Source organism: Pararge aegeria, chromosome 22, assembly GCF_905163445.1.
Source record: "Pararge aegeria chromosome 22, ilParAegt1.1, whole genome shotgun sequence".
In the NCBI taxonomy this organism is placed as follows: domain Eukaryota; kingdom Metazoa; phylum Arthropoda; class Insecta; order Lepidoptera; family Nymphalidae; genus Pararge; species Pararge aegeria.
The window spans coordinates 1,361,314-1,572,750 of record NC_053201.1 but is presented as its reverse complement, the minus strand read 5'-3'; the positions used below and the strand labels follow the sequence as shown (position 1 = coordinate 1,572,750).

The window sequence follows — 211,437 nt, the reverse complement described above, 5'->3', positions numbered from 1 at the left end:
GAGAACAGGCTGTGTTCTCTGTCCGGCCTACTCTCCCTCCTCAGATACAGGACCTCTAAACCGACAAATTTCAAAACAATAAATATTAATTAATCCCTTTATGTGAGGTAAATCTCTCTCTTAATGAATAAATGATAATGATTCTAGTGTTTATATCTTCTTCTACTCATGAAAATAATTATTTCATGCTCTGTAGTGCTAGAATGTCGAGAAAATTATGTCTATCCATTATTATTTAATTGTTACTAACAATAAATAATTTTATAATGTTACTGCGAACGTAAGTTTTGAATTTTATCGGATATAAAAGTTATCTCATCTATCTTAGAAAAATAGGAATAATAGGTATAGATAATTATCTCGTGGCACGCTTGGTAGTACCGCGCTACTAGAAGTCTAGGATTCATGAAATTTAATAAAAAAATTAATGCCAGTCCAACAAACTTTTCGTAGTAGAACTACATATTAACTTTTTTTCTAAGCTTAAACCCAACACGCTGCACCAAGTGAGCTGATGGGCTTTGTGAATTATTAGCACAAGTTAGTTTTGACGGTTTTATTTTGTAGAGTAGGTAGGTAGCCTTATGTAAAGTAAAATATCACATTTTTTAAAAAGTTGGTTGCAAAGGTATTCGTAACAAAGTTTCTGAAAAAGTAACTTTAGAAATGCTTACAATCTAAGAAAATCAGCCAGCAAGAAACTTTGCATCCTCAATAAAAATGCAATTCAAACTTGCATAAAAGCACTGCCTACCCTAATTATTTTGTAGAACTCTTAACGAGGAGGAGGATATAGGAGGATCTTTGAATTTCATGCCGCCTTCCTGCCTTACCTGTTTTATGCCTACGAAAATCGCTGGATCAAGCGGTACATCACAGCTTCTCACCTTACACAAAGCTCAAGTACTACAGTCCACGAATTTCTGATGTTGCTATTACTTATCGGATATTCCATATCAGATTCATTTTCATTGGATACTAGAAGACTCATCGGCAACCTAGCCAATAAATAACTTTAATAAAGCATGGAGCACAGTCATGAACCTACAGAACCCTCATTCAGCCACTATTGCATGCAGTGCATTGTGTCCAAAACAGTGAAAAGGCCCCGCGCACATCTCATTCCACATTCGCGAAATATTGCTAGTTCGCAAAATTCTACCATTTTGTGGTAAATGTGAAGAACATGAATAATGCTAAATGGAATGAAGTGAATTACCTACCGCCTGTTTGAGAGACACTACTAAAGTGGAGTGGTTGTGGATGCTTCAATATTAGTTGTGTCTGTATATTCTTAATTCAGTGTTATGGAGCTTCGTCGCTATCACCTTCACGTCTTTATAGCGGTATTTTACAAGATATATTTCAGAATGTGCTCTGCAAATATTATCTTGTTTCCTCTTGCAAATCTTTTTACCACCGAACTGCGAGACCTCATAAGGCATCGACCTGTAGCTTTAGTACAAGATTTGCTCAATCACAATTCTTTCGCATATCAAACTATGTATCGTCAAAGAAAAATGGTTCTAATGTCACTCCTTTTAGAGTCGCAAATCCTATACTATTCTGATGTTTGTGTTACAAACATTTCGTTAAAAGTTCGAGCTGAAGAATTATGGGCAATTTTAAGATTAAATAAATTCAATTTTGGTACGTTTAAGTATTACCTTACTAAAACGACTCCTCGATTGCGAGCGAACAGCTGACATCCCATGGACATCTGATTTGCCTCTTTAAGATCCAGAATGCACTTCCAGCTTCCGTTTCTTCCACGTGAATAGCCATACTCTAAATAAGCACTCTGCTTTTTTTAACTGTATCATTACTTACCATCAGTCTGAGGACAAGATTTGCTTGTTTGCAATCGAGGATTTGGAGTATAGAAATACTTGAATATCAGTGTAAAAATGGATCTTATTTGTACTGTTTTAAAGAAATTTGCCTACAATACTATAGCTCGGGCTTGTGACAGATTTGCAAAACAAAAATTACAGGATTTGAGACTCTAAAACGAGTTACATAGAGTCCATTTTACTTTGACCATACAAAATCTAATGCTAAGTTGTCTAGTGTAAGATTTTCTACCTACATATTCTTATTCGAGCACTTGAAAGTTAACTTTCATTTAGAAAGTAAACCGTCAGTGATAATACTGTTTACCACCTTGTGTTTTATAATAAAGGGGTGAAATAAAAATGATATAACTTTATTTATTTATTGTATGATACATAATTACCGCCGTTATTTGCGGTTCAACAACACACGTACACTTATAAGCGTTTGATGGATTGTTTTCTATCTTGAATGCGAAATTATATTGAATAGAAAACAGTCCATTTTTAACAAAAATATATATTTTTCTACTAACGGGGTATACATTTAGTCTTAGAAATACAAGATTAAATATTTTTATCTTAGATTTGTAGGGATAACTGATGCCATTATTTCCGTCTATTTCCCTACCAAAATCGGCCTAAAATCCAAGATGCTTTTGGTTTGACCAATCTTGCTTATTACAAGGGACGAGATATCTGTCAACTTCTTTTATTTCTAAGGATGTCAAACCCCAATCTAACTACTAATTTAGTTCGCTAAAGTACTGTATTCCAGACACTTAATTATAGGGCTACGAATAAACGAGTTAATACTTGAATACGAAGTAAGGATTCCTTTACATTGCCCTATTCCCTGTTAGTGATATTGCTGATCTTGTAATTTTAACAGCGTATTATTAAGTGTTTTAAGTTTAAGAATAGGTCAACACAATCATTATCCTTTTGTTTTCCAATCAATTAATTGTCTTACAATTGCACGTACAGATTTACCGTTAATTATGTCAAATAGGGTATTACTATGTGAATAAACATCTACATCTACTCAATTTAATTAACGTTGATCTCGCAAATGTTTTGACTATATTAATTACATCATTATAAATAGTAGGTTTTAGTAGTATTGTCATTGGAGTTAACAGGTAAATACTAAATTTAATAACATAAAACTTTAATGTTGTTTATTGTATCTGACATTAACAAGAAATATAAGTGACCACATATATTTTAAAGTTCGACACTGGACCCTAAGGTTTAAATAAATAAATAAATAAAAAACCAAAAATAAAGACAATCATTTTATTTATTTCATAAATAAACTAAATCGGATATCTAAAGGCACGACATCTAGCAAATAATAATAGTACGGGATATTTACATAAAAGAAATAAAACCATAATATTTTGTTGAATAAAATGTACAACTTAGCAATTTGCAAATATAATTAAAATAAAAGGCTCATAAAATAATATAAAATCGAAAAATCATAAGCCTATTTAGCGAATACCAACATTAAAACAATATCAGTCGAATCCACTACAACTCACAGAGTAAAAATTATAAACATTGCGAGCAGGGACAAATGACAAACTATGCGGCAAGTCTCATATAAATTAAACTTGACTTGAATTAGAAAGAATTTATACACAATTTAATATTGCACTAAAATTATCTTCGATAAGTATAACGTTTCAATCAATAGATTTAGTATGATTTGCAAATGATATCAAATATCATTAAATTTTAATCTATACCAAACACTAAAAATTAAATTAATAAGCTACATTTAATACTTTGTTACATTTATTAGACATTTAGGAGTATAATTGCAAAATATAATTGTATTTTTGGGTTTATGAAATATACTTTGTGATTTGAGAGTGATGTCTAATTAAAGTAGCAAAATATATTTGCACTATTTTAACTATAAAGGTTAAATTTTATTTACATATCTATTGCGTTATATTGAGGATTTTTTTTAACGTAACATTAATTGCGTCCTAATTCTAAGATAGTTTTAACAAACTACTAGCTACGCATTATACATAAATAGTAAACACTTTCCCTAAACAACAAACTCATTATGATAAATACCAGTTTATTAAATGGCAACATCTGAATACACTCGTTACTATTGAGAATTAAGAGCTGAAGTGACACAATGAACATACGTACTATAAATCATAATCCATCGATAATACTTTGAAATAATTTGCAGTCTTAACAAACAAGTATCACACCAATAATTCGCTACTACCACTTTAGCACACTGTATTTATCAGAAGTAATAGATAAAGAAAAAGATCCTAGAATGAAGTTGGTATTTTCAAATATATATATATATTAAAGTTCACCTATTAAAAGTTTGCATGCAGAACTTTTATTAGATAAAATCAGCTTTTATGTTTTCCAGAAACATACTATATAAATAAATTTCTAAAAATAACAGTAAATGTGCAAACTATTTTATAATTTTGCTTATTAAGGGGAGCGGGATTTAAATACATATAAATTATTGGTGTAAAATAAAATAATATCCTGGCAATACTATAAGCACCCAATCCATACGGTTCATAGACAAAGTCTAGTTTAAAAAAATGAGGGGATCTAATTTAAAATACACTGAAGCCATAGACTATTAAATACTAGACTTCGAACAGCGGCTATCTCACTTTTATTATTTAAACCTATACAAAAAAAAGCATCCATGTTACATTGTCTGTATTTAAACAGACATTTTGTAAAATGTACACCCGTAACATCTAATTTCATAACAATCTAATACCGACTATACATATGATATATTTTTAAAAGACGCTACAGATAAAATATACGTTTTTAAATTAAAATATTATGTATTAGTACGTTTTCAATGGCCAGTTGAATATATTTTATTTTATTTACGTGGCATCCTTTTTAATATATCAATATAATGTACAAAGATTACGTGAGAAATAGGGAAATACCATTATAATTATTAAATATGCAATAAGTATCAGCGTTCATAAGTGTAATATAGGCTAAATGTCTGTTCTATATATTATTTTATACACATAATATCGTATAATTTAAATCTATAAGATATATGGGTATATATTTTTACTAAAAACTGACTACATATTTCAATAAAGAAATAATTTTAATATATGCTATACCGAATCTTTAATGCTGACTATGTCAAAAGGTAGGAACGAAAACTATGTTGAGATAAATTTATAATGTCAGATAATTAAGTTTAATGTGCAAGAAGACAACATTAACGTATTCGTAACTTTTAGAAGTCATTTCATTCTTAAAAGATATTACAGACTGTTTTGCATTTTATCAAATAACGAAAAATAGGACTTTTTTTGCTAAATTTCACGCAATCAATTTGTTCAACATTAAATATTTTGTAGGAATTAGCTACCGTGGATTTTCAACTTAGAATTATTTTAACTGAGACTAAAGATACATCATTTTGTACACAATATATGGAATGTGAAGTCGATTTAATGATAAATAAAATAAATTTATCGCTATGCACCATTTCATAAAAAAATATATTAAAAAAATATCTTTACAAAAAAATGAGATGATAGTCAACTAAAATTATAAAATTTCCTACTAAATTTAAAATAGGCAAAGTATATTGATAAATTTGCTGTTTACAATAAAAGGTTAATTAAAATGATAATTTATTATTAAAATAACTGATTAAATTCATAAGTAAACATAATTTCAGAATCTGATATTTCATCTCTGTCTGTTAAAACTGACTACTATAAGAATAAAGAATACCAAATCTCTAGTAAAACATAACTCAATAAACAAGAACTACCTACCTGGTTCACAAGTCAGCGCTTTGAAAATTTAGATTGAACCGTTTAAGCTATCATTTAGGCTGTATCTACAATGCCGAATTAACCCGTCTCGTAAAACAAATCGACTGTATCACTTAAAAAAAAAAACCTTGATAAAACCTAAAAAAAAAAATATTTTTGTTGACCATCGTTTTGTTATCTGCGACTATTAACTAAATAGTACGGTTTGATGGTGACTGTGACTGTTTTTTTTCTGATAGCAAACGACCTGTGATGGTTCATATCGACACTGGGTTGATATTTTTTTAAATTAAAAAAAATAATGTCGAAAAAATGCAAATACCCAATTTATTAGGACTGTTAAAACTCTACACCACATTTTAATTGGGATAGTTAATACAAATTTATACCATTAAGAAAATTTCTTCTTGAGCTGCCAACACCTGTTGCGAACTGACTGGGTTCCTTTTTTCTTTTCTTATGAATTTCCACGATCTTCTACTTTCAACTCTACAGCTATATCGAACGCACTATTTGTCTAAGTTTAAATTTGCAAATAACCATTCACATGCGCGTTATAGTATTGCAAGACAAAACACAAAACGATGTTCAGAAATCAACCCAATATCGAGGGCACAAAACTCAATTTCAAATAAACTATGCAATCAAACAGTTTAACTGAACTGGTTGGTAGGTTGTGGGGGTATGGGTGGTCTCATTGGTTGCATGGCGCCCATCGGCATCATGTTTGACGCGTTCATACCCATTACCATGGCTGGCTGTTGCTGGAATATAAAAATATTGGAATTAAAAACTGTTAACCTATTGTGCGATCCATTGCCTGACTAACTGTCAGACTACGCACAGCTATATATGCTGAAAGGCAAACAAAGTTTATTAACCTCTGGTTTAACTATTGCGTAACCTTTGGTCTAGCACGCTTATTCTTAAGCAATATTTTATTATGACGTCTCTGAGTGCATCCAAACGAACATAATATACATAAGGCTACCCACGTCAATATTGTTCAGTATTCTGCATTGTTGTTATATCCTGAGGAGTATTGAAGAATTGATGTATCGGTAAAAAATATAGCCAATACTATTTACTGTTTTCGGGCAGCCTATGATTGCATTCAAAGGAACGTATTATTTATTTTACTGACTTGACTTTTGTTAATAATTTATTCAAAGCCTATGTTATGCTTTATAAGTATGTACACGTGTTCACAGAGATATCGATTTTAGGTACTTGATGTTCAACCAATCAGATTAATTAAATATCACCATATCACGTCATATCACAATATGAATATTGAATGAACTTTGAGACGATTTAGTAATTTTGAGGAGTATAAGCGAATGTATTTTTTAAATTCCCATTTCCGCTCCAACTTAACTACCGCGATTTTTTGCTAGGGGTGAGTATTACATTAATCCAAAGCATTAGTTTATAACCACCCCTAGAATTACTTACGCGTACGACTAAAAGGTTTTTCTGTGCAGCCTTAAAAGTTACATCTGTTAATAGGTTCTTCGAATCATTTTTTATGTATTATTTCTATTGTTATTTACCTATGGAAGGTTTTGAAGTTTACGAAGACTTGGTATTTGGGAACTTAAAAAAAGACATTGTTTTTATTTACTGACATCTTCAGTTTTACATAGAGATTGTGTTATTAAAGATAAAAATAATCACTGTAGCTTGACGGAATCGTTAGCATAAACTAGCAATCTATACAAAATAACAATAGCATATATGAAATAAATAGTGATACACTTATTAGCATTCTTATTTGGCTATATTTTGTGCTATGAATATGCGATGATATTTCTCATAAGCAGGCTCTAGTAAGCAATCATGAACTATTGGTATACACATATTAAAGACTTATTACCGGAATATCTCTGTAATAGCACCCGTAGCATTCATAAACATTTCAAAGACGTCTCACATAAAAAAATACAAAAAGGCTGTTATATGTTCTCAAATTAGAGCATTTTGAGATTAATATTATGTGACATAATGTAAATATGTCGTATTAGAAATAATTGGAGTTGACAGTTGCTCAGGCAATGCGATCAAATATGTAAAGCGATGTATCTAAATATCAGTTTAAAATAACTGACATTTAGAAAACTAAAGAGGAGAAAATTCTTAGCTATGCATCAGCCGAGATTGGACTGGTAGCTAATTTATTACTATCTGATTGCCAACCGTTGCTATTGGGAGATACACTCGAAAAAGAAGAAGAAGTAACAGTTGTTATGTTAGAGGTTGCAAATAATAAATTTCACTAAAATCAATATTTATTATTCCTACACAATACGCGATTGTGTTTCTGAATTATTTTTCCACATTGGTTTCCGAGAACTATATTAAAGCGGTGGTAGCCCATTGCACGCTCGACTTCACTGTCGTGGGACCGACTTCGAATCCCAGCACCTCTAACTTTTCAAAGTTATGTGCGTTTTAAGTTATTAAATTATCACTCACTTCAACGGCTGAAATCACTTTCAACGGTGAAAGAAAAACTTGCGAGGAAACCTGCATGCCTGAGAGTTTTCCATAATGTTCTAAAAGGTGTGGGAGTCCACCAATCCGCACTGGGCCAGCGTGGTGAAATATGGCCTTAACCTCTTCTTATTGTGGGAGGAGACGGGAGGAGTGGGTCGGTAATGTATAGCCTGAAGATGAAGTTCGGCAAATATATAGCCTTGCATCCTGAAGATGGACAGAGGGAAATCTAAATTTTGGGGAAAAAAATTGCTATAGATTGAAAACTTTTGAAAGTGTTTGAAGATAAAAAAAAAGAATATAGGTTTTTTCAATTTTACCACAAAAAAAAAAGTATAGCAGTCATATTCCAAAGGGCCCTTGTATAGTAATTATGCGTGAAATGTAGTCGTAATGTACGGAATGCACGCAAAATTGTAGCCATGCACACACGCGTGCAATCAACACATTCAAAAGTACTTTACCTGTTGTGCAGACTGGTCCTGTGTACACAGAACACATAAAATAGTATTGTATAATATTTATATTACATCATTTTACATTTTAAGATAAATATGATTTTCGGTACAGTTAAAACTCTGTTATGAAAGGTCTTATATTTGAGGCCAAAACGCGTCGGGGAACTAAAAATCATTTTTGCGATTGGTCGCAAATATGACGCATACGTCGTGTTCGTTTACGTTTAACGGTTTAATATAAGACTTGCTCTCATACACAATAATTTAAATTCGACTGTACTTAAATGTCTTAACTAAATTGACAGATGACAGAGGATAAAATATTGCTAAATATCAATGTTCCGAGACATCCCTTGCACGTTAGCATGGCAAAACTTTGAACTGAACTGAAATCTTTGAATATTTCCTTTTTAGTTTAATGAAACGCTATTGTAAGAGCATACAGAGTTTATGAATAGATTGTACTACTATTACACCTGTCAATTTAGTTTAGATATATGTTTACATAATATACCATAATAGTGGAGGAAATATTGTCGTCTGCGTAAGGTACAGGGATCATTTGTGGGATTGAGTATACGCTTTTATAATATGATTCCTAAGGTGATTTTGGACCTGCCAATGCACAAGTTTAAAGAATTTGTTAAAACACATTTATTAGAGCGAGGTTACTATACAATTGATGAATTTTTTAATGACAAGGTTGCTTGGAAGCATCCGGCTCCGCTTTCAGCTCTCACAAGATAGAAAAATGAATGTTAAAATACAAAATGTAAATTGTTGATGTTGGAAAAGAGCAACTGCTGAGTTTCTTGCCGGCTTCTTCTCGGTAGAATCTGCCTTCCGAACCGGTGGTAGAATCACTACAAACAGACAGACTTGACGTTTCAAAAGTGCTTATATTAGGCCTACTTGAAATAAATGAATTTTGAATTTTGAATTTGAATTGCTATCATTTTCAAAGTGATAGCACTATTTTTAGATGTACTCATTTTTGGTTTAAGATAAATTTGCATATGGTCGAATTAGTAGGAATATTTGACAGTACAATTTAAGAGTAACTTGTTCATCGCCTCTTAAATTCACGTGCCTATCAAGGTCTATTGTCTCTCAAAACTGTAATTTGGACTAGTAACCGCTCTTGTCAATATCGGGACTACTTAGATCGATTTGAAATTGTCAGAACCGAATTATACTAAAATCTAATTTATAGCGCTTTGGACGTGAATGCCGTCGTTTGCTCAATATTTACAGAATTTACAGAATTAGCACAAGCCAATTATTCGGTTGTACACAAATCCTTAACTAAACTTATTGTTGCAATGTATTATTTTGACATCCGTGCCCCCTTCAACAGGCTGGCACTGTTATTACAGCTGTCATTTTAACATAGTTTAAAGATTTGTGTAACAACTAAATTAGAATTAATACCTACTTTTATTAAATTTATAAAAATAACACTTTCATACATGGGGAACAAATAAAAAACAAAAAAAAAAAGAAATAAAATAATAGCACATGTAATCATCGATCAATTAATACAGACAATAGATACAACACCACGGTCTTATTCTTAGCTCAAATGCGTCCATACTCGCATACATAGCCGAAGTTATATTAAATTAAACCTTGTTTACATAAATCATCCATCGTTTTTTTTTTTGAAAAGCTTTTGTAAATATTCATCTCTAAAATGACCAATAAATCACCCTTTTTTACCTCCAAAAAACCTTGATAAGGAGAAAGGAAGAGAAATCTAGATGTAATTGTTCCTAAAATGTTCATGTTAAAAATATTTGAATCCGCTCAGTTTTGAATGAGACAACAGGGCAATATGAAACTTCGATATCGTGAAATTTTAAAGGTAAATTCGGTCTGAGTTGCACCTGTCCCTATCGCACACTACAGGGGAAAGCAGGCTCAGCGCGACAACAATAGTTTTGTCGAATAATAATTTATCAAATTTGTCGCAGCTATACAACCGTCTTAAGTATTAATTGGTCGATGCATGTAAATGTTAAATCCTAAAGCAAACAAATAAAAGAAAATTTAGCAACTTACCAGAACAAAATGCGGGGGGTGGAACGTATGGGGTAGCGAATGGGGTAATGTATGGGGCATTGGTTGTAACGTCATGCCGTGGCCCTGAAAAACGCAAAATAAAGGGGTGCTGGCATGCTACGGGGATTGCAAATAAACTGAACGGTCAAAGTAAATATTGGGGTTGTAACGGATTAAATTAAATGCAATCAAAGTTGGAAATAAATTAACTTAAAAAAATTAAAAAGCACCGCATAGTCAACATATATCAGGCACGTACAATAGGCGGCCTTATCTCTTAAGCGATTAACATACAATTAATAACCAAAAGTCTATACTAATTGAAGTGTCCGTCTGTGATTTCGAAATAACTTTATCACTATACCATTAACGTCCCACTGCTAGGCGCAGGTCTCCTCTATCATAGGACAAAGGTATTAATGTAATTTTGACGGAACAATAAAATGTTCCACCTAATATGTCAAAATCCCCTGCCTATATTTTTTTTTATAAAACACGTTAACCCTTAATTGCAGTCTCACCTGGTGGTAAGAGATGATGCAGTTTAAGATTGTAGCGGGCTTACCTGTTAGGGAGTATGGTACTCATACCCCCAATCGGTTTCTACGCGACATCGCACCGGAACACTCAATCGCTTAGCGGCACGTCTCTGTCGGTAAGGTAACTAACCACGGCGAAAGCCTCCCACAAGAGCAGAAAATTCAGAAATGTTGAATTCCCAAATTGTTCCTGCCGGGAATCGAATCCGGGACCGCCTATTTAAATTCACAGCGCTCACCATTGAACCACGGAGGTAGTCAACAAAAAGAGCGACACGTCGCAGGGCATGCATGGAATACGTCCTATAAAGCGGCGCCCTGATTCCATCAACCTCTCATCAACCTGAGGCGTCCATGCTAAGCCTCATGTGTCCGTAATTACACCGGCAACCAAGCCCTTCAGAGCGGAACACTGCAATACTACTTGGCTGTAGAACTTCTCCGGAAGCTGACACCAAAATCTCTAAGGTTTACCGGGCCATCTATCTAGTTCGAAGTATAATAGGTAAGTGTCCAAGCGAGCGCGGTTCGAACGATTTGTTCTTACAAAAGTTCGTAGTAATTTTGTCAAAAATCGTTACAACCCTCGTAGGAAAGAAAAAGAATAAAACAGACTTAGCACTAATGCAACAACTAAAGCATAAAGAACAGAAGACGGCGAATGAATTAGCGTTGTCTATCATAAGTAAGGATATAAGAACACTTTTAAATATTATTTACTTAGAATAATCTACCAATTATTATTGCCTTATTTTTTTTTAGCTACCATATTATACACAGCATGTATTTTTACGGTTTTTTACCGGATATACTTCGGTGAGTGTGCTCAGGAACTTCACAATCTTGTTCCCCCTTCCCCGTTTTACCACAGAACAGCGAGACACCGAGAGCGGTGGCATCATCCATCATATCCCATCAACACGCACGAAACGGTTTTTATCCACGTTTCTGATACGTGCCGCTAAGATGTGGAACGCCCTCCCGGTAACTGTGTTTCCTGCCACGTATAATTTAAGTACCTTCAAGGCTAGAGTGAATAGGCTTTTTCTAGGCAAGCGTGCTCCAACCTAGACCTCATCATTGCTTTCTAACGGGCATGATGAGTATTCAAAAGCTGGCCTATCGTTAATAAAAAAAAAAATTATTTCTGGACATAAAGAAAGAAAGAAAGAAAAATCGTCTTTATTGTCACACATTTGAGTAAAATGTTACATTTGTATCATAAATTGTTAAAGAATAAAAAAAAAAAAAAATTGTGACAAAGGAACTGGCTCAGTATAGCTGCATACTAAAGCGCGCAGCACTGGTTATCAGCCCAATTTACTGATAGTTACGTTTCAATCAACGAAATTGCATTTCCGTTAAATTATTATATGCATTTTGAATTTATAAAATTGGTGGTATATCCCCGGACGAGCTCTATCACAAAAAGCTGCTATATATCTACTATATCTAGCTGATATCTATCTACTTTATCGGTATAATGCATGTTTCGCCGAAAATTAAATAAAATATTTCATATTTTCGGTGCGCGAATAGATTTAATTTCTAATGCGTGCATGTGAAAAACAAAACAAGCCTTAGATTTCTTAGTTATCAAAGATTTTTTTTCGAATAAATCAAACAAGTTTACAACTTGCTTCATTTAGAAACTGGCTTAGTATGGTTTAAAAATGTTCTTACGTCCGAAACGTTATATAATGACGTCACTACATTAAAAAGGGCATTTTAGCTTTTAAGTTGTTATCAGCTATTGCACTTATTACGAAACTTGTAAATGATTGCGCATTGCTATATTTCCTTTACTATAATTTATTGGATTCCGGAGCTGGAATAATATAACCAGGGTTAGGGGATGTGGTAATCAACTCGGTTAAAATCCATCATCCTTTTTTATAAATAATAAATAAAGTTATCTGATCCTTGCTCTAGACTTTTACTTTGTACCAGGTTTATTATGCACATATAAATAATTCTCAATATTCATTTTCACCATGTATAGAAATGAGTTTAAAACGGGTACAATTCCATAGGCAAATATATGAAAATTCAATAATAAATAACATTTTTAAATAGCATCTTCTCTTTTCAAGTTTCGTAATATGGTAACAGATTCGGTTTTTAAACATCAAAAAAAAAAATATTGAAAAATAATAAGTAATCTATGTTCCCAGGTAGATTGTTAAAAAAAATTAATTACATAATTCGCCTCTTAATTGACAAAATCGTAAATGGCAGCGCAGAATTTCCAATTTTTTCGTGCACAAAACTTTAATTTAAAGACATTAATAAAAGTACGTATGGAATATATATTAGAAGTATGGAACTAAGCCAACTTTCACAGAGCAATCACGTTGTGTATCGGTGTAATGGTCGGATTGATAAAACTAACACTATTCGTTCGGTTGCACTATGAATTCTCATAGTAATAAAAATACAGTAGTTGTCTAAAACTTGTATTTAGACTTATTTGCGACTTTACTTGACCTTGAAAAATAATTTTGACAGCCCGAAACATAGCGTACTTGACTATGAAAGGTAATGACAAACAAAAAGTCATACACGTAAACAGACCATGTATGAAAACGAATTCTACTATCACTCGTCGATCGATTTGCCTAATCTCAAGAGCATTATAGACGACTGCATGACGTCATGATAAAATCAATATTTCACATACGACAAATTAATAGAGCTAACGCTAACGCGTAGTATTATGTAAATTAAAAAAAATAAACAATGCTAAACGCAAGAAAAGCTGCGTAGAAGTTATAAATTGTGTCGTACCATTTTATGCTATATAATTGTGAAAATAAGTTAATATCACTGTGAAAATAGGCATACAAACTTTATTAATTACATTTTACTAAAGTTTTGTGCACAACAATGTTAGGACAAAACCCTTCACCTTAATTTTAACATAAACTTTATCGTGAGTGGACACTCTTTAATATAAACATATGGGCTTTATAACGATATATCAGTCGAGTTAATTGTGTAACTGAAGCCGTTGACGTCAAGTTAAAATATTTTGGATTTAGAAAACACCCTGAAAGTTAATACTCAGTGAACTCAGTTAGGAAATTGTGTAGTTTTTTATGGATTCATCATCTTCATCAGTTTATTAACAGTTACTGCTGGGTGCGGGACTCCTCTCATGGGAGAGTGTTTTGGAGCATTTTTTCAATATCGTTCATTCAACAATGAGAAGTGTAACTTTTCAACCTAACTTATTAATTTTATCAGGACAACTATGCAACATTTATAATTTACTAGCTGTTGCGACTTCGTCCGCTTTTGTTTTTGTTTTTCAAAAGACATGTGCCTCATAAATGTGGCAGCACTTTATGTATTTAGGATATCTAAGCCTGTTGCAAAATGGTCCAAAACTTTCATCCCCTCTTCAAAGAGAACTGAGCTTAATTTCGGGATACAAAGCATACTTCTAATACCTTCAGAAATATGTGTACAAAATTTCGTGATGATGGGTTTTTTGTTTTTGCGTGAAAGCGTAACTTACATTCACTTTTGTGAATTTAAGTTATTTTATAGTATTAGTAAGGATATTCTCTTATGTGCTGGCGAAGCGTAGCACGTGCTAAGGAAACAAAAGGGGAATCGCATCGCATCGCTACTACAGTAGCCAGCTAGTACAAGATTTGCTTGCATTTAATCGAGAAGTCGTTATCGTCATGGCCAAAGACACACGGGTCCGAAACTAATTCAGCAAAAACGAATTTAAATTTTTTCATGAGCGACATCGTTTCTTCATTTACGAATCGAGACTTTTAGTTAGTTTTCTTTGAGAACGAAGAGTACGAGGTAGTTTTAAAACTAGTCGGACAAACGCCGACTCAAACACACGCGTGTAAAGCCAAATCTTTTATAAACTACTAAATCCACTCACGACAGTTCAAATTCCTTAGTTATGTTGACTATCTAAGATAGCTAATGTCATCACGTAATTAATCGACGGGTCACTTTAGCTTGATAGACACCGGTATTATCACGTGATGACGGTAACTTAATCAACAAAAACCCATTACCGGCCCACTAAAGGGCAAGGTTTCTCGTCTTAGAAGAAAAAATGGGAATATGCCGTAGTCTGCTAACCAAGTGCGGTTTGGTAAGACTCCAAACGCCTTTGAGAACATTATGAAGTACTCTCAGATATGCGGGTTTCTTCACGATGTTTTCCTTCACCGTTAAAGCAAATTATATTACAAAAAAAAGCACATAACTGCAAAAAGTTAGAGGTGCGTGTCTTGCCCCAAAAAAGGAGCCCGGAGTGTTAACCACTAGGATATGACGGAATATACCTTAATTTTCATTAATTTCCTTTAAGCGTTTATAGACAGTAGACAGTAGCGTAGATAGCCTAGTTGGCAAGGCTACGGCTACCCTTTCGGGGGACAGATGTCGATAACAGCAAATCGCCTTTATTTTTCAGAGTTAAGCGCGCTTTTAATTTTAGCAATGAAATATAACTTGCTTTGATGGTGAAGGAAAACATTGCAAGGAAACCTGCATGCCTGTGCCTCCATAATGTTTTAAAGGCATGTGAAATATAACAAACCGCACTTGGCCAGCAAGGTGTACTAAAGCCTATACCATTGTTATTCTGAAAAGAGGCCCGTTCTCTGTAGTAGGTCAGCAATGGGTTGATGATGACAGATAGTAGATTGATTGTTAGTTATAATTACCCTAGAAAACCCATTGATCTTACCATAGGGCGGTATCCAGCACCCGTTGTGGCCTGCATGGGCTGCGGACTCCAGGCCGTGGTGGTCTTTGACGCATTCTTTGGCGAGCTCCACAGCATCGGTCTAGCACCAGACAAGCATGCTAACACGTGCTTTATAGGTTCAACAAGGTTTTAAGTGGAGTTTTATGAACCGCGACTAGAAAAGGAGACAAAGCGGCCCGGGAGCACGCCGGGAGCAAGTACCGCGAGGTTGGTGGGGCCAAGGGAGATGGTGGTCTTAACCGCGACCAACACTTTATTTTGATTCACATTGTTAGTCGACATTGATATTTTAAAACAATAATTATTTATATAATTAATAATTTGCTGTCTAGTAAAGTATGTCCGTCTTTTTTTTGCTATAGTATCAATTGGACATAGTTAAAGAAAAGGATCGAACACACATTTAGGTAGTTTTAAAACATTTAGTGCCTTACAAATAATTGTGGCATAAGTGTTTTGGCACACTTCAAGCACCTCTCGAATGACATACTGTGAAAAATACCGCAACTATTCCGACGTTGTGTCACATTTATTTGTAAAAACCCTAAATGTCTCCAAACTACCTCATTGTGCATTGATGATGGCGAGTGGAAAACCATCGCCTATAAACAGAGCAAAACTTCACAGGGCATGCAAGGAGCACGTCCTGCATGTGGTGTTAACCCTTATGTGCCCTTATTGCTCTTAAGGCCAAAACACATCATTGCATCAATGCTGTTTGAGGGCAGATATAAGCATGGCGGTAATAATTCCCCAGACAAGCTCTATCTCAAAAAGTTCTAATAATACTAAAGAAAAACCACCCTATAATTAGTGTTATTATATACGTATCAATTTAATTCCACTTAAAACCGTTTGAAAAAACTAAACTAGTTAAAACACACGTGAAAGCATCTACGTACCACAGACTTTGGTGTCAAAGTAACTACAAAATTTTGTACACCATGTTTATTTAACTGCCCATATACAAAGGCCTTCTTGAAAAACTTGATAGTTCCGTGCCACGAATTGGCAAAGTCTTTACCGAATAACAATAAAGAATAACCCAATTTAAAATTGATTAATCTAATTAATTTATCAATATTTCTTTTGTTTCCGTTTTTCTATTCTACTAAGTATATACTCGAATTTTTGAAGAATAAAATATAAAATAATATATACCCACACTTTGACCAGATTAATCAATTTTCAAGTGAGTTTAATAAAATAGTAATTAAATAAATAACTTGTCAATTCACGCAGCAACTAACTATATATCTATCCAAAAGGCAGTTTGCATTTGAAAAATCTAATAAACATTTAATAAAAATTCAATAATTTAAAAAAAAAAACTATTTGTCTACTCATCAATCACAACATGACTACAATAAAATTTGCCAATTATATAAAAAGTTATGAGATGGCGGTGAAAGTAATTTCTTATTGATTTCAAAAAAAGGTTCTTCAGTCAGGGGAATCTTATCACAGCGCATCGACTCGACACCAACTCACAGCGACTCGATTGTAGCATTGGAATGTAAGCGTTATATCGTGTGATGTAAAGTGTTTTGAAGTGTATGACGTGACTAACTCGTAACTTCACTCCACACAACTTCCACTAATTTTTCGCGTCTTTTCAATTCATCTCACTGCACTCACTTTTATACGGCGTCATCTTACTTATTTTCCTTCCACTCACTTTTTTTATTATCCTTCATCATACTTCTTTTGCTTCCACTCACTCCTATTAGCATGCGACTCACTTCTTTGCCTTCTACTCACTTCTATTAGCTGTTGGCTCACTTCTTTTCCTTCAAATCATTTATATTAATTATTAATAATAATAATACTAAAAAAGTTTCTTATTTGAGGCGTAATAACCCATATATCAGCTTTTATATACAAAGAAATCTATAATTAATTGTATACATTAAAACTTACACCTGCTGAAATAATTAATAAACTTATTTCACATGTCATAGGATCTTAGTTTATTTTCTGTTACTGTCTCGATGAAATCGGCATACCTTCACATACGACCTTGAGTATTCTATTCTAAAGGATGCTACACGAGTTCTAACAAAACAATAAGTCAGGCACTCTTGATTCCGCGAATATCGAAATTAACCTTTGTCTCACTTTTTTTCCTTCCACTCATTTCTTTTAGCCGTCGTCTTACTTCTTTCATATTTTCGATACTTTTCTTTGGAGTGCAATGTAAGTTCATTCGTTCATTCATTCATTCATGATTTTCTACCCTGCGCATTACATGGTGCGGAATCGTACTAAACGTCGTAAATCGTGCGGAAGCTATTTAGCATTCCAGTATATCCTACATCGAATGCTATAGAAAAAACAGTCACCAACTTTTAGGTTTGTATAACTATTGGTAAACGTTTGATGTATGCATAGGAATCTCCTTAGATTAGGCGTTACTTATTTACGCATTGGCTGGTTCGTAGTTATTGAAAACTGGCATCAGTGGGCGGGAAGGCGCTCAATGAAGTACGACATTACCGGTAATATGTTTTACCTGTTTAATACGTTATAGAAAACCTAAGCTTACAGAAAAATCCTATTGTAATATTAAGGATTACTTAAACAATAAAATAGCTTGGGTGTGAATCGCTCTAGCTTCATAGCTTAATATAAATTTTCTGCGAGATGGTGATAACAAAAAAAAATTACCCGGCTAAGTTTGTTGTGGGCCCTTCTTAGACCAGAGCGCATTTGGAACCCTCGTAGCTTTAGGTTTAAGTTGGCGAACGAAGTTATCACCATCCCCTTACAATTATGTAAACATATATGTATGAACGCTTCATAAGTGCCTGTGATAGGCCTACATGAATAAAGAAATTTTTAATTGAATTGACCGCAAATATAACAAAACTTTATTGGCTTGCCAAAATTATCATCCTAAATTAGACAAAGCATAAGACTGTCGTCACTCATTTATTTAAACTACCACAAAAATATTGAAAAGTATAGTAAATGTAACATAAAGCTTACATTCTAATGCTTTAATTTCAATACAGTTGGTGTCAAGTCGATACATAAAGCGAATGCCATAAGAATTAGTATTTGACCATTTTTATTAATTAAAACTTTTTTGAGTCGTCAATGTAAGTCCGTTGGTATTAAATCTACTGGTGGTTAGAAATCTATTACCTACTGGTCATTACATGCCGTAGGACCAAACTGTATGTGGATGCTTTCACCAATGCGACACATGATATTTTTATATAAAAGACGGCTTGCGTTGCGGCATTGTTTATGACATTAAAATTATTACGCGTGAAGTGAATTTTGTGGCGTCATATTTTACACCTCATCCAAACTGTCAAGTATCTGTCACAAATTAAAGTTACGCGTGTCACAAATTATACACCCCATATTGGGTTATGGTTGGTTATGACCCATAATCATGTACTATGTAGTAGAAACGGTGTCGGAAAGTAAGTTAATGCCTTCCTGTGTAAATACTATACTTATCACTCAAGAAAATAGAATAATAAAAAAAAAAATTGAAAATTATTTATTTATTTAAAGTCAATGTCAAAGTCAAAAAAATTTATTACCATAGTACTCAATTAATGATCATAACAATGATTTTGCAATCGTTTCACTTGACAATGAAAGAAAAAATAAATCAATAGCTACAAAGTCAAACTTCAGATGCTTTATCGATGACAAAACATCTCACTCTAATACATTTCTGAAAATCCCATTACGTTTCTAGTCTTGTTTACTATATCACTTATAACACTCTTTTTGACATTATTTTCATTAGCAAAACTGTTTCATACTATTAGTGTAGTTTGATTTAGCTCGGTTCTTTAATATGCGCATCTGCCATATCTCCCATACGGCACTTCTCAATGTTGATTCGTTCACGCGGTTTGTCAGTTCGTGCGATTATATTGCGAATTTTTGAGTTAGAACTTAAACGTTAAACGCAAAGGCTCCCACCCACACTGGTGGATGTAGTTTTGAGACATTTAGGGCATTACCAATAGATATGGCATAACGTCGGAATAGATAAAGTATTTTGTGACACTTCAAATTCTAACTGATAGTACCTTTCAAATGTGAGAGCGTGGAAAAGACTGTACAACTATTCCGACGTTATGCCACATTTATTTGTTAGGCCCTACATCTGTAAAAACTACGTCAGTGCTATTTGATCCGATTTTGTGTAACTATGTCCAATTGATTTTATATGATTTGTGCAGTTAGCTAGTATTCTCGTTGAAGATATACTAACATAATGTATTGTAATAGAAATTATGAGTTTTTCAGAAATTAAATAAGTTATATCAGCACTTGTAAGTAGTCATTCAGAATAGTGTGAATTACTTACTTTTGAGCGGAAGCTGTTTTGTTTATGGTGAGATTGTTGGCGAGCTGGGCCAGCGAAGAGTCGAGGTCACCTGTGAGCACCTTGCCCGGCTGTTGTTGTTGTGTTTGTTGTCCTGCAACATTGTTGACACTGCTTTGTTGATTGCGATTGTTGTAAAATATCTCATATCATAATTTTCTATGCTATTTCGTTTTATGAATGTAGCCAAGTAAAACATAAAAAAACTGCGTGGAATGAGTGATTGGAGATAACTGTTGTGTTTCTTGCCTCGGTATTGTTGTTGTGTTTCCAAGATTGTTGGCACTGTTGTTGATGATTGTTGTCAATGTTCATCTACACGGATTGATTGATGATGAATAATGTAGCGCAATCGCAGCTGACGTTGTTACTATTCTAAGCTGTGCGGTTTATTTTATGACGGTAGCAAAAATGAGGAAGATGTTTTCACATACGTTTGGTATACCTACAGTAATGCGAAAGCATTTGCAGGGATGCAATGATTTCGAAAACATTTTGTATTGAGAACCTAAGACTGGATTGACTAAGGAATGTAATCTTTTTTTTTTCTGTAGAGATGACAACATTGTTAAAATACAAAACAAAAAAAAAAACAACAACATCAATTAAAAACAAAACACGATAAGTCAGCTGAAAAAATGTTAATAATACTTAGGTACATAAAAACTACGTAATTTACTATTCACATGTATTTAAATATTTACAGGTATTAATGGAATTGTTAATGCGGTGTCAAAACGCGGTGCAACGTCTATGCTATGCTAAAAAAATAAACGCTAAAGCGCGTGCCCTGAAAGAAAAGAACGAAAGCTTACTGTTCATAAGCCACATCGTACCAATTTTATGTTTCAGGATTAAAATGTTTCGTTTTACTCTAAAGGTCACAACGATGGAATTTGTTTTGTGTAATTTCATATGCTCGTTTAAAAGAAGCGTTATCAATCTCAAGGAAACGTTACGACTTACGACAATTAAGGCCCGGTTGCATAAACAGTTTTGACTTTAAACACGTGCGTCAAAAAGTTGCGCTGACGTTAAAGAGTGATCTTTAAATTCGTATTCCTTATAATACATATGCAACATATTTTAACTTAAAACTAACCAAGACGTATGAGTTATTTATTAGCTATTGTTTTATGGAAATAAATTGTGTGAAAATATATCAATTCTAAATCGCATAACAACTATTTATTACATACGCATACAATTAACTTTCTTTGCTTGTCAAACTTGACAAATATTTTAAACCTTTTTAATTTGAACAGCGTTGCGTTGCAGAAACTTAAAACAATATTATTATAACATTAATTGCAGTCTCCGTCAAAGAGTTCCCACATAAATCTTGCATGTTCTAAAAATAAACCCATCTGCTAATTTTTAATGAATTTATGACAACGAATGGTTTGTAACAACCGGGTCTTAACCAGTGCCACTAAAAATATTAACGTCTAAAATTGCCGTAAAATCTCCAACCTGACAACAAAACGAAAAAAAAAGAAACGAGTAAATCAACAAAACATAAAACTGGCAAAATAAATATATACAAACAACCAAACATTCCGTAACATATATCGAACCCATGGCAGCCATCGGCATCATCGGTTGCCTTGCTGGGGAGCCAAACATCATCGGCTGCGACATCGGCATGTTCATGACGTCACCGAACGGCATTGGCTGCGGCTGTTGGGTAATCGGCTGGGGCTGTTTAGCTGGTGACCCGCCAAGTGACATTCGCATGACATCCTCAAGGTCATCGAAGGCGGATTTGGGTTGGACGTTTGGAGGCGGAGGTCGGGCCGGGGATGCGGTTATTGGTTGGGTCGGATCCCCCATACCCATGAATGGGTTCGCGGCAGCTTGCACAATAATCATCAATTAAGTATAGACACAGTTAATTCAGTACATTGTTACAGAAGGATTTAATACTATATTTACTAAATATACAATTTTCCCAACACCATAGAGAAGGATGTGAATTGAGAATTTGTTGGGGGTTGCCACGTGCGCATTTTAACTAATACGTGTCGGCTTCATCAAGATATCATTATAATTTATGTTTTCTTAGTAATTTAAAAATTGGTTGTCTGTAATTTTACATGCTAACGTGCGTCCGAGTTGGAGAAAGATAGATGCGTCACAAGCCGAACGCATAGGCCGATTGTGCCTCTCTATCGCTTGCACGCTCGACTCAAGCGGAACGTGACAATGCGTCATGCTTTTTCGTGTAGCTGGCGTTTATCGCTCTATAAGACTTTATCAAATTCATACACATATATTACATGTGATTTCGGCCATCACAATAAGAGCTAAGACGCCAATAACAAAAACGAATTGATTAAATACTCCCTATATTATATATATGTAAGGTTACTTTTTTAAGGTATTTAAGGGATACTATTTATAATATTTAAGGTTACATTATTCTTGACACACGTGACAACCCCAAAGCGATCTACAATAGAAAGCGCCTCACCTGCGGTGTCATTGTTACTGAAAACGTTAGTGAAGTTAGCCTCGGACACGAACGTGTTGGGCTGCGGCGCGGACGGCGCGGCCGGGAACGCGGCAAAGCCGTTGCTCTGCCACGCGGGTGACGCAGTGGTGGCGGGCGCCGCTAGAAACGTGCCCGCAAGTCATTACCTATCTCCAGAGACTCCTTGAATGGGGCTCACTAAAGTAACAACTAACGCTTCAGTCTTTCCTTTTAGGGGTACCGGTGACATTTACGGTGTTATGTGCGTCTTTAAAGGTGAAGGAAAACATTGTGAGGAAATCTGTATTCTTGAAAGTCCTCAAATTCTCAAGGGCGTGTGAAGTCTCCCAATCCGCATTTGGTCAGCGTGATGGACTACGGCCTAAGCACTTCTCATTCTGAGACCCGTGCCGTGTAGCGGGCCGGTGTCGGGTTAACGATGATGATATCAACTAGACCGTCCGTTATCCGTTACTCTTTGCACTGCCCGCTAAGTGTGATTTTAAATCGGTAGGTTTTTCAAATCAAAGATTACAAATGGTTACAGAAATGGAATTCCGCAATCTGTATAAGCTGATAAGGGTCTAGCGTTAATGTTTAAATATTTTAATTAGTCAAGGGGTGGAGCTAAAACCGGCATTTATTTATTCTGTCGCGAATTATTCTACTATAAGTTTAGCCCTTGACTGCAATCTGACCACGTGATAAATGATGCGGTCTAAGATGGTAGCGGGGTAACCGGTTCGAGAGTATGGCAGTTATATTGAACCCACACCCCAAATTGGTTTCTACGCGATATTGTACCGGAGCTAAATCGCTTAGCAACCCATCTAAGCTACAAACGACAGTGAAGATGCCCTGAAATCGGCCGTCGTCAGCTGGATCGCGGCTAGACCTTTGCTGTGCCACGCGGACAATTCAATTTTTACCACACCATAACTCACGAGAGTGGGCTTTGTTCAAAGTTGGTATTCCGCAATCTGTTTGTACTGTAAAAGGTATTTCATGAATTAACGTTTGAGTACGTCATTAATTAGACAGGGAAATAGCCACAAACGATTGACAATGTATTAACTAGAACAAACAACTTGACTTGAACCATTGTTATTTTTACAGTATCATTAACAAATTTTGCATAAATAATGTTACGTTAACCAATACACTTATAAAAAGAATCTACGAGTGGTTTAAATTAATCTACGAGTATAAAATTCCATACAAGACATTATACCGGAGTAATATTATTATTAGTTTTTTAGTTACACAAGGTTTAGTGTAGTTTTAATTTACTGTTTCGATGAAACCCGAAGATTATTTCCAATAGTTTGTGTAGACTAAGACATCTGAAGGAATTGTCCGGGCGTGATTTGAAACGTGGACATTTTTTATTTTAGTACATTAATATCCCACGAGTTGATCACACGTTACTAGACGTTTTACAAATAATAAGACAACAAGTCAGTTTTCAGTACGCGCGCGTTAATCTCGACTGTAATGTGCGTACAACATTCATCCTTAAGCAGATTGTGCGTATTATACAGTGTTGAAGTGCGGTATTAAGTATTAAGTAGCGATCTCAAGCGATTTGGAAATCTGTACAAAACCTTTCCGCGTAAAAATAGTGCCATCTTTCTCACATTTACCATACAAAGAGATGATATTTCTATTAGATAATTGTTTTAATATTGCCGTGTGGAGTCGACAGATCAGAATACAGTTATCACCACTCCGACTCTTCCCGAGGGTGTCGTAAGTGGCGGCCAAGGGAATATAACGGAAAGCGGGCAGTAGCGAATTCTGTGCTACTACTACAATGTGGACGTAGTATTAGACTATCACTAGTCTATTGAGAGTAAGAACAACTTTTTGAAGCGGTAAATTCATATTGTACGTAGGTTACGTATGCGTTCACGCAAATCTTTTCCAAGTAAATGTGCACGGAATTAAGATCGCTAAAGTCGATGCTTCCAGAATATTATAGCCATTTTACAGTAAGAGTGGCTAAGTGAACTAGGAAACGAATATGACATCCTGATTTCGTCATAGTAAGGATTAGAACTCCCTAAAACTGCAAATTTACAAGTGTCACGGACGATTTGAGTGTCAAGTTTATTAAACTTATTTTAGGAGCTTTGTACAATAAGTACCCGTACGATTTGCACGCTTGCGATTATGGAGTCGTTTTCGAATATCGATACAAATGCTAGCCTACTATGCTAGTATTATGCAACTAAAACGAGTTAATTGAGGCAAATCTCGCGATGGAAACTGAACGCGACTTACAGCAATTCGCTCTCTCGCTTAGTCTCTTAAACTGACGCGACTGCCCGAGTTATTTTCTGGGTTCCTCAATAGAGCTAATGCCTCTTAATTTTGAAAGTTTAATTTTTATAAAAATGATCATTAGCTTCAAGTAAGACATTTTTTATCAAAAGAAGTTAAACAGCCGAAATCATAATAAAATTCCGGCAGCGCGGGAGTCAGTGGCCCGTTTTAATAGAGAGAGTCAATCACGCCATTTTGAACACTTCCATACGAGTAATATGACACAATCCGAGCAAGTGATTTTCGTCTCGTACGCCGCAACCCGTTCTACCACAGAACAGCGAGACACCGTGAGCGGTGGCAACCTTATGTGGTTGATATTCCATCAACACGCAAGAAACGTTTTTTATCCACGTTTCTGATACGTGCCGCTAAGATGTGGAACGCCCTCCCGGCAACTGTATTTTCTGCCACGTATAATTTGAGTACCCTCAAGGCTAGAGTGAATAGGCTTTTTCTAGGCAAGCGTGCTCCAACCTAGACCTCATCATTGCTTTCTAACGGGCATGATTGTCGTCAAGCGCTGGCCTATCGTAAATAAAAAAAAAAAAACAAATCGCCTCAGTTCGAAGACAATGCTAATCTTCTGCCAATAGCGCTGCGTGATAACAGTATGTACAATTATGAGCTTTAAAACAAGGCAAATAAGTTCCAGTTTACACAAACGTTACATCATTTCGACACGAGAACGGCTCCTTGATTGCAAGCGTACAAATTGTGTGGTACATAACCGAAATATTGGAAATAATTTACACTATCTTCCACACGTGTATAGTAAACAATTTTACAAAGAAACTCTGTATGTACACACGCTTACCTCCAAACATGTCCGCGAAAGGGTTGCCCAAAGACAACAGATCGTCGGAAGCCTTGCTCGTGTTAGTGTTGGTCGCATCCGACGGCGTTGGTCCGAAGAGGTCCACGATAGATTGGTTCTGATTTTGAGGCTGGCCTGCCGGGGGTCCGGTTGACAGGAATGGGTTGTTTGCAGCCGAATTCGTTGGAGATTGTACCTTATTCTGTGTGAGAGAAAAGTGGTTTTTTCATTGGCTATTTTGAGTTCTAAAAGCGCCACCCATGTACAATCTTTACATCTTTATCACCAGAGTAACTGCTTAAAAAATATATAAATCATAATTTATATAATTCAAGTAGGCCTAGTTTATAAGCACTTTTGTAACGTCAAGTCAGTCTCTATGTAGTGACTACCACTGGTTCGGAATTCAATACAGAAGAGCCGGCAAGAAACTCAGCAGATTGGTTATTTTCCCATATCATTTTATAGTTTAAGAATCGTAAATGGATTTGGTTCAAGTTTGTATATTGTCAGGCCGAAACACTTTATGTTCAGAAAAATGGAATATGAATACCAGGTATTCAGGTACTCATTTTTATACCTGAATACTTTGTATTCTCATTATATACAAAAAAAAAAATAGATTTAAGGTCAAAAACCTAGTAAGTATCCTTTTCGAATGGTCCAGTAATGATTAGTCTTGCTTCGATAGTCCCGTCATAACCGAACTGTTCCATTCGATAATAAAATTAAGTTTATTTTTAGGTAAACTTAATTTTTAGTTATAGTTTGCTGCAGCTTTGCTGGGTTCTACCAGGAACCCTGGATGGTTTAGATTCACAAATCAGCCCGAAAGATAGCGCTGCGGTCCGCCAATGTTTATATAAAACTTATCTGTGGAAACCTGTTATTAGTTTTAAGGCAACCAATTTGTTAATTATTTAGTATTTACAACTGTTGGTTCTCCAATTAAAGAAAAATCAATAAATAATAAGCCCCTTTGAAGGCTTATGTTCAGCGTATAAATTTTATTTTATTTGAACAGACAGCGGGCAGCAGCGTCCTCTATGCTACTACTACAATCTGCAATCACCAAGCCGCCTGCCGTGGTGATTATGGGAAAACCCTCCCGTTGGGAGAAGCCTGTGGTCCAGCAGAGAACTGGAACAGGCCATTGACAAGACATATTTACAGTCAAGCACGATATATTTCGAGTTCCTTAAAAGGTTAAAAGCGTTAATTGACTGATATCCTTTGTACAAACATACACAAAGCATCCCCAAATGGTAATGGTACATACTACATACATATATGGCACAGTACGCTACTGTGCGAGTGAGACATGTATACATTTAAAAGCATGAGAGACAGAGATGGTTATGACGATACATTCGAAATAGCCCGAACATATACATCTTCATGGACAACCTATAGATAATGGAAAACACCTCGTGCGCGATTCCGACTCGCACTTGACCGTTTATTTTTGTGATACTATGTAAAGAAGCTTGTAAAGTATGATGCAAGGAGGTGTAATATCATTTTAATACCGAATCCCAAAGCTACATTTCCTTTCGACCAACATAATGAGAATTTACAAAGCGTATTCCCGATATTGAGGGTAGTCTTACGAATCGCTCCGATATATCCGAGATGTCTTCTTCGCCGGTGATCCCGTCGCCTTGATATAAGTGAACCTGCGGACGAGCTTTGCTATATAACGATAGATGAGATATCCTGAGCTGATGACGTATGGGAACTGCATCATTGTCTTCACCGAAGGACTCTCACAGCTGGAGCTGGTCTTTGAGCCGGTAATGCACGTTTGCACTAAACCTAGGAATCGCCTTATCGATGCTGAGAGACTGGGTTGATTCTTAGATTAAAAAACCTTTCACAAACTCTTATGAATGTTTCTCAGTGTCTGGGTGTTTATCTGTACATTTTAAGTATTTAGGTATATTGTTCCTAAAAATATTCATCAGTAATTTTAGTACCCATAACAAAAACTACGCTAACTTTGGGGCTAGGTGGCGATGTGTGTCGTAGTATATTTATTTTTTATGTGATGTATAACAACGTAAGGTGCCGTCTAAAGCTACGACACAATTCCGATTCGGTAGAACGTTAAAATTAGGGGACTCGTAAACTGACACTTGACGGATAAAAAAGAATATAAATTCGGTTTCTTTCAATAATTTAAAATCCAAACAAAAAAATTTAAATATGAAAATACAAACACAAAATACCACACCTCGTGGCAAGAATCATAGACAAGTTAGATTATATGAGTTTGTCTGGTGAAAATCGATTGGCGAAAGTATGTGTAGGTATTTTCTTTGATTGGGTGTACTTTGGCATTTCCTAGTCCGTCGTTAATGAAAACGGGCATAAATTACGTTTACTTGAACTGGCACTGATTCTGTGAACATTAGCTTGAGACGCTGTACGCTTCACTAGCTATCGCTGGATCATTTCTCTTGACCTGTAGTTTCCAGAATTCATCATCATCGTCATGTAAACCAATGGACTTCCACTACTGGACATAGGTCTTTTGTAGGGGTTCCAAATACCACGGTCTTGTGCCGCGTGGGTCCAACGGCTCCCTCGACTCGCTGGATGTCATCCGTCTACCAACGCTGCGTTTACCGGTGCAAGGTCCCCATTCCAGCACCTTGGAACCCCAACATCTATCGGTCTTTTGAGCTATGTGCCCACCCCTTCTTCAGCTTCGCTACTCTTTGAGCTCTGACCTCTGACCCTGAGCTTAATTAGATGAACATTAAAACTATTTAATTCAGGATTTTTTATTTTCCTAAATTATATATGTCAAAAATATGTCAAAAAGTTGGAACACCGTTTTAATCTGTAAGAATCCGTCATAACCCGCTGGAAATCCCGGTGCTGTGGTAACCGTGAGGATTTCCGCACGAGAAAAAAGGGACTTGCAGAGAGGAGAACAGGTTAGAGACGGAAACACTGATCGACCTTAGCTCTAAAGATAAAAAGAAAGGAATTTCCACACCAGCAAAAAGGTACTTGTACAGTGGAGAAAAGGTTAAGAGACGGCAACACTGATCGACCTTAGCTCGTAAAGTTATAGAAAAGAGAAGTTGAGAAGAAGTTTACCTTGTACTGGTTCATAGCGGCCTCCTCCTCCGCGAGCACCTGCTGTTTCAGCGAGTCGTCTATGAACAGATTGCCGTTGGTCTGCGAGTCGAGGCGCGTGGACGCGGCCGCGTTGCCGAACGAGGACGACGTGGAAGATAGAGCGCCCATCACGCTCGCTACGTTCTTCTGTGCGCTGGAAATCAACATAACACCTTATAACTACAGAATTAAGAACATCATCAGAATTCTCATTCTGCCATTATTGCATGCAGCGCCCTGTGATCAAAAACAGAGAAGTAGTCCCGAGCACGTCTCACTTCACACCCGCAGAATATTGCTAGCTCACAAACTTTTTAGGGTCAACGTTTGAAACATTAGAGGTAAAATAATAACTGTCACCTGTTAAATTAATTATGTGACTAATCGCATGTTCGAGTAACACTACCGAGGTTTAGTGGTTTTTGATGCTTCCATTTTTGTCGGATGCGAGATGTTTCTTAATCGAAATCACATTACAACCCATTGAATAATGGATTTTAGTACAAAACTACAACCCTTAGCCTAATAAAAGTAATGACCTACTTTATTAACTTTAGATCAATTCTTTTAATGAGGCATCGTTAAACGAGTGATGAAAAAATGATTAATTCTCTTACCTAGCAGTCTGTGTGGGAGTATTGGCAGCGGATCCTTTCTTGCCTTCCAGACTAGCGAGATGACCTTCAAGGGCGTCCAGAAGACTGCTCGGCGCTTTAGTCAAGTCTGGTATGTCTCCTTTGTCTATCCCTACGTTTTCTGCTACCTAGAATAGAATTTAGTTAATTAGTTAGTATGTTACGTTATGAAAATTGAGCTTATTTTGCTATACTCCGCGAAAAGCTGAAGAATCTGTACGCCAAACAGACTGACTCTGACTTTTCCGGTCCAATCAACTATAATAGTACCGTTTCCGAGGGCTGAAACAATATATGTTAGGAAAATGACGACCTTTGATGCTTTTTGGCTAACAATAAATTCAAGGGAAAGTAGAAGGTACCAGAGCACGCGGAAGATCATCGATGAGATGGCCGGACCAAGTGAAGGCCACAATCGAGGCTCCTCTACATGAATGCGCAAGAAAGGCAACCGTTAGAGAAGAGTGGCGAAGTATTGTCAAGCGAGCCACAACACCCAGATGACGACCACGACCAGTCTGTCAAGACTGTAACGACTAAGAAGGAATATCTTTAACTAGAAAAAATGGAATAGTAGTTGTAGAGCTTTTTGTGACAGAGCTCGTCCGAGAACGTACTGTCGCTTTCTTATTTCTGCGGCTGAGCATTGTTGCAATGCTGTGTTCCGGTCTCAAGGACGTGGTATCCGGTGTATTACAGGCGAGGCTTAACACCTACGCCTCAAATTCATGGGCACATGGCGGCATGTTGCATGATGTGCTCTTTGCATACCCTGTTGAGTGTTGCTTTGTTCATAGGCAATGGTTTTCCACCTACAATCAGGTGGACCATTCGCTTGGTCCTCTTTCGACTTATACTTATAACACTAGCAATAGAAAAAAGGTATTGTTTGAATTATTGAAATTCAACTGGCAAACCATTTTTTAGAAAATCTAAAATGTTAACTATAGCTAACTTTATGGTGTCCGTTTTTTGTGGCGGTGTGCGCGCGTAGTAAAAATTTCTCTCACTATTTTTGCCCTAACACGCCAAAAGAAGTATAACTTCGAAAGTGATAATTTATCACCTAACCTGACAGATAAAATATGGAGCAGCTTCTTACTAATAATAAAATTACAAACCTTCAGAAACTCTCCGACCCTATCCATCCTGATTAGGAATTTTTTATAGAGATCGAGAGCCTCTCGGCAGTTCTTCTTGTTCATATCGAAGTACTTTTCCAGCAGATTTATGATACCATCGTTGTAGCACGCGAATAATCTGCGAAATAAAAAAATGTTTACTAAACAAAAAGGTTTTTTTTGGGTTTTTCTGCTATGATATTCCCAATACCAGCCTGGAGCTTGCAATTAACAGGCGTCATCTACGAGTATATCTTTATCCGTAGTATAATAGCATTTGCATGCTCGCAACCGTAGTGTCGTTCTCGAGTATCGCAAAAAAGACTTAATGCTACTCGTCTTAAGAGTCCCAAATTCTGTGATCTGTCAATTATTATATTAAAATGCGACAGTGTGTTTGTTTGTCCTTATTTGCCGTCCTAACCGCTTGGTTAAGCAAGCGACTCGATTTTTGTTATAGAGTTAGAAGAAAAGACGTAAAGCTACTTTTTTTCCTAGAATAACACCAAATTCGCAAGGATAACACCCCCTTGGGAATTTTGTATCTGGTGTTGTTTGGTAGGAAAATTCGTATTTTGGCACGAAATGTCGTCCTCTTTTCACGAACTAAAATAGCAACCAAACGTTTTTCAATTTCACCTAATAAGAGGCGCAGCTAATAAAATAAATATTAAAACCCACCTGATGAGATCTCTGAATAGAAGCATGAAGCACATGTTGATGACTCCGTTGGTGAGGTCGTTGGCGGTGCAGTCGAACTCCAGCAATGCATCCAACTGAGCTTGCAGCACTGGCAGCGTCTTGAGCAGTTTCTCTGCGTTCATCATGCGGAGGGAGCCTTCCTCTTTGCTGTTTTAACAAGGTCATATTATGTAATCAAGAGAAAGGCCACTCTTGCGCAATGCGAAACGCAAACTTAGCGCTAACGATCAACTTGATTTCTGGCATTAAGTTAGTTGAAAGGACTAAACGTTTATTCCAGGAAAACAAATCATTCCCACGGGATTTGTATAAAACTTTAATAAACTGGAACGAAGAAAGTGGGCAAGAGCAATTAAATATTATATTTCGAATTGAGAACATTATCTTTAAGACTGAAGATAGAGCCAGAGCCAAACGGACTAATGTCTTAATTCTTCTCATTCTAAGAGGAGACCTGTGGCTCTGTTGGGCTGATGATGGGTTGACAATGATGATGATGTATTTAATCAATAATATTAAACGTTCAGCAGGCTTTGAAATAGATTAATATTGAGTAAATCATTGAGTTTGTGAAACAATAGCATTCGGGAGGTGGGTCTATCGAGGTGTCATATTAAACCCTCAACTCGAAATAATACTGATTTAAGATCGCCATGTTATTCAAAATGGGCATTATTTATGACCCTTTGGGAGCATTTGCTTTGTGAATGCGACGGGTTGGCTAGAAAGCGATTGGAGTTTTGGGAGTGGAACCTTTTGGGAGTGGCCTATCCGCGACAAGAGCTTTGCTGCGCCTTCAACATAAAAGCTGTTATTGTGAGTATTATTTTAGGTTGAAGAGGATTTAAGGATGGGGCGAGTACGAAAAAACCTGAAGGGTCTAATTGCATTCACCGAAGCGAACCTTACCACAAGATAGATAGAGAAGATAGCAGTAAGCTTTCTTTAAAATCAACGTAATGTGACAAATAATACCCAAATTTAAAAATACAAAACTACCCGTAATTCCCAGGAATAGTTTTGGGCACGCAAATCCGGCACTGAAGAATACGTTTCTTGCAACACGTGCTGTTACATCCAATCAGATTATAGGTTTATATTTTTTCTACTCACCCCCTCTTCACCTTGCAGAAGTCGAAGGCAACGGTCCTGTAGGAGAGCGCCTTCTCGTTCAGGTATTTGGCGTATCGCCGGATGAACGGCGACATATCATACCCTAGATAGATTAAAAAAAATGTTGATTACGACATCATGTCCAAAGTATACCTCTCAAATACATGTCAAAAATCTGGCCAGAATATATAACGAAACTTTTATGACGGAATGGTTAAGAAGTTGATTTTCCTTCCTGCGGGATCAAACTTGGAGTAATGTGCGTTATGAGCAATTATATAATATGTATTGCTTCATCTGTCTATCACTGGATGCCTACGTATTTCATTATGCATTAAAAGGCGTGTGAAATCTACGAATCCGCACTTTGTCAGCGTGGTGAACTACGGACTTAGCCCTTCTCACACTAAGAGGAGACCGTAGCCTGTAGTGACACGGTAATGGTTTGTTAATAATGATGATTTGTATTTTAACTGAGCATACCATCTTTATTACCAAAGAACTGCTTTGGCCCCTGTCCTTCGCGTTTCTTGTCCTATATCCCATCACATTCTTTAGGTAGTTGCTATTTGTTTGCTTGGAATATCTGTCTCAACAATAGGTACTTTTTCCACGCCCTTTAGGGACGTTGTCGATTAAGATAATGTGACGGAAGACAGGCATAGGTAGCAAAGCTGAGATCCGAGTCAATGGGTCGATGAGCTAGAGTAGTTTGGCCGTAAAAAAGGGATGGAGTTTAATCAAAGCAATCAGCGTGATCTCCAAGACTTTTTAGATTCTGAATTTGACCCGCTACTTTGACTGGTATTCGCATAATTCTGGCCAGAATTTCGCATGTAGCTGTGATGGTATCAACACAAAAATAATGGTTTTGGCATACATACATTTTTTAATTTGTTTTCACACAATCAGTATCGGATAATGTGAAAGGTATACATGCTAAGTTAAAAGATGGAATGTTTGAAGAAAAATATACCAAAAATGCATCTCAAAAACGCTACAAAAGCGTGAAAAACAATACAATTTGAACAAAAAAAACTCCGTGCAATGACATACAAATATACAACTCAACATATCGTGCGTGCATTTTTATCACAAGGTATACTTAAAGTGCATTGGTGATCCTAACGACCTATATAAAGTCAGACAAGGTTGTTTGGTAATTCCAACTAGATACTATGAGTCAATGGACAACTATCTGGTTTTATGCGGTAAATATATTTAATTGATATCATTGGATTGATTAATAACAACAATGTAATATGAAAACGACACTGTCTTAAGAAAGTTTCTTTATTACTGGTGACCAGTTTTAAAATAAACTACTAGTTTCCGAGACCCAATTTTTTTTTGTGATATTGCAGTCTAACCTGTTAGAAGGTATGGTGGTTCTATTAAATCTATAATCCCCTAATCGGTTTCTACACAATAAATGAAGGAATTTGACATTTTATTCAATTCAATTTTAGGCCTACGCAAACCCTCAAACATCGTACGAACGGAGGTTCAATAAAATTGGGATCTTATATTGTACCGATGTACCATAATCAACAATGGATACATTTTTAAATTTAATATTTGGTGATAATGATAGCAAAAATATCTAACCCCATTCCATAACATCGGTTTTCCGTGTGATTGAATAACCAAGAAATGATATCGCAAGCACATATATGCCTATAAATAAAATAAATATAATTTATCGTATGACATTATGTTTTACGACAAAAAAACTACACAGATACAATTTTATATAAACAAGCGTGTTTCGAAAAATGGGAATGTCTATTTTCATTTTGATGGAATAAACAAGAACATAATTGCCTAAAAATAAAATAAACATAACTTTGCACACTTTTGAGAGTTGAAATCACGTAGATTTTCGTCGCATTATGCCAGTGCTTATAAGATTTGCAAGCTCGCAATCGTATGTTAGTTTACGAGTATCGAAACACTATTATGTCAAAACAAAATGGACCAAATTTTATCTATTTTAGAGTTGCTAATTCTGTATTTTTTTTATTTTACCGACACATTTGGTGTAAAATGTAGACGAATTTGAAATTTAAACCAAAGTATTTGATTTCCATTTCACTCTGACGTCATAGAGTATCGATAGTCGAAACTTCGACCGATTATAGCCCGATAAGAAGGCTACAGATTAGTTTCGAAATCTGTTGGTGGTTCTAAATTTTTAGCTTGACTAGGTACAGAACGAAACAAGGTTCACACTACGACGAGAATCAACGTGACAGCAGCCGTTAATGTATATCGTTCGAATACATTTCACTTAGGACAATTTAAACTTTAAAGTCAATTTATCACATCACAAAAACAGATCCTTGCGCGTCCTGGCGCTTCTTCATCCCAAAAGATAAGCTTAGCTAACAATTTGGGCACCTTGGATATGGTTGGTAAACCATAGGGTGGTGTATTCTTTGTCAATATTTTTTTACAAGGCTTTTCCCAATTTTTTATACAAACATTAACGTCATATATTTAATTTCCCATTTAATTCTTACGTAATGGAATCCATGAGAAAAGAAACGAAACAATTCAGTGCAAAACTAAACAAATAATTGCATTTTTGCACCCACATCCACAAGCGTGTCCTGCAAACAATACGAGCACATGTCACAAAAAGCCGGCAATATCGTAACGTCTCTATAAACTCACCAATCCGGGCCCCCGCAGCGCCTTCTCGTTTGCGATAGGAAATAATTTATAGTTAGAAAATAATGTACAAATAGTAGTACAAAAGAAGATTATATAATTGGACATTTGACTTGTTCAAAAAAACCGCGTTCACAGTAGCGCACAAGTTTCCGACCAATCACAGGCGAGATCTATTTAAGAAATGTTGTGACTGGTCGCAAACGGTGTATAGGTTTACTAGACCCCCCATTTATTTCGATACCAACTAAGCTGAACAGTTTGTTTGTTTGTTCAAATACGCTTAAATTATATATAATACTTTTTTTGCGTTTTCGCTTACAATCCACTTATTGAGGAAAGCTTTTGGGCTTCGAGCCATAAGAGAAGCAGGCGAGCGATTCGACACCGTAGGTCGTTCAATGAAAGTTCGTATGGGGGCATTACTATCTGAAATTGTACGGGGATGAAGTCTTGTAATTTTACACGGCGGCAAAAATAAATTTTCCCATAATATTAATTTTTTTAAAACCTCTTCACCCAAGAACCGACTGACTAGTTTAGTGAAATAATTCGAATCAAATGCCCAATTGAAATGTTTAACACTTACATAACTTAATGTAAAAAAGAACAGTGTAAGTATTGAAGTTAAACGTGACAGCAGCGTTACGTTCTTAGCTTAGAGGTTTGAATATTTTAGCACGGATCTTGGCTATTTTCCGCAATTTTAATTTTTGTCCAAAATAGCGGGCACCAGTAATACTTATATTACTCAACAGTCATCAATACACTGGAGGTTTATATACATAAAAGACAATATTTTAGGTGACAGGTTTCCAAAGATTTCGTCATATAATAATTATTTGTATTGATGCCAGCTATTAATAAATACATGCATCATCTTGGGTCGCCATATTGTAAAAAACGGATATGAGAACGGACGACGCAGTATGCAAGCCTAAATATTCAAAACACTTCGTTCGCCCAAAGTCAAAGTACAATTATTTCTTTACGGAGATGACTTAATCATGTTTAGTCGTTCATACAAAATTACAGATGAACGCTAACGCTCATGTGACGTTTGCTTCATTGATAACTAAAACTAAGGGCACAGGAACCAGAAAATACAGTGCCATGCAATTTTGATACTTGATTAATTGTTTGCAATAGTGAAATTACATTGGTGTGTGTGTGCTTAACATTCATTGATTTTTATTGTTTTTTTTTTTGTGTTCTAGTCATTTGGCAGCTGTGGTTCAGATATAGGTGAGAGATGACATTAAAAGAATCCAATCAAGCTTTCCAATTTATCAACACTACGTGTAAATCTTAGGATCTCGAAATATGATTATAATTTTTTGGCCTTTTACATTAACATTAAAAATGCTATGCTATATTTTAAGTTCGTCATAGCCATAACAATAAATAAAATTAATCACATCTTTCAGCTCAATTAATAACTAGTTCAATAAAAAAAAATACAAAACAATTACTAGTTTCCAGACGCATAAAAAACTGAAATCATCAGTAGATAAAATACATTGTAACGTATTATTGTAACGCGAGTACTGTAACATCGGATCCATCTGTATGAGTGGATTCAATGACTCATTAATTGCATAACGACAGTGTTGTAATATTATTTTTATACCAATTATAATCGGGTATACTCAGACTAAAGGATAACGATAGACGCTGAGCGTTTATTAATATTATTTAAATTTTCGCTGCACCGATCGCGATATACAGATTACCAAATACAAAACACCTTCCATACAAATTTCCACTAACTCAGTTATGCGTAGTTGCAGACCGAGACACAAGAGCTAGTAGAGCATAGTTTGCAGATTCTAAAAAACGAAGTATAAAAAAACTGCTAAGCTAAATTAGCTTAGCTCTTGGTCTGCAACCCGCGTTAGAGATGAAGTTGTACTGCCATCTAAATTTCTTTTAGTCTCTGTACCTATTTATATAATGATTGGTTAGTAATGCTGCAAATAAAATATTACTTGGTATATATATATATATTAAATGTTATATATTAATATTGTTATAATTATATGGCGCTTAAATTCTTCTAGAATAGATATACGAGTGATATAGCTATTAGAATTATGATAATAAGATCATGATTGCTGTAAGTTATCATATAACAACGTACATCATATAATATAACATAGTTTTTTTTGAAATTTTTAAACGTATGAGTTAGTATTAAGTATAATTATCATAGTTTTGTAGTTATGTATTATTATTTAAGTTGCGTAGCATAGTATTGACTGTTCTTTAAGATATTTGCTGTTTCTTGATGTAGAATACTTTTCATAACATTATTCATTGATAAAAGGATATTAACACGTGCGTGTACGGGGTCGGAGCGTGTCGTCGAACTGTAAGGTCGGGTCAATATCGTAATTGCCAAGGCGGGCGGGCGCCAGCCAGCGACTTGGCATAGGCTCTAGACTAGACGGGCGCAGTATATTTTCTATTAAATATGTCTCGGGTTCAAATGGTTTTATAGGATATATTTTTTTGTGTTACATAAAAACCGTTTCCCCGAGCGATATCCAAAATTCATTTATTTCAAGTAGGCCTAGTTTATAAGCACTTTTGTAACGTAAAGTCAGTCGTTTGAAGTGACGCTACCACCGGTTCGGAACGCAGATTCCACTGAGCAGAGCCGGCAAGAAACACAGCAGATTGTTCTTTTCTAACATAATTTTATAGTTCAACAATATTTAGAATTCTTCTGTTTTGTGAGAGATGAGAGCGGAGTGGCCTGCTTCCTAGCACCATATAGGTCACGGTGGTAAACCTCAAAAGACATTTCCCAACTACGCGGGAGATGTTATAGTGCACATGTGTGCGCAAACACAGGTGTACTCTCTATTCCTCCACTCTTGTAGGGGGGACGATAGCCCCGACACGATCGGAAATTGATTAGGTGCAGGACCGACAGTTTAACGTTCTCTGTGTACTACCATTTTTTTAACTCCGGGCTGATACTAACAATTTCTTGATAGAAAACCCAATTCTACTATTTATTATATACTGACAACGATCCCTTACGATATGGGCCTCATAAGAAGGCTCAGAATAACAGGCGAAGTGAGAGCAAGTTGGGAGTATCTCTACGTGATCAAATCAGGAATGAGGAGATCCGTAGAAAAACCAGAGTTACCGACAACGCTCAGCGAGTTGCAAAGCTGAAATGAAAATAGGCGGGGCACATAGCTCGCAGAACCGATGGACGTTGGGGTTCCAAGGTGCTACAATGGCGACCCCGCAAAGGTAAACGCAGCGTTGATCGGCCCTCAACGAGGTGGACAGACGACATCAAATGAGTCGCTGGGAGCCGCTGGAAACAAGCGGCACAGGACCGTGGATTTTGGAACTCTCAACAAAAGACCGATGTCCAGCAGTGGACTTCAATCGGTTGAAGTGATGATGAAGACCACGATTCCAGGACATGCTGTAGTAAATCCCAACCACTAGACCAACGAAGCAGTTTTATAGCCAGTTTATTGAGGAATGCTATAGGATATAATAATGTTAAATACAATTCCAGGCATGCCAAAGCTGCAGTTAGATTGCTGAATGCTGATAGAATTGTATGCTTTATATAGACTTTACGCGTGTATTTTTATACCACTACAAGTTAGCCCTTGACTGCAATCTCACTTGGTGGTAAGTGATGATGCAGTCTAAGACGGTAGAGGGCTATCCTGTTAGGGAGTATGGTAGTCATACCCCTAATCGGTTTCTACGCGACATCGCACCGGAACACTACATCGCTCAGCGGCACGTCTGTCTGTAGAGCGGTAACCGGCCAAGGCCAAAGCCTCCCACCAGACCAGACCAGAGAAAATTCAGAAATAATAAATTCCCAAATTGCCCCTGCCGGGAATCGAACCCGGGACCTCCTAATTAAATTCACAGCGCTCAACGTTGCACCAGGTAGGTCATCAGAAGGGAATATGTGCCTTAACAGAGTAATCCTTGTAGGTACTGTTAGGTGTTTTATGAAGCAGACAATAGTAAAAAGACTCATATAAATTTGACTTAATTTAAAAAAAAGAAAAACTGCTCCCACGGTCTGAATGAAGTTTTGTGTTGAGATAAGATAATGCTTCTTAAAATGTTGAGCGTTTCAAAGATTTTAAAAGCGCAAAAAAATTTATGTTATTGACCATTTTTTCTGACTTAAATAGAACATAAAATGAAATAGTGAATATTAACGGAGTCCCAGGAACATTTCACTCTTTCATCAATAAATAATAATACAAGTGTAACTTCAATCGCGCGTAAAGGTTTACACGCACGTTATTTAAGCGAATAATAATTGCAGTTATGGAAAAGTGCACGGAGCTACGACGCTGCATTTGAAAGCGCGCTTTAGTTTGCAAGCTTCTTAAATGGAATCCGGTCATGTCACCCTCTTAATAGGCCGTATATTCTGCTGTATACTGCCAAATGACGTAACATCGCTCGCTGAATATGATACCGGCTAGATCTTGGCAAGAAACTGATACGGTAACTTTAAACGAGGTTAAAAGCCCTGGATTATGTGTTTTTAGTTATTTGTTTTATAATTTAGATTAGTGTTTTTACCTACACTTGGAGGAATTATCAATTTCGCTAAACACGATACCAGCTAGACCCGACCCAGAACGAATGAGGTCGACTGTTGCGGGAAACATAATTTCCCACTTTTGATCTTGGCAAGTAACTGATACGGTAATTTTAACGAGGTTAAGCCCTGAATTATTAGTTTTTAGTTTTGTTTTTATTTATGATCTAACCTAGCCTTGTCTAGCCTTTTTTGTACACTGGGTTCGATTCCCGTATTGGGTACCAATAAATATATAATATTTATTGGTACCCAATACGGTACATAATACCAATAAATATTATATATTTATTGGTACTGATGAGATGGTACTGATAATTTATTGACAACAATCCAATACTACGTGATTCGTGGTCGACCATCCTAATCAGAAGATCAACACGGCTCTTGGCATATTTACTCTGTAGCTGTACTTGTTAAAAATAGTGTCCTTAAAGTCTACAATTAGATATTTTATTTGCAGCACTAATTTCGTTAAAAAATTATTACTAAAACTTACATCTATTATGTACTCAATAAATATTATTGCTTAGTCATATATATTTAGATTAATATATATAAAACAATTTTATATGACACATACCTTGTACTCCACTTTTATCGAGAAAATTACTTAATTGAAATGTGGAATTACTCGACGCTAAGTATTGTGTGAACCTCTGAAAAGAGAAAAAGAATACAATTTATTCAAATATCATCATCATATATATATAACCCATTACCGGCCTGCTTCAGGGCACAGGTCTCCTCCCGCAATTCAAAATTCAAAATTCAAAATTTATTTATTTCAAGTAGGCCTAATATAAGCACTTTTGAAACGTCAAGTCTGTCTGTCTGCAAGTGTTCTAGTGATTCTACCACCAGTTCGGAAGGCAGATTCTACCGAGAAGAAGCCGGCAAGAAACTCAGCAGTTGCTCTTTTCCAACATCAACAATTTACATTTTGCATTTTAACATTCATTTTTCTATCTTGAAAGGGGTTAAGGCCGTAGCCCACCACGCTGGGGAAGTATGGATTGGTAGACTTAAGACGCCTTTGAGAATATTACGAAGAGCTCTCAGGGAAGCTGGTTTTCTAGCTACCGGCGTTTTAGGGAAGCAGAATCAAAAATCCCTTCTTAGGTTTACTTATTTTTAAATTTATGTATACATAGTTACTTTGACGGCCGATTGGCACAGTTTCTAGCGATCCTACTTTCTGATTTCAAGGCCGTGGGTCCGATTCCCACAACTGGGAAATGTTTGCGTGATGAACATGAAAGTTTTCCAGTGTCTGGGTGTTTATCTGGTGGTGTCTATATTAGTATTTAATGTCATATTATTCATAAAAAAAATATTCATCAGTCATCTTAGTGTTACAGTAAATTTTTAAAGTGGGTAAATAATTAAACTTTAATAACTAGAAATTCATATTGGCCAGATATTTTATTAAATTGATTAGGATTTTTACAAAAACGCTAATAAATATTATTCAATCAATAAATAGTTTCCAAGAAACAATTATATTTGATTAACAACGAATGTTCATGACATTGAGTTGGTGGGTATGTTGATATAAATACGGGTGCATTTTCGATACAATTCAGTCCTACTCGGAGTCGAACGATGCAAAGATACCTCCCGGTGTCTTCTTAGTCGTTTATCTCAAGCTACGCTTACCTTGGGGCTAGATGAGAATGTGCGTGGGGTAGTAATATACTTATTTATTTACTATCTTAAGATTATGTATCGTATTTTAATGTGCTCTTTATTTGGACCTAGCTGAACCAAACCAATAAACAAAATTAATAAATGTATATAAGAAAAAGTAAGACCAGCGCGCCGAGGTTTGAACTCAGCCCCCCAAATTGAAGCCGAAGCCCTAACCACTATAATCATCATCATATCGACCCATTACCGGCCCACTACAGGGCATGGGTCTCCTCCCAAAATAAGAAAGGGTTAAGGCCACCACGCTGGCCCAGTGCGGATTTGTGGACTCCACATTTGAGAACATTATGTAGAACTCTCGGGCATACAGGTTTCCTCACGATGTTTTCCTTCAGCGTCGAAGTAGGTGATATTTTTAATTATTCAAAACGCACATAACTTAGAAAAGTTAGAGGTGTGTGCATGGATTCGAACTTGGCCCCCAGAAAGTGAAGCCGCAGCCCTTACCACTAGGCTAACACCGCTTCATACTCAAATAATATAATAAATGTCAAATAATGTTAAACAAGACATGTTTATGTCCTTGACTAAGTTTAACTTCTTTTGTGCTTTTAGCTAAGCCAAGCAATTATAATAATTCACGTTGTAATAGGTTAACATTGGTTAGGATTAAAATCAATTACATACATACGTTTACAAGGTCTTTGACATTACGTAGCTAATCCATACTAATATTGTAAATGTGGAAGTTTGTCAGTTTGTTTGTTTCCTTTGTTCGCCTCTAGTGTGGAACCGATCTTTATGAAATAAAGCACACAAGTAACTTGAATTCTTGAGATGGACATAGAATAATATACGTCCCGGAAAAGCTTTTATCAGCAAGATTTAGCAGCGGGATATTAAAAAAATTGCATTCCTAAGCATGGCTTGATCGATTCAATTTAATTTCTAGAGCAGGGCTTCACGACCTGGGCGCCGTAGAAAATACAGAGGTGCACCGCGAAGCGCTCCTTCTGTACTTCAAAATAAATTTTTTTTTTTTTTTATAGTTTTCGTGCAGAGGTGTTTCACTGCTTGACCCATTCTTTAAAAAAAATGTGGAGATCACGAAGGTTATCCCATTGTTGGGGTAGTATTATTTTACTTAGTTTTTTGTGATGGTTTATCGGCATAAAACATCCCCATGTTTTTTTTTTTTGCCCTTCTGCCTTACTGCCTTAATACCTATCTATTTTAACGAGCTAGGTTAGGGAGCAGGCGGCGCCGTGACAAATTTCTTAACTTGTCAGCGCGCCGCTGGCCTGAAAAGGTTGAGGACTCCTGGTCTAGATTTTACAGGAAAAATAAGGGTTCCTGCGAGGCTTTTAAGAAACCAAAATATACGAGAGCGAAATCGCGGCAGAGAGCTAGCTAACGATTTAGCGGAAAGATTTGTTTACAACACCAGTGTTTCATTATGACAATAAAAATAATATTCAGCATGTACTCTCGACGAGATGGCCGAGTGGCGCAGTGGGTAGCGACCCTACTTTCTGAGTCCAAGGTCGTGGGTTCGATTACTACAACTGGAAAATGTTTGAGTGATGAACATTAATGTTTTTCAGTGTCTGGGTGTTTATTTGTATATTATAAGTATTTATGTGTATTATATTAATATGAAAATATATTCATCAGCTATCTTAGTACCCAAAACACAAGTTACGCTTACTTTGGTCGTAGTATATATATATATATATATACTGTGTTCGCGTAGAATCTCTCATTATAAGTTTAATGCTTATCCTTTGAACGTCCTTATCCAACCTAACTGAAAGAGTTTCGCACAATCGTTTTAGTAGGTATAACTACTGCGGTAAAAAGAAGTCTTCACCACCTACTTTTTGCAAAGACAGACAGCTATATTTTTATTCTAAGAGAAACGTATGGCTTTATTGTCTTTCCCATAGATCATTGAACCACTAAGTTTCAGTTGTACTATAGTTCTAATAATCATAGGAGACAGTATAAAATAACAAACAGACACATTGAGTTTATCTTTTAGTATAAGTTAACTTTTGACCCCTCAAAACAGGTTAATATGCTAATCACTGCGTCTAGAGGTCTTCTGAAGATAAACGAATTCCACACGCAAACATAATTTCAAGTTAATATGTTAGTGATACCTAAAGTTGGATAGAAATCGGAATGTTTTGCGTTATCGATACTGGTGTAGGTCGTGTCACGTAAACTCAATAAATGAATCAACAATCAATGAACTCTATGTAAAAATCAAGACGCTTGGTTGCTTAGTTAGGGCGTAAACAACAAACAAACATACTTTCTCATTTATAATATTAGGTAGGATTAACAGCCCACTATAAGTCACGGGTCTCCTATCAAAGGAATAAATCCCTACTAATATTATAAATGTGAATGTAAGTTTGTATGTTACGCTTTCACGCGAAAACTACCTGACCGATCTTCATGAAACTTTGTACTCATATTCTTGGAAGTGTTAGAAGTAATATAGGATACTTTTATCCCGACATTAAGCTCGGTTCCTTTGGGAGAGGGGATGAAAGTTTTTGACGATTTTACACCAGGCTTAGCTATCCTAAATACATAAAGTGCTGCCACATTTATGAGACTCATGTACTATAGATGTTTTAATATGTGTTTAATTTTGCCCAAACTGTTTAGATCTGATGAATGTGGTTGGAGATAGAGGGCAGATATCCTCAGCGGAATGCAGCAAACCGTTCATTTAAGGCTTAGCGATACTGATTTTTTATAGAACTACAACTAAATTGAATGTCACATCATAAAACAAAATCAAACGCAGACAAAGTCGCGGGCAACAGCTAGTAACTAATAATTAAAGGTACTAAGACAATACACACATCGCCATCTAACCCCAAAATAAGCGTAGTTACTAAGATGACATGAATATTATAAAAAAATTAAAGTGCCGGTCACTAAGTCAAAACGCACAAAACTTCGAAAGGTTACAGGTGCGTGCCGGGTATCACCGATCCGATCCGATCTCGGTCCCCCCGACTACCGCTTTGTATTATGAAAATTAAGCATAATTTGCTATACTCCGCGAACAGCAGGAGAATCTGTATGGTGTAATTTATAATTTCTTCAATCCGTATACTCCACACCAAACAGATCCTCGGCAAAGTAGCCTCTACGCACGTTTCGCTCCGAAACCGGAGCATCCTCAGGAGATTTTGACTTTACAATGAGTAATTGTTAATAATTGTTGGATTATAGCAAATTAAGCTTAATTGTCATAATATATTATGGATTACCGCAAAGTAACGCCTGCTTCTATCCAATATAGCTTTGTATATATATAATATATATATATATACAAAGGATACAATAGGATAGCACTACTGAATTTAATTAGCCATTTGAAGAGTTTGGACTCAATTTATTGACTTTGAGATTTTTTCAAGTCCAAAGGGGTTCTAATTTTAAAATTCATCATTTCACTGCGACAAACATTTGCGCAAATTAATTGGCACAAATATTTGGCTTATTGCGAAACAAACGCTGTATGGTTTAAAACAATAGAAATTCGAACTATCATAATGTCCTGTGGATGAAGAATAGATACAAGATAATAGAAGATTTTGCATTCGATTGATTCTTTAATATAGGCGATAGACATTTATTCTCAAGGAATTCCTACGGCTAAGGGAAAAATCTTTTAATTCATCGTTTCACTGCGACAAATAGTAGCGCAACCGAATTGGCACAAACATTTGCCTTGATTGCGAAAAAAACGCTTTATGGTTCGATACAATAGAAATTCGGACTTTCATAATGTCCTGTGTACACAGAGTAGATAATAGCACGTGTAACTAATGATTACACAAGCGTTCGCCAACAATAATATTCTCTCAAAACAAATTATACGCTACGCTGTGGCAATTAATTTTTCTATTCAAGCAAAAAGCACTTACTTGCCTACCAAATATGCTTAGTAAATTTCTGAATGTTTCTCTAGTTTATTTACCAAAAATTATTGTTATCCAAATTTATGAAAAAGACTTGGATATTCATTTTTTTTATTCATTACAAGTAAGTCCATGTCTGCATCCTCACCTGATAGTAAGTGATGATACAGTCTAAGATGATAGCGGGCTAACCTGTTAGTTTAGAGCAGATATAATAAGCCAATACTCCTTACAGATTCTACTTGACTGTGCCACGCAGATTTCAAGAGGATTTCCAAAGCTTAACAGCATGAAGAATAGTGAAAGATCGGTGGAAGAAAGATGAATTTTGATGGTGAAAGATATTATATTATTATGTTGAGTGATTGCGTAAACAATGTGTATTTATGCAATAGCAGCAATCGCGGTTTATTTGCTGTAATTTTTCCTTAAAGTGTTCTTAGTGCCAAGTGTGAAATTGTTTACTTATTCGATCGCGTTAAAGTTAACGTCGATTCATTAACAGACTCCAAAAAGGTTCTCAATTCGTCGGAATCTTTTCGAAGTTATACTTATTTTGGCGCGTTAGGGAAAAATTATGAGAACTATATTATTCATAAAATATTCATCAGCTATCTTAGTACCCATAACACAAGCCAAGCTTACTTTGGTACTAGAAGGCGATGTGAGTATTGCCGCAAAAAAAAAAATCAAACTACCCACACGTTTTAAGATTAAACTTTACGACCCATTACTAAGCCTTTGATACGACTAACCGCATTATGAAACGGCTCAACGCAGCTTAACTGAAATGTTTTTTTTTTTATTCCATCACGAGTTAGTCTTTGACTACACTTATTTGACCTGATAATGCAGGTTAAAGTTAAAGTGCTAGGTAATCAGCTACGGTAGTTATATTGAAATGGGTAAGGGACCCTTAATTGGTTTCTACCCGATATCGTACCGGAACGCTTAATAACTTGGCGGCACGGCTTTGACGGTAGGGTGGTAACTATCCACGACTTTACTAAGCATTTTCACCACATCTACTTGATCTTGTTATCGACTTAAACTTACGGTATAATATAGCCTTAACTATATTGCCGGTACATCCAATCAGCCTGACAAGATTGAATAAATATACTACGACAATACACACATCGCCAGCTAGCCCCAAAGTAAACGTAGTTTGTGTTATGGGGACACGACTGGTGAATATTTTTATGAATTATATACAGATAAAACAAACACATTCATGTTCATCGCACAAACGTTCTCCAGTTGTAGGAATCGAACCCACAGCCTTGGACTCAGAAAGCAGGGTCGCTGTCCACTACGCCTACAATCAACCGTCATTTTATACTTGGAATAACGTCGGAATCGGAGAACCGATGGACGTTGGGGTTCCAAGGTGCTGCAATAGCGACCCGCACCATCAAGCTAGTCAATTAAAGCTAGTCAATAACAGAGCAATAAACAGCCAGGAAAACGATTAGAGCAGCTACCAAAACTATGTTACATGAACTTGGTTATTAGGTATATTCTACCCAACTGTTGCACGCGGCTTCGTACGCGGTTTTTTGATTCTTCATGAATCCTGAGGGAACCGTACATTTTCCCGGGATAAAAAGCAGCCTATGTGTTAATCCAGGATGTAATCTATCTTACATTCCAAAATTCTGGTAAACTGGTTCAGTAGTTTCTGCGTGAAAGAGTAACAAACATCCTTCCGTCCATCCATCCTTACAAACTTTCGCATTTATAATATTAGTAGGTGTAGCGTACCTGCTGGCGGTTTCGCCGAAAGGCTTGTAGGAACGTTTACATATTTGTCGTTTGATATGACAACAACAAATACGCATTCATGAATTTATTAAAATGACCGATTTAACCGATTTTATAAACGTAACAATTTACAGTTGATCAGTAAGATCAGCGATTAAGATTTAATAAATCTTCGAGGTGAAGATGCACGCGAGAATTCACATGAGTTTAAAAAGCAGAACCTACCTATACCGAATGTTTTGTTTAAATACCGGTGGATAATTATCCAACGGCCTCCTATAAGTGTAACAGGAAATCAAGGGCCTGAATGCAATACCAAACTACAGTGACGTATTATTAGACGTGGTAATATTCCGCGTAAACCGATTAGGGTTTAACATAACTGCCATACCCTGGGAAGGTTATTTAGAAATTGCATTACCATGTCTACCCTTTCAGCTCAAAACTATAGATTCAGTCGTTAACGCGAAATTACAAGATTTTACCCATTCGACAAGTCAAACACGCATATGAAGGCGAGTAAATGTACACTTTATTCGTCCATATGCGTATACATGCACACAGCTGGTTATACTACGCGCCACTAGTCTGGCACAACACGGCACGAGCATGTCGAGGTCATCGGTGACGCGAGCATAAGCTTTTCACCACACACACGTGCAAAGTGCCGATCATTCTGAGGCTTAGATATTGAGCCTGGTGCCTGTAATTACACGGGCAAGCACGCCTTCAGACAGGTGCGCAGCATTGCCGCTTAGCGGCAGAAATAAACATGGCAGTATTGCTTACCAAAACGAGCTCTGCCACTAAAATCTGCGGCTATTATTAATGTCCATAATTCTCAACTATTAATAATTGTAAATGTCAACATCTCCTGAGGATGCTCCGGTGTCGGAGCGAAACGTGCGGTGACCTGTTTAATACGGAGTATAGAGATTGTAAACAACACACTGACATTACATCATATATGTATTGTAATGTGGTGTTACATATCAAATAAAGCTTAATGTTCACCGTTTATTTCCCCCATACTTAATTGGTAGCGTTGCATACACTCAAACCTTTACATTAAAATATCCACGGTTACATCATGCTTGATGCCATATCAAATTTCATAAACCCATAACTTCCTAGATATGTTACTTGATGTCGTCAATATAGCCACTTGTGTCAATAAAATGCTTCGCTATTTTTGTACGCTTGTATCGTCCATACATTGTGTAACGGAATACAGCATTCTGCAACTCTATATGTGATAGTAATTAGAAGCTATAATTGAATGTGTTACGGGTTACTTGCATCACTGCTGCATGGTCTTTTATTTTTATTGATATTTAACGAACATCTTTCGCGTAAAAATGTTTGTCGTGCGGACAGATTAAAGAACCCATTTCCGGCAGACTATACGGCACGGGCCTTGTCTCAGAATAAGAAGGGTTTAGGCCGTAGAGCACCACGCTGGCCAAGTGCGAATTGGTTTTTAATTAGAGAAACTAACTCAGGGTAATCTGTGTAAAGCAATATACACGTGCATGAAAAATATTTATCTTCTCTCACAGCCCGGACTCGTTTAAACTGTTCCAACGTGCATAGGGTAAATACATGACCCGTCTTTTATTTCCCGCATTCGGTTAAAAAAAGATATATCCTTCATAATGTTAAAGTTCCTTAAGTTAATAAATATTTCGTCTACACGGCACGAGATTCTCACTTTCTACGGCTCCAAACAGTAATGTAGAGCTATTTAAACTCTGTGTGTGTGTGTGTGTGTGTGTGTGTGTGAGAGAGAGTGTGTGTGTGAGTGTGTATGTGTACATTGTGTGTGTGTGTGTATCGTGTGTGTGTTGTATGTCTCTGTGTGTGTATATTTGTGGTTATAACTGTAATATATAACATCCTCCATTTCAGCGTAACTTATCCTTTATACCATGAGTTGATGTAAGTAGGGAGGGAAATGTAGACGGCTATACTCACCTCGTTGCCATATGCTAACAGATGGTGAACTGTTATTAGAGCTTTGTACACCACCACCCAGTTTGTGTTCTGTGTGCGCTCCACCAGTAGGTTGGCCAGCTGTGGTATGGACACGTTGGGCTCGTTTGTGCAGTGGACTAGATCTGGAAACAAAAAAAAATATATGTTTGGGTGTTTTTACCTACACTTGCCTAAAACATCAAATTAATTTATTTATTTATTAGTACTCAAACAGCGTTACGAATTACTTTGGTTATGGATTTATCTCAATATTAAAATAAGGTCAAATTTAGATTACAAATCTTAATTGTGACATTTAAGTAATATATACAAAACAATGAATGAGAACGAGTGTGAAATATACAACGTGTAACTGAATTACGGAATATAAATATAGAATCAGAAGAAGCATATTTATTTTTCCATACGAACGAATTCAAAACAATTTAATTGTTTACTTATGGCAACCCTATTGAAGACAAAATACCTACACGCGCATAGTACCTCCGCTACGCGACGCGTGCTTAATAAAGTGACATGAGTGACATAATTTTGTAGGTGATGCTAGGGCTGTATCTGATTTCTTACAGTGAAAACTATGGCAGTGGTTTACTCCAAAACTATTTGTATTTCAGTTACACAGATAAGTCTCAGATACAGTACATTACGTTCCTCTAAAGCCTGTGAAGTATTATTTCGGTTTTCATTTATACGTTGTTGAACATAAAGAATTTTATATCGATTTGACCCTGCATTTCTCCGGCCAAGCTAAGCCACGGTTCGCATATCACCGACAATTAATTCAGTGGTGGGTAATACCACCGAAGATAACTTACATCAGTGTTGCTTAATTAATAAAAGTAACAACTCTGAAGAAAACATAATTACGATATTATTTTAGGGGTTCGGAACTGATCATGGTTTCATTGCTGTTTAAATATGATGCTTAAGTAATCATTTAGTTTTTTTTTTAGGGTGGTAACTAGCCACGGCCGAAGCCTCCCTTCAGACAGGAGCAGAGAAAATTATAAATACCAGCTTGCCACTGCAAGAGATCAAACCCGAGACCTCCCAGCTATTGAACCACAGCAACTACAATGCGCTAGAAGTCGTCAAACGTATTGAGATATATAAACCGATATCTAAACCGATTTCGACAGATTCCTTTTCATTTCGGAGGACATAATACATTTGATAAAGATAAGACTGTTTCGTTATTAAAGAATCCTATTATTGGACTAATAAGAGGTGCGGAGGTATAAAGGAGAAGACATTTGGTAATAGGAGTTGCCAAATTGCTTTCATAATTTTATATCACAATCCTATAACGCCTTTAGGGTAATATTGCCTAAAAACGTTGGCAGAGATTCAATTTTGGCCACAAGAAACCCGTATAAGAGTTCAATCAAGAGAAAACGCGATACTATGAACCGTTTTGGTACACGCATTCTGACTTTTTAACAATTTTTTAACAAAAAAAAGGGACTTCTCATAAAAATGTTATACATATATGTTAAATGTATGTATAAATCAAGCTTGAATACTATGTACCTACTACAACTAGTATCGAGACGCGAAAAAATATGCAACTTCTACTGACTTTGATAGAAAATGTGGTAGTATGCAGAATGTACCCAGCCAAGTTTGTTGTGAGCTTATTCTTAGAAAACTTGGAACCCTCGTAGCTTCAGTTTTAGGTTTAAGAATGAACGATTTTCAGTGTCTGGGTGTTTACTATATACGTCTATTATAAGTACTTATGTATATTATTCATAAAAATATTTATCAGTCATCTGAGTACCCATAACAGAAGCTACGCTTACTTTGGGGCTAGATGGCTTTGTGTGTACATATTTATCGCCAACAATACTCATGTTCATATTTTGTATGTACATAATGAACGCATCAAAAGAGCCGTCTATGTGTCTACTTGAATAAAGAAATATTTGACTTTGACTTTGAATACATCTGGGTTAATCTATCGATTATACAGACGAGATATGATGTTATGTTGTGTTATTACGTAAAAAATGCATATTTATGCGATATAATGCAATTTTTACAGAGTGTACTGATACATACATAAACTTTTGTTTATTCAACTACAAGTTAGCCCCAATCTCACCTGGTGGTCAGTAAGTTGCAGTCTATGATGGTAGCGGGCTAACCAGTTATTGAGTAAGGTAGTCATACCCCTAATCGGTTTCTACGCGATAACGCATCTTTTTTTTTCGGATTGTGTGTAGCTGATTAATCCTAATGATTTTAACAGCGTAACGCGGGCTTGATGGCGAGCCTCGGAATGGGGCTCTGCCAGGAAGAGTTTGAACCCTAGGGTCTGAAGAAGCGAAGGGATCCTCGGAGGCCGAACCTCGGCTCAGGCGACGATTGGAGTGAAAGGGTTACGGACGGTGATTAGACCGCACGCTTCCGAGAACGTGGTGCGAGCCCACGTCCGGATGACGTTAGAAGTCGGGGACCTCGTTTGGGTGAGTAAAAAGAAGCCGCAACTATGAGAGGGTTGGGATGTCGGATAGACAAAAACGCATCGGAACACTCAGTCGCTTAGCGGCACGTCTTCGTCGGTAGGGTGGTAACGAGCCACGGTAAAGCCACCAGACCAGAATTTATAAATTTCAAAATTGCTCTTGCCGGGAATCGAACTCGGGACCTCCCACTTGAATTCACGACGCTCACCGTTGCGACAGGGAGGTCGTCAAAACTACTGCGACCAACACAACCCGTCCGCCTAGCGTGGTGATTTTGGTCCAGTTAGGCTTAGGACTGTTACAGGCTATTGATATACCCCTCCAATAGCTAAAGATCGTGTTTTGCTACATTCCTGGGCTTTATAGTGTTCGCATCGCCTCGGGGCAAGGCCGCTGACATTCAAATAGAATTCAACTGAGAAGATGCGGTTTTTGTTGTTTGTTGCATAATTTAGCATTTTGTTATTTATTTTTATTAAATTAACCAAACAGTTTACATAAAACTAAGAAATCATTATCATCATCATCATCATCATCATCACCACATCAACCCATTACCAGCCCATTAGAGAGAACGGGTCTCCTACCGATGAGAAGGGGTTAACGACTAAGTCCACCACGCTGGCTCAATGCGGATTGGTGGACTTACACACCTTTGAGAACATTATGTAGAACTCTCATACACGCAGGTTTCCTCAAGATGTTTTCCTTCACCGTTGAAGCAAGTGATATTTTAAATACTTACAACGACTAACATAGAAAAGTTAGAGTTGTGTGCTGGGAACTCGTTCCCCCGTAAGTGAAGTCGAGTTCTTACCCAATGCGCTATCACCCGCTTACAAACTAAGAATTAATGCAAAGCAAATATTATAACATACCATAAACACCAATTAAGTCATCACAGAAGAGTTCGTGAAACGTTTTTTTCTCTAGGAACCAACAAAACAACTAGGAATCCGATTAAGACTTTCATCACAAAAAAATGTGATTGAAGGATTAAGGTTATTCAGTGAAAATAGGCATTTCTAGGGGAAGGCCCGCCCGCGTCGCTGTCAGTGAAGTCGTCACCGGAGCGCGGGGGTGATGTCAAATCCGATGGTTTTCGCGTCATCGATGTCACCAGGGATAGTGTGGATCGGGGGTGATTGGAGGAGGTTTCGAGGTAGTGGACCCCCTGTTATGTCTGTCTAGCGCTGGGGCCAAAAGAGCGCCATATAGTGACAGTACTGTTTCACAGTATTGTAAACTAGATGGCACTCCTTCGATATCATATAAATCGTAATTAACTTTCACGCGATCGAATAAGTAAACGCAGGTAGAAAATCACACACTTTGCCCCCAACAGATAGTACCGGCAGGGGACAAAAATTAAATATACCCTGACAACGGAACGTGTCCACGTGTTATACCAAGTGGAATAGGAGAAGTTTATCCCCGTTTATTATCACACATATATTATTTGGACATTATTTCCACTCGTGCTCCGAGAGTAAGCTCACATATCGAGAGCAATATCACAGCTCTGATAAAGCAGTAGAAGAAGTTAAATTTTTATCCTTTCCCCTGAGAGATATTTGTCCCCAGCCCATGCTAGCCGTGGTGGTATAATTAATACCAAAACAATGGTAAATTGAAATGGCTCTGAAGGTCACAGAGTCAGCAGGCGTGAGGTCGCAGCCAACAGAATCATTATTGTCCGTTCACACTTGACCTGTTTCGCGTTAACACACACACAGAGGTCACTCGTTAATTATATCGCTATAAGTGAAGACGAGCGGTGCACGGTACACAATATCACTATCACCGTTCGTTGTTTAATACACGTTATATATATTACGTACTAGCTATTGCCCACGACTTCGTCTGCGTTCGATTTTGTTTTTTGATATGGCATTCAATTAAGTTGTAGTTCTAAAAATATTTTAAGTATTCAGTATCGCTAAGCCTTAAATGAGGGGTTTGCTGCTGTCCGCTGAGGAGTTATGTCCTCAATCTCCAACCACATTCATCAGATCTTTATAATAATAATAATTTAAATCTGTTATAATTTATCAGTTATGCATCCCCTCTCCCAAAGGAACCGAGCTTAATGTCCGTATAAAAAGTACCCTATATTACTTCTAATACTTCCAAGAATAAGTGTACAAAGTTACACGAGGAACGGTTAAGTAGTTTTTGCGTGAAAGCGTAACAAACAAACTTACATTCACATTTATAAGTAGGGAAGTAGGGATAAGAAGCGGTGATAAGGCTACGGCTTTCCTTCTAACTTTTCGGAGTTATGTGCGTTTTTAACCAAAGCAATTTTAATATTACTTTCTTTAAACGATGAAGGGAAACCTCGTGAGGGGAACCTGCATGCCGGAGAGTTCTCCATTACGATCTCAAGGGCGTGTGAAGTCTACCAATCCGCACTTGGCCAGCTTGATAGACTACGGCCTGAGCCCTTCTCTTTCTGAGAGGAGACGCGTGCCCTGTAGTTGGCCGGTAATGGTGTAGGGGGCCATCCATAAAGTACGTCACACGTTAATGGGGAGGGAGGGTATCACCGAAGTGTGACATCGTGTGACAAGGGGCATGGGGGGTCAATACTTTTGTGACGTCACATGTTAAAATTTAAAATACTAAAACGCAAAGTTTGGATGTGAATTAAAAATTTAGATTTTATTAGATTATTATTTAATAAAAATAAGTAAAAAATTAAAATAGCTGTTTTCTCTCGATTATTTTTAAATACATACATAAATTTAAAAAATGTGTGACGTCACATCAGGAGGGGGGGGGGGGGGGGGGGTTTATAAAAATGTGACAACCTGTGACAAGGACGGGGGGAGGGGTTCAAAAGTCCTAAAATTCGTGTGACGTACTTTATGGATGGCCCCTAGGTGATGGTACTAGGTGACTACCTAAAAATATTTTTTAAATGGCCCTTAGCAAAATTATAACTGAAACTCCGGTAACCCTTGTGTCCTTAGGCTAAACAAACCTTTAAAACCTTTATTAAAACTCAATTTTGTTCATCTTGGAATAATTTCGTCTCCTGGATTTCAATTTAATCTCACTTTTGTGAATTATTCATACAATCATAGGTACTTTCAAAGACTATAGGCTCATTTTATTGTTCGTCTGTAGTGCGTGTGGATGTCAGTAGTTGGTCATACACGGGTCAATGTACTTGCATTGCTGTAAAAAGTTAAGGTATCAAGGTACGTAATAACGTATAAGTACCTGGATGACCAGTATTTTTTTTTTCGTAAAAAAAACCGTGCAATAAAAATAAGGGATTCATTCAGATTCATCAATTCTTTCCGCCCTTAGTTAGTGTGGGATATAAAAAACCCTTCTCATTCTTGGAGGAGACCCGTGCCCTTCTAGTGGACAGATAATGGGACGATAAGTTGAGTTCATATAAAACGTAGGCTTATAGAAAAATCCTATTATAATATTAAGGATTACTTGTATTTTAAAAAAGCGTGGGTATGAATTGCTCTACATTAACTAAACTGTGAGATGGTGATAACAAAAAAAAACCTGGCTAAGTTTGTTGTGGTCTCTTCTTAGACCAGGGCGCGATTGGAACCCTTCAGTTTTAAGTTAATGAATGCAGTTATCGCCATCACTAACATTAGTGTAACCTGTTAAATGTATGAACGCTTCATAAGTGCCTGTGATAAGGTCTACGTGAATAAAACATTTTTAAATTTGAATTTTATATTATAACCAACTTGAAAACAGGGGCAAAGAGACAGATCCTATAACGGTCGACTATATAACATCCCTCTATATTCGAATAGGATTAGTTAAGGACACTTTCCGAATAGGCCATTTTAACACCGGACCGAAGTTTATTGATTTCTTAACTCCCCCGAATACAAATAACTGAAGGGAGCTCTTGAGGGCTGAGATTTCCCTACTTTAGTATTCAACATGAAGCGTGCGATTTTAGAAACGAGGAATTCAAGGGCGATATTTTATTCGACCAGTAAAAATAATAGGTTGGATAATATATAGATTTGAAATTTAAACAACCACTGTATTTCAATAATATAGTATACATCATTCTACATTTGATACTCATATTGTGAGAGTTCTGAGGAAATATGTAATTTGCTATTATGTACGGCGAACAGAGAAAAACTTCACAGGGCATCCAAGGAGCAGGGCATCCTGCAACATGCCGCCCTGTGTCCATCAATTTGAGCTCTGTTATTAAGAATCATGCGATTCGATGCGATGCCTGTCATAACACCGGCAACCACGTCCTTCAGACCGGAATAAAGCTTGCTTAGCGGCAGGGATAAACATGGTGATAGTTCTTCCCCGGACGAGCTCTGTCGCAAAAAGCTCTATTACTACTACTACTTTGAATGATAACATTAACTTTTACAACCTGTGGTTTTGTACGTCCATCTGTTTGGGCGATTAGAGTTGGAAACAGCTAACCCGTTTCGAACCTGAGTTCTTATAAAGATTTATTACCTGGAGACTTTGCGATAAAATTATCCCGGGTGACGGGTATATGAGAATTCTGTGCACAACCTAATCCTTATATTTCAAAAAAAGGATAAAATTCATCATCATCATCAAGACCCATTACCGGCCCACTACAGGGCACGGGTTGCCTTTAACCTTTTCTCATTGTAGGAGGAGTCCTACAATGAGAAAAGGTTGAAACCACGCTGGCCCAGTTCGGATTGGTGGACTCCACACAAATTTGAGAATATTATGTAGAACTCTCAGTCATGCAGGTTTCCTCACGATGTTTTCCTTCACCGTCGAAACAAGTGATATTTCTAATTACTTTAAGTAATACGCACATAACTTGGAAAAGTTAAGAGGTGCGTGCTGGGATTCGAACTCAGCCCCCCGAAAGTGAAGTCGAGCTTCCTACCAGAGCTTAAACATGGCGATTAAAAGGTTAAACTAAATGAATTAAAAACAAAATCTTCAATTTTACAAAGGTCGACATAAAAAAATTGTGACATAACATAGCATAACCGGATCTAACACCGGGCCTTGACGTCAGTTCGCGAAACGATTTAAAACGCTTATAACGTAAACATAACTCTATCTATAGAAACGCCTTTTTTTATCCTCACAACCACAATCACACCTGATGGAAAGAGATGGTAGCAGTAATCAGTGCAGGAGAGTGCAGTTATTATAAAACGATACCTTTAGAAGGTTTCTACGAGGCATCATATCGGATCTTCGCATCTTTTTCGGTACGGTGGTACTTAAACACGGGCGAAGCCACGAGACCAGACAAGGGAAAAATCAGAAATAAAATAAATAATTTAAAAAGTATATTATATATACTACGACAATACAAACATCGCCATCTAGCCGCATAGTAAGCATGGCTTGTGTTATGCATTTTTGCCGCGCATTTTTGATACCTGACATTTGACACCATTGAATATTTTTTACTCTATGGCATCGATGATGGCAGCCGACATGAAGAGGTGATTTTAGACTTCGATGTATGACGTTAAAATACTTTTCGGGATGTGCACTTGAATTATGTAATGAAGTCATATATAAAGTATAAATGTTGTTTCTCTTTTCAGCTTAGATAGCTATGTAATTTGGTATTAAGGTAATATAAGTATTATATGGTACTGAGTAGACACTGCAAGATATCTCTGCGTCGTCTAAAGTCTCATACACGAAAGTGTATCGAAAATGCACCAGGAACATTGGTTGTGAATAAAATATAATTATAATTGTTATTGAAAACTAATAATAAAAAACATAATTATTAGCACATATATAATAATCCTAATAAATTTAATAAAAATCTGGCAAATATGAATTTGTAGTTCTCAAAGATATCATTATGTTACAGTAATTTTATAAAGTAGGTAAATAAATAAACTTTTGATAACTATACATTCATATTGGCCAGATATTTTATTACATTGATCAGTTTTTTTACAAATACGCTTATAATTATTGTTTAATTAATAAATAGTTTCCAAGAAACAATTAAAATTATATTTGATTAACAACCAATGTACATGACATTGAGTTGGTAATTAAAATTATATTTGATTAACAACCAATGTACATGACATTGAGTTGGTGGGTATTTTGATATAAATACGGGTGCATTTTCGATACACTTCAGTCCTACATGGACTCGAACGATGCAAAGATACCTCCCGGTGTCTTAGTCGTTTATCAATTATTTACCCACGTTATAAAATTATTGTAATATGCTAAAACTGGCCTCTAATAAACTCCCATTCATTTCAGAGCAACGCAAACTCCCTACTATAATTTCGCTAATTCGCCAATGGAATATATATTTTTTTAATGTTTATAGACGAGCGCTTGACCGCAATCACACCTGATGGTAAGTGATGATGCTGCCTAAGGTGGTTCGCGCTTGTCAAGAAGATGCCTATTCACTCTTGAAGGTACTCATATTGTAGGTACTGAAAGCTGGAAGGGCATTCCTAATCCTTGCAGAGCGAAACAGAAACGAATATGCAAAGCGCTTCTTACGCGTCCGTTCGTCGCGCATTAAACCTATTATCTTCTACATATATAAAAGAGAAAGTGTGTGGGTATGTTCCGAAACGGCTAGACCGATTTCAATGAAACTTTCAGGGAATCTCTGGATTGACCTTGCGAGTAATCCTATAGAGTTCGGTGACGATCGGAGCACTCCTATTTTTGAACTGTCAAACTGTCAAATACAGCTTTTATTTACTATGATGATAATCTATTGTTGGGTGTACATGGGTGTAGATAATGATCTTCACCCGCTCGAGAAGAGAATAGAAGAGAATGTATACGGAGTGAAATAAATGATTTAATATATTATGAGACTTAAATTAAAAATTTAATGATGTAAGTTTATTGTTTAAATAAAATAAAGCAAAATCTAGCCCGGCGAAGCAGGCTGGGTACGCTGGTTCATTATAAAAAACAATTCTTAAAACTAAAGCTAGAAAGGGTTATCGCGATGGACAAATTCGATGTGCATGCCGAGTCCTCTAGCGGTCATTATTAACTACGACATTAGGGTTGGCACCGATGCAATTTTTCCGCGGGTGACGTCCGTGGAAAAACACACGTCCGATCGACATCGTAAGTGGAGATACTTATGTTCCAATTCACAAAATTTTTTGACTTTTGCGTCTAATAGTATTTTAATAATAATTATCATCATTGACGTGATACTTATTGGTGTACTGTTTATAGGAATCTCCTAAGGTTAGGCGTTGCTTATTTGGGCACTGCCCTGTTCGTCGTTAGGAAAACGAGCATTTACTGACAGCGCCTTTCACATTGCAGAATGTGACAATAGACTGCATACATATAAAGACGTTATGCCAAACTTATTGTAAGCTAGGTGTTGCCAGAGTCCTTAGTCCGCGTTTATAACGGTTTTCAATCCTATGGGAAATGTTTGTTTTTCTTAGATTTCTTAGAGAGAAAAGGAGCCTAAGTTACTGCCCGTTAGCCAAAAATCAAGTTGATGGGCTGCTTAGCTAGGGCGTAAAGGACAAACAAACACTTTCGCATTCATAAAATTAGTTAGGATAAATTCCCAAAAAGTGTAAATATTTATTTACTATCCATACATTGTTTGGCCCGAACCGTGGACCGATGCCGAATTGAACTAGAATTGCAACCACCTTTATTGTCGGTTGAAAGTCGGTAACCCTACACCCAATTGCTGGTAGGTATCATATAGAGTACGATAACACAGGAAGCGGCTCTGTCCGCCCGTTTATCGTGTTTCGCTGCAATCACAATTAATAACCAACCCAATATTGTCCATACTATGTAATGCCAGACATGGTGTCCGAAACACATGGCTTGCTGTAATATAACCAGTTACTAACGATGATTACAATCTGTCGTTATGCCGCGTGGTGACGGCGGATTAGAATACAGTTGTCACCACCCCTTTTCTTGCCGCGTCGAATACCAAAGAGAACGAGCAGCAGGGTTTCCTGTGCTACTACTACCTGTGTGCCCTGCGTGGTGGTTGTATCAAACTCTCCTCTCCTGCACGGCTGGCATGGGCAGAAGACAATTTTCTTCCCGGAGAAAGAATAATAATATCCGTTATTACTTCTAACACTTCCTATAATATGTGTACAAAGTTTCATGAGGATCGGTTAAGTAGTTTTTGCGTGAAAGCGTAACAAACAAACTTACATTGACATTTATAATAGTAGAAGGGATAGGGATAAAATAAAATTGCTGTCTTTATGAAATCTCTTTCAGGCAACCATAGACGTATTAAGAAAATGCTGTAGAAGCATAAGATATTAAAGTAAAAGGTTGTTTTACGTAAATTGGTTTTTTTGAATCGAGATTTTGAACCCAGCTTCAGTTAGAATGTAGAACGCTTCATAAAGTGTTTGTGATCTAAGCATATATGAATTAAAGAATTCGAATTAATTTGAACGATTCCCGAGGTTTTTTAATGGATTTTTTCTTTTGCTTAGATAGCAACACTATCTCAAATATATATCTCAAACTCGATGCTGTCACAAAATCTGTCCTTTCACTTGTTGATTATTATCTTAAAGAGGTTTTTGTAAAAATCTATTGGAAGTACCCAGCGAATCTGGTCAGCAATCTAGCACCTTTTAACAGCCTTATCAGACTGTCCACTCTCTGTGCCATTTCCTACCACCACCTTACCTACCACCTTAAATTTAAGGCATGGTATGTTTACTGTTTCATTGAAACCGGTGATTTTAACTAGCTTTTATTTAACCCATCTAAATATCTTTGACTAGCGGTCCCGCGCGTTTTTGTCCGCGGTGAATTTCTGATAAGTTTACTATAGAAAAAAAAATCTGCTGTACTATGCAATTTCGACTGCCGATTGGCGCAGTGGGCAGCGACCCTGCTTTTTAAGTCCAAGGCTGTGGGTTCGATTCCCACAACTGGAATGATGTGCATTACACGCGCACTGGAGTGATGAGCATTAATGTTGAGTGTCTGGGTGTTTATCTGTATACTATAACTATTTATGTGTATTATTCATATTTTTTTTGTTTGAATGCACAAATCACTGGAACTACCAGTGGGATACAAATTTTTTTTTGCGATTTTATATAAATATATTTTTTTAATAAATAAATATACTACGACGATATTCACATCGCCATCTAGCCCCAAAGTAATCGTAGCTTGTGTTATGGGGACTATAATGACTGATCAATATTCTTATGAGTAATATACATAAATAAATATAATATGCAAAACCCAGACACTGAATAACATTCATGTTTATCACGCAAACATTTTCCAGTTGTGAGAATCAAACCCACTGCCTTGGACTCCAAAAGCCCCTGCTTAAGCCAATCGGCTGTTTCATAGTTGATGTAAGATAATTATATTAAAAAAAACTTGCTTGATTCAAATTGTTCTATAAAAGACACTTAGAATGCGATAGTGATAATAATTCTCAATTAGGTTCTGTAAAATCTTAAGTTTAAAGTTATGAACAGGTTTTAAACATGTTATGGTTTAGGGGGCGTTCATAAATTACGTGGGGTGTTTTTTTTTAATTTTCTGTCGCTTCCTCCTCTCCTGGTGAGTTGTCGTGAGATTTTATTCAACCCTCACGTATATTATGAACGCCCCCTTATGGCCCATATTAACTAACCAAAATTGAGCTAAGAGCGAATGCTCAAATATTAGTCAATATTAAATGCTTAAGATAAAAATTGAGACCGTGTTCTTAGCTCAATTTTAGCTTGGCTAAGAAAAAGTTTGGTCTTTTTCTTAGCCAAGCTAAGACTAAGCTTAACTAGCCTTTTATACGGTTAAGAATAAAATTCTTTATGAATACTAAGTAAATATATAAACAAACATCTGCTTTTATGCTTTTTATCAGTAAAATCATATCATAGCCTATCAAGTGACGAACTGATAATATAATTGATATTTAAAATTGTGACTGATTTGGCAGTAATTTTATTATTTCTGAAATAATATTTTTTCCGGCTACAAATATGCTGCTAAAAATAGCAGCAATGCCTCAATTATTCAAACTGCAGCACTTATCGTTAGGCCATGTTATGAGTTATGAGGCAGCGTTGTTAAGCTCACTTGTTACGGTCAGAATGTTTGATTATTTGAATTTTGAAAACTAAAATTAGAATTTATAATAGAATGCATCATTCATGTTTCACTACAAGAAACAATTTTCTTAAAAGCAGGGAGGATTGGAAAGCTTAGGTCTCCTCAACTGCTTTAAGTAAAAAACTAATAATTATATCTAAGAGGTATTAGTTCTTTACTATTTTATTTCTCCTCATTACAAAGATATGCCAATAATAACCACGCTTGGCATGCGGGTTGGTGATTGCAGTGCTGGTCCTTTCGCACATAGCTCGGAGAACCGATGGATGTTGGGGTTCCAAGGTGTTGGAATGGCGACCCCGCACAGGTAAACACAGTGTTGGTCGGCCCCCAACAAGGTGGACAGACAACATCAAACTAGTCGCTGGATGCAAGTGGCCTAGGACTGTGGATTTTGGAACTCTCTACAAAAGACCTATGTCCAGCAGTGGACTTCAATCGGTTGAAGTGATGATGATGATGATTTTATTTCTTACCTTCATTTAAGTGTTTTTAACTACACGGAGTTGCTATTCAACACCAGTTGCTATATCACTTGCATCCTACATTCCCAAAGAATATTACATCTCTATTATTATTATGCTCATTTATTATTGCTTTTGCAATAAGACCGCCTTTGCACACAACTGTTTTTGACATTTTTGTTTCAATTCTTTTTAATTTTATTTTTTCACCTCTTGTGTGTTTTGCTAAGTTTGTTCAATAAAGTATTCTAAAAAAATAAACTAAATGCATCAGGCAGGGAGCCTGAAACAAGATATGCCACTTGCCGAACACAACAGGAGAAGTAGAGCCTTTTAAGACAAAGCTCATCCAGTGAAGTTCTACCTCCATGCTTATTCTGCCACCAAGCAGCATTTTTGCAATGCTGTGTTCTAATCTGAAGGGTGTGGTTGACAGTGTAATTACAGGTATACGAGGCTTAACACTAACTTAGCCTCAGGTTTATCAACATTGCAGGATATGCTCCTTGCTTGCCCTGCAAAGTGTTTTGTTTATAGTTTATAGGTATATGACCCTTTGATAAAAAAGAATGTCTTTATGATGGATATATGAATTGCCAACTCTTAATTGCTCTTAATTGAGATGTGGACAGTTAGCTTTCTTAGTTTGATCTTTACTAAGCAACTATACACTGCACACTGGGCAAGTGTGGTGGACCTTGTGGCCTTAACCCCTTCTCAATGTGGAGGGAGACCCGTGCCCTGTAGTGGGCTGGTAATGAGTTGAAATAATGACACAACTATACTGTGTATAGTATAGTTACCATACAGATATAAACCGATAAGGTGGTTGGTTTAATTATTTGCATCCAAAAATCTACAAGCGAAAAATGATTTAATATCTTAGAGTCAGCTAAAATAATGTTGCAATCATTTAGGAAATGTAACAAAACTTATTTAGCTGTAATTTGCTATAGAAATACATTGTACGCTAAATTAACATTTTGCTATTTTATCATGAAAAATTTAAGTTACTTCAGGATAACTAAAACCGAAATCATCACAGAAGAATAACCACAGGGTAATGGGCAGCAGCTAGTGAAATAATAAAGCTGAAGAGTTAGCTTCTCAAAATAGCCAGTCTGACTTATACTAAAAAAGTTGCTTTACTTAGAACATTATTTTTGAAGGTAATAAGTGTTATGCCAGCACTTTAAGTTAGACGACGCAGTATACAACACATTTTTAATATAGAAACCAATAAGCGGGTAATTTTTCATTTTCGTCAATACCGACCCAAACGTACTTTGTCTATTAGAATATGACATAACAGAGAATGTGTGTCAGGTCACAATCACATCGCAATACAAAATTATGTAAAAGTTCATCGCGATACCGTCTCGGATCAACTTTATTGTAAAAACATACTGATGACGGAGACATTATGTCAAGTATCGACCAGCATTCCAATGTCATGCAAAAATAAATTTGCATTCGCCGTAACGTACCTGATAGCAATTTTATTGACCACACGAATTAAGTAACCAACTACTTACAATCTAAATGTTTCTTCTTAGGCGCAATCATTTCTTCGGTTGTAGCTTTGCATACTGACTTCGCTAGTCCCTGGCCCGCGATACTGTGGCGAGCGGCCAGCAGCCTATCGTTTATCGTCTGTCCCGCCATCATCACGTTCAGTCCAGACATAAACCTCTAGTATACACTTTGAAACACTGATTTTCGCCTTTTATCAAAATCACAAAATTATGTAGGACGATGACGGGTAAAATATGTCACCGCCCCCCCGACTGGCACAATACTAAATTCAAGATGGCTGCCTTGTGCCTTGTATAGGAGTTGCCATTAATTCTACCAATTTCTACCTAATGTAGACGAATTAGACTATAGTCATAACTCAGACAATTCATAGATTTAATTGTTTAACGCATGAAACGTTACAAATGAAATACAAGCTATTTGAACTAACAGTGTAAATTGTTTATTTTTCATCATCATAATATGAGAACAGTAGCCATAACTGTTACTAATATTATTATTCAAATATTGCGTCCAATCGAATAAAATGTAACCATCTACATTTTTAGTTTCATTGAGTTATTTTATGAATAAATTAGAGATCAACTTAATATTATACAATTTTATCAGTACAGACAATCTGTTTGTGTTTAAATAAAGCTTAAAATCCAGTTTAATGAGATAAAAAATAAAAGTAATAGTGGAAAGAACGCTGTCTGTAACGTTTGCTTACATATAGATGACGTCACGCACATGTGTGTCTATTTGATGATTTAAAATATTTTATTGGACAATCTTTTCATGTTAAAAATATTCTATGCATATACATTTACAATTATTTGAAAAGCAATTTGATAATTGGGGTCCGAACGCTGATTGCGAGGCTTATTTTGAGACTACAATATTTAAAATTTAAGTCGGAAGTGTTTGTATCCATTTTATTAAACTCATAAATTTTTAAAAAAACATTAGATTTAAGTATTAAGATTATGCCCTACTAGTTATTTAGTCTTCTGATGGCGAGCTCTCGCGCTCGCTCCACTCCGCCGGTGACGCCGTAGCAATCCCTCAGCACGGCTAGCATGGGCAGGAGACAATTATCTCCCCGGGGAAAGGATAAAAATTTATCTTCTACCACAGCTTTAACAACTCTCAGAGAACTGGCGCACAAGTCGAAATATTAATATCCATATAATATATGTGTAATAAAAAATGGGATTAAATTTCTCCCAACATGGAATACCATGTTACCGTGCTTTGGCAGGTGGGTAGTTAATTATAGTTTTTGTCTCCTGCCTGTGCTAGCCCTACAGGTTGTTATTGGCTAATTGGTAAGTGTCCATCCGAATAATGAAACTACTGAAACAATTTGTCTGTAGATATGTCTATAGTCTGTGGAATGGAATCAAAAAATACCTACGTCTTTCAAATTACTTTAGTTTTGATCTGTGGTTAAAATGGCTGATATGTAGTTGTTGTAGACAAATTACACATCGTGGATTTGTGTGATTTATTGCCTTAATGTACTAAAGTTGTAAATAATAATGGCTAAAAAGAAGATCGCAAAGAAAACTATCGTAAAGAAGTCATCAGCACAGCCGTTATCTTTAGCTGATACGATAAACACAGAAGTTATAGCCGCTGCTTTGAGTTCTGCTAATGTACCAGTTCTTCTCAAAGTTTGTAGACTGTGCGAAGCAAAAGATGGCCCATTCTTGAATATTTTTGATGCAGATAAGGTGACGGCTAAAAAAATTGAGGCTGTCATGCCTTTTGGGGTGAGAAAAATAACAACTTAAAAAAAAATACAAAACAGCTGTAGTTGCTTGTATCAGTTATTCTTAGGGTTGCCAACCTTGAATAGCTTTTTCCTTGATTTCTCCTTTTACTTATCAATTTTTATCAATTACTTAATTTTAGTATGGCAGCATGTAGAAGGATGAACAATCAAATATTTATATGTATTAGTAAAGGTCCAAATGTTTATACGTATTTGATTATTCTTATGATTACTAAAGAATGTAGAAGATCTTGTTTGATGGTTTCTCCAGTTCAATGTCCAATTAAACAATTTAAATATCATTTAACAAAGTAGAATACAAAGAATGCCCAGTTTGGGCAAAGCAATGTTATCATAACCTAAATTAATATATTTAGACATACACATCTAGAAAATAAATCTAGATATGGTAGCGAAACCAATTTTATTGGGTTGTTCCATTTAATTAAAAAACTTATTTTATCAGATAATTTTAATCACACATAGTCATACTAAATAGGTTCTATATGTTGGGATTTAGTTTTTTTTAGTAAGATCCTGTGTACAAGAAAATACATAAAAGTAAGAACAAATGTTTATAGTTTCACTATCTGTACACCGGAAAAATCATTATTAAAAGGAAGAGCAGAAGATTTAAGAAGTAAGATACTAGCTATGGCCTTATATCCTAGTAGCAATCTGCCAGGTAACCTTAATGTTAGGAAGACATACAAAATAGTTGGATTACTAAGAATAAATATATTTTAAATTCATACACACATTTTGTTTCACACAGATGAAGCTGTACCTGCTATCAATAAATAAACTAATTTTAACAGCAATAAAATTTTGACTGCTGTGTATTCATATGGAGTTGTTTCAAAAGTTCAGTGTTATAGTTTTCCCATATTATAGTGAACTAATGTATTATAGTTACAAGATTTAATTCTTTTGGAACAATATGCCTAGATTTAGCGTACAACAGGTTGTTACATCTTTGATGTGGTGGCCATAGTTGTCATGAAGTGGAAACTGTTTCATGCAGATTTTAAATGTCTCACAAGTATTCAACACTTATTTCTGCTGGTATACAACCTTAAGCATTTATATAAAGGGCTGCCCATGTTTAGTCATAGCCTAAGTTCAAATACATCAAGTTGACATCTACCTACTGTAAAAGAATGGTCCCTCAGGAAATTTAATACCTGGCTACATCGGCAAGTTTGCATTAAGTTGAGATGTTGATGAGAAGGCTGCCATGCTGTACTATGAACGTAACTACATATAGGCAATCTTCTTAAAGTGTTTTATTATTTACAGATTGCGGAAAATGATGATTTGCCCCATAAAATATGCTTTCGATGCTCTGCAAAACTGGAAGAGCTTTATGAATTTATACAAAAATGTATTAAGACGCAAGAAAATCTTCGTAAATTGCTGGGTAACAGAGGAACCGGTGTAAAGACTAAGCATAGAGAGCTATGGGAGGAAAAGCTTAACCAGTCCAACATATCAAACGATGATATCTGCGATGCACTTATTAAAAAGGCTATGGAAGGCATTAAAGGCATTAATGAAATACCTGTAAATACACTGCCATTGGTTGAAGATAAAGTTTCAGTTGTAAAAAGGGCAACCACGAAAATAGCTATAAAGAAGAAAGATGACGTAAAGGCAGAGAAGGAAGAAAAGAAAGAAGAAGATATTAATAGTAAAAATAAAAAAAATGATGATGAACCTATTATATCATTAAAAAATGCTAAAAGGAAACCTGAGGGCGAAGATGAACTTCCCGTGAAAAGGTTCACGAGGTTAAGTAACGAAAAGAAGGTTGATGCAGTCGAAAACAAACCCTCCAAATTAGTGGATAAAAAGGAGTCATTAAAACCTACCAAAAAAGCTAAATGTGAACCTAAAGCTATTGAAGAACCTGAAGCTAAGGAAAAAGGTTTAAAAATTAGGAAGTCATTGCAAAATAATAACTTTTCTTTAGAAGATACAGCTAAAAGTGAACCACCTAAACCGAAACCGGAACCAGAACCAGCAACAAAACCATTTGACATAATGGAACATGTGAGTATGATTAAAGTAAATGGTGTGGGTGTACTGTTCCAGTGTAAGTTTTGTAATAGAAATTTCTTAAAAAAAGAGGTAGTCATGACTCATGCTTGTGCTAAACAAGGTGCTGCAAAAGTTCAAGGACCAAAAAGTTATGTTCCACCCGAGCCGCCCAAAGTACCGCAGACTGTTAAATACATAACTATGAATGTTAATAAGGAAATTAGTAAGCCTGGAATTTCAGGTGATAAGAGTAGGCCTATAGAAAACAAAGCACCCGTAGCTTTAAGTGAACCTATAAATTTAGATGATGATGATGATAAGCCTTTAACAGTAAAAAAGCCAATAAAGCCTAGAATTGGTCCTGCCAGTAAAGTTAGGCGTAATGAGACTAACACAGCGCCAGTAGGTGAACCGTCAGTGCAAGGTAATTCAAACCAAAATTCGGCAGCTGCACCAGCAGGTTCTGTGACGGTTGTGCCGAATATTACTGCAACTATAACTTCGGCCAGTCAAGTACCTTCCGTACAGTTTCCGAGCATACCAAGTCTCAATAGCCGTTATAAACTTATGCCTGGACCCAATAATACCTTTACGTTAGTTGAAGATAAAGCTGCCGATAATGCTGTCAAAGCTGTGGAAGCCCCTGTTAACACAGTACCTTTTTCTCTACTAAACTCTGATAAGACTGATGCTAGAACTCATAATTCAAGTGTAACACCAATAGAAAATCCAGTACCAATTCCTAAAAATCCGCCTATACAAACTGCATTCTCAGTTACCAGGCCTTACCCCGTAGGGCTAATAAAGTCTATAACGGCAACCGGTTCAAGGCCACCGTCAGACCCCGAGCCTCCGTTATCATTTACTACACCAGCTATGAAGAAGCAATCTTACACAGTAGTCCAAACTGGAAATCCTAGTAAATTACTCATTTCAACGAAACCGCAACCCCCCCCGCCAGTAGAGGAGCCACCTAAAAAACGCTCGCGGAAATCACGACATTCAGTTAAGGAAGACGATGCTAACAAGCAGCCCTTTTCTGTTACTATGGAAGATACCACTCCGACGACTGATCCCGGATTTTTTACATTCATAAATGTTGACCCTCTATTGCAACCTTCCTATGTACTACCGACTGATAATATTATTCAAGAATCACAAATATCTACCTCCACAAATGTCTCCAAACAGCCAGACGCCAAAGACAACAAATACACATGTAATATGTGTAATGAAAAGTTTAGTAGAGAGAAAAAGTTATTGGCACACATACATTCACATTATAGCAAAATGGATGAAGAAGATTTATTGAGGGCAGGAAAGAAAACTAAGAGGGGTAAAAAATGAATCTCTCAAATTAGTTGCTAGGAAGTGTTCACACGTTTTGAATAGTTTCACATTTGAGTAAATGTGAGGTCTCACCATGTGCATGGTTTATATTGCGGCCATGGGTCGCCACAATGTCAAACTCTATGGTCAACCACCACTCCATAGATAATAAAATATTGTCTTTTCCCATTTCAAATGGGAGTTGTCGGCAGATTATGAGCGCCGTTATTAGATTGTCATCTTATCGTGATAGCAGCGTGGTTCTTGTATAGTTCTACTCTGCAGTAGTCTAGACGTCGAGGAGTCATTTTCGCATGTCTTCGAAAGTAATATTTACCTAATTTCACTCGTTTTGGATTCGAAAATCCTGTACATCTGATTTTTATTTTACTTAGGTTTTACCAAAACCCCGAACTGGAGGATTAAAGGGCAAATTTGAGCTTTGATAGAATATGTATAAGATCCATTTTACTGTGATGTTTAAGTATTTCGATACTCGAAAACGAATCCTCGATTGTGCTAAGGCTAAAAGTAGGCATGCGGGAAACGTTAAGGAAAGTCAGAGAAGTTGGATATCCAAAAACTTGATGCTTTTATGATGTAATTTGATTCAACTGGCGACGTAAAGCTAGATATCACCTGGGGAAAATAATTAGTAACTGCACTCACCTGGTGAATAAAATTACATATAAAATTACGCCCACTGCTTAGCACATTCTTTTATCATAGGAGGAAAGATATAGAGCTTCGTCCAACCGCACTGTTCCAACAAGGGGTGTTAACGTTCTTTTTATAAACTCATATATACAGTGTCCGAAAGCCACTATTTTATTAATTAAAAAAAATATTACAACTATTATTAGTAAAGAAAGATTTTAAGTTAAAGATATATTTAATTAGATTAGGTTTATGTATTTTTATTTAATATTTTCTTCAACTGTCGCTTGTAACTGTCATCGGGCGCTGTAATATCAATATTAGTTACGGGTTTCTAGTTATGTACAAATTCTGGCATTTAATCGCCGGTTAACACTTACATTTCCACCACATTATAATCACACAATCACACATTCATTTATTTATCATTATTCATTATACAATATACAAATGAAAGTTTAAATACTGTCTCCCAAAATCCAAAAAAAATAAACACACACTTATGTCAAATTGAAGTGTAAAATTTGACATACTCGCAAGAGTTTCTCTGAAACTAATATTGTGGTTTTAAATTATTCTTCAATTAAATTAAATTCAATTCATAAACTGTATTGCGAACTTGGTTCATTCTACTAAGACTGAGCAATGACATTAATAACGATGTGTTTTTTTTTTCAATATTATTATACTTCCTTGGACACTCGTATAGCAGAGTCACAAGTATTATGCCAAAATAGCGTCAATCAATTCGAGTCAAGAACAAAGTGCCATTAGCCTGCCCAATGGTATTATTGTCCAGTGATGTGTATATTTTGTACACAATCTCGTAACTAAATTATTATAAACAGGGTAGCCCTGCCATTTAGATTTGTGTAGGTACGATCAGTGGCGTGCCTAGGGTTTTGAGTTTGAGCAAGCCCAGTTACCTAAAGGACAAATTTAACTCGTCATGATCTCTAAGTCACCATTCTTGTTGTGCTAAATGACAGACAATATCAACAAATCTTTGAAAAATACTAGGTACCATTAAGTCAGCATGCGAATTATGATAAAGAAGTTTCTATGCAATGTTTGCCAAAATTAAAAAGTAATCATAGAAATCCCAAGTGTTTCTTTGAGTTCTGCTCTCTTTAATTCTTATGATGTCTGGTAATTTATGACGTAACCAGCCGCGTTCCAAACATTCTTTTCATTAGAAAAAAAATATGCAAAGCCAACAAACAATTTTTAAATTAAAATAATTTACCTGTTGTTCGCCAATTATTTTTTAATTTGCCACAGAAACAATTTGCACACAATTGGAGCTCATATTTAACAATATTTACTATAATTTGTAAGAAAACACACCAGTAAAATTCACTATTCAACTCAAAAAAACAATAATACACTCCTAACTAGTTACTTAATCAATAATAATGAATCTGTCAAGTGTCAACTAGTTGTAACGCAAATAATAACACGCGTGAAGTTGTTTCAATTCGCTCGCTGGTCATCTTCACTAACTTCAACTCGCAATCTGGCATTTGATCTCTATAGTAAATTATTAAATAATCTAGATTGTCTCTGCTAAATACATTGAAATTTCTATGAGAGAGAGCAGTAAAATAAAAGCCCCGTATAAGCAAATGAGTGTGTGCGAAACAAAGGGGATCTCCGATCGCGTACGAAGACACGCGAAGAGCGCGATAGTGATAGTTCGGCGCGGCGCCGCGCCGTTCGGCTGGTCGCTACCACAGAGTCTACCTGCCAGATATGGAGGGTAGAGGTAAGGAGGATCATCTGTGTATATGAAAAAGTGTCGTCAAAATGTATTAAATTAGGATGGCGCCACATTTGCATCAAGGTAACTCTTAAAAGAAGCGCCAAATATAAATATTGTTAGAGTAGGCTTGAAAAATAAACAAGGAAGTAAGGTTATATTTACCACAATATTTTGTACAACGTAAGTTGTTGAAATTCTCAATAGTTAACTACTTTAGTCGATAATGACATTAAATTTTTTAACTCAGCATACTTCAATTCATCTACGATTGCTACATTCATACCATACCCTGTGCATCCACCAGCGCCATTGTGGAGGATTTTTGAACTGTTATTTAGCGCATACAACTGGAAACTTTTTAAACTTTTCTCCCATATAAGATGACTCTCCTTACCTCTACCCTCCATACTGCCAGAGTAACGTAGTGCTTGTAGTAAAGTAGACAAAGAGTATATTTACATTATTGAGCAAAAGTTAAAAAATTGTATTTATATCCTCATTGCTATCAAGTTTTAATTATTTTGTTAATTTCATTTCGGAATAGTCGAGAAAAATTTAAAAGAGATATTTATTGTAACGCAAGCCCGGCTTTTCGGCTTGTATGGTAGTACCGCCACTGGGTACAATCGATTTTACAACCTCGATGTCTCAATCTTCTGTTGCTGTCCGCTTGGACAGCTTGTCTCGTCTTCTGTAAACTTGTGTTCTCCGCATTGCTCTTTACTATCCCTTGGTTTACTTAAAAAAAACTCCTGCTTAATTGTGAGACCGACAAATAACTAATTTTACGTTTGTAATTTATTTTTTTCAATATTTTTACAGATAAATGTACAATTAAATGAAAATTTCATTAATGGCAAATATATCTGCGAACATATTTAATAAAAAAAACCTTAGATTTTTTTTTTTAATCACTAAGCCAGCAACTGATTCGATATATTAGTCACAGAATTAAGAAAAATACAGAACCCTCATTCAGCCATTATTGCATGCATTAAATTGTGTCCAAAAACAGCGAAAACGCCCCGCGCACGTCTCACCTCACACTCGCGGATGTTGCTAGTTCACAAACTTTTTTCACGTTGTTGGTAAACGTTTCGAACATTAGAGGTAAAATACTAACTGTCAACTGCTAAATAGTATGATGTGAAACCGCCTGTTCGAGAAACACTACTAAAGTCGAGTGGTATTTGATGCATCAATATTTGTCGTGCACACGGTTTCTGTATGTTCTTAGTTCTGATATTAGAATGGGAAATTAATATTTGTGAGAAATAAAAGGGAAGTTGTTTGTTATTATAATTTGCCAATTTTCTGTAGACTAAAAGTATCGCTATGACATGATGATGGTTTATATTAAAACATATGTATATTCTATATGCGAATACATTTTTTAAATAAAAATTGTGATATATGTAATTTTTTATTCACACAAACAATGTGAAAGGGAATTTAAGGTATGGAATTTTCAATGTGAACCGTTAGTATACAATAATTATTATTTAAATACTTAGGTTATGCGTAGAGACTTATTTCTATTGTTTATTTGGTTTGAATCAGTTTCATATACAATATTAAATGTAGTATTTAAAATATTACAGATGATATATGGCGAATACATATTCTTAGCGATTTTGAAGATTATTAACTTTAAGTTAAGTCATTCCAATGTACTCGAGTCCGCGTTTGTGATGCGTAAATGGTAAATGTATTGATTTTAAGCTATTACGAGTTTTGATTCCCCTTGCATTTATTTAAGAATGGATTTTCGAAATATCCTATTTTAGTGAATTAAATATCACCCTTTGCGGCCATGTTCACAAATGACATAAACAAGTTCGCAAGTCGTCAGTTTGAGGTTCCAATAAATAATTGCAATATTTTGTAATAAGTATCATAAATAAGTAACACGCTATTCGAATATGCTTTATTTCAAGTAGATAACAACTCCAGAATTTTATGACAAATTTACAACTTATTTCTCATTCTATTGGCAATTATTTTGTTGGCATACGATGTTATTTGTCTGTGGTTTGTATTTTAAGTACCGTAGACAAAAAATTCTTGATTGCCACATTGAAAATATTTTCCCCATAAGTAGGCAAAACATTAACCATTGGTTTCAAAAGTGTTGATAGTTTTTTTGTTACGTTTTATGTTTCTGTTAAATAATGTCTCGAATATTGTTTTAAATTACAAGTACATTAGGAATCTTTATATTTTGTGCTACTTTGCTAAAATGTTTATTTTAATGTGTCTTTTTATTATGTTTTTAGTAGGTACGTATTTGGATTTAAAGTGTTTCACCTGTGTTTGGAGTATGCAAATTATTCTAGTATCATGTGTAAAAGAATGTGAAGTTTTTTTTTTGTTCCTATTACTCTTTCGTCCTACAATGTATGTCTGTTTATAACCTTTAATTTTTCTTTAATTTAACATGCTTGTTTTTCTATTTGTAAAACGTACTTTACCAAAAACGTAACAAAAAAATTGTTAATGATGATAAAAAGCGGTGTTCATTCATTTAACTTTTTCATTAATTTAATTTCTAGCAGCTAACTTGACGAATTGAAAAGTAATTTGAACAATTGAACTTAATTATTTTTTATTTTCCATATGTAACCAACGAGTAAACATTGATATAGTAGCTAACATGTTCGACTTTAAATCACAAGATCCTGGATTCGGTGTTGCCAAAAATGTTTCAATATTGGGTATTTTCCAGAATAAAAAAAGAGAAGTGCACTTTAAGCCGTCGGCTATTAACTCTCAATATATTGCCCTTCCCTATAAGAGAGGTCATTTCCCTGCTGAGAATGTATCGCGATATTCAATAATTTTTCTGTATTAAGTTTTAATTATTTTTGTTTATAGAATGACTACAAAAGTTGTAGTAGGCATGTAAATATTTTGAAAGTTGTAATATCAATGTCTGTTTTAAATTGTAAGCAATTATAGTATATCTACGTTGTGTTAATGTGACGTATATTAAGGTTGATTTTGATACATATTAAAAATCCTACTTTGTCATATAATATGTTTTGTTTTAATTATTCCACCCATATGAAAAAAACGAAATACAAAAAACATTACCTTAATTTTGCCTAACGGGAATATTACTGCAAACTTTAAGGCAGAGGGCGCTGTATCTGTTGACTGTTACTTGCCAACTGTCACCAGCTGGGGTTATTTGTCTGTGGCTATCTACCGTATGTATTGATAACAAACTTAGGTATTAATGAATGTGAACGTTTGATTTATGGAGGGTAGAGGTAAGGAGAGTCATCTGTGTATATGAAAAAGTGTCGTCAAAATGTATTAAATTAGGATGGCGCCACATTTGCATCAGGGTAACTCTTAAAAGAAGCGCCAAATATAAATATTGTTAGAGTAGGCTTGAAAAATAAACAAGGAAGTATGGAGATACAAGGAAGTAAGGTTATATTTACCACAATATTTTGTACAACGTAAGTTGTTGAAATTCTCAATAATTAACTACTTTAGTCGATAATGACATTAAATTTTTTAACTCGGCATACTTCAATTCATCTACGATTGCTACATTCATACCATACCCTGTGCATCCACCAGCGCCATTGTGGAGGATTTTTGAACTGTTATTTAACGCAACAACTGGACACTTTTTCAACTTTTCTCCCATATAAGATGACTCTCCTTACCTCTACCCTCCATAGTTTGATTTAATTTATATTATAGTAAAAAAAAAGTACAAATGATAAGGAAATTGACAGTTCGTTTGGAACAAAAATTTGGCGCCACACTTATGGAGCGTTCTTCCATCTCCCATTTTCATCATATCAACCAATTATTGGCCCACTACAGAACACGGGTCTCCTCCCATAACGAGTAGGGATTAAGGCCTGGAACTGGGCCAGCGTGGTGGACTACCCACCACGCTGGCCCAGTTCGGATCGGTGGACTCCACATAACTTTGAGAACATTATGGAGAACTCACAGCCATGCAAGTTTCTACACAATGTTTTTCTTCACCGTTGAAGCAAGTGGTGTTTTAATGACTTAACGCACATAACTTACGAAAAACAAGAGGTGCGTGCTGAGATTCCGCCCCCTCCCTCGAGAGACTCGACTTATATTTCAGGAGGGGGAGAGAACTCCCCCCCCCCTCCCTGAAATATAAGTCTAGCTCCTAAATACTAACTACAGTCCATTCTCTATGATTTGCCCCTAATCTTATATAAGTAGTTCCCTCTATTATATAGGGAACAAGTTAAATGAATGGACATCTACATGACCCTGTGAAGTTCGTGCCACCTTAGTAACGCCATCTATTGAGATTAAATAAAAAGTTTACTCGCAATGGATAAATAAAACTGGCAATTCGCATACAAAAGTTTTAATTCGTCATTTTGGCAAGTTTTCTTCTTCTTTCTAGCTCTATCACACTTTAGGTGGGGTCGACTCTCCTAATTTCCAAAACAATCTGTCCTAGGGTGGGGCTATTCTTCTTTCAATAAGAGTATTGTCATGCTGGTCCACCTCGTAGCCGGAGGTCGTCCTCTACCTCTCTTATGCTCGGGTAATTTAATGCCGTCCTTACAAAACATTCCTATTCTCTCTGCATCACTTGGTTCGTTTTTCTATTATAGGACTTGCTCGTTTCGCATTTTGTCCAACACCACACACACTCTCACACTTCCAGGCCATCATTGCACGTGCGCCTTTTTCACTGGCCAACATTCTGCTTACTGCATTATGCCGGCGTCACAGCTGTTCTATAGATCTTGCCTTTATAATTGTAAAGAAGTTTCATTTAAAATACGTGTTTGTCTATAATATAGTCATTTTTGTCTCGCTATGTATTATCTCAGTGAATACTGTCATTCCTTTCTGATAAATCTCTAAACTAAACTAAATTGGGGCGTCTCACAGTATCGCTGTCCCTTTCCAGGTAAAACAATTTGAATAGGACAAGACTATAAAACCTCTCAATGGTGTAAATTTTATTGTAAACAAATATCCAAACTAAATTAAATTGAGAGTCTATAAATTGGTAAGCTCCCAGCGACTGGCACCCTATAACTACACAATGTGAATCTCTGGGATTTTTTTTGCCATCGAGTCATACCGTCCCTTTTTTGTTGGGAACAGTAATGGAAAAACAGTATAACAAGTAAATTGCATGACAGGATGAAAAAAGAAAATTCCCAACATGTTACACTTATTTATTTGCATGGGTGATGATGATAAATTAGTCGAAAATCATATCATAAGTTGATGCCTTTTTTGACAATGTCCCTTTTTCGTCCCGTTTAATGTCCCTTTTTCTTTTTCATAAAACCCCTTGTAAAAAAGGACTACTTTAAAACCCGTCACTTTAATTTAGATATTTGTGTACGACAAGATTTGGCAAAAACTTATTCAGGAGTAATACTAAATATCGGATAAATGCTAACAGGTAGAGGATTGCAATAAAAGACGAATTCAAGATGATTCATTTATTGATTTGTCTCCGAAGAAGAGCTAAGCCATAGGTACACTTAGATTAAAACACATTAACTAATAGAGTTTTAAAGATTCATAATATTATAGACAACACTATTCTTAAGACTAGATGTATTATAGATTGTAAATAGATATGTTATAGATATCTGACGCAAGTTAAATACAATCGTTACCATTAAAATTTGCAATAATAACAATACTACCACTAAATTATATGTAGATTGACAATATTTTCGAAATGAGTAAACTAACGCAAGTTTATAACACCTGACAACGCCATTGTAATACACGCTTTGTTGTTTAATCTTTAGATTTAAAATACAACAACATAGGCATCACGCTATCTCGCTGATATTTGCGAACGCAATAACCAATAGCAAACGTAGATTTTTGGCTCGTAAATGTGTTGCGTTATTATTGGATCAAATTATTTACGTGGTAGTATTGCATATTTTGCTGTATTTTTTGTATTTGCTTCTATTACTTTCTTATGGGCCTTTTATAGAAGGGCGAAGGAGTAAACTCTGAGTAGGTATGCTTAGGGATACTCCCAACGCAATTAAATCTGAAATAAGAATATTTGTTGGAGTACCGACATCTCAACCGGTTGCGAACCTGAAGTGGCAATGGGTCGTACGGTGGATATTAAGGTCCCTGGGTTGGTTTTATGAACGCCCGTAGAGACAACTCGTCACTGGACACATGCGGAACAAATTGCAGCATTACGAATAAGTACACCCAAGCCCCATTGCGTAATCCTCACTAGTGATGTACCATTGGACACCCGAAGCATTTATTATCTTATCTTTTACGATTTATTACAATCAAGCGCACACCTTCGTTGTCTCCGTAGCCCGCGTTCGGCGAAAAAAAATATAAACGATAGTAAACATTCATGATTAAAGATGTTCGGTTATTACACAAAAAGCTATTTCCAAATTCCAATTACCATAAGTACTTAGTTATTGGTAGCTCATGGTAAATAAGATTATTTTCGATTATGGACATAAGTGCTTTATTAGAACTTATTTTTAGAAATGAAAATAACCTACGATAATGTTATCCATTAGAACTTCTTCGAATCTTTTAGCGAAATTCGAATTAGCAAAGGATTTGCCGCTGGCAACTTCGGTTCGGTTCGGTTCGGTCCTTATTTTCAATCAGCATTACAAGTCAGCATTAAAAATATTAGAATGTTTTGTTGCGGATTTTCAATTGCACATTCAACGATTTTTATGTTAGGTACATACTAACACAATGAAAATAATATAAAAAATATTTTACCACTATTATTATTATGTAAAATATATTCATTCTATTATATAAGAGGTAAAAGTGTATTTGTTAATTAAAGTTATAGTTGATATAGTAGATTTTTTTCACTACGATATAATATATTAAACCATAGTATTTTTATAGAGAAAAGTGTCTTTGCAGATTTGATAGTTATTTACCTACCAATACTTAAATCGATCCGCCCGAAGATAGATGAAATATACTCCCTTCAAAATCGATTTAATCGTTATTAGCTTCTATTAAAAATGTATCGATTATTTTCGATACTCGATTTGATCGATTGTTGCCTCTCTACTAAGGTTGTGTACTCATAGATCACATTGTAATTATCGAAGTTATTAAAATCAGTAGATGCATGATTAGCATTTTATCTCAGGTTACAAACACATACACACGCACATAATAACTATTTTCAAAGGAGATTTGTGTGTGGAATATGTCTGCGTGATCTAAGACTTCTTACGCTGCTTGTTAAAACATAGGGCTGAATACGGCATAACGTTGTCAAAAAGATTTATTCATATGAAATGTTAGAAAAGTCGATTTAGAAGTGTATAATCATTTGTACCGATTTATCGATTTATGTATCTATTGGTACATAACTATTAAATCTGATAAACAGGAATTCGATAAAAATATTTATATAATATGTAGAACCTTAGTAGAATATCTATATATCTTATTCTAACATTTATATAATCACATAACTTTGATATGTATGCGTTGGATGCAGCACCTTCGATGCCTGATATGTGATAAACTCCACTAAATATCTACTAAAAGGATCTAAAATTGTTTCATAAACGCTACAATACCGATCATATTAAAATAATTGTACTTTATCCACTACGGGTTATCGTTAAACTATTATATATTATATTTACTAAATACAACTAAGTTACAATGATATGTAATCGTGGTCCTACATTGGATTTGAATCCAAAAGCCAAGTTACAAAGCGCATGCATTCTTTATAGTCTAAGAGCAAGTGATCGATATGTCACAAGTGCTTTGTACCTGTAAAAAAAACATAACTAATATATTGATATCTCAAAAATCTGGTAGAGCTTTACCATTAACCACATTTTTAAATGTTTGTTCGAGGTAAGAATGTCTTAATGTAAAGAACGTTGTGTCCGTGTCCGAAGATCTGCGTTCAGTTTAAAAAAAAAAATAGTCTTTAGCAAATATTCTTTAACCCAGCCTATGAATATAGTTTTCAACGAATAGTTTTAAAAAAAAATTAAAAACAGCAATTTTATAAATACATATTTATAAAATTGCTGTTTTTTTAAATTAAAAATGTTAAATTATCATATTGCGACATTAATATAACATAATAAACATTGTACGTTTGGAACCGGTACATAGCACTTTAACCAAGTTCACGAGCCCCCAGTCTTAGTTACTTATTTGACTAATTAAGTAATGATTAAACGACAATGAAGATTAGCTTTATATCTTGCTTACCGTGGACATTAAACGTTTCATTGGAGTCGCCTCTGACATCATTTTAAGGTTAGATTTTGTTCGAAAGGATTCCTTCAAAAGGGGCGACAATCATTCACACAATCGTATCATAATAAATACTTAATACATTACGAACAGGATCATGACTTTTACGCTCTCATGCTAAATAATCACACGTACAGGGGATTTCAGGTTAGTATCTTATTGGTGTAGTTAGTTCATAAAAATAATAAAATTTTGTATGGAAATAAAAGAACACCTGTATAAATTCCGAAACGAAAAACGTAACTAAAGGAGTCAGTAAAATAAGTCATCTAGAAAAGGAATGACGAAAAACCAGTCTTACTTTCAAATGTTTATTTAGCAATTAAGCGTATGCATGACGGACGCGAGAACCTACATCCTGTTCATAAAATAAAGAATCCAGTTTTGAAAACTGGAATTCAAAGAATACAACAATAAAAATATCTTATCCTAACGACTACCCGAAAAAAGATATTGCTCTTAATCTATATCTAAATGGATGTTCAGAAATATTGATTAATCACATACACCAGTACGAAATTCTCTGACCTACAAAGTTGGTGGCCAGAATTCTAGCAGGAGTTTCGCTACCAATTTGAAATTTAATTTCAGAGATTCTAGATATTAATTTTTAAAATCGAGTTCCGGAATTTCGCAGAAGTGTTACAAGCGAAGATTAAATAAAACGGAAGACATTCGTCCGATGGGGATCGTTTCCACGTGGCCGGTTGTAGAAGACGGTTCCCGTCCCGGACGAGTGCTTCTTGGAGATAAACTTCATGCACGCATCTTTCTTACTGTTAGAAGGAGTAAGAAGAACCTCAGTTCCTCTTATACTTGAAGGATTCGTAGGGAAGGTAGCTGTAGAATGAGGAGCTGATGGGACCATATTGGACGACATGGTAGTAGTCAGAGGCTGACTCCGGCGCTATTCAGTCGAGGAAGCCAGTGTTTACTAGCTTCTCGAGAAAGAATTTTACGTCACCGAGCTCATTGTCCTTGATGCCGAGGGATTTAAGCATGCCGAGGTCTCCATTCTCCACTGCCATGAAGACTGAGCGGAGGTGTTCAAGGTCAGACCTCATCAAGTGCAGTGCGGCGCCAAAGTCCTCGATAGTTTGTGATTCTGTAACGGTAAATATTGCAACTGTGACTTGATGATATACTATATATATTTGTAGCTTGCCTCTTTAGAAATGTTGCTTTGGTAACTTAATTATAGTTTTGATATTCCTTTGATGTAATTGTGTGTTGCAAGCGTTTATGATGCACTGCATTTATGATTAGCGTTCTAGCCAGAAATTAACATTTCTACCAAGTTCTTTTTTAGCTCTTTTACTTAAAATATTTGAATAGCGTATTAAGTGAAAATGCTTACCAGACAGTGCAATAGCGACCTTCTCGACGCCTCCCAAAGGTTCCAGAGCGTCTCTAGCCTTGCTCCCGAAGAGTTTTTCCAAGTAGTTTGGGCCGTGGGACGCGATGAGCGACTGTAAGAACGACGCTGTCTCTTCTACTGGAGGACGTTTTGCTGTAAAGAAAAAAAATAGTTTTTTTTATTCCACTACAAGTTAGCCCTTGACTGCAATCTCACCGTGTGGTAAGTGATGATCCAGTCTAAGATGGTAGCGGATTAACCTGTTAGGGAGTATGGTAGTTATATCCCTAAGCGGTTTCTACGCGACATCGCACCGGAATACTAACGGCACGTCTTTGTCTGTAGGGTGGTAACCAGCCACGGCCAAAGCCTCCCACCAGATCAGACCAGAGAAAATTAGAAATAATAAATTCCCAAATTGCCCCTGCCGGCATCGAACCCGGGACCTCCTAATTAATTTCACAGCGCTCACCGTTGCGCCAGAGAGGTCGTCAAAAAATTCAATAATTCAACTTTTGAGGTCAATATAAGATATTAAATATGTGCTTTAATCAGAACTGGTGCTTGGTGAACAAATGGTGAACATATAGGGCTCTGTACCAAGGGCCGAGACAATAACTGTTCGGTATTTGGTTTTTGCCAACAAATTCTAAGTAGGTACCAACCCAGACTTAGAAAATTGGCGTTGCCTTCGAGAGCACGCTGGACTACTTCAAGGTACCATCTTTATGCTTATTACCAATTACCGGCCCATTTCAGGGCACAAGTCATCATTTAAAATGATTTTTTTTAGGCCGTAGTCTACCACGCTGGCCAAGTGCGTATTACTACGCATGCAGATTTCCTAGCAATGCCGCCAAATTCCTTCACCGTTAAATTAATGATATTTGAACTGCTTGAATTACAAACCTAAACATAATTCCTTATGAAAAGGCTACCACCGTTTCATTAATTCAAAGTAGGTATTACAGGTATCAATAAAATAATTATTAAAGAAGGTTTTTTTAGTAAAAAGTACGTACATAAAAAAATGCGCTTCGATTTAAGAATGTCGATCTTTTTCGTTGGTTCAGAATGGTATCCCTTAGGTCTTGTTTAATTTAATATCGAATCTAAATTATAATTAGGTACATGCAGAGTAATAGGGATTTTCCCTGGGGTAATATAAAATATTTGCGGGCGTATGATTATACGAGAATGATTCAACGATATTTTATGAATCAGAGTCGTTATTCGAGAACTTGAAGATTTTCAAATGTATTCAAATATATTTTAACCGCCTCGCTCTGTTTCGCGCTGAAACACAATGAATATTTTATAAAAGTTACTAACTTTAACGTACATAATGTAAATTATGAATCTACAGTTTTAAAAGGCGAGGTCGAGTGAAATTTGAATTTAGTTTAATTTAATATTAATTTAGTGTTTTCGTCTGTATTATAAATATTATCGGATGATTTTGACAAAATGTATATCTTCTTACAATGTTATGGCAGGCACTATAATATTTTTTTTATGTATATTCGTTATTTAAATAAACCATCGGACGGAGAAGGTTAAATAAGATTTTATATAAATACAATTTCGAATGTTTAAATTGAAATTAACGGGACAAAATGGAGGTTGACAGAATGGGTTTCCAGAGAAAAAAAGGAAAAGAGGAGAGGAGGATTTGCGGCGAGCCTACGCCGTAGAGTCGAGTAGTAATATGGGTAGGTACATACGTTACAATCGCCTCTACGGCGTAGGCCTTTCACTCGCAGTTGGTAAATAATATCAATCAAATACAAAATCTTTCGTAGCTTGTATCCTGGAGACAAATATAGAATACTTTTTATCCCCGAAAAGCATCCATGAACGGTTTCTAAACCAATCGTAATAAAGTTTTCATGAAGGACAGGTGCATCCTGAAGATGCGACAGATTCATTCTTAGTCTAGGAAAACAAAAGATTCCTATTGATAAAAACTGAAATAACCGAAACAGCTGGTAATAAATATTATTTTCTAGCGAGACCTTTGAGCTTTGTACTTATTTTCATTGTTCGCAATGTAAGCGTGGAAACAAAGGATTTCACCTACAGCTTGGTAACCTAAAGGTAGACATGTTAACATCTTGTGCAAAGCTTCTTGTAATCCCAGTCTTAACATGCACGTAGGTGTATTAAGTATATACCGTGGCAAATTTAGTGTAGTTTATTTATATTCTACTAGCTGTAGCCCGCGACTTCGTCTGCGTTTGATTTTCTTTTTTGATGTGGCATTCAATTTAGTTGTAGGTCTGATAAAATTTAAAGTATTCAGTATCGCTCGGCCTTGAATGAGGGGTTTGCTGTTGTCCGCTGAGGAGTTCTGTCCTCTATCTCCAACCACATTCATCAGATCTACACAAAGTTAGGGTAAAATTAAACACATATTATAACCTCTATAGTAAAAATTTATTATTTAAATCGGTTATAATTTGTCGGAGTTATGGCTTAAAGTCGTCCCCTTTCATTCCCTCTCCTAAAGGAACCGAGCTTAATGTCGGCATAAAAAGTATCCTATATTACTTCTAACACTTCCAAAAATATGTGTACAAAGTTTCATGAGGATCGGTTAAGTGGTTTTCGCGTGAAAGCGTAACAAACAAACTTACATTCACATTTATAATATTAGTAGGGATAGGGATAGGGATATACTCTACTTAGATTGTAATGAGTACATATATGAGGTTTATTAATAAACTTATCTTCTTGGGCACCTAATAAGACTTGATCAATAATTTATCCCGAGTACAATAGCGCATTGGGCAGGAGCTCGATTTTCCTTTCGGGGAGCCGAGTTCGAAACCCAGCGTGCATCTCTAACTTTTCTAAGTTATGTGTGTTTTAGGTAATTTAAATATCACTTGCTTCAACGGTGAAGGAAAACATCGTGAGGAATCCTGCATGCCTGAGAGTTCTACATAATGTTCTCAAAGGTGTGTGGAGTCCACCAATCCGCACTAGGCCAGCGTGGGCTAAGGCCTTAACCCCTTCTCATTGTGGGAGGAGATCCGTGCTCTGTAGTGGGCCGGTAATGGGTTGATGTGATGATGATGATGATTCAAAAATTAAAAAAAAAACAACTTTAATTAAATCTACTTTAATTAATTAATCACCTCCTACGATGCCGATCGACTACGTGGGAAAAAGAGGGGTGATGGTAACTGTCTGCCGTTAACACACGGCGTGTGCCATGAAGCCTTCTGTGCCTATAATTACACCGGCAATCACGGCGGTCACCGGGACGCACCAATGCTGCTTAACGGCAGAAATAAGAATGACGGTAGTACTTCCTTGGACTAGCTCTTTCATAAAAACCTCTACTAGGGGTGTTACTAGGGTTGTTACCTGCAGTGCAGAGCTTGGAGTCCTCATCGTAGCCGTCAATGCAATCCGGGGCGCCATCACAGAGGTACTGGATGGAGATGCAGTTACCGTCCACAGGGCACTTAAACGGTTCGTACGGGTGGCAGTACTCTGAAAAATTTCAATTGAAAAATTATAACATTTATAAAAAAAAAAGTCGATTGATTGCTAAGTTGAGGTAAGGACAAACGGTCACACACACTCTAGCATTTGTATTATTTTTTATGCCACGACAACATGGCGATGTGTGCGCCATGTAGCCCTAAAGAAAGCGTATCTTATGTGTACTAAGATGACTTATAAATACTTATAATATACAGATAAACATCCAGACACTGAAAAACATTCATGTTCATCACACAAATATTTTTTAATCGAACCCACAGCCTTTTACTCAGAAAGCAGGGTCGCTGCCCACTTCGCCAATAGGTTGTAATAAATAACTATAATCATAACCATCATTATTAGCCCACTATACCCCGATCCAACGCGTCACATCGCCCCTTTGCGCTAGTTCGGCTTCCAAATTTTCGTACTTGTATTTCATTAGTTTAACGCGTTCTAACAAATAAATTTTCGTCCCCTATTTCTAGTTTCCTTGCGTACATTCATAGGTTTACTGTGCGATTCAACCGCGCATAAAAATAGTAGTAGAATAAAGCAAAGTTAAAAGTTTATAGTTGTAATTTTTTATTATCTTTCAAACTTCTTAAAACATGCATAAGAATCATAAAACCATTACACAACCGAACTAACCCCGTCTCGTTGAACAACTTAAGCTTGGAGAGACAATTTTCTTCGCCAAGTTTGCTTTAGTTTTTACTACAGAATGGAAATTTTCATTTTACGAGTGGCCCCTCGAGAGACGTGCGGACCTGCCGGGAATATGGAACTAGGAAATACTAAAGCAATGGCGGTTAATATTAATATGCTAATAATTGCAGTGAACTTGAGCGATGAGGTCTTTGTGGACATTCAAAAGTTTATTTTTAGACTATGTACAATATTATTTTTAAAAAACCTGTAGGGTACGATAGTTCGCAAGTATGATCATTCTGTCTGTATTATGATTATATTGTTTAATAAATTCTAAGTTTTTTAACTTAAGTATTTGAATTATAATGGACTAATTGTAAAAAAAATCACATTAGCAAAGAAATAAATGAAATAAAAAGGTTTTTATTGGTCCTCAATTTTCTATGTATGATTATGATAATACTGTATCTTATTAAATAAATTATTAACTGCCTGCATAATAGAAAATGTTTTAAGCGAGAGCTAAAATTCAGTATGTATCTTTTCATTCCCTTTTTTACCACCCTTTTCAAATAACAGCCGTGAAAGTATTTGTAAAGCCGTAGAGTAGTTTCCTCACGATGTTTTCCTTCACCGTTGAAGCAAGTGATATTTTAATTACTTAAAACGCACATAACTTAGAAAAGTTAGAGGTGCGTGCTGGGATTCGAACTCGGCCCCCGAAAGGGAAGTCGAGCTCCTGCCCAATGCGCTATTGTACTCGGGATGAATTATTGATCAAGTCTTATTAGGTGCCCAATCACTTTCTCTCTTATGATTTGTATAGTTTTAATAATATTTCTCTTTTCACCCACTCTTTTTTATACTTATGAAAACTAAGCATAATTTGCTATAAGTACTACGTGAAAAGCAAGAGAATCTGTGTGGTGTAATTTTTAATTTCTTCAATCCTTATACTCCACACCAAACAAATCTTCGGTAATATACCCTCTACGTACGTTTCGCTCCGAAACCGGAGCATCCTCAGGAGATGTTGACTTTACAATGAATAATTGTTACGACCTGTCTTAAGAGTTATTCGTTGTAAAGTCAAGACAGAGACACACGGATTCTCCTGCTTTTCGCGGACTATAGCAAATTAAGCTTAATTTTCATAATATATCATAGATTTCCGCAAAGTAACGCCTGCTTCTATCGAATACTTTTTTATACTTGTTTATATCCAATGTTCTCAGTCAAAGGCCCCTTTTCACTAAAACTAGGTATCGCCTGAATCGAATGCCTAGAGATCTCTATAAAAAAAAAAACGTTTCACCAACTCTTAGGTGATAACTATTGGTGAACGGTTGATGTATGGCTAGGAATCTACTTATAATAAGTGATACTTATTTAAACATTGCCTTGATGTGCTAGTGAAAACAGGCATAAGTCAGATATATAAACATACAATCATATTTTTGTATTTCATATATAATATAAAATATAATATTATAATAAAAAAACGCCTAATTTTTTTGTTTATTTTTTTTTTTATTACAAAATTATTATTCTTCGCATCCTGAAACTCACATGAGTTTATTTGGACGATGCACATTCCTCTAAAATCTCATAAGTTTAAATATATACAATACCATATATTAACCATTAAAAAGCAATACAGTATACAGCAGGTAGTACACTAATAAATCCAGTGTAGGTAATTCTGTACTGCAAGCCATCGCGTCGCTCAGTAGATACGAGCGACCGGTTTGGCGCTGCCCCGAATGCATACGTTATACAGGTGTTCCAATATTACTATGTTTAAAGGTTTTAAGTTAGATTAATTTCATGGTAATATTTGTTTAGAATGCGTTTTACGTTAATCTCCGTCACTGAATTTCTCAACGTTAGGGGTAGTTCATTTATTAATCTAGGTAGCATATATTTAGTGGTTCTCTTGCCGTAATAATTATTCGCTCCTGTAAGGTTTATTTTTTTTTCATGTATTCTTCTGGTTATTATTGCCGGCTTATACGTATATTTAATATAATGTCTCGTATCAGATAGTTCGGTTGAACAGTTCGTTGCCCATAAATAAAGATAGAAACTGACATTTTCAGGCTGAAGAAATTATTATATCTATATTATTTCCTCAGTGGTATATAAATTAGGTTGTGATAGTGTGGTAATTTAGAGAGGTATTCCGTATTTTTAAACGACATCAATATCAACCACGTGAGGTCAAATCGGAGGTTCCCCGATGGTTTGTATGTATGTTACGCGATTACTCCGCAAGTTTAAATATATTTTGATGATCCTTTTTTATTGGTAGGTTCGGTTCGTTCGTCGGGAGTGGTCAGATTCAGTTATTCCAGTAAATGTTAGCCCTTGACTGCAATCTCACCAACTGATGGTACAGTCTAAGATGGTAAGAGGCCAATCTGTTAGGGAGTAGGGCAGTTATATTGAATGCTTAGTGTTTACCCCAAATCAGTTTCTACGTGACATCGTACCTGAACGACAAATTGCGTAATTAAATCAACGATGACGTTGTGGTTTTTGGTTCCCTCAATAATATTAATTTAAAAGTTAGATTAATATTCTTTTCTTTAATTCTCTTATAAAATATCATGAACTAATATAAACTGGTAAAGAACCATCTTACTAAAGATTAAAATAAACTTTTCAAAGTTTTAATTACTTGGGTAGTTTACTGATAAAAGTAGACGACGCACCTTTATTAAAGTTTCGCAATAAAGCCTCGAGTTAGTTTATTTATTTGGTGCCATGTTTATTAACATTATTATAATATGGTGAAGTACTATATAGATTAAGGATCTATATTTTGTTTGGAGTGAGGCTTCGGTCGTAGTTAGCTATCAACCTACTAGCAAAGTCATGACGCCAAGTGATTTAGCGTTCAGGTAAGATGTCGCATAGAAACCGATTAAACAGATTTAACTTTTGTTTTGAATAAAAAATAAGCACCACGCGTTTCACTGTTTTTGAACATAGGGAACGGGTGAAATACTTAATCTATCTTATGATAATATTAATAATATATTGTTAAATTTTATAAAAAAATCCTTATTCTTTCGAGATATCTTACAACTTAGTGATATTTGTATTGTAGCTTGCTTTATAGTGAATCTCACGGGAATATTATATCAATATCCAAACCACAGAGAGTCACTACAAACAGATAAATTTGACGTTGCTCAAGAGCTTGGAGAGTAAACTCTATATATATGCATATAATTAGACATTATACGCAAACCAAGTTGTTAGCATCCGCTTTTAGTCCAATATGCCCAATAAACAAGCGCAAAGCACTTTAAGCTCCAAAAGCGGGATTCCTACACCTCCACATTTATGCTATTAAGAAATTTTTGTATTAGTGTATATGTGGAGAGTTTTAAGTTACTAATAATAATTGACGTATCAGGCAGTTGGCCACGTAGAAATGTGTAAAACCATACTTCGCAGGACATGCCAGGAACTCGTCTTGCAACGTGCTGGCTTTCTTCAATAACCTGAGGCGTAAGTGTTCAGCCTAATGTGACTGTAATTACACTGTAAATACGGAGTACAGCGATAGTAAGACGTAGATATAAGCATAGCGGTATCTCCGAACGAGCTCAGTCATAAAAAGCCCGACTACTACTAAATGTATATATATATTTATATATATATATATATATATATTGTAGTTATATTTATATATATATATATATATATATATATATATATATTTTATTTATGTATTTGTATAATTTTAAATCTTATTTATTGCACCGCCTACCTTTTTTTACGCTATTGGTTGCCTGGAAGAAATCGCTATGTAGCGATAAGGCCACCAAATTGTACTATCTTGATATGTATTTATGTCTCTGTAACTGCTTTTTTACTTTGGTGTACAATAAAAGTGTATTCATTCATGTAACTAATGCCCGTTTACACTAACCACGGACAAGGCAATGCTTTAGTAAGTTACGCTTGATCAAAAAAGATTCCTAGGCATACATTTACCTTTCACCAATCGATTTACACCTAACTTGTCTATGGTCCTTGCAACAAGGTCTGTTATTTTGTGTTTGTATCATATATTTTTAATTTATCGAATTTATATTTTTTTCATCTGTCAAGTGTGAGTCCCTTGAACTTTACGATCCGTCATCGGTGTCATTACTTTAGACGGCGCCTTACTTCGTTAGGCATCACGTAAGAGTTCGTGAAACGTTGTTTTGCTAGGAATCACCTAGATCACTAGGCGACCGATTAAGGCGATTTCTAGGTTTAATGAAAACTGCCATACGAGACCCATTGCTAAGTAAGTTTGGGCATATCTAAAGCCCAGTTCATTTTCCACGTTAAATAGTCCAATCAGTAGACACAAGTGAAGCGACATTAAGCTAGATGCGAAGGTGGGTCGTAGGAATTTCCCCAGAGAGGCTCTCTCTAATGGAGGTTGTGATCCAGTTGTTAAGCTGGCTTTTCACCGACACGCTTAATTTGAAGGAGCCATAACTGACCCGACAAAAGCAGTGTAAATTTCAACCAATGACAGCACTGAACGTTCTAGTTTGTTTGTGTAACGAATTTATGAGTTTCGCTACAGTCAATATGGCGGCAACAAGTCCACCTGCTATTAAGTAGGTAGGATATTCTTTTATAATTTGATTCCTTAAGTAGTTTTAGTCCTTCGAAATTCGAACTAAATGTAAGCAAAGCCGCCAGTCAGTATTTAAGTACCTACATCTATATTCCGATGAAAAGACAAATAAGCTATACAAATTTAATTATTTATGTAAGATTAATATACGTCAAAAAGGTAAAATGTGTAAGGACCCAAGTTTTTGTCCAGAGTTTTTATCCATTTATTGGTGATTTAATGTAAAAACTTTTGGACGACAAAATCACGTTTTCATTTATTATTAACTAGCCCGTATTATCGTCCGCTTTTGTTACGGTTTCATACAAATGCAGTGGAAACCGTCTGTTTTCCAGGGATAAAAAGTAGCCTATATATACTCTTCGTCCTTTTTACTAACTTTATGCCAAATATCGAAAAGATTTCTTGCTAGATCGCTAAGCAAGGACAAACAAACAGACACACTTTCGCATTTATAATGGCCAGGATAAAAACCCTGTAAAATTTTTCATTAAATTTTATTCATAAAAGAAACCAGTCGGAAAATGTTCGATGGAAGCCAATCTTTATACTCGAATACTTTTTCTTGTTATTTTAGTTGAAAGCAACCTCTCTAGCGGGCATGTTTAAACAAAAAGTCTTTGTTTTAAACATCATTGCTCTTGTAGTGGAAGCAATTTCTTTGAAAGTATGGCCTGTGCTTCGAATAGCGAAGCAACTGTGTAAGAAAATCGAAATGTTTAAGTTTAAAAAGTAGGGTTTCAGTTAGGAAGCGGAAGCCGTTAGTGGAATTGTGGTGTGACAGAAGAAAATACCGTTTGTAAGATTTAATCGATAAGTCACGCTGGCTGGTAGAGTCACATAGCAGGCGATAGTGTGAACGATGATGAACGATGAACTATTTTCAACGTAATCAGAAATGAGGAGATCCGTAAAAGAACTATTCTTACCGACATAGGTCAACGAGTCGCGAACCTGAAGTGGCAATGGGCGGGGAACATAGCGAAGAGAACTGATGGGCGTTGGGGTCCCAAGGTACTGAAATGGTACCTCACAGAATACTTTACCGCCATGTTTTATCTTAAATCACGATGGCAAAAAGAAGCATGGCGGACTTAGACATAGCACTTCCCCGGACGAACTATCATAGAAAGTTCTACTACTAATGTGAACCAGCACAAAAGACCTAATTGCTTCGCAGATTGTATTTATACAAAAGTTTAATTTTTGTTCTTTTTTCCCGTTGTTTGGGTTAATGTTATATTAATTATAATTGTATCAAGGCTTTTCATTGTTATAAAAGGACAAGGGAAGTATATTAACTAATATACTGTTAACAGTATATTTGACGAACGATTGGCGCAGTTATTAGCGATCCTGCTTTCTGATTCCAAGGCCGTGGGTTCGAATTCTACAACTGGAAAATGTTTGGGTGATGAACATGAAAGTTTTTCAGTGTCTGGGTGTTTATATGTCATTATCATCATCAGCCATTGTGCGTCCACTGCTGGACATAGGCCTCTTTCAAGCAGCGTCAACTTTTCCTATTTTCGGGTTTCCTCATCCAGTCGACGTCTGCCACTTTTCGGAGGTCGTCGTTCCATCTAGTTGGGGAGCAAAAGTTTATATGTATATTTTAAGTATTTTTGTATATTATTCATAAAAAAATATCCATCAGTCATCTTAGTACCCATAACACAAACTACGCTTACTTTGGGGCTAGATGGCGATGTATCTATGGTAGTAATAAATTTATTTATTTATTTATTTATTTATTTAATGCTTTCCCTACATAAGTAACTCAAAAAACTCAATAAATCGTTACTCGTAACAATATAAATAATAATAAATGTAATAATCTTAGTCTCTATTAATAATGTAAAATGAAATAATTGTATTATTTGTATTCAAGTCTATGATAATAAAAGCCTTTTGTTAAACTTTATCTTATTTAACTCTATTTAACCAATTTCTGTAAAGTTGCATATAGTAGATCATTTTTCAAAAATTGAGGTCATAAAGAATTTCTCTTCTTACTTATGTACACTAGTACACGCTCTCATTTTTTTAATATTGTTAATGAATTGATATAAAACCAACATACGAAATTGTGTTCAAAAATAAATTTATTCTCGAAATATTACAAAATGCAGGAGCAAATAATATATTTCATGTTTATTGTCAATAATTGAAACACCACAATATCGAAACGGAAGCAGAATATTCGAATATTCAACAATATTCAAGTTGCAATCAGTGAATAACGATTCAGAGTAAATTATGTAGCTGTTTCCTGTTTTGAATAAACCGGGATTGTGAATGAAATATACCTTTTCCATATTTGTATCTATAACTGCCTCTGTTTGTTTAGTGGTTAGCATGAACAGGCCCTGGGTTCGATTTCTGGGTGCGGTGAAGCAGTTTTAGGTATTGGGATTTCTATTAAAAAATCTAAATATCATTTCAGACATAAGTAATTGCTAGTATCCAGATTGCTTCGGAGAGCACGTTAAGCCGTCGGTCTCTGTTTCTATCACATTACATGAGATAACAAACAATACCCTTCGGAAATATTTAAACATTTTTATGTCCTATGTAAAAATATTAAAACAAACGAAGCATATTATTTTTTCCATACAAACAAATTCAATACAATCTAAGTGTTCACTTATGACAACCCTATTGAAGATAAAAGCCCGACACGCGCATAGTACCTATGCTACGCGACGCGTCCCTATTAAAGATACAGTAGTCACTTGATTTTAATGTTGCATGTGATGTTAGAGCTTTATCTGATTTCTTTTAGTAAACACTATGACAGTGGTTTACCCAGGCTTCACAGATAAGTCTCAGAGACAGTACATACTATACCTCTAAAGCCTGTAAAGTATTATTTCGGTTTTCATTTACACGTTGTATAATATAAATGTGGATGACAACGTGTCTTTAGAGTCGAATCCAGCACCTCCTTATTTTGAAACCGAGTAATAAATACGAGTAGATAGTACACCCCAACTTCTTTACAGTAATTAAATGAACGACCCTCGGAAAGCCTGAACTTAAATTTAAGGTTAGTTTACGTCCAGTAATTCGTTTTACTAAGTCATTCCTATTAATGTGTATATACCTATAGAAAAGCTAGTTACAGTCCGACCCAAAGATTATGTCATCGTGTCGTCAAATATGGGCATTCTTCTTCTTCTTCCCAGAGCCAGGGAGAGTTTAACTGGCTCTCTCAAGCACTGAGTCATAAAGATGCCTGCACTGAGGCATCTTTATGACTCAGTGCTTAAGATGGCTGTTTTGGGGATGGTAGTGGACACTGACACTGTGGAAACTCCTAATCAAATTGACTGACTAGAAAACCGAATCAGTTGGAAGGCTAACTTGTAGTGGAATAAAAAAAAGCTCACCTACGCTCAAGCATTTTTACAAATCCATAAACGATGGCTTAGGTCGTGGATTAATTGAATTTTTTATTTTGTTTATCATTCTCCATTAATGATATTTCAGCCATACTAACACAAAAAAAAATTTAAATCTCTGCGCTTTATAAAACTTGCTACATTCATTAAAATAATACCGCAAGAAGCTTTTTATTTTAATGAGCAAGATAAACTCGTAAAAGTTAGTAAATTAGTTTTCGCTCTCTTAATTTAAAAGCTGCTGTGAAGACACTGTTACTAATTTTTATAAATTACTGAAAAATCTAATTCTTGCTATGGTAAATTAAATCCAAACCCGCAGTTATCAATCTATTCCAAAACCTTTAGATGGTGCACTCAATTAGTAAGTGCTATTCTTGTTAATAGTAGTGCTATTCTTGTACCTATTGTGTGCCCAGTGATGACGGCAGAACAGAATACAGTTGTCACCACCCCTCCTCTTCTGGTGACTAAGGGAATATAACGGAGAACGGGTAATAGCGTCTTCTATGCTACTACTACCATCTACTGCGATCATCACTCCGTCTGCCCAACTAACAAATGGTGATTGCTGGCAAACACCTTCAATGGGAGAGATTTTGAGTCCAGCATTGGACTGTTAAAGGCTGTACGGTAGCTTTGGTTATACGCTCGACCTTAACAATAGGAAGATCTTCTTCCGAGCGGGTGATCTTGCTCGAGGTCCGAGAACCGTCCATTTATTATTGGAAGTTGCATTGTATTGGGTCATTATTTATGGAAGCTTCGCTGGCACGATGCAGTATCTTTGTGGCGCCATCTAGTTATGCAATGTGGAGACAGCTGGCTATTGATGATGCTTATGTAACGGGAATAATAGAAAAAGGATTGCACTAGATTTCTGGCATTAGTTGAAGAAGGGTCAGACTGACAAATGCCAATGCCCGGGAATCAAAGCCAGGAACACAACTACAGACCAAACGGCTAACCACTAGATTACCGAGGTGGTTCAAACACACAGAATGACTGAATATTAAAATGGTTAAGATATTATTAGCATTATCTACTTTGGCCTCCCTATCATGGTGACAAGTTCACTCCCCGGTACGCACCCATAACTTTTCGGCGCTATTAAAGTTTTTAATTTAAGCTATTAAATATCAGTTGCTTCAACTGTGAAGCAAAACATCCACGAAACCTGCAAGCCTGAGTGTTCTCCGCTATGCTCTCAGCCATGTGAAGTGTACCAATCCCCACTAGGCCACGCTTCACTCGAAGTGTACCAATCCCCACTTTGACGCTGGACTTCGGCCTAAGCCCTTTTTAATTTTTGAGAGGATATCTCTACCCTGTAGTGATACAGCAATGGATTGATAATAAATAATAAATAAATAAACTAAGATAATACACACATCGCCATCTAATGGGTACTAAAATAATGATAGACGCCACACCATTCCATTCCCCAGGATTTATGAATTATTTGCTCGGGAGTCAAACTCAGACGTCTGTATCTCCGGCACTGAACGGCCACTTCAAAATTTCGTCTACAACCTAATTTTCTCCGACCTTTCTCTAATGGTCACTTAGATGAGATTACGTTTTTTTAAGTTAAAAACCGCTTCTACTAACTTCAGCCCCAAGTTACTTTATTTTATACCTACCTACCTTAGGGAAACATTGAAATGTGGGCCTGATAAGAAAGCTTAGTTATTTGCCGAAAAAAGGTTAATTCAGAGTAGCTACGATATACTACGAAGCTAGAGTGGAATTAGGGGGGGAAAACTCTGTTACGTTATAAAGCTTAAAAGCAAAGCTAAGACATTACATTACAAAAATTACATCCCGGACTGAGGGTGCTAATTAGCGTAGCAAAATTTCCAAATTCCCAATCAAACGCGGACGGTAGGTAGGTATATAATCTTATATAATTGTGCATGGCTGTCACCGCGTGCATAATTTATCTATCTATAAGTATCATAGGCTTTGTTCTGACTTACTGTAACTCTAACGGCTGAACGGTAAAAATGTGAAAATATGAAAGAATATTCTTTGAGGTGTAACTTCAAGTAATAACTTTAAAAAAAAGTGAGGGAGGAAGTGTTACCTGTCAATTTTCAAGTAACATAATATTTCAAGTAACAAATAGGTATATATGGTTCAACAGCGTTTGGTTAAAAAATGGGAAATTCCTGAAACAAGCGCGTTAAAAGAGCAATAAAAGTACGTTATTTTTCAATATATTCTCCCAACTATATTCACGGTTGGTAACAAATACCGATGCAACGTTTTTTAAAATAAAAAACAAAACATTTTATTTTATAAGTCATAACTCGGCAATTTGGTATTTTGACTTTTACTTGTTTTTAGTACTTCCTTTGGCTCGCTTTCTGGGGACGGGCTTAGGCATTGCGGTTGTTGATCTCTCAGAAATTCTCACAGATAATAAATTATTCTATTCTAATGCTATAAAGACAATAGATTTATTTGTTTGTTTGTTTGAGCTCCGAAAAGTACTGAAACGATTTTAACTATTACCAATAGAAAGCTAAACTATCTACATTAGAGATCCTCAAGATAATTGCAATTATGTTACCTAAAGTAGAAAAAATTCGCCTTATTCAATTAATTATTTCGAACTGCACTGAGAAAACTATTGACGATATTGATGTGGTACGGAAACCATCTGGGGATTCTCGGAGATGTTTGTAATATAGGTACAAAAAAAAACTCACCGGGAAAACTGTCGGTTCCCGTGGGATTTGAGCTTTGGGCAACCGCTAGTTTATTATAAAAGGAAGTTATCGTAGATAATCGTATAGCTTGTTTCCGATTCTCACCCCGCGGGCGATGGGAGAGCTTTGTTAGGAGTATCTTTACGCAATCAAATCAGGAATGAGGAGATCCGTAGAAGAACCAGAGTTGCGGACATAGCTCAACGAAGCTGAAGTGACATTGGGCTTGTTTCCGTTATTCACCCAGCGGGCGATGGAGAGAGCTTGTTAAGAGTATCTCTACGTGATCAAATGAGGAAAGAATAGATCCGAAGAAGAACCAGAGTTACGGACATAGCTCAGAGAAGCTGAAGTGACAATTGGCGGGGAGAACCGATGGATGTTGGAGTCCCAAGGTAATGGAATAGCGACCTCGCACCAGTAAACTCAGCGTTGGTAGACCCCCAACGAGGTGGATTGAACGGTGGACGGATGACGGATGATAAAGCAAGTCGCAGGGAGCCGCTAGACCCACGCGGCACAAGTCCGTGGCATTCGGAACTCCCAACAAAAGAACTATGTCCAGCTTCACTCGGACTGCGATCGGTTTATATGATGATGATACTCACCCGAGCGTTTTGTATGGTGTCCATACAGCTTGTTGAGGTCGAGGGAGCGCACTGGTGACGGCGCGAAGCACATCGCCACTAGAGCTGTCAGGCACGCCGCTACTCGACACGGTGACATCTCTGTTGACAACCAACCAAATTATTAAGAACGATACATTACCAGATGATTTCAGTTTGCAAAATTGCAGTTAGCAATTATTTTTGCTACAATTTTTGATGCATTGTAGGATTTGTGGGGCTTATCATAAATGAAGTCTTATTTTTCATTCGAATGGTTTTACCTATATTCGACTTAGCGGAAATAGATATTTATTCAATGTATATTAAAGTGTATTAATCTATACGTATCTATGCGAGTATATTAAATATTAATGTTGTTTTGGTTCACTACATTTATCTTGTACACAGTGACGTGACACTACATGTCTATAATAATTATAAAGTTAAAGGACCCAGTATTTATAAAATTCACATAATATATTATAGATTATAATAAAATTAGTTTAAAATAAATAATAATGTTAAGTATCTACTAACTGTGTCTTTTGGTAGTCAGCTGTAATGGCTAGATATAAGAGAGTCAGGAGCGGTGGCGGAGAAGATGCATGATGGCATACGAGAGCGTCATGCCGCTTGCCGTGACGGCATATGGTTCAATTTAAATGCTAAAATGCGCCTGTGTTTTAACCGGTAAGACAGTTACATATCCCTAATCGGTTTCGGTTGGTCTCATAGTAACGGAACGCATAGTCGCTTGGTGGCACGACTTTGTGGGTAAGTTGATAACTAGCCACGGATGAAGCCTCACACCAGACCAGATAACTTTTATAAATTATGAAATTCCCCTGACACATTAATAATCCCGAGACCAACACTTATCAGCCCAGTTTACCACTGCGCCAAAAGTTCAAAAGTAAATAAAGTTTTGAATTTTTGAGTTTGAGTACCATTTGACGCGGCGCCTAGGAAGCGAAACAGTTTCCGAGTAACAGCTCGTAAAAGCTGTTTTTACGGCTAGTTAAGACTTTTCACGGAATTCCTAAAGTACCCTCATAAACCCCGCCTAATTAATTTACTTTCTATGTTTACAAGCGGGCCAAAATGGGATTTTAGTACTTACTTACTTTTACAGCTACGCTTTATACAAGAACACTTTTAGTCATTGCCTTCATTTAAATATTAAGAAGCAACAAAACAAGCGAGTAGGTATCACTCAAGACTAAAATATTGAGATTGTATTTTAGTCTAGTTTTTAGTTTATTGTATTTGCAACCTTAAATTTTTTCTTAACTTATTTCATTTTCGCATATAAGCGTAAATCTCCAACTCCTATCACAGATTATTAAAAAAAAAAACCGTGCGTATTCACATTACAAGCAAGTATGATAAATATTTTTTATTAGATACACAATCGATTTTGTGAAAAGTACCTTGTGGGCGCCCCTAAACCCCTCGCTACACCCAGGATTCTAGATGCAACCTTAAAATGCCTCGTTAGCTTGGAATTTATCCCGACGCCCGTAACTTAAGATTAAGCATTACCTCATTGTTGAACAATATTTATATCAAAATACTTGCCTATATCAAAATTGAATTTGGAATCCCAATTTTATAGAGAATTTAGAACATTTTACTTATTGGGGGGAGTATACTTCACAGGCTTTAGAGGTACATTATACCGTACGTCTCTGGGACTTGTCTATGAAACCGAAAACTTAATAGTTTTTGCCATAGTTTTTTTTTAAAGAAATCATATACAGCCCTAACATCACATGCAAAATCAAAATTATGTCGGTCTTATGCGCGTGTCGGGCTTTTATCTTCCATAGGGTTGTCATAAGTAAACAATTAGAATGTTTCTAATTCGTTTCTATGGTAAAACAAATTTGCTTCTTTTGATTTAATATTTTTACCTTATGAAATATACTTATGCATGTTTCAAACAAATTCGCAATTCGTTAACGCCTTGTATTAGTACAAAATGCTATCATAACTCATCTGGTAAAATGAAATTAACTAATTATCTCTATTAAGATGATAATAATTACCTTATACTTACTTAGAATGGAAAATATCTTTAGTGTTTGAATTGAATAATTACCATTCCGCCGACGTTCAAAGGAATCAAGATATTTATGTAAATTTATTGTTATAGCTGTTGAATATTAGTTGTGAAGTTCGCTAATTTGCTTTAGGATTTTGAGGTAAAAGGGTTTTCGGGGACCCCAATTTTGTTTTAATATTTATAGCGTTCAGGTGGCTGAATTCAAAGGTAACGCAATAAAACCGATTTCAATTCGATATGCTGAAGAAAATACGAAAATACACACAACGCCATCTAGCCCAAAGGTAAGCGTAGCTTGTGTTGTGGGTATTTTAATGAAGAATATTCACCCAGACATTGTAAAACATTCACGTTCATCACACAAACATTTTTCAATTGTAGGTATTGAACACACGGTCCACTGCGCCAATCGGCCGTTAACTATGGGAGTGATTTGGCTGTTTTTTTTTTATTGTAATAATTGATGGGCCAAAGAGATGAACCTCTTGATAGTAAATCGGAAATCATTGCCTGTAAAAAGAGCAATACTTCGCAGAACACGCAAGAAACACATTTTCCTTTCTGATCCGCACCACAAAGGTCTTGAATGCCCTCCCATCTTCCGTCCTCCCCGATACCTATAATTTGGGTACCTACAAATCAAGAGTGAATAGGCATCGTCTAGGCAAGCGCGCCCTACTTAGCCTGCATCATTACTTAATAAGGTGTGATAGCAGTCAAGCACTTGTCAATAAATTAAAAAAGACACGTTCTTCAAAATGACGGCTTGTTCATTAACCTGAGGTGTAGCTCAGGTTAATGAACAAGAGCCAGCACTTTCATGTTCTGCCTCATGTGCCTATAATTAAACTAGTACACGCCCTTCAGACTGGAACACTGCAATGCTCTTTGGCGGCAGAACTCAGCATGCTGATAGTACTTACCCGGATAAGCATCAATCTCTGCTACTTCTCACAGATTGGAAGTTCTAACCTCAATCTCTGAAGATAACACATGGTAACAAAATAACAGATAGAAACTTATAAATTTAACCTGCTTAAGTACTGGGCTACCATAACAGTGTTGTAGGTTAGGTAAATAAACTTCATCTTTATCCCATTAATTAGCTTATCTCGAATTAAAGCTAACTTGAAGCGTTCAAAATTAAAAATTACCATTTCGCTACATTTCCTCAACGATCCAAGGGAATAAAGAGCAAGTATTTATGTCAATTTATTAGCTGTTGGTTATTAGTCAGTAAGGTTTGCCAATTTTCTTCGAGATCGGAAAGTAAAAGGGTTTGTGAGGTAAAAGTGTTTCATTATCACTTCAAATCCATCCTCCATCGATCCATTGGTTCCAAAATCCACAATCCAAGGCCGCTTGTGTCCAGTGGCTACCGGCGACTCGTTTGGGGGTTGGGTCAGCCAACGCTCTACCGGAGAAGGATCGCCATTCCAGCACCTTGGTACCCCAACGTCCATGGATTCTCCGAGCTATGTGCCTCGCTCATTGCCACTTTATTACCACGAGTCGCGTGGTCATATCAATAATATATTCAAACGACTCGTGAATATATTATGAAAGCGGTGATAGCGTAAGAGCTCGACTTCACTTTCAGGGGGCCGAGTTAGACTCCCAGTACGCACCCCTAACTTTTCGGAGTTATGTGCGTTTTGAATGAAAATATAACTTGCTTCAACGGTGAAGGAAAACATTGTAAGGAAACCTGCATGCCAGAGAGTTCTATGTAATTAACTCAAAGGTGTGTGGATTCTACCAATGGCCGGCGTGAGGGACTTCGGCTTTACCCCCCTCATTGTGGGGGGGACCCGTGCTCTGTAGTGGGCCGGTAATGGGTTAATGATTATAATGATGTTAATATATGATATTCCGACACATGTGGCTTGCTAACGTCAGTTGAATGAGTTTTTTTTTAAATAATATTTATGATTTTTTTTTTGTGTACCTATCTGAATATCTGAAAATTTCTCTTGCACAATCTCTTCTTCTTCCGTTACTTGATTACGCTGACTCATGCTATCCTGATCTTACCGAAGAACTGCTGAACAAACTCGAGCGCCTACAAAATTTATGTATCCGGTTTGTTTTTGGACTGCGTAAATTTGACCACATTTCGGAGTACCGGGTTAGACTTAAATGGCTGCCGATCAGATTGCGTCGTGAACTTCATCTTCTCTCATTCTTGTACTCTATCCTAAATAATCCAGTTACACCCTCGTACATTTAATATTTCCGATTCTGCTTAACATACTGACCTCTGATCTCGGCACGATAACCGTCTGGTCCCATTTTGCAAAACCAAGTTCTTCGGTAACTCTTCCACTTTTAAGGCTGTTGTTCTTTGGAATAATTATATAATCCGTAAAAGTCAATCCCTTCCCATATTTAAATGTCGTCTTAAAGACTACTATCTGTCTTTGAGTGAAGTAATTTGAACAAATATCGTAACTAATGTGTATTTTTTGTATTTTTCGTTTTTCATTATTTATTTATATATGTATTTATATATATATATATATATATGTATATTTATTATAAATGTATTTATATATTTATTTATTTTATATGTATGTCTATTTATTGCCGAATATATATGTATGTTATATGTAGTATAATTGCACTATCCCGCTCTCTTGCAGCTTTTCCTTCTGCCAGAGGTTGCCTGTAAGAGATTGCTTGGAGCAATAAGGCCGCCTTTGCATGCCTACAATTCTTGTTGTTGTTTATTCTATATTTTATGTATATTCTGATGTTTGTGTGCAATAAAGTATTTCTTCTTTCTTCTTCTGAATCTGCAGCTTCGATAAGAACGGTCGGAAGTTTGAATATTTTTTTATGTCGTCTTAGCCTTAGAATTAAAGGAAAAATGAAACTTGAACAATCCTTTTAATTGGAATATAATCTTAAGATGTCTACTTAATGAATAATAGTAACGCAAAAATGTATTTTTGGTTTTATCCTTCTCTCATACAGCAAAAAAGCATCGTACCGAAAGGTGTTTTTCCATTATTTATATCAAAGAGTGCAGAGTGATGTGTATACAACTTGTATCACGGTTAAATTCAAAAATTTTAAATGATTATTTATTTGAAAGCTGAACTTGGTATATTTGACTGACTGTTGCCCGCAACTACGTTCGTTTCGTTAGTTTTTTTTCCGTTACAAAGTACTCTTGCCTGTCTTTAGTATTCAAGCTACATATTATGTGCCAAATTTCATCAAAATCAGAATAGTTAACAAAAAATAAATAAATTATATTAGGATTTAAATAGTAAAAACGATAGTAACACATATCAAATCAATGATTAAAATCAACAGTAAATCAACACGGCCGGCCTTTGACGGCCGACTGGCGCAGTGGGCAGCGACCCTGCTTTCTGAGTCCAAGGCCGTGGGTTCGATTCGATTCCCACAACTGGAAAATGTTTGTGTGATGAGCATTAAGTGTTTTTCAGTGTCTGGGTGTTTATATGTATTTTCTAAGTATTTATGTATATATAATTCATAAAAATATTCATCAGTCATCTTAGTACCCATAACACAAGCTACGCTTACTTTGGGGCTAGGTGGATGTGTGTATTGTCGTAGTATATTTATTATTTATTTTATTTTACACGCCAATTTTATGAGAGCATTGATTCCGCAAACATTTCAGCAGAATGATGAATCGGCGGATCTATCAAATTCAGATTTAAATCCAGCTCAAACAAATTCCCAAATAAATTCACGAAAATCCACGCGTGGATAGACTAACGTACGGACGCCTAAATAATTCCCAAATAACATGGACTCTCTTTGTTGACGCGTTCAGTTCCGTAAGGCAGATTACACATGGAGCGCTTTTGGAACAACAATAAAGTAAGTTATGTTACCTGTTCTATGTGCCTTAGGAAAACGATTTCTCCTTGATTTGAAGATACCTACTTATACCATAGGTGTTTTGGCATAGAATGCTGGTTTGGCATATTGGATGGATGGAATTTATTGCATTAAAGGTCTTGCAATGCGTATTAGAAACGGGGAAACAAAGTGTTTTCTATATATGAAAATATTGATTGTACATCGCGGCTAATACACATTTGACATGTTGGTTCAACTAGCTCAAATAAAGTCTGGGGTACGGTTTAGGCGTGGTTAATTACAATCCTATTGTCAAAGCCGTGCTACCAGGCGATAAAGAGATCCAGTACATTGTAGCGTATTGACAAAGTTTATTTAATATTAGTAAAAGTTTGACGGCAATCTCACCTAGTGGTAAGTGATAATGCAGTCTAAAATAGTAGCGTACTCATCTGTTAGGAGTATGGCAGCTATATTAAACCGATGCCCTTAATCGGAATTTGGAACGTCGGTTTCGGATCGCTCAATAACTTCTTTGTCTCCAGGTTATGTATTAGTAGTTTATTTTACAGTAGTGAAATATGTATTCGTTTATTTTATTTCTTGAAGGTATATTTTTAGTATTTGCGCACTGCTATAACGATTTGTATGTGAATCAATACCTCAATGGTTGGCTGGAAGTAATCACTATATTTTGGCTTTGTTACACAAATTTAAATTACTTGTACCTCTGTTCTTTTATTATTTTTTTCAGTTTTGTTCTTGTGCGCAATAAATTATTTTATATTGATGGTAACCAACCATGAGAAAAGTTTCCCACCAGACCAGACCAGAAGAAATTCAAACACAAGAGCATAATGCCCTGCCTGCCAGGAAAAAAACTAATGTTCTGCCGGAATTCGAATTTGGGAGCACTCACTTACAAAACCGCAGCACTCACAACTGCGGCAGGTTTAACAAAAGGTTATAGTTATATACCTACTATCTACGAGTGTATGTCAATAAAAAACGCTCCGCCTACGAGAGTCCTTAGAAAAAAAGCAATTTATATTTTATTTGAATCCAGGCTGTCCGTAACAGCTCCTGTTTTAATTACGCCTGTACGGAATTTTACAATAAGTACGTTTCACGGGTTTTTGTTTACAGTCCTTTTGTATTTCGGGCTTATACCTACACCACATGTTAAAAAATACACGCGGTAGAGCGGTGTGACGAATAATTTTTTTCAAGCGTTTTTCTGCAATCCAATTGAGTTGTTTACGCAAAAGTCGAGTCAGCGAAATCTGTCAACTTTGGCCGTCATCTATACTAATATTACTAGCGGACTTCGACTCATCCGCGCGACTTCGTACGCGAGTGAGTCAATTTCAAAAAGTAGTCGTATGTTCACACGCTCTCAAAAAAGATATTTATTGCAGTTTTTACAACATTTCTCATTAAAAATTATTGTTTATTTATTAGGAAGCCAACGTGTATACAACCTATCTAAATATATGGAAATATTTAACAATTGTTTTATAATGCTGTACACACCACTTAAAGGCTAACTAAGCAAGCATAATACAAAAGACACTCTCTCACACACACTTGTTTACCATCAATTTTGTGATATTTAGCCGCTAAACAAAATAAATTTAAAATGAAATAGAGAAAAAAAAAATAAACCTAAACCTAAAATAGGTACTTACCATAACCAAGACAAAAAATAACTTAAAAAAATAAGTACATGACTAAAAATCTTGCCGTACTTTTAAAAGATTTTTGATTTCATTTTTGAAACACGGGGCGGAGTGTCGTATGTGTGTATCCAAGTCAGCGCTTCCAACCAATTTGTTGTAGGTAACAACTATTCTACACAATGGACATTGTGTACCTTAAGTATATAATGTACTTAAGTAAATAATGTACTTACATATATAGTGTAAATAAGTAAACAATGAACTTAAGTAAATAATGTACTTAAGTGTATAATTTATTTAAGTAAATAATGTACGTAAGTTAATAATTTTTATAAGTTTATAATGTAGTGAGACAAAATATTACTCTTTATAAACAAAAAGGTGATATTAACAATCGACTTACCAGAAACGGCTATAGATTGGTGGTATCTGCATATCATCTGCGAAAGGTGCAGAACTCCTTTGTGAGGTTAAGTACTTATACGCTTTTATAACATGGTAAATCTGGACGTACCAATTGCATACATTTAAAAAATGTGTAAATACACATCTAATACAGCGAGGGTACTACACATTTGATGAATTTCTTCATGACAGCTAGCTATCTGTACTTCTAAACAAACTGTAACTGGAAGATTTTTGTACATTTAATATATTTTGAAAATTTTGACCGGGGGATGCTTTATAATCGATGCTGGGTACAAAACAGATTTTTATTTTATTTTTGCAGTCTGTCTGTCTGTCTGTCTGGGCATCACGCGAAAACTACTGAACGGATTTAAATATAATTTGGTAAATTGGTAGCTAATGTATCGGGTCAACGTGTAGGATACATTTTATCCCGATAAACAATAAGTTTCCTCCGGGAAATAGGATGAAAGTTTTTATTAATTTTACTTCATAGCTCCGTTAAATTTGAACCGATTTTTTTTTTATTTGAAAACGTATACTATCAAGCATGCATTGTCTTATTTTAAAGAAGATCTGATAAATATGGTCAGAGATAAAGGACATAACTCTTCACAAATAACAACAAGTCGCAAGGCATTTGGGACAACGATCGAATGCATGCGTACCATCCTACTTAAAAATGCGACAGTTTGTGAGGATGGATGTATGGATGGATGTATTTATGTATGTATGTATCAACTATAATAATGAAAACTTACTAACTCAGTATACATCGTAAAATAATAGTAGGTCCGTAGCTAGGATGCGATGATTATTATGTTAGCATCAGATCTATTCTAGCTTCTCGATTGACTCATACGCGGACGAAGTCACGAGGGTCCGCTAGTAATTGTATATAAATAGTTCGGTTCCTTTCATCTAAATACTTTTAATTTTTTTCTTTATTATTATATATTAATATTCTTACTTCTTGAGGTATTAAATACCTCAAGAAGTAAGAATATTTTTGTTTGATCCGCTGCCTGGATCTACTTTGTCTACTTTCGGAAAATGATGTAGAGGTAAACCGTCACAACTTTTTTTCTCACTAATTGAAAAAAAAAATTGATGACTTACCTGGCGCAACGGTGAGCACTGTGAATTAGGAGGTCCCGGGTTCGAATACTGGCAGGGACAATTTGGGAATTTATTATTTCTGTACTTTTTCTGGTCTGGTCACGTGGGAGGTTTTGGCCGTCGCTAGTTACCGAAAAAGACGTGCGATTTAGTGTTCCAGTGCGATGTCGCGTAATAACCGATTAGGGGATACCTACTCCCTAACAGGTTAGCCCGCTACCATCTTTGACCGCATCATCACTTACCACCAGGTGAGATTGCAGTCGAGGGCTAACTAGATTAGAACTTTGAGCTTTGCTTTTTTTGCTTTGAGCTTTGTAGAGTCACTACACACAGACATACTCGACGTTTCAAAAGTGTGTATAAAGTAGGTAGGTAGTTATTTGAACTAAATTAATGGTGTATGAAGCGGTAATAGCGTAGTGGTTCGGACTTCGGCTATACTTACGGGGAGCCGAGTTCGAATCCCAACATTCACCTCTGACTTTCAATCGAAGGAAAATATCGTGATGAAAACCTGCATGCCTCTGCGTTCTCCATAATGGTCTCAAAGGCGTGTGGAGTCCGCACCTATCCGCACTGGGCCAGCGTGGTGGACTACGGCCTACACCCCTGCCCTGTACTGAGCTGGTAATTTTTATTTATTTATTTTCTTTATTTGCACACCATAAGACAAAATACAGAAGAAGAATAAAAAAAAACACAGACACTGGCAGTATACAAAAGGAGGCCTCATCTTAGTAGCGATCTCTGCCAGGCAACGTTTGGATAAGGAAAACGAGATAATACAATAAATAAACAAGGTGATGATAATGTTGAATAGTGTATTTTTGAACTTCTTTATATCCTATATCTTGAATTCCCTGAACAAGTCAAAGTCTAAGTCAAATATTTCTTATTAAACGTAACGTAAACTTAAAACTAAAGCTACGAGGATTCCAAACGCGCCCTGGTCTAAGAAGAAGCCCACAACAAACTTAGCCGGGTGCTCTTTTTGTTATCACCATCTCACATTGTCATTAGAAAATATTTATATAAAGAACAGAAGTCGGTATTAAATGGAATACGGAAACAAACACAGATAATGAAAAAGCTTTTAAATGTTACCACAAACAAAACAAAAATGGAGAATGCTTTTAAATTTTTCCCAAGCTCAGAGTTCTGAGTGCAAAATATTAAATAATTGTTATTAGGGCAAAGTTTACGATCAACAAAATGACCATTATGGCTCATTTAGTCAAAAAATACTTTGTATAAAACAAAGTCCGCTAGCCGCTATTTATGCTAAGATCTTTAAAACTACGCAACGGATTATGATGAGGTTTTTTTAATAGATAAAGTATTTCATGAAGAAGGTGTATAAGTAATATGTAATATGTATCATAAATGCATAATATAGTAGATTTATAATTTTAGACTTTTATAGAGTGATGTCGTAAATAAACTGGCTGAACCCTAGGAGATATATCAAAACAATATACAGCTGTAATGTACACCTTAATAAGCACACGTGGCACGCGAGCTCCTATAAACTATTTACTTGTAAGTGAATAGTTTATGGGTCCGGGTTTCAAATTCTAAAAAAAATTAAAATATGAACCTGGAAAAATTGAGTTTCATTATTAAATCAAATTTATTAATGGCATCTTAATAGACGTTTTAATAAAGTTTTATATAGTGAGTAGATTGTGATGATATTCTATTGTTGGGTGTACATGGGTTTAGACAATGATCTTCAACCGCTCGAGAAGAGAAAAGAAGAGAATGAATACGGAGAGAAATAAATGATTTAATATATTATGAGATTTAAATTAAAAATTTAATGATGTAAGTTTATTGTTTAAATAAATAAAGCAAAATCTAGCCCGGCGAAGCGGGCTGGGTAGTATATTATCATTTTAAAGCTTAATTTGCTATACTCCGCGAACAGCAGGGGAATCTGTATGGTGTAATTTATAATTTCTTCAATCCGTATACTCCACACCATAAAGATCCTCGGCACTGTAACCTCTACGCACGTTTCGCTCCGAAACCGGAGCTTTCTTCAGGTGATGTTGACTTTACAATGAATAATTCTCAGTGACAATACATAACATTTACTCGTTGTATAGTACTTGCTTTTCTGTGGAAATGACAACGTTTTCGCATTAATCACCAAACATCGGTTATCGGATCTCAAAGCTTGCGTCACTAATGATATTTGACTAGCGTCAGCGGAACGTTTTCTTGGAAACTGTAATCGCCTTTGACGTCAAAGGGCGTGGGAGGCGTATAACGTTACAATTTATAACAACGTTCTAGGGTATTTATTGTTTTTAGATTGATCCAACCAACTCAAATTACTACGATCTTATTTCCGAATATAGAAATTTCAAATTTAATTAAATACTTTATCTGTAGGACAGTTCTTGACGCACCCTTAAGGGAAAATATGTGCACCACGAGATAATTATATGCATCCATTAAATGTAAAAACAGAATATATTGTCTTGCGCACGTTTAGCTCTAAAAGTCTATTAAGGTGCCAACGGTTAGCGATCTTTTGTTATTATGATAACACGCTGCACTCACTGTATTATTATAGTTTCTATCTTTATTTTGCGTTGACTTGAATAGTTTTTATGCATGTTGTAGCTACTTATAAGTTGAATTATATGTTTACCTTTGGCCCTCATCATATATCAATGCGTTAGATGTAATTCTTATGTCGAGAGAGAGAGAGAGGGAGAGAGAGAGAGAGAGAGAGAGAAAGAGAGAGAGAGAGAGAAAGAGAGAGAGAGAGGGAGGGGAGAGGGAGAAAGAGAGACACTGTTTAAAATTACCGACAAATTCATGAAAAAGACGGATGAATAATTCCAATATTGGGGGACCCAAATAATTTCATCGTCATTGTTTCACTGCCGCGTGCGGCAACAGCAACTGGTTCGGTTACTATGTTTAATAATAAAATTCATGTATTTGCGTCGGTCTAATGGGGCTAATATACCCTATTTGTACCAAGCGGGGACACGTTAGCGTACCGTCAACGTAGTTTTAGGCAATATTGTAGGTTGGCCCTGCTTTGAGATTATCACGATTAACCATCCAGACCTTCCTCCTTTTCCTTTTTTAGACTTTCCCCATGCATGGTGTTTATCTTACATCGAGACAATCGCCGCTTATGCACATCTTTAAATCTCAAAATAATGCACTGAATCTCTGATTTCGTTTAACGCCACGTGGAGTTTTCGTTAACACGTCCGTTGCGACCTTTATAATATTGTCTATTGCTAGAGATGCAATAGATAATATCACCTTTCAACGTTTTTATTTAAGTTTGTACTTTCCAAGTAAAATGTAAACGTTAACCTTAACGCCTGAACCGGGATATTCATCATTATCCGCGTCATCAGCCTAGTCTCTCAAATGAAAGACGGTTTTAAATTACAGACACACGACACTGCCGCAAAGCGGGTTTGTGGGCTTTAACGACTATCATCACAAGTAAGTGATAACATGGACTGACGGCTTAAAGTGCTTTCTGAGGCACGGGGTACTGAAAATTCTTCATCAGAAAATACGCAATGCCTAACGATTTTTGCCCGACCTCATTGGAATCTGGAATCATTATTTCACGATTCGTAGTTGATTATGCTACCCTCTTTATTTATTTATTTATTTATTCATTTATTAATAATAGGCCAAAGCAATGATGAGGTCTAGGTTCGAGCAGGCTTGCCTAGAAAAAGCCTATTCACTCTTGCCTTAAAGGTACTCCAATTATACGTGGCAACAAACACCGTTCCACATCCTAAGAAGTCAAAGTCAAATATTTCATAATTCAAATAGGCGTTGGCACGTTTGATGCGTTCATTACGTGTAAAATATGTCATAGAAGTGAGTTGATGGCGATAACTAAATTTGTCAACTTAAAACTAAAGCTACGAGGGTTCCAAACGTGCCCTGGTCTAAGATGAAGCAAACAACAAACTTAGCCGGTTGTTTTGTTTTGCTATCACCATCTCGCATTGTCATTTAAAACTATCAAAGAAGCAACCTGGTAAGAGCAATAAGCTAATAATCCTAGCGGTACATATCAGGAATGTGGAATACCTCTAGACCAACGGCAGGCATTGGGACATTGGTCCAAACAAATTGATGCTTTATTATTCAAAACTTTAAGGTACATACCGCTTGTTGGAGATTGTAGATCAATAAGCACTGCCCGACCAACCAAGAGCACGTCTGTTGCAAGGATTTATACTTACATATTTATTGGCATTAAAATGACATTGTGAGATGGTGATAACAAAAAAAAAAACACCCGGCTAAGTTTGTTGTGGGCTTCTTCTTAGACCAGGACGCGTTTGGAACCCTCGTAGCTTTAGTTTTAAGTTTACGAATGTGGTTATCGCCATCATCTCACTACCGTGTAGTTCTTATGTACGCATCAAAAGTGCCACCTGTGGGCCTACTTGAATAAAGATATTTTTGACTTTGACTTTGACTTTGGCCTATCAGTTGAAGTGCTGTGCACTGAGAATCTGGGTTACGAGATAACAAAACTTTACATCGTAAGGTGGCTCTCTCAAATGCGTTAAATTAGACAGAAAAGGCGTAAGGCGCGGAATAGGAGCAGTGCAGATATGCCTTCATAACTTGTATGTACAAACAGTGGCGTGCATAGAGGGTATGCACAGGTTATGCAGATGATATACGAGTAAAATGAAGAAAATATCTGATACAGTTTTAAAAACTTAAGGATAGGCATTGTAAGAGTTAGAAAAAGCCTGCCCTTGAGTATTTATTACTCGTAATCGAGATTTTTTTCATTGTATACAATCTGCATACCCTCTATGCACGCCACTGCGTACAAAATTGATGAAAGCGATGCGCCGTGGATTATACTTTGACAGCGCGGCGCAGGCAGCGTAGCGGCACGTCTGCCACCAATCGCTGCATGAGCTACACTGTACATAAAAGATCAGGCTATTCATATAATTTTACCTTTATCTTAAAAAAAAACCCATGCTCTTGTCTCATTTTCCACACGGTGCACCCAATGTCGTCTGCGTCTCTGCACATTAATAGGTTTTTATTAATGTATTTTTTTCAATTACAAGTTCGCCCTTGACTGCAATCTCACCAAACTGAGCCGAGCTAACCTGTTAGGGAGTATGGTAATCATACCCCTAGTTGGTTTCCACGCGGTATCGCACCGGAACTCTAAATCGTTTAGCGGCACGTCTATGTCGGTACTCGGTAGTGTGGTAGTGCTACGGCAAAAGCCTCCCACCATACCAGACCTAAATTATAGATTCCCAAAATGACCCTGCCGAGAATAGAACCCGGGACTTCCTTCTTAAATTCATAGCGCTCACCGTTGCGCCAGGGAGGTCTTCAAAATATTACAACAGCATCTTCGTCTTTAGATGCCGGTACACTGACACACCTTGGAATATCTTCACCTCTTTCATATAATTTTAAAGGCCAACTGTAAAAGGCTTCGTTCTGACTCACTGGCTGATAACCTACAGCTCAATTGGCTGAACGAGAAAGTCTGAAATTCGGCACTAATCTTTTTATTTTGGGGGTTAAAATTAATTCAACGTGGGGATAAGAGGGATCAATGGGATCGGGATTATTCGTTTTATTAAGATGCATGGGCTTTGTAATACCCGCCCGAATTTATGACTGGGATTACTAACGTTTACGAACACGTGAACGTGCCTCGTTATTTTTTACGCCCGGTTCGAAATTTCGTAGGGTTTTTTACGTATTCAATTTTATTATTTGTTTTTTTTTTTGTTTGATATAAGCCCAGGGTTATGAACTAAATTGAAAAATTAATTTAACTCAAATTGGGTATTTGGGACTTTCTGAATTTTCTTTTCTTACTGGTAGCTTAGATAGTGACTAGTTACCAACCTTCCGACAAACAAGCGATTTAGCGTACGTAAAAACAATGTTTAAAGGAAGTGAAATATGTTAAAGTTACTAGTTGTTGCCCACGACTTCCTCTGCGTTTGATTATGTTTTTTGATATGGCATTAAACATAGTTGTAGATCTAAAAAGTTCTTTCCTCTATCTCCAACCACAGTTTGGGCAAAATTAAACTCATATACCTCTTTAGTAATAAAAGAATTATTTAAATCAGTTATAATTTTTCGGATTAATGGTGTAAAATCGTGAAACACTCATCCCCTCTCCCAAAGGAACCGAGCTTAATGTCGGGATAAAAAGTATCCTATATTAATTCTAACACTTTCAAAAATATGTGTACAAAGTTTCATGAGGATCGGTTAAGTAGTTTTTGGGCGTAAGCGTAACAAACAAACTTACATTGATATTTATAATATTAGTAGGGATAGGAATAGGGATGTAATGAGAAACAAAGAAGAAGAAGAAACACTTTATTGCACGTATAACATACAGGAAAATAATCAGTAAGGAGTATACAGTACACAATGTAGACATGCAAAGGCGGCCTTATTGCTGCAAGCAATCTCTTACAGGCAACCTTTGTAGATAGGACTTACAGCAAGAGAACGGGATAGTGCCAAGAGTGTTGATAGATATACATAAATACCAAATTGTTGTAACAAACTGTTTGCTGTAAATGCCAATACATTTTGATTGAACACTACCTCATTTTGACAAGGCACATTGGCTTTACACTTAATTTCTTTACAACAACACATTCGCATTTGTTTTGACAACCTCTCTGGCGCAACGGCGAGCGCTGTGAATTCAAGTAGGCGTTACCGGGTTAGATACCCGCAGAGGCAATCTGGGAATATATTATTTCTGAATTTTCTCTGGTCAGGTCTGGTGGCTTTGGCCGTGGCTAGTTACCCAACCGAGAGAGACGTGCAGAGCGGTTTAGTGTTCCGGTGCGATGTCGTGTAGAAACCGATTACGGGGGTAAAACTACAATACTCTAACCTAACCTAACAAGTTAGCCCGCTACTATCTTAGACTGCATCATCACTGAAGGTGAGATTGCAGTCAGTCGTTGCTAACCAGTAGTGAAAATAAAACGACCAGAGTGTGAAAACCTGAATGCCTTAGAGTTCTCCATAATGTTCTCTAAGGCGTGTTAAATTCTAATTCAAAATTCAAAATTCATTTATTTCAAGTAGGCCTAATTAATAAGCACTTTTGAAACGTCAAGTCAGTCTGTTTAGTGACTCTACCACCGTTACGTCCACCAATCTACACTCAGCCAGCATGGCTGACTATTTCCTAAGCCTTTCGCATTCTAATGGTGTACTCGGCCCGTAATTCGTTGTCGATGATACTGTACTGTTACTTCTTAAAACTATACTAATTGTACTTTATAAACCATTTATATATTTACTATTTTAAGAACAGTTTGACGGCCGATTGGCGCAGTGGGCAGCGACCATGCTTTCTGAATCCAAGGCCGTAGGTTCGATTCTCACAACTGAAAATGTTTGTGTGATGAATATGAATGTTTTTCAATATCGGGGTGTTTATATGTATATTATAAGTATTTATGTATATAATTCATAAAATTATTCATCAGTTATCTTAGTACCCATAACACGCTACGCTTACTTTGGGGGCTAGATGGCGATGGGTGTATTGTCGTAGTATATTTATTTATTATTTATTATTATTAGTTTGAAGCTGACTGTACACTATTATTTCGTATAAGACTTATGTACCCGAATGTACGAAAACAATGTTAATAATGATAAGTAAATACCATTTAACGAGATCAGAGTTTACTAATGTATTTATTTACATAACTAAATGATGTTTGCATTGTATTGACTTTCAAGTTCCCACAACCCGTAACGTAGTTAGTTCTTAGGTAGTTATAAAAATCAAGCTTAATTTTCCATACTCCGCGAAAAGCAGGGAAATCTGTATGGTGTAATATACTCCACACCAAACAGATCTTCGGCAATGTACCCTACGCACGTTTCGCTCCGAACCCCGTGCATCCTCAGGAGATATTGACTTTAACATGAAATTTTTTTAAGACTTAACAATTATTCATTGTTTGTTTGACTTAAAAATGAATTATTGCGTCGTAACACTGTTGTTTTGTTCTTCAAGACCCCTGTACACCTGAACATTATATATCCAAAGTAAAATATACAAATTACTGTTTTGAAACTCTAATTGCCTTCAAAGGGGTGTCGGTAAATTGCCTTCATCGGCGGCATTGATAAATGGCACGTTTGACGCATGCACAGTCAAAGGCGGAGTGGAAGGCAAACTAATTAGACCTCATGACCCGCTGCTCCGCGTCAATAGCCTGTAATTTCCCACGTGTATAATAGTCCTAAAGAATCATAACTAATAGAGGTTCGTTTTTTATAACTATACGACGTAGTTTTGTTGATCTTTATCAATACTAGTATATAACTTTTTGATGACATTCCTGGCTCAGCGGTAAACTCTGTGGTTTTAAAGGGGAGGTCCCGTGTTTGATCCCCGGCAGGCGCAATTTAGGAGTTTATAATTTCTGAATGTTCTAATTGTACTAAACAAACTATTTATTTATTTATATTTACTATTTTAAGAACAGTTTGACGGCCGATTAGCGCAGTGGGCAGCGACCCTGCTTTCTGAATCCAAGGCAGTGGGTTCGATCCCCACAACTGGAAAATGTTTGTGTGATGAATATGAATGTTTTTCAATGTCTGGGTGTTTATATGTATATGAATTTATAATTTCTGAATGTTGTCTGGGAGTTTTGTGGGAGGCTTTGGCCGTGGCTAGTTACCAAGCTAACGACATAGACGTGCTGCTAAGCGATTAAACGTTCCGCTTCAAAGATTATTAATTCCCAAATTATTCTTACCGGAATCGATTCCGGGACCTCCCACTTAAAACCCTAACGCTCAACGCTGCGCTGGGAGGTCGTCAATATGTGAAAATTTTGCGGAAAGCTAGCTCGTATACCTGAGATGGATTTAGGATACTTCTATGTCGCAGGGAAACAAACGGTTTCGAATTCTAATTAAAACTAAAAAATGTGGAAGAAGCAGCGAGTAGGTAATTACTAGTAATAGGTAGTAAAAACTGGTTAAGTTTATAAGTACAGATAATAGCAACATGCTAAAACAACTTCTTCAATTAATTAAATACTCAGCCTTCGTCTTAGTACCGTCAACCGATAAAAATAAGCTCTAGGTGCAAGCAATAACCGTACTTATTTATTATCAATAAGGGTAGGAATGCCAGGCAGGGCTCGAATAACTTGAGCGTAGAATTACACTCAAGGGAGCAAAGTTTCCTTTACGGAATGGTTTCATAACACTCATGTAACTAAGTGGGTGGTAAATAAAACTGTTAGGTACTTCTCTAATAAAAGGCAACTGAAATATACCCATGTACAAACATAACTATGAGGTCCGACTCTTCTTACTCTAGGCCTCTAATATAAGACAACTGAAATATACAAATGCATTTTTGTGATCTTGTCTGGTGGAAGGCTTTGGCCGTGGTTAGTTACCCCCCTATAGTCAAAGACTTGCCGCTAAGCGATTTATTGTTTCGGTGCGATGTCGCGTTCAAATCGATTAGGGGTATGACTACCGTACTCTCTGACAGGTTAACCCGCTACCATCTTAGACTACATCATCACTTACCACCAGGTGCGATTGTAGTCAAGGGCTATCTACTACTAGTGGAATAAAAAATTGTATGTATAATGTAAATGTAATATGAGATTTCATACTTCTTACGCTAGTTCGTAAAGTTAAGTTTGGTGCTTTAGATTCAACGGAGACAAGTCAATAGTCAATGCAAGACTCCGAAGTTAAAAATTTACTTTATCAATCATCATCATCATCTTCATCAATCATCATTTAGACGGCCGACTGGCGCAGTGGGCAGCGACCCTGCTTTCTGAGTCCAAGGCCGTGGGTTCGATTCCCACAACTGGCAAATGTTTGTGGTATAAATAGGAATGTTTGTGTGATGTGCAATAAGTGTTTTTCAGTGTCTGGGTGTTTATATGTATTTTCTAAGTATTTATGTATGTATAATTCATAAAAATATTCATCAGTCATCTTAGTACCCAAAACACAAGCTACGCTTACTTTGGAGCTAGGTGGCGATGTGTGTATTGTCGTAGTATATTTATTTATTTATTTATTTATCATCATACCAACCGATAGACACACAAACCGCTGTTGGACATTGGTATTTTTGAGGGAGTTCCAAATACTACGTTTTTGTGCGACGCGCTTGATGACGTATGTCCACCACTTGGGGGGTCGACCAACGCTGCACTTACAAATGCGGGGTAACCAATCCAGCAGCTTGGAACCCTAATATTCATCCGCTCCCGAGCTGTCCCAGCCCATGGCCACTTCAGCTCCGCGACTCGTTAAGCTATGTCGGTAACTCTGGTTCTTCTACGGATCTTCTTATTTCTGATTTGATCATGTAGAGATACTCCGAGCATAGTCCTATTTTTTTTTTCAATTTCTCGCTTCAGCCTATTACATGATAAAAAAATTATATATATAGGCCTCTCCGAATTCGGGTGTTTGTTTTTGATTGTTTTGTCATAGTCTAGTCGCGAGGATTCGGTGACGACTATGTTAAGGAGTAAAAACTGAAAGACTGAAAACCAGTGCATACTGAGCCAGCTCCTTTGTCACACATTTTAATTTTATTTACAAAAACATTAATGATACAAATGTTAAATGTTAACATTAGACACAAATGTGTAATGTTTAGTAAAGACAATTTTTCTTTCCTTCTTTCAAATCATATTATTTCCATTCATGCTCCCGGTAACTGTCACCTGTCCATGTTAACTGTACAGTGTATTACTTAATATAGGTGAGTGATAGGAGCGAATCCTTATTAAATTTTCGTTCTTTATACAAACCATTTATACTCTACACTGAAACAATCTCAATGCTACGAAGTTACTCTATATAATCCGATAAAGTTACAATAAAGGAGAGCATATGTTGTCTCTTTGAAATATAATACGTTAAACGCTTTGCGACAGGCTACGAGTTGCTACGTGTGCTACGGGATTTGCTATGGCACTGAAATAGAGCTCTACGAAATTGAATGAAGCCACGTTTGCACAGTAGGTAATATATTGTTCACGCTCGCGCAATTTTCTTACTATCTTTATATATATATTTCTTGTGTGCGTGTGTATGTCACTGAACTCCTCCTAAACGGCTGGACCGATTTGAATGAATTTTTTGGTATGCGTTTGGGTGGCACCCTGGATGGTTTAGATTCACAAATCAGCCCGACAGATGGCGCTGGGGTCCGCTAGTATCATATATAGATTTTCGTCAAACATTATTTTAACCTGCAGTTGTTGTGAAATTTTTACCAGACAACATGCAAATATGAGGACTAGAGACGCCAGCAGCCTGAGGAGAGAGGTTTTTAGATCCTATACCCACCACGCTGCCCCATAACGGATTTGTGGGCTGTAGCGATTATTATCTCATGTTGTGATAATTAACTGTTATCCGATATGAGGTAGTGCCTGCGAATCTCCTAATACTAAGAATTTTTAGTAGAACAAAACCCAAAAAGTAATTATTGTTCTGACGTAAGAAGTTACATTTCTATGGCGTTAATAATAATCGAGTTAAATAATACACGTAACGTAAATAAAAGTAATAGTTAAAAAATAACGTTCTATGGCAAGAATAATTTGATTTTATCCTGCTTTCATTTAATTTTTATAACGCACCAAAAGACTTATAACTTCATAAATTGTATGTGAAAAATCTTTAAACTGAGAAAAAAAATAACATGAATGCTTTTCAGTGCCTGGGTGTTTATCTGTATATTACAAGTATTTATGTGTTACATCCATTATAAAAATAATAATCAGCTATCTTAGTGCCCATAACCCAAGCTACGCTTACTTTGGGGCTACATAGCGATATGTGTATTTTTGTAGTATATTTATTTTGTGTATTTATTTATTTAGCCCTACAATAGAGAGTGATTGCGAGTGAAGTCGCCGTTATAGAAGCTTTGAATACTAATAGATTGATGTAGCCGACACGGTAGAGTTGAAGCAATATGAATGCAAATGAAATGAATATTAGAACGCGGGAGCGTGTCGAAACAGGCTTGCTGGCACGGACTTGTAACATAGTTATGACGCGGCAATTCCAGCTCAATTTGCAGTTAATTAATTCAAACGCATGGAAGCATGGTTCATCCATGCTTGCTAAATGATTGGCTTGCAGTGAGTTCGTAGTTTAAAATCATAAACTACAAACGCACACATTTCTATAATGAACATATTATTAGATAAACTTTATTGCAGATAATATATTCTTTATAAATAATACAACTGAAGAGTTGTTTGCAGTGATCGGCGTTCCCTGTTCTCCGACCGCACTTCACGCCGTAGTAATGAATTCCTTCCTCACCATCTGGATGCCTGGTATTCTTCTACTTTTCACAGAGGCGAGCAATTTGGCAATATATGGTTTCTGAATTTTATCTGCTCTGGTCTGGTTAGAGGCTTTGGCCGTGGCTAGTTACCACCCTACTGACAAAGACGCGCCGCTAAGCGTAGAAACATATTAGGGGCTCCTCTGGGGCTGCAGACATTCATGGGCGGCGGTAATCACTTAACATCGGCTGACCCACTTGCTCGTTTGTTTGCTATTAATACATAAAAAAGGAGAAGTAAATATATTAACTTCTTCATTTCGAGACAACTTATCTTAACTACATATACTATTATGTGTATTTGGTTTGTTTGGCCTTCCTTAACTCCCTAACTGAGCAACCAATCAACTTGATTTTTTTGATGCAAGAACGGAGAGTAGCACAGGCTACTATTTCTTGCAGGAGAATTAACTGTTATCATGGGATTTAAAAAAACCGTAAATATCGCGACGAAAGTGTTTTTATTTGTAACTCGTTTTCGGAGCAAACGCTGAGTGTAGTACAGAAATGGCTTCCATCGTAAAGTCAGTTTTCATCATATCAACCGATAGACGTCTTCTGCTGGGCATAGGTCTTTTGCAGGGAGTTCCAAATTCCACGGTTTTGTGCCGCTTGGATCCAGAGGCTGCGACGCGCTTAATGTCGTCTGTCCACCTCGTTTGGGGTCGACCAACGCTGCGCTTACCAGTGCGGGGCTGCCATTCCAGAATCTAGGGACTCCAACATCTATCCTTTCTCCGAACTATGTGCCCCGCGCTTTGCCATCAGGTTTATCTAGACCAATGAGGTAGGTCTACTTGTTAGCTTCGGGATATAACAATGAGTAAATCTACGGTAACCCTTACAAAGGTAGCTAACTGAACCGACTGTGTCATGAAAGGTAACGATCAAATAAAAAGCCTCCGAAAACGTTGTTAATACTTAATACGCTCCGTTTATGTGCTATGTTATCCTGTGAAGCTTGCGGGTGATTTTAACACTTTATTTATTTAGATTTACTCTTTTTACAGCCTTTCAAGACACAAAGGATAATTCTGTTTGAAATAGGACACGAATTTGTATAATAAATACAACGTTTTGTTACAACAAAACAGTGCGGAAGCGTTTGTAGCCCAGTGGTTCGGCTTCACTTTCGGTGGAACGAAAGAGAAAACTCTAGGTTATGTGCGTTTTAAATAACTAAAATATCACTTGCTTTAACGGTAAAGAACGCCATCGTGAGGAAACCTGCATAACTAAGATTTCTCCATAATGTTCTCAAAGGCGTGGGAAGTCCACCAATCCGCAATGGGTCAGCGTGGTGGACGGCCTAAAACCGTCTTATTGTGCGGTGACCATGTTCTGTAGTTGGACGGTAATTGTTTATATTTTGCTTTCTTTCAATGCACATATTGAATAACTTTTATGCATTGTAGCTTGCAAACTTTATAGTGAAAGAAAAATTAAAAACAAGCGACTCCTGTCACTAGACTAGCGTGAGGCACGCGTCGCGTATCGTTGGTACTATGCACGTGGCGGGCTTTTATTTTCATTAGGGTTGTCACAAGTGAACACTAAGAATGTTTTGAATTAGTTTGTATGTTTGTAATATGCTTCTTTATTATGTTTGATTTAATATTTTTACAGGGTGATTCTTTATGTAATATAGCTTTAACAGAATTTCGTAATTCGGTTACACGTTGTATACACGTTGTAAACACCAAGTGTTGGCAATTCTTGGTCCGCGATTATTGCTGTTTTTTTTACAAATCCCGTGGGAACTGTGGGTTTTGCGAAGGTAAAAAGAAGCCAATGTTCCTTTTTATTGTTCTTCGACCTTTCTAGTGACATTCAATATTTGTTAATTAGTTAGGGCGTATAGGAAGGACGAACAAACAAACAAATTTTCGTACTAATAATGTTATTTAGAATTGCCATGTCTAAATACGTATTAAAGATAGTGAGAATACAAGCTTATTATTAGTAGTAGAGAATATACTTTCTTCAAAGAAACCAGACTGCAGTAAAAATCTAACTTACGTTGGAATTTCCCCTAAATATTTTTATCATTATCACGAGTGTTTTTGTAGTTCAAAGAAAAGTCTGCTTTTATGAACCAGGCGTCTGAATGCTTCGAAGTTAAAGCAACAACGTTTGCCAGTGTCTATCGGGGCGTAGGTACTCGAAAACTGAATTAATGTTTTCATTTACATATTGTTTGAAAGTTGCTCTCTTAATGGAATCAATTTAGATGTACGGAGAATTTCATATATATTACAGGATGATTAAAATTACGTAAATTTTGGATGCAGACGTAATGTGGAAAATTTGTAACGAGCGAGCCAACGGAACGGAAAAATGGTACGGTTTCACACTACACGTGAGATTGCAAATTACATAGTGGTAAGTGATGACGCCGTCTAAAATGGTAGCGGGCTAACCAGTTCCTTACTGTTTAGCCCGCTGCCATAGCCAGGGCTAGACCCTGGTAATGGGGATATTTTGGTATTTATATTTCGATATTTACGTAGGCTTCGGCCGTGTCTAGTTAACTAGATGCCCTGCGAGGTGTTGTTATGTTATTAGTTTAACCTGCCAGTTTTGTATCACACTAATAAGATAATATATGACCATTTCTTTTTGTTAATTTTAATTTCTTATTATGTGAAACTGTTTCTTATGAGAATAAATGTGTTTAAACCTTTGTGATGCATATAACTAGAGAAGTGATCAAAAGGCTGCAAAGTATATAACAAATAGAAGCAACAAAAAGTTAGCAACCGAATGCGTCTGAAAGCGATATCAAGTTATAAAGTCTGAAACAAGGTACGCAGTTCCGTAAGGGAAAAAAGCACTTTAAAGGAAAAGGTCGGCCCTTTGTTATATAATCGTGGTGGATAACTTTTTATATAGACAAATTAAAGCTTTCATTCACAGAACGTTACAATTTATATTCAACCAGTTTTCGCCTGCGGCTTTGTAGGAATTCTGTTCTTCTACGCAATTTTTGCTCAAATAAGTAATTGATTAATGTTTTGCTTCAGTCTCATTTTACTTATCTGTACTCATATGCACATATTATATATAAGCGTTACATAAAAAATACCTCTAGGTCTACATATTTTAAATTTAATTCTAGATTTTAATTCATAACTGTTTTTTTTTCTTTATTTATTTATTTTTTTAAATCTGTTTTTTCATATTATTTTATGTTAACCTCTCAATTTTGTATATGGGTCCCCGACCTGAAATGAAATGATTTTATTTATATGTATTTGTAGCATGATATTAAAAAAAAATACGTCTAGGTCTATATATTTGTTGGGAGAAAAGCACTTTCACAAACCTAATAGCCTTTTTAGCACAAGATGGAATCAAAATTTAAAAAAGCAATTTATGTTACGCTCACAAAATAACACAATAAACGAGCTTTACGGCGCGTATTATAAACTTTTTACGACACTTTGTAGCAAAAAGTTTTGGTACAACCAGATTTACCCGCAAGATTGTGGTCCGGAGCTCGTAAAATAAATCTCATGTGGGCCCATGTGCAAGCCAGGGTGATAAAACTTTGAAACGTTTATCGGTTATGCACGCACATACAAATAAATACAAAACATATTGTAAGGCGCTAGAGTTCGTAGATCGGAATTATGACACGATTGGGTAATTTTCAACCGACTAAAAAAGGTTAAGTTTTTTCATTCGACGGTATGTTTTTTTTTTTGTACATTTGTCTTGATAATTTTTTTGTGGTATGTCATACTATACATATCAGATCTAATGCAGGCATAATGGAAAAATCGAGGGGCCTCTTCAAATATTATAGGCACACCTAATACAGCGATTGGAGGATTTTTAATCTAACTTGAGCATTTTCTTTCGAAAAGCAAGTTTTCCATTTTCTACATTTTACTTGGCACTGACTTGAAATGTTGTTTAACATATTATATTTTTGTTTTTAGTTGTTTTAGAAAGTCAGTTTTTTTTGTCATTTTTTTTTATCGGCAAGTGCACCTCACTTCAAATACCACGACATGGACAAGCTCTCAAGATGGTTCAGTTTTCTCTACTTCCCAAGAGTTTTTTCTTCACTGTATTAAGTGTATTTGAAAAACGACGATGCTCGCGGGCAACAGCCAGTCTGTATAACATAGAGACACGAAACCCGGAAAAGCTGTAAAGTATGGAAATCCCTACAAGAGACCTATGTCGTTTGAGACGACGAAATAGTAGATACCCAGCTGTACATGCCAGTAAATTCGAAACAGATGTCACGTAAACGAACCAAATAAATGCCGCTAAAATAGTCCGGTCACGTTCGGCAACTCGGGTGGTATAGCTAAATCCTTATTAGCTGCCACTATTTCGGTTCGTATAAATCCTTGGTTTCCATTAACTAGTTACTACACTTTTTTTTTATTATTTATTCAAAATTCATTTACTTCATGTAGACCTAATATAATTTCCTTTTTTTTGAAATTTTTTGTTAAGATTTATTGTGGTTTTTGTTAAGATCTGTTTTGTTTAGATGTTGTCACTGATCTAGGTGTATTCCTAATTTAATAACATTACAATAAGAAGGTACTCGTGCACCTTCTTATTGTAATAAAAAACTCTTAAATATACAATACGTGATAGCCACTAGTTTTTAAAGAACCAAAACGTGGTTAAAGCTATTAAATTGTTAGGAATTCGATGATGAGGACATGTTTAACGCAAGAGAGCCCCCAAAAAGATGTAGGAAGATTGATGTGCCAAGGAAGACCGGTGGACTGTTGGAGTGGCAAGGGTTGAAGAGGGTTTGAAAGTTCCATGTTATAAGGAAGCTGTCTCCGATGGAGAAGTTTGATTGACGATGCCAAGGCCTACCCACAGCTTTCGAGCTGTGAAGACGGTGTATAGCCACTAATTTTAGTTTTTGTTTTAGTAAAGAAGTTGTCAAATCAAGTAATTTGTTTTCACAGTTTAAGATTTATATTTGATGAGCCATAATAGATTAACACTGAAGCCGATGGCGTTGGTTTACTTTGTAACTTAAACTATGTCCATAGACTAATAAATTTACTGTGAATTAGTGATTTTGTACATAGTGTCAGATATCTATCTGTTAATACGTGAGCCGAAACTTTGTAACCCTTTTTACGAAAATTGCACGGACGGAGGAGTATGTATCCCATCCCATTTATAATTTAAATAGAGAACTATTTTATTTTTTTACTATGTAAAAAATAAATTAAATCAATAAAAGCAACATTACACACATTACCATGTATTTGATACATACGCATATGCAGTGGCGTGCACGCCATGAATGCACAAAATCACTGCATACCCTAACATTGATATATAGCTCGTATAGGAGGAGAATTTGTGCCGTTTTATGCAATTTTCCTTGTGTATGCACACCCTGGTAAGAAACCCATGCACGCAACTGCGCATAATTAAGTAATTATTTAGTTAGTTAGTTTATAATTAATTAGTTTTCAAAGGACAATGTGAGATGGTGATAACACAAAAGAAAATAACAACCGGCTAAGTTTGTTGTGGGCTCCTTCTTAGAAGTTGACGAATTTATTTATCGCCATCAACTCACTCCTATGTCTTAACTACTTAACCGATCCTTATGAAACTTTGTACACATATTCTTGGAAGTGTTAGAAATAATATACCTAGGATACTTTTTATCCCATCATTAAGCTCGGTTCCTCGGTTATTTTTGTACTATAAAGGTTATAATATGTGTTCAATTTTGCCCAAACTTTGTGTAGATCTGAATGTGGTTGGAGATAGAACTACATCTAAATTGAATATCACATCAAAAAACAAAATCAAACGCAGACGAAGTCGTGGGCAACAGCTAGTGTGTGTATAAATGTGAAAGTGTGGATGTTTGCTACTCAATCACGCAAAAAAAGTTATACGGTTTTGGAGGAAATTTGGCGTTTAGCCTTTGTCCTGGAAAATAAAATAGGCTACCTTTTATCCCGGGAAATAAAAGAGTTTCCGCGGGAATAAAAACCTTAATCTTCTTAGATTTATGTACATATTTTGAGAATTGTATAATTTGAGTAAGTAAATTTGCCCGCTATGAAAACATATCATAAATCGTGAACCGTATATTTATTGGAGTTTTAGCACTAACTAGGTATTATATATTAGCAGCACTGAGTCATTGGCAAATATGGCAACGTGTAATTTGCCGACATTAAACTTTGTGTTTAAATTGATACCTCTATTTTCAACAACAATTCACAAGTTTTTTTTTAATTAGCTTTTGATTATTACCTACTGTATTTTAATTATTCTGTCATATAAAGTTAAGTAAGTTAGTAAGTTTGTCTATTAAGTTATCGTCCATACTAATCAGTGCATGAAATTATGTGTCATTAATAACCTAAGGTCCCTAACTATAATACATATAATTTTATTAATAGACCTAATGAAAAAAAATATATAATAGTGTACATAGGTCATACTTGCCAAGTAAAGAATTATTATTTTTAAACATACTATTTATGTATGCAGAAGTACAAAACCAAGAGTTTTTTAAACACACTTCAATAAACTAACAGGTACTTCGTTCACAAAACTTCGAGTGAAACTTCGAGTGTAAGCAAACGACTCTCAACCAACCTTTGTAGAAGTAAAAGAAGTTTTCATTTTAGTGTGGGTACCTAATTCCGGGAATGCCCCGGGGAGGCGGGCAATTTGCGCGCTTTATTTACTTACTAGTTTCTGTTTCTACCTACGGAGTGGAATTTCCCTGGCGGTTGGCAGTATTGACATTGAAATTGACAAATTCAGACGCCATCTTTGATACGGTTAGTAACTAATAAAGTGAATCGAGGATTTTGACTTTACTTGGATAAAATTCCGCAACTTCAGCTAACTATAACTGGATAAAATTACAAGTAATTCTTACTAACCTATTACTGTCTATCCTTTACCGACCTACCACATGGCTCGAATGTTTACCAAGTACCAATCCGTAGACTTAACACGCCTTTGTCACATTATGGAGAACTCTCAGGCATGCATGTTTTACCACAATGTTTTCCTTGACTTCTTATCCTCATATTATAATGACGAAATGCTTATCATCATATCAACCCGTTAACAGCCCGCTACAGGGTACAGGTCTCCTCCCACAATGAGAAGGGGTTAAAGCCGTAGTCCACCACACTGGTCCAGTGCGTGTTGGTGGACATCACACACCTTTGAGAACATTATGGAGAACTCTCAGGCATGCTAGTTTCCTCACGATGTTTTCCTTCACCGTTGAAGCAAGTGCGAAGCAAGAGCAAAACGCACGTAACTTGGAAAAGTTAGAGGTGCGTGCTGGGATTTGAACTCGGCCCCCCAAAGGTGGAGTCATAGTGCACTGGGCTTTATCGCTTCTCTAACTTAAAATAAAATATCAATTTTGGATTTTGCAAAATAGAAATATTGATGCCTTAAGATAAAACGGTCGGAATGGAATATATACGAGCTTTACATAATGTCACAACTGGCAAACAACAAAGGGCTGTATAATGAACATGCATCGGTAACCGCGCCTGTATTGAATCAGCTCGTATTGTGTTGTGATTGTACCCAACTGAGTCACAAATTGGAAACAGAGCAATTAATTCCACTTCCATATTATTTCCTATTTTATTTGTACAACTATCTTATATTCGAACGTAACGGTTTATGTCGTTCTGTGCTTTACTAATAGACTATCATTTAACTGTAGGTATAATAATAATGGTCCAATTTCGAGAAAGAGGTTAACCGCCAAATCCAACTCGGATGGGTAGCGTTCGGGAAACTTCGTGACATCTTCTCGTCCAAAATCCCCCAGTGCCTGAAGTCTTCGAACAGTCCGTGTTGCCCGTGATGACTTACGGATCTGACACGTGTCGCTAACTATGGGCCTCATAAAAGGCTCAGAGTCGCTCAGCGGGCGATGGAGAGAGCTATGTTAGGAGTATCGCTACGTGATCAAATCAGAAATGAGGAGATCCGTAGAAGAACTAGAGTTACTGACTTAGATCAGTCGCGAGTCGCGAAGCTGAAGTGGCAATGGGCGGGGCACATAGCTCGGAGACTTTTTTGCTATGGACCTCCCATAGCAAAAAATAAAGACAGTTTATAGTGAATACATATTTGAAAATATAATGTATGTTCATAAAAACATTTCTAAATTTAAGAAAAAGTGTGACTGCAATAATTTGAATAGAAGTAAGAATAAACTTGCAGTGCAATATACTAGGTTACATGAAATTCATAATTCGTTTAAAGGAAACAGCATACAGTTCTACAATAAACTACCATTGACATCTTGGAGATGTCTCTTAAAAAGTTCAAAGTTCGTATTAAACGTAAGCTTATAAAAAAGTCCTATTATAGTATGAAGGACTAAGTAATCGATAAAAAAGCTTGTGGGCGAATTATTGCTCTAACCGGAGCAAGTGCTCTTATAATAATTTTAAATGATAATGTGATAACAAAAAAGAACACCAGGCTAAGTTTGTTGTGGGCTTCTTCTTAGACCAGGGCGCGTTTGGAACCCTCGTAGCTTTAGTTTTAAGTTTACGAATATGGTTATCGCCATAATTTCACTACCGTGTACACATTTCAATGTATGCATCAAAAGTGCCATCTATGGGCCTACTTGAATAAAGATATTTTTGACTTATGTTAGTGCTTTAAAACTAAATCACAATCTTAAAAATAACTTAAAACCTACTAGAGTCCCCCTGACACTTGTGTGCACCCTGTCCCAACACATCCAGAGTAAGCTATCCAGTTTACATACGAATGTACCGAGGAGAGCGTTGGTGCTACTTACTAGCTTGCTCATCACAGACGCGGCACGTTTGCGAATTTTTGGGTAAATATCATGCACACGAGCATCTGCAAACATAGCGACGATGCGCTGCATCGCCGAGGCCATTTCAACACCGCCCTCGGACCTCAGCACATTGTTGTACTGGACACGGAGGGCGCTGTAGGGTCGCTGCGTAACATGCAGTCTGTTTCCTCATGTTGTCCTAATCCAAAGATTGCCTGGCAGAGATCACTACCAAGCGATAAGGCCAACTTTTATACCATGAAAATTAAGCTTAATTTGCTGTACTCCGCGAAAAGCAGAGTATAGGAAATTAAGCTTAATTTTCCTGATATATCCATCCTATTCCTAGGAGATCCCGCGATCTCCACAAAGTCTAATCAAAGTCAAATCTCCGCACTTTTGTTTTTCTTATTCTTCTTCCGTTTCTTTAACTTGTAATGTGGAAACTAAGACTAGTATAAATAAAAGAAATCATGATAAGGACCTACAAAAACCAAAATTCTATAAAAATTAATAAATAAATAAATATACTACAATACAGACATCGCCATCTAGCCCCAAAGTAAGCGTAGCTTGTGTTAGGGGTACTAAGATGCCTGATGAATATTTTTGTGAATTATATACATAAATACTTAGAAAATACATATAAACACCCAGACACTGAAAAACATTCATGCTCATCACACAAACATCAGTAGTGGCAATCGAACCCACGGCCTTGGGCTCAGAAAGCAGGGTCGCTGCAAACTGCGCCTATCGGCCGTCAAACTCTACCTAACGTCTATACTTTTTATAAATGGTATTGGATATTTTCATATTTTCCATATTTCCCGGAAAGTAAAAGGTAGCACTTTTTAGCATTCCATTAGCGGAGTATCAATGAACACGCGTGCACGTAGCGTAACAATGTTTTTTAAAGGAAAAACACTAAGTAGCTGTGAAGCGGAACCAATGTTAATGTAGGTACACAGCACAAAAAGCCTTTTATTTCTCCCTGTTCTGAACCATGAAATACGTGCTTAGCAATAAAATAAGTAAAAGAGTATATTTCGATAGACAATCTCTCTTCTATACAAAGTGTAACCGAATTACGAAATACTGTTAAAAAGTGCTTTAGTATATATATCTCATAAGAAATCACCCTGAAAAAATATTAAATCAAAGGAAGCATATTTCTTCCATACAAACTAATTCAAAACATTCTAAGTGTTTACTTATGACAACCCTATTGTAGATAAAATACCGACGCGTGCATAATACCTACGCTACGCGATACGTACCTAATTAATTGACAGGAGTCACTTGATTTCACTGTTGCATGTGATGTTAGGACGGTATCTGATTTATTTCAGTAAAAACTATGGGAGTAGTTTACTCAATAACTATAGCTTTTCGGTTTCACAGATAAGTCTCAAAGTCGGTATATAATTTACCTCTAAAGCCTTTGAACTAAATTTTCAGTTTTTATTTACACGTTGTATATATTGCAGTAAAACAAAACAAGCATTTTATTTCTTTCCCATGTTCTGGAGCCTGAAATTAAGTACCTTAACGATAAAAAGCGTAGGAATGAATTGCTGTAACGACGTACTTAGTTTCAAGTGACACTGTGTGATGGTGATATTAAAAAGAATAGTTATTCGTTGTTTTGTTGCTTATAAGACAAGAGCGCGTTTCGAGCGGTCGTAGCTTTAGTTTTAGTCACCCAATGCACCAGAATGGATCACGTTGCAGGTAATTGCAGTACTACGAGCTAGTTCGGACCAGAGCCTGTTAAAAAGTTGTTAAGTTTAGTTTGTAGAAACTAAAGGTGGATTTATATTTAACTGACATGGCGTGATTACTAGCGTTTACGTTAATATGTCGTGTTCTGACGCATCGGGACAATATTTTGAATCAATACAAATGCAGTTCTAGAAAAGGTCAAACGTTTACAATATTATTCTTCTATCCGTTTGCAATTCAGAATTTGAAAAAGTTTTTTTTATGCTGACAATTCTCTGAAAAAAAGAAAGGAAGCGTAGAAGATTTTGGAGTCATCCAGTCAATAGACAGAGGTTAATGGCGAGTTGTACCGTCTCATTAAAAAGCTAAAAAGCGATGCTGAAAAATTATTTATTAATTTATATAATAATTTATAAAAACAAGTTATAATTTACGTAATTATACAAGCAATGCGACTTTGACGCGAACCGGGATCGGTTCGGTTGCGACACATCTGAAGCCATCTATAAATACGCCTTAAGTGACCACTGTGCCGTGCTCCCTCTCTACCATTGATTAAAGCGTGATAACTTTAAAACTGTAGACCACGACTAGTATTTCATGTAATAGAACTGCAGAAATAAAATTCCGTTGCATTTCAAAAGAACCTTGTAAAATGTTGTCTGTTACAAAAAACACAATTCTAATTAAAACAATACGTATTGAATCCAGAGCGTATCTTTTTAAGTTAAAAAAATACTCAACAGTATTGCTCGAAGCCTTATCAAACATTCAAGCGTCGAGAGTGCATAACTCTCAACTCAACTGTACAGCTACAGAACAGTGTATTTTTTAATCAAATAAAGTGCGCAAATGAAAATAACGTTTGTCTCACACTGAATGGAATGCGGTTTACTTATGTGACACTTGGAATTGTTACGAGTATTGTTCAGAGAAATTGTGGCGTCCTTCACGTTACCAAACTAGATGGCGGCACAAGAATTTAGATCGCTCTATAGAAGTGTTCTCACATGGACGCCATATATATAATAAGTTAATTTGAAGATTAGAACTACGTGTCCGATTTTTGAAGTCACCCGGACGTGGATACTTGCCACGCTCGCGGGGGCTTTTGGACTGAATTGAAGTCCAAAAGAGACGTCCTGTCACGTAGGTATGTCATGTGCCTGTAATTTCACCGGTAACCATACCATTCAGACCGAAATACAATACCTACTGGTGCTGGGCGAATGTATGCTTATTGCTTTGCTTCAGCAATAAGCATGGTACTTCCCCGGACGAGCTCTGTCACGAAAAGCTACTACTGCTCATAATAATATAATAATGAAACAAATTATAATATCGAATATTATTATAGACAGAACGCCTTGTCAAATATTCAAGCGACGTGAGTCCACAGCCCACTGTGGCTCTATGTACAGTATATTTTTTCATTAAACAAAGTGCTCAAATGAAAATTACGTTTGTCGCAGTTAAAAGGACGTGGTGGTTATTTTTCTGACACTTGCCATTTTTATGGGCGTTGCTGCCATTAACTCGATTAACACAACAAACGAGTGTCACAAACGAATGAATTAGGCAGTGAAGTCTGAATAACATAACGATTTCAAGAACATTTTCCGTGTGAATGTTGCTTTAGGTAGAATTATAGCCTATGCAACTTCGTTATAATATAGCATTCTATTGGTGAAGAAATCCTAAGGTCAATAGTTTCGAACACTATTGGGTACAAACAAACAAACAAGAATCTTTGTTTTTTACAGAAACAAAAATTGTTTAAGTGTGACTTTAACCTCCATAAGACCCTTTGCCATATGAGTAAACATGATTTCACTTTAAAAGGTATTTATAAGGTTTGCTCGACTTAATATTTAAGAATCCGACTGACTTATTAAACAACTTAAAACATATGTTATTTGCGAACAACGTAGTTCATGCCGGTTTAGATGACAGAATCGGCGTAGGCGACTTCATTCCCGCAACCCGTGCGGGATTCGTCCCAGTTTGAACACAGCTTAAGGCTTACTCAATTTAATTCTTGGTAAAGAAACACGTAATATAAAGGAGCTACACTGCATGTCAAAGTAATCGAGGTCGGGGGTACGGAACCAGTTGCTCCATTACTCAAAGTGGTTTATAATCGAGTTAGCTTCGCACGAGAACGACGCTGAAACCGCCGAGAGGGGGCAGCTGTGGAGGGGGGTAGCTGATAAATTACTCTATGATTTATATCACACAATGGCCTGTTACCATCAATGAATGAATTTTAAACATTTATATTATAATTGTGTATATTGTTCTCGCTCGCTCGTTCGTACCCTTTTTTAATATCACAATATCAAAATTGCATAAGCGGTGATAGCCCAGTGGTTAGGACTTCAACTTCACTTTTGGGGAGTGAGTTCGAATCCCAGCATGCACTTATCTAAATTATTTGCGTTTTAAGAAATTAAAAAATATCACTTGCTTTGACAGTGAAGGAAAACATCGTGAGGAAACCTGCATAACTGAGAGTTTTACATAATGTTCTCAAAGGAGTCCACCAATTCGCACTGGGCCAGCGTGGTGGACTACGATCTTATCAACTTCTCATTGTTGGAGGAGACCCGTACCCTGTAGGTAGTGGGCCGGTAAAGAGTGGATATGATGAAAAGTTAACTATTACATTTTTATTTAGTCACTCAAATACCTGGTATTTTTATGTGTGTAAATTTATTAGTTGTAACATTTCTTGCGATAATCCTACATGAAAAACTAAGCAAACTTGCTAACGAGTTTCTTAGGGATAATGGAAGATTTCCACAACTTGGGTATTAAGTTAACTTGATAGCTAAGTTGTAATTAAATTAAGTACAGTAAACCCACATTCGCTCGGCGGGAAAACTTTTAATTAAGGAAACCTTTTTTAAAGTTAGTTAAACAATAACCGTTAACCAATGGAAGTTTTTGTAATTCTAAACTCAAATCATGGGGAAAGTAACTTTATATTCCACCCTGGGTATTGAAGTTTTTTTTCTTTTTTTGTTTGATTCCACTGTAAGTTGACTGCAATCTCACCTGGTGGTAAGCGATGATGCAGTCCAAGACGTTAGCGGGCTTACCTGTTAGTATAGTAGTCACACAACTTATCGGTTTCAACGAGACATCGCACCGGAACACTAAATCGCTAAGCGGCAAGTCTTTGCTTCTAGGGTGGTAACTAGCCACGGTCAAAGCCTCCCACCGGAGCATACCAGCAAAAATTCAGAAATTACAAATTACCAAATTGCCCTAGGCGGGAATCGAACCGGGGACCTCCTACTTAAATTCACAGCGCTCTCCTTCAGGGGTGTCGCTTTATAAAGTATCCTTATTTACATACTAATGTTAAGTGATTGTTGACACCGGATGTTAAGTGATCACCGCCGCCCAAAAACAGATGTTTTTGGGCGGCGGTGAACGCATCGGTAGCTCCTCTGGTGCTGATCTGCAGATGCGTTGCCGTCTTTTAAGAGGGGGGGGACATGCTGGCTCTCCAGCTCACAGACGGTACGCACAAGTGCTTTGCGGCTGATTACGAGATCGCTACAAAGCGATAAGGCCGCCTTTTGTATACTTCTTCTGTCTGTATTTTCTTTTATTCTACTTCTGTATTTTTATTTGTGTGCAAATAAAGGGTATAAATAAATAAAAAAAAATTACGACTGGAGTGTGGTCGCTAGCCAGGCGGATCCGTGAATGAATCCTATTACAAAGCCAGATACCATCAGGATTATGTTGGGCATCATAACACAGCGACCCATAAAGGGGACCAGTGTTCGTCAGAGCCTCGGTTGCAAATTGGCATAGGTGACTATTTGAATGTAGAAATATTTGACTTTGACTAGACAGAAGATAATGGATGATCAAAGAAACCAAAAATAAACTTGTTGCTAAACATTTTAATCTTGGTCACTGGTCTTCCCTCATTTTTGGCCGAGTCAAAGAGTTACGCACATTGAGTCTAATCCTTAAAGGAGTTGCACGTTAATACAATCTTTTTACTCTTTTGTTATTTGTGATCTTTTTACTCTTTTGTCAATTGTGATATTTTTACTCATTTGTTTTTTGTGATCTTTTTACTCTTTTGTTATTTGTGAACCATAAAGAATAGAGTAAAAAGAACCACAAAGGGCACTATGATGTTAATTAAGTTGTCTTATTAAGCTTTTAAACTTGTTCAAACCCACTAGGCGTGTTTACGTCACGAGAATAAAGAATTAAGAAGAGCGCAATATTGTTTTGTTTAATTAAAACCTCGTTCAAGGCCCGCGCGCTAGTTTTGCATTAATTAAGTTTTAAGTGAAGATTTAAGAGGGCAGTTTACTCTGGATAACCTCCTAACTAGAAAAGCTAAGAAATTTAAGACATGTACAGTCGGGTTATCCCAGCTGGTATCATAGTTCTGTTACTTAACTCTACACATCGGAAAAAAGTCACATTTAACTACAAAAAATAATTTAAAAAAGTAGGGCTGCCGGCGCTTAATGAAAATATCCTAATTACACCGTTCATATATAGAAAAGCATAACACTTTTTCCTTACGTGACCATTTCTAAAGTAAGTTCCGTTACGGAACTTGGTTCTAAAAATATTAAGAAAAAATACAGATTAACGAAAGACGTTAGGAAATAACCAAAGTTATGTTATTGGCACTCAATTTAAATTTAAATCAAAAACTTTTCATAAAGGGTTAATCTTAAGGGGGTGAAATGGGTTGTAAGACAATCTTATCTTTTTTAAGTTATGGACACTACATGCGTGTGTTATTTATTGCAATAATAATAATTTGTTATATAATACTTTCTGTAGAATATTTTTTTTTAAACAATCTTTAATCGCATTAGAAATTAGAAACTCTACGCAGACAGAGCCGCAGGCATTCGGTAATACAATAATGAAATAAATGACAAAACTGTTAGAGAAGGTTTTATAATTGTTTGGCCAAAGAAAACTAAAGAGTGTATTTTCCCAGATCTAGTCTTATCGTCATAATCCATTGAAATAGAAACAAAAAGAAGTTTATTGCAGAAAATGGGAACCTTTATACGAATATGTGGAATTATTTTGCCCGAAAAAGATGACTTTGTGAATATTTATAACGTTTGCTCACACTTCTGTGTGGGCGAACTCACAAAATACGTGGCATAGAAGAATAGCTGAAAATGTTTGTTTAGGAAACGGGGACTGAATATTATTGGGAATCCATAGACAATGCATAATTCTAGAATACTCAGCATGTGTGTTTATGCACGATCCAACGTTCAGGAATAGCTATTCCTGGTGAGTACTTATCTTTTATCTTTCTGGTTTCCCTACCGGCACCGACTTAGCAAAAACGATTGAAACTTTGCCACGGAGAAATAGATTAATAATAGTAATAATAATATAATCTTTTATTTGGGAACACCAACACAGTACAAAGAAATAAATAAATATTAAAAATATGTACTTGAACTATGTTTTACATACATTAAGATCAGTAAGTTCTGAAAATTAATAACAAATAAAATATGAACAAGCTGTGTAGACATATCGACTAAGGGTTTTGGTTTCAACAAAACTGCCATAACAATTATGTAAATAAACTTATGAATGATTGAATGAAAAATGAACGAATACACTTTTATTGTATATCACAGAGAAAATGTTACAAAAATGCAAATACAATGAGGTAGAAAGAGCCATTTTTTCCTCCCTGGCGCAACGGTGAGTGTTGTGGTTTGAAATAAGAGATTTCGGGTTCAATTCCCGGTTAGCGTAATTAGGAATTTGTAATTTCTGGTCTGTTCTGGTGGTTGGATTTGACCGTGGCTAGATACCACCCTACGTATAAAGTCGTGCCACCATGTGATTTAACATTGCGGTACGATTTCGCATATAAATCAACTTACTGTAAAAAATGTGTAAAAGATTGGCTACTGACAAAATCATATGCTGAAACTGAAAAACTTCTGGAAGTCTTAGGATCGATATATGTAAAACTCTAATACACACTCACACACACACAAACACACACACACACACGCACACACGAACACACACACACACACGAACACACACACACACACTATACTATACTTGAACATGTACCTATGATAAATAAATACATACATGTACAAAGTTAAAGATTTTAAACTAAGATTTTCGTGGTCAATCAACATTTTGACGGCCGATTGGCGCATTTTGGCGCGACCCTGCTTTCTGAGCCCAAGGCCGTGGGTTCGATTCCCACTACTGGAAAATGTTATTATTAATATTTATGTATATTATTCATAAAAATATGCATCAGTCATCTAGGTACCCATAACACAAGCTACGCTTACTTTGGGGCTAGATGGCAATGTGTGTATTGTCGTAGTATATTTATTTATATATATAAAAAAAAAATCTTAAATATAGTTGAACGGGTACATACCATGTAACGACGGGACCACGATCCATGCAACTGGGTCGAAATTGAAATGGTAGACAAATCCAAAAATATTATCGTGGTATGTACCCGTTGAACTGTATTTAAGAAAAAATAGATAATCCTTCCATGCATACAAAGTGTTGAGAGAGAGAAATGTGTTGCTAAATGTCTGATGCCCGTTTTCACTAACGACAAACAAGCCAATACCTTAATAGGTCACGCCTTATCTAAGGAGATACCTAGGCATACATCAACTTTTACCAACCACATAAGGGTTAGTGAAACGATTTTGGTCAATAAAGATCGCCTTAATAACTAGGCATTCGATTTGTGCGATTTCCTAGGTTTAAAAAAAACGGGAAACACTAATGGTAAACACTCATGTTGTTTACTCGAAGAAGAAGAAAGCATCTAGTCTGTCAACATTTAAGCAAGCATTTTAGAACACGCTCATTTCATGCGCAACTGCGCTCTACCAACTGTTTACCTTCTCATCCAATTGTGCTAAAACAATATTTCAACTCGCTCGGATGTTTGTACAATGTTCAAACTTATGCAATTCCAATTCGGAATATAAACTATGCACTATTCATTACATTTTCATTGCATTTCCGAATACTGTCTAAAAACAAATTGCGAACGTTTATGCTTAAGTGTCCTAAATTTGTGCTGGGCAGCATTTTTGGTTTTTGAATAAAACATACCTAACTGAGAACACACAGACTTTTATTAAATATTTTCTACAACATTTTAAAGTCGGTGCCAAGTAAAATGTAGAAAGTTACTTTGGGTAGATCATTTACTTAGTATTCCTTTTTATATCATTCTTCTTCTTCTTAGTCGTGCACTCTTGACAAAGTAGTCATGGCTGCTGAGATAAATTTCATGGCGTTAGGCATCATTGGATGGCTAACGCCATGAAACGACTTCCCACGCGAGTCGTCTCCTCTTTTGGCGGTGTCGAAAGAATTCCACCACAGTTGTCTGGGTCAACGATTTCACCGTATCCGTCAAACAAGTAGGTGACCGCCCTCTTGCCCTTTTTCCTTCAACCTGTCCTTGCACCACCAATCGTTTAATCGACCCCTCATTCCTTGAGACGTGGCCAAAAAACTTGAATTTTTGTAACTGCACCGTCGACGAAAGTCGTTCCTTGATATTAAGTTCTTTTAAAACGGAATTGTTGGTTTTATATCATAATCATCATCATATAACCCACTACCGGCCCACTACTGGGCAAGGGTCTCCTTCCACTAAGAGAAGGGGTTAAGGCCTTTGTCCACGCTGGACTAGTACGGATTGGTGGACTCCACATACCTTCGAGAACATTATGCAGAACTCTCAAGCATGTAGGTCTCAAGCATTCTTGAAGAACTCGGCATCACGCAACGTCTATCCTCCATAGTACAGGCTCGTATTCTCACGTTCTTTGGTCACGTATCCAGAAGAGACAACGACTTCATTGAACGTCTGGTTGTCCAAGGAAGAATCGAGGGCACTAGATCACGCGGAAGATCGCACATGAGATCGGCTGGCCAAATAAAGGCTGCAGTGGCTGTCCCCTTACAAGAGAAAGGCAGCTGCCATAGAGGAGTGGCGACGAATAGTCAAGCGTGCCACAACCCTTAAGTGACGACCTCGAACTCTCTGACAAGTGCGAAGTAACTGAGCTGAAGAAAACGCACATAACTTAGAAAAGTTAGAGATGCCTGCTGGGATTCGAATTCGCCCCCCCCGATATTGAAGTCGAGCTCCTACCCACTGCGCTATCACCGCTTTATATAAAGCGAGGAAAATACCAGTAATTTTTTACTATATTCGAAGCACAGCGTAATACTTATTATTATGTAGTTCCGGTGGCCATCCGTCGTTGCCATCGTCAGTTGTAACTGGTGCTTTACGATAGCAAATGCTCGAGTTACTTTAAAAAATACTCAAATCGCTATAGATGTCCCTATAATATTTGAAGAGTTCCCTAATTTCTCCAGGATCCCTTCAAAAGATCTTGACTTGATGAAAATGGGACTACAAATGAAGTTTAACATCTCACAAAAAAAAATTATAAACGTTTTGATAATGACTAAGTTCGAAGAAGTTCGTATGTTGTATTGTATGTTTGTTTCGTTGAAGCAAAAAAACAAACATATAAACTCTCCAGAAAGCTAGAGAGTTTGTATGTTTGTTTTATCTTATATTTTATACTAATATAAAGATATATAAGTATAAAATATAAGATAAAGATATACAAGTATAAAATATAAGATAAGATATTTATATTTTAAGATAAGATATTGTTTAAGATAAGCATAAATAAAGACCTATGCATACATTACAATACCGGCTTTAGATTATTGATGAGGCTGCCGTGCTTCTGCAGTGCATCAAAAATCTTAACAAGGAGATATGTTTGGCCAATTTTAATTAGTAAAATACTTGTTATTATAATTGTTACTAGCAATAAATAATTTTATAATCTTACTGTGATCACAAGCTATGGAATTTTATTCGTAATGAACGTTATTATTATAAATACGGCAACGTTTCATAAAGTTTGGACCACAGCCATTGTATCTGATAAAACCTTGGTTGGCTTATCAAAGTGAAACGCTGTTAAATAACTGACGACCGCAGTTTCACCTGCTCGCAAAGGGTATCCGCTCTGGTTTATTTTCCTGCTCCAGAAACGGAATTTATTATCGAAACCTACTTTTCTCTTTAATAAACTAATTGCGATCAATATTATCTAATTTCAGTACGAACTCATTTGTACAGGTACATTTTGTAGGTAAACTTTACTTTCAGTTCTATATCTTATATTAAAATATTATATAATAATCATAATCATCATATCAACCCATTATAGGGCATGGGTCTCCTCCTACAAAGAGAAGGGGTAAAGGCCGTTGTCCACCACGCTGGCCCAGTGCGGATTGGTGGACTTCACACACCTTTGGGAAGATAATGTAGAACTCTCAGGCATGCAGGTTTCCTAACGATGTTTTGCTTCACAATTGAAACAAGTTATATTTTATTTGCTTAAAACGCACATAACTTTTAAGAGGTGCGTGCTGGGATTCGAACTCGGCTTAAGTAAAATGCTTCTCGAAAAATATTATTATGATGTAAAATTATTTATAAATATAAATAATTTTAAATATAAATTATGGATCATTTATTTCGATTTGGTTATTTATTTATTTATTTACTGTCATTTTTAATTTTATCATGTGCTTGTAGTGTTTATTTTAATTTAATTTGACATTTAATTAAGTTTGATCTTTTTAATATCCTTGAACCAAATTTACACACTATTAATTTAGTAGAATGTTATGCTCTCTAAACTAACTATATTGATTACCAACATTTTGATATTGTACAAACGTTCTTGCAAATAAATGATTATTATTAGTATTAAGTGAAGCTTAAGTCCTACCTACTGGGCTATCACCCCAATAACTAACATGAATGTTCCTAAATGGGGAAATCAAAGAGTAAAGTAGCTCGATTTTTATAGTATTAAACTATTCATGAATAATTTCGCGCAATCTGCAAACTCGTTCTAATGTGCTAAGGAAAATAGGAAGCGGCTACCTATTTTAAAATTTACAATAGTGTGTTTCTGACGTTGGATTATAAAGCTATAACGCTCTATAAAATAACTAGCAAACGTGGCTGTACCAGCTCGCTGAGAAACAGCGAGGTTTATTTTAGTATTCAAGCCTACACAAGCTACGGTGCTACTCTTTGATCCTGGCACGCTACGTCGACCGCTTTGTTACGCCGGCCGACCACTGCTGAATTTAACATTCACCTCGCAGCTTGGAACGCTTTGACCATAATTTGTTATGTTTTTTATTAGTGAAAGGGAATAGATATTGACGGCCGACTGGCGCAGTGGGCAGCGATCCTGCTTTCTGAGTCCATGGCCGTGGGTTCGATTCCCACAACTGGAACATGTTTGTGTGATGAAAATGAATATTTTTCAGTGTCTGGGTGTTTATTTGTATATTATAAGTATTTATGTATATTATTCATAAAAATATTCATCAGTCATCTTAGTACCCATAACACAAGCTACGCTTACTTTGGGGCTAGATGGCGATGTGTGTATTGTCGTAGTATATTTATTTATTTATATTTTAGATATTTCCTTTAGAGTAGTAGATATATAGTAGGTTTATATAGCTGCCAGGTATCTTGAATCAGCATGCTTCGTAAAAAGGTACAGAAGTGATTCTTTTGAAATATGCGTAAATATTGTACCTTTCAATACCCGTTACCGAAATAAAATATTCTACCCACCATATAAAACAGCAGTCGGCTATAAAAGTTGTTATCATAATATGATTTTGATTTACAACAAATTGCCTATAGCTATTAAAGATTTGCCATTTTTGAAATTCAAGGCAAAATTACGTGACAGGTTGGTTGATGAATGCTATTACTCGGTAAGGGAGTTCTTTGATAATAAAATACAATTTATGTAGGTACTAATGTAATTTATATGTTATTTTTTAATTGACATTCCATGTTTATAAATTTATTATTCCATACATTAAAATTAATGAAATTTTTATTATATTCAGCCGACTATTTTGATTATTTTTATTTTGTTTATTTTGATGTTTTTTTTAGTTATTAAATAAATTAATTTGTTTAAATTACGATTTGCATGTCATATATTATGACTAAACATGCATACCTACAATGTTTTATGCAAATAAAAGAATTTGAATTTGATACCGTAGGTACTATACACCAATAATTTGTAGCGGCCTCTGTGGCGCAGTGGCGCGTGGTCTTATAAGTGGGAGGTCCGGGGTTTGAACAGGACTTTGGGAATCTAAATTTTTTGATATTTCTCTGGCTTTGGCCGTGGCTAGTTACAACCCTACAGACAGCGACAAAGATCTGGTTTAAGATATTTATTGTCTATTTCCACTTAAATGGAACTTACATGCTAATTTACAGAAAGAGGGTAATTATATAAAATTGCATCTTCGAGCGCACAATAAATAAATTGTAAATTGTAAGTGGGTAGTTTTGAAGCGCCATCGCATCGAAATCATATCGACGGTCAACTGCTGACGCGAGCCGCGGCTATGTCACTGCAAAGGTAACATGGATTCATCCACAACTAGATGTGACAACTCAAACTGCTACTTGGATGTGGCGTCAAACGATTACCCGAATGGTTTTTATAGGCCCTCAACCCCTAACTGCATCATCACTACCAACCAGGTGAGATTGCAATCAATATCTACTTGTCAACTGCTTATTTTCTGTGGTGGGACGCTTGGCCGCAGCAAGTTACCACCCTACTGACAAAGATGTGCGATGTCGCGTAGAAACCGATTAGGGTTATGACTACAATAATCCCTAAATGGTTAGCCCGCTACCATCTTAGACTGCATCATCACTTACCACCAGGTGAGATTGCAGTCTTAGGCTATATTTATAACTATTAGTGGAATAGAAAAAACTTGTACTGGAATGAAAAAAGAAAATTTAGAATTTATATTTTCTAAATTTCTCGAGTCTACTCTGGTGGGAAGATTTTTACTTAAAACCTGGCTATGTACTCAAGATGATGAATATTTGGCATGCCCGTGGGCACAGTTTTCTTTTTATAGTAATTATTGACGAACCTAGCAGATGGCTATCGTGGTAATTGGAAAAACAAAGGCTATACAAGAGAGCAACAATTCGCAGGGCATGCGAACACGTTCTGCAACGTGCACTCTGTCCATCAACCTGAGACGTAGATGTTTGTAATTACACCGGCAACCACTGTCTTCGGACCAAAATTAAAAGGGACTCAGGCACATATAAACCGTTATTATATGTGCTAGATACCATTAAACGGAAAAACAGCTTTGTAAAAGCGCTGCTTGGCGACAGAAATAATCGTGGCGGCATTACAAAACATGGCTACATGAACAAACACAAAGGGAGCATTCCCAAGTTTGGGCCAATGCAAAAGATTGTAAACAAACCAAAATAGCTTTCCCTAACCTAAACCAACATCTAACTAACAAACTACTCCGCCTGTATAGAAGCAAACTTAGGAAGGTGGTGGGACTCATAACAGGACATAGCTCCTTAAACAGACATCTTTCCATTATAGGTGTCACCGACAGCCCTCTTTGCAGAGCATGCATGGAGAAGAATGAAACACCTACGCACGTGATGCTGGAGTGCACGGGCGTGACAGAGCAACGCGAGATCTACCTGGGATCACCAGCCACTATCCCAGAAGTCCACAGCAACCTGGGCGGCATGCTGGGATTCTGGAAAGAGCTTTGATGGCTGGAGTAGCGAGCAGCAATGGAAAATTTCACGTACAACAAGCGAAGCGCTTACGTGCGGAAACTGCCCAGAAGAAGAAGAAGAAGAAGCGTGGCGGCAATATTCCCAGAACGAGCTCCGTCACAAAAGCTCTACTAATAATACTAAAATTTTACGAATAATGCGAAAATTTTCGTAATTTATAAATGCGAAATTTATTCTTCGAGCTGAAAAACGACCTCTCAGTGTCTGAGAGGGTGATCAGGCGGATTTTTTGTAATGTTATAAGGGTTCTTTTTGTGTCTACGAAGCTTGTATTTTAAGCTTGCGTTCACATTGGATGTTGCGGGGCATTTAGAGCGTGACAGAAGCGTATTCGAGTTCAGAACGTTTCCATCTAAAATATGACCATATACAGCATCGCCTCTCGTTCAGTTGCCGAAATGAAATCATAACCAAAAACCTTACTGTGAATCTGCAATAGACGTAACTTTGACATTTGGCCGAAAAAAAATAACGTAATGTGTATTAGCGGGTAATCATTTAATCTCAAATATGGCCAAGAATAAAGAATAACATATATATTTATCGCAGTGAATAACATAATATATTTTGTTTGAATATAATTTTGGAATACCGTCCTAAGCTGTACCCACAATGATATTTGAAACAAAAAGCTGACACATAAATTTCTGGAGCAATTAATTAAAATGTACTTGAGTCAATATTTGATCAATTCAATTTTCCTCTGGTGGGTGCGGCTGCTACCAGTGCCGAGCAGGACAAGAGGTGTAAATATGAAAACCTGGATAGCAGCTTCATTTTTGTGCCTTTTGGAGTAGAGACTTTGGGACCGTGGGGTCCGGAGGCAAGAGCCCTTTTCAAAGAATTATCGAAAAGGGTTATCGAGTCTACCGGTGATCCTAGAGCGGGCAGTTACCTTGGCCAACGAATTAGTTTGGCCATCCAAAGGGGCAATGCTGCCAGCATCTTAGGAACTGTGCCTCGCTGCGGTGGTTTCGAGGACGTTTTAGATTTTATTTAGTTTTAAATAGTTTATTTTAGGTTATATTTAAAAAACAATTATTTAAAAAAAAAAAAATTGTAATTTTATTTTCCTCTGATTAATTTAATTTTTACTTTTGAATTTTATTTAAGTTTACTTAATTTTTTATTTATGAATGAAAGACTGAATGAATACACTTTTATTGTACACCGAAGAGAAAATTCACAGATATAAAAATACAATAGTGCATTAAGGTAGACGTTCCAATTTCGGGCCTTATCTCTATGTAACGATTTATCTTCTTAATTATAGTGTAATTATTAATTATTTAAATCGATAGCATTTTACATGTGTATTGTCACGAATACAAAGGAAATAAATAACCCATTATGTTTACAATGCTCTGACAAGGTCCAATGTTTTTAAATTACGAGTGTTAATTAAGAAACCAAGAAGAACTAAATAGATGAACAATCTGAAAGTAGCTTGGTGGACAAAAGTGGTGGTAAAAGGTGAATGTTGTTCCAGTAATTATAGCACAAGAGAGAGATTTTGTAACCACTTCCTCTTCCATGGATCCTGTTAAAATGAATTAAAGCATATTTTACTTTGAAGTCAAGCAAAAGGCGGTCTTATAAATAAGACCAATAATGTATCTAGGTAATCAAATATTGTTTTCATAACTTATCGTAATTCCGTACATTTAGAAGCTGTAAAGGTTCGCTTTTAGAATAAAGTAACTGTAATTAATTTTGTGGCATGCATAAATAAATAAATACTTTTTGTGGTGTGCAATAAAAGTATATTCATTCATTCATTCATAAATACCTATAAATACTTATAAACACCCACACACTAAAAAACATTCCTGTTCATCACATTAACTTGTTTTCAGTTGTGGGAATCGAACCCATGGACTCAGAAAGCAGAGTCGCTGCCCACTGCGCCAATCGGCCGTCAAGTATATAGTACAAACTATAACTGTTTAGTTAAACTGAATAGTAGCTTCAGCCAACACAGCCTCTAATTGCAAAAATCAACTAGTAGCTCAAACGACTACTCTTCAAGCATAAATTATCGCTCGAGCGACTTTTTGTGACCGTACTCGTATCCGCCTTCTCGAGCTACGTGACTCGGCACTAAATGATACAACGAAGAAAAATGTTATTTTACGTAGGGTAATATTTCAGTGAAGAGCTCGAAAAACAAGATTGTTCCACGAAGCACGGAGCAATGTAACAGAATAAATTAAATTCATTGTTTAAATAAGACTGAAGAAGATGTTATGTCTCACTTTGTCGTTTGCTCAGCATATTTAACTACAAATCGCGAGGTACTGGGTTCGATTCTAATAGAGAAAAAAAATACAGTACGAACACGGAGTTGGGAAGTTTGTTGTATTTTTTGTACACCACCGCGGCCTTAGGAGACCGTGAGCCTCAAGTAGTTTTACACAATTAAGGTTTTAATATTTTAAAATACATAAAAGCACTCGTTAAACATGTCATAAGCGTGCACTGCATGTATGTTTAAAAGCACTGTCTACCCTAGAGGCCCGAATTACAGAAGAATTTTTCCATTTTGTATTATCTGCCTGCCCTGATCCATACTCATGCTTTTTCTTTTACTATCTACTGTTTCTTTTACTATCTACATGGCATATCTCGAAGACTACTTTAAGCCGTCGGTCTTGATATTGATAATGATATCATATCAAATTATTCGATAAAAATCACCAACCCATGTTGGAGTAGCGTGGTGGGCTGCAAAACCGTCTCTCTTATGAGAGAGGAGTCATTTGCTTAGTTCTCCTATGTTCCTTATTTGAAAGATGCAATAAAGGATTAAAGGTAAGAAACAAAAACCCTCCCCAGAAATAAAGATAATTTTGAGTAGAAGGTTTTTAGGTAGGCACCTCGATTTCATTTCCTTTTCACGAATTGATAAAACTTTTAGTGTCACCCACGCCACGTAATTTAATGAATAAATCAAGAGGGCTGGACCTGGCATTATACCGAGCCGTGACTTGAAGCATGATGATATTAAAACATTGTTCATGCGGAATGGAAAAGGGTCAACCATGTTTTACTGCCTTTTTACATCACTCCAGTCACTTGACGCAGTCATTTGTTTACAGCTTTGGAATAGAAGAGTGTCATCTAGCAGGTGCCTTACAATGAAAAAAAATTAAAATTCATTGATTTCAGGTAGGCCTATTTTATAAAAGCCCTTTTGAAACGTCAAGTATCAAAGTCTGTTTGTGACTTTTGAAAGGCTCTACCGCGAAGAAGCTGGCAAGTAACTCAGCAGTTGCTCTTTTACAACATCATTTTACAATTTAAAAACCATTGTTCTATCTTGTGTAGCGGAGCAGCTTGTTTCCAAGCAACTTTGTCATTACGAAAATTTATCAGTAGTATAGTAGTCTCGATGTATTAAATGTGTTTATTTACATAAAGAAGGTTTGCACGCATATTATGCTGATCAGTGTTTTAAAGTATACCAGCGTCTTTATAATCAGATTTACTAGACGATTCAAAACTGCTAGTAGAAAAAAAAATTGTATGTTAAACGAAACAGGGTCCGCTATGTTTTAAAGTCGGTTCACATCATTCCAGCGACTGTAACAATTCAGCGTTTGTCGTTTTCGAAAAGTGCAAGTGCTTGTAAAAATTAACAGCTCTGACACATATACGTGCTACGGCTAACTGCCTGATATACGGTCAGATATAGCGAGTAATGTAGCTATGTTTGTAGTATCGTTACTGGATCATCATGAAATGAGATGGTACAAAGTAAGGTGATTGGTATCAATAAACTGTAATAAAGGGAATTGGTATCAATAAACCTGCTTGGAAAAACGCAGTTTTGGGAGACCCCCACTAGTTTAGCTGGGGGTTTCAAACGAATCGCAGTGAGTCGCTGCACACAGGCGGCAGAATACCGTGAAGTGTAAAAAACCCACAAAAGAGCTATGACCAGGAGGGGACGTCGTCCGTCGATATGGTGGCGATAATGATGACGCTGTGAGAATGTCACGGAAAAAAAAATCCTGCTGAGCTTTTGTGGCCTGCTTCTTTAAAGCGCCCTGCTTGGAACCCTTTGTCATTTCCAATTAAAATATATAGTTATCCTCATTTCCTGACTTAGGACTACGATGGCAAAAATTTATATGTAGGCATTCATAATTCCCTTTATATTTCTTGAATAATACACGTTTTGGCTTTGACAAGGTTCGCACACTTGGTTTATTATCTACACTGTATCGAAATCAAAAATCTCCTTCTTATTCATCATCATCATCACATCAATCCATTATCGGCCCACTACAGAGCACGGCTCCTCCTACACTGAGAATGGGTCTTCATATTATTGGCTCGTAAATCAATTAAAGCTACTGGAATGGTGTAAACGAGTCATAAAAATTGAAAATATTTCTGGAAATAGAAAGCCTTCGTGAATACTTTGAAAGTGATACAATTTTCGGGGTACGTCAAAAAAAGGTCGATTTATTTTTCGACCGTAATAATTCTATTACTCTATATATCGCCTTGGGAAATTTGCGAACGGACTTTTTACCCAACTCCGAAAGGGTGGTTTTATATTTGTATCAAACTATCAATTTTAGACGGCCCATTGGCGCAGTTTGCAGCGACCCGGCTTTCCCCGGCTTGAGTCAATGGCCGTGGGTTCGATTCCCACGACTGGAATATGTTTGTGTGATGAACATGAATGTTTTTCAGTGTCTGGGTGTTTATCTGTATATTATAAGTACATAAAAATATTCATCAGTCATCGTAGTACCCATAACACAAGCTACGCTTACTTTGGGGCTTGATGGCGATGTGTGTATTGTCGTAGTAAATTTATTTATTTATTTATTTAATTGTTCTTTCAACTGTCAAGATAAAGCAATATTTTGCATTCTTCAAGTGTGGAATTCTTAAAAATCCAAAACAAGGTATTTTCAAAAAACATACGTTTATTAGCTGTAGCCCGCGGTTTTGTCCACGTGTTTATGGTTTTTCACGTGAATCCAACGGGAACTGTACATTTTTCTGGGATAAAAAGTAGCCTATCTGTTATTCCAGGGTATAATCTATTTCCAAAGTTTAGACATATTAATTCAGCAGTTTTTGTCTGAGAATGTAAAAAACAACCACCCATACAGACTTTCGCATTTATAATATTAGTAGGACAATAATAGTTACATATATGTTGTAATAAAAATTTTGTTTCAACACATAAAACTACATATTCTAGCTAAACAATTCATGTTTTGGGCCGCAGACGGATCGATGCAGCTTATTTTAGCTTCAAGTCAGACCTTCTGCGACTCTAACATACGACCTGAATAAACAATGAAATTATTTTAAACCTTATTTATTTCAACCTCGGCTTTAAAAAGCTTTCTGCCGCGTTGTTTAGAATTTAGCTTGTTCAGTGAACGAATAAAGTCATTATTCGTTCACTGAACAAGCTAAATTTGTAAAAATTAAATTTGTAAAGGTTTTTAGGGCTCGAGTGGAAGTTCTAGAAGATTTTATGTCAGGACTGACTAACGGACTAATAAATACATTAGGTTACGGTTATGGGAAAATAAATAAATATACTACGACAATACACTCATCGCTATCTAGCCTCAAAGTAAGCGTAGCTTGTGTTATGGGTACTAAGATGACGGATGAATATTTTTATGAATTATACATAAATATTTATTATTATAAATACATATACACAGGGTCGCTGCCAACTGTGCCAGCGGGCCGTCAAATGGTAAACCTAGGTGCAGCTTTCTTATTTTTATATTATTTATAGTGTTAAATTAGTATTTTTTTATTTTAACTTACACTTCTACATGTGCAAGTGGCTTAATTATCTGAGAATCGACTTAATGCGAATTTACATGAGTTTAGTGATATCTTCTTTTATTACATTATTCAACTGGCGTAATCATACACCCTACTTCGAATTATATGTACACTTCTTTTAGTTTTGATTTCATTCCAAAGTCGAATCTCGCTCTATGATAAAGAAAGTATTAAATACTAAAATATGTTTATGTTTGAAAAGAGAAAGAAGAACCATTGATTTTTACGCTCTTTTTGCTCGATATTGATAACGGGTACAGATAAAAGCTGCAAATATTCACGGAATATTTAGTTTAACATAAATAATTGAATTAAAATAAACAATTATTTAAGGGGAGTCCCTATATAACAGGTATAACTTTTTCACCGTTTTCATACGCAACACTTCGTGCGCGAGTCCGACTCGCACTAGGGCGTTTTTTTTAAATGTTATCTTTTGTTGACGACCGATTGGCACAGTTTGCAGCGACCCTGCTTTCTGAGTCCAAGGGTTAGGTCCGTGGGTTCGATACCTACTACTGGAAAATGTTTGTGTCATGAGCATGAATGCTTTTCAGTGTCTGGATGTTTATATGTATATTCTAAGTTTTTATGTATATTATTCATAAAAATATTCATCACTCATCTTAGTACCCATAACAAAAGCTACGTTTACTTTGGGGCTAGATGGCAAATTGTGTATTGTCGTAGTATAATTATTTATTTATATTCTTTTAAATTAAATGATAGCGACCCGGGATAGGTTTGTACAATAAATTAAATTCACCCCGCTATTACAGTCGACGTAAATAGGCCAAGGGCGGCAGCCGGTTCGAATTTCACCGATCGATATACCTAACCTAACGTTTGACTACATGTAATGTATTACGTGCTACTTTACGATAGGAGTAAATATTAACAGTTAGTCTCGTGTTCATACACACAGGTCCGCTATTTCTCGTTCCTCATCTACTAAGTTGACAGCACCGGCGCAATGGTGCCTGTTTATCTTCAAAAAGGTTAGAGGGGGATCAATTCGGTCAGTTACGCGTTGTAGATAAGTCCTCGGGTTGGGAGGCGCATCTGGTGTTCCCGGCATTTTAGTATGTCTAAGAGGCGGGTCTGCCGCAGCGGGCGCCGCTAGATGGGTCGTAGATGCGTGCGAGAGCGTTCCGGTCGCCCAGCCACCAGGTGCCTGGTTCCACCGTTCGTACGAGTCCGACGTTCCCACCGTGCCACCCCGATGTGCGGCGGTATCCATGAGGATTTCACCATGAAAGAAAAGGTCGATTTGGTTGTTTTTTATGTATGTTCGGGCATAATACCGTAATTTATAGACGGATGTGCAAATTTATTTTGTGTTTGAAAAAGGTTTATACCGAAATGGTCAAATTTAAATATCATATAGATCGGATCAACGGTATTCACTTTTTAGTTGGTATTTAATGCAGTGGGCAGCGACCCTGAATTCCAAAATCTAGAAATAGGTTTGTGCAAAAAACATGAATGTTTTTCGGTGTCTGGGTGTTCATATGTATATTATAAGTATGTATATTATTCATAAATCATATTCATCAGTCATCTTAGTACCCATAAGCTACACTTACTTTGGGGCTAGATAGTGATTTGTGTATTGGTGTAGTATCTTTATTTACTTATTCAAGCATTATGAGACATTTGCCCTGCAAATACCACATTGGGATCTTTATCATCAATAACCTATGCTAGTCCACTCCCAATGTCATCACCACAAGGCAAACTAAGCCAGAATAAATAAATATACTATGACGATACACACATCGCCATCTAGTCCCAAAGTAAGCGTGGCTTGTGTTATGGACACTAAAATGACTGATGAATAATTTTATGAATAATATACATAAATACTTATAAAATACAGATAAACACCCAGCCACTGAAAACATTCATGTTCATCACAGAAACAGTTTCCAGTTGGAAATCCAGGAATCGAACCCACGGCCTTGGACTCAGTAAGCAGGGTCGCCGCCCACTGCGCCAATCGGCCGTCAAATGAATTATTCCTGTACTAAAACTAGAACCGTACCTATAACTAATTCAAAATGTAATCTTGTGTGTATTGTATGGATGGTAAATCAATAATTACAGCCCCCCCGGTGTCGACTGTGAATACTAATGAGCGCCATTCACTCCACACCCGACGAGTGAGCGATGTTAGTGGAGTGAACGGAATGAACAATTACGCGCTCAATATGTTGAGTGGGTAGATGTTTCGAATTTACAACCTTGAGTTTATTTACTGCAAATTACTGCATCTATGGCATTCAAATTCAAAAATACAAATTCCAAATTCAGAATTGTTTTTTTTTTCAAGTACCTAAGGCTGATTTCCTCACGTTTTCTTTCATTGAAAATTCAAAAAATTCTTAATTTAAAATTCATTTATTTCAAGTAGGCCTAATATAAGCACTTTTGAAACGTCAAGTCTGTCTATTTGTAGTGACTCTACCACCGGTTCGGAAGGCAGATTCTACCGAGAAGAAGCCGGCAAGAAACTCAGAAGAATGAATGTTATTTAATTGCATAAAACACACATAACTCCGAACAGTTAGAGGTGTGTGCCGGGGGTCGAACTCGGTCCTCCAGTTAGGGAAGCCGAAGCCTTGCCCACGAGGCTACCACCGATTCTTAATAAATATATCTGAATCACAATATTTTGCGTGGGAATTGAACAGGGTTTTCGTAATAAGATTCTGGTTTGCAGGTGGGAGGCTTTGGCCGTGGCAAGTTACTAACCTACCGACAACCACTTGCCTTTAAGAGATTTAGCGTTCAGGTACTATGCCGCCTTGACAACGATTAAGAGTTTTGGCCCAAAGTAAGCGTTGCTTGCGTTATGGATACTAAGATAGCTGATGAATATTTTTATGAATATACTACACATAAATACGTATAATATACAGGTAAACACCCAGACGCTGAAAATATTCATGTTCATCACACACACAGTTGTGGGAATCGAACCCACGGCCTTGGACGCAGAAAGCAGGGTCGTTACCCACTGTGCCAACTGGCTGTCAAATTACGAAATCGGTTGACCCTACAGGCCATCCTTGCAACTTTCCGCTAATTCCATACTTAAGTGTGCGAAATTGTACTTGTTTCGTTTTTGAGCTCATATAATTTTCGTCTCATTTTGAGCTCTCCGAGCTCGAACAGATAGCTGTTCTATTAGATAGATAGTGAATTGATCGAACTAGGCGTTATAAAAAACTTAAGACTAGTCATTGTAAGAGTTATCCTTAAGTTTATAACTCGTTCTGGAGTTTTTCTTTATTTTATATCATCTGCATACCCTGTGCATACCCTCTATGCAAGCCACTGGGATAAGGCAATCATATACACGCATGAAGTGCCAGTACCCATTAGTATACACACTATCCAATATCCAATAATATTCATCCCAAATAACGTAATCATATCACGCTGTTAGCGTGTTATTGGATGAGCGAAAAAGTAGTATAATCGATATTCGGTTCGAGCTGCGAGAATGCTAACGAGAATGGGTTTCACTAACTGATTGCTTTCGCCGGATGAAATCTGTTATCGCATTGTTCGATTAGTGTAATCTACGTATTTTTAACACGCTTTTGTTGGCTTGGTATGTTTTTAACGGAATCGTTGACAGCCGGTTGGCGCGGTGAGCAGCAACCCTGTTCTCTGAATCCAAGGCCGTGGGTTCGATTCCCACAACTGGAAAATGTTTGTGTGATGAACATGGATGTTTTTCAGTGTCTGGGTATTTATCTGTATATTATAAGTATTTATGTGTGTTACCCATAACACAAGCTTCGCTTACTTTGGGGCTAGATGACGATGTGTGTATTATCGTAGTATATTTATTCATTTATGTTTACTTTACATTATAACAGGACTTTTCTATAAGCTTACGTTTAATACAAACTCTGAAATTTATCGAATACGATTGTATAGTAACATTTGCCTTATCTAAGTCGAAACTACTTAAATATGCTGCGAGTGTCAAAATATCATTGATATGAATAATTCCTCACTACTATCGACATTCAAACACGTATACATATTTAATGTGTCTCGAATCAATACTGTACATATGTATAACTAGATCCACGTACATACGTAAGTAGGAAAATCAGAATTCCTCGGCGGTTTTAGAGGCAGTATATCTACGTGATCAAATCAAAAATGTAGATATCCTGAGAAGAGCCAGTGTAACTTATATCTATCTTCTTATATATATAAAATAGAAAGTGTGTGGGTATGTACCGTATAGGCTCCGAAACGGCTGAACCGATTTCAATGAAACTTTCAGGAAATCTCCGGATTGACCTGGCGAGTAATCCTGTAAAGTTTGGTCACGATCGGAGCACTCCTATTTTTGAACTGTCAAACTGTCAAATACAGCTTTTATTTACTATGATGATATTCTATTGTTGGGTGTACATGGGTATAGATAATGATCTTCACCCGCTCGAGAAGAGTATGAGAGAAGAGAATAGAAGAGAATGAATACGGAGAGAAATAAATGATTTAATATTTTATGAGACTTAAATTAAAAATTTAATGATGTAAGTTTAAATAGAAAAAAGCAAAATCTAGCCCGGCGAAGCGGGCTGGGTACGCTAGTATATATAGAACGTGTAAATGAAAACTGAAATAATACTTCACAGGCTTTAGAGGAACATTATGTACTGTTTCTGAGACTTATCTGTGAAACCGAAACGCTGATTGTTTTTGAGTAAATCACTGCTATACACTATAGCAGTTATTTACTGAAAGAAATCAGATACAGCCTTAGCATCACATGTATAATTAAAATCCAGTGAATCTTGTCACTTTATTAAGTACACGTCGTGTAGCGTAGGTACTATGCGCGTGTCGGTCTTTCATGTTCAATAGGGTTGCCAAAAGAATGTTTTGAATTCGTTTGCATTGAAAAATAAATATGCTTCCTTAAATTTAAATTGATTGATTGATTTTAATTGAGTGATTCCTTATGAATAATATTTATGCATCCTTAAACATTATTTCGTAATTCGGTTACACGTTGTATATTATGCAATAGTTCGGTTGTCTGTTTGTTTCCCTAGATAAGCAACCAATCGACTTGATTTTTGGCATAGAGTTATTTGAAAAGACAGTGAGTAACATAGGGTACTTTTTAGCCGAGGAAAACAAATATTCCGACGGGATTTGTAAAAAAAGGTATAAATGCGGACGAAGAACGCGGGCGACAGCTAGTCAATAATATTATATTATTATATTCAGTAGTTTTAGTTGTACATTTTTATGTCAGAGCTCGACGGGGAACTCTACTACTCTCTTCTACCGCCATGTTTATTTCTTCCGCCTGGCAGCATTGCTTTGTTCCCGCCTAAATGACGTGGTTTCCGGTGTATTGACAGGCGCAAGAGGCTTAACACCTTCGCCTCAGGTTGATGGGCACAGGTTGGCACTTTGAAGGAATAGAATAGAATAGAATAGAAAAACTTTATTGCAACACAACACAATAGGAAAAATACAAAGAAAACAGTAATAGTACTCAGTGCTAGGATGCAAAGGCTGCCTTATCACTAAAAGTGATCTCTTAAAGGCAACCTGTGCGTACGAAATCGATAAAAAAGTGGAAAGTGGATGGTGCATAAAGTATGTTACAAAAAAAAATAAGGAAGTGTTCCATGCATGCCCTGCGAAGGGTTTTCTGTGTTTATAGGCTATGGTTTTCAACTTCTGCTGGCTAAGCCAATTATTTTTTGGAATCGGCATTCCAACCTAGGACTTTGAGGTACGCAGTCTAAACTTGCAAATCACTAGACACAGGTATATGCATTTGACCATGGCTTGATTATATAGTATTATATTACACACTCGTAGGTAGGTAATTCATGGTATTTCAAGACACAATTCTAGGAATTCTATGTTCAGTGGCGATGGCTCGCCAACACGCGATGTAGCAGTATGTCTACATTATTTCCAACTATAAAGATTATTATTTATTACTTTGAAATCCCTACTAAATACCTATTACGTATAAAAGAGAACGTTTGTTGGCTAGTTTTACAGCAATATGCACTGCTTTATTTTATCTCTTACGACAGCGATGGTGAATCTTTTTACAAGTACGTGCCATTTTTTGTTCAGCCGGCTAAGCCATCGTACTGCAATGTTTTAAGAAACTCCTTAGTTATTTTATGTCTCTTTGCAATATATGATGGGAAGGATGTGGTGATAGCCTAGTGGTAGGAGCTCGACTGCACTTTTGGGGGGGGCCGAGTTCGAAACCCAGCAAGCACATCCAGCTTTTCTAAGTTATGTGCGTTTTATGTAATTAAAATATGACTTGCTTCAACGATGAAAGAACATCTTGAGGAAACCTGCATGCCTGAGAGTTCTACATAATGTTCTCAATGTGTGTGTGAAGTCCACCAATCCGTATTGGGCCAGCCCACAAGAAGGAGCCCGTGGAAAAGGACCCGAGAGACGTAAGTGTTATGTAGTTCGTTTGTTTTATTCATGTAATATTTTGTAATTAGAAAGTCAAAGTCAAAGTCAAATATTTCTTTATTCAAACAGGCACATAGATGGCACTTTTGATGCGTACATTACATTACATGTTAAATATGGCATAGAAGTGAGTTAATGGCTACGAGGGTTCGCCGGTTAGGTTAGCTTAGCCGGTTGTGTTTTTTTTTGGACTACGGCCCCTTATTGTGGTAGGAGACCAGTGCCCTGTAGTGCGCCGGTAATAGGTTGATATGTTGGTGATGATGATGAAGCTTAATTTGCTTTAGTACTCTGCGAAAACGAGGAGAATCTGTAGGTCGCAATTTATTATTTCTTTAATACGCACGTTGCGCTCCGATACCGAATCCTCAGGAGATATAGACTTTACAATTAACTCTTGCTAAACATAAACATTTGTTAGTCCGATTTTTATTACTTAGAAATTTCTACAGGGGTTCATTACTACATTCAAGGGGTTCGAACTTTGGACGTACAACTTATCAGCGCTGATCGCTGCGTCTGGGAGGTTACCTACTCGTACACATCCCTTCCCTTTTGAGATTAGAAACCTGTGCTCTGCAGTTGGAAATAAGAGTAAGGATGAAGAATTACACCACACTCCCAATATGAAAAGAGTCTGAAACTGTTTAGGTACTTTCTTTATTCAAACATTTTTAAGACTTCAATTTCTATACAGAAAATTCATTGAAGAAAACAAAAACGTGCAGCGGACGTTAATTAAATCCAACTAACTTGTTGCAAAGTTGCGAATTACGTTCAATCAAAAGCTAGTTTTAGTTTAGACGCCCACCTTCCGTACTCAATTTCAATCTGGGGCAACTAAGTCTGCGTGCTGCCGTGGGCGTTATTTGATGCAAAACTAACCGCAAACTGAAGGTCGTACTGTGAAATTGGCTTTAAGATTGGCTTCATTGAAGTTGACTTACTTGAAGTGTCGATAGGTCACCATGTGGTCACAATTCTGTTATACATTCATCTCAAAACTGCAGCCAACGAGAAGCGGTTATTCAAGTATACAACGCAATGTTGAACGCTATGGAGATTCCGGGTTCGATTATATCTCTTATTTATTAAACTTCGTCATAACGTCATAACGTCATGACGTCATGACGGTTGTACAGTGTTTTGTCACACTTCAACTGACAACACCTTTCACTAGAGCATGACACTGCCAACAATTCCAAAGTTATTTTAAGTTTATAAATAAGAATATTAATGCTAGACTTGAAATCAACAATTATTAAAACAGATAGGGATATTTAAGGAACAAATGTGTATTTTTTTTTTTAATTATATAATACTACGACAATTCACACATCGCTCCAAAGTAAGCGTAGCTTGTGTTATGGGTGCTAAGATGACTGATGAATATTTTTAGGAACAATATACATAAATACTTTTAATATTTATATAAACACCCAGATAATGAAAAACATTCATGTTCATCAGTCAATTTTAATTTTTTATTTTTGGTAAGATTTTTTTGAACCCACCGCCTTGGACTCTGAAAGTAGGCTCGCCCACTGCGCCAATCGGCCGTCTTATAATAATTACACCGGTAACCACACCCTTCAGATCGGAAAACAGAGAGCACAGAAATACTGCTTGGCAGCAGAAGTAAACATAAAGATAGCACTAACCTGGACAAGCTCACAAAGCTCCACTATTCGTTAAAAAACCTGACTTGTTTAAATACGTGGCTCGGTTGTATATAAAAATACGAAGACAGTATTTATGTATTTAGTATTTATGTAGATCTCAGCCACACGGGTTAACTTTCCTGAAGTAATTTGTCACAACTCTCAACTTCGTGATAACTTGTACTGTTTAAGTCTCGAGGCTAGCCCATCAAGCGATACGTTTAGAATGAGAGAAGCGCTCTTGTCTAGATAAAAACATTTCAAAGGATTTTATACCTAATACATATAACTTGAGGTAGCGGTGATAGCCTAATGGTTCGCCTTCGGTGTCCCTTTCGGAGGAACGAGTTGAATGCACGGCACGCATCTCTAACTTTTCAGAATTTTTTATTTAAGCAATTATAATAACATTTTCAAATAATTTAACGGTGTTTTCCTTCACCGTATTTTTTCCGTAAAGTTCTTATCTTTTTATTTATTGTCTATTACTATGTACATCATTCCTTTGAATCGACATATTTAGCGGGAAATTTTTAGGGGATGCAGAATTATGAAATCTTCCTACAAAATATTAAAACATGCTGGGACTTTTGCAATGATTTAACTTCATTCAATATCTTACCATTTTTTACTTCTAACCCAATTCTATACTTTAAAATATTTACAACGCCACGAAGAAAACATAACGTGATGTTTAAACAATACTCACGAAAATATTGCTAAATATTCTTTGACCAAGTGGTCAAGTTTGTATTAACCGATAAAACCGTTGCTAATAGCACCTCCCTTTCTCCAAAGGAACGCTTTTTGACGTCACGTACAAAGGAGCTAAGTGAAAATTAATGTAAATGTAACTTAGCAGACTGTTTGCTCATTTATTTTGTGTTAAAGTACAGGAGCGTACACGAGTTAGTTTACTTAGCAGTTCTAAAATGGCAGTTCGCATTTACAACTATATTACAAATGTTTAAGTCCTATTGTACTTAGTATCAAAAGTTGAACCGACCTTCGTGTAGGAACGTATTAAAAAAAATCAATATTCATTTATTTCAAGTAGGCCCAGTTTACAAGCACTTTTGAAACGTCAAGTCTGTCTGTTTGTAGTGACTGTACCTTTCGGAACTATTTCGAAACGGAAGACAGATTAATCCGAGAAGAGCAAAATAGAGTGGAATAAAGAATAAACTAGCATATAACAGAATAAAAATGCACAGAACAGACCAGAACAGAACAGAACAGAATATAATATAATAGAATGGCTGAGGTGATTCTACGGTTCAATTTAATAAATTATGTATTAGTTATAGAAATTCTTGAGGTTTTAGTAACGAAGCTCGTAACATGGTTATTTCTGACGCAAAGCGGCATTGTTGTACGCCGGTCTATAGAATAGAACAGAACAGTACAAAATAGAATAGACCAGACTAGAATAGAATAGACCAGAATAGAATAGAACAAAACAGAACAGTATATAACAGAAAAGAACACAACAGAACAGAATAGTACAGAACAGAACGGAACAAAACAGAATAAAATAGAATAGAAAAGAATAGAACAGAATAAAATAGAAAAGTTTATTATTTTCTGGAATAGGGGTACAAAATAGGTCTAAAAACAGCTTTAACATATTCTGCCATTTCGGCGTGCAAATATTTCATGGACAAAAATACATCTTCATTCTGCATATGCAGTCTAACTTTAGAGGTTCATGAGATACATCCTATTGACAGATGGACAGACAGACGGTAAGACAGCGGAGTCTGAATAATAGGGTCCCGTTTTACCTATATTGTATTCGTTTGCCCACTAATTATTAATGTATATCTATAAGGAGTGAACTTTTAACTAGTTCAGAGAGACAAGTTTCCTAAGTCGGTATGTAATTTGTCACTCGATGTCCAACTTCGATGTGTCTGGTAGTCGGGGAGACAGTTTGAAACTCAACTTGGAAACGGTTCGGCAAATTGAGAATTAATGGAGGTTTCATCTGAGGGGGATTTCTTACCCTTATGCACGGATATCTGAAGTCAAGTTTTTACCTGTGACGCTACAAAAATTAGTTAAGCTATTGCATAGCTTCTATAGCGGGCCTTGAGCGTGGAGACCGAATCCAGATATTCTGTAACGAAAATAACCTAACACCCCCCACTCCGACCGGCAAAGCGGTGATACTTTTTAGTTTTGCTATCTATCGATGAATAGCAGAATTTTTATTGACTTTTTTAAATATCACGCTCGTCTCTTTAGTTCAGCAACTCGCCTTTAGGTGGCGTTGGTTTACTGCGCATGCGTGATCCCTCTCTTCACCCCGCAATCGTGGTAGCCCTCATGCTTATATTTTTCTGGAAAATGTTCCTGTATAATTTGTGTACAAAGTGTTTTAAATATGACAATAATTATAATTCCATAAGTTGATAAAAAATGCTATGCAATAGCTTTACCGCGGCAGTCCCCGAGTGCCACACTTATTTTATTTTAAATTGTTTTTTTTTTTTTTTATTTATTTATTTATCAAATAAAGCAATTACAATAAAATGGTTAGTATAAAAACATTGAAAAAACCGCAGAGGTTTGTCCTCGGTGCCTATCTGCAACGATTACCTAAGGTGTTAATTAGAAGAAAAAAACCAGCTGTGGGAAAAACATACTGCTACATTGTAGAACGATAGGAACCAAGTAAGACTGTCAATTTTAATTTTTAATAGTAGTAAGTACCAAAATAAATGAATATAAACTATACGAGATACAAAAGAGTCAGCCAACTAACTTCGCTAAAAAGTATTCTTTGAGTTTACGCTTAATGTTTTTAATATTTACATTTTGGATCAACGTTGAAGGTAGTTCGTTCATGAATCGCGGAACCAAAAAGGCGGTCGTAATAAATGTAATTGAACGTGCACGATCTATGGTGCTTTGTCTATGGCACAGACAGGAACTGTATTTCTATATTTTCTTTTAATTCTTCCTTTCGTAATCTGCTTATTTTAGCTTGTTCATCCTTTTTTTTAAATTAAGAATAGGCCAACGCTTGACGACAATCATGCCCATTTGAAAGCAATGATGAGGTCTAGGTGGGAGCACGCTTGCCTAGAAAAAGCCTATTTACTCTAGCCTTGAAGGTACTCTAGTTATATACGTGGCAGGAAACACAGTTGCTGTCCTACTGTCCTACTGTCTACTTGTCATTATTTCAACCATGTTATGGACTTAATACTTTCAGAGTATAATTAGTGACTATCTAAATAGTGTTCTTATTGTGCTGTCTCCACCACGAGCGATAAAATTGTACAATAATGGAATTTAATATGTTACAATAATTTATAATAGAATTTAATATTCTAAAATAATGGAGTTTAATATGTATTTGATTTAATAAGTTACTAATAAGCTCACTGCAATGGAAGGTATTTTTTGCAAAATGCTCGCTAAAGGTAAAATATATTGGTTAAGAATACAGTGAAGATATGCAAATAAAGATACCATACAAATATCACTTTTTTAATTTACTTTATAAACTATGACAATTTGAACATATTGTCTGCAACCTTGCATTCAACTCCTTGACCCTTCAGAGAACCCAATCACCCGCTAAAACTCACAGCTGTCCAGGTAGGATCCAATCAATTTGATTGGTTCCCGCCGCTATGCGTCTACCGGCGTCAACCAATCGGTAAATGACAGCCGATCATCTCGTTCGAAAATAAGATTAAATTAAAAAAATAACAAACATGTGGAAATTACAACGCTAGTTAAATTTAAATCCTAACATCAGTAATTTGGCATACAAAGATACATATTAGAAGAAGGTTGCATACACCATTTTAAAACGAATTCATGTAAAAATAAATAACGACAAACTGCTCTATCGTCCTACATTATTAATAATTAGTATTTATAATACATTTATGAGAACTGCCTCCTTGGTATAGTGGTTATTATTTTCAACTACAGATCACGGTTCGATTCCTGGATCGGATCAGTAATTGTTCGGTAATGGGTTTTTAATTATAGTAATAATAATAATAATGTTTAGAAATAAATTATAGTACAATAATAATAAACTTATTTCAGGCTTTACCCATAATCATTAAACATTGTACATCAAATGACTAACGTAAAATGATCAATTTTAAATTTAAAAAAAAAACCGAAATAAATATTCTAAGTTATAATAAAAGACTCCAGCGTCCGACTAACTAAAAACCTGCTACTAGTCGGTGGAAAAAGAAATTCGTGTTTCATTGAGAATTGCAATTAAGTTAACTCCTATAATTTGTGAACATTTACTATTATATTATGATACTGAGGTTTCATTTAGGGTTACCGTAAATTTAATTAAGCCTATCCTTACGCGACATATGAAAGTCTTATAATTTTGAATTTAGTAATACGAAAATCATAATGAAATTTATTAATTTAAATCGTGATGCAACTGTATATTATTCACCTTCAAGGTGTGGTAAGAGAAGATGATGAATTATGTGAAACATCTATAGGCGGGGGGTCAACCTGATTTTCGGCGTGACGACACAGGCCGTGGCATCGCCACGCTATATGATGAATAATTTTGTAATAAAACAGTCATTATTAACCGACTTACAAAAAGGAGTGGTTATCTATTTGGTTGTATTTTTTTTTTATTTGTGGAACAAATTTGTAATGCTTTGTCTTTCTATTATGCAATAACTTACAGAAAACAATTTCGATGTTTCACATCTGCCAGGCGTCTGTCACCCGTGACGGCTGACACCTTTTTACGTAGTCTTGTGACCGGAATTAAGAAATTAGCCTTTGTACATTGGCTAAGAAAACGTCGTGAATCACTTCATATTTCACCTGAAGTTGATTGAAAATTAAAACCGATTGGAACGCAGGTACTCTTCTTTCAGTTCCTTTCGAACGAATGATTCGATAAATCGATTAATCGCCATCCATTCAAACCTAACTAGCTCACATTTTATTCATTCGATTAAATTCATCCCTATTTATATTCCATTATTGAGAATCCACGTGGATGCGAATATAAAATGGCGTAGTATTTTTATAAAGCCTATTGAGAAAGGAGGTTTTGTTTTGCGGGCCTAGATTGGAAACGATTTAGTGAAAGACCCCTGATGGAAATGTAATCTCGACGAAATTGGTGGAATAATTTATTTTGTGAGAATGTCGAATGTTTTTACAGAAAAATAAGTAAGTAACTAAAAGAATGTCTCTGTACAAGAATAGGTTTTAAAAAACCAAACCAACTTTGATCTATAGGTGATAACACAATTAATAATACTGATTTATTATACCTGACATTTATTATACCTTAATTATGTTTATTTTTATTATCTATATGTTCATAAGTATTTATGTATGATTGAGTATATATTAGTTTATTATTTTATATTTATTTATTATATTTTTCTTATTTGTGCAATTTTGTTTATGCATTTGTATTTAGCTATTTGAATGTACGTTTATAATAATTTTACAACACCTATCTGCTCTCTCTCATCTTGTTCTAATCCAAAGGTTGCCTGGCAGAGATCGCTACTAAGCGATAAGGCCGCCTTTTGTATTCTACTTTTGTCTTTGTATTTCTATTGTTTTTTTTTTCTTTAACTTCATTGTGGTGTACAAATAAATAAATAAAATAAATAATATTTTAATCAGAAAATGAGAATACATACACATTTATTTTAAAGTAATAATTAACGGACCAAGCTTTTTCAATTACCCACAGTAGCGTGCATAGAAGTTACGCACAGGGTACGTAAGAAACTATGTAGTTGAGTTCTAAATACTTGAGGGTAGGCTTTTTAAAACTCTTACAATGTCTATTCTTAAGTTTTTTATAACTCGTACTGGTGACTCTTCATTTTATATCATGTGCATACCCTGTGCATACCCTCTATGCATGCTATTACCCACTTCATGGTTAATTGAAACCCAAAGCTATAAACAGAGCAACATTTCGCAGGGCATGCAAGGAATACGTACTTTAAAGTACCGCCCTTATGTATCTACCTGAGGGGTAGGTCTTATGTGCCTGTAATTAAATCGTCGGCGACGCCTTTTAGACCGGAACAAAGCAACGCTGCCTATTTGCAGAAATAAGCATGGCAGTAGTACCAGAGGCGTGCACTTCATACGTGCACAAAAGCACTGCATACATGATTTTCAATTTTATGCCATCTTCCTTACATACCCTATACATACCCTGATCAAAAACCCTACGCACGCCACTGAGTAGTGCTACCCAAGACGAGCTCTGTCTACTACTACTTCTCAAGAACATATATGGTACAAGAACCTCATAAACTGCGCTTTTTGGTATGCAGCCATACTGAGACAGCTCCTTTGTCACACATTTTTACTTTAAACAAATTTATGATACAAATGTAACATTTTAGACCAATGTGTTATAGTAAAGACGATTTTTCTTTCTCTCTTTCTTACTTACGATGTAATACCAAAATAACGGATTTAGTGACGTCACCAAGGTATCATTTGCACAAAATGAAAAAGGATAAAAAGCGGAAGGAAATAGGTCAAAAAAACATTATCTGGGATATTTAATAAGTAGATAATATAAGTCGGAGTAGTCAAATTGAAATTCAAAAAATCTTTATTTATATATATATCCCTATCACAGGCACTTATGAAGCGTTCATACATATGTATTTACATAATTTCTTTCGCCAAGTTAAACCTAAAGCTGCGATGGTGCCAAACGCGCCCTGGTCTAAAAACAGTCAATAACAAACTTAGCCGGGGATTTTTTTTGTTATCACCATCTCACAGTATATTAATATTAAGCTTTAAAGTTAGAGCAATTCACACCCAGGCTTTTTTATCGTTTGAAGTCAAGGATGCTACTTAAAAAATACTTCTTATGTTTGTATGTTTGTATATGTGAATGTGTACACATTTGTACATACATTCTTGATTCATAAATTTGTTGAAATTTTTTGGGACATATATATGTGGGTAATTATGTATGTTTGTTTGTACTATCTTTTAAATGTATCTCGAAATGATCCATTATATAACGTTGGTGAGATGTTTTGATGCTTTGTAAAAAAATATGTGTTATATGATCTATTTTAAATTTAGTTTAAATTAGTGTAAGAAAATAAGTCTTGAACAAAACTTTCGGAAAGTTTCCGAGAACCTAACCTTTTGTTCGAACCGCAAAGTATATTATATATGTACACCCGCATCGCCTTCCTTATAAACCTTTCACTTACTCTGGCTTTACTAGTCAAAGTTCTCAACAACTTTCGAGTTTAGATTCACATATCGAATAACGTAAGAGACGTGGGTACTGATCCAAATAAGATACACAAGTTTTATATATACACTAGCTGATTCCCGCGACTTCGCTCGCGTGGATGATGGTTTTCTATTCCCGCGGGAACTCTTAATTCCCGGGATAAAAAGTGCATAGTGGGCCGGTAATGGATTCATATCATGATGATGACCAACCGGCAAAATTTCATGAAAATATCATGTTCGCGCAGTTTACCTTCCCTGTCGACAGATGGTTTGGGATCGCGCTATCGTTGTGTCATTCCCAGAATATAAGTACCCATGTTGATTAATGTATAGTCAGTTCAAAACCAGATAATGTACAAGTGTGTAATAAAGTATACTATTATGAGAAATCGTGCATCGTGTTTCCTTTGTGGACGAACGGCAGTGATTAGATAGCCGTTTTAATTTTCTTTTGTTTAGCGGCTAACTATCACAAATTTGGTGGTAAACAAAGAATGTCTTTTTTGTTATACATGCTGAGTTAGCCTTTAAGTGGGGTGTACAGCATTATAAAACAATTGTTAAATGTGTCCATTTTAAATAAATAAATTGTACATCGCTGCGCTTTTAAATAAATAAAATAACATGCACATTCGTTAAAATGCTATCAAAAGTTTAATTATTTACCCACTTTATAAAATTACTGTAACATAAGCTAAATTCATAATCAGAAGACCGGTAACCCTATTCCATTTATTTACGCTAGGTTTTATACTTTACTCTAATAATTACGCTTCTGGTCCGTATAAGTTTAGTACAAAAATGTCATTTTCCGTATAGAAATAAAACTTTTATCATTTTCCGAGTTCGCGGTAATGCCGTAGTCCCATGCGCATAATACGTCATTACGTATTCATCTCAGAGGACTACCCAAGTGTAATTTATGAGCATGAAAGTGGATGAAATGCAACGCAGAGCTAATGTGTAATATAAGTAAATAAGGGGGTAAACTCTGCGGTTTAATAATGCTTACATTGTTTTACTCCTCATTTTAAGTACAAAATAGTTAAGTATTCTGATATATTTTTTTAGTACTAGTAGTTGCCCGCGATTTTGATTGTGTGCAAATTTTGTTGTTTGTCTACGTTATTCTCTGATTCTCTGAAATACCGCAATGCAGAAATTTGCCCTGTCAGGTATCAAACTCGGAAACTCCCACTTTTAAGAAATGCGCCAGGCGGAGGTCGTCGAAAGCACACCCAAAAATATTATGCACATACAAATTTAATTTCAGATGAATTGTTACACTATATTATTGTGTATTAACATTTTTTAATTTTACATTACATTTTAACTAATTAGTAACGGCGCGTATTCTAAGGAGGTTCCTCACTCTGGAGCCCTGACCGCCGGTTGCTTGGAAACTCAAAGCCCCGCAAATGGAGGCTGGATGTTTTTTTTTTATAAAATTTTAATAGTGATGATTTTATTATAACAAAAATGAAAATCAATAAATGATAGAAAAAATATAATAAAACATTGTTGTCCTTCATAACTATTCCTATTGAAAGCGTCTTGATTTATTGATAACTTAACCTAACCTTTAAAAAAACAATACGGCTGTGGTGTGGTTTAAGTTAGGCTTTGTGTGAGTTTGGGATTATATGTAGTTGACCTATTATATTTTTAACATTAACCACATAACATATCGATGCTAACAACTGCTCGACCAATAGGATATGCATTTTGCAAGCACTATGAACTTAAGTTAGGCACTAAAGAACCTAACACACGCACGGGAAATAACCATTCAAAACACTTCAATTTAGACAGCACTGGTACAGTCAGGTTGAGTTCGAATCCCAGCAGGCACCTCCGACTTTTGTTAGTTATGTGCGTTTTAAGTAATTAAAATATCACTTGCTTCTCATTCCTCCTTTGACTCCTTACATTGCTCTCTCCATCGCCCGCTGAGTGACTCTAAGCCTTCTTATGAGGACCATAGTAAGCGACCACGTTTCCGATCCGTAAGTCATCACTGGCAACACGCACTGTTCGAAGACTTTGATATATATCATCATCGTCATATAAACCCATTACCGGCCCTCTGCAGGGCGAGGGTCTCCTCCCACAGTGAGAAGGAGTTAGGGGGAGGGAGATGACTCCTCCACACACCTTTGAGAACATTATTACACCGTTGAAGCAAGTGATATTTTAATAATTAAAACGCACATAACTTTGAAAAGTTAGAGGTGCGTGCTGGGATTCGAACTCGGCCCCCGAAAGTAGACCTACTTCAAATATAATATAATCTTAACATTTTTCTCGCTATGTATAAGTATCACATGTATTAGTTAATATTCCAAATTTTTTATTTTACTTGCAATAGTTGACCCAAAAAACCCAAAAAATATATAAAATTAATGACTGAATTTGAAAACAGTTATCCCCAGCTGATTAGGCTAAAAAATATCGTACACTTTTTTTTGGAAGAAAATGCATGATAACTTAGTGACAACATTCTAAATCAATTATAGCGGACGCCCAAAGATGGCTGAGATGGGATGAAATAAAAGGTTATGTGTTCTATTGTTTGCACACTTTTTGGACAATTCACATAAAGTTCGTAAGACGAAAATAAGATGATTTGGGAAGACAAACAAATAAATTACGGGTAACATAAAGCCTTGTTTTAAATAGAATTACGCTTCTTCCCGATCTTTTAATACGCAGCTGAGACCTTTCAAGAGTAGGCCGTAGTAGTACTAATATTATAAATGTCGATGTAAGTTGGTTTGTGTCGCTTTCACGCAAAAACTACTAAACTGATCCTCATGAAACTTTGTACACATATTCTTGGAAGTATTAAAAGTAATATAAAATACTTTTTATCCCATCATTAAACTCGGTTCCTATGGGAGAGGGGATGAAGGTGTTTGACGATTTTACACCATGAATCCGACAAATTATAACCGATTTAAATAATTATTTTTGTACTATAGAGGTAGTATACATATTATAATATGTGTTTGATTTTGCCCAAACTTTGTGTAGATCTGATGAATGTTCGGAGGTCGGAGATAGAGGACAGAACTCCTCAGCGGACAGCAGCAAACCCCTCATTTAAGGCTTAGCGATACTGAATACTTTAATTTTTTTGAGAACTAAGTACAACTAAATTGAATGCCACATCAAAAAACAAAATCAAACCCAGACGAAGTCGCGGGCAACAGCTAGTAAACAATAAACAAATATACAAATAAATATATACAATATAAAAATATAAATTCCGATCTTAATAGCAAAAAAAAAGATTCCAAGACAAATCACCTTACAAGTGTTTAACGACGCTCGAACCTTTTGATATAAATCCGTTTAAATCCGTCTGAAAGGTAAAGTATAATATTTCTTAGGTACTTTCGGTACATTTTGTTGTATTTTGGCCTCGAATTTAATCTTATAATGCTGCCGTTCCGATTTTCAAATCCTTTGGAACCCATCGCTCATGCCCTACAAAGGTTGCCAGCGATGTTCACTAAGAAAGCAATGAGGTCACGTAAGGTCTTTTTATTACAGAAAAAAATGTCTAAGTAAGTGGTAGGAGTTTTTTTTTTTAGAAATATATAGACAAGTGCTTGACTGCAATCACACCTCATGGTAAGTGATGATGCAGCCTTAGATGAAGCACGCATGCCTAGAAGATGCGGGATTGTCTGTATGTCGTGCTGCGTCGCGCAAACAAGGACATGCAAAGAGCCCTGACTGGGTTCGAAACTGAAATCTCCGATGCAATTTCACGTGATTGCAGCCTATTAAACAGTAAAAATGAAGATGAGAGAAGACTCAGAAGCGATTCTAAGTGTTATAATTTTAATCTACGGATATATACGGATGAGTTACAGCACAGACACTGTTTTTAACATTATCATTATTATCAAACTATTCCAGGCTCACAGAAAACGGTACTCCTCTCAGAATGAGTAGGGTTTGGGCCGTAGTCAAAATTCAAAAAAATTCAATATTCAAAATTCATTTATTTCAAGTAGGCCTGAAAGTGATTCTACCACCGGTTCGGAAGGCAGATTCTACCGAGAAGAAGCCGGCAAGAAACTCAGCAGTTGCTCTTTTCCAACATCAACAATTTACATTTTGCATTTTAACATTCATTTTTCTATCTTGTGAGAGCTGAAAGCGGAGCCGGACGCTTGTAAGCAACCTTGTCATTAAAAAATTCATCAATTGTATAGTAACCTCGCTGTAATAAATATGTTTTAACTTGTGTTATGTCCACTTTTTGTTTATAAAGACTAATATGTTGTCTTACAAATACTATATTGTTATAAATATATTGTGAAGCTACAGTAAGTATGCCTATTTCTTTAAACTTCTCACGGAGGGATTCGCGTGATTTAAGTTTATATATTGACCGTATAGTCTACCACGCTGACCCAGTGCGGATTGGTAGATTTAACATGCCGTTGAGAAAATTATGGAGAACTCTCAGTCGTTCAGGTTTCCTCACGATGTTTTCCTTCACCGTTTAATGCAAGTGATATTAAAATTGCTGAAATTTAAAAAGCACATGACTCCGAAAAGTCAGTGGGCTAGAACTCTGTCTCCACGAAAAGAAAACTAATGCCTTACCCACTGTACATACATAAATGTATTTTGTTGTTGACGGCCGATTGGCGCAGTGGGCAGCGACCCTGCTTTCTGAGTCCAAGGCTGTGGGTTCGATTCCCACAATTGAACAATATTTGTGTGATGAATATGAATGTGTTTCAGTGTTTGGGTGTTTATCTATATATTATAATTATTTATGTATATTATTCATAAAAATTATTCATCAGTTATCTTAGTACCCATAACACAAGCTACGCTTACTTTGGGACTAGATGGCGATGTGTGTATTGTCATAGTATATTTATTTATTTATCTATTTATTTTATTTTTATAGGTAATAAATATTTGTTCTTTTTATTTAAATTAAGTATGAATATTTATGTCGGTTTATTTTATATAGTTACTTTGTGCACCATCCTTCCATCCATCCATCCATCTTCTTGCGCTTAAGATGCTTGTTAAAGATCACTTTAAGTCATAAGGCCGCCTTTGCAACCTAGTATTATGTACTTTTGTCATTGCTTTTCTTTTTGTATTGTTGCTTTGTGTTTTATTGCAATAGAGGTATTCTACCTATCTATCTATTCTTCTTCTTAACATACTCATCGAATCAACCCATTACAGGCCCACTACAGAGCACGGGTCTCCTTCACAATAAGAAGGGGTTAAGGCGGCCACGCTGGCCGAGTGCGGAATGGTGGACTCCACACACCTTTGGGAACCTAATGTAGAATTCCCAGTCGTGCAGGTTTCTTCACGGTGTTTAACTTCACCGTTGAAGCAAGTGATATTTTTATTACTTAAAACGCACATAACTATAAAAAATTAGCTGTGTGTGCTGGGATTCGAACTCGGCCCCCCGAAAGTGAAGTCGAGCTCCTACCCAATGTGCTATCACCGCTTCCATGCGCTATAGCCGATATTAATCGTAACTTAACATACTCAGCAACAGTTAAATATATAAGTGGGTATAAGCATGTAATTTTGATGAGTTCCTAATGGAAATTGCGCAAAGACGAATATACCTACATCGACCGCTTTTGAATTCTGTAGTGCGAAGGCTGATGTTTGTTGTTACGCCGCCATTTTGAATCAACTACGAGTATGTACGTAGTAACATTGCAGCAGTACGTATTGATATTGAATGCAGTATTAATATATATTTTTTATTAAAGTAGGGTTTTATGTTTCTTGCCGACTAATTTAACTGTTTAATGTTGCGTGTTTAATGTTGAACACGAGCTACTGGGTTCGACCCCCAGGTCGGGGCAAAAACTATTAGTTCTTTGGTTCTTCCGTTTCGAACTAGTTTTAACTAGTTAAGAAATTGGCACTGTCCTGTGTGAGCGTTGAGAATTTAAGTATGAGGTTCCGGGTTCGATTTTTGGAAATTTATGATTTCTGAATTTTCTCTGGATTTGTTATTTCTATGGTCTGGTGTGGTCGTAGGCTTTGGGCGTGGCAAGTTACCACCCAACCGACAAAGACGTGCCGGTGCGATGTCGCGTAGAAACCGATTAGGGGTATGACTGTTTGTCATACTCCCTAACAGGTTACCCCCTACTATCATAGACTGCATCATCACTTAACAACAGGTGAGATTGTCTAGGGCTAACTTGTAGTGGAATAAAAACAAAAAGGTTTAATGTTTACAACAAAACATTTGTGCATAAATTATAAAATAAAACAATGATTTAAGACTTCGTGCGATAAGCGAAGTGACATTTAGGAATATTAATCATTTTGTACAAGATGTCGGTGCCAAGATAAAGATATGCCGTGTTTAAGGGGTTTGTAAACCGCTCCATGTTGTTAAATTTTGTTCTGAATTTGAAATTCAAATAAGCTTGATTAAGGTTTTAGGTATTTTCGTTCGCTCTTGAAACGCTTCAAACAATATGAATTTTCGGTATTCGAAATTTAAAAGTTGGTGAGCGCAGATCCAGAAGAAAACATTTTTTTTTAATGTGACACATCTATAGGCGAGGGTAAACTTGATTGTTGGCGTGGCGATGCATGCCACCACTTTTCTTCCCGCGGGTGTCGTACGATGCGACTAAGGGAATATACCGGAGAGCGGGCAGCAGCGTTCTCTGTGCTACTTCTACCATCTACTGCGGCGAATCCTCTAGTTGGGAGAGGCCTTTAGTCCAGCAGTGGACTGTGGTCTGTGATATAGCTTTGTCTTCGTAGATATAAGAAAACGTAAGCTTACAGAAAAATCCTATTATAATATTAAGGATTACTTGAATGATAAAAAAGCTTGGGTGAGAATTGCTCTAGCTTCATAGCTTAATATAAATAAACTGAGATGGTGATAACAAAAAAAAAATTACCCGGCTAAGTTTGTTGTGGGCTCTTCTTAGACCAGGGCGCGTTTGGAACCCTCGTAGCTTTAGTGTTAAGTTGGCGAACGAAGTTGTCACCATGCCCTTACAATTATGTAAACATATATATGTATGAACGCTTCATAAGTGCCTGTGATAGGCACCAGGGCACGGTAATCCTCTCAGAATGAGTAGGGTTAATGCCGTAGTCCACCACGCTGGCCCAGTGCGGATTGGTGGACTGCACACGCCTTTGAGAATATTATGGAGAGTTCTCCAGCATACAGGTTTCCTCAACATGTTTCCTTCACCGTTCAAGTAAGTGATATTTTTAATTACTTAAAATAATATCATCATCGTCATCATATCAACCCAAAGCAAATTAAAATGTTATTAGAGAATAGGTAATCTAAGATAATAATTATATGTTTGAATGTTTTGTTTTTTTTTATTATTATTGAATTTTTGGTTATTTTTATTATTATTGTTTTTTTTTTAATTCTTAATTTTATATAGCTTATGTTTATGTTTTAATTTAATTTAATTTTTTGTATTTATTACTTGTGGTTACATTATTTTTATAGTCCCCGGGGAGACGAATTGGGCAACTGTAATGTATTCACGGGGTGCGTTGCTAAATAAATAAATAAATAAATCACCGGCCCATTACAGGGCACGGGTCTCCTGCCACAATGGGAAGGGGTAAGACCGTAGTCCACCTCGCTGACCCAGTGTGGATTTTTGGACTCCACACACCTTTGAGAACATAAGAATTCTCTGAGGTTTCCTAGGGATATTTTCCTTTACCGTTGAAACAGGTGATATTTTAATTCCTTGAAAAAAACGCAAATAACTTGGAAAAGTTAGAGGTGCTGGGATTCGAACTCGCCCCCCCGAAAGTGAAGTCGAAATCCTACCCACTGGCTCATCACCGCTTCGCTATTAAAAGCTTATTTAACTTAATTCAGTTAGAACTACTAATTCGAGTTAATTCCACTAGCACGTAATTAGCCAAGTAATCCTGATTCGCATAAAAAGGAATTACAGCGAGGAAAAAAGAAAAGCTTAGCAACTGTTTCTGAATGCGAAAGTATTTAAAGCTGCTAAGCTTATGAGCTGGCATTTAGACAACTTTTTGTTACTTGCAAACTCATTATCATCGCTCCAACCGATTGACGTCCACTGACAGACAGTCTTTTGTATAGCGTTCCAAACTCCACGATTCTGGGCCGCTTGCTTCCAGCGGCCATTCCAACACCTTTGGACCCAAACGTCCATCGGTTCTCCGAGCTATGTGCCCCGCCCATTGCCACTTCCAGCTTCACGACTCATTGAGCTATGTCGAGGTAACTCTAGTTCTTCTACGGATCTCCTCATTTCGGGTTTGATCACTTAGAGATACTCCTAACATAGCTCTTTCCATCGCTGGCTGAGTGACTTTGAGATTTTTTATGAGGCCACTTGTAAACTACTTTTTTTGCTAATATAGTCATTATGTACATCTCCAAATAGCCTTGCCCTGCCCAGTTGGGGTTCGAACCTCCATGAGTGCTCACCACGCCGCGACTTAAGCTATTTTGCTAACTCTATTTCTTCTACGGATCTCATTTCTGATTTGATCACTTAGACATACTGCTAAGATAGCTCTTTCCATCGCTCGCTGAGTGACTCTGAGCCTTCTTATGAGGCCACTTGTAAACTATTCATTTTTATTTATTTCGGCAAATATAGTCATAATATACCTAATATCATTATAAACATCTCCAAATAGCCCTACCCTGCCCAGTGAGGGGTCCAACCTCCAAAGAGGCCGACAAACCAATATCATTATCAACCTCTTACCGAGGAAACAGGTCTCCTCTCAGATTGAAAAGGGCCACCGGAGTCCACCACGCTGGCCTAATGTGAATTGATATCCTGCGCGGGTCTTTTAGAATATTGAAAGAAAGGTTAATTGAAACGCACATAGCTCCGAAAAGTAAGAGCTTTCGGCGATACAACTCAGTGCCCTGGAAAGGTAGGTTGAACTCATAACCTCTAGACTATCACGGCTTTATGAACAACACACCTATATAAATTTAAATATTCTTTTACTAAAGGAACTTAATATAATTTATTCACGAGTACTGCCCTCGGGACTCGTGGCAATACGGCGCATGACACGAATCGTTCGTGAACATAACGAGGACGTGGTAACGAGGACATCGTTATCGCGACGTCCATCGTTGTCACGTTATAACTGCAACTGATGTTATTTTCGCATACATTTTCGTGTAAAGCTTCCACATATTAATATGTGTACATCGAAACATAACGTAGCTGTTCTTAGTATTTATAGATAGATGGATTGATATATGTGCAATATATCAATCCATCTATCTATAAATATAATGATAAAACATGTCGAGGCCTCCTGGAAGAAATCTTTTTAGACATCAGTTGTCTTTTCTTTGAAACGTTCTTTTCTTTTTTATGTTAATTTTAATCTATCTAAATAAATAAATTAATTAATTAATTAAGTAGGCCATATTTTCACAGCCATTGGTATGCATAGACGGTCTTATTGCTAAAATAATAACTTCCAGACAGACTGTGAGAAAAGTAATTCAAGATTCGAAATGGTAGCGGCGCTGTACTATCTATCAACCAATATTTCAAACCAACTATAAATAATATATTGTATATATAACATTTAAATATAAGCAAAAATGACTGTAATATACGTTAATTGATAAGGTATTTATTGTTAGCTTTTGTTCGCGTTTTCTTTTAATTCAATGAATGAATTGAATACACTGTTTTGTACACCACATAAAAATACAGGAAAATTATTTAAAAAAAAAACTAGTTTACACGAAGAATTCAATTAGGCGGCCTTATCGCTACATAGCGATAGCAATCTCTTCCAGGTGAATGACTAAGAAGGGCAAGAAAGCGTAATAAACAAACTCACATTTTCATTTCGGATATTAGTTAACTGACTCCTAATATAGCGGAAAGAATTTACAAATTTAATTTTTAATTACATGAATGACAGAGATTTAATCGACCTGTTGGCGATCGACCAACGCTGCGTTCACCGGTTCTGGATCGTCATTCCAGCACCTTGAGAACGTTCTTCGGTTCTCCGACCTATGTGCCCAACCTATTGACTCTATTTCTTCTACTCTAGATCTTTTCGTTTCTAATGGGATCACGTACAGATACTCCAAGTAAACTATGGCCCGCTGAGTGACTCTGAGCCTTAAAATGAGCCCGTAGCAAGCGACCACATTTCAGAGCCGTAAGTCAGTCATCACTGGCATCATACGAGTATTGGTCAGAAGACCTTGCTATTCAGATACTGAGACATTTTGGACGGAAAGATGTCCCGGAGTTTGTCGAACCTTGCCCATACAAGCTGGATTCGGCGGTTCACCTCTTTCTCGAAATTGGATCTACCTAACTGGATCGTGTGTCCTAGGTTAGGTACTCGTCTACAATTTCGAATGCAGAGAATAAAATGATGTTAAAATAAAACGATCTGCTGAGTTGCTGGCTCCACTCGGTGGAATCTGCCTTCCGAAGCGTTGGTGGAGTCACTAAAAACAGATTGATTTGAAGTTCCAAAAACGCTTATAAACTTAAAATAAATGAATTTTGATTTTGAATTTATTGCGTTTAATTACACAAAAGTGTTTATTACCTACTAACTTCGCCTCGCTTATATTCATACGCAGGTCCACGTGTTGTGGACATACGACATTAGTCTGTCGGAACGAGTCGCTGGGAGCCGCTGGAAACAAGCAGCCCGGTTCCTGGATCTCGGAACAAAAGGCCCATGAATGAATAAATGAAATATTGAATTATTTAATGAAAGAATGAACGAATGAATAAATATACTTTTATTGCACACCACAAAAAGTATATAAAAAAGAAGTGCGGCCCATGTACAACAGTGGACGTCAATCAGTGGCGTGCATAAAGGGTATGGACAGGGTATGCAGATGATATAAAATGAAGAAAATTTCCAGTACGAGTTATAAATACTTAAGGGTAGGCTTTTTGTAACTCTAACAATGCCTATACTTATGTTTTTATTAACTCTAATTGGAAAATTTCTTCATTTTATATCATCTGCATACCCTATGCATACCCTCTATGCACGCCACTGACGTCAATCTGTTAAGGTGATGGTGAATCACAATGTGTTCTAGTTATTTATGATACATACTTTCTAATTAACGTAATTGTATTTTCTCGTGGAGATAAAAAAAATACTTACTGAAATAATAAGGTTGTAGCGACGGGGAGGCTGGCGCTACGTAAACACAGCTTTATTTTCATAAGCTATATTGCGGCAGAGTATTCCGCCCCAGTGTGTTCAGAGTACATAATTAAATCATAAAAATGCTTGGTCATTAACATAAAATAATTACAAAAACTTAATCAACTGCCTTGGGGGCCAAATGTTTTTAACGACCCCTAGGGCAGTGGTGCGCGCTGTGTAATTAGTGGGAAGTCAAGGGTTCAATCTCTGTTCATTGGTCCATCGATCGGTAGACCTGCAGAAATATTGAACGATAAAACCAGATAATATAAGCGGTCATAACCCAGTAGGTACAACTTCGACTACACTTTCACGAGGGCCAGTTCGAATCCCAGTGTACGAACCCCAACATTTCTAAGTTATGGGCGTTTTAAGCAATTATAATATCACTTGCTACGACGGTGAAGGAAAACGTATTGAGGAAACCTGCATGCCTGAGAGTTCTCCATTCACAAAGGCGTGTGGAGTCCACCATTCCGCATTGGGCCAGCTAGGTGGACAACAGCCTTACACCCTTCTTATTGTGCTCTACAGTGGGTCGGTAATGAGTTGATTTGATGACGATGATGCTGATGAGTACCAGCAAGAAAAACCCGAGTCTGATATTAAATTCCATTAAAAAATTTCGTGAAAATTTAATTTTGATTTGACGCATAAAATTACCATTTTTTTCGGCGTATTTATCAAGGAAAGTTATGACTTTGGATTTAACATTTTAAAGCTATTTGTCTGGGATACCGCCACAATACTGTGACATTTAAAACGCCGCCTAACCTTTCAAAGTTCAGTGGGTTGCAGGTCGACCCTAATTGGGTGAAATATAGACAACTGAAACGGGTACAGCCCACACGGTCTATATCGCTCAGCCATAGTATAAACAGTTTAAGTTATAAAGTTCATCTGTCGCTGTCTACCATTAACCGGTAGTGACGTCATCATCACCCGCAACCTTAAGAGTCCGACTGCTAGGCACTGTCCTCATATCTCAAAAACCCGAACACATATCTTTTTTATTAATTTATATTATTAGTAGGTATGGATCCAGTATCTACTAGTATAATGAATGCGATGAGAAGGGTGTCTGTTTGTTTATTCGATCGTTTCCTTTTTGTTCCTCAAACACTGCACTTGGATCAAGGATAGGTCGAATCCTGAAGCACAATATGAAGTATAAATTAATGCAGGAAAATTTACAGCTAGTACTAATATATTACACCGGCATTAAACTGCCAGATATTTGCTGCCAGATTCGGCTGCCCTATACTGTGCCACTGTGTGGATGTAGCAATCGCAATCTCCCATTGGGAGAGCCCTTAAATAAAGCCGTGAACTGTATATATTATATAGGCCCATAGGTGTCACTTTTGATGCGAACATTACATGAGTATTACACGGTAGTGAGATGATGGCGATAACCATATTCATAAACTTAAAACTAAAGCTACGAGGGTTCCAAACGCGTCCTGGTCTAAGAAGAAGCCCACAAAAACTTAGTACAGTTGACCAACGACGAAGTTAGCTACACATTATATAATCTGCATAATAAAACAAATTAAAAATATAAAGAAACCCCGACTTTCAACATATTGTACATTATTATACTAGTCCTGAGTTGTGAAAAAAAATACTTTGTGGCGGCGGCCATCTTTGGTCCTATTTGACTAATTCACCTTTCTAAAAAATAATAAAAAATCAAAATCGGCCCATCCGTTCGGGAGCTATGATAACACAGACAGTCACACACACACAGACACGTCAAACTACAAGTTTTTAAACACCACGTTATTTTTGCGTTGGGGGTTAAAAATAAGCCTATTTACGAAAAATAAATTCTTGTTGTTTTAATTAAAGAAAAAGTTTAATTAAAACACAAAAAATAAAAGAAGGGTCTTTTATTTTTTGTGTTTGTGTTCTTTGTCTCGAATTTAGAACCAGAGACGTGGCTTCATTCGTCTTCTGTTGAAAAGCCTTCATTAAGGAGTAATATATTGCGCCCCTGAAAAGGTAGCTCTTACGTGTCACCTGAAAGGCGCAAATATATTTATCTCAGCTGAAACTTGCACTGCCTTTGTAACATTTTAGTGTTTTCATGTAGCTAAGTGAGTGCAGAAAAGTTCAAAGGTCGTAAGTTGAAATAAAATATCTTCAAAACATTTTTGCTCAAATCAATCGAACAAAAGCTATTCAGAAAAAAGTTTTATATTATATTCTATGTAATTAACAAATAATATTTTCTTTATTTAAAATATTTATATAAAAAGTATGCTGAAAATCCATCATCACATAAGCCCACTATAGAGCACGGGCCTCCTCCAACAATGAGAAGGGGTTAAGTCCACCACACTGGCCCAGTGCGTATTGGTGGACTCAACAAACCTTTGAGAACATTATGTAGAGCTTTTAGGCACGAAGGTTTCCTGACGATGTTTGTTTTCACCGTCGACGCAAGTGATATTTTAAATTACTTAAAACGCACGTAACTTAGAAATGTTAGAGGTGCGTGCTCGAATTCGAACTCGGGCCCCCGAAAGTGACTATTACCGATGGAAGCATGCATGAAAATCCATGCTTTGATACTAATATTATACACGCAAAAGTGTGATTGTTTGTGTCTTTGACCTTATTTTATTTTTTAAGCCCTAAATAAGAAACCAACAGCGGCGTGCATAGAGGGTATGCACAGGGTATGCAGATGATATAAAATTAAGAAATATCTCCAGTAAAAGTTATAAACAACTTAAGGATAGGCATTGCAACAGTTATGAAAAGCCAACCCTTAAGTATTTATAACTCGTACTGGATACCCTGTGCATACCCTATGGAAACCAATCGACGTGATTTTTGGCATAGAGTAAGTTTAAAGAACGGAGAGTAACATAGTTTTTTATCCCAGATAAAATAAATAAAATAAAAATAAATATACTACGGCAATACACACATCGCCATCTAGACCCAAAGTAAGCGTAGCTTGTGTTATGGGTACTAAGATGACTGATGAATATTTTTATGAATAATTTAGTTAAATACAGATAAACACCCAGACACCGAAGAACATTTATGTTCATCACACTCGCATTTTCCAGTTGTGGGAATCGAACCCACAGCCTTGGACACAGAAAGCAGTCTTCTTCGGCCGTCATTCGGCCAGAAGAACAAAGGTTTCCCGAGATATTTATAGAAAACCGCAAAAAATGCGGATGCAGAATGCGGGCAACATCTACTGGGTTAATAATGAAAAAACATTCCCCATTTAACCTCCTTAGCTGTAAATCAGTCTCTATTGCCTTACTCAGGTGAAGTAACACGAGTGGGTGTACACATCGCCATTCATAAGTCAACGTCACTACATTTTCCATTGAAGCCGTAAAGTTCTTTCGAGAGACAAATTACTTCTCGTCCTCTGCAACACGTCACGCACTCGTGGAAATGTTTTTCCCATTTCAAGAGAAATCCCACGCGATCGTTCGGGGAAAATCTCTGAATGTCACTAAAGCTCGAGTTCATTTTGTAAAAATGGGTACGATTTTCTTATTCATTTATTTCGTGCTAAGTAATAAAATCGTTTTGTGTCTAAAAAGGTTTATTATCTTTACTAATATGAGGAAGCGATAACATATAAACTACTACTACTACTGATGACAACACAAATAAGTAGAAGGTGAAGTAAAACGCAGTAACAAAAAAAAAATAGCATAACCATATAACGACAATCCTGAGCTGGCCCTTATTCAGAGCAAAAATAGCATAAAGAAGGTCTCTGACACCATGCCAGAGGATAACTGAGTGCGAAACAAAAATAAAAACGTGTGTGTACTTATGTACAAGCGTTAGAAGTTCTCTGGCATAATAAGTAAAAATCTTTTCGCAAATTTTATCTTTCTCTATGCTTTATTCTACGTTTGTAGAAAAAACTATACTAGCAATAGAAAAAAGGTATTGTTTGAATTATTGAAAGTTGACTTTTAGAAAAACTAAATTGTTGACCATAGCTAACCATAGCTAACTTCATGTTGTCGGTTTATTGAGACGGTGTGCGCGCGCATCGTAAAAATTCCCATTCACCATTATTCCCTAACGCGCTTCTGTTACTTTTTCTGTGACGTACAGTCAAATTGTATTTTATTCATTTAATTGTTTATAAAACATGAATAATTTCTACAGTCACTTAAACTTCCCAGAATTTTAAATTATTATTGATTTATCGCTTCAAACTTCTTAAAAAAATTGCAGTCTTCTGAAAAAGGTAACGTTTTGGCATTTTGTCAAGGTTAGAGTTTCAGACTCGTCCTGCAAAAGAAGGCCTACTTCGTTTTATTCGCAGACCGGAAACGAAAAGGCAGCTTTGAAAAAATATCAAAAGTTGTATGTTTCTTTAAATTATATTGAACACTCTGTCCTTACTAATATCAGAAATTCAAAGATGTTTTTGTTTGTTCGTTTGTCCGTTTGCATTTTTGGCATAGAGTTAGTTGAAAGGACGGAGAGTAACATAGTGTACTTTTTGTACAAGAAAAATAATTTATTTTGATTACGGGGGGAAATATTCTGGTGAGATACCCAGCTTCCTGGGGGAAAAGCTTGGGTGTTGTGAGATGATGAAGAGAATGTGAAATTTTTACACACTAAAATCCCCGCGGTGGCCACCCTCAAATTCAATTCGGTTTTCCAATTCAAATACATTTTCAAACTGTGTTATATTTCGAGTAGCATGTCCTTTACAAGCATTTCAAAACATCGAGTCTTTATGTTCATAGTGGGTCTACCATGGCTTCAGCAGGCAGATTTCTATAAAAAAGAAATCGGCAAGAAACTCAGCATTTTAGCAATTTGAAAATGTCTTAACCTATATTTGGTGAATCGCAAGCGAATACTGAGTTCCCTCTTGGGAAACTGTGAATGTAAGTGCTCTCGTTTTTAAAATGAGAGTTTCATAGCTTTTAGGAAGGAAAATGTGAAAATGTGAAAATGATGAATGCGAATGACGAATAAAAAGGCGACAGAAATGGATGTGTAAGAACCATGTGCTGTGGTAATCCTTAGAAAATATTAAACAGACTTGGTTTTATGGTGCACGCCGTTAGCTGAAGTAAATCATGCAGCGGAGATAATATAATATATTATATAAGTAACTCGAATTCACTTTCAGAGACTGAGTTCGAATCCCAGTTCGAATACCTCTAACTTTTCTACGTTATGTGCGTTTTAAGTAATTAAAAATATCACTTGCTTCAACGGTAAAGGAAAACATTGTGAGGACACCTGCATGCCTGAGAGATCTACACAATGTTCTCAAAGGTGTGTGGAGTCCACCAACCCGCAATGGGCCAACGTGGTGGACTATAGCCTCAACCCTTTCTCAGTGTTTGATTGATTTTTTTGAAATATGCGGAAATATTGTACCTTTCAATACCCGTTACCAAAATAAAATATTCTACCCACCACGTAAAACAGCACTCGGTTCTAAAAGTTGTTTTCATAATATGATTTTGATTTATAACAAATTGCCTATAGCTATTAAAGATTTGCCATTTTTGAAATTCAAGGCAAAATTACGTGACTGGTTGGTTGATAAATGCTATTACTCCGTAAGGGAGTTCTTGGATAATAAAATATAATTATAAGTTTAGTTATTTTTTAATTGATATTCCATGTTTATTATTCCATACAGTAAAATTAATGAAATTTTATTATATTCAGCCGATTATATTGATAATTTTGATTTTGTTTATTTTGATGTTTTTTTTAATTATTACATAAATGAATTTGTTTTAATTAAGATTTGCATGTCATATATTATGACTTAACATGCATACCTACAATGTCTTATGCAAATAAAAGGATTTCATTTGATTTGATTGTTGGACCGGATGTGATGATGATAATGATTATATTTTATTTTTATTTATTTATTTTCTTACAATCATAAGTAGATAGGTATACATAGGTGACTTGATGTCCTGAAACTCCATTGAGTTTGTATGGCCATTGCACAATCCTCTAATGTTATACAAAATTTTAAAATTTAAGCGGGTAGGTGAACAAATACGCCGCTAGCAATATAAGGGTACATCTACAAACAGAGTAGCATTTCGCAGGGCATTCAAGGAACACGTCCTGCAAGGTGCCCCTCGATCTTCATCAACCTGAGCCATAGGTGATAAGCCTTGTCTGCCTGTAATAACACCAGCAACCATGCTACTTGGCGGCAGAAATAAGCATGGCTGTAGAACTTCCACGGACGAGCTCTATAAAGTTTGTTTGTTTGTCTCGTTTGTCTATAAAGTCTGTTTACAGACGTTATTTGAACGTCAACGTCAACGACAAAGACAATTTTAATTTTATTTGTTTAATAGATATTTTGTATGGATATAGAGAAGGAGGGAAATGGAAATCACAATTGAATTCATCAAGTTTATTTGTATAAATACAATTATGTCAATTTTTTTTTGCTGTAAACAATTCACTTCATACTTGAAGAAAACATGTAAATGTTTAATTGTATAGCAGCTGTCCACGCGGCAACATCGCTCACTCAAGTAGGAGAGATACAGATGCCGAACGCTGCCGAACGCAGAGGCCGATTATGCCTCTTTGTCGCTCGTTCCGCGCTCTCGCTTGCACTTCAAGCCTCAAATGCAACGCCTCAGAGCGATGTAACGCCGCATGAGTCATGCTTTTTCGTGCATACAGCCGGCTCCATCGAATTATAAGTCGTTGTCACGTCAAAAGCACTACACGATTAGAATTGTTTGAAACTGTTTTTTCAGCAAATTTTCAATCCAAGTTTCTAAATAAAAGCAAAAAATCTCGTTCATAGAGTGATCTTCCGAATGAACTACAATAATTGGCAAAACAAGTAGTCGCCATGTGAAAGTAACAATAGGTGGGGCATACATTTGAGAGGAACGACTGACGTTGCGATCCCAGAAGATGAAATGGCGATCATAACTTTTTTCTAGTTTCTACTTGGTGTCCACAGACTATATTAAGCTTATAAGCCCTCAAAGAGAAAACAATTGTCCGCACTATAGTAGATGTGCCTGTTTTTTTGTTTGTTTTCTTGTTTCATTGTTTTGATCTTAATAATTTTTGCCAGAGCGATAGTTACCATATTGTTTACGGACCAAGGAGGAAAATAAATACTCTTTATCCCGCCTTATTTTAAGGTTCTGAGGTACTAAAAAAATATCTCCATAAGTTTTTTTCTAGCCAGTATTCCCGAGGATATTTAAACATCAAAACAAACGCCGACGAATCCGGCGTAGCTAGTTTATAAATAAAAAAAATGCTTTTTAGAGCTTGGATGTGGATTATTTCTCCATCCAGGTTGCTTCTTAAATATTTTTAAATGACAATGTGAGATGGTGATAACGAAAAGAACACCCGGCTTTTTTGTTGTGGGCTTCTCCTCAGACCGGGGCGTATTGTAAAATGTAGTTTTTGCCATCACCACTCACTACAATGAACACATTTTGTATGTAATGAATTTATCAAAAATGCCATCTATGTGCCTATTTGAAAAAAGAGATATTTGACTTTGACTTTAATGGTTCATTGACTTAAATAAAATAAGAATGAGATAACAAACCCACTGCAAAGCCTGAAGTAGATACACTCGTAATGTAACAATGTTTCCCTCCCTCTCTTTGTTCTCAAAGGAGTCTGTTCCGACAATCATTGGCAATTATCTATTGTTAAGCAGAAAACATACTCGAATAATTCTATTTTCCTTGAACACATTTTATATCATTAATGTCTCTATACCTACTCGTCGGTCCAGTGGTATGTTTTACTACAGATCACTATGCTGGTGTGGTGTGCCCACGAGGGGGAAAGAGATAGAAGATGGAATAACGAAGAACACGTCCTTACTTTGACGAAGTCACTTTATTACTCTCTTTATAACAACTAATATTCGTTACTTATACGCACTACTGCACACTTCACTGGGTTCGATTCCCGGGTCAGCTATTATAGTCATATATTGGGGTTTCCTGACAAGAAACTCTCAGTACCAGCTATCAGTTAGGATTGTTCTGATGTAAGTAATAAAATGTTTAAATAACAAAACAAATAGTCAAATCTGTTCAGATATCACGAAAATGTTGAGTAGTATACTAAAAAAAACGCATAGAATTAAGAACATTCAGAACCCTCATTCAGCCATTATTGCATTCAAAAACAGTGAAAACGCCCCGCGCACGTCTTACTTCATACCCGCGGAGTGTTGCTATCTCACAAACTTATTCCCATTTCTACATTTCATGGTAAACGTTCTAAACATCAGAGGTAAAACTGTCAACTGTAAGGCTGTCAACTGCTAATTGGTATGAAGTGTCTAACCGTATGTTTCTGTTTTTTTTTGTATATACAAATAAAGAGTTATAATAACAATAATAATAAATACATATAACTTACTACGCATAACATCGGTTATTTAAATTCGGTTGATAATGCAAATATGTAAACGTTACCTACGTATTCCTTACAAAAGCCCTAAATCTTAGGTCTTTAAAGGGTAACCCTTTCAGAGGGTAATCCCTTTGTTATTATGTTTACCACCGTATATTTATCGTATATCACTGCGAGTCTATTCGACCTCATGCTTTTAATGTGAAAAAAAATGTAAAATCAAAGTTCAAAATTTTGAAACTTTTTATAAATTTAAAATGCATATAAAAATTTTCGGCACCTACAGGATTTGAACCTGTGACACTCTGACTTTTGAAACGTCAAGTCTTTCTGTGTGTGTGTGTGACTCTACCATACAAATCGTAGTTAACTTTCTCTCGTTGGAATAAGTAAACGTAGCTAGCAAATCTCATACTCGGCACTATCATTGTAAATTGAAAACTTCATCAATAAACAAGGCTACATTTCGCAGGGCAGATAAACACGTCCTACAAAGTACCACCCTATGTCTAACAATCTGAGACGTGTAAGTTTCATTTGCATGTAATTGTAATCACTACATTCAGACCCGCAATACTGCTAGGTGATGAGAGTACCTGTGATGGAAATATTCTCCGAGCTATGCAGAGGACTATGTTGGGAGTGTAGCGACACAAATGTGCGCGTGCAGTGCATTATGCCGATTACTACAAAATGTATTGCACGACGACACACGAGGAGTGCGCCCGTTCTCGCCACCATTGGCATTCGTGTTTGTGCGCACAATAAACAATACCAGTGCTATGACGTTTTATTTAGTCACCCTGATAGGGCATTGGCCTTACTAGACCTCAACCCACGATTAACAACAAAATTACTGCAACTAAATCGTTTTAAACTAAGGACAGTTGTAGGTATGATAACAGGGCACTGTCCACTGAACAAACACCTTTCCATTTTAGGTAGAACTGACAGTCCTCTCTGCAGAGCATGCATGGAGACGGAAGAAACGCCGATACACGTAATTCTCCAATGCAATGGAGTAGCAGAACAACGCGCAGCACACCTTGGCTCCTCAGCAACACTCCATGAAGCACTCGGCAACCTGGGCGGCCTGCTAAGCTTCTGGAGTGAGCTCGGCTGGCTAGAGTGATCAAGCGGGGAGCCGCATCAGTGGCCATATGTACAACGGACGGATCCAGACCAACCAAGTGCGGAAAAGGCCCAGGAACAGAAGAAGAAGAAGGGCATTGGTAAAGGAGTTTCCCTGAAGGATAAAATGAGAAACAAAGAGTTTCGCAGGAGAACAAAAGTCACTGATATAGCTCAAACTATCAGGAAGTTGAACAATGTGCAGGCCATGCTTATCGTAGGTGCGATGGCTGTTGGATCAGAAACGTTCTAGACCACGGACAAGGAAGCGTAGTGTGGTCAGACCAGAGAGATCTGGTCTGGTCGGGAGGTTTCTATGGCCTTGGCTAGCTTTTACCCTATCGACAAAGACGTGCCACTAAGCGATTTAGCGTTCCGGTACAATGATTAGGAGTGCAGCACTGCTATACACATAAAAGGTTTAAATAACACTGCTATACACATAAAATCTTTAAATATCACTGCTATACACATAAAAGGTAAGCCCATCTTCGACCAAATCATCGCTTAACATGATGGTGGTGTGATAGCAGTCACGGGCTAACTTGTAGTGGAATTTAAATAAAACACCGGTTATGCTGAACCCACTTCGATATTATAGTTTCAAAACAATATTAAAATAAAGAACTCAGATTATAGATAGGTATACTTAGTAAATATTACATAACAGCTCTATTATAGGAAATGGAATATTGCTAAGATTTGTATGTATACAGCGTCAACAAATAACTGAGCGAAGGGTACCGAAGGGTAGACGAAAAAGGGGTCGTCATAAAAAGGCTTTTATGAGTTAATATTATACGTCCTCTTTACGGCTCCCCGAATAATGTTTTTCTTTGTGTGAAAGGGGTATTTTTTGGTACTCATCAAAAGATAACAGTTAAAAACTTACATTTAACCACTACTTTCTCTATAAATCTGCCTACTTTAATAATAATATTCCTTCATTTTCATGCATGCATGTCTAGGCGTGCAAAGTCTGATAATCCGCCTGACGCCAGAGCTAGTGGTGGACAAAGGCCTTATCCCTACTCATTGTTTGAGGAGAGCCTTGCCCTCTAGTGGGCCGGTAATGGATTTATGAGGTGATGATGATGACTTCGTTTCTTCTGTGCAGTTACAGCATAACGAATTTTGACAAGAATTTGCAAAGAGATCCTCGAGAAAGATAAAGAAAAAGTTTCTAAAACTTCTAGCTAAAAATTAAAATGGTACGGCGATAATTTTAAAAAGTTAGCCTTCACGAGAAGCTCCGCTGATTTCAAACATTTAAGTTTACCATTGGTCGTCACAAATCGACCATAATTAATTTAAATAATTCTAAAATCACAAATTTTAACACGTCAAAGACACTGACAATGTTATGTTCCATATTTTTTGTAACAGATTATTATTTAAAAAATGATTTAAAAAGTCTTACTAAACTGTGAAATGTTATTTTATTGATTTAAGTTATTTGTTATGCATAATTACAAAAAAACATTAGTTTACTAAACTCTTTGTGCAGTTTACTAGGCTACCAACATAACGTGATAACAAAAAAACCCGGCTAAGTTTGTTGTAGGCTCTTCCCCAGAGCGCATTTGGAACCCTCGTAGCTTTAGTTTTAAGTAGGCGAAAGAAGTTATCACCGCCCCCTTACTGAAGTGCCAGTGGTAAGCCTACATGAATAAAGAAATTTTGAATTTTAATTTGGGTTTTATCTATATAATTTACTGTGTAATATTGGATAGAAGCAGGCGTTACTTTGCGGAAATCCATGATATATTATCGAAATTTAGCTTAATTTGCTATACTCCGCGAAAAGCAGGAGAATCTGTGTGGTGTCATGAATAATTGTTAAGTGACTTAACAAATATTCATTGTAAAGTCAACATCTCCTGAGGATGCTCCGGTTTCGGAGCGAAACCTGCGTAGAGTGGAGTATAAGGATTGAAGAAATTATAAATTACACCACACAGATTCTCCTGCTTTTCGCGGAGTATAGCAAATTAAGCTTAATTTCTATAATATTACTGTGTAATTTAATAAAATTGTAAAAGCTCCAATTCTTCCGAACAAAGAGAATATTTAAAAAATAAATATGGGCACTATAATTTTCATACGAAAGCTTTTTGTATCTTTTTTTAATTTTGTTATATTTAAATGTATGTGTCAGAGAGGAATCATTAAGATTTATTAATTGATCATTTTAACTCGAAAACTACAGCGCATCATTATTATTTTCTTACCTATATTTTGCCCCCAAAAGACCCTGAACCTCGGATACAAAGGTCTTACAAATTGCAGCTTGAACTTGATTTGACCGATTTTTCATTATTTTCTTGGGCTCTCATACATTTTTCCATCTAGGATAACTGTTTTTTTCATAATATTCATTCAAAGCCTAACGTTTTTTTTATAATCTGTTACCCGTGTAACATGAACTAGACATACAAAAGTTCAATGAAACGTCGTAACATACTCGTAACACAACAATATAAACCGCGGTATGGAGTCTATACCCACCACGCTGCTCCAATGTGATAAGTGGGCTTATCACGTTGATTGCCGTCGATCTACCCGCCGGTCAGAGTAGTTAGAAATAGGCGGGTTCATGTTCCGACGGTTCCTTAGTTATTGAAAGTGTGTATAGAAAACATTGTTAAACTGTTCATTATGATCCAAATGCCTTAATTATTTAAATCCGACCATTTTCCCGCAGCACTTGTACCTAAAATATGTATTCATTTACATCAATGTATCCGACGGCATATTTTTTTCGTTCTTTATTTGAATTGGAGTGAACGGTGAACGCATATAGACCTTTTTTTCCCCATTTCCCAACGTCACATCGCTTTCAGAACATTTATTTCAATGAAGCCCTCGGAAAACTCCCTACTTGTTGATTAGACGGCGCGCAACAGCTTACCATTTTCCTTTGTTATAAAACCCTTACAAAACAGCTATAGTTTATGGCGATGTACACTCTAGATGAGTTTATGACTAAAGAGGATTTAGTGTTTTACTTTTATTAACATAAAACCTTAATCATTGAAATACATCAGTGCGTAGTTGATATCCTAGGGACACGTACGACGTGCTTTGCTTTCTCGTTCCAAGTTTCCTATACGCACAGTATTTTTTTATAGTAATCCTTATCTCCACCACCTAATATGATCTTCAAATCAATTGATTTAGGCAACAGTGCTCTGACCTAGGCGTTATAAATGGGTGTAGGGCGTATCAAAAGTGATTGCTGCAAAGTACATATTTCAACACACCTAATTAAAGTAAAGAGCACGAGGTACCCAAAAAAACCAATGAAAAACCGCACGTATATATAACCTTGTTACTTATTCATACTCATAACAGTTTAAACTCCAAATAACTATAAATATTAAGAGTTTGAACTGTTATAAATAGCTTTTATCCTTTAGTTTGTACCTATTACAAAAATCTGTCGTATATATTGTTACAACACTTTATACATTATCAAAAAAGAGAGTCCTTAAAAATAATTACTCACCGATAGTTGATAAGTTGAGACGGCCGTGTGTAATTGATCACAATATTTTTGAAAACATTCAAAGGGAACCCGAATAATGGCACGCCCGCTAGACTCGGCTGCCAAAGCCTGACTGAAGCTCCAGCCTTTGTACCTTTACCTGTTACAGTAACACCCTGGGGGTGGGGACAGCGGAATATAAAGCTAACTCCACATCTGTTTCGAATTTTCCACCTACGCCAAACAAGGATAGAGATATGACAAGCTTTTGCAGAGTAACAGAGACAAATACATAAAGCGTAAACCTACACAGATTCTTGACTGGTTTTACATGGAAGCTTGGGTTTTCTCGTGCAGTATGGATGTGATGTTTTACGGCCATGATTTCCGTATTGTTGATGCTGACAATTTAATTGGCTAGAATATAACTCTGTTTAAAGAATAGTTTGACGCATTGGGCAGTGACCCAGCTTTCTGAGTCGAAAGCCGTGAGTTAGATTCCCACAAAATGTTTTTGTAATGAACATACATGTGTGTATTGTCGTAGTATATTTATTTATTTACCAACTTTAGAAAATTACTGTAACAAAGACTAAAGAAAAAAACACTCATTCTCATTCATGTCTGTAGATAGAGTGAACTATAAAAGCGTAATTAACTTGAAATGAACTTTCTGGCGCAAAAAACGAGCTAACTTAACACCGACTTCTAAAGCAACCACTGCGCCTTTTGAGTTAATTACAGCAAAAACCGTGGGCGGCAAATGACTTTAGTAATAAACTTACTTAATAATGTATGAGAAGAAGAATATGGCTTAAAACACAGAATTTAGAACATACAGAATCCGTGCACACGACTTATTTTGAAGCATCAAAAACCACTCCACTTTGGTGTGTTTCTCGAACAGGTGGTTAGTCACTTCAATCATTTAGCATTTAAAAGTAATTATTTTACTTTAATGTTCTAAACGAAAAATGGGAAAAGTTCGTGAGTTAGCAACATTTCGCGGGTTTGAAGTGAGACGTGCTAGGGGCGTATTCTCTGTTTTTGGACACAACGCACTGCATGCAGAATCCTCATTCAACCATGATTGCAATAAAAATAATAAGTTTCAGACAATGTTCTTATCGTGAAAAGCTTTTACCAACATCTTAAGAAGATTTCGCTTGGTTGTTGGATCAATGGTCAGGTACAGAAGACCAAGTCCTTGAAACGGTTCCTCTCTCTGGAGCGCTGACCGCCGGTTGCTTGGGTACTTAAAAGCCACGCAAGCGAAGGAGTGGTTTTTTTTAAAACATTTTTAATAGTGTTATTTATTTTTCTTTTATAATTTCTTAATTCTATGGCTTAAAATAACTAAATAACCAAACAAGATTTTATTACTTTACTAATGAAACACGAAGCTTCTTGAAAGATATTTAGTTTTGTTTTCTTAGGAATATACAAATTTATGCCAACATTGTTTATTATTATTATAGATATGCTATAGATATTGTTTATAGATATGCCCATTCCAAATTAGGCGCCTTTAGAAAAATAATACTTTTAGAGCGGTAATAGCCTAGTAGTTAACAACACAGACACTTAGCCCTCCCATTTGAGTGGACCGAGTCCCGGATTCGGAGCGAAACGTGCGAAGAGGGTATTTGTAAAATAAATATCATGGAATTCCGCAAATTTAAAGTAGATTCTTTATATTTCTCTCTTTTAAACTATTTATTAAAATGTACTTTTATATATTATGTTTGTTATATATTTATATATATATATATATATATATATATATATATATATATATATATATATATATATATATATTATGTACATTTTATATTTATATATTACGTATAATTATTAAAATTATCTATGTATTCGTATCTTAACATTTTGGTATTTATATATCTTATGATATGTGTATAATAGATATGTATATCTATCAACACTCTTGGCACTGTTCCGTTCTCTTGCTTAAGTCCTATCTACAAAGGTTGCCTGTAAGAGATTGCTTACAGCAATAAGGCCGCCTTTGCATGTCTACTTTGTGTACTGTATACTCCTTACTGTTTCTTTACCTGTATGTTATACGTGCAGTAAAGTGTTTCTTCTTCTTCCTCTTTATGTGTAAAGAATGTCTATATGTAAAGATATAACAATTAAAAGAATGATAGAATGTCTATATTATGTAAAGAATTTATAAAGACATGTAAGATCAAATAAATTACCTTAAAGTGTTTGTATATCTACTACGCAAATTATAAACTATGAACCAAGTCAGAAAGCGTCACCGCCTTCTCTCTGCGAAATCTCTGAGGAGTCACTTAAAAGTAAAATACTTTAATTATAATAACTTTTTACCATACTTTCTTAATTAGCTTCAAACATTAAAGTCTTAAGAAGTGCTAACTTTGAAATATTGTACTATAAAAAATATTAAATTTAAAGAAAATTTATTAGGATAATTTTGAGTTAAATACTTCTTTCAGTGTTTAAACTTCGTTAAATCTTTTCGTCTCTTCAGATAAAAGTCTCTTTAAAAGTGATACCTTTTACCGACAGTCCCCTGTCATGCATGGAGGCAGATAAAACACCGACACACGTAATGTTCCGATGTAGAGGTCGCGAAGCATGCCTTGGCAGCATGTCTCCATGAAGCACTCGGCGACCTGGGCGGCCGGCTAAGCTTCTGGAGTGAGCTCGGCTGGCTGGAGTGACCCAGTGGGGCCATACCAGTGGCACTACGTAAAACGGACGGTTCCGGCCGATCAAGTACAACTTATAAAGTCTATTGAATAAAATGAACACCATTTTGAAATAAATTTCATTTAAAATCAATTATAAATAGTGACCTAAGACCCGCTTATTTAGCCCAACGTCTAAGTCTAGCTATTAAAAGGGGCAAAAGCGCCATTTTGGGTACCATGCCCGTAAGTGAACAGTTAGACAGATTATATTTATTGTAAATATTTATTTTTAGTTTGTAAGGGAAATAATGATTTTATTTCCCTACAAAAATATATTTTTCGTTGGTGCATAAAAAAAAAGTTATAAATAAACGTTTATTCAAAAGTCAATTGTATTGCGTTTAACTACAGTTTAAATTTGATTGCATCTAATTACCTAATTTTATTCATTCAAACTGGGAGTTAAATTCCTTATAAATGCACAATGCAATCTGCAAATTACGCTAATGTACACTTTGACGATGGCAGCGTTCCGTTAATTTGGAGTTAACATCGCAATGTGCCGTTAAATTATTTTGACTTAACTAAGTAGAATAAACTCGCTTTTCGCAAACTTATAATGCATTGAAATCTTTTGCTTATGTGCTGCATATTTAGAGCTTTATAAGTTTGTAGTCAGGAAATTAGTAGAAGAGTAGCTCTGTAGTTAGAAATTCGGCTTCGTTTTCAGGTGGCCGAGTTCGAGTCCCAACACGCAACTTTTAACTTTTCTAAGTTATGCGCGTTTTAAGCAATTTGAATATGACTTGCTTCAACGGTGAAAAAAAACATCGTGAGGAAACCTGCATGCCTGAGAGTCAGTGCCGTGCATATAGGCTATGCACAGGGTATGCAAATGATATAAAATGGAGAAAATCTCCAATACAAGTTAAATAAAACTTATGGATAGATATTGTAAGAGTTATAAAAAGCCTACCATTAAATATTTATAACTCGTACAAGAGATTTTCTTCATTTTATATCATCTGCATACCCTGCGCATACCCTCTATGCACGCCACTCCTGAAAGTTCTCCGTAATGTTCACAAAAGACGTATGGAGTCCACCAATCCGCACTGGGCCAGTGTGGTGGACTAAGGCCTTAAACCCTTCTCATTGTGGAAGGAGACTCGTGCCATGTAGTGGGCCGGTAATGGGTTGATATGATGATATAGATAGTATAACATTAGTATAACAACAAAAATATCGACTTCCTGCATTTTATATTACGGTTAACTGTAAATAAATTATGCCCGCGGTATAAAAGACATACCCCAGAATGAAGAACATACAGAAACCGTGTACATGACTAATATTGAAGCATCAAATACCACTCCACTTTAGTAGTGTTTCTCGAACTTGTGGTTAGTCATTAAATACCATTTATCAGGTAACAGTAATTGTTTTTTCCTCTAATTTTCTTAACGCTTAACATAAAATGGGGAAAAGTTTGTGAGCAACATTCCGCGGGTGTGAAGTGAGACTTGCGCAGGGCATTTTCACTGTTTTAGGGCATAATGCACTGCATGCAATAAGGGTGAATGAGTTATCTGCATTTTTCTCAATTCTATAAGGCTTACCTAATGTTAACCAGGTTTTCAATTCAGTTAACAAAAGCAGCGAATAATTATAACATAGTTAAAGAAGAAGACATAAAAAAAGAAGTCGGTATGACATCAAAATTTCCTGAATTTTATATTACAGTTAACTGTAAATAAATTATGACTGCGGTATAACAGACATACCACAGAATCAAAAACATACAGAAACCGTGTCATCACATCAACCGATAGACGTCCACTGCTGGACATAGGTCTTTTGTAGGGAGTTCCAAGTTCCACGATTCTGAGCCGCTTGGATCCAACGGCTACCTGCGACGCGTTTAATGTCGTCTGTCCACCTCGTTGGGGGTCGACCAACGCTGCGCTTACCAGTACGGGGCTGCCATTCCAGCACCTTGGGACCCCAACGTCCATCCTTTCTCCGAACTATGTGCCCGGCCCATTGCCACTTAAGCTTCGCGACTCGTTGAGCTATGTCGGTAACTTTGGTTCTTCTACGAATCTCCACATTTCTGATTCGATCGCGTAGAGATACTCCGAGCATAGCTCTCTCCATCGCCCGCTGAGTGACTCTAAGCCTTCTTATGAGGCCCATAGTTAACGACCATGTTTCAGAGCCATAGGTCATCACTGGCAACACGCACTGTTCGAAGACTTTCGTCTTCAGGCACTGAGGGATTTCTGACGAAAAGATGGCACGGAGTTTCCCGAACGCTGCCCATCCGAGTTGGATTCGGCGGTTCACCTCCTTCTCGAAATTGGACCTACCTAACTGGATCGTGTGTCCTAGGTATACGTATTCGTCAACAATTTCGAGTGCAGTGTTCTCAACGATTACTGGTTGAAGCGGAACATGAGCATTAGACATAATCTTCGTCTTGCTCATGTTCATTCGTAGGCCAACCTGTTGAGAAGCTCTGCTGAGGCCATCGAGCATCGTATTTAGGTCTCCCAGAGTCTCTGCCATTATGACTACATCGTCGGCAAACCGAAGTTGAGTGATGTACTCGCCGTTAATGTTGATGCCAAGTCCGTTCCATTCCAGAAGCTTAAAGACGTCCTCCAACGCAGCGGTAAATAGTTTCGGGGAGATAACATCTCCCTGTCGCACGCCTCGCTGCAATTGGATTGGTCTCGTAGTCTGATCCTGTATACGAACTGACATAGTGGCGTTTTTGTACAAACACTGCAACACTTGGATATACCGGTAGTCAATTCGGCATCTCTGCAGTGACCTAAACACAGCCCAAGTTTCCACCGAATCAAAGGCTTTTTCATAGTCCACAAACGCTAAGCAAAGTGGCCGGTTATACTCTTCAGTCTTCTGTATAACCTGCCGCAGCGTATGAATGTGGTCTATGGTACTAAAGCCCTTACGGAAACCGGCTTGTTCGGGAGGCTGGAAGTCATCAAACCTACGAGCGAGACGATTCGTAATGACTCTCGAAAACAGCTTGTAGATATGACTCAGCAGCGAGATGGGTCTGTAATTCTTCAACAAGGTATTATCACCTTTTTTGAAGAACAGAACCACCACACTCCTGTGCCATGCCTCTGGCGTTGTGCCTTGGTGAATAACGGAATCAAACAATCGCTGAAGGACTCTCAGTATCGGTTTTCCACCTGCCTTCAGGAGTTCTGCCGTTATTCCGTCATCACCCGGCGCCTTGCCATTTTTAAGCTGCTTGAGAGCCACACTAATCTCGTATAGGCTGACGTCTGGGATATCTTCGGTATAGTGTCGAGTTAATTTGGCTCTAGGATCCTTAGCCAAATCTTCAACAGGCGTCTGTACTGTGGTGTACAACTGTCCATAAAAGTTCTCAACCTTACCCAAGATCTCAGGTTTGGAAGAGACAAGACTACCATTATTGGTCTTCAGTCGCATCAACTGGCTCTGACCGATAGACAGATCTCTAGCGAACACTTTAGAGCCTCTGTTTTGCTCGATGGCATTTTTAATACGCTCTGTATTGAAGTGCCGCATATCACGAGTCTGTGATTTAGAGATCTGCCTATTAATCCGCCGGTAAGCGGACGCGTCTGCTATAGACTGTAGTCTCATCTCTTGCCTCTCCGTCATAAGCTTGAGTGTATTGGTTGAGAACCTATTGGCCTTGTTTCTACGGTGGGCCTTGTAGAATTTGGACCCGACTGTTTGGACAGTTTCCACCAGCCTGTTGTTCAAATCGTCCACAGTGTCGCAATCTGCTAGGCAACCGAACCGGTTCTGTAGTTCTAGTTGAAAGCTCTCGGGGTTTTGAATATGGGCACGAGTAGGCCGGAGTGTAGACTTCACCAGTCTGACTCTTTCAAGTTGAACGTTTATACTCAATGTGCCTCTTACCATACGGTGATCACTTCCGGTTTTAACCCTGTTGATCACAGAGACATCATTGAATACATGCCGTTTGGTCGACATGATGAAGTCGATCTCGTTTCTCGTGGAACCATCGGGGCTTATCCAGGTCCATTTCCTGTGTGGCCGCTTCTTGAAGAAGGAGTTCATCATATAAAGGCCCTCCTTCTCCATGAAGTCAGCAAACATTTGACCCCTGTGGTTCCGTTGCCCATACCCAAATTGCCCCACCCTCAACTCTGAACCAGTTCGCTCGCCAAGCTTCGCGTTGAAATCCCCCATCACAATATTGTAGTAGGTGTTCGAGGCATGTATGGCTTTTGAAATGTCCTCATACAAAACCTCTACATCCTCGTCTGGGTGTGCCGAAGTAAACCGTGTACACACGACTAATATTGAAGCATCAAATACCACTCCACTTTAGTAGTGTTTCTCGAACTGGTGGTTAGTCACTTCATATAGTAGTTTACAGTTATTATTTACCTCTAATGTTCTAACTGCTCTGTTAACTGAATATTACTTTTCAGCACCCCATTTACATATTATTACGTGAAACTCTCCGACGTAGTGGTGAGTTCTCTGTTCTCATAAATGGGAAGGTTGCAAAATATGCTGATTATCTTATAAGAGTCCATTATCTTGACCAAAAAAGACGATTTTAGGTGATTTATTCTTACTCATATTTAAGTTCGGGAAATTTAGTAATTTATATTTTCTCTGATCTGGAAAGCTACGGCCGTGGCTCAGTGGCGTGTACAGGGTTTTTGACCAGGGTAGGCATAAAGAAGGAAGATGGCAAAAAATTTAAAAATCCTTCCCCTTTATGAGTTATACAATAAATTTAGGGTATGCAGTGCTTTTGTGCATGTATGAAGTGCACGCCACTGCCGTGGCTAGTGGGTATAATCTGTCTACAAAGACGTTCAGCTTGGAAACCGATTAGGTCTATGGGCTTGAAATAACTGCCATCACTTGTCACCATGGGAAATTGCAGTCAGGGGATAATTTGTATGAGAGTCAAAAGTCCCTCGCAATTATCGCAAAAATAATGTATCGAAAAAGAGCAACAGCTGAGTTTCATGCCAGTTTATCGGTAGAATTCCTCGCATAGCAGAGTATCTTCAAATAGACAGACGTCCTCAAAATGTCTACTTAAAATAAATTACCAACACCTCAATGACGCAGCGATGGTTGCTCTTGTTCCCACTTGTTCTAAGTGGGAGGTCCCAGGTCCAATACCAGGCAGGGGCAATTTTGGTTATTTATAATCTTCGAATTTCCTGTGGTCTGATCTTGTGGGAGGCTTCAACCGTGGCTAGTTGGTGGCCACCCATACACAAAGATCTTGAGCTAAGCGATTTAGCGTTCTGGTACAATGTCGCTTAGAATCTGATTAAGGGTAGGTATGTGTTTATTGTGCGATTGTAGTCAAGGGCTAACTTGAAGTGAAATAAAAAATATTATAGGTGATAATAACCAAACTGTTAAACGCGTACGAAACTGCGAGCAGAGCTTATAACATATCCTTTTAAGGTAAAGAAAATCCTCACTGCCTTATTTCATTTTGTCGGTTTTTTAATGAAGGAAATATGCTTTTAAATTAATCAACTTTCGGTAGCGTGATCGTAAAGTAAATTTAATATTCAATTTAGTGACACGACTAAAACCTTTAAAAGGTTTTGTAGAGCCGTACATTGTCTTTTTTGCGAATTAGATTATTAATTTCGTATTTGGTTTTACCCGCGAGTATTCGTTGTTCATTTATTTAACGCTGGGTAATAAATTAGTAAGCTGGGGACCTAGTTGTGTTTCATGTTGTAGAGCTTGTTTACGGAGCGAAACAAGCTTTACTTTTTTACCTAGGCGAAATCGCACTAGCGTCCGTAATTTTTCTCCAATAAACAGCGCTCTTAAAGATTTTAAACTAAGATTTTCGTGGACATTTCTTAAGTATAGTTCAACGGGTACATACCACGATAATATCCCGAGTCCTGTCGTGACCCCGATCCATGCAACTGGGTCGAAATATCGACCAATCCAAAATATTATCGTAACTATACTTAAGAAACAGGGCGCTATAAGTATAAGGCTGGCCCCACACAGCCGGAATGTATCTCAGAATTCATAATTATTGATTCAGAAAGTTACGTTGTTAAAGGATGAGACGTCAGCCAGTGAGGTCTCAACAGGTTAGATGGCTGAAACAGTTTGTCACAGCCAAGCCGCCTTGTTATCGTACTCTACCGCCAAAAATACCGCTATTATGGTTTGATACGTAAAGCTAGCCAAAGCCCGCCATTATTTTGAAAAAGTATAATATTTTGTTGTAGGTACCAATTACATTATCATTTTCGTATCCGCTACAAAATCCCAGAAATCCATACAATGTTAATAAATATATAAATACATTGAGAGTTTAATTCATAAACTTCTCAGATGGATCTGAAAGGATGATACTGATGAGCGTTCTGAATTCCGTTCCGTACCGGGAATATCTAAGATTATGATTTTGTAGCCTCTAAAAAACGAAAATCTGGGATCTCATATGCCGAGAAGTAAGGACAGATGAAATAGGGTGGGACAATGCTCCAAATCGTTATGGGAAGACCGAAGACGAGTGAGGGATAAATGGGATCGGCAAAAGCAGAACGCAGCCTGACAAGACAGGCTCCTAAAGTAACGGGGAATGCGGTTCCATGAAGGAAGACCACTGAATTTAGTCTGTAGGTCAATGATTGATTCCACTCCAAGTGAAGTTGGGCAAGTCATCTTGGTTCAAATCCATGAGGATTTCCTCCTAAAATAAATGTGCTGAGGTATCATGTCTTGCAGTGGCGCGTGTTAGGAAATAGGGAATTACAGCACTTTATCTATGATAAACCTGATGATTATATTAAATATATCAACAAATCATAGTTTGTATACTCATTGATAATGTATTGAAAATAGAATAATGGACTTTAGTAGACTGTCAAATAAAAGTATAGGATCTATGGCGGGAGACGCGAGTTTGACAATGTAGATTGGCGGGAAAGAAAAGTGAGGACGGATTTAAAGTAATGAATTGAGAAAAGGAGATTAAGTAAAGTATTGTGGATAGAACGTTACAAATTGGGAATAGATGATTATAATGGAAACGATAAACGTAACGAAATACTGTTGTGGCGGAACAAGAGTTGTATATACTGGTGATGGAGTTGAGATAAGTTGTTAAAAGTTGTTGGTACTATGGTTGTACCTGATGTTGCATCAGATAAGTATATCTCATCCTTTGGGTTATTTATTGGTATCATATATGGAGCCCTAGCATTATTTTACACACACAGTTTATGTAGCAGAGGTTGCTCTATACAAACAACTTGTTCCAAAAGTCCTGATGTTATAAGTGATCATAGTAGTTATGTTTTAACTGTCTTAAAATATGTCTTGTATCAAAGGGCCTAGCGTTATTACATATGACAATGTTGTAATTGTGTTTATAAGTTGTTTTAATTGATTGAATAAAAGAGCAACGGTAGAGTTTCTTGCCAGTGGTCTTCTCTGCCGAAGACAGCATTCCGAACTGGTAGTAGAGTCATTTGAAGGTAACAAGTAATATGAATTATAGAGAAGCTTAAAATACAGTATTAGAGTCGGTCCAGTTGTTTTATTTCACTCCTTGGGAAGTCAGGTTTATAGAGTACAGACCCACAACACTGCTCTAAAGCAGGTTGGTGGGCTTTAAAGATTTCTTTTATAAAATGAATACTTTAATAGGAAGGAAGAATAATAGTTATGAGAATAAATGATTACTGATAAGAAACTAGGTATTTAGCTTCAATAATACTGTTAATTAATGAAAGATCTAAGTGCCATCCTGAACATTGTGGGTATTGCAGTGAATATCTGAATACCTTGGCCTTCCAACCTTTATATTTTTTTAGCACGCGCATAGAGGGTATGCACAGGGTATGCATACCCTGACACAGATGAGAGAAAATGAAGAAAATCTCCAGTACGAGTCATAAATACTTAACATTCAGCTTTTAATAAATCTTACATTGTCTATCCTTACGTTTTTTATAACTCTGACAGGAGATATTTTTCATTTTATATCATCTGCATACCCTATGCATACCCTCTATGCACGCCACTGATGTCTTGTCCTCTCTTTGAAAAATTGTGTGGAGTTGGGTCTACCCCTATTGTTTGGGATAGTTTTATTTTTCTTAAATCTTTGTTAAAATTTATTATTTATTATAGTTTTATTATTATATTGGGCTGTATGGGGGAGAATAGTACCAGTCAGCCTCCCCAATCGTCAACCTCACCTGTCCGTGCATCCTGCTGACTTACCAACGAGGCTCTGACGACCGGGTAATGGAGGTATAACCATTCTACAGCAGCTGGTCGGAAATCCACTGACCGGTAACGAGAGGATCAGCACTACGGTCACTAACCCGCATGCCAACATTTTTATGGTCAGTACAAAAAAAACCACAGTCCCCATTCCACGGCAGCCTCCTGGCTCTGGCAGCGATTTGGTAACGGCGGGGCAGGAGGTGTCAAGAATACAGATAACATCAAGCTAGTCGCGGGGAGACGCTGGAGGCAAGCGGCCCAGAATCGTGGACGCCCTACAGCAGTGGACGCCAATCGGTTGTTTTGATGATGAACATGATAATGATAGTTTTATTAGTGTCATAATGAGGATGTTTTATTTTTTGCGCATAATTGCCTAACTAACAAGTATCTACCTATCTTTATTCACTAGCTAAGATAAGGCGCGGGCGCCACCGCGCCGTGACAAGTTTCTTAACTGTGCTATGTGCGTTAAAATATACAATAAATTAGATGCAGGTCTAAAAAATCAACCTACGCGTTTCTTTAAGAAAAATCTGGCTGTGTACAAAATGTTTCTATACAATATCCGAGTATCTGACTTCGAATTAAAAATTATATTATTTTGACATTATTATGATAATATTGATATTACCTGTATAATCTAATAAATAACTTTTCAATGCTTGCTCAACAAGATTATGCAGACATGTGTAATGATTGTTCTTGTTGTGCTTTACATTTCGCATGCTTAATAGTAGAATATGGAGGAATGTTATATTATAGTAAGCTCATATTCAGCGAATAAAATTTCATTACATTTCATTTCAAGTTAAGGACGCTCGCATAATAAGGTTGGAAACCCCTGGCCTAGTGGTAAGGACGTTTGGATGCAATTGGGTGGATAACACTGGACTTAACGGTTAAGGAAAATGGCGAGAGGAAACCTGCATGCCTTCCCGTAATATTTTCAAAGGTTTGTGAATTATATTAATCCGTACTAGGCCAAGACTTGGCCACTTGGTGTATAACGGCCTGTTATTCTGACCCTTCTTATTCTGATAGGAAGCCCGTACTCTGTGTCTGAAAGATACTGAGAGATAGTTTGTCCTAGAGTGGTTACTTGCCAAACTACGTTCAGTCACTTTATTTACTGAATAGAAAATATCAGTAATGTGAGATAGTGCTGTTAATATTTCGGAGAATAATATTTTCTATTCAGTAAATAGTCACTTTATTTACTGAATAGAAAATATCAGTAATGTGAGATAGTGCTGTTAATATTTCGGAAAATACCCGATATTTTGAAACAGTCGTTAACTTTACGTAATTTTAGTGGAATTGGAATCTACATAGTTATTTTTTACGTTGTTATGATTGTCATGAGATGGTTAAACTATGAAGATATCAATTCCACTGGGAAAATTGTATTTCAGAATGTACGTAAGCCTACGTACGTAGGTTATAAACATTTACTCAGAAATGTGATCAAGAATAGAAGAAAGAAACAAACATATTTTATTACGTGAAAAACTTCATGTGATTAGTACTTTATGTTGTTCGAACCTCATTTTGGAATAGGACTGTTCTTAGATTAAATATTGGATGCCCCTTCCTATCTATGCTCCTACCAAAGAGGATATAAACACAACGTTATAGATCCTACCACAGGGGAGAGCTAAGTTGAGAAAAACCACCAATCATAAGCACGCAACATCAACAACAACACATTTCCGGCAGGGTGATAATGTATCTCATGACAGGCTAAATAGACATAAACCTTGCAATCTTTGCGGTCAAACACCACATTTTTATTTTTTCTGTATGCAAAAGTTACTTTGACAGCAAATATCGCGAGATTTATGCCGGAAAGAATTAAATTGAAACCTCCTTTGTCGGGCCCTAGTGTATTTTAGTAAAATAGTGATTCTGCTCTCATTGTATTTAAATGGAAAATATATGAATATACACTATATTGTTTAAAATAACCCTTTTTATTTCATTCTTTTGTCACGCAGTATGGATTACGTAGTTTTCCCATTCTGATTCTTTATATCTATGTATATTAATAGTTTTCTTATAATTAACTTAAAAGGAAGAAATAAAAACACAAGTTTAATAAGAGAGTTGAAACAGTTTAATAATATTGGAATAAAATTAGATATATAGCATTATTTTCTAAATTTATTACTTTTTGGCATAACCCTTGTTTTAAACTTACTGTTTTACTTTTCTAATTATACTTTATTTGAATTACTTTTTTGTACAGCATCCATCACCATTTCAGCAATCCCGTTTAAACCATCTTAAAACTTAATTATCCTAATATTATTTAAAGATAAAGATATTTCAGATACAATAACATACCTAAATAAAAAAATTATGTGCCACTGGCCCCTTATACTCGAGAGTCTATGGAGCTAACTCACCAGGGAGTTTTGCCCAACTTTTCGGATATATTATGGGTTCTATGATATGTGAACTAATTGATAAACTAATGTTTCAACCACTATATAGGTTCAAGCATAAACATTCGTTGTTTTAAAGATTGGATGTCACGGGCAGAATCTAAAAGCGTGTAGTTAGATTCTGCCCGTGACCGCGATCCATGCAACTGGGCCAAAATATCGACAAATCCCATACTATTGTCGTGGTATTTACCCGTTGAACTAATTCATTGTTTTGTAAGGTCGCAAGATAGTGATTTCTAAACTTAATTTAAATGACATAAAAAAATAGAAACAAAACTGTTCCTCAATACAAACTTTTAAACCCTGTTCCATCCCATTAGGGATGGATTTTAGAAACTGCAGGCATAGTATATTATCTAGATGAACAAAAGTAAAATTGTAAACAACCTTGTTTTTACTTTTATTTTCGTGTGAAAGAAATGATCAGTTCAAGAAGGCCACTAGAGCGTTAACTCTATCTATAAAATCAAATATGTCAAAATTTTCCCTAGTATATCAAGACTTTAACACTTTATACCCTTTAAGTTTTGTCTCATTTCTTTCTTTACATTACCTTGAGCACAGATATTATAAAGAAATATGACCTCAATATAAAACAGCGTAAAAAAAAGGTACAGCCCAGAGACTATTAAATTTTAACGAAGTGCCACCCATTAGAAATAGACTCTTGGATAAGCCTACGGAGCGCACAGACATGTTCTCAAATCAACAAAGCATAAATCTGCCATTGCCAATTAGATCATGGTATTTGGGACTCCCTATAAAAGACATAAGTCCAGCAGTGGAAGTCTATCGGTTGATATTATGATTATGATGACTAAATCTGTCATTTCACAGGCAGGGTCTTCCATAGTTGGTTACCAACGGGTATACCACGGGTTCCCCGGGCGTCTCACAAAGCCAACAAAAGGGACATGTCGTGGTTGTTTTTAGTTTGGGTATACCCCTTTAGAGTCCGATATAACCTCCGTCCTGCCCAATGTAGCAATAAAGCTTTTCCACCACGACAAAAGAAATGGTCTTTGTGACAAATTAACACTGTGATTTATAATTTACTTTACTTAAATGGCCAGCTAAAGTAGATAACTTATTATTTTCAAGCTTTTAACATCGGCACTACACAATTATCAGAAAGTCCTTTATTGAAGCTGAACTTAAGAAAAGCACCTTCGGATAATTTCGAACCCTCTTTCCATCTAATCGGACAGTTAGTGAAGCTGCAAACTGTTTGAATGACCTTATATATTAAATATAAATATCAGCTGAGCAAATTTATTAAAATTTGGCCTCTATGCCTCTGTGCGTCGGAGAATGTTTATTTCTAAAATCTGATAGTAATTTTTACATAATAGTGGAAGTTCGTAACCTTATCATATAAATTCTGGAGCGTGGTGGGTTCAAGCATCTCCCGTCCTATAAGGTCCCTTATGCATTTGGATGTGGAACATTGAAGACTGATGATGGTCACACAGAATCCATAAGAGCCATAACAAATCGAACCTTAATCATTAAATTTTAAAGTTTAATTTACAACTCCGTGTGCGCTGAGGGAAACTTCTTCAGTACAGCGTGGTATAGATTATAAAAGGCGTACACTGTTACACTTAGGATAACGAATAAAGAACCGCCAAAGACGAAAGATAGGAAGTGCCCGTCGATCATATTTGTGCCGTGGAGACTCGGCGCCTGTCCTTGGAACAGGTCCTTGGTGCCAGATCCAGCTGCCTTCCGCTCCTCCATCATGCGTTTCATAGATGATAACCGCTCCTTCAACTCGTCTATGGATTCCAAGACATCTTCTGTCTCTGAAAGAATAAGTTATGGTATATTAATATTCTATTCCACAGCCTCAATGTCATATCAGATCAATGTGATTTGTATCGATGCGCTCTGAGTGAATTCACAAGGATCGCAATGTGTGTTATTTCTTACGGGAATAGATAATTAAATAGCACAGAATATAGTATAAGAATACTAAGATTATTTTTTAAAAAGCTACACTATAGCACTAGGTTTAATTATTCTATCATGATAAGTGTTAGAATCCTTACTAATATTATAATTATTAATGTGAATGTAAGGATGTTTGTTACACTTTCAAGAAAAAAGTACTCAACCGAGCTTCATGAAACTTTGTACACATATCCTTGGAAGTATTAGTAGTATTAGAAGTAACAAAGGATACTATTTATAAAAAAAAAACGAAAAATTTATACAAAAAAAAAACAAACAAATAATATCAAAGTGTTGCTATTTCAGTGCCATCTAGCGTTCAGTACTGAAGCTCATAATTTATCATAAACACTTGCAGACGAAGTAGCGGGCAACCGCTAGTAAGAATATAAATATTTATATTTCATTTGTATAAATAAATGTATATTCTTAATAAAACTAGGTGGAAATCGAAAGGGTTTGAAACACATTATAAGATCTACAAATTATTTGAATGAATTATTAAAACCTCTTAAACTATTTTATATCGAAACAATTCGTTTAGCTACTTTATAATATCACGATTACAACAAAATCTTTTAGACAATTATTGGTCAGTATATTTGTGTTAGAATTGCCAATTCGATAATATCACAATAACCTCAAAATATTTTAGTCAATTATAGGTATTGTAGCTATTTGTATAAGAATTGCTGATTCGAAACCATGAAACGATTAATTCTTTACGAATTATAATGGCTATAACCAAATAAAAAAACCCTTCTTACTTATTATCTCACTATTCATTTATATTTTAACAAATATTTCACTACAGCGTGTCACCCATAAAGCTTTTGTGATTATAATAATTATAAACAATACCCTAACTAAACATTACCGAAACACTTGTACACTCAAACTTTTAATTTACTTGAAATTAACATAAATAAAATATTATTTACCATGAGTTTCTCTTTCGGGGCTCATTTTTAACGATATTTATTACAGACTTTTGTTTTCCAACCCACAGACTATCCCGGTTTGGGATATTTCAAGATGGCCGTCGCGCATGCTCCTTGAGGGTACAGGGTAGCATATTGATCGTATACCCCGGGAATATCTAGCTCAGCCAAATCTAGATTGATACAAATATTATAGTCTAAGAGATAGATACAAACACTATACGAGATTAAGTGGAATTCGTTAATGAGAACACAAAGACGCTAAGTTCAATTATTTATCAATGCGCATGTATCCATATGAGATCATATTGCTTATTAAATCGGTTAAAAAACTACTCATTATCAATAGATCTTAAGGTTGAACTAAATTATTTTTGTGTTACACATAAAACTGTAATTTTTAAAATATTATTGTTTGAAGCTGTTGTAGTTACGAGTGTGAAATTAATATTTTAGCATAGTTTTATGGGTAGAAATTGCATATTTTGATCTAGTATGCCGATAAATAGAGTTCCCCTCTAACTTTTGCCAACGGTTACATAAATATATTGCGTAGTGAACATTATTGCGCTTTAGCAGAGAAAAGAAGATTATTTTACTTGTAACTTATGCCATTTGTCGTATATATATTGAACGATTTGAATTTGATACGGTTTTTATATATATTTAGGTATAAGCTGATTCCTTAGATATTATCCCAGATCATCTTTTTGATATATTTCAAGTGGGCTCTTCAGAAGATTGTTGCTGTCATTGGTCTTCAATTTTTATTAGGATGTGTTGTAAAAGTTACATTTAGTGTCATTTCTAATATGCCGAATTAGTCGTACTTATATTTTGCTATGTGAGAGACTTGCAATGCATCTCAATAGGAATCAAACTCGTGGTATTAGGTGGAAAGGAAGGACATTTCACAACCATCTCTTTACCTAGTTTCCTATCAGGTTATCAGAACGTGCTTAAGGTTTTAGATTGAGGATTGTTATAATACCTTTTCTGAGAGGTAGTTTTTAAGATTAAAATATTTTTTTCTATTTCAATCAATTTATCTACATTCTTATTCAAATAAAATTTCATACAGTTATTTAACACTAAGTATGTGTAATTATATGAAATCTAAATAACTACATTTTGTTAAGCTCATATGACTTATTAAAGGAATGCACTCTTTTAATGAGTCCTTCAAGCTATGCAGGCTAACATTACAATTCCAATTTTTTATCGGAAATTCTAAGCATTTGTAATTGTATTTTATACTGTTAGAGGAGTTCTCTACGCTACGAGAATCTGTAAAGTAGTTTATTGCCTTTTTTTCAAGTTTTATAAAATTTTAATTGAATTAAAATGTATATTGAGTACTTCATTCTTCAATCTTATAGTATTGAATTTGTTTGAATGTGTGATGTTGCTGGTTATGGAGACGGAAAAACACGTATCCTTTGTGAAAAATAGTGGAGGCACGTATTTAGGGGCTTACCTAAAACAACTTTTATGTATACAATGCTACGAAAGCGGATAAAACCAGTTTTAATCCGGTTACACATAACATCAATAGGAACTATAAGAGCATGCAAAGTAAACATAAGTAGTTATAATTAAACATTAAATAAAAACATTTACAGTCTATGTTTGCACAACGCCTTACAGCAAGTTATTTGTTCTATAGAGCTCATATGTGTCATACTGAGTCCGATTTATACTTATTGATACAGTAGAAACACGCTAGAGATGGGGAAAGGGATTCAATACCTAAGTGATTATAATATAGAGTTAGACAAGAATACCAAAAACCTTTCAGCCTGTAGTTTTTAACATTAAAACTTAGCCATTTTGTTAGTTGTACTATTAAATTAATATTATTTTTAGCGTATATTTGATAAAATAAAATTTTCTTTTTATACGGGCAGATTGCCCTATAGCGCTGATAAAACGCTACTCTTTAACAGAGTAACACTTCGCAGGGCACGCAAGAAACCAGTCTTACAAAGTGCCGCCCCGTGTCCAACAGCCTCAGGCGTACGTGTTATGCCTCATGATTCTGTATATACATCAGCTACCACGCCCTTCAGAACGGAACACAGCAATGATGCTTTGTTTCAGTAGTAGTAGGTAGCCAAGCAGCATGCTTCTTGCAGCAACGTGCTTTCCAAAGAGAGCCGATGTTTACCGCGATAGTTTTAATATCCTAAACTTTACCCCGACCGATATACAATGCATAATTGAATAAACGTTTCTATTGGTCGTTGATGGCGCATGCGCTGTGATTGCTCGGGAACTGACGGATCGATTTTCTTAGAAACTTTAACTAATCTTAATTACAGAAGAAATATTTGTTGATAAAATTATCATCATCATGTTCAATCACCCTTCTGGACCTAGCCCTCCTCTCTCATAATCAAAGCTTAAATCCACAATCCCCCAAAGCTGTTCTAACGATTATGAATACGTCTTTGTGCAGAAATGTCTCCTGCCTATGCAAGTCACAAAATAATGGGCTGGAGACATTTCTTCCACGGGGAAAGAACAAAACGTTATCCTCTCCCACAGATTTGTCCACCCTCCGAACACGGGTGCACGGGTGGAAATAATATAGGTACGTGTAGTTTCAAACGGGGGTAAAATTATTTTTTCCCTTTTTCTGCTTTGGCAGATGGGCAAATATTTAGCTCTGGAATTGAACTTCGTGATCTGTAGCATTAGAATTATAACCGACCAACGACCTAGACAGTTCTGCAGTTTGCAGAAGAGCATTATGTTTCAGCGCCATCTGTTACACTGATTAAGTACTACTACAACATACCTGAAAAACCGTAACCTATATTTGCACACACAACTCGCATTAGCCTTTACGACATATTTCGTGAGTTTATAAACAGGGGTCGTTGTAGTAAACTTATGTTTTCCGGACATCGACCGCGTTTTTTTCAGTATTTGTAGAATCTTACCGGAACCGTTTATTACAATGGATTATTAAGTGTTTTGTTTATATTTTTTTTTAATTACTAGTAGAGTTTTTTATGACACACGTCCGAATTACTATCGTTTCAATGCTGTGTTCCGGTCGTAAGGGTGTCGTCGCCGGTATTATTTCAAGCTCATGACGCTTAACACCTACGCCTCAAATGATGGACAGGGTGGCACGTTACAGGAAGTGCTCCTTGCATGCCCAGTGTAGCATGCTCTGTGTAGTTTATTCACGTAAATGGTTAAAGAACAATGGGGAAATCCTAAACTAACTTCAACCAATGCTTGCAACTTTTCTAGCTTCAACCAGTGAAAACAAATTGATGAAAATATGATTCCTGGATATTTCCTTCTTAAGGTTTACCTTTAAATAAAGTCTGCTATCTAGAAATAAAGATATTGGCATGCGGAACGAATTGGTTTTAACTATATAGGAAAATATTATCTAAGTACGTTATCTTCTTCTTCTTAGGGTGCCGTCTCCTTACGAAGGTTGGCAATCATTAGGGCTATCTCTACCTTGGACACCGGTGCTCTAAATAATGATTTGGTGCTCTTTCCAAACCATTGTCGTAGATTTTTGAGCCATGATGTTCTTCTTCGGCCAGGCCTTCTTCTGCCTGCCACTTTACCTTGTACGATAAGCTGAAGAAGTTCATACTTTTTGGTGTTCCGCATCGGAACGGTCGCAAGTACGCTATACTGGACAGCATTTATTTCGTTCAAAATTAACAAACAATAAAAGAAAAAAGTTGAAACATGAAGGTTCGTGAAAAAATAGGCGCTTCATAGATTCCGAGAGCTGTTTGCTGCAGTGGGCCGGTAATGAGTTGCTTATGATGATGATAATATACTTGTGATTCATTGGCTAAGGTACGGGTTACTACGAGTAAGACCACCCGTTAACAGTATTAACAATCCAATCAGTGTAAGACGCAACCGAGGTACTAATTCCAGGAAAAGTGCAGTTGGCACAGCTGTATCCACCGGATATAATGCCAATGACCACATTGCCTAGGTACATTGGTCCACCGGAGTCGCCGTGGCAGGCATCCTGGCCACCCACGTCGAGGATACCGGAGCAGATCATGTTGGAGGTGACAATTATTGGCCAACCCAGTTTGGAGTATCGCTCAGCGCACAGTCTGTTGTTGATTGTGTAGACTGTGACGTCACGAATGATGTGGGAGATCGGACCGGCAGCCTGGAAGACAAAAAGAAAAAAAATGATAATGCGAATTCGCAAGAAATTTTATAGTCAACCTTCGCCATACAAGGAAATATTTCGACCTCGTTGGTCGATATCGAGCTACATCAGCTCAGGATTATGACAAAAGTTAGAATACTTTTTATCGTTTTATTAGCCGTAATACTTTGCCTACCTGGAGAAATAACAAGGGTAAGTCATTTGTCAAAGTTCCTTCCTTTTTAACCATCTTACGGCATTGAGATCTAGAACATTATCGTCATCATGTTAACAAATAGAGTCCACTACCTAACTTAAGTGTAGAACCTAGGTCTTACGTAAAGAGTCCGAATTCCACGGTCTTCTGCCGCTTGCGTCAAGCGACTCTCTTTGAATCGTTTGGTGTCCATCTAGTCAGCGGTCTACGAATACTGTTTTAGCGGTGCGAGATCGCCATTCCAGTGTCTATCGGTGCTATGTGCCCCATCCTCTTCACCTTCGTGAATCATTGAACTGTTTTAACACTATACGGTTACAGTAAAGAAAATACGAAGTTATGTTTAATGCCCTTTGACGGCCGATTGGCGCAGTTTGTAGCGACCCTGCTTTCTGAGCCCAAGGCCGTGGGTTCGATTCCCACTACTGGAAATGGTTTGTGTGATGAGCATGAATGTTTTTCATTGTCTGGGTGTTTATATATTCTAAGTATTTATGTATGTTAATCAGAATACATTCAGAAGTACAACCACCATGATTACTTGCCATGATACTGCCCAAGCAGCATTGCTGTGTTTCGGACCGCTGGGCGTGGTTGCTGGTGCATGTGGCACCTACATGGTGAGAGCAGATCAGAAAAAGGGTCACCACCCCTCCCCTTTCGCCTTTTCCGGTATCGTACGAGGCGACTAAGAGAACGCAAAACGAGCAGCAGCGTCGTCAGTGCTACCACCATCTATGGCAACCACCTGTCTGCCCAGCGTGGAGATTATGGGCAAACCCCCTCCTTTAAAAGAGGCCTTTAGTCCAGCAGTGAACTGTTATATGCTGTTGATGATGACGTTGTATGTTGAAGTTTGGTCCGCTACTCACCGAGATCCGTCCCCAGCCAGCAAGTACCACCCTGGTGTTATCAGGAATGACAGAATTAGGAATAATGATGGTAGCCTGTCTAATGGTGTGACTGTAGATCAGCGGGGATGACAGCCCGATTACGCTGACGTCGGCTTCTAGGCCGTTAGAGCCGTAGAGGGGATGGTTGACCGCTGCATCCACGTATACCACGCTGCCCCCCACGTTACGGTAGGTGGCACCAGCTCGAATGCGACGGTATGGGAAGTCCAAATTCCTAGAAGGTAAAGTGGAGTTTTCAACATTGTCTGTAGTAATTAAATTTAAACATTATCATAGTGTCGTATCGTGGTGACTGCAGATAAGCATACAGGAAAGAACAGGCAGCAGCATTGTTTGTGCTACTACTACCATGTTCACCAACCCTCTGCCCAGCGTGGTAATTATTGGCCAGCCCTCCCGTTGGGAGACGCTTTTAGTCCAGCTGAGGATTGTTATAGGATTATAATACATTATCATATTCAAGTCATAGCCTCCTCATCATGATCACTTCAACCGATTGACGACCAATGCTGGGCATAGGTCTTTTGTAGGGAGTTCTCAGTTTCCGGCTCCCAGCTATTCGCGATGTCCCGCTTCCATCGGATCTCTGAGCTATGTGCCCCGCCCATTGCCATTTAAGCTTCGCAACACGTTCAGCTATGTCGGTAATTCTACTTGTACGGTTCTCCTCATTTCTGATTTGATCACGTAGAGATACTCTTAACATATTTCTCCCCATCGTCCGCTGTTTCCGACCCCGAGTTTTCTTGAAGCCCATAGTAAGTGACCACGTTTCAAATAGCCTACAAAGCTTTAAATTCAAAAAATTCAAAATTCATTTATTTCAAGTAGGCCTAATACAAGCACTTTTAAAACGTCAAGTCTGTCCGTGTGTAGTGACTCTACCACCGGTTCGGAAGGCAGATTCTACCGAGAAGAAGCCGGCAAGAAACTCAGCAGTTGCTCTTTTCCAACATCAAAAATTTACATTTTACATTTTAACATTCATTTTTCTATCTTGTGAGAGATGAAAGCGTAGCCGGATGCTTCCAAGCAACCTGATAGAGAATAAATAAGGCGATGACGTTGTGTTTTGTTTTTGGTGTTTTATTTTTTTATTTTAGGTACTTGTTTTGAATTCTTTATTATTAGAATGTTCAACATGTTAACCGCTCGATTGAATTTCTGTTTTCCTATTCAAAGCCTTGAATATTGTGAAAATTAACCTTGCCACTGTGCACGACTAACAGATAGCTACGATGAAAACGGTTCAGTAGTTCCCGCTTAAAAGTTGCTCTCCTGTTTGCATACTCTTACCACAGACAAACGTCTTGAAAGACGGATGAAAATAAAAAACATGCAACTTAAAATGAAGTAGTTCTTTTTTAATAGTAATAATAATTGACCAAGTAGTAGTAGTAATCATAAACTTGCTATCTAACTGTTGTGTTCTGACTACTGGTAGGGATGTGATTGCAACTTAAATAATAAAAAAAAAATTGTTTCTTAAATTAATATCATTAATCATTAATCTATACCTTGTCACATAAACGCTGTGTGGTTTGAGATGAGGTGAGTGACCTAGTCGTCGTAAATTGTTTTATCCTACCGACTGCGCCACTGTAATATACTTGGGAAATAACAACGCGTAGGCCGAGCAATCGTTTATTTCAAAACGGCTAGTTACACACACTTAGTTTTTAAGCTTAACATTCATTATCAAACTACCCACATATATACTACATTATCCCCCCCTTTTTGTAAATAATTCTTAACTATCTTATATTATAATAGCTACTACATTCTCTTATCCTAACAACTTCGCAGGGAGCAAGAAAAGCGCCCAGCATAGTGCAGCGCTGGTTCCAGATACCTGAGGCGTAGATGCCTCGCAGAATTAAGGGCGTTCCGGACCCACGTTCACCCATTATTGTATACAGTGCATTGTGTCCAAAAACAGTGAAAACGCCCATAGCACGTCTAACTTCACACCCGCGGAATGTTGCCAGCTCAAAAACTTTTCCAATTTTTTGGTAAACGTTTAGAACATTTAAGGTAAAATTAAAATAATAACAGTTGTCTGCTGAGTTGAATGAAGTTACTAACCGCCTGTTCTAGAAACACTACTAAAGTGGTTTTTGGTGCTTCAATATTAGTCGTGGACACGGTTTCTGTATAGTATAGTCAAGTAATAACCTACCATCCAGTAAAGCACTGAGCAGCTGACAAGATGAACCTCGAAGTAAGGATGCTTCCAGCACAGTTCTGTGACCAGATGTTAGTTATTTGGTTCAGCAACTCCACTTGCACCATGGAGGGATAGCTCTCAATCGTGGTGGGATGCCCTCCCACGATACGGTCAGGGTATGCTGCAAGAACTCCTGAAATTACGAGGGATTGGATTTAGCTCGAAGTATAAGTAAGTAAGTTTTTATTAATAGGTCATCATCATCCTATCAACCCATCATCGGCCTACTACAGGGCACGGGTCACCCCCCACAATGAGAAGAGGTTAACGCCGTAGTCCACCACGCTGGCCCAGTTCGGATTGGTGGACTCCACACACCTTTAAGAACATTATGTAGAAGTCTCCTACCTATTATATGTTTTTTGACTTTTATCAACTACAAGTAGGTAAGCACTTGATTGCAATCTCACCTGAGTGGTAAGTGGTAAGTGATGATTCAGTCTGAATGAGAGCGGCCTAAACAGTAACAGGGTTATAGCAGTTTTAATAAACCCCTAATCGCTTCCCACACGAACGCTAAATCGTTTGGCGGTACGTTTTTGTCCCAAAAGTAAGCATAGCCTGTGATATGAGTACTAAGATAGCTAATGAATATTTTTATGAATATAAGATACATAAATACTTATAATATACAGAAAAACACACAAATACAGTCATG

General features: G+C 36.5%; 5 protein-coding genes across 20 annotated transcripts; 1 reads left to right on the top strand and 4 right to left on the bottom strand.

Annotated features, from left to right (window-relative positions):
• Nucleotides 1-5,965: 5,965 nt before the first annotated feature.
• LOC120633935 (phosphatidylinositol-binding clathrin assembly protein LAP) lies at nt 5,966-64,124 on the bottom strand. Of its 16 annotated transcripts, none has more exons than XM_039904346.1 (18): nt 63,857-64,124; nt 49,247-49,389; nt 40,495-40,570; nt 35,306-35,329; nt 32,630-32,732; nt 31,496-31,663; nt 30,815-30,953; nt 29,676-29,821; nt 29,038-29,212; nt 27,540-27,605; nt 25,930-26,131; nt 22,788-22,928; nt 21,892-22,170; nt 20,297-20,408; nt 15,937-16,036; nt 10,672-10,755; nt 8,617-8,634; nt 5,966-6,420 (listed from the first exon to the last, which is right to left on the bottom strand). In XM_039904346.1, exons 1-18 carry the CDS (start codon nt 64,005-64,007, stop codon nt 6,310-6,312), a joined length of 2,238 nt encoding a protein of 745 aa, XP_039760280.1. In that variant the 5' UTR covers nt 64,008-64,124; the 3' UTR covers nt 5,966-6,309. The 16 variants fall into 16 exon arrangements, with proteins under 16 accessions (XP_039760280.1, XP_039760292.1, XP_039760282.1 ...); XM_039904347.1 differs by having other exon boundaries at nt 6,310-6,420; nt 35,306-35,326; nt 63,857-64,007; XM_039904358.1 differs by lacking the exon at nt 8,617-8,634 and having other exon boundaries at nt 35,306-35,326.
• Nucleotides 64,125-65,301: 1,177 nt separating this feature from the next.
• Nucleotides 65,302-70,740, top strand: LOC120633807. The gene is made up of 2 exons (XM_039904164.1): nt 65,302-65,614; nt 66,916-70,740. Exons 1-2 carry the CDS (start codon nt 65,381-65,383, stop codon nt 69,001-69,003), a joined length of 2,322 nt encoding a protein of 773 aa, XP_039760098.1. The 5' UTR covers nt 65,302-65,380; the 3' UTR covers nt 69,004-70,740.
• Nucleotides 70,741-79,918: 9,178 nt separating this feature from the next.
• Nucleotides 79,919-187,069, bottom strand: LOC120633708 (IDLSRF-like peptide). Its single transcript, XM_039904026.1, has 5 exons — nt 186,967-187,069; nt 96,580-96,699; nt 84,429-84,557; nt 81,057-81,209; nt 79,919-80,804 (listed from the first exon to the last, which is right to left on the bottom strand). The coding sequence occupies exons 2-5, from the start codon at nt 96,695-96,697 to the stop codon at nt 80,611-80,613; spliced, it is 594 nt and encodes a 197-aa protein (XP_039759960.1). The 5' UTR covers nt 96,698-96,699; nt 186,967-187,069; the 3' UTR covers nt 79,919-80,610.
• A 13,839-nt stretch (nt 187,070-200,908) lies between these two features.
• Nucleotides 200,909-203,336, bottom strand: LOC120633732. Its single transcript, XM_039904060.1, has 2 exons — nt 203,272-203,336; nt 200,909-202,182 (listed from the first exon to the last, which is right to left on the bottom strand). The coding sequence occupies exons 1-2, from the start codon at nt 203,294-203,296 to the stop codon at nt 201,905-201,907; spliced, it is 303 nt and encodes a 100-aa protein (XP_039759994.1). The 5' UTR covers nt 203,297-203,336; the 3' UTR covers nt 200,909-201,904.
• A 3,782-nt stretch (nt 203,337-207,118) lies between these two features.
• On the bottom strand, nt 207,119-210,916 carry LOC120633953 (trypsin, alkaline C-like; the record flags this gene model as incomplete). The annotated part of the gene is made up of 3 exons (XM_039904389.1): nt 207,119-207,439; nt 208,511-208,766; nt 210,732-210,916. Coding segments are annotated over 3 exons (762 nt in total), but the record flags the coding sequence as incomplete, so codon positions are not given.
• Nucleotides 210,917-211,437: the final 521 nt, after the last annotated feature.

Bases quoted from the DNA above. Each gene is read 5' to 3' on its own strand.
- LOC120633935 (XM_039904346.1), bottom strand. From the start codon at position 64,007: ATGTCTGGACTGAACGTGATGATGGCGGGACAGACGATAAACGATAGG. The intron at 29,213-29,675 runs GTAAGAGAATTA...GTTGATTTCCAG, and splicing joins ACTCCCACACAGACTGCTAG to CGCACAGAAGAACGTAGCGA. The intron at 26,132-27,539 runs GTAAGACTACCC...TCTCTCACACAG, and splicing joins CGGATATATCGGAGCGATTC to AATAAGGTACAATCTCCAAC.
- LOC120633807 (XM_039904164.1), top strand. From the start codon at position 65,381: ATGGCTAAAAAGAAGATCGCAAAGAAAACTATCGTAAAGAAGTCATCA. The intron at 65,615-66,915 runs GTGAGAAAAATA...TATTATTTACAG, and splicing joins AGGCTGTCATGCCTTTTGGG to ATTGCGGAAAATGATGATTT.
- LOC120633708 (XM_039904026.1), bottom strand. From the start codon at position 96,697: ATGTCACCGTGTCGAGTAGCGGCGTGCCTGACAGCTCTAGTGGCGATG. The intron at 84,558-96,579 runs GTGAGTATCATC...GAAATTTTTCAG, and splicing joins ACACCATACAAAACGCTCGG to AGTACTGCCACCCGTACGAA. The intron at 81,210-84,428 runs GTAACAACCCTA...TTTTCTTTACAG, and splicing joins CTCCAAGCTCTGCACTGCAG to CAAAACGTCCTCCAGTAGAA.
- LOC120633732 (XM_039904060.1), bottom strand. From the start codon at position 203,296: ATGAGCCCCGAAAGAGAAACTCATG. The intron at 202,183-203,271 runs GTAAATAATATT...TTATTCTTTCAG, and splicing joins CCCCGAAAGAGAAACTCATG to AGACAGAAGATGTCTTGGAA.